Below are 255702 nucleotides of genomic sequence, written 5' to 3' on the forward strand. Positions count from 1 at the left end.
TCTGTGCTCCCCGTCCCCGTGCCCTGGAGCCCTGAGAGCCCCGGAGCCGGGAGGGAGATGCTGACCCCCTAACCACCTTTCTGCTTTTGGGGCAAGCGGGGACAGGACTGGAGGAAGATGGTGCCACCTGATGCTCACGCAGCTCTGGCTTTGCAGGGACAGGCGATGTCGGGAGGCGGCGGGGAACAACTTGGCTCGTTTCTTTGCCCCATCTCAGGCAGCAGCAGCAACAGGAAATCCAGGAGCTCTGTCAAATGACAGGGAGGGACGGAGAGAGAGTGAAGTCCCCTTGCCTCGGCTGGTGACGTCTCTCCTTCCTCTTTTTTTTTTTTTTTTTCCTGTCCCTATAAAGAATCTCGGGCTCGCATCAAACTTCCCAGTGAAAGCAAACCAAACCCTGAGGGGTGGGGGGAAAGGGAGAGAGAAACACCTAAGGCGGGATCTGGCCATGCCCGAGCCCCGCTGCCTGCCGGCTGCCGGCCCCGGGCGCTGTGGGGTGCCCCCCAGCAGGTAACCGGGACCCTCCTTCTCGTCCTGCCTCGCCAAACCCGCCCAAGTGGAGACATTGGTTCTTCCTCCCGATCTCCGCAGCACCTGCACCTCCCTGGATAAATACATCTAAGAGGAGGCTCTTCAGTTCAGCCACCTTATCCCAAACTGCAGGGAAAGGAACTGCTCGGAGCAGCGACTCACTGACTGGAGGAAACTTTTTGCCAAAGTTTTCTGGTGCTTTGCTTTGCTTTTTAACCCCTCGAGTTACTTTGCACCACCCAGCCGGGCTGGGGAGCCTTCTCCTCTCATGCTCCCCACCAGGCACCCCATGAATTAGAAAAGCCGGGGGAAACGAGGGATAAAGTTATTGTGAAAAGGGGGGAAAAAAGCCTAAAAACTTTCACCTCGAGAAAAAAAGGAAAACAAAATCTGCAGCCCAAGGATGAAGCGGTGAATGGAAAGAACAATTTAACTGGAATCAACAAGTGGGAACTTCTGCACGCCTTGTTCTTCCCCTCCCTCCCCGCTCCAGCCCGCGGGCTTTCAGAAACTTGTTGCTGGAAAGAAAACTTGTCCCGGTTTGCGGACCGCTCCTCCGCGCCTGACACGGGATACGGCGGGCACCGGCGATGCTCCCCAGGCCGAGCGCCGCACTGGCCATCTACGCCCTTCAGGGGCTGCTCCTGATGCACGGTAAGACCCGTTCACACGCGGGTTTCTCCTTCCGAGAGGGCGGGTGAACACGGGGCTCCCCGCGGTACCTCAGGAGAGGGGGGAGCGGCGAGGTGGCGCCTCGGGCGGGCCGCTAGGTGGCGCCCGGGCCGGCGGGGACGCGCGGGGCAAGGCCCGGCCGCCCCTGCCCGGGGCTGCCCCGGGGGCGCTGCGGGGCCGCTGGGGCCGGCGCGGGGCCGCGGGGAGCCCCGGGGAGCCCTTCGGAGCCTCCGCGGCTCTCCGCACCATCCTCCGCCGGCTCGGGCGGCCCCGTGGGGTGCAACCCGCCGGTATCTGAAAAGCCGAGGGGCAGGTGAATGAGATATAGAAGAGTTTTTCCATCTGCCCTGTGACTTTTCATTATTTTATTAAGCATAAGGATTTTGCTGGATTAGTATGCTGTTCACTCATGACGCTGCAAATTCTTGGAAGGGAGATGTTCTGTTACTTACTGGGGAATTCTTTGTGACAGTGATGATTTTTTTTCTTGGATAGTGAACGTATTTCACAGCACAAAACTTCTATAGCATATTATCATCTTTTCATAATGTAACATCAAGAGGATAGCTTCTGGAAACACTGTGAAGCATCACTGTCCTTGATTTTTCTGGGATCATTCAGGGATTTAACGTACTCCTTCTGCAGAAAGGAACTGATTGGCAAGCACTAGCCCTGGCGAATTTCACATATCCCCTACAGGACCTTCCCCACAGTCACCTACAGAATAAATAGCTAAGCCTGAGATTGCATTCCAAAGGCCTTACCCAGCTTTCCCCCCCCAAAAAAAAACCTGAAGCAGCAAACCTTACAGGTAAAAAGGAGCCTCCGCAGCACAGAAACCCTGGCGACCCACGGCGGCAGTGCCCAAGCTCACCCCCGAGAAGGCAATCCACACCACACCGACAGCAGCGCCCACACCTCCAGCTGCACCTGGCGCAGCTTCGGAAGCTCGGGCAGCCCTCAGAGAATTCCCATAATGTGCTCCAGCTGGCTGACACGTGCACGAGCAGCCAGCTGCACGCTATGTTAGTTCTAAAGTCTGAACAGGCTGGAAAAGTTGCCCATAGAAGGCATATTACCAGAAATCCAGAGTGATTTTCACGAAGGCATAAATCGCCATAGACTTTCATGGATCAGAGAGAGATAATAACAAGCATTTGGCAGAAGGGAGAAAGTGTGTCTTGCCACAAGGGTTCCTGAGCCTCCAGGACGCAGTGGGACATAGCGCAATTGTTACTCAGGAGCTGGGTGAAAAGCCTGGCTAGAGGTGCTATACCCACATTTTAGGGGTGACTTGGTTTCTTATTTACCAAGTTACTTCCCTAATAATTTTGGTCCTAATAACTTTGGATTTTGATCCAGATTCACTTTCCAATCAGTGCCAGGCACAGAGAAGGCAATGCCCACATCCTGCGGCAAAGAAAGGAAGGCAGGCACACCACTAACTGTCCCTGTAGGCAAAGCGTGATGATGGATTTGGAAGCAGCATTAGGGATGTCAGCCCTTTGTCCATCATTAGGAAAAGATAATACGTTGGCAGAGTCTCTGTGTGCCCTAATTAGACTAGAAGCCAAACTGAAACGGGGCCAGGTGGTTGGAGGATTCCAGATAGCACTGATGTTATTGAGGTGTTAACTCCTCAGCCACCTTTCCCTCAAAGTTCACCTCCAGCAATGAATTCAATGAAACTTCGTTCGACCTCCCAAGGCAGGAGAGGCACAGATCTATTCTGCAGGCTGTAGATAACCTTCTCTGGGATCTTGGTGGTCAAAATTAGGCAGAGTTGCGCTGAAGAGGCTGACTCTGACTCACATCCAAACAATTTCATCTGCAATGCAGACAGAAAGTTTTTCAACTGTGAAAGATGCTGAGCACCCGAGGTGCTGGTTGAGGGCAGAGAGGCCGCCCAGCTGAGGGATCCCTTCCTGGTCCGGACTGCCCAGGTGTCCGAGTGAAAGAAAACTCTCTCAGCTCATACCAAACCATAGCAGAGGAGTCTGAGTGTCCTCTCCTTCTGTATTAGTAGCCGATTGCAGCCAGTCTTCTCATCTCCTGCACGCTACCCAACATACTTGGCGCTTTCAGTCCTTGTGGGTGTTTAGAAGGGGGGAAGAGACCACGCAAACATCATCCCAATAATTTCCTGCCATATTATAAAACACAGCTTCAAAATATTGCGTCTTTAAATTTCCTGAGACACTTCTAAAAGTATCATTAAATTTCCACTTTCTTTTTCCTTATTACACAGCTTATGTTCAACTCCTTAGAGTACTACTTAGGGTCTTTCTGCTTGAAAATTTTGATGTAGCAATTATTGTGCAGATACCAACAGCTGGCACATGTTGTAGGTATGGGATGGGTTGGTTTAAAAAAAAAAGCGCTTTAAAAAGCAATCTGCTAAGAATTTTTGACGCTAGCAACACCTTATATCTTGCATGAAAAAGTCAGTGTCTTTTGCCCCCTGACATTACCATTTTTAATATATGAGCAATCCAAATAACTTTTCAGGTATTGGAATAAACTCAGCAATTTCAATTATTTAATACTGGAAAACTAACAAGATTCAAGAATAAAAACTAGGTCTTTCCTGATCGCTTTCAAATTAAAGCCAGTTTGAAATTCAAATTCGTTTGTTTGTTTCATTTTGCAACCTCTTCTACAAATAGAATATACTAGGACGGGCAATTTAGCTTGCTAACATACACATTTCAAATATGTCACGTATCAGCAGCTAAGTCAAAAGCTTGAGGAGCTCAGACTCCTGCGGGTTTGCCAACTCGGCTGCTCGCTGCGTATCGCCGCGAAGCCGTGGGCTCCGCGCTGCGCTGCTGCAAGGTCAGAGCCGCCCAGGGGATGGCTTTTCTTTCTTCCAAGGCACTCAGTGCTGGAAAGTTGAGGGTTGGAGAGCTGACAGTATGGGCTGTTGATCAGTTCTAGCAAACCAAAAATGTGTCTCTTAATTAGTGTTATTCCTAAACGTTTGCTTTACTGTGGGAAAATGTTATAAAAAGCAGAGAAGACTTTTTTTTTAAGATTGTGATATGTGAGCCTTCTGCCTGAAGCCGTCACATTCAAAACCAACTGGAAATCTCTTCACGTGAATTCATCTATTTAAGGCAAGGAAAAAAAAAAGTGAAGTATTTCTGAATATTCTCTCAACATGTAAAACCCAGCACTGTACCCAAAAGAATACTGAGAATACAAACCAGATTGTTTGTTGAAGGTTTCTGTTATAAAAATTTACAATATTTTCTTTAAGCAATTTTAAAAAACCCTTATCTGCACACATTTCCTCATTGGTCTGCTAACATGTATCAATCTAAATAAGAGTGATGAAGTACATTTGAGTTATCTCCGTCCCTTCATACATTCTCTGAATTGTTCATTTTATGTTGAAGTATTTGTACAAAGCAAAAGCTCAATGTGCTTCAGTGTGAAATAATATGCCAAGCTGGGTGGAATATATAATATTTTTGTTGCTAGTAGGTTTATGCACAAGGGCAAAAGGTTTCCAACCACCACAGGAGATTTCTTATGTACAGTCAGTGGGAGGTGATCTGTGGTTTTTGTTAAGTTTGTCTCCTAAATTGCCAGCGCAGTTTGTAGGAGGGTGAAAATCTGCCCTATGCCGTATACATTCAGAGATGAAACTCGTCTTTTCTTTCCAAAGACATTTGCAAAGTATATGCAGCAAGGGTCAGCTGAGCATCGGCAAAGGGGAGGATGAACAAAGAGGCTGCTTTCAGTTTACATTGCAAAACAGTTTTGGGGGCAGCAACAGCAACCTGCATTTTTTAAAACTACACAGGAAATTTCCAAGAGGCAGCGTTTGACTTTCAAAGTCAGCATGAGAAGGACACTGAAGCTTAGCCCTACATGCTTAGTTTGATATTGCCTCTGATCAGCCTTGCTCTACCTTTCCTTTTTCCCCTAAACCAGCCTGATGCCACTAGAATGGGAATTACAAGTGGAAGTAATTAAAAGATGTTTGGAATATCTAAACAACAGCTAGGAACAAAACAGATTTGTCCCTAGTGTCTTCCTTCAGAAAGCTCCCGAGTCCTGTTCCTCCAGTCCTCATCTTCGGGCAGAGCATCTGACTGTACTCAGTCACAATGACCAAAAAAAGCCTGGCTACCTAAATAAGCTGGCACAAAATGTGTGTAATAGAGAACGGATCTCCTCACCAACTTAGGCACTTCTTTAATTTTTCTTAAGGCCACAGAGAAAATTGTAGAAGCTGCCGAAGTCTACCGGCCAAGGTTATTATCTGGAAATGGCATTTAATATAAGCACATGCTTGAAGCTTGCCCCAGGGAGCGTAGCTTCAGCAGCAGAGAGCTTGCAATCATCAGAAGGAAGGCAAGATGAGAACACATCATGCGAAGCAAGGTTTTCTGAACAAGAGGTGTGACCTTGGAGACTTGTCCATGAGCCACTTCCGCAAGTGGGGAAGGAGGGAGGTTCAGAGGAGGCAGGGAGTCTGATCTCACCAGGCTGTGATGAGCAAACCGGCCCATTTTGTGCAAATTCCTCACTGCTCAAGTGCTGAACACACTTGCGTGGGGAACCCCAGCTCGCCTGAAACCAGGAATTAACATAAATTGGGAACTGAACTAGGCAAATCTTGCAACTGCTTTTACAAGCTGACCATACCTCCTGCATTCACCAATAACCAGAATAAAAAACGGGCAAGAATCTCTTGGGTCAAGTCCAGTTCCCACTTCAGAGAGCTGGATCTGGTGTGATGGTGCTTTTCTTTGCCGTAGCTGAGACAGGGCTCGCAGCTCATGCAGTCACTGCCGCGTTACACCGTGCGTACCAAGTGACTGTCTCAGCCCTGTGCTTTTTTGAAATGTAAGCAGTGAATTCTGAAATGTTTGGAGATGTAAGCAGTGAATTCACACACTAAGGGCAGCTGAGCTACTGCCCTATGCAGATGTTGTTAACTTTTGTATTAGGCTTTTAGTAACAGTGCAATAAAACTGTGCACTCTGATGGATAGTGAGTAGGTCTGAGAACTCTTTTATGATGGCTAGTGAGTAAGTCTGTGGGCTGCTTATGAGGCAGTCCAATACCCTCACCTCCAAGTCCTTGGATTAGTCTGTCTTTACAGCACATACTTTTTGTCCCCACTACATCCTACATCCCTCTCCTGCTCTCCCCCCCTTTCCTGGATGTCTCCTAAGCTCCCCTCAGGGCTTGGGATTCCTTGAATTTTTACATTAGAAGAAGCCAAAAGGAATTTCTCAGCCTTTCCATAACAGGAGTCTGCACAGTCTCTCCTCCCTGTACCAAAATGAGTTTTGCCTTTAAAACTGTGCCTGTTGCAGAGATTTTGGCAAGCCAAAGTGGGCTTGCCTGAGACCTGCAGCTGAACCTCTTGCTTTCTGCAAGCAGATGCACCAAGTCTTCCTGCTGTACTGAATTTTACAAAAAGCAATTTTTGCAAGCCTTCCCCCCGAATATCTCCAAGTGCAGATGGAGTCACAGCTAGTGCGTGGTGTGTGTCACCAGTGTTCAGGGCTTTTGTTGTGGCTCTAAGCAGTAAAGCTTTTAGCACTGAGGAGCTCTTAACATCACCGAGCCGAAGGAAAGAACCTCGTCTAACCCTTTGAATGACGAAAGGCTGAACAAGACAGTTTTCCTTTGTGCTCTGCAGGGAATGGCAAAAGCATATGGTCCCCGAGATTTCAAAATTCAGCCAAAAACTAAACTCAGGCCCAGAATGTAAAGGAAATATAGGGACCAGCCTTCTATTTTCAGATCACTTGCCTTTGTCTTCTGCATTTCCACATAGGTTTCCTTAGATCTTCCTGTGTTTTTCTGAACTGTGGGAACGTGATTGCCAAGGAAGTAGAGAGGGGAGTTTGCAGCCCTGCTGGGATTGTTCTTGATTTGAGGGTCAAGGAAGCTTGACCTAGTCATTACCTGTTCCATTTTTTACAAAATCTTCATGAATCTAAAACACCTCAGCCAAAATGTTTGCTTCCTTAGAGTCTGCAGCTCAGAGGCTGGACACCTTAAATTCCTCCTTACGGATACACTAAGGTCAGTTTGCAGGAAAAGCACCAACCACCCTGGGGCTACTTGGCCTGTTCCTCTATAGCTGTGAGTAAATCGGGGCTGCTCATAGGGACACTCCACATATATACACAGAAACAGCTATTCTGTAAGGCATTCATCCTGTTTGCGGTTAACTCAAGTCCCACGAACTGAAATCAGTGCTGAATACAATAATTTAGGAGTTAAAGCAATTTTGTCCCTAGAAGCCTGCAGCGTGTGATGTGAGCATGGGGCCTCCCAGAATCCCAGTTTTCATCCTCAGTTCCCTCAGAGCTACTGAGAAGGTCTCACTTTGGCCCTTTGTAGCCATAGGAATCACCCCTGAAAGCTCACACTGAGCCCGGACTTCCCCGTTTTTTGGGCTGGGCTGCACACGAGTTGGTGTTTCAGACCTTTATGTGCAGATGCCTACTACAGCGTGTCCTCCAGGAGTTATAAAACATGTTTTTCCCCTCTGCTTCTTCACATGTTCTTCCAGCTGCCCCTGCCGGCTCCCAGAGGGGCCGTAACACATGCCCACACAGTAGCATTTGGAAACCCTTCTTGTGGGCAATCCTAATTACAATACGCCTCCATCCAGGAAATGGCTGTTGGAAGAGATTGCCCAGAGCCCTGAACAGGAAGGTGCATGCGACTGTGTTTGAAAGGAGGGAAGTAAAGCACTGCAGATTATCAGTTGCAAACCTCAAGGTCTCTGTCTTTCCTTGCAGAAAAATAAATCCCACAGGTGGTGTTGTGCAGCACTGGGTCACTAGGTACACATCCCACCTCCCCTCCTCCTGAATTAGTACTGTCGTTGCTCATTTGCAAAGATAAGGGAAAGGACTTCACGAGCACTTAAAAGCACAAGTATTACTTTGCTCCTTAACCCATGCGGAATATCCGAAGAAATAATAAGGCAGCACCCAGGTGCGGGGAGATATGCTTTTCCCAGTCTCCTTCTGGATGTATAAGAGGCAAGGAAGTTTATCAGCTCTTGCTGCATGACACAGCAGGATGGAGCTAAACAGCAAGTTTGGCTAGTTAAAAGGGGTTTGTACTGTTACAATTAAAGGATGATTCAAGGGAATGTAAACAATGATGTCACCCCCAGAACCTTTTAAAGACAATTTAAGCTATTACATGGTGTGAAGCAGAGAGAATCAGCTAACCTTTTGGCCTGCCACATTTTTTTCTCTACAAACAGATGATGTCTGGATGATTTTAATTTCATGTTCATGCACTTGGGACAAGCCTTCTTCTCAGTTACACAGGTTTAAAGCTGTAGCTTGGCTGAAGACAATAGCCTGTCTTTGAATTTTCCTTTTTGTGACCATTTATTTTATTATGGTTGTTTATACATTTTGTGGTAGAATCTGAGTGAGAAAAGAACTGATTGAAAGCTGTTCTCTCACTGCATGCTTTATAAAGGTAAAGATTTTACTGATCTTGCTGGAAAATCCCGATTTGTTTTGGATGTGAAAATTCACTGTGTGAAAGCTAAATAACCTGCTTACTTTCCTATGATGAAGGAAAGCCCCTGCACCGACCTGCATCAGCACCCAGTTGCGTGAGGCAGCACAACCCCGACTGCCGTTCCTGAATCAGTGTACACTCCCACTTCACATTTATTTTGGCTTTAAAGATCCCATTCTGCTAAGCTCCTGGAGGCTCTCCTGCTTAAAAAAACTTTCTTTCAGTCTTGGCAAATTTTCTCCGGAGTAAGAATAGAGCAAGAGCTAAGGCGAGAGAACAGGGTTTGGCCCAGTAGGAATTACCGGAGAGGGTAATTAATCCCTGGAATCCTGTGTCAGGATGAAGGGAGCAGAGCACACAATGGGGAGGGATCCCCTTGGGCAGAGCCTCTGCTGGCTGGGATCCCCATGCAGTTGGCCCATCTCACTTTGAAGGAGCTGTGTGTTTCTCACAGCTCATCATCCCACTCAGTGATGACTTTTCCAAATATAATGATACCGTGGGTCTCTGGGAAAGTAAGGCCCAGTTGTTACTGTGAAGCTGCTAATGATCTTGTTAATAGTTTTATTACTTAATCCACCGATACATCAAGTTCTGACTCTCCAGAAAAGAGATAAACCAAGTCTTCGGTGTGATGTATTTATAGGTTTGGAATTGCTCCGGGGTTTCTAGGCTGCGCTCCCATTTAGACTGTTTTCTCATGGCTTTCCCACCAAGTCAAACGAACACTGCAAGCTTCATTCTCTGGGTCAATTTGGGCAATATCACCCTGCCCTGATGAAAGAGAAGTGCAAGTCAAAACAACAGAGCCAGTGTGGCACAACTCCTGGGGTGAAGGAACTGTGTGGGCCAGGTGAAGTCAGCTGCTGAGCAGGGTATGTCGAGGGTTCCTCCCATCTGGCTCCAGACACTATTGTACACTGAGTTCCCCATCAGGAAATTTCGTCATTACGTTTGAAGGAGGGTGTATACAAGGCTGATTTCTTCTTCTTAGTATTATGGAGACATGGGATTATTCTGATCTATAGACTCTTCAAACAGAAAGACCAGCTGAGTTGGTTATTTATATGCTACAGCTTATATCAGAAGAGCATTGTTAGACTAGAAAGAGAAGCTAGAAAGACCCCTAAAAGAAATTTGGAGTTTCACAATATACTAATTGGACTGCGATCTTTATACCAAGGATAAAAATATTTGGTATAAATTAGCCACGTACTTTGCCTTTTTTTATTGTTGTCTACTTTGCATTTGAAACGTAATAAATCATGAAGTAGCATGCCTTCTGGTTACTGAAGTTGATCTCTATTGCATTTTGGTTGTTATATTGTTATTAAAAAGAAATTGCTAACCTTCTTTTCCTAATGTACTATCCAGCAAGTCAGAGCTGGTTTACAATATCATCTAGGGCTGGCAGCCACAAAGAGGCACTACGACATCCCCCAAGTCTACAAGCGCAGACTAAAGCTCCCAAGAGAAAGGCTTGTCTTTTCCCATCCCAAGAATATGTGCACAATTTTTTTTAACATTCTTCGTGACAGTATCTTCAGTTTTCTGGAGAGTTTCTGGCAGAAGGACAAAATAGGAAAGGAGACGGTTTTGTTTGGGTATAAATCTCAGTTTTCATTTGCCAAACCTGTCCTGCGCTTTTGAGAAAATTGGGGCAGTAAAGCTGAAAATTCTGTGCTCAAAGAGGGATTAGTGGAAAAGCTAAAACTGAGCTAGGTTTGATTTCCATGGAGTAGAGTTTGCGTAGCTGTCATTCAAGGCCATTTGCTCTTCCACTGTGCAATACCGCAGTATCACTGCACTTTAAAACATTAACGTAGATTTCCAAATGCTACGGGGATTTGTGCCTGGCATTGAGCACTGCAACTTGGGCATTCTGCCTTTCTGCCTCCCTTTGCCTGAGGTGTCCCCCTCAGTCTGACCACTTCACCCAAAACTTTTGGTCTCAACATCTTACAATTTAAATGAATGTTTTTATAAAAATCTCATTTCCAAGATAGTTTACAGTAAAAATATAAAGGTGTCTTTCCGAAACAGGCAGCTATTGCTTGGGAAAACAGGAGTAATCACTGTAAGGTAGATGACTGGGTAGAATCAGTTTGGCCAGATATACGAGACACGCAGCTGACAGCATGAATCTCTTACCAGCATAAATCAGATCCCATTGTAAACACAACTACTTGGTACAGGGTCTGCAAGTGCCTTGGGCAGATCGCGCTGCCTGTGCAGTACTGCAGAATGTCCTTTAGGGGCTCGTTTGCGGCATTAAATAAGCCACTAAGGAGATTCTCCTTGCGCAGAGAGAGGATGGAGGGATGTGCATTCAAATAGCAACAGTGCTGTCACTACCCCTTCTCCTCAGGCGGCTTCGTCTTTCCTGGGTCACACTTAGTGTGACCACACTTTGTAACTGATAAGGCGGAAATCACCTGTTTGATGAACTGGCCCTTCTTCCTGAAGAAAAGGCCAAGTGTAACCTTTAATGCAGAGTCTAGCGCTTGATAACCTTTTCGAGGGAAACACTGAAGGGGTTATTCTGTGACTCTGGTTACAGGTTCTGGACATTTCTGATACCCTTAAACCCTTTCTATGCATTTCTTTTGGATACACGGAGCAGCAATGATATTGACATCATTAAAGCAATCACAATTACGGTTCAGGATAAACACTTCACCTTGATCAATCAGGTAGCTAATGCTTTGCAGGGCCATCATTTTGGGCTGATGACTCTTTAATTCCCAGACTGACCAATATATCTGGTCTTGTCTGGTGTCACAATAGGCAATCTCCTTAAATTTAGAGCAAGGCTAACCAGACTTACCAAGACACAGTAAAAGGAGTTAAGAAGCATAAATAGGAGAGCCCAGAACACCCTAATTCCTTTAGTCATCTTTCCTGTTTTAAAACCTTTTAGCTTATCTCGGTTCTGGTCTTGACATCTGCTGGTAGCGAAAGCAAAGTGGTGACGCTTGGGCGTGGTGGGATGTAGGGAGCGTACCTCATACGCTGACCTTCTTGCAGCATATACGATATAGGAATTGAGAGAAATTCTCGGCATACATAGGGCAAAGGTCTCCCTCTTGTGCTCTTTCATTTAACAGTCGAAGTGATGTCCTTAATGTGTATTGTACTGCTAGCCTTTGAAAGACTGCCTTTTTGTTTTGATTCTATATTGTTCTAAGTTAAATAGTAGGAAAAGAGAAATCTCTGCCACCATAACATTCTCTTATAGGTCTATTCATTATAGATCCTGAGAGGAAACTGAGAGTTCCCCTGGACAATGGTCTGATATACAAACGAGCATACATTAACTTTCTGTGGTTCTATAGTTCATTTTGCCTGCATTTCCTTTACATTCTTAGGAGCATGGTTTCGGGCATAATTTAGTTTGATGTCTTCCTCTGCCTTGAACTGCTGTCGTGTTAGACATACTGCACATCAAGCAGCCTCGTTTAAGTAACTCAACTTTGGTCCTCTGTCCTTTGACAAACACCTTAGGGGAGCTCCCTCGGGGCACATCTGCAGCGGCTTCGGCAGCACTAACTGCAGAACAGGGGCCACAGCAGGGTATGATACAGAAATCGCCAGAATCTCTGGATGGGAAATGGCTGATGCAATTACAGCTGTGCTCACTGCGCTAATTAGCGTGGACATTTTGCTCAGACCACAGCTCAGTTTCTGCACGAGCTGCACCCTTCAGTTTGTGGGTACCCACTGAGACCTCTAGCGCTTTGGGCACTTTGGCACTGAGGAGAGGAATCTCTCTGCAGCATGGGTATGTTTTCTGCTTTTGCGCCTCTGCTCCTCTTCTGTAAATCAGGGAGATGAGCACCTTCCTTCTTCCCTGGAGCAATGGGGTGAAAAATGTTTTGAAGAGAAAAAGCAGCTCAAGAACTGTAGTAGATTTACTTGATCTTCCACTTGAATCACCAGAGAAAAAGCCATCTGAAGCTACAAGGATACTGAGGCATTTGAGGCTGTAAGGCCTAGGACTGGGATACTGGGATAGGCTTGGCCTGAAGTGTCAGAAAGTCCTTCAGATAGGCTCCTATACAACTTGGGTTTGACTGTTGATCTTTTGCACTGACAAGTCCTGCTCTCACTTACTTTGCATGGGAACAGAACCAGAAAGATGAAAAAGATGAGAGATCAATTATTGTTACCCCACCTTCCATAAACAGCTTTGCACAGTCTGAAGAGCGTAACACCTGCTTCTGAAATGCTGCCTGTCCCATCCAAAGGTGTGTCCAGCTCCCCACCCTCTGCTAATGCTGGCTTTGCAGAGCCTGCTCACGTGTCCTGGGTACCGCCGGGCGCCTGGCAGGGATGCACAGGGCTCGCAAGGCTACAGCTCGTCTTGAATTTCTTGTAACACGGTACCGCCCCCAGCCACTTGGCCCACACAGGTGCGGTAGGTTGCTGGTTTCCTCGGAGGAATAACATAGTGCAAACACACACACATGCACACATAGGTGCAAATGGATGCAATGTCACTCCAATTGCAACTATATTCCAACAAGCCTCTTGGTTTTCATTCTGACTGTCTTCTGGCACAGAGAAATTTGCAAATCTAATTTTCAGCTCCCTTCTAATGGATTCCCCTGCTGAGTGTCTGTTACAGTTAAAGGATTCCAGATTGAGAGTTTATTCTCATCTCCCCTGTGCACATGTCTGTTGGAGGTACTACTTGGAGAGCTGGTTAATGAGCCTGGAGTGCGACTGATTGTGCTGATGTTCAGGAGCAGTTTCGCCTCCTCCTTGGAGGAAGGCAGCCCTCACACTCTTACTGCCCATTTGTTTTCTTACTGCTTTCATCCCACTAGAAATAAAGTGATTATAGGTATCAGACTGCACAATTTATCAAAGTTGAGAAACAAAAGGACAAATCCACTAGTGCCAGCTCCTTCCAGCCAGGAGAGCCTTTCCCTGGATAATCCTGCAACTCAGCACAGAACTGGGAGCCAATTTACTTGAGCTCTAATTCCTGCCGTGGTGCAGGCTTCCTGTATGACCTTAAGTAAGATACTTATCAGTCTTCAGTTTCCAGCAGTATATAATAGCAATTACTTACCAAGCTCGCAAACACGTTGCAAGGTTAAATCCCTTTGTAAGCCATCTCGCAACTAATCTTAGAAATGCAGACTGTTGTGATTATGATTATGATTATTATTATTATTGCCATTTTGGCACTGTCCTTTCTCAGCCATGGATGTTTTGCTCTGACATCTGCACTTACTCAAACCTACAGCTAAGGTTTAAGTGTCAGTTTCCACAAAAGATTTTCTCATTTTTGGGCACAGTGTATTGGATCTTCGCCCTCAAAGGCCCTTAGAAAGTGGGCATAACATACAGAAAACAAAAGATGATTGGGACACGCATATACAAACAAGACAACCCATTCTAGGCATCTTCTCATACCTGGAGACCAAACCTCTAGTGCTTATTTTACTGTTTGTTAAGATTGTATCTTGAGGAAGGGTGGGAAGAAGGACAAAAAGAGACATTGTTCCTCTTTCAAAAGCATTTTGCTTTTGCCAAGCAGTTGGCCAGGCAGATCTCTTAAGTATTTACTTCAAGGGCACACTTCTGTCTCCAGCAGGCACAAAGACATCTCTGCTGGGGCATCTTGGTAGGACAGAAGCCAACAGGAGGAGCCCAGGTGGGGTCAGCATTGGACCTGGGCACTGTGTAGTGTTAGGATTAGGGTCAGGATTAGGGTTAGGATTAGTTTTAGGAGAGAGAAGGGCCTGAGTGTGAGTGGGGTTGTGAAGGGGCTGCCAAAGGAAGAAGTGGGCTGCAAGTCTCTGGGAATGACGTGAGCAGGAGGCAGCAGAGACAGATGTCTGTAGTGCAGAAAGATGCCCCAGGAACCAAAATGTTTGACCAAAGCTCTGTGGGGCTGTTTCTGGAGGGTGAGGGAGGTGTCGAGGTGTGCTGGCCATGCCTGGCTGGTGACGGAGAAGTCTGTGGCTGTCACAGACATCTCTCAGGGCTGACAGACCAGGGCTCGGATGGGTTTATCAGTGGTGGTCATCGTGAATTCCCTGCAGTAAAGTCCGTCTGTGAAGCCAGCCTGGGAAGGCTCCTGAACACTTGGCACTCATTCAGCCACTGCTTTGGATGTATGTGACCAACAATCTGTGTCTTTTCACGTGTAGTTAAGCTTTCTAGAAAAAGATCAATTTATTGAAGAGTTTAAAAGTTGATCTTTACGTCCAGGCTAAGCTAGAATTACAATTGCTTAACCTCTTACCGAGCGGTTTCTCTCACTTAAAAGGGAACAACATAAATGAGTTTTCACTGGAATACGCTATACTGGCATTTTAATTAAGATAAAAATATATAGGTAAAAAAATGTCTGGGCATTATCAGTTTTCATGGCTGTTATTCCATTTGTCAGCTGGGGCAATCCATTTGCTGTGTGAACTGCAGTGCTAAGGGTATGGTATCTTTGCGCTCAAGAGCAACATATTCCCAAGCATGTTGTCTTTGGCATGGCCAATATTTTATCTGCCAGAGCCAACGGTAATGAAAAATTCCTGAAAAATTCCACATTTCAACACAGCACCACTCTGATGGGAATAACAATCTCTTCTGACCTCGTTCAAAAGCAGATATCGGGCAGGATACAAAATAGGGAGGTATTCCTGAACCCCCCTGCCCAGGACTTCGGGTACTTTGTGCTAAGTTTGTGATGCTTGCCTGCCTTCGTAAGTGATTTCAACACTGTCAGGTTCTGTACTCCCCATTGTACCTGCATCCAAAATCAGTATTTCTCAGAACACACATGCATGCAGCCAGAAACACTGGGCTGGGGAAACTAAGAACTGCCATCTAGTTTTGTTGCATAGCAGTCTCACCTCTTTGAAACAGCCAGAGTGATGCAGCAACTTTATAATGAGAACATGTCTGTGCAGAAGTTGGTTTCCCCTTCTGGGACAATGCTGGTAAAGTCATGAGTCTTTTTGACATGGGGAGGATGAATATTTGTGATCCATTACAGTCAACATTAGCTTGGATGATTTTTAATATATGGGCTCGCCTACTCATTGCATCGGACAGTCTGGAAAACTAAGGTCAAGCAAATAAAGCTGTGAAATAAAAGCCCAGTCATGAGTAAGGTGGCCATAAATCACTGTCACTGACTGCAAAGTGACAGGGGAGGGAAATGGAAGGGACTAGTTTACTTAGGTTTGCATGAATCAAATTCACACAGCTCATTGTTTCCCTCAGGAGCTCAGAGTATCACGTACTTTTGTTGTAAGCAGGACAATACTAGAGGTTAACTGGTACAGGGAGGAGACCCTGCGACCAAGCTCAGAGACACGTGGGATTTCTGCACATAGTGTAGGTCACTCGGTAAGTGGAGAAGCGAGTGAGCTTGTCAACAAGCGAGGAAAACCCCATCTATACAGCTTCTCTAGCCACTTTCCTAGAAATGAAACCTCTGCGTTATGTGCACACTTTGTGGACCAGAACACAGTGTGCAAAGGAAAATAGAGACCTACACCTACTGGGCATTCAAAGCCAGCTTGTTACACACATACCCACACCTGACAAAAGGCAGGGCAAGCAGTGTCATTTATTTCCCCCCCTGTTGTCAGAGCCCATGATAGCATCTACTATCAAGAGCTGTCTGTCATGCCCTCCAGACAGGAGAAAGCCTGACAGTACCCAGATAAGAGCGGGTGCTAATTTGACTTGACGAGGTGGTGCAGCACACAGACACAATGCTGTGTAAATGCTCCACTTTCAGCCCCTGGAAGGTCCTCTCTTGCCAAATTCTCCCCTTCTTCGGAGACTTTTTAAATGGCAGTTGCTCAGTCGAGAGCACAGCGTGAACCTCCCGCATAGACAAGATTTTTGATGTGCTCATACTCTGAGCTGCTACCTTCATTTCAGTTTTAAGGGGGATGCAAAGGGAGGGATAAGTGCTTGCCAACCACAGACTTGCCTAAATATTTATCTCTGCTAAAAACAGTTTAGTTTCTGGATTTAGCCCAGGGTTGATTCTGATGAGAGACATCAAACACAATATACGTGATTCAGGGACAGCACATCTGGCATTGCCTGTGTGCTGTAGGAATATAAATACAAGAGCCGGTAAACTCCAGCTGGTGAGTTATTTGTACTGCAACAAGGCTGCAGCTTTCTAATATCACCACCCAGCGAGAAGAGGATGCCACGGATCACTTGGGGCTGCTCTGTGGTCCCCTGTTGGCGTGTGTCTTTCTTTTTGCTTGAGAGGACTCAAAAGTGAAGGACCATAAACACTTTTTTGAAAATTATTTGCAAGAGTGACGAAAAGAGTTGTGGGCCAAGCCAGCAGCACTGCCAATATTTAGAATGTTTCTCCGACACGATGATATTTTATTTTTGGAAGTATCTGATACAAATGTTCTTTTCCTGGAAAGATTCCTTCTTCCGCCTGCCGCCCCCGCCTCCCTCAGACTGCTGGTGCAATATTTCTGTTGCAATTTCCTCGCTCCCAGCCATTTCCTACTATAGATTTCCCTCCCCTCTCTCCTGGAGCTGATGGTGCAGGTTGCACCCTGCATTGTTCTGCTGGCCTGGAAGGAGGCAAATATGAGCGCCTGCTCCAGCTGCCTCCGCAGAGGCACCCAGCACTGCTGGGGATGGTGGTGGGGAACCTCGTGGGCATCCAGCGTCGCAGAGATGCCCTGTATCTGCCAGGATGTCTCAGATGTAGCCATGTGAGCCCCTGGGCTTCTTCATTGTGTGAGCAGAACACATCGCGGTGCTGCAAGGTCTGGCGGGTGCAGGGAACGGCCAGAGCTCCGGACCCGCATGCACAGGGGGCACTGAAGTAGATGCCACGTCTCACTCCTCCCCATCCTCCCATGCAAGGGGAGCACTGTCCTCAGAATTGATAATGTCCATTAGTGCCTTTTACTCCGTCACTCTGCAAGCTCATAAGATAAGTGCGGCCTTTAGTTGGGCAAAATCTGGCACGGAAACATGAACAGAAGCCTTGCAGCTGATGGTTAAAAAAATTGCAATGCTCAAAGAATCGTTTTGATCACTTTAAACAAAATCATCATGCAGAGCAGTCATGGAGAGAGACTTATCACATTACTTCCCTGATTAGCCCAGGACACCAATTTTAGGTACTGTCAAAACAGTGGAGGTCAAATTTACTATGGAGGGCAAAGACCAGTGATTCATTTTTCCTTATTCTTTATAGCCACTTTTCACCTTGAAGAACAAAAGGGCCTAAAGTCAGAGAACGTTTGTTCTTGAGTCTTGCCAAAGCCTTTTTTTTTCCTTAATAAACCATCATTAAAATCCGGGCCCATTGCCTTGACAAAAGAAAAGAATACATTTGTGTATACTTAAGAGACGGGAAAGACACTGTGTGCCAGGGCTAGTCACAGATAAAGGAATTCCGGACATTATTCCTTGTGCTCCTAGGGGTTGTGACATGGGATTTCCTTTCAAAGTGGTAAATAGCCCTACAGTTGTTGTATGACAGGGTGGAGTGGTCACCGGTTTCTTTAAAATGGGGAGAGATGAAAGCACATTATGGGAAGAAAGGCTGGACACATGTGCACGAAGCCCTGTGAATGGGGGCGAGGGGCGCAAATTCACTCCCACCCAAAGCACCAGCTCAAAGCTTTGCCCTCATAAGCTTCCCATGGTTCAGAGGTGCCGGCAGCTGATCTCTGCTTTGGGAAGAACAGTGCATGTCACAGCAAACTAGATGTAACTTCTAAGATGGAGGGTGGCCAGGGTAGGATTCCACAGCTGTGAGCTTCAGGAGGAGCCTCACCACGTTCTGGAACAAGAATCAGACACAGTCTTTTGTAACTGAAAGCACCGTTCTCTCTTTTGCCGAATCCCGCACAGGCTTGGGGTGAGCGGTCTTCTCTTTTAAGAAAACAGAAGAGTTAAAGCTGCAGATTTTATCCTGTTTGCATTTTAAATAGAAAAACATTCAACTTTGTACTTGGATTACTTTTTCTGTTAGACTTTGCATTAAAGACTCATCAAAGTGCACTGATTTTGCCATGTTGGGGGAACTCGAAGGTAAGAATGTGAATCACTTGATGAGGGAGAAAAGAACATCAAGCTGATTTTATATTTGGATCTGAATACAAAACGATTTCCCTTCCTCCCTCCTCCTGCGGCTGTCCTGGAGGGTCAGCAAAGACTGCAGATCCTAAACCTCACGGTTAAAGCTGGGCTTAATGAGAAGAGGAAAGAAGATTTGCATGTTCCTATTCTCCAAATCCTTAGGATTCAGGTTTTCAATAATAAATGTTCATTTAAGGAATCATCAGTGGAACAGATGCATATTGCAGAATTTTGCAAATGGAAGGTTCCTACATGAGCTGCCTTATTGCTTTCTACTTTATTGCTAGATATCTGCATTACAACTCTATAATCCTTCTACCATGTAACAACACATCTGCAGACTTATTTTCCCTTTAAACTACAATGAGATCTCTTGTCAGTATAGGGAGCCACACGATAAAATTGTAAAATTCAGCTTGTAAACTTCATGCAAAGTGGGAATCGTCTAAGAGGTCGAACTGCTGCTTCCAGTGCAAGAGGCAGTTTGGATCTGCTACAAAGCATCTTGTTCTACTAGTGAATGAGATGCCCAGGAAAGGCCAGAGAGATGTAAGTTAGAGCTGCATTCGGTCCCTGCTGCAACTCATTGGCTTCAGAGGGTCTAAGTCCATGCAGGACACATGGAAGATTCTAACTAAGTTCAGAACTGGAGACTTCAAAGGAAAAATGACAAATTTTCCTTCTTTCTCTTTGATCCCTTCCTAACATCCCACATTTTTCTAAAAACCAAGGAAAAGAGAAAGTTCCCTTGTTCACTGCAGCAATAAAACACCACATCTTCTAAAATAACTCTATGGCTGGTATAAGGAACAAAAAAGACAGCTAAATGAATCATAAAGAAAGAATTACTCATACATATGCATTTGCAAACAGTAAACAGGTCGTGCTTAGCATTGTTAACTCTGGCTGTACAGTCCACATCGATGCTCATGGGTATTTGAGGAAATCAGGAAAAAAATCAATCCGTGCACAGCTGCTCTGAATCAGGGAGGGTACTCAAACCTCAGCCCTTGTGCGGGGTGGGTTTGGGGCTGTGTGGCAGTCACACATCAGCAGAGCACCGTTAGACTTGTATGAACTGGATCATGTTTTCTGAGCCCTGTAACAGACTATTGAGTGATGGGTTTGGGATATCCTGGTACAATCATATTAAATCTCTTAAGATGAACTATGTTTTCATGGCCAAAAGCCAAACAAACAAGGCTCTTTGAAAAATAAACAATCAGAACTTTTTAGAAGGATTTTTAAAGAGCTAAACAGATCTAATGCTTGTTTTAGGGACTTGTAATTTTAAAATAGCTCAAATAAGCTAAGAATACCCAAACTGTTCTGCTGCCCTTCCCCATGCTGGTGTGAACGTGTGAGAGTTTCTGTTCCCTTGCAGTGGAACTGCCCCTTCGTTACAGTGCCATTGCTCAGTGTCCCCATCTCTTCATCTTCGACTGCAAGGTGGAAGCAGCTTGGGCTCAGAGGACTATTCCCACTGCACAGATATTCCTATCAACACAACAGCTCTTGTGAATAAGATTTGCAGGACTGGTGCCTGACATACAGCTCTTTTTACTCTCAAACTATTTTTTTTTTCTCCCAAAGCTGCTTATATCCTATGACCTTGCATTAAAGCCCAAACGAAATGCCTCACAATTTTCCTAAATACTATCTTTATTCTTATGGCTCCTGTATGAACCACTGCTATGCAGTTAATGCTCTGCAGTTGTTTCTAGCCTAAGACCTTTTAGCCGAGGGTTTACAATTCGGCATCTGAGGTCTCAGCCTGAAAATTCATCTTTGTTTTGTACTCTCCCCAAGATTCTGTTTTAAATTGATATAAACATGTTGATAGTTTAAGAGTGCAACAAAATGGTCAGGCTCCCTTTCCAGCTGGAAAACAAGCATGTTTCTTTGAGTTGAAGTATTGCATGTCGTTGGCTAGACTAGTGGCTGGTCTCATCTTGGCTTGGTCATGCAGATCGAGGCATCTGCGTAACCTCATGGCACATCCAGAAAAAAAACCTGAAACCACCTTTACTTGACTGTGCAATACGTGCTTTTTCAATTTATCTGCTTCTCTGCAGTGGGCGCTGCTTCCCCCTCTTCCCCTGATTTACACACTGCACAAATACCACCATATTCTGCAGGAGATGCTAGGAACCTGCTGATTTTCTTCAGCATATGGAGAAATCCCCCAGTAACATTGTTCATATCTGCCAGACCAAAATTCACATGCCATACTAAAGATTTTACTGACTAACCAAGATGAGAGGGAACAGACCTCTGAAAGAAGCAAGTAAGGAGCCCAGCCCTTGCTCTACCTCAATAAGCCGTTTGCTTATTCTGCAGTGTCTCAGACCTGGATTTCATTACTGGGATTAGTCCTCTGAAACCTTAGTGCAGCAAATCAAGGCTGTATGTGTGGATTCAGTATGGGAAGGAACCTTATTAACTGCCTGCATCCATTTGCAATTTCGTTTATCTCCCACCTTGGTACTTTTCTCCTCCTGAATCCAAATGTTTCTTTCTTGGTGACATAAAATTTCACTCTCCTTTCATTCAGTACTCACTTCACTTTCGTGATTCTCTTTTCTCTTAGTCATTTTCATATAGTCCAGTATTTCTTATCAGGGCTTCTGATACTCTGCAAGAGGTAGCCATAAGGGAGCTCCAAAAATAGGAGCTGCTTTCCTCATTTAATTACTTTTAGAGTCATAATTGTTGATTTTGTTAACTATCTGGCACAATAACTATTTTTTTTGTTTAAAGAGCAAATGCATATTTTCTCTGTCTATAGGAACTGCAATAAACTCTTGGGCTGAAGAGGTGAGATTTTTAGGAAAAGAAAATAGTGTTGTGCTTGTTTCTGCTCTGTTTGAAATCAATAGTAAAAATGGAACCAGTTAGGAGTTTTATAACAAAACAGCTTTTCATTAGAAAATTACACTGTGGCAAAATTCTGTGTAGAAAGTGGTTGGGTTAGATGCAGTTTTCCAGGGAAAGTTCTCCAGCCAGGACTGTGTTTCTGGTCCCAACCCAACGATGCCATGACCTTGTCATTGAGATCCATGCGTAGGATGCTGGAGACACCACGTTCCTTGGTGGAATCAAGCCTCTGAATCTGTGTCTCTTGCTACCAGGGGCTGCCCTAAATAGCTGGCTATTTTTAGATGAGTCTTTTTCTGTTGCTGCTTCTTATAATAAGAAAAACCTTTGAAGGATTTGTGTTTTATCCCTATGCACAACAGGAATTAAAACAAATAAATAGACCTTAAGACATGAAGAGAGAAGAATTTCCTGCCCGGTTTTTGCTACATGGCGTAGGTGGCTTCAATGCAAACGGGGTCTGCTCCTGGGTACCTGGCAATGTTTTATTTTCATGGAAGTGACTGTGGTAAAGCACCTTTAAAAGCAGGATCCCACAATACAAATCTGCTGTTTCAAAGATCGCTGTGCAACCATTTCCCCACTGTGCTGCAGTTTTTCCAGAAGATGAACCGATCTGCTGCAACCTGACCAACCTGTTAGAGCAGGGAGGGCAGCAAGGCCAAGGAGTCCTTTGTGTCTGACCCCCCGCCAAACCCCTCAAAGTAAACCCAAAAGTCAGGATCTGGCACTAAAGAAGCAAGTTTAGCTCTGGGCATCACTTCTGCTGTATCACCCACCTGCTGCTCCTTCTCTGGGCTCGCAGGAGGCTGCGCCCAGACACCAGCAACTGCTTTTCCTCCCAACCTTCGCAGGTCAAGGCAGCTAATCCGGAAACCTGTGGGGGACAGAAGAGACTTTTGTCAACAGGCAGTCATGCTATGTAGACTTGATAAATATGTGCAGTGCTAATTCAAAGCAGATTCCTGCTTTGCCACAAGCAGAATTCCTCCAAAGCCTGCCATCAAAAACATGATGTCACAGCTGCGGAGCAGCCTCGCAAACAGGGGAGAAGTTGGGGTCACGTCAGGGTAACAGTGCGGTGGAGGCTGTGAGGAAGTGATTGAAGCCCTGTTCCACGGCCTGATGGAGTTTGTCATCAAGAAGGATTTCACAAATGCATGCAGCCAATTCCCTGGGTCTGATTGGTACTTTCCAGCTTTATGCAAACCAGCGAGGAAACCAGCTTCCAGACCTAGTTAGGCCAAACTACCCAGGGAGGTTGCAGGCAAGAGATAACATAACATTGCCTGGGGCTGCAGAAATGTAACTGATGCTGGGATTGGTTTTTAAGGAGATCGTTAGGTTCTCTCTCCCCATCAATGGCTTTTATCTTGTCTCCCAAAATAGCAACCTCCCACCCTTCAAAACAAACCAAAAAAAAAGGAAAAACTCCTGAGACAGGCACACAGACAAAGCCGACAGAAGTAGAACACAGAGCTGATCGAAAACAGATTCCAGCATCAAGTCCAAAGTCGGTTTCAGCCCATTTCTTCTTAATGGGTAAACTTAAGAAACTGAGAAAACAAAGTAATTACCCACCAAGCCGATTTTACTGTCACTAAGCATTTACATGTTTCGGACACATGATCCCTGTGATTTGATCAAATCCATCTCTGTTTAGTGTGGCACATCCATTGAGTTGATCTCAGCAGGCTCTGGTTCATTTACTTCTGGATTTATAGCTCAAGGAAAAATGACAAAACAATGCTAACTGGGGTGGGCTTTTGCTCTGCTTCTCTCTAGCCATCCACCTTCCCTGTTTTGATTTGAACTCCATCCCTCTCGTGGCCTTCCCTTGGCCTGCTCCTTCTGCAGGTCACTGATTCATCACACAGGAGAACACAGATGTTCTTTACAAAGAAGCGTTTCCACGCAAGCTGATATTTTTTCCTGGAAAAGGGGGCTGGGTGATGGGGAGAAGGAATTCACAACTATGCAAAAGGCCTGAGAATAAATATTGCCCAGTTTTCACCACAGTTTGTGCGATGCTGCCTACACGACAGATTGGCAGCCCTGGGGAACAGGGCCGACTGGCGGATTAACTCCGGAAAGGCTCCAAGGAGGAAACCTGGGGGCATGTGGCCTGAGAACAGAGGCAGCATCTCTGAGCAGCTAAACCAGGAGTATTTGGTGGGCGGTGGGCACTCACCTTGCTTGATGGCTCTGCTAGGATCTAGCTATGGAGCACGGTCAGAGGTGGTTTTTCAAGCCACCCTCTTATTCAGTAGAAACCCATCCAAATTTTTCTGCCAGCTCTTGCATTTCTTAGAAAACAGCCACAGTCCTAATCTGAGGTCTGGTTTATGGACACTTCGGAAAGGTTTGGAAAGAGACCTGGAGCCCAGGCCAGGCCATCTCAGCACAACAGCATGGCCCTAACACTGCCTAAATGTGGCAGCTGAAGCTCTTAGAGATTACTTCATATAGGTCACCGGCAAATGTTTTCTGAAGGACATCTCCTAGCACTTTATCTAGTCTAATTTTAAGTATTCCTAAAGATAGGGCTGGCATCATTGCTTCCTTTGGGAGATGAATTACACAGGCTGATATAACTCAACCTTGGGAAGATTTTCTTTTCTTTCCCTAGACTCTTACCAGCTGCAACAGAAAAAGCAGATGAATAGCTGCCCTTGCTATTGGATCTCCCATGATTCCAAACTCTCCTGTTAAGCACTCTGATTTACAAACATTTTATTATTGGAGCATCTAAAGGTCCCATTACAGTGTGCTGTGCAAGGAAGTACTATCACATCTATCAAAAAGGCTCTTGGTCTTCGGGTTAAACAATGTGGCAAATAACCAGATTAACAGTAAAGGGGATGTGGATTTAAACCATATTGACATTTTGCTTGAGGTAGGGAAAACTGACAGAACACTTCTATGATATTGAGGCAAAATTGTCCACATAAGCATCCTTGACATCTCAGATGTCAGAGTCAAGCTACAAAACTGAGATCTAATTGCATGTATTTAGTATCTTAACTGTCCCCTTCCTTAGATTTGAGCTACCGATTCTTGACTGAACATCAAAGAACACAGAAAATGATACTCTAAAATAGTAACTTACAACATGCAAGTAAACTCATGCTGTCTTAAAAACAAACATCTCTGTGGCACTGAAATATTTTTGTCTTCAGTGCAGTTGAACCACCAGCTTAGATGTAGGGACATGTTTCCTTATTCTTTGGCTTGTGAGCCACTAAACAGGTTTCTTTACTGAACTCTGTATGCATTGAAGGCCCGCGCTCCTGTGTTCAGCAATGTGCCGGTCTCATCTGGACAGTTTTCACCAAACCAAGACAAATGAAGGGCTGTGTTAGTCTTCCTCATCCAGCTCTACTGACTCAAATCACTGCAAACAAATCATTTCCGTGTACAAAGATTTCCAGAAGGAAAGACAGGACCCAGAGCAGATCCACATGGCATATCCTGGTAATCAGTAATCAGTTAAGCCCATCAGTTGGGCTTAAACCATCTTTTTTCAGATCTCACAAAGGGCATTCTGTACTGTAAAGTGCTTAAGGACATGGTACAGTTAGTTCGAGGGTTTTTCCATCAGTCTCATGCACAAGTGCCTGACAAAACTAGAAGAAAGTCTTGGGAGTCGCTGATTGAGTCTGCAGATGGTGGAGGACATGAGCGAGCATCCTCCTCTCATTTGATACGAACAGGCAGAGGCTGAATGCTGGTAGAGACTGCACAAAGCTTTCGAAGAAACATACTTTCTACTAAACCAGGGTTTCAGGGATTTTGTAACTTCTCTCTCTTATTCTCTGGTCATTTTACGATCTCTATAGGGTATCCATCTCCTACTTTTCCAAAGTCTTTTACTTAGGATGAATTCTCAACATATTTTATTGTCAAAGGAGTAAGCTGACATACAGTACAATAATTTAATTGACTCAATGGTTTGAAATAGTGTCACTTGTTAATATTACCTTATGTTACAGGCAAAATTTCTCTGCTTAATGCATGTTCTGAGAACTTAAATAGCCAGGCTAGGTGAATTTCAAAGTTCTCATCCCTCAACAGCTATGTAAATGTATACATGGCAAGTGGGATTGTATTCTGGGTTAATACTGGCCAGCGCTTTAATTTGTGCAGTATGGCCAAGTGAAACTTAATTTACTAATCTCTTTGAGGACCTTTCATTTTCATCTGTTTGCTTTTAATTTATGTGTTATTTTCCAAGCCCCCATGGTACTAAAGCTGTCATTCAGAAACAAGTCTGACTGCTCCAAATCATTATTGAAAGTTGTTTCATGATTGTACTTTAAAGATGATGGGGACTGGGTTAGATCTATGGCTCTGGGTGCCTGTACAACCACATAACAGATTTTCAAGTCATGTGAAACCAGCATTATTTTATTCAATTCTGGAAAAAAATTTCACTTTGCCACTGATGGTTGCTCCTGATATCAACTTTTATGGAAACTTAAGGGAAATCCCTCCTTAATATTTGATGTTGCCAACTTACAGTCTGACCTCTGCTGGCAGCTGGGATAAATGATAAACTGATGCGTGTACAGGTTATTGCATTGCCTCCTAAACACCGAAATAAAGGCAACTTCTTGCCTTCATAAAAATAAACCTCATTGCATTCTCCCTGTTTCCTGCCTTGTGAACAGACTGACCTGCAAGCAGCTTTAATATTGCCACTACAGTGCACCATGTTCCTTCGACATAAAGTGCCGCCATGGTATAGGAATTACTATATGTATTTCCAGTCTGCTAAGAAGCATGCAATAATGTGATTAACAACTAAAAAAAAAAAAATTACCATATCATATGCACACAGAAAAGATCGTATTTTTTTTTAATCTGATGGCTATTGTCACTTCAATAGAAAAAGATGAGAAAGGTAAAGAAGACCTATTGAAAACTTTTCTACTACTGCTCTAATTGAGAAGAAGTCCATGCTCTTTAATGAAATATCCAGTCTGAGAGCTTTGCCCTTATCCTGAGTGTGGAATAAAGGCAGCCCCTTTATTCCAGGTTAAAAGTCCAGTATAAAGGTTAAAACTGAGTAGGCATAAGAGAGAAATCACTGCTTGCATCAATGGAGATTTACTACTTGTTTTTTTCATGAGAGGTCCTGGCTCATATCAAGATAGATTTCAGTAGTGACTGACTCTTTCTGTGCAGGTTGGGGAATAGTTCTTGGAATGGAGTCAGCACAACAACTGCTTTCATTATTTGCAGCTGTACAAAACAAATAAGTTTGAAAGAAATATAGAGAGGTGCCAAATCCAATCCCATTGATGTGTGAGTGAACACAGCGTTCAGTGCTGCGCTGTGACACACATGAAGTCCATGAGTTACTGCTGTTGACTTTTCAGCCTTACATGTCACCTTTGATAAATGAGCTAATCTGCTGATAGCTACTCAAAATAATACAGCAATTTAGTTAAAAGAGTTTTAAAACATTCCTTCCTTAGCATCTGAAACTTTCTAAGTAACTACCCACCGCATACAAATTACCCTGCATGGAGCGATTCTGATTAAAGGGAAGTGAACGTCGAGTTTTGACAAGCTGGAGTCATAACTCGATCCATGGTTTACTGCCTATAGCTATGAGGAACTGTTGGGCAGACATGCAATAAAAATATCCATCTATCTATCCATCAACACACACATGTGCTCCCAGGAGTTCACCTGTGGTGACAATTCTGAGTTGACAGAGGGACACGGGGAAGCCTGCAAAGGACCCAGTGGAGGCAGATCTAGATGGCCTTCTGCCATCCCGTTTTCCTACCCAGTGCTCTGGAGAAAGGAGAAATCTTGGTTAGATTCACTTCCAGATAAATGCTCTATTACATCTGTCTGAAGACTGAGTGAGCAGTAAGTCCTCATTTGTTGAGTCCTCTGGGAGGAGGTGAAGGGCTGGTAGAACATGGGCAGTGCTGGATTGCGGTGAGAGCAGAGGGTGAACCCTGGGGCACATCCACAAGCACGGAGGTACGTCAGGCTCGGGCAGGGGCTGGTCCCCATGCTGGTTTACCCAAGGGACCAACACGTGTGCTTCTTCCTCCTCTCACTCCTCTGAAGAATGTGCCCTCTCCTCAGAATGGTCAAGTCAAAGAAGAATGAGAGCTATGTCTGGAGCGCCTATGAAGTAATCCTGTCTGGGAATCATTGGAAACACTTACATCTGCAACCCGAAAGCTTTTCTCAGGAGACCATGTTGGGGGAGAGGCAAAAACAGTTTCATACCTCGCTTTTTTTTTTTTTTCCCCCTTAAGTCTTTAGAACATAGTGTGGTCTCATTTTTGTGTGTGTCTTGTTCCCACTGGGTCTGCATATTTGCTAATCATGGAGATGTGCCAGGTCTTCTCTTTCCCAGAGGAATTGCCATAATTTGGATCAAGAAAGAACAACGTTCCCAGCCTTTTTTCCATCAACATGAGATTACTGCATTTCCTAAATACTTTAAACTGTGCTTGAGTGCATGGCAGATGATTGCAGATGTTGCCACCTCCTTTCCCAGATTTCATGTTTATTTTATGGATGTAGATCTAAGTTCTCCACTTGTCATCCAGTTACAAAGAAAGGACGTGTCCCCTTGCTCCATAACTCAACATAAGCACAGGGTGGTGATATCTCTGTCATTCCTTAGGACTCTATACTCTACAGTGCCAGAGGGAAAACAATGGCTGTGATTAATGAGCTGCTGCCGCCAAAGACCAAACAATTTTGACCTAGAGTTGCTTTCTGTGACCTCTTTCCATAAATCTCCAACTGATACAGCGATCCACATCACGGACACCCAAGAAAGCACATGGCATTGTATGTTCAGGGAGTTGCCTTTGAGCAGGTGTAGCCAAACTCCAAAGGTTATGTTTTGATTAGAGAAAAACAGAGAAAAGTTCCTGTTAATTGACACGGGGGTTTTTAAGCGTCAGCACACAGAGCAATAAGGTGGCCTTGCTAAAGGGTTTCTGCTGATTACAGAAGGAAACCAGAGTGACCCTGTGCCACTTCATCAGGAAATGCTGATACATCTGTGGGTGAGGAAAAGCCTTGTAGGAACAAATCCCAAGAGTAAGGCCAATGTCTTATCTTTAAACACTTACTCTACTTAGCAGTTGTTTTTACTGGGCTGTTGTTGTTGTCTCCTCTGCTTGAGACTAATGGTTTAATTTTTTGTTGTTGTCACCAGAAACACACCCAACCTACTGCCTCTGGCCGAGCTACACAAAACTTCTATTTGTGGCAGACAGAGCAGCAGAATGGGTGTGAATTACTCCCCTTTCTCATGAGTCAGCTAAACAAATACAAGCTCCTCTGGCCTGGAAAATCAAGGAAAACATGAAGCCTGTTGCTTTGCCAGCAGATGCTCTTGAGTTAACACTAGGATTTGAATATCCAGAAAGAACCATAACTATCTCTCCTGATGAGCTGGTGATTGCTAATTTAATTTTGGATGAACTTCTTCAGCTTCTGTAAGAATGGAAGCCTTGGCTCTTGCTTACGTGTTGCTAGTTCCATGCCCACACATGGCATTTTGGTTGCAAGACCACTCCGGGGAATTCCTGATTATTTCTAGGTGGAAAACAACAGGAAGATATGCTTCTTGTAACTCTTCCCCTTAGACAAAGAAAACAGAAAATCTTTAAAAGTCACCGAACCATTTTCCTCAAAAATAATTCCGCTTGAATAGCAGTGATGTAGGCAAGGGAGACAATTCTGACAAAAGATACTGATGGGTATTCAAGGGACCCGAGGGCCACGTGGGCTCTGCTTCTCTGGTCTAGATGATGTGTTGGGCTTGCAGGGCCAGCAGCGAGGAGCAGAGCAGGCTGTTGATCAAAGTGAGGTGAGGTCCTAGTCCCTGGGCAGTGCCATGGAGAAGCAAGCTGCAAACAGAGCACAAGCTGGACTTTCCCATGCACTTCCCAAGGACAGGCTTTTCAGGGAGATTATTTTTTCCCACTACAGTCAAGCCTGCTTCTTAGGTCCATTAATCATCTGCTTGCTATTTGGTTCACCCTCCAATTGTGAGAGTTGTCACATGTCTATGGTTTGGATTCCTCTGCAAAGGTGGTGGATCTGCCTTTTTTCCGTTTGCTCGCTGCTTTGGGGTAATTTTTCTTGATTTTGCAGTTATCTTGGAAGTATCGTGTAAGTGAGATACCTGGCCTAGGCATGGGGAGAATAGCTTGGCTACCAGCCTCCAGCACATGGAGCACTTGTTAGAGTGGCATCCTACCTCATGTGAGACTAGGACTGAGACAGGGTCTAAATCCCTCTTCATCTCCTCCTCTAGGAAAAGTAGTTCAGCAGGGAATAAACCAGTGACCTTCAGGGCTTTGGCCTGTATCAGCAACAGATGACAAATCACAGCCCCCCTATAGTAAGTGCTGTACAAAAGCATAAGAAGAGATAAAGGGTTTAAATCTGTACAGAGAAGTTAAATTATTATCCTCGATATACACATGGAGAATTGATGCTTAGGAAGGCAAATAACCTGATCGAAACCAACTCCTTGAAGAAATCAGGAGAAAAATGAAATGGGAGAGAGGCAATCAAACCACACGAGGTCTAGAGGATGTTACCCTCTAACAACCCTTTCTGACCTACGCATTCCCCATCCGCAGCCCATCACCGGGGCCTCTGGCCCTCTACTGACTCAGTTCCCATCAGGTGGTTTGACGTAGAACTCACCAGCCAACAGAAAAGAAGAAAATTGAGAGGTTTGGTCCTCACCCACGGCCAATATCTTCACCACAGGAACATCCCTTCTTCTTTGCTGGGAAAGTCAATGCTAGCAATAATATTTCATTTAAAAAATTTTGCATTTTGAAAAGAGAGCAAAAGAGATTTTATTAACATCAATGCGTGACTCTAGCAGAATCAAGAAGTGGATGTCCTTCTCCTACCCAAATTCACAACAAAAAGGGAGGTGGATCTTTTTAGTTATTTGCTACTGCCTTTTAAAGTCTTTAAAATAATAGAAAATTACTCGATGGTAACAAGTGAAAGCTGATTCCAGGGGATGAAGACTTAATAAACACACCAAATATTGCAAGGCTTTTGAGAAAATAATGCTGGCAGTACTGTTGTCTCTTCTTTTTTCATAGGAGGTAACCTTGAAATAAATCCTAAAATGATTATAGGCCATTGGTTTAGACACACACAGCTTTTCAATGAATCCTTGAGCTTTCTAATTCCAGTGAAAACAGGATTTCCTTGGGGATATAGTCATGAAAATACCCTTTAAGAAGGGTACCTGTTCATTTTTCACGCTGTGTGCCTGTGATGAGGTAGCCTGAGAGCTCAGAGGAAAGCACATTGTCTCTCCTTCGTGTCATTTACTGCTGCAGACACAAAGTCATGGGGAGGGACTGAGCTTCACCAGTTTTGCCCTGGCAGGCAGCACAGGTAACAGCTCTTCATCTGCATGATCCCAATTATTGGTGATCACCGTACGACTGGTGAACAGGGCCACGCACACTGCTCATAAGGCCCCCATTGATTCCAGAGTGTTTCCAGAGCACAGATTATGCTCCCAATCCAGGCTCTGATTCAGAAATGCTTTGAGGTAAACACATCTTACAAAAGTATCCCCAATCTATTGCCAGCAATGAACAAAACAGTTTTAAAATGTTGAGTATATGCCTCTTCCCTTCTCCCACTAAAATAAACTCTAGAACTCTGACTTCCAGTCCTTTCTAATGGGACCTGATGTGTCCTAGGGCCCAGCTCTATGCACAAGAGTGACTTCACACACATGAGTAGTCCCTGGAGTTCAATCATGTGCAAAAAGCTATTTGTGTGCCCGAGTCCTTGTGGAATCAGGGCCTCTGTCTAACCTGCTTCATTTAGCTGTCAACACAGCAGTCTCCGGTTTGCCTAGCAATTATTTCTTTGCCATCTGACGCAGAGGTTAGGTGCTCTTTGTTACTGCTCTTTCAGCTTTCCCCTCCTCCGTGTGCCGCAGTGCCCAAAAGGGATATGTGGATCTCTTCATCAGAGATCATATTGACGCTAGCTGTCGCTACGTACGATACCTCGAGACGTTCAGCTGCACAAGCATTTGTGAGTGCTCTTTTTGGGGTAGCTACTGGGTAGCTACAGTGCCTCGAGGATGCTTGAAGGAAGACTGTTACAATAAGAAACAGAGATTAAAAATAGTTTTTATCCATGTTCACTGATGGTCCTAGCACGAACAATCAGGCATTCGCTTAGTGTGGGAGGGATCTCCCTCAGCCAAGGGAGATGGAGTTAGAAATCATCTGACAGAGATGTGAGGGAGGTCACACGTCCCCCTCTGCCTGTGGATCCTCCCACGTTTAATGTTGGCTGTGCTGCAAAATCAGATTATCCCAGGAAAAAACAGGTTTCAATATACTTTTCTTCCCTGGATAATGTATCAGTCAACCTTTCACATTTCACTCCCAAGGATTTGTGTGATTATGCTGTGTATGGGGTTTTCACCATCAAGAGCAGAATGTTAAAGTCTAAACTGAAGGTAGGAATAAACTCTTGGAATTAAAAATGGTGCAATGAGGCCCTGGACAGAAGGTGTGTCCTGACTCGAGGCTCGTTCTAGGGGTTGTCTTTAGCCTGGTGACACCACGCTCCTGGGTCTTGCTGTTGTCAACTTGTGTTGGCAACAAGTAATTGAGGGCAGGAAAATCATATCTCAATCCATGCCAGAGGACCCAAGGAAGGATGCTGCACCAGGTTCCTCAGCTGAACCGAGCAGCAGTGTTGGCTTCATGCAGAACATGGCAGGGACAGCCACAGTACCGCTGCTGCTTCCCGAGCCTTTACATTAATGCATCGTTCTGCAGAACAGAGCCTGCCGAGCATCTGCTCCTCTGCAGGGCTTTGCTGTGGTAATGACACGGTTGGTGCGAGTACTTGTTTTTCATTTTATGACCCTTGTAGCCCTAGAACAGGACCAAAATTATTTAGCAGACAAGAAGAGAATGTTATTTTAAGCCTGGACATTGTAATTTGAGCTGTGAAATCAGAACACGCTAGCTTCAACAGGACTTGGCTCTCCCACTCTACCCTGGCTAGGTTGTAGGTCCTGGTTTTATAGCGTACCACAAAGTACTACTTCAGGGAGATATTCTTTAAGCCTGAGAGTTTTTATATGAAGTGCAGAGCAGCTGTGAAAAACCTTTTTGGAGAACTGTGAACCATTTATCAGTTAAAGCCATAAAACTGAAATGAAATATATTAAAATATTGAACACTCATGTTCATTCTAAGAAGGAAAAGCTCTGCAACTAAGTTACATGGTGTAAATAAACGCCGCTTTTCTATGGGTTGCCAACATTGGGTTGACTTTGCCCTTTCCAGAACTAGATCGCACCTGCTTGTGTTTCACAACTCCTGCAATCCAGAGCTTATCAGCCAAGTAAGAGACCTGCACGCACTGTCCCAGAAGACTCAGGCTTTGTACAAGCTAAAGAGTATCTACCTGCAATCCAGGTTGCCCTGGCACCACGGAGCGGTGTGAATGAGAACCCAAAGCCAAACGAATGTCCGGGTGTAGGGCTGTGGGAGGCGAGGGCGGCACTGCCAGCGCGATGCAGCCTGTGCCTGCTTCTCCCTGCAGCATCCTAACGCCTTCTGAAAGCCACGAGTCTCCTCAAATATATAAAACAAAAATATGAAAGTGGAGTAGAGCCCTTTCTTCTCATCCAACAGGCCCTGGAGCTGTCCCCAGCTTTGCCTCCAGAAGAATAAGCCCAGCTTTAAAAGGACCACAGGAGGTTAAAATTTTTGTGAGGCATCATCCTGCCAGTTGTGGCGTTGAGGGTCCCGATGTAGCACAGCCCAGCCTTTTCCCCCACTACTCCCTCAGTTTTGCCCTCAAACTTTTCTCTCCAGTCCACTTAGCTTTGGCTCTGGTGTGCTAGAAAGGGCACACACTGAGTTTATATAAACGCTCTGTCACCTGGCAGCACCGATCAAATGCGTGTATGGCAGAGGAATTTCTCCTCTTGTCCTCCATGGGGTAGAAAAGCACTGAAGTTACACTTTGCTTTTTCTTTCCTTCAGCTCCCAAAGCCAAAATAAACTTTGAGAAAGAAGTAGCTCAGAAGTATAAACAGAATAATTGAAAAATACTTTTCTTTCTTTTAGCAAAAACAGTCTCAAATATTACAAAAGCCCAAGGGCTGCATTGCTGCGCGGTCACAGGAGCAGCTCAGGTCTGGTGCCAGCTGCCTGGCACTGGCTCCAGGCCCCTCCGACCGTGTCACACTTGCTCACAAGAGGTAAAATTCAGGTCTATTCAAAAGGCCAGCTCAAGCCATCAGCTAAGCCCCCGCTAAGCCCTAAGAACAACGGAAGGCACAAGACGAAAGAAATAAAGGATTATTTCAAACTCCAGGATTTTGTAAGTCGAAGCAGCACCTGGGTGAAGTCTCGGTAGTAGCTGTGTCCTGGGAGAGCTACAGGACTCTAACAACCCTCAGCTCGCAAATTAAATGACACTTGACAAACATATTCAAAGCCGTTGGCCCTTTTTTTGGTTGTTTTTGCAAAGCTCAGCACATGGTATTAAGAAACTGAAATACCTCAGCACCATGAACATGCCAAAGCTGAACTCATGTCTGTGTGAACTAGGTGTTTCTAGAAACCAGAGGGGACTTTGGAGTCAAGTGCAAGGATGTGTTTGCCTGATAGTGTCTCCTCCTGCAGAATTTGGGGCTTTTTCTGTTGATTCTTTGCTAAATGTGACGCTGCACCCTGCACGTGTCATCCCGAATGCGTTTAGGAACAACGGTACTTCTTAAAAGAAACAGGAGAACGGCAGGGCTGGACACCGCTGGCTATTTTGCTTCCACAGCACTACATGTAATAGCAGTTTTTAGGTAGGGCCATGCTAAATAACGTCACACAGATGCACTGGAGGGAGTTTGTGTTGGCCAGACTCCAACTTCTGATTCTGCAAAGGACTTGGTGTCATCAGTCACGCAAAGCTGGGGGCGAGCAGGATGTATCTCTGGGGCTGAAGAAATGGCCAGGCCTAGTTTAAAGTCTCAGCTAGAGGTCTATAGGAAGGGCCAGTATGTCTTGGACAGGAGTCCAAGGGCAGGATGCCCTTTGGGAAGGATTCTCTGGCACCGTGAGATTAGCTGGACTCGCTGGGTTACTGATGGGAATTTGAATGGCTCACGGAAGAACGCAGACTCTCCAAAGTGGGAGTGATTCACTCTCCACGCTGAGAGAATATGCCAGGCTAAGAGCATTTTACTCACATCCAGCAAAAAAGAGATGAGTTGGGAGGTGGGAGGCAAGAAAATCACTGCTTCATCCAGTTGAAAAGTTAAACCCTAATGTTTCTCTTTTTGCTAGATACGTTATCTTCACTATTCTGCTGAGAATAATGCCTCTGTTATAAGCCCAGCTAAAGATTTCTGGCTTATCAAGTTCAAGGCAAAGGAGAAGATACAGATTTGAAGAGGGGGGGGAGGGGGTGAAGAAAACATACGGCTTTAATGTCAGAGCTTTGGAAATTGAGATACTTATCTAAGTCTGTTTTCTCCTTTCCTTGATTATGTTACTTTGAATTTGGACAAGGAAACCAGCCTGGCCAACCTCACTTCTGCTTCTTCTCAGTTTCACTTTCTGAAAATTGTATTGTCGTAGATGTACACTCAGATATGCATCTCACAGAGGACAGTTTCACATTGAGAAGACATTTCCTGGGCCAGATTATGATGAGAGAGACCTTTATCACTACTGTCCTTAAAGACCATTGTCATTAGAGACCTGACAAGCCTTGTCACCCCAGCACTGATGATGCTGTCCCAGACACCACTGAAGTTTGCCCTGGAGCTTGACACCAGTGCACAGCCACGATGCCCACAAAGCAAGCAGCTTGCTATTTACTTCAAATGCAGTATTTGTGAACGGTGCTTTGGAAAACAGCAGGCTTTTGATTTGATTTTAATATAGCAGATGCTTCACAGTTGTGAATCAGAGTTGCTCCCCAGAATTATTGTTTTCTCTTCTTCTATTGCTTAAAATTTAACGTATGAGCTCACACATCAAATTATTTCCCAAAGATCTGACTTCTTCCACTTTTATATGCGTGTAAAATCCATTTGAAATGAATCTGTTCTCCTAGGAATGGAATAATTCAGTAATAAAGCTAGCTCTAAAAAAAGAAGAGAAAGACTATTAGCAGAAACGCAGGTGCTCAGTGTCAGAAAAGAAAGAGATGAATAAAGGAACCTAAAAACAAAGGGGATCTCACAATTAACTCCATGCTCAACTGAATTGCATGAGTGTAAATGCAAGCACTGTGTGGGCCCCCAAATTAGGAACTATTTACAAAACAAAAAGCTTGCTTCAACTGTATTGTGCCTGTTCCAACCATGCTGAATAGCTCGCCTAATGATGATTTCTTCTTTATTTGGGTCAGGTCTTGCTGAAGAGGAATTCTTTGAGAAACCAACGCTAAGCATTGCAAAAGACCAAATTGTCATCTTGCCGGGAGACACCCTAAAAATAAAATGCAGGTAAGGATTGCTCCAGCAACGCTGGATTTCCTCGGTTGTATTGATTACCTCGACACGGCTGGCATCAGTGCTGGTTACCCTCACGTGCGTTTCTGCACGGAGGAGAGTTTGACAGGCTGTAACAGAGCAGCGAGGAAAGTCTCAGGTCAGCATTCAGCTTGGCCAGATTCTTTATGTTGTCAAGGGGCTCAAGCAAAACCCTGAGTCAGCAAATGGGAAAGCTTATGGGAGGGGGGTGCACCACAATTAAGGACGCGTCTGGAAAATCCTCATCTGAAAACAGGTTCAGATTCAGCTCCTCTGCAGCTAAAATCACCCTTTCGCTCCCTGTTCGTAAGTAAATGACAAACAAGATCACCAGGGCATGTCATTAGCTCTTTACATATACACATACAAGCTTAAACTTCTTAACCTCAAATACCATCTAGCCTATAAGATGACAGTTAAATAAACAGCAGTTAATATGTGTATATTCAAAGACCTGACCTGTTTAAACATATCATATTCTTCAAATCAAAGATAACCAGGACTCATAAAGAAACAGACTGCTGATATTGTAAATTATGGCAGCTCTTCAGTTCTTGGCACAATGTGTAAAAACCAGCCATATGAGAAACAAGCAAAATTTTGGCAATGACGTGCATTTACAGGGAGATGATCCTCTGGAAATGGGGGATGTAGCATTTGGTCCCAGCTGACTGGCGCAAGACTAAGTAGAAAATACAAAGAGTCAGAGCACTTCTTGCTGTGGCCAACACAGATGCGTTTGTTCGGTCACACAAGAGGCCTCAGACTGAGATGTGTAGGTGTCACTCATTCCAAATGTGATTTATGCGCCAAACTACTGTGAGAGGTTGTTTTCTAATTTCTTCTGAGAGCACTGTAGGAGAGAAGGCTCAAGGTAATACAATCTATCACAGTTTCTCTCACACACACATTATTTTTACAACTTCTTGCAAAGTCCCCTTGACTGTAGCCACTACATGGATGGTTTCTTTCAATAGAAATTACTACAAAGAGTAAGAAAGAGGAGTGGGAAGGTGAATCTAAGCTGTAGTTTATGCTGACACATATGTCCCTTCTCATTTTTGTCCTAGTCTATTTAACTCATTGTTATAGTGAAAGGTAAATTGACTCATGCTGTGTACATTTGTGATGTCTTCTGGAGTGTAAGGCAGTTTTATCCCCAATACCTCCAGCTAGCCGTGTGGCTTATGGGGTCTAAACAACCTTACAGTGGTATTTTTAGCTTGGCAAGCAGCAAGCATGATGGCAATAAAGTTTAAACAGTCCTTTAAAATCTAGATGCAGTGCTTCATAAAGCACGTTATGTGGACATGAGTTTGGTGCAGTGCTCCAGGCCAGCTAAACCGACAGTTTTTAGCAGTTCTCCATCCACTGCCTTTTTAATCTATAGGAACATCCTATTTTTGTCATATCACCAGATGAATAAATAGATGAAGAAATTATTAGCACTTCAGTCCCAAACTGCTTTACGGATGCAAAGCAATAAATCCACCCGACAGGTCTGAGAAACAGGAAAATTTGTCAGCGTGCTGTCGTGTCAGCATGGGGAACAGAGGCCCGGAGCTCTTCGGTTCCTTGACTCAGGTCACGCAAGAGCTGGGAATAGAAGTTGGAAGTGAGATTTCTGCACTTGGAGTGCAAGATTCCCCGTACCAGGTCCTCTGCAGATGTCTGCCACCCTGCACCCCAACACAGCAGCATCTGCACCCTCAGAGTTGGCTCCAAAGGGAGCTCTGGGTCCTTCGTGGTTCCAGGGGGCATCAGGGCTGTGTGGAGCACAGCAGGAGACAGCAAGCCGAGGGTAACCCTGTGTGAACATCCCTTGTCCCTGCAACTCCATTCATTTGAGGTTCTGGGCCAAAGCTGCTCCGTGACTCCCCTCTGCAGATGTGTGAAAATCCCAGAGCAATAGCTGAAGTCTCCATCGCCCACCAGGATAAAATACGCAGGAGGAAAAGGTGGGCACATGTGAGGAAGCAGAGGCGCGTGAAATGCCTGACCTGCTCTGCAGAGCCGCTGGTGCAGATTTCCAGGCCTGCGCGACACCGGACTGGGTGACGGTAGAGGGGCAGGGACACGATGACATGCTGGGAGTTGAGTGTCTGAGGGTGAAGCAGCACTGATCCATATTGTTCCATACTCTGGGCCAGGAGTCCCATTTCTCGACAGCGGCGGTCATTACGTCAATAATGACGTTAGTAAGGTAGGGAAAGAGCTCTGGGCAGGGACCTCCACGTCAAAAAATAATGCATTGCTCTGAAGGACGGGAAGCTGGTCTGACGGATGAGGTGGGGCTGTCCAAGTAATGGTGCATCCAAAAAGAGGGTGAGGCTGCTCACCAGAGAGGATATTCACACTTCTCCCAGTGCTCTTGTTCAGCTACGTGCTGGGAATAACCTCAAGAGTTCAGCCTCGTGTCCGCATCATCTTCAGGAAGGCGACTAAAGGACGGGCAGAAACGGGGGCCAAGAGGATGTTTGTTTAAGTGTCACTGAATTTGCTGGCAAACGCGTTCTCTTATTGCACCTATCGCACCACTACAAAGTCACTGGCACAGAAAGAGCAGTTAGAGTTATTAACTAACTGGAAACTTCACACAGCTTGCTTGTTAGATACACTGGGTATTAGCATCTCGATACTGAGTCGATGTGTCTAGACCGGATTTCTCCCTGGCGATACTCGGTTGGGGAAACCAGAGGTTCTTACTCTTTCCTCAGCTCAACAAATGCCATTGGGTCAAAGGGAACTGACTGAGAAGGGGTGAGTCAACCTCCTGGCCTGTTACAGGGCGGCTTCTCGCTGCAAACACAGACAGACAGAACCGCCTCCCTCTAATACTAACTTCTTACCCAGAAAAATCTACAGACGATTACCCCCACATCCCACCAGTTTCCACGCCGACCACCAAAAACCAGTCTGCTACAAAAAGACCATAATCTTAATCTCACAAGCACATCCAGCATGTCCTAATGTGTCACCAGAGCCCTCCAAGTGCAGCCCAAGCCCAAGAGCTCCAAGAGCTCCTGCTGCCATGGGGCGGCCTGATGGTTCCAGCACAACAGGACTGGCGCACCTGGTGCCTGTTACCAAGCTAACGGAGATCGGTTGAACGCTCTCTTTGAGTCTTGCAACAGGTTATTAAAAAAGCTTTGCTTTTTGTTGGTGAACTACACAGAATTGCATTTGACATTAGCTGTGATCACATCTAAGACAATGAACGGGACAGGTGGGTGAAATGGTGGATCATCTGCCCTGCTGTCTTTATGTTCTGACTGCCATGACAAGATTAATTGGAAAAAAATGTGTCCTGAGCAGATATTCTAAGATTTGTAATCTGATTAGTTCCAGATCCTTCACAAAAATCAAGATTGAGTCACTGCTGATTAAGTAAGAAAGGCGACGCAAAGTTACATAAATGTTCTCCTCTCTCCGTGCAGCCTTAGCGTAGGAAAATAGAAGTTAATTTAGCTGTTAAAATATGCAAAGTCCTCAGCTTGGAAGAAACATATAATTTTATCTGGTGCTTTCTAAAGTTTGAAGTGGCTAAAATACAGTGTTATAAAAACAAAGTCACGTTCAGAAAGCCTGTTGAAATAAAAATTAAACTCTCCTCCAGGAGCTATCCTGCTACAGTTCCCACAGACTATTTCAGGCATCTCCTCTGCTCTGCGGAAGAATGTGGGGTGACCCACCTTAATTCCTTATGGGTGGAAAGGCCAGCACCCAGCAACCTTTATCATTCATTTCCAAATTACAAGAGTAGGGACACTGGGAACATCGGTGACAGCTGGCCAGAAGGAAGCCCAAATTTTCTCTGAAGTCATGACTGTATTTTTCATTTCGGTGTGTTGTGTTGGCAGGGGAGCACCTTCTGTAAGCTGGCATTTGAAGGAGGGCCAGAGGGAAGACCCCCGGGTGCACATCAGCAATTGCCGCAATAGCACAAGGCAAAGCTGCAGCATGCTTGTCATCAGGAAAGTCACAGCTAATGACACCGGGTACTTCACCTGCCTTCACGATGACTCCCCATCTAATGAGGATCTCGCAGCCAAGATCTATGTGTTTGTTAAAGGTAAGAAGTTCACTTTATTTTGTTGTCGTGTCTTTTTGGTAATGTAAGTTGTGTTCAGCTGTGGGATCTGTGCTAGGCAGAACAAGCAGCCCAGTTCAGACGCTTTCACAAATCCCAGCTCCCCACTGGCCCAGCGCTGGAGCAAGCGCCAGCTTTGACATTTTGAAGAGGCTGGATATATTTGGATTTTCATGTCTGCTGAATTCACAGGGCCACAGATGTGAGAACCAGAAATTACCCATCTTGTTCCATTCCGGGACTTGAAAACTAGATTGTCCCATCTAGTTTTCTGTTTCAAATAACTGATATGTTGACTTCTTTAAACCTCTTTTCCTTTTATTTTCCTTTTAAGACTAAATTCTTCTATCCTAAAGGGTTTTGCTATCGCAGTGCTTTTCCTAAGATTCACCCTCAATACCCGAATAGTCTCTTTCCCTTCCTCCCCAGGCATGAAAGTCCCCGGCAGCGTTCTTCGTAATTCCTCTCTCTCCTACACGTTTGTCTACTGCTTTGTCCTTCACATTAGTGAGACATACTCAGCAAAGCTGGATGACTGCATTATACATATTTTATTGCAAAAATGGCCTATTGCTCATTTTTGTTCTCTTTGAGCTGCCTCTCCCCATGTGTCAGAATCATTCAGTTCAGATCAAATAATAAATGGAAGCAGAAACTTCAGAGGAGCACGGTCTTCTGTGATTAAGTGAATATAATACACTGAACAACCATTTCAATAATACAGATTTTTGTTAGAATATTCCCCAATTTTTTTCAGCTCTACTTGACAAATGCATTACTAAACCACTGAATCATCCTGGATCTTTCCAGCTGAGATTGTGAGTAGTCAGATAAAGGAGTTGACTTGTAGTGTCTTGAATGGGGGACATCATGAACTCCACTTGTGCTGAATAGGCTCACTATTCAGTTCCCCACAAATACTCATGAAATGAATTCATTTTTCTAGCAAATGCTAAACTGTGAGTCTTTGAATCCTCTTACTAAAACAAATGCTGGAGAGGCAATGAGTTTGTCTGATATTATTTGAAGAGTTCATCAAACTTATACTTACAGAAAACATATGTATTTGCTGGGCAGCTCTGACAGTCTCCACAAGGTGACTTCCATCCCAAGGGGACTGCAAAATGCCCACACAGCTAAATTCGACTTCTGCACTACTAGGTGAACACACCTGTTTGATTCATGTGGATGACATTTTCCTGTCTCTTCATGACTATTGAGAATAGTCCCTTTCTACTCTTATCCTGCTTTCCCAGCAAGTTTTCCTCTTATCGGAAAGTAGCTTTTTGGTGTTACTTGTTAGTTCCTGCAGTCGTTTTTTTTTCTGCCTTTCTATTTCCTTTCTCTGATTTTTTCATGTTACTCTAAGCCCTGGTTGCTTTATCCACCCTAGTTCTTGTGCTGAGCTGTTTCCTTTTCTCATTACATACCTCTCAGATGCCCCACATCTAATATTGTTAACCCAGCCCAATGCCTACGCTTCAGGAAACAGTGCATTGAAAACTCAATTCTCTGTCCTGATTCAGTGCCCTGGCCGGCTACCCAGGCCTTCATTACTCTATGGCGGGAGCACGTGCAGGAAATGTTATAGACCTTTTGGGACTGCCTGAGCATTTTCCTTAAGAAAATACCTCAAGTTATGAAATGCTTGCCGGTGATGCACTTGGAACAGCGCTAATCTAAAAAAATCACAGGATGTCCTCTTGCTTGCCTGCGACTGTTGTGCCAAGGTTCCCCTGAAAAACAGCACTGGATGGATGTTTGCTCTAAATCACCCTCCAAGATTGTCCTCCCTCAGATGCAATTTGTGTTGTATGTAAAAGCTCTTACTCAGACTCCTGTGCTTTAAAAGTTATTGAGGGAAAAGCGGGTAGAGAATGAACCAGCTTGTACTATGCACTCTACGGGTGATGGAGTGAGAAAGGCAAGTCAGCCGGATGCCTCTGGTTCGTGTCCTGGCGAGATGCTCATCCGCCCCAAAGCTGCGCTCTGCCACAGCAGCGCAGTCGATAAGCTCGCAGCAGCGAAATAAAGCTATTTATACCTCGGCATGGCTGCTGTCCTCGGGGCACGCTCTTCCTCCCATTCAGCCCCTGTGTATATTTGTCAAAAGCCAGCAGGCTGTTCTGGGGACAAGACCTCACCTTCAGCAAACAGCTCCACAAATTGTGAAGTTAAGCAAGGCATTTGGAATGTACCTACGATTTTCTTCAAGATTTAAAAGTGCCTTTTTAAGGAAATTGATCTGATAGTGTCTGGGCATCATGGAGAAGCCCATCAGTTGTCTCCATATGAGGGAACTCACCGTCCCCTGTGAGAGCCAGGCAAGGGAGAGGTCCAAAAGACATCTCTGCGGGTGTTTTGTGGAGAGAGCAAGTGCTCAGCAGGGTGTTTATGAGACTGAGCCAGGTGGAGTGAAAAAATGTTGAGCCAGACCCCAAAGGCTGGAGATTCCTCTGAGGTTACAAGCCATTATTGCCAAAAAAGGAAGGGGAATGGTATTTTTTCCCTTCATTCCTGGCCTGCTGCTTGACACCGAAATGAGAACATGATTGTATCGGAAGCCCTGCTTATTGGCTATTATTTCCTGTGCTTGCTTCTGTTTTTACAGCCTCCCTGGTGGAGTTTCTGAGCTCTGTCAGAATCTGGCATTCAGCAGCTCTCCCCCGCGGTGCAATTGAGCTGTGACCCCTGCACATCAGTGGGATCATAAGGGAGCCGAAGGCGGCAGGGTCAGCCACCAGGCCTCAGCCGTGCGCCGGCAGGCTGGACGGGGAACTCAGGATCTTAATCCTGGATAATTGTTCCCGAGGCCTTTTCTGCTTCCCACTGCAGCTCCAAGTCCCAAAGATTGTAATTAAAAAGGAAGAAAACCCCCTTCTCCTGTTGCCCATCTCCTTGTTGAAAATACAACATATCTTAGGGCCGGAACGGTAAGAGTTGGGCGTTTTTTAAGTGCGTTGTTTAACCTCATTGCAACTCTGAGGGATAATTACTGCAGGGAAATGCAGCACCTGGTCGAACACGGCGCTGCAGAGCTGAGCGGGAAGAGCAGCCAAGCAACTGTCCTGTGGCTGCTGTCAGAGAACGGGGTGAATGGGGGAAGCAAGAACACGCTGTCTCTGCTGAGCCAGTTCTGGACCAGTAGCAGCAAAGCCAAGTCTTCAGCGCAAACTAGCTGAATCCCACGTCAGAAAGTCTCACATGGATGGCATCTCCACTGCAAATGCTGCCAAAACCAGCTAGCAAGCGTCATTTGCTTTTATCTATCTCCTGCTATTACCCTTCCCAACCAAATGGATACTTCCCTGTGAGGAATACACTCATGTATTTCAACCTTTGAGATCCCCGTGCCAAAGGAAAGGGCAGGCTGTCCATTTTGTGTGAAAATATAGAGAGCCCTCTCTACAGTGTTTCCTAGGGCTCATACATGATTTAACATGGCTTAGAGAAGGATGAAAAAAAAGAAATCAAGCAAAGATGCGCTCCACCTTCCCAAAGGGCTATCCCAGGCCCCAGCCTAGGCAGAAGTCAGGGCTCGTAGCTCTCAGCCATTTGAAATACTGTCAGCAAACAAATTGTCTCAAAGTAAGATAGTCCTCGGGGTGTCGGCTCTCCATACCCACTAAAATGCTGCCTCAGCTTTCGCAGCAATTTCCCCTCACAGTCCGTAGCTCTGTGCAGCAGCAGGGATTTGTGACACCTTTTTGTAGCATTCAGTCAGTGCACCCACAGGAAGGAGCACGAGCTCAATTCTGTTTTGCTTCTCTTCATCCACAACTTGTCCAACATTATTACTGTAGCAACTGGAACCAGTCATATCTTGCCAAATAGTGTCCAGAAAAATCCATCCAAGTTTCCAAGCTGTGCTTTGATTCCTGTCCACACACACCAAGAGTGCTGGTAGAACCACAGGGCTGAAGGAGACAATCTCCTCATCGCAGACACAGGGCGAACAGGCCAGCAACAGACATCCTCTATTATTTTTTATGCGAAGTAGGGCTGTTTTCCCATTTCTTTAAATAATTATGGCCATGACTGGGCTGGTTTTCAAATAACTACTTCAGAAACAAAGAGTCCCACCTCCTCTGACCAAGACGCTGTAATTGTCACTAAATGATGGATGTAAGCCCAAAACATCAGTGTTGGCTGCCACGGTTGGTCCAGGTACACTGGGGAGAATCACCAATTCCCGTTTGTGCCCAGCGTGGTTCACTCTTTCAGCATACAGATCAGCGACCATTTTAACAGTATCTTCCAGAGCAATTCAGCTGCTGGTGTTTCGCCATCTCAGCCTTACTGTGAGTTAGGAACAGGGCAGGATTGAGGGAGCAATTTGTTTCTTTCCATGCATTTGGTTTTCAGCACTGCTGTTTGCAGGAACACAGTGTAACCAGAAGACATCCTGCAGAGAATTTGCGTCCTTCCAAAGTCCATAGGGACACCATGAAGCACCAGCAGCGCAGGCCTGAGCCACAGCGCGGTCCTGCAAGGAGGCCAGAGCACAAGGACTGGACATCAAATCTGAAGCCGGATAGGCTTTTATATGGGACCACAAGTCCTGTTAAGGCCGTTCTGATGGAAAAAGGGGATGCGTCCAAGCAGCCCGTCCTGACAAAGTGTGCATCCCGCTGCAGGTCAGCCCAAGGAAGGGTGTGAGCTCTCCCTTGCTACTGCACAGTGAGGAGCAGCGGTGGTACAAGTGCTGCATCAGGGCAGTGTCACATCAGCCACGGTCTCTATCACACAGTACAGCCCAGCGATGTGAAGCCCCATCTTCTTCATCCCTTCCCCACCAAGAGAAATCTGAAGAGGACAGAAGTGCATGAAAGCATTCCTCACATGAAATCATACTTGGGTTCTGATGTCCTCTGAAGCTGATTTCTGCCTCTTCAATTCTCTTGACAGTCCACAGAGACAATCTGAATGTGAGAAGCAGAAATGCAGGGCCGGGGAGACAGCCCTGACTTGGGCTTTGGCTTGCTTTCCAGAAGATATTACCAGTGAGAAGAGAGTTGAAGCTGCATTTCTTCTTTCTTTCTTTCACGCTGGAGACACTGAGACAGCTCCACTTGCTGCCAGACACTCAGCAAGCAGAGATAGGCAAACACCGTCCTGTCTGCTCGGTGTGGAGCCCAGCAGATAAGCCGCTGTCTCGCTCAGGCTGGTGGAAAGGTTTGGCGCCATGTCCCAGTTGTTTCAGGCCACATGACGTGGAAATACAGGCTAAGTCTGCAGGACCCTCTCTGTTGTTCCTCAAGTACTGAGGGCTGGATCCAAGGGAAAAGTCAGATGCTTTTAATTCTGAAGTCAAGACATTCAGTATCTTCAGATCATATCCTAAAGGATACGTGGAGGAGCCTTGTGAGACATGATGTTGAGTGAGCAGCACAAGCTCCTGGCACTAAGTCAGTGACAGCACTTGACATCGCAGCAGGAAGAGGTAACGATCCTCTCCTTCTCATTGATAAAGAATTTCTAAATGAAAGCTCGACAGCCAAAATCACGCACACATTCCCTTCTTCCTTCCCATTTGTTATTCACTTAATAATTGCTAATTGCTGAGCCTTACCCAAGGTCTGCAGCTGGCAGCAGCTAATGTAGGGCACCTGTTGTTAACGACAGGGCTTCAGGTAGAGCTGGTGAACATTTTCTACAAAGTCAATGCCTGCCTAAAATCTAGTGTTGCAGGGAGGCAGAATTTATGAATTCTTCTGATGCTTGAAACATAATTCCAGCCAAAGTATGGAGACTTGTTTGTTTGGTGGTTTTGTTTTGTTTTTTAAAGGAATCCTTCTGTCTTGGCTTTTGTTTGGCAGTGAGAAACATTTTGCTTCCACAATTTTTGATGTAACACTTTTTAAAGTAGTATTTTTCTCTACAAATATTCCTGTGTTTCTAACAGTAATCTCCAGGGGAAGAATGTATTTGATTTGACCAAAACAGAATGCTTCATGTTGACTCAGAATGGCTTCTGGGGGTTTTGCAGTCAGTTTTGTTTTGCCTAAGAGAAAATATTCTGCCTTCTGTTTAATCTAAACATTCCACCACCAATTCTTCCCATTGGCCTGCCAAACTGAAAAGTCTTTTATTTTATTTTCAAAGATCCATTTTCAAAACAAGTGACTTTACAGAAGTTACTCCTGCACCTAGAAGCAGCTTTGATGTGTTACCAGGAGGAATATAGCAGACTAGGCAACTTCCTTGTAAAGCTTTCCAAAATACTCTGACCAAAATGTCACTTAACTGCTAATGATCCTGTTAACATAAAGAACAGATTCTAAACCTCCTCTCAGTGTTTTTGACCTTGATAAATACGAACTTCATGAGGGTTATGTCAAAACATGAACTCAAAGAACCTGTGAGACTGCCCAGGCTTCCCAGCTAAGGTATGGCTGAACGAATAAAATAAATAGCCAGGGTGAGAGAATTATCTTTCGCAGGAACAAAGTGAGAAGCAAAATGAGAACATTCAGGAATTTCATAGACATGAACAGCCATGGATGACTGTCCTCAAAGGCCATTTAGTGCTTATCATCTCTGTGGGCTGGTGGACAGTATCAGCAAGGGAGAGGTGATGTTATCTCCACAGTTTCGGATACGGTACAAATATCAGGAGACAAATTGCCATCATGATGTACGAAATGAGCAGAAAGGAAAAGAACTCAAAATCCTGTATGAACTCCTGTGTGTGTCTCAGGAGGATGTTTTGCACACGCAGGCAGGTGATACAAGGCTGAGAAGTCAAGAGCTGTAGGAAAGAGCCTGAGTCTAGAAGCTGCTGAGTTCCCAGGTGCAATGCTGAAGGCAGCCCGGTCCCTGGGCTTCATTTGCTGTCAGGAGGGGCTGTGAGCGCTCCGGAGAGCGGGATTCAAATGGCAAGTGAGCAGGACCAAATAGCAGACCCCCAGCACTTCCTGGTACACAGACGCTAAACAAAAGAGCGGATGTCACCACGAGGCGAAGGAGTCCTGTATCCGTGTTCACATGCTGTCGCTGCGGAGGCTTGAAGAGAGAACTGCAAGTTCCTCAGGCAATTGCTATTAGACTGCTGAGTTAAAAGCGACCCTCCCTAAGCTCATCTCAAGCAGGAATTATTCTCCTTCTAGACAGAGAGAGAATTTAGACATGCGGGGTTTCACCGCCTGAAGGTAACCAACGTTCCTACAGGCACTTGACCTTTGTGTGTGCAGCAGGAGGGGTTTTTCTGCCTGGCTCTGTCCCTGTGGCTGGACCGCAGGCCCCTTCTCCTCCACGTCCCGCTGCCTCGGCTTCCTTCGCTTTGCTGTTTGTGTTCCCTCCTGAGCTGTGCTGGGTAAACAGTAACACCCTGGCCTGGCTGCAGTTTCCTGCAAACTTCCACTGACCTGGAGAGCCAGACAGCCAGTCTGAGACCAAAGGGAAGGGGCCCTTCCCTCACCTCCGAGCCGGTACTGCAGCCGATAAGTCCCTAATGTGCTATGGCTCTTGTCTTTCTTCACATATAATGAGCTTTGCAGCCCACAGTAAATTATCCTTTTTAATTATCCTATGGAAACTGAGAGGTGTTTCTTTAGGGGTAAGATTCATAGGGCATATTACCTTCCCAACTCAGGAGGAAGAGATGTGCCAAGCTGCAGGGAAATACCCTATTCTCATAAAGTGTTTCTTTGCTGAGAATTTTTTCCCTCTGAGTTCAGTGCTGGTAGCTGCAGAGAGTTTCCAAGTCTTGTATTGCAGGATGGCACCTGCGCTTCCCATGCCCAATTGCAACAGTTGAGTGCAATCGATTCACACCATCTGGAACTGGAGATCTTCCCTGAGGTTATCATTTTTAAAGAAAAGTGCCCTTGTCCCTTCTCTTTCAAGAAGTTACGTCTCTGAGAGACTTTTTTACAAGGAGTTAACTGATTGCTGATTAACTGAAAGTGGTGAACACGTTTGTAAAACTGGCAGTGACACTCCCGATGTTCCAGCAGATCATTTTTCCATGCCACAGTCAGCCTGAACTACTTAAGAGTTTAATGAAGGATTCAGTTTTTTGTCTGCACAAATCATAACAAAGGTATCAGCTGGCAGTTGATTAGTTCCCTATTCAGTATTTATACTTTGTCATTTTGTTAAGATCCAAAGCTGAGCCACTTCATACTTGCTTATCTGTTAAGTGAACAGTCCAGCTGCCTGGAAAAGTCTTCTTGTTCCGAGTGTCTCCTCCCCGATGCCAGCGGGTTTTGGAGCCACCGGAGCGAAGCACTAGCAGGGGGCAGGACGCACCAGGGTTCGCTCTCTTGCTCTGCGTGCTGACACTCTTTAGCACTTGATGATATTGTTTTTTCTTTTGCACAGAGTTTCACAGGGAGAAAAAAAGCTTCCCTGGGCTCACTCACATACCCTGGGTTATTTAGTGAGTGCTTGACCTTCACCTGCAAGTGCCTGTGCCTTTCATTCCAGGGTCGCTTTCCACTGATGGCCAAAGTGTAGACCTAAACTCACGTTTAAACTCTCATAGTTTAGCCCTGCAAGTAGCAGCCACAGCAGCATCTTCACTTCAGGGGCTTTTCCCCAAACTCACAGATTGCAACAGGGAGGGAAAGAGGCCTTGGGTAGAGAGAGCTCTTTTTAGGCTGAGCCTATAACCTGGATAAAGCCCCGAGATAACACACATTACAGCCACCTGCTCACCGCACTGGGCTCTGGGAAACCTCACTTACTGTACGAAAGAGAAAGACCCATAAAATAGAAACTGTTTTGCTTTTTTTCAAAACAGAGTAAACATAATGCCCATGAGACCTGATATCCAGTAGCAATTAACAATCAATCACAGCTCAAGCCGTCCTTTCCTTTCCCAACCCAATCTTTATGACCCAGAAACTGCCTTTTGCTGTTGTTAATTGCACAGTGATTTTCAAACGCCATCTAGATTTCAAATACTGACGGTGGAAGGCTAGATTTATATATTTTGGCTTCCAATTCAGATTGCAGCTTATGATCTAGGATAGTGTAATTCTAGCTACCGGCTAGACATATGGTAATTCAGGTGCAGGCTGCTATTAAAAATCAATTAGGAGTGAAATATAACTTCTGTTACATACACTGTAAATTCATGCTTCCCGTTTAGGTGTTCTTCAGTAGTTTAGTACCACTATGATGAGTATCCATCCTATTCACTGCTGAAAAAAGTAGATTATTTTTAGGTCTGTTGTGAATCTTAAAAAGATTCACAGAGGTCAACCTTGGAGGTAGGGAGAGATGGTAGAGGAGAATGGGGTTAAAGAATTATTTTTTCTTCACTGAACAGGAAATATTTTTGAGACATTTTATTCTGTTTTGACTAAGATATTTCAATCACTGCATAATTCAACATTTTATGACATTTTAGGATTATTTAACTTCTGCTTAACTGCCTTCTTTTGACTTACGTTACTTTTAAAACAAACAGTGCTATTCTGAAATTCCCTCTAAAAATACTGGCACAAATATTTTTAAATTCAGTGCTCCCATCTTTTCGGTTAAAACAATTAGTCAAAATTTGATCCGGATTTGTTAATAGTTTGGTATCAAGAAGCTCCTTTTTTCACAGCAAGTTTCTTCTTGGCCTTCTCCCCCTGTCACCTGGCACATTAGTTTTTCTCTCTTTCTCTCCATAGGACTAAAAAGAAATATGAATACGCTTCCCTTGACACTTTTTTGCACACCCAGTGTTTGTTGCAAATACACAAAAATCTACTTTATCTGCTTTTTCCTACAACAAATAATGCAAGGATCTTCTTTAAACAATCCAGGGTCATCTTTTAAGTAGAAAGGCCTTTCACCATTTGCACAAGCTTTAAAATTGGCTTTAAAAATATCATCAAATTTGATACCCCCAAGTTTAGCTGGAGAGCAAGACTACACAGCTATTACACAGCACTAATTCTCAGGGAAAAACGCTAAACACATTTTAATAATGTGACTCAAAAGAAGAATTTAGTGGACCTGTTTGGGAAAGTGCATAAAACGCCGGCTTGAGTATAAATATTTCCTATTAGTTTTAGGGATGGGCACAAGCTACAAAGTTGTGGTCTGGAGATCAGGTTTCTCAGCTCAAGGTTTGATTAAACCAGTGCCTGCCTAACCAGAAAGTTCAGATGTAAAGTTCACATCTAATTCTTTAATTCTAATTCATCTCTCTCACGTAACGTTTCTTGCAATGCCCTTACTCCAAAGTACATACTTTTTTATAGACCAGTCCAGCCAGAATAAACCAATGGCAAGGAATAAAACTGACATGAAAAGACACTACTAGAAATGATAGACACGGTCCAGATTTCTGGTCGTTATCTTGTGTTTGCCTTGTGTTCAGTGCCTCCTCCCAGCTCCCACATTAATCATGCATCTCCTGTACTTGCACAGTGACCCAAGTGCCTGTTGTAAAACATCATCCCAACATGTGTGACCTTCTCGAGACACACAAGGAGCTCCAAACAACATTTGCTCTCATCGTGATGAAGCACGTGGTACATTTTGTCCACTTAGAATCCTATTTTCTGGTCTCAGAGCTAAAATTATGCTATCAAAACCACAAAAGGCAACAGTCCCACTCTCTAGTCTCAGTCCCTGCCTTTCACCCTTCATGTTTATGTGCGTCAAACTGGTTTGGGTTGTGGAGCAAAGGAGCTCCAGCTCTGCACCGAACTAATTCTTTGACGATTAATTCCAAGTGACAGCACTTACGTATTTCCATGACATTCCTTAAGCAAGGACAGTTGTCATTAGCCAGGAAATCAACACTGATATCCCCAAATGAATGACCTGTTCCCAGATGAGTTACCGGTTGTGGAGAAATAAAGACAAAGTGAGTGAGATAAACCAGCTCTGTTTTCCTCTGTCGGTGGAGCTGTGGAAGAGCAAATCCAAATCTCACAGTCCCTGTTGAAACTGTTCTGCAGGTCACCTAGAAGCATAGCTACATCACTCACACATAGAACATTTGTCACCCAGAAAAATTCAACATGAATAAGCACTTCGCCTACTGTTTAATTACAGATCCTCCAGCATGGGATGCACAGCTCCCCGCTAGGGTCCGTGCGGGGAACATTCGTTTTAAATGGAAAAACGGATCCCCACTGATTTGAAGCAAAAGACTGTTTTCCAGGGATGAAGTACTGGGAAAGGAGAGATTCTGGAGGGTTTCACAATTTTAGACTGTTTGTTGAGAATAGCCAAAATGGTCAACACCCAGAACGGGATACTTGGAATTTTTAGAACTCTGTATACAGGGTTTTTTCCTCGGTAGCTACAAAAGTAGCATTGCCGTCTTGATTTGGTAGCATGTGGACTTTTTCATGTATTTGCAGAGAGATGTGCCATTCTGGGCAATGGCTAGATCCACCAAGCAACAAGTAATTGATTCTTTTTCTCTATTAAAAATTCCTTAATATTACATGAAGTATTAAACAGGAAACATGACATGAGGATATAAGGGTAGTTCAGGAAGCACATCAATGATCTTCATCAAGGAGGACATTTTTCCTCATTATACAACATCAGAGAGTTGGTTTCCTACACTATAGGTTCTTCCCTTCTCTAAAGCCATGAGCGTTTGGCCATTGTTAAAGGCCTCCCAGTGATCCATAGCGATGGATGTGCCAGCCCCAGCTGACTGCAGTCATTACCAATTTAGCCCATTTGGGAGTAGTCAAGCATTCTTTTGAAACCTGATTTTAATTTCCCCACAGCACATGCTTTTTTAAAGTACTGTCAGAATACTTCAGAGCACATTTTTGCAACCTAGATGGCTCACGAACCTTTCATGCCAGCTATTTCCCATGCTTTAGATGAAGCCATTTCTAAAATATAATTGTGTGGAGGCAGGTCCCAAGCCAAGGACAAGCAGGTTGAGGTTACTGTGCAGGGTGCACATCCTTTCCTGTCAACAGCATAATCCAAAGCAAAAGTGGTCGATTGCCTACACTGTGTGGTGTAGTTGGTATTGCATTAGCTGGATGGTACTGGAAACTTCATACCATAAGAACATCAAGTCAAAGAACGCTTTTTAGAAAAATCCTGAAGGTTTTAGGATTTCACAAACAGCATTTTAATTGTCTGATGACCGATCACTGTTTTCATACAATGAAAAACCAGTGAATGAGACTCGGAAGCTTTATTCACTTAAACTACCTCAGATTTTTATTTATTTCTATTGTATATGTATGTCCAGTCTGATTTATTGTAGCAGATCTGTAGAAAATCCCACAGAACCCCAAGAACATGATCAGGCTAATTCCCTGTTAGGTTAAACAGATTATTTTTGCCTGGCTTTAAATATTATGGGTCTACATTCCAGTTTTGCGTGCTTTCTGCACTTCTACTGCCGTGGAATTCAGGAGTGCTGTGGTACAATATCACCTATGAAACAAATTCAGAGCACCGGGGGAAAGAACTAACTCAGGTGCCATGAAGACCTGTGGAGCTGACTTGTTATTTTTATAGATGGGTGATAGATAACAAGATGAGTTTTTACCAGATTACACTGCAAACTGGTAAAATATTCCGATTCTTGATCCTTGGCTATAATCCCTGGATGACACTGGCATTTGCAAACATGCAAGATGTGACTGGATGTCTTGTCACATGCTACAGTGGGTTTTCCATGGGCTCTGATTACAGTGCCCTTCTGGTCATTGATCAGTAAAGGAGCGCTTTTACAAATCAATGTTCTTCACCCTGCAGACTACAGAAATCCATTTGTGGAGATTCACCCGGAACATCCTGAAATCATCTACATTTTAGATGCTAAGAAGACAGTTGTTGTCCCCTGCCGAGTTACCTCGCCAGATATCAAACCTAAGCTTACCCAGGTAAGTGACTGTTTCAGAGCAACTCAACCAATTCAGAGGCCTGGGCTGCCAACACAACAGCTAAAAATAGCAAATAAAATGTACGAAGCTGGATAAGTTTCAGAAAAAAAATAGCAAAGACACTGAAAATCCAGAAGCACTGTCCTGCTCTTGCAGTCTGCTACCACTGAACTGTGTACAAGAGTGTTTTGGGGATTAAGCTGAGTTTGTCACATATTTTTCTCATATTTTGGCTTGATATTCCTCCATAAATTGGCAAAGATAGATGACAACACTATTTTTCTTCAAAATTCTTTGTGTAACACCTGGCTATTAGTTACCCCCATGAAAATTTATCTCTTTTATACCTTGAATCTCCTTAGAACAGTTGCCCATTTCTGCTTTATTTCATAAACTAAGTTTCAGCCTTGGAAGTAAATGGCCACAGCATCCATCCCTTCAGCAGCAGTTACATCTGAATGTCAAGGTTTCAGAATGGTCTGTGGAGGCCAAGGCCATTTTGTATAATAAAAGTGGAAATTTAAGGTCTTGGGGCTTCCTCAATCGATGGAGATCTAGTCACTCATTTAAAGCACTTTAGAACTGCTCTACGGAGACGCCCATCATGGGGTGAGGAACAGAACGTAGGTCTCTGGGCACTAGTCCTGCCTTTTACCTAATATTATAGGTTACGATGTGCCTTTCCATTCCCCGCTGGGCTGACCAGGCTGTCCCAACGGGGACAAGGCCTCGCTCTGCCCCTTTCCTACAGCCCGTTTTTGGGGGCTGTGGGAGATGAGGTTGTTGTGCTGATGTGGTGTCAGAGCGGAGCACACGCAGATCGGCCGATGCCGTGCGGGCAGAGGGGTCCGAGGACCTCTGCTCCTCTCAGCTGTCAGATGTCTTAGTTGCTGGATGTCTCCTTCTCCTGGGAGACAGGACATAGAATCACGGAGGCCTGAGACAGCGCTCGGGCTCCTGCTGAGAGCAATGGCACATTTCCAGTAGACGTGCAGAGGGACAGCACGAGCCTTATTGCTTTAGCAGATCTCTATTTTTAAGTTTTGTCAGTAGGGATTAAAAGGCAGGGAATAAAGCTTATCACTTCGGCCTGGAGAAGTGTTATCACCTTCTCCTCCTTGGCTATCAAAATGAAATATCCCCATCTTATTTAAGCCTACTTCGACCAAATTCATTGCTGGAGTATTGCTGTTGAATTCGGCACAGTCGCATGAGCCTAAATGTGGCCTTGGAACCTCGATCGAGCAGACCTGCACATTTGTCCCCTTATTTATAGGCAGCCCTGCTGTCCCTGCTTGCCAGCGAAATTCTCTCCTGGTAATTTCTTCAAACACAAACTGAAGTCCTTTAACTTGCTGCAAGCTGCAGCTGGAATGAAACCTCCACGGAAATCTCCCTTTTGAATTGCAAAGAAAATTGTTCCCGCAAGGTTTTTTCCCCTGGGCTGCAGGGCAGGGATGTAGATGTTGAGCGCCAGCTCCCGGGGCGGGGAGCTCCTCGGGGGGACGCGCTTTGGGAGGCGCCTGTTGGCTTTGGGAGCTGCCGGCCCCGGCTCCATCTACGGAAAGTCACCGCTTGTTTTGCCCTGTCTGGGAATTTCATATCGCCGTGTGGAGCCAAGGTGGCGGCTTCCCATGCGAGGAGGAAGCGGGCGGGAGGTAAGGACAGGGGAGGAGAGGTGAACAAGGCCGTCAGACAAATTTAGAACATCCTCTTCTTCCAAATTTAATCTCCAATAGACAACGCACTTCAAAGGGAGGAAAGCCACTGTGACTTCCTTCAAGCAGCATTGACGCTTTTTGTTTGATTGTTTAAATATATATTTTTGAATATTTTATGAAGATGTTTAATATGTGTGTAGTGTTGAAAAGGGCCTCCTCAGTAGGGTTATTTTTTCTTTCCCCTTCCCCTAGCCACCAGAGAGCAGAGCTGCCAAACCACGAAATTCAGCTTTATCACATTTTATTATTCTTGTAGAAAATGTACTTTTTTCCACCTTAAATTAAGTTCCTTATGTTACCATTATACTTTAAAATCATTGCACTCTCTGGCCTTTAAATATGTATGGGGAAAGGTACCTCTTGCTAATACTAAACAGATCCGAGCTAACTCTACATATCGTTTTTGTTATTAATAAACCCAAGCTAAGACACATAATTCAAACTTTTGATTTTGCTTAACATGATTTTAATTCTGGGGGGAAAAAAGCATTTTCAGTTTTGTCAGATCTGTTCAGTCCCTGAGCTGGTTCAGCGTGCATTTGCCACCTACAGCTTTGACCTTCATGGGTGTTAAAGCATGATTAAACATCAGGTCTCAGATCACCTTCTGTAATTTTCCTGAATTTTCCTAATGGTTCTGAACACAAAAGTATTTACATGAAATCCATGTTTCCTACTGTCGGAAGTGCTGTTCCAAAAGAAAGCAGCTGTCTCGCTGTGCCTCCTTCCCCACAGCAACATCACCAGTCACTGCCCCACAGCCAAAATTACTTTGTCTTTGATCTCTGCTGAATATGTAATAAAAAGCAACCTAAAACAATGCCAACCTGATCAACTCTGTATTCATAGGAGAGGTACAAGCATCAGCTCTCAAAGCCTGGAGCTGAAATTACTTCACAACAGGAGTATAATTTAAACTGAACCCTATTTAAACCCCTCTGCCATACAAAACTACTGTTTGTTTGGAGACAGAAAAATAAATCGCATGCTGTGTAATAACAAGAATAAGAGCAAAACTATTACATCATTGGGGAAGTTCCAACTTGCAGTCCCTAGTGCAGCTCCCAAAGCTACAACAGGGTAGCTCTGAGAAAGAAAACATCAACTTGCCTCACCTTTGAGGAGCCAGTATATGATAAATAGGAGGGAGAAGAACTGTGCAAATAAAGTTAGTTATCATGTGGCAACTGCAGGCTTTCCCCAAACCCTTCATTCTTCAGCCAATGGATTTTCTCTAGCAAAGAGATGATTTCACTGTGATAATAAACTAATTATTCCCACCAGCAAAAGCTAACCTGCTTGACATTGCTGCTGTCCAAGGGTATACAGAGGGTTCACTCTTATTAAATGAATGTTTACTCTAGTTTATTTTCCACATTTGCCTTTCGTATCCTCACTTTTTTCTCGTAAGCAGAACGTACAGGTAGTTTTTTCGAGAGTCTCAGAAAATTACAAGTACTTATGAATTTAGGACAAAAAACATCTCTAAGTCTCCTTACTTCTGCCATCCTATAATTTACCATCTTAAGTCATCGAGGCTGCCTCAGTGCCTAGTGGCAATCAACAGCCTGCTCTGAAAGTGAGCTCTGAAAGTTCCTTTCTGTGATACAGAGAGAATCTGATGACCAGCCACAGATTAGAGCTTATCAGGTGAGTTAGTGACACGAATAACTCTGATTTTTTGGGATCTAAATTCACACATTTTTAAAGTACTGCGGGGTCCCAGGAAAACATGTGGTAGCTACATGTAGCATTAGGAGAAGCAAATTTTGCTCTTAAACACAGATTACCTCACAAAATTCGTGTAAGATAGGCATAATTATGCCCAGCAAAGAGATGAGGGAAATGAGACCCACAATGGGTAGCATGGTATCTTGCCTAAGATCTGAGAGGACTGGAGCAACTGAATCAAAAGCCCCAGTTATGATGTCCAAGTTTTGGATTTCAAGGACAGTCATACCTTAGGCAGGGATTTTCTATTTGCTTATGTTGATGTTGCTTGAGTTATGTATGGAACGAGACCACCAGCCACTCCGAAAGGTCAAATATCTACCCAAATATCCACAGCAGAACAGCCTTGGCTACTTGCCTCTGTGGTGGAAAGGGAAAGCCTCACAAGCCTCCCCTCTGTCTGTTTTCTCTCAGTATCCTTCTTCCGTGGAGATGAACTTCAAGAGAATGGTGTGGGACCCCAGGAAAGGATTTGTCATCCCCTCGCATTCTTTCGTGTACTCTGGAGTACTCACCTGCACGGCCAATGTCAATGGAAGCGTCTTCACCTCCTACTACATGGCACAGAGACTGGGTGAGCGGCTGCTGCGCGCCGAGGAATGGCCATAATGTTCCTATTTCATAGCCCTGCATTACTTCTTGGTTAGCCTCAATTATATTTGAGATATCTCATTGCTACGTATCTGCAGCAAGTCCAAGCCGGAATGCTAAAAGCAAACTCATTCTTCTCCTTTTTTCCTGCAAATAAGAAGATGTAGACATCAGCACCTCGTGAATACATTTAACTTTCCATTTAGCTATAGCTTTATTCAGCATGACTGTAGATAAGGGTAGCAGCAAACAATCATTGAAGCTTAAAGAACATTTTAAAAATAAGTACCAAGGCCTCATATTTGTTCTGAAACTGTTTGTCTATTTTCAGGGAATACTGTTTAATTTAATTGTCTTGACTTTTTCCTATTCGATAGAACTTGGATTTGATCCACTCCTGGTTTTGAAAATTTACCAGGTGTTGAGGCGGTACAAAATAGGAGTGTTTTATTCAAACCCCACCAAGACTTTGTTTGCTTGGGTTGAGACAGGTCTACATTAAAACAACTGCTGGTTTGGGATAAACCAAACAGTAGCTCTCTTTTTGCTTCTGGACATTAAACACACAAGATCATGGTATAAAAATCTCATTAAACTGCGAATTAAAATCTTTGCTTTTTTATATAGTTTCGCTTGGTGAGGTACTACACCCTTTGCCTTGTATTTACAGTTGAGCTTCAGCTCAAAATTAAAATCTTAATTTGAAGCAACTAAACATTAAATTTTTGAGTGCTGTAGGTTTATATGAAGCAAATTACAATTTATTTCTCCTTTGTTTTCCCCTCATACATTATTTTTTGACAGAGGAAAGTTTCTTGTGACTTCGTTCCCATTAGATCACGACATCCTTCTATACAATTAGCACTCAGCTTTAAACAACAGGCTTGTACAGTTGTCTGGCAGCCAAATAAAAGTCCTGTAAATCTCTCTCTCTTTTTCTTGATTGTCGGAGTAATTTTTTTTTACTAGAATCATGAATGCAAAGCTAAAAAACCCATTAGGTCATCTCTCCCAAAAAGACACAGGCAATATCTTACTCTACCATGTGTTACTGTACAGTGGTCAGACATGTGGTTGGTCTGGGACACCATAAATGTGATGTGGCTTATTGCAGAGCTGATGTATTTAAGGCATCAATAAATACATAAGACCAAGATTTGGAGAAAGGAAAGGCAGCTGCTCATCAGAGGGCCGCGAAATCATGTTTTGTGTTTTACAGAAATTAATCCTCTTGCAGATATGCAAATGTTGAGGCACTCAAAAGGATCAGTCACTTGTGAAAAGTATTTCTGAGAATGGCTGTGGAGCTGATGAGTGAGGGCTGGAGCCAAACAAAATGCAAGAAAAATAATTTATAAATTACTGTGTCCACATGTGATCAATTAGTTTGATCAGCTGATGTTCAGGCATTTATACAGCTGACCTACTGTTTCCATTCTGTGGACATTTCCTACAATTTCCACAGAAATTACAGAAGAAGGTGAGGTGGTTTGGAAACTGAAAGGAGTGGATGTTGAAGAGGCAACTGGAGCGAGGATTCCATCTAAAATGCCATTAATGTGGAGAGTGCTGCGTGGTTATACCTTTACGTTTTTCATTTCAGAGAGCAGAGTACAGAACCTGGAACTGAAAGCAACTCCCAAAAAACTGCTGGTGGGAGAAACTCTCAATTTGGAATGCAGAGCAGAAACCTTCATCAACGGGCGCATTGAGCTCATATGGACGTGTCCTAATGGGAGAGTGAGTTGATGAAAATTCTGAATTTGGCTCTCATGCAGTCTCCCCCTACCCAAAAGAAAATCTGTCCCAAGGGCTGAGTAAACCCTAACTACTACTTATTCTGAAATACAGCCAACCATTTGTAAGCCTAAAATTGATTGTATTTTTAGTTCGGATGAAAAACATATCTGACCATCTTGAACCTGCAAATGAAACTGCAAATCTTAGGCTATAAATATGCTTGCAAGAAAAGCCAGGAGGGGATGGTTCACAGGGGCAAGTCCCAAAAGCAGCAGTGAAGCTTGCAAGTTGTCAACCTGCTCATCCATCTTGGCATTTATTAGGGGTGAAAAAGTGAAACGAAGCCAATTGTATCTGAAATCTGCACCAAAGAATGAAATTTAAATTCCAACTGTAGGTTCTTGAGCTTTCTGTGGAATGCAATATAAAATAGCCAAATTTGAAGTAGAAACATAGAGACTGAGCGTTTGCTTTGATGTTTTAAAACCTTTTAGTTGTCCTAAGGAAAAAAAGAGGGAAGAAGGGGTATTTTCCAAATCAGTTCATTTATCTGAGATAGTACTCATGGTTCTATTTGATGCTCGGAATTTAAATGATTGCTTATTTTTCTTTTTAATTCAGCAAAATATATATTTCAAAGAAGGATCTGAGCCTCTTGGAAAGGTGTAAAATGTGATTCCTAAAAATTGATTATTTTTTGACCTATTTTGTCCACTTAAAGAAAGAATGTCTGATTTTGTTTTGGTGAAGAAACTACAGAAAATATAACACAGAATTTATAGAAGTGCAAGCAATACGGTGTTACTCAGTTTTGCTTCTTGAACTCCATGTGATAGAGCAGAGCTGTTTTTCTACGAACACTCCTTAGATTTCTAACATTATGAGTGTAAAATTTCTTGGCCAAATCTCTGGGATCAAAAATCTGACCAGAAGCAATAATAATGTTTCCTAAAATTCTTCAGGAATTTGCATTGGCACTTGGCTGTCATAATATATTATATTTCTGTCATAATATATTTCTTTTAGAAAGCAGGAGGTTTTTAAGATGGAAAAATACTGACCGTGACCAAAAAAAAAAAAAAATCCGAACCCCCCAAAGCAACAGAAAAACCAAAGCACAGCGGCAGTTGTGCACTGAGAGCCCTGGGCTGGTCTGTGCTGCGGCCCCTGATTTACCTGCCTGCCCAGATTTCAGCAGGGAAGTGCCACAGCTCCACTCCATTCCTCTCTCTCATTAGACTTGATAATGAAACCTCACACAAGAACTTCTTCCTGCTGATTTGTCTTTTGTATTCTTTATTTCAGTGAGGGGGAGATATGGTAATTTTGATATGAATCACTGCTTTACTGACAAACTTTGAAAGGATGAACAAAATGACCCAGATCATGCTGCTTTTTGAACCCCTTTTTTTTCTGACTTCCAGCACCCTTATCCTAGAAGAACAATAGACCAGAGTGGCACGGTGTATGAAGTTCGCAGTAGCCTGACAATTGAAAATGTCAGCATGCAGGACGCAGGCCCGTATGTATGCAAAACGTTCAACGTCACAAGGCTGGAGGCCAACGTCACCATTACGGTCTACGGTAAGTTCTGCAGCTACACCAGAATACCTAAGAACCAAGTTTTTATGCTTAAAGGATAATGCCGCATTATTAAATCTGTTAATATACAAATAGCATTAGGAAGAACGCCAACTAAGCAACCATTAACCATCTATAATCTCTAATCAATCTATGTGAGAGTCGGTACCCAGCACTATGATTTCATGAGTGAGATGTGTCTGCGGACATGGATTAACTGGAGCTGAACTGCTTTGCAAAAGCTGGCACCATGTGTGGTTGCTGATGCCCTGGAAAATCTGGCCTGCTGGCATTCACACGGACAAGAGAGACCTCAGGCATTTTTACACACTGCTCCAGGGGCAGTGCAGATGCATGTTCTCTGCTTTAAATATAAAGCCCTTCATTTGGAGATAGACCTTGCTGGCTGTGGCTGAGCTTTGCAGGGGATCTGCGGTTACACCTCATCCTTCCCTTTGGCTGTCTGCAGCTTCTGCACATCCATATTGCAAAAAAATCCAGGGTAGACATGACGCAGTTCAAAGATGTGAGTGCTGTACCGTGGCAGATCTGCCATTACTTATCCTCTTGTTCATTTCTCTTTCCAGACAAACCTTTCCTTACAGTTTCACATAAGAAAGGACCTTACTATGAGATTACATCAGGACACAAGTCACTGAAACTAGCTGCAAAGGTGGACGCCTTTCCTCGTCCAAGCGTCACCTGGTGAGTACCATCATCTTGAGCAAAATCAGGAATACGTGACCTTCTTTTGGGCTCGTGTCTAGGATAGATGTTCACTGTTCTTTACCACAGAAAGAAAAGATGAGAGCTGGGAATGCTCATGGCTGTGGTCCCTAGTTCAGCTAAGGAGATGCAACTCCTTCCTGCACTGACATATGCTCTGTGAAGCTGGCCACGCCATACCTCTTCCACATGTAATTTTTCCCTCCTAGTCACACAGAAAAGGTCCCTACAGGAGAAACGGGGGTTTCGTTGACCCTGAGCACAGAACTGTTTGGAAGATTCATGTAGAAAGCTATGGAGGAAGGGTTGCCACTTTACCACCATTAGTGGTGGCCAGGCTGCAAGGAGGCAGTGCATAATGGAAAGCTGTAGGACACACTCTCGACATGAGAAATTGTTTCTCTGCGTAACTTTTAAGGGATTTTCTCCAACGCTGTACCACCAGCAATGTCAGACCCTTGCAGACAATGCAGTGCATCCTCTCAAGCAAACTAAAGGCTCCACCAGGACTGTAATGGACCAGCTTCACAGGAGGGAAAACACATCAGCAACCCCAGGAGATATTAATTTCTCTCTTTACCCTTTCACCGCTTGTCCTCTCTCCTGCTACTTTTTCTATGCTTTATTCTACAGGGGGTCTTTAACAACCCCATCCAACACCTTACACATCTTCAACTGTATGAAATCCCGTACAACAGCTGGCAAGGGTTTGTTTGCCTGTCCAGGCAGACAAGGCACCTGCACAATCGTTGCTCAGGGATCAGTTTGCTGTGGTTTTTTTTAGCAGCAGAATAACACCAAATTCTCTAATATTCAGTCAGAGCAGTGAAAACAGTGCTGCCAGGAGATATTTGTAATTGTTACTGAAGAGATGGAAGTGTTTTTATGAGTCGAAGCGGGGACCGTCTCCCTTGTCCCTGCCAAGGCTTTGTTCCGGGGCTCAGCGTGGAGCTGCTGCGGGACCACCAGAGCTGCCCGCACTGCGTGTCCAGAGCTGCAGCTGTTGATGTTGGAGGTCTCGCAGTACAGTTGTTTAAACGACTGTAAAGGAGGTTTCCAGCATTCTCAGGCAGTAGGACACATGCCCCGGCTTCTCCTTCCACCCAGCCTGAAGCTCTGTGTGTGGCAAAGACTGGCCTGTTTCATATTCATAACCCAAATCTGCATGTTGGGTTAGCAGTGAAGTCTGCTCGTGCAGGCTCTGCTATCCTACCCTTAGTGAGTGAGGAGTCAAGATTGTGAATTCCTCACTGATCTTCCCTTTGACTGTAAGTTCTCCACATCACAGACTTCGGCTTTTTCAGAAACAGTAAGGGGTCATAGATACACACTGCAAGACAATTCTGCTTAATTAATATCTTGTTTCAAGACCAATGAAGTAAATTTTAGCTAACCTGTGATTTCCTGCACTTAATGTTGCACACTCAGCGTAATTTGGGAGCATCTAGATGTACATTTGTTATGGCAGTTGAGCATGCAAAAGGCACTGTTCAGATCCATTAAAATATCTTTTTCCTGTTTGCTGGATGCAGCCATCCCATAGCACTGCCGGTGCTACTCAGTTTTAGTGTGGAAGGATAAAAGGAACAGATGTTCAATTCAAGCAGCGATGACAGATCTGTGTTTCCCTTGCTATTTCTGAAGGATGGCTCCTTACCCACTCTAATTCGGGTAACAGTTGGGTTTTCTGAGGGCTAACACGCTTTTGTGCACATGCTGAGCATTGACGGGACTTTCAAAACAGGTACAAAGATGGCAAACTGATCAAAGATAACCACACTTGCTACGAGCCGGACCCAATGAAGTACAGACTGGGCATAAGAGATGTGAGACCAAAGCATGCTGGAAACTACACCATCGTCTTGAGCAATGCAAAATACGGCCTGTATAAGAACCTCACCATGCAGCTGGTAGTGACAGGTAAGGACTTGATGTTTATAATGACATACTGGGTTCTTTCTCATTTTTTGTGTAATCCTGCTTTACTGGTCAGCAGGAATGGGTGACATTTCCAGCGTGTAGCTGATATGAGCTGCTACGGTGCTGTGCAAAGACCACCTTATTTAGGAACCACTGAAGATCCACCTCATTTCACCACAGGTTAAATAAAAGCAACAGAATAGAGAGCTTCTATGAAGAGTTAGTTGGGAACTAGGTCATCTAAAGTCACTTTCCACTGAGATATTGCACCTCGGAAATAGCCTGCAGCAGCTTTGTGTCAGGACAGTGTCTCTGCAGAGGGAAGAAGAAATGGCTTGAAAGTGAACAAACTGAACGGGACTTAAATTTTAATTGGAGTTTGGGAGGATGTCTAGTAGTGAGGTCTTGGAGCTGGGGGCAGAGTTTCTCAAGAGAAGCGATGGAAGTTTTATCCCTTGAGATTAAAAACCAGCTTGGGCAAAGCACTGGAGAGCATCCTGTTGGGACAGGAAAATCCCAATAGGGCTGACGGAAGGAACTAGATAAGCTACCATGTCTTTTATGTCTCTCCATCATCCTGCTACAGAAATACTTTCTAAGTCGGTATTTTACGTATTGTCATTTACCTGCTGGGACCACTTGAGAGACAGGTTCATTTTCAGGGGAATCTGGAGAAAACTGAAGTAAATGGTGGTGTGCACTGAAGCAGGTTCACTTGGCATAGGGAGAAAGCAGATATTGGAATTGCATTTTGCTGGGATAATGGAAGATAGAGCCACTTTGTCTCTTTGCACATCCACTGCCTCTTTTAATCCATTGAATTTGGCAACAGAGATTGAATCATGAGGCCAAGTAGGAGTTTGGCAAAAGTTAGCTCTGCTTCCCTTTGTATTCCCTGAAGTTCACTTGGTCAGTGAGACGAAGTTATTGAGAGAGGTTTGCTTTCTTTTCTGTGGTGAATTCTTTTCTCTTTATCCTCTTTACACGTAAAAATATTCTCAGTTGTCCTCTTGTATACTTACATTCTGTTGCAGCATGTAACTTCCAGCATTTGTGTTTTTCTCACTTCACCTTTCACAAAAGAATAATGTCTAGCAAACGGAGAACTTGTCACTTAAGCACATTTGCCCTATTAAAAATGCTAAATAAGATATGATAGCTTAAAATACCTTCAACATTACATAAACTAATGTGTCATTTAGGAGTGGAGAGAGGTAGGAACATGCTTGTGGTCAGGTACTGCAGCTCAGCTGATGAGGAAGAATGTGTTAAGCTGCAGTAATTTGTTCACTTGAGATTGTTTACCCATACAATGGTTTTGCTGTCATGTTAAGAGACCGGAAACATTCAAAGGAAGAGAAAATTAACAATGATAATAAACTATCTTGTCAAGGTAAATATTGGTGCTTGCACGCCAAAGAGAATGTTTACTTGAAGAGCAGCTATTCTCCAAATAGGCATATAAAAAACAAACAGACCTTGTTTGCATCAGCAAGATGCTATTTCAGGATTAAACCATCTCATGCTCTCAAGTGCAGAACAAGCCTTTCATCTGGATTATATGTACAAGGACGTGGAATTCCGTCTGTCACACACAGTGCGTGCCTAGCGTGGTGCTCACTGCCAGCCCTTCTGAGAGATCGGCCCCACAGAGACTTCAATCGGGAATCATTATTTAATTGCAAAAACACCATTTCTCAAGGGTCTGCAAAGTCCAGCAGCTGCAGGAACGTTACTGACTGGAGAAGGTGCTGCGTGGTCAAGCACAGGAAAAATAAACAGCAAGTGTTTCTCTTCTGGTAAAGAAGGTCATCTCAGAAATGAGAGCAAGCAAAGGAAAATATCTGCCAAAGAGTGCTGTTGGTTTTCAGCTGAAGGCTGCAAACAGTGAGGACATTTGCCCTGGCTGCAGACAGGACTGACACAAACACCTAGGAAATCTCTCGCCTTTGCCGGGCTCTTCTGTGCAGCACTAACCTGACATGCTCTATGTGAAACACTCAGCCCAAGGAGAGGGTCGTTTTGCTGAGATGCACGTGGATAGAGACCAAAAAAGGCAAATTTTGCTCTTGAGGCTTATCCAACAGCAGCAAACAGCCTTTATTGTTGTGTTTCCGGCTACAGTAAAGGGACAGATTTTTCAGAACTGGGCATAATTTGCTTTACTTTCAAAAAAAAATCTGAAGCTTGAAACTGAATGCAGATTTGCATTTTTCCCTTAACTCCTCAACAAATGACTTGACATTTTATCTCCAGTCATCATGACTGATATCCTCGTATCGCACCTGAATGGATTAAATTGCTTGCACTCTGAGCAGACACTTAGACATGTAGAAGGAGACCAAACCACTTTCTAGCTGTTTTATGGAGGTATTACCTTGCCCACCACTGAAACAACCACCTCTGAGCTGGGAGGGGTGATCGATGTCTCTGTTTAGTACCATAGGCAGTCTGCAATTACTGAAGCTGGAATTTGAACACAGGGATTAACAGACTTGATGGAAAAAATCCTCTTGAGCTCGCAAGTGAACACAGTGGTAGGAGCATCAGTTTTGCATCATGTTTAAAAGGTGGAGCCTGCAGTGATTCAACACCCGATAAGCCTCATGCCGAGTACATAACCATGAACCAGCTCCCAGTGACTGAGAAGTCACATTTCTTTTTCAGTAACGGCATTGCTGCCCAAAAGCCAGAGCCATTCTCTTAAATTTCAGAGCTGCGTCTGTGGAAGTAAGTTCTAATCTATATTATTAAAGAGAAGATAGAAAATGCTTTAGACTTCTGAATGAGAAATGTCATTCAAATGGGGTTTTTTGTTGCAAGTGGACACTGCATTGGAGAAATTATAAGTAAGCATACAGCCCCCTCTCCTGTGAGTCTCTTCAAAATAATACATCGTTAATGTTCCTGAGCATCACAGACAGGATAACTGGCAGTCAGTGCGCTGTGACAAACCCATCACTGTGAATTTGAACTAGGGGTAGAGGAATTTTCAAGTTAATAGTGGTGTGAATTGTTGTTCATGAACAAAGAATAAATAGCAGCAGGACTCACTCATCAAATTGCACTATATTAATTTTTGTGGTGTATTTTGTTCTATAATAATGGCAGCAGAAGAGAACCCTTTAAGTAGGATGAGAACAAGATAAGAAGTCATCTGCTTGAGCCCTGCAGGACAGGAGCTTATACGCAGCAACCACAGTAGTTCTGACATAGTGTGCACTGTATGGGCAAGGCGTTTCACTCCATGCTAACGAGGAAAATCTGAGGAGCTAGTTCCTCCCAAAGTTTGATATGGCCATAAAAGTGACGAGTATCTGCAGGGGTATCCATCGTCCCAGCTCCACCGAGGCAAGAAGGAGCAAAATGGGCAAATGACTCGCAGAGCTGCAGGGTGGCACTGAGGCGAGGACCTGGCTGACGGTGTGCAGGGAGGAGGCACATGAAGACGTGCCGCTGCCGCCTGGCCTGGAGGACAATCAGGCTGCTATTCAAAAAATGTCTCTTTAAGAAGTGGCTTAGCTGTGCCCCTGGTCAGCCGTGCTCCCACTGCAGCTGGAATTTAATCTTGCAGGAGCACATATCTCCCTTGTGGAGTCGCCTTGGCTCATTGCAGGACTCGAGTCCCCAGGAGGTAGCTGACTGCATTTTCAAAACACTCCTTCTTTACATATTTACACATCAAACCCTGTCCAAGAAGCGGCGGGTTGCTGTGTTTTTGTTTTATTTGATTAAATTCTTATTGAGAAAACCTTCAAGAAAATAATGTCCTGAAGAATTTGGAGGGGAGGGAGCAAGAAGGAACAATCCTACCAAACAGCTGGTGGCTGCACATCTGAGCCAGCCAAGAAGGAGAAACGTGGGAGAAAAGAGTTATTCCGGGCTGAAGTACAAAGCTGTTTCAGAACAAAACACAAACAAAAAAACTCCAATCTACTTATGGGTGAGCAGGCTGCATTTCATTCTCACCCTTGCACAAGTCACCTGCATGTATCAGGGTTCTCGCTGAGCCCTTTATGGACCGGTCAGCGTGCTCCGACCACCACGTTGGGAGTGAAGATTGAACCGAGGCAGAAGTTAATCCACAACTGGGATGAATAACCTCCTTCGCCACTTCATCTTTCTTCTTTGTCCCAAAGTTTCTCTCCTGTGCTCTCTCAAGGCTCTTCCAGCAAATATTGCTTTGGGTTCCAGCTGCTCTAGTCAATTGAAATCACATTCCCTCTCAGAGTCCTTGATCCCCCAAGCTCTTGTGTTGGATCTATAAGAAATACGGGATTAAGTGCTAGAAATAGACTCTACCATAAGCAATAGAAATTCACAGGCTCCTTATGAATTCCCTCTCTCCTGGGCAAGAAGTGGAATAAAAGGGGCACATGGAGAATTCACATGTGCATTGCCATGTGCTCCTTGTTATTTCAGCCAGGTGACCGGCTATACCTCCATTTGTTACTAGGGAGAATTAGCTCCATAAAAGTTAATAAATATGTGGTGATCCATGTGAACAACACCCTGTCACCTCAACCAGGCCCAGAAAGAGTCCAAAGAGGGAAATGAGCCTTCAGGATGAGGTTAATACATTTGGACTTTGCCAGTTCAGAGAAAAAGAGCTCTTAGAGTGATGGATCTCATCTAATGCCAGTTGAAAAATGAGGGGAGACTCCTGTAGTTTTTTGTGCATGGAAGGGCCCCTGAAACCTGTTAAGTTGGACAGTGTTGCACTGTGAGAAACATGGATTTTTTTAATTATTACTGCAACCCAACCAATGTTTAGGTTAAAGTACTGAGCCAGATATGAGAAGCAGAGCCACACAAAATTATCTACCTTCACCTTGCCTGCATGCTTCAGTATCCTGCCAGCACTGCTTTTCCTTTGTCTATCTACCCGTCTCCTGCATAGCTCCTTGGAGGATGACCCATTCAAGAAAAGTCAAAATAGAAAAGCTCATTTTCCACCTTCTGGGCCAGCCAAGCAAACTAGAAACCCCCAAATAAAACACAGCCTGTCTGCATCCAACCGCTGTTGCAATGTGCTCCCCCCAAGCCCATCGCTTTGCTTTTCTCCTGGGAACGGGCGGCACTGGCTGTGGCTGGTGCTTTGCGTGGGGAGACACTTGGAGAAGAGCAAGGGCAAAGAGATACAGTGCTCCAGCCTTTCCTTCAAGTCTCATTTATCAGGCACAGGCAGGGGAGAAACAACTGATTTTTTTCTGGGAGATACATAAAAGAAAAGAAAAAATGTAGCTGCACAAACGGACTGCAGTGGCTCTTCCTGGCACACTAATTATTAGCAAATTATGAAGAATTTTCTCACTGACATCACACAAACCTCGTCCACTTGCGGCTTTGCAGTCCAGCCTCCACTTGGGCTCTGTGCGCTCCCAGGAGAGCCCCTAATGAAAAAGTCGGATGAGCTATTTTCATTTTGTTGGAAGTAGCCAAAGCAATTTTAGGAAGAGGAAGGTGGGGGCCTGCTGGAGTTTGCCAGAAAAATCCGAAGCATTTGTCTCACGTCTTTGCAGCAGCAATCTCTGTCTGACAGCCCTTACAAACCAGAGTGGTGGGGGAAGCTGGAAAGCGGCAGCATGTGGTTTCTATGCTCGCTCTCAGCCAAGCCTGCAGGTAGATTAACTGTTGTTTTTCTCTTTTGAAAAGCAGGCAAAGGGGGCAGAGACAAAAATCCCTGCAAACTGCCTGTTCTGCTAAAAATTAAGCAGTTCATTGTTACACGGTTGCTTTTGAACTCTGTTTAGCCATGAAAAATACGATGGGGAGAGAGAGACGAGAGAAAACCCTTTTTTTTTCCCCAGCATCGGGGTTGGATGAGAGATCTGAGGTGGCGCAGGATTGGAAAAGAGCTTTTTTCCTACAAGGTGAAGACAGATACATCCAAAAGTGACAGTACAAAGTCAGAAAAAAAAAAAAAAGAAAAAAGAAAACAACCACAAACACCATAAAAACGACCAACCAAAACCAAGCTGCGCTGCCGCGTTAACAACACAATTCCCCATAGGACAGGTCAAGTGGCCTGTGACTTTTTGCAATCTCTGTCCATCCCGTACGCAGCTGCACGGTTTCTCTCCTGTTTGCTTCCACCCTGCCGGCGTTCCCAGCCCGGAGCAGTGGGTTACAATGGAGCAGCGGGGTGTGTGCGCTGGAGATTAGGCAGGAGACCGATAATCGGTGACCCTAGTTCTATTCCTGGCCATGGTATTGACTCACGGAGCGATTTTGGCCACTTGTTTCATCTTGGCATCTGCTTCCTCAGAGGGACCGTGGGGACAAAGCCGTGCACCCGCTTCACAGCAGCCTTGTGTGTAGTGCTGCGCAAAATAAAACAAAAAAAAGCAAACAGAACGAAAGAAAGAAAAACACCCAGACAAAATCAGCTGGGGTCAAACACAATGTTCTGTTCAGCCTGAAACAAAAGTTTTGTTTTCAGGTCATTTAACTCATTTCTTTTTCTTTCTTTCTTTCTTTCCTTTTAACAAAAGAGAAAAATAAAAAACAAACCACAAAGATCACTTGTGAGCTGAACACGAAGTGTTTCTACATTGAGGGAAATTTCATCCTCTTTTTCCCATACTGTTTGACCAGTCCGAACCTGTATTAATGAGTTTCCTATCTACCATACAGAATATTCACTTAGCGTGACTTGCAGAGCTTATATTTCCATTAAGTACCATACAAACAGCAGATGAAAGATTCTGAAGTGCAAATTATTTTTGCTTTCGGGAAACAGAAAGGATAAATAGAAAACAAGTTGCCCCTCTATTAATAGTTTTAATGAAGCCCCATTTCCAGCAAAGTGTATAAGGCTGAGACTAAATGCCTCACTGGGCCACTCTGCTTTGCGTGAAAAGATTTTTTGAAACCCAGTTTAAATGGCAGTGGGGAAGGTACATGAACAGCAGCTCAGTCAGAGGTCACTGAAAGCAAAGCAAAATTTCTCTAAAAAAGGCAGGGAAACTTGCTATGTGCTGTCCTCTAAATTTGGATGCTCCTTTGGGTGACAAGTGTGTAACCCCATAAAACATCTGCAATGAATTTAGGGACAGAAAGAGCCTCATGCAAAAGACGGAATGGCGGAGGTTTGATACCCTAATCCTTGTACATATTATTTGCTCCTAATGCCCCAAACTAAAGATAACACTAGAAAGTAAGGTGAGGTTTGCATAATGCTGATCAATTTGAAATTTACAGGAAGCTGAACTGCTTTTTGATTGCATTTCCCAGTGCAGCAGCAGCGAAGTCTTTAGTTATTCAGGTCAGCTCTCACACCAGCAATTGCACCTCTGCAAAGCCAGTTGGGGATACAATCACACTTTAAGCCAGAGAGGACGAAAATCCATTTATTTCAATACATTTAAAGCTATCTGAACGTTGCGTCTTCCAAACGCTGACAGAGACCAGAAAGCCTTTAAGGTTTGTTTGGCTTCTTCTTGAGAAAACTCTGCCTGGGGAGGGCAATGGCCAAGGGATGGGAGTCAGCTGGTAGATCCCGGTGCCGGGGGGAGCGCGAAGCGAGCAGTGGGATGGCGAGGGGTACAGCAGCTCAGGAATGGAGTTAGTGAAAGATCTCTCGCAGTTCGGCACTACCAGAGCAGGCAGGACTGCTGGCTGGGGACAAGGCTCTGTAGGAAGGTGTTCGGTGAGCTCAAGATAAGGGGAGCTGAGGGTGCTGTGGGTCGGGCTCCCCGCACCGCTGCAGAGCTCCAGGGAGAGAGCAGCACCCTGGCTGCAGGAGCAGGAGCTGGAGCAGGGGCAGGAACAGGGACAGGGACAGGGACAAAGACAGGAGCAGGAGCAGGAATAGGGACAGGGACAGGAATAGGGACAGGGACAGAGACAGGAGCAGGAATAGGGACAGGGACAGGAGCAGGGGCAAGGGCTGGGGCAGGGACAGGGGCAGGAGCAGGCACGGAGCACTGTGCGGTCTGCACAGAGCCAGCCCGCTTGCTTGCTCACCTTCTGAACTGCCATTAGTCCCATGCCTGCTAAAGCTCTCTATTCCCAACAGCTTTTTTTTTTTTGCATGCTTAAAAAATAGCACTACACATGCAAATGTAAGTGCCTCAATGAAATCCGCACTTTAGGTGCATAATTTAAGGTGCAACCAGAAATATACTTGGATTTTGGCAGTGCTTACAAATGGATTCCTACCCCAAGCCTTACCTCCCACCTAAACATGAGCAAACAAGAGCTTGTGCATAATCCACCATGTTGCTTAGCAAGCAAACACGAAAGAGAAAGCAAAGGAGCGTTTGTAGGAGGGAGAGAGTTATCTGAGAAATACACTACTAGATGTACCTTAGATAATCACTGGTTTTAGACTAAAAACTCATCACGCTAATGTGGACAGCCTTTTGCAGGTGAGACAGCTGCAGACGCCAGCCCACTGAGCCAACTATCTAGTTATGGTCTGAGCAAATCTAAAAGGCCAGAACCCACCACAGAAGCCTATTAACTCGTTTCCATCACTGATTGGGCTGGATTTGGCCCAGCAGGAAAAGTCGTTTGCAGAGTGACACTGACCACTGTTAGAACATCCACAGGGAAAAAGAGAGAGACACTTAGAAAATTGCTTCAGTTTCTAGAGAGTCATGCCCTTAATTAGCTCCGAACCCACAGTAACCATGTTATAAGGCACTGTGAAAGAAATGATGGGGAGACATTTTTAGCCAGCCCCTCAAGTTTTAAGAAAATAATTGCTTAAGCCTCATAAATAATAATTATGTCAATTGATGAATCATTTTGACTCATTTCAGGTTTCAAGTAATACTTAAAAGTGCCACACAGTAATTCTGGAATTAGGAATTCATTCGTCACTCATATATGTTCTCATTTGAATTAAATCAAGATAAAATGATTATTTCTGTTTTAGAAGGATAACTTAAATGACAATCATGTTCATCATTTCACCCAAGAGTACAGAAAAATCTCCTCATATTAAAAGACCGTAATCAAACCTTGTCTCCCCCTACACTTTCATGCATACAACACCTCACAAATGTACTGTATCCCTCCCCAAGTGTGTAAAGCTTTGTTCTTACAGCCCAGAAAATACAACACTTGAGTAACCTTTCACATAACACTAGAGTAACCTGTCAGACTGAACTTGGAGTCTCTTTCTCCAACTGAAAATCACACTTTTGAGGTCAGTCCAGACATGCTGAATACAGGATTTGAGACTGAACAGAAAAATGGCCAAGATAATGAAAAATGTGCTTCTCTCCCCAGGGAGTTTTACAAAATTATTTTTATGATCAGAAGTAATTTACTGATGGGAAATGAGATGCCACTTACAAGGAAATCCAACATTAGTCCCAATAATTTGTCCCGTGAATTGCTCACGAATCTGAAAGCACTTGCTCAGCAGTATGTCACATAACCCAGAGCGATGCGGTGCAGGACATCGTGTCCATGTTACAGGCAAGCATGTGAGTTGGACAGACCCTGACTCTGCTCCCTTCTCATCTCCTTCACAACAAGACAATCCCTCTCCTGGTCTGAGGGGACGAAGGAGTGAGGAGTGGAGATCTGGAGCCTGATAGAACATCATCTGCAGGCAGACAGGGAAACAAGACAACCAAAGGGGATCAAAAAAGAGAAAGGGAATATGAACAAAACCAAACAAGGCCTATAATTTGGACTTTTCAAGGGAAATGTTAATAGTGACCTAAGGAAGGTTCTTTAAAGCAGCTGATGTTTTACTATAGCATGGGAGTTAGGGTATGGCTGAACCAGCTCCAGTCAATACTCCTTTCATGTGGTGGAGAAGGAAATGCTGATGTATTTTCAGGCAATGATGAGGTCAGAAGATCTTTCAGAGTCTGACCTGGCTGCCATGAGAGATGGAACGTGAGGATCCCACCGAGACACGAGATCAGCCTGGTCAGTCCTCTCCCTAGAGCAGAGGGCTGGAAGGGAAAAAAAAGCTATTAAAAAAAGAGGGAAAGGGCTCAAGATTGATGAGGTGGGCAGTAGCTCATATTTACATATCTGGGGGCCTCCTTGACAGCAGAAAAAATAAGTTAACCCGAAAAATAGAAATCTAATCTACATTCACTTCCCAACTTGTCAAAAGCCCTCAGCGTAAAGCGGCCGCACTTGGCTGTGCGGAGGTGTCCACAGAGGGACCCCACCAATAAATCTGTTTGATTTCCTGTTATGAGAAGCAGACAAAGAGATACGGCTAAGGATGGGCAGAGCTGTCTGCATAAGGGAAGAGCCTGTGCTTTCACCCCAAACTCAAACCCACCCTCTCCGAGGTTAGGAAAAGTTCAGTTCACTTTGGGGATTTTTTAGCATTATTTCTCATTTTCGCATGTTCCCGTGGGAGCTGGAAGTAGATGGGACAAAGCATTTCTTTCCTGCTGGCAACAAGCAGCCCTGAAAGTGTCACACAAAAGTTTGTTCTTGAGAGATTTCCAACCCAAGGGTGAGATCCTGCAACCCCTCCAGATGTGAGTAATGCAGTGACATTTTGAATGGTTTTGCTGGTGGTGAGAATTTCTTGGCATTACCCTACAAGTGTTTTCTCCCCACCACTTCTTCCTTGCTTTCTTCACCCCTGCATCCCGTGCACATTACACATAAACAGAAAAGCAAAGCTTTTAGATCAAAAAGACTTTTTTTTCCCAAAACCCTGGGGAGAACCTGCACAATGGTAACAATATTGCAGGGCAGCAGCTGTTTGATAAGGCTCCTCTCAGAAGGTGCCATCAGACGTCGAATGATGTTATATTTTGCCCACAGTAAATAGACCAAAATTTCATGGCATAAACTTTCCGGAAGGATAGCAGGTTCCCAACAACATTTGAAAGCTATTAGGATGAATGTGGCAGGATTTCAGTGTATTTTCTGACACACCCTTGTTCCCGTGAATGTATGCTTTCAGTACTGCTGGGAATTTCCCTACAACTTCAGTCGCCTCACTAAATCATCACTTATTGATCATAGCCAAAAGTTTCAAAACCTTTGACGGAAACAGGACCATGACCATGGATGTAAATTTGCTCATTTGGGTTTTTTTTCCCCTTCTTTAGAGAGACCCAAAATCTATGAAAAGGAAACTGATTTTGATAAGATTGAGCGGGTGGAATTAAGAAGCAAACACAAAATCAAGTGCACTGTAAGCGGGAATCCTGACCCGAAGATTGAGTGGAAGTGGCAGCCCTGCAGCCTCACAGACATGCTGTAAGTGAACATTCCTACAGGTGAACGTGTTGCAAAATAGTTTGGTAGTTTCAAGACAGTTTTTCTTTCCAGTATGTCTTATTTATCATTGTTAAAAATCACAAGCAGTGATTCCCACCTGAAGATCTCATGCAGACATCTAGTTGCGTATGATCTTTTTGGAGCTACAAGCACCTTCTATATTATCAGATTTGTGTCAGGTAAGTTTAAAGGGACTGAAGATCAGGCTTGAATTTTCTCTAGCTTGACCAGCAATGTCTCTCTGACTTACCAAGATCTTTTCATACACCTTTTGGATGCAGCCTACATGGCTGACTAAGAAAAAAACAGATCGGTGCTTTCTGTGTGGAGGTGGCACATTTTTTTCTCCCTGTAAGAGCTACTGTCAGACAAACCTGCCAAAGAATTGGCTTCATTTCGTTGCCACATGGAATTTATGCCACTTTTAAGGGTTATCTTCACTAGTGCACACTGAGCATGGGTTCCTGTGGCAGCACCTGCGTTGCAGAAGCTGGGAAAGGTGGCCAAAGGCTTCACACCTTAGTGAGGGCTCTTTTTTTGTTGAGGTCTGGAGGCAGCTGGCGGTGTGAAGCCGAAGAAGCAAGTCACTGGGTCAAAATTATCAGAGAGGAATCAGGCAAGTTAAAACACAAGATGCCTTTCGAGATTCACCTTATACAAGTGGACATCGTCTTTGCTCCTGCTGTTATATGAGCAGAGTGATGTATAGAGAGAGGTCCTGGCTGAGGTGTCAATGCTTCCCCTGGTGCCCCAAGAGCCATGTATAACAATTCTGACTGCACTTTAACTATTTCCTGCAATGAGAGGGCTGAAATCAGGTTTTCCATCCATAAAAAAACCTGAAGGCAGATCTAGGAAGCAAGAGAGAAAATTGCTGGACGGTTCCTTACTTTCTCACCGTTTCAATGCTTTTCCAAGCGCTGCGAATGGCAAGCCACGAGACAGGGAAATATCACAGAGAAGCTCCTGTCCCAGGTTCTCTGCGGCAGTAGTTGCAGTGATGTCGGGTGATCTAGTCTCAGGTTGGGTCTAAAAAGTGACCTTGTGTCTCTCCACAAGGGAAGTAACCTGCTACCTCATGTAGGGAGTTACACTGCTCTTGCAGGAATAAAACGGCAGAGATTAGCAGGCTCAGGTGGGGCTGCTGGCATCGTGGGTCAGCAGAAGGCACACAAGCTTGCAACAAGAGTAGAATGGAAACCCCATAAGGAAACAGGTTATGTATTCTGTAGGAAGGCCACAGAGATGACCTGAAATCTTTTCCAGACCTTTCTGTCTAGGGAGAAAGAATCGGACATGAATGCCGAATTAAGCCAGATTCAAACCAGTGACCTGGTGGCAAAAGACCTCATATAACCCTTGTTCCAGTGCTCTGATCTTATCAATTTAAATACAATTCCAGAGTGGCGTCTACCTCTTCTGGCCCCTGGGCCAGCCTTATCTTTTTCCAGCAGAAGCTGTAGGAGGATTCCTGTGGGAAATGACACAGAGCCTGTTTCCTTCTGTTGTCTCACTTCCTCTCTCTCTCTTTCTCTCCCCCCTCCTCACAAGTGCCCTTCGAATCCCAGAGCACTATCATTGTTCCTTATAGCTGTGATGTGATTTGCTTCCTTTGAGCTTTTTCTCTTCATCCTCAAGACAGAATTGTGCCTTGCAGGAAGTCACTCAAGACATCTTCTAATTAGGCTTTTTGAGAGCTATAAACCCCGCCTTGACCCAGGGTGTTACCCGTACGTCTCGTGCGGATTTGGCAAAGGCATGCCTGATTTATAGATTAGTTTTCTACAGCATCGGCCCTTGGTTATCACTGGCAGACGTCCATATTAATTTTACCCCCTATAATCCTGTTCTGCTCCAGTGGGCCCCAAGGCCACTGGGACCGGCCACGGGAAGCGCTGTGAGGACACCTGCCTGTTGTGCACTGTGCCGACTGCTGCAAGGTGCGATCCCAGATACTTCTGGAACCGAACTGACTTCACTGGCTGACCGTCATGGACTCGCAGTTTGTAACACCCAGCTATGCTGGACTGGAGCTGAACTGGGAACACTAAAATCAAAGGTTTCCTCAAGTTGTACAACTGGCGGCACCCTCACCAGGATGCCTGGAGCTCCAGCCTTGCTGAAACCTTTGTGCTCCTGAGACCTGTGTCTCTGCTCATTTATTCCAAGGGTTGCAGTTAAAGAAGATAGAAAAGCCTTTTGCCTTGGTGCAGATATACGTTTCTGCATGACGTGCTACATACACTGCTCTTTGCTCATAATTCAAAAACGAAGATTGATAACTGACTGCGTCATGGTTATCTTCTGGGGAATATGCAGTGTTATAGGAGCTTTCTGCTATCCTTATCCCAGTATTTATCCATTCTACTCTCTCAGCCTGCACTTCATGTCGGAAAGCTGAGTAGACAGATAGACACACTCAGCAATATTAACCTCCCTGCAGATTTGAATGACTGGCATTTTGAATTTTTAAATGCATTGCAAGTGCTAAAAGAGCACTTAAAGAGGCACGGCTTCATTGAGCTGGAGTGTAACTCATATTAGCCATGCTAAACTCACATGATTTAATTAGCTCCCCAGTATTTTCTATTTTCAATCTTCAGAAAGTTTGGGATGTTTCCTTGCTGATCATATACTGATTTTTGTCTACCTCTGTCAAGGTGCTTCCTAAATTATTTTGAAATGTTGCAATGAAGGAATACAGTAGTTTCACGAAGAATGAACAATCTCCAGCAGCAACAGATTTTATGAGTTTTTAAGACCTAAGATTATTAAGAATGACATTCTTTGTCTTTAATAATGCCTCCCTGAGTTATCTGCACTGAGTTGTTGTTCTTGACCACCACCTTTGCTTTTCTACCTCCAGATGCAACCCCAACGGGCAAAAAATTGTGGTTCGGGAGAATACATCCATAGGCAACAAGATCAGAAGCATCGAAACCATGAAGCATGAGGATAAAAGAAAGGTATGTGTGCTGAAAATCTGAGCAATGATGTCAGGGAATAGCAGTGGGCTTTCCGGAGGGGAGGCCGTGCTCACAGGGCACTCTCTCGTGCAGTTCCCAAGCTCCACGGGTTGTTAGCATGCTTTAAATTCCACAGCCCTGGGATCATTTTCAGATCTCCGCTGTTTATAAAATGCCGGGATTCTGGCAATGATGTCACATACCCTGTTTAAAACTCTCCAAAGACTTTTTGGGTCAAAAACCTCTATGTCTCCCTCAGTTTTGAGAAAGTGTAAGACTGGTTCAGTGCAAGAGGGGTCCTGTGAAGTGCACGAAACTGATAAAGACTCTGAGTTCATTAAAATGCTTAGCACTTAGAGACCACTTTGTGCTGCCCAACCTTGCTCTCCCAGTAGCAGGAGTTAAACCGCTGTGTAATTTAAGAGGCCTATGGTGGCCAGAGATGCCTGGCCTGATTTTCAGAGTGAACCTGCCTGCTTCAGCTGGAGGTCTCAACGTGTCTTTACCCATTTGGGCTGCCCACCATGTTACCAAGCCAGTGAAGGTGGGAAGATCTCCTTCCTTCTCCACTTCCCTGTCTGCTTCCCCTTCCAAACAGCACTGGGAGCACATTTCCTGCATGAACTATGAATTCTCCATTCAGTGCCTCCCTGGTACCTGTGGTGATGCTGAGTGAAACTGTTCACTCACGTCCATGCTAATCCTTGAGAAATTGCTGCCGCTGTTCTGCTGTAGATTCAGAGATTTCTGGCCATGCCTTGGAGAAGATGCTGTGGTCTGGCTCAGACAGTTGTTTTACCCTGGTTGGACTTAGAGAGGTTTGTGGCTTCGGGAGTGGTTTTGCAGCTATAGGTTTCAAGGCAGATGCTCCAGATGGTTTAGTGCCTAATCCTGCAAGGTGCTAAATGCTGCAGTTCATATCCTCACATACCTTGAAGCATAGGATAATTCTGAGGCTACCTCCCATGCTTCAAGTTAAGCATAAAGCTAAAGTGCTCTTCTGGATTAGGTCCAGACTAAATCAGCATCTGGCAGGATCAGTGCCTTAGCCATCTGCTCTTTCTCATGGAGATTTTCCAGCTCTAAACATAATCTAAAATAGAGCTCTGAAAACATGGAGGTTGGCCTGGGAAGGAGAACATCAGCGTTCGCATTTCATTCCTGAGTTTTCCCCTTGCTGGAAGATATTTATAAATTGGATTTATTTAGTTGGCATAGTGCCCCTTAAGCTCCGTTTTTAATGTGTTCTCTAATAATTTTAGATCTTGGGTAAAAGCAACTACAACGTGGTAATTACTTGTAAAAAATGGAGGTTGGTGACATGTACCTACAAAGTTGCTTCCTTTTCTAAGCCTTTCTGGTTGCTGCATGGACTGACAAGAGTTTTGCAGCTCTCATGGCTACTGTTTCTCTCCATATATACAGTCTGTCTAAATACATGATCTGGTATCTGAGAGCTTAGTTTCTATCTGATGATCAGCCTTCGAGTTATGTTAGCCCACATATTAAAAGTGAAGGGTTTCACAACTGTGGTGACTCAAAAAACATCTGTTGGTTGCTGTCCCCCATGCAGGGATAGTGAAACATACTCAGTCTATGTTGGTGTATCATTAGGGGCTTCCCAGCTTTCCCCTATCGCCAAATTTCCCCAGAAAGAGAAGATGCAGCAGTCTCCAGTCTCTCATTATTTTAATCTCCCAGTGATCCACTAGTTGAAAACACATTCTGAGGTGATTCCTAATAATTTTTACGTCCTGATTAAGATTTATTCAAATTAATCAAACTAGATTTTATGAATCTCAGGTTTCAGCACTGTGTCCCTGCTTACATTAGCAGACAATTCCTCTCCTTCCCCCTTTCTGAAGTCCAATCTGTGTTAAGTGGAGTCTTTAGATAATAGAATATAATTCAAAAAGAGACTGATGAAAACTCATAGCCTTCAGACTTTTCCTTGGTTTTTATCAGTCATTATTCCCACCAGAAATGGAATAGACAGGAAACAGCTCAATCCATTCCCACCATATCCTAGCAAGTAATTCATCTGCATTGACTAGCCAGATGAAATAATAAAGATGTTGGAGTCTGACTGAGCGTGGCTTTTACTGACTGTGTTATGAAGCTGGGATTAGCTGAGACTGGTTATTTTTCCTATGTGATTTGAGCCTGTCCAATGACAGCTGGAGTCGCAGGGCAGAAGGTGGAATTTACCTTGTCTCTTAAGATTTCTCAGCATCCCTGGAGTTCACCCTCAGCTGGTTCAGTGACATATGAGAAAATGCATTAACTTGTTAGAGCTGCTAAGAATATGGGAACCAACCCCCAGAAATTACCAGATCCAAAATCTTGCTCAAAACCTAGTTTGCAGGGCAGCATGCAAGAACTTTTCCAGCAGACCACTAATGCCTGACGTGATCTCTGATCACACCAAGATCTTCAGACATCTATTTGAGAAAAGTGGCATGTAAAATTGAGCTCTCTTGCCTTATTCATCACAATGATTATTCAATTTTTATTCCACAGAGAGAGAAGTGTATTTCGCCCCTCAAGTGTTCTAAGGGCTGGGTCTCATTACTAAAGAAAAGCATGTGGTTATTGTTAAGATGTACTTCACTGGAATTTTGGTCAAATGGTGGTTGAGGCAATTGCATCGTACTAGTTTAATGTTCCCGGTGGTTTTGAGTCAATATTGAACTTTTCACTTTGTGATTTAAACTACTGTGTAGCTACCTCTGAAGACTGCTTTTTAACCCCAGGTGAAACACCCATGAATTGCCTGAATTTCCTCTTCGAGTTGCAAGGAGCTGGATTGCTGTTGCTTTCCTTTCCTTTCCTTTCCTTTCCTTTCCTTTCCTTTCCTTTCCTTTCCTTTCCTTTCCTTTCCTTTCCTTTCCTTTCCTTTCCTTCCTTTTCCTTTCCTTTCCTTCCCTTTCCTTTCCTTCCCTTTCCTTTCCGTTCCCTTCCCTTCCCTTCCCGTCCCGTCCTGTCCCGTCCCGTCCCGTCCCGTCCCGTCCCGTCCCGTCCTGTCCTGTTATTAAACTGAATATACTGCTCTGAGCTTGGGAGGACAAGACATAGCAGAAAAGAATAGCAAAATCCATACATAGTTCAGTCCTCACTGGAGGTTTCTTATAATTTCTTTTCTCCCATTCATATACATATGAGAGAGTGGCCTGGCCGTGTGGATGTTCCTGCAATGAAAATCATCCATCTCTTTTGCTGGTGAAATTCAAAATCACTTAAAAAATTGACCCAAAATGCCAGGTTTAAACCTCCTGAAGGAACAAAAAGACTACATTAGAATAGTGGGATGCGTCTGGTGAACAAAGTCTCCACTCTCAGATGTTTGAGGCTCTATTCAAGCACAGGAGCACAGGGACTACCCTAGTGTCTCTTGAGAGAGCCTGGCTAGCAGCAGGGACATAAGAAATGTCCCTTTGTCTTCTTGCCATCTTAAATGCCTCACCTGCAAGCCCTGGGTGTGAGGAAGAAGCCTGGGGGCCGCCATTGCTCATGAGTAGGCAGCACCCACCCACCTGCCCCAGGGCCAGAGTCATCAGTCCCTCCATGCCACAAGTGGATACCAGTTCCTCCACAGGCACCTCAGATCTCCGGTTTTCCGCAGGTTCTTGCCCTATCCAGCACCTTTCCCGATGGCACATACCACCATCAGCTCTGCCATACGCTGTGAGGACGGCAATGCTTGCTGTCATTTCACAGGGAGGGAAAAACCCACTGCCAGAGATGAGAGCAAACCCTACAAGTTCTCAGCCAACTCACAGGCTTCTCTTATCGCTTATCCTCAGTCCATCCTTTAGCATGTTTTGAATGAATGAACTAAGATCGCGGATCAGAATTGTCAAGCTATAAAAATAAGTGTTATTCTGTGCCATTCAAGTAGATGGATTGGGAGCTAGCTGAATATTTTCTTTGTGGGGTCTCTGGTGACGTTCCTATAATTCCATCTCCCTCCAGCCACCTCCAGCCCAGCTCTGCCAGAATTAGACAGCTGAGAAGTTTTCCACCCACTTTTTCTGCTCCTCATCCTCGCCCACATACAGCTAACGAAGTGAAAGAGAGAATTGTTAACTAAAGCTGTTGGAGGGAGAGATTAGACAAAGGAAAGAGAAAGCAAGGAAAAACAAGATATATTAATTCATGCTGGCTCCGGCTTAAAAAAAGGTCTCACTGCTCTGTCCTTACTACAAGATGTCTCAAAACACTCATGGTATATGGCTGTGGAATGTTATTTGGCTGCTTCTAAAATAGCTCGTTTTTATCAGTTTGGGAACATTACAGTGCAAGACATATGGACTTTATTGAACTATTCCATTATGGGTTTTCTCAGCAGCAATGTCTGTTTACTTGTCATAGCTGTTCTTCAGAGATCAGTCATTTTATTTCTTTTCTTATTGAGTTTTAAACTTTGTTTATTCTTTTATAGTAATTATTTATTAGCTAATAATCCCTTCAGACTCACAGTATTGGGTGGCCTTTAGGTTAAGTAATAGGAAATGGAGCCCTTTACTTCCAAATTCAACACAGGCAATCCAAACGGGTCCAAAGGATGTTTGGTGTTTGGTATGCGGGGAACTCACAGGATCTCAGCCCAGCTCCCACTAGGAAGATGTCTAGACGTTACATGCCAATAATTTGGTATTAATTACCATTGGTTCCAGTGCAGTCTGCACAAAAGCTAAGGACAGAACAGCCGCAGAGGTTGTGCATGTGGCTGGAGTACATTGGGAAGGGTTAACGTGTCAAGAGCTGAACTGCTCTTGACTAGGACACGGAGTGGAAGGTAAACTAAAAAGTCCAAACTTCTAATTAATGTAATATTATTTATTATTGGCTTAACTTATTATTTAGGCTCAGCAGAAAGTGCTGTGCTCTGTCTGGGAGCAGTTTTCTGAGTAGGATGCATGAGAAACATCTTTGGAGAAAGCCCTGCTCAGAGGAGACCACCAGCGGACCCGGGCAGCCAAGGTCTTTCTGTGATTTCATGAGTCTAGATGTAGCAAATGCCAACAGGTCTCAAACTTTTCTACCCTGGCTGTGATTCTAAGAATGGAAAATACTTTCCCAGGTGCACGGACTAAGCACACAAAGTAGCTTATCCCCTCAGAAATTTTCCACTCTATACTAAAGGTCGCCAAATACTGGGACTGTGCCACTCCACTGGGAGGGAAGTCTGCTAAAGTCTGCTAACGGTTTTCACTGTTAATAACAGGAAAGCATTCCTATGTTTGGCTGCTCAAGTTCAAACTATTTTCTCATTCAACTTATTTTTGCAGACTTTCCTCGAAATGGTTGCATTGCAAGTATAGGGATGGCATTTAAAACAATTTTTTCCTTATCCCTACACACCACTATGACCAAGTACAGGCAAATTCCAAATTTTCAAGTTTGTTCAACTTGGGTTGCCTACAGTAACAGGTGATGAACAACTGACAAAACATCAGCATTGTGATAATATGGAGCTTAACATCTGGATTAATAGGTGTTACTTTTCAATGGGATCTCCTTGATCTACAGGTACTTCATAAAAAGCAGATATCACTGCTGGCTTCCTAAATGTTAGTTTCAGGTTCCTTTTGGTAAAAGACAAAGCGATGTGGTCTCATAGAGAGAAGGAGGATTTGGATGCCCTTTGGTATAGCATGTGTGTGTTCCAAAACATTGCTCTTGTTGAGGACTGAACCAGCATTAGGTTAGTTCGGCAACTGAGAACTTTATTTAAGATGCTGGAAAGATAACTGGACTCCCAGTCTCAGGGATTTACCCAGGAGCACAGCTAGAGTGAAAAGCTGAGGCATAATGATCTTAAGGGATTCATCTTATTACAAGAAAATCACTCAAAATCCTTCATTTCCGGCTCTAAAATCACATATATTTCTCTGCTGGATGCTTCTGGTTTGAAAGTCACATTTCGGAGGACTCTGACTCTGGGAGGTGCCGGTTCTAAGAGAAGACAGTGAAGTGCATTATCTCCTGTGCTCAGGTGTGTAGCAAACTGGCATCCAAGTGCATAACAGTGATTTTGAGCACATGAACAAGAACATTACTTTTCCTCAGTAATGTTTTTCCCAAGAATTTGTCCGCAGATTGCTTCCCACCATCATTTCAACATCTTTTTCACCTTCACATCTAGACACAACTGAGATGAGCTAAGATGAGGCCTCTGTATAGCTTTTTGCCTTTTTTTTCCCCACCAGCATGTCAGACTTTTCTTGAGTTATGTAGTTAGAGACGTCGGCATCTGTGTGTGTTCATGAGTATATGTGCATTTACCTCTGGGCCACCAAATGTAGCTCGAGGCATCGCATCAGTTTTTAGAAGAGTCACAGTGTCACCCCTGACACTCTGGACATATTCCAAAATGGATAATTACATTCCCCTTCATGATTTTAACTGGCTGTACAGCATTATCCTTGACTTCCCATCTAGAGCTGTCACTTAGCCAGACTTATAGCTGTTAAACAGCTGTCCAAATTTATCCCCTTCTGTCCTCAGCACATGCATTTATATTGGCTTTTTCTATTCCCAGATATAAAATTCTAAGATCCAATAATCAAGAGAAGAAAGATCTTGGTCCTGATTCGGCAGTCATTCGAAATGCAGTGTCTGCTGCTTAAAGTCGGGGCAGCGCTCCGAACATGCGCTTGGTCATAACCTGTGCCGTTAGGCCCACTGCTGCAGGACAACAAGAAGGAGCAGACTGCTCCTCTGGGTGATTTCATATCCAAGTTACAGTTATTTTCATGTCACAAATAAATGAGAACTGCACAGCTTTTTCTTTGCTGGACACCAGAGGGAGCTGGGTTTATTCGTCTCCTGTTTTCACCCCTAAATTTGGGTTGTATCTATTATTGGTTAATTTCTATGTTTAGTGCCCATGAAAAGTAGATACTTTTCCACTTACCCGTTATTCTGCTGAGGTGAAAAGGAAAATGTTCCCCATTAGAATGTAAAATGCGCATGGGATCAAAACCTTTGAAATTCATTTCCCTATGGGATTTAAAGTGCCAAAGCTCAGAAAATCTTAAATATCTCTCTGAAAATACATCCCACACAGCTATAGACACATTCATGGTGCAGCTTTATGAAGAGTAAAGGAATGTCTTGTGCGAGTTTAGTTTAGGATATTAAAAAGAAAGTCCAGAGATGCTTTTGTGCACTTCAAAGCACTCTCTGGTGATAAGGACAAAGGGCCAGAGGGTGTTATAAGTTTTGATTCTCAAAGTCCTTAGAGATGACGGCAAAGAAAGTGATATTTGTTCCAAATGTGAGGGCTCAGAGTTCCTCAGGTGAATGGCTGCAGGGGAAGCAAAGTAATCTTGCAAGAACATCTCTGTCTTGGTGGGTCAGACCCTGCTTTCTTGCTCACAGCCTAAGGAAAGTACTAGAAATAATTAAAGCCATGACCTGTGGATAGTCCTCCATGAGCTGGTGATGTTGCATCATGACAGGGACAGGGGAGTGCCATACGGCTGGCTCCTCATTAAGAAGTCCTTACACAGAAGGCTTAGCATGTTTAAGGAACACAAGTTCTTAAGGATGAGTTAGAGTCCAAGCCCCATGAGTAACTGAACCGCTTCCTTTTTCTTTGTAGTGAAGCTCAGGACAAGTCTTCCTTCCTTCTCCTTCACCATCCTCCCTTTCTTTCTGCATTTGCCACGTGCCTCAGCACTGGCAGCTTCTCCAGAGCTCCCTGACTTACCGCCCAAGTTCTGGTTAAGGCTCTCAGGAAGGGTTATGAAATCAAGGGGCTTCCAAGCACAATATTCTTTATACCACATGCATACGAATGATCTGCTTTCCACGCAAATGTGGGTGTCCTGTTACCCACAGAAACCAGGACTAAAAAGCAGAAAGGAAAACAGGTGGATGTGGGACTGCATTTCCAGCGTCTTAGATGAATCTTCCAGATCAGATGAATCTTTAGCTTTTTGCTGATGTTGTCACACAAAGAACTTGGCAGTGTGTCAAAGGGCAACCCTGTTTTTCACTGGGGAGACAGAAAGAAAAGAAGGGGAAGGTTTAGGAATGAGGAGGGAAGAGAATTAACTGGGCTGAGCTGATGTGAGATGACAGACCAAAAACCTAACAGATGCACTTGTCTGTTTGTGAGCTTCACTCATTACTGGAAGCTCCTTTGTGAACTGTTTTTCTACCATAAAACACAGACTTATCCACTACTCTCAAGCCTGTCTGCTAAGCCTACACCACATGCAAAGCCTTTACTCGTTTTCTGTTTGCTTGGCAGATTGTGAGCACACTAACTATGGAAAACAGCAGTGCGTCAGGAATCTACTACTGTGTGGCTTCAAACAAGATCGGTGAAGAAGAGAGGAGCATTGGGTTCTACGTCTCAGGTAAAGAACACAAGAGAGACCACACAAAAACCAGATGCTGATGATCTGAGTTACCTTAAAGTTCTATATGGCTGGTGAGTGCCCACGAAAACTTCTGGGAATCCCTGAATGTTGTGTTTGCAGAGCACTCCCAGGCTCTTCACCACATGCAAGGCTGGGCCCTGCATCAGTGGAACGCAGAGTTTGACATGATTTTGACAGCAGAGCTGATGCCCCTTTTGCCCTTGTCAAGCTGCAGATGCAGGCCCTGATGCTGCCTCTGTCTTAAAGCAACTCTCATGACACGTGAGCACTGTCCTCACGTAACCTCCAGCAAAAGCTAAATTCTGTGTAGTCTTCCAAAGGCCTAAAGCTTCTCCCTCACTCAAGAGAATGGCTGGTCTCCAATTAAGTCAGCAAAGGTGAGTAAGGCCGATATTCAGCCCTAATCCAGGGCTGGTGTCACTGGGAGTTGTTGTGGCACTGGATCCCTGCCTGAGCAATTAGCCTTTGCAGTGCCCTTTGAGGAGGGAGGAGGTGGACATGATATTTCTCCAAAGAACACAAATCCAAACAAATATCTGCTTAACCTTTCAACATAGAAATTCTTTAGTAGTGAGATCAAGACCTACATAATGCTTTTAGGAGAAATGGGAGTTTTTAAAAAAAGAGAAGAGTCGAGGGACAGCCTTGTTCAAGTGCTTAACCAGAACAAACGGAATAATTTCTGTGCTCGCTTTCTGGATGAGTGGGTGTTGGCTGGTAGAATTTGCATCAAAATAACAATTTTTAGAACCAAGAGTGCAGAAGTGTCCTGGAAGGTAAATGTCTGACTCTTACTACTCGGTTTCTTCCCCGTGAAGCAAGTTCTGAGGGCGAAGCTCGCTCGTGGCAGCGTTCTGCTCCCCTCTGCTTCTCTTGTGTCCCGTGCTGTTTGTTGCTCTAAAGTAATTCGGCACATTTCAAATTCGACTAACCAAGGAAGGGCTCACCAAAGATTCTTACCACTCTTATTCCACAGAACTGCTAATACGAAAAATGTCATCCAACAATAACGAAGCTGATGCCATATGGGGGAAAGATTTTACCTCCGTTTACATCTTCCTTGTACTACCCTAATGCCCAATGGAGAAAGACGAGGGTTTAAGCCTCCAAAAGATATTTTCCAAAGCCCTAACTCTTATTTACTTAGGAAAAGCCCTCCAAGGTGCATTTTTTGCAGATACAGCTTAGACCTAAGAGGTCCTCAAGATGCCCAAGGCAGGTTGAAGACCAACTATTAATTTTACACTTCACCACTTCCAAGTGTTGAGTCTTCACGTGGGTTTGTTTCTGCTCTGAATTCTGCCAGCTATTATGTTTGGATGGGTTACTCAAAGCCGTATGTTCCCAAGCTATTCACAGGATTTCGTAATGCTCGGTGACTAAAATTAATGCCACAGCAACTAAATAAGCAACTAGCATAAGGTCAGATTCAAAGGGTTAGATCAATCCATGCACCCTTCACAACTATGTTTTATTTTAATAATAAAGTTATGTAGGGTTTTTTTACCCCACAGTGGGCTAATATTTCAGATTTTTTATTTGAGAACAATCTAGCAATGTTGTGAGAGACAAATGTTTTAATCATGCAGTTTTAATTATGAAGGAAATGAATCAGTGGACAAAATTTCTGACAGTGTTTATGGTGGAAATGTTTTCACCAAAACAGACCAGGAGGTGAACAAGGCTTGGCAAGACAGATATATTCTCGCCTGTGAAGAAAAGACTGAGTCTGTGCCGCTCTGGGGAAGAGGCAGATGCTGAACTAGCATGACTGACTTTTATAAGTGCTGTGTCTAAAAATAAGGCTGTTTATGGATTAGAAATGAAATCTTTCTAAATGTGTCCATCCTGCTCCTAAAGTAGGTCATGTCGCGGTGGTAAAAAAGCAGCAGAGTGACCTCCTGCTGGTTTTTTTTACGTGGTGCTCCTCTGCTGAGCGATGCGTGTTACTCCAGCAAGCGGGCAGGCTGCTGTAAGAGCTGCTGCTGAAGCTCTGTCTGCCCCACAGATGAAAAACCAGTGTCTTCTACTGGGTGCACATGGAGCAGCCCAAGCGACTGCCAGGTTACTCGCACGAGGAGTTGCCTCCGATCTCCCTGTTGGAGGGACATTCAGGGACAGCTCGGGAGGTACCAAACCAGAGAAGTCCAAAAGCACCAGGTTCTACGCAGGGCGCTTTGCAGTTGCTAGGCTGATTAATTTTATGCAGATTGAACCTAGAAGCCAAGACAAAGCCTGAGTTAGAGACTGAGAGCACACGAGTGACGTGTGGGCCCTGAGGACAACATCTAGCAAATGCTGGTAGCACTTCACAGTGCTCTCTTCTCTGCAAAACAGCTGTTTGTTGAGGGACTCCACAACTAATTCAGCAATTTGTTGATTTTTAAGACCTGATCTCCCATTATCTCCTCCCAACAAACAAGCTGGTGGATACTGAGCTGTTTTCAAACATTTTGGCTGAATCGAGCTTAATTAACTTCTCCGTGGTAAGAAATCTGAAGGTGATACACAGGCTAAACTCTCTTTTTCCCTCAAAAACCTGTTCCAGTAGGTCAGGGGTGAAATGTTTTGTCAGGACACGGCACTGTGACAGGGAAACTTCATCAGGTGGTGTCTGGGCTGCCCCTGCTCTCTGGGGACATGTCTTACTTCAGTCTGCTGCTTCATCACCACCACATTCATTTCAGAAAAACGTATTTATCCCCACGGAATAATATCAACAGCCATTTTGTTCTCCCACTGCAGAGCCCCCACAAAAACTCCCACGGACACTAGAAATAGCACTGGTATCTATTTTTAAATCATTTCTTTGCCAGCAGAATTCATTTCACTGAAGGGTCAACAGGGTTTGGAGATCATGCTGAAATCAAACCATATAAGGGGTCCAATGAGATGAGAAATCTTACCATTCACCGACAGCCCTGACACCTCTCTGAGCTCTTTCTGCAGATGTCCTGACTGTCTGTGTCCCGCTGAACGTCTCCTAAACCTGCTCCTGGCAGCAGAAACTCCCACAGCAATGCAGTAGAACAGCAGTGTTATTCATCATGCCCTGGCCTAACTCTTATTCCAGTATTTTTATTTCGTGTAAATAATTTTTACTGTTTCTTGCTGAAACAAAATCTGTCTCCTGCCTATCTTGCCTACCACGGTTTTGACATCCGTGTCCTCATTTAAGTCAGATGACTATTTTGTCACGGGCAATGTAGGCGAGCCATCAGATGCTCAGAGCCACCTCGTCTCATTGTCCCCCACCAGTTATGCACCAAAGGACACCCAAGGCAGACTGCAACCTTCCTAGGGCAGGGAAAAGCTGACCTGATGTCTCCTGGAGGTATTCTCGGCCACGAACAAGTACTGTTTACCTTCTAATCTCTGCTCTGCACCTTGGAAAGGGCAAAGGTATATTACTGTAGGTCCACAGTCAATCAAATTCTAGCCTTTGTGTAACTGTACTATATACAACAGAATGGGATCCCACCCATATGAAACCTTTTCAATGTTCTTGGAATATAAATGAATTATGATAAGAATAACAAATAATAATAAAAGGCCTTTTTCAAGGGCTTATCTGATTGCAAAAACAACTCTGAAAAATTGAGTTAAAGATTTCTACCAGAAAGAAAATACTATATTTCAAACATGAGATTAAAAACTGCTATCAGATACTGGAACAATGATGAACGGGGCTGTTGTACAACTGCTTGCCGCTCTCAATTTGGTTATTCCTGACATGTTTACAGGATTTATGAAAAGCTCTGTGCTGTTTCGCATGGTAGGGCTCACCCTTTCTCTTTCTCACTCTCCCTACACGCATATTCCTGATGGCAACCCCCCCACCCTGACAGGCACCGGGATGGAATTTGGGACAGAGCAGAAGTTTTGAATTACGCAGATTATTGTGCAAAGCACAGGAAATTAAAACCAATTAATTCCTTGTAAATACAAATGGAGCCAGACTTTCTTTTGATTTATGCTGACTTTTTACCTTCCCCCAATGGCTCATTTCCCTATTTTGCCATGGAATCCCGCACAGTCGAGAGTGAAATTTGCAGCTACTACACTGTAATACAATATGAAAGACAAATGTTTGGTGACTGCTGATAAAAGAGAAAAGGCCCCATGGTGCATTCTCTTAGCCAACTTATTAGGAGTCTTATAAAACCCTGTATCTGTTCCGAGAGAGGAAGTTAATGACTGCTCAGGTTCAAGATTGTGTAAGCAAAGTAGTCTAAGAGATGAACTGACTTATAATGTGCTCTCAAAACTGCAGTTACTCCCCAGATAATCCAGGTAGGAGGAGAAAAGAGAGAGGAGAGCAAGAGAGACTTGTTTTTCCTCTCTTTTTCTTTCCACTGTAATGAAAATCAATGAATATTCTATTGGAGCTGAAAGAGCTTCTTGAAAGGCTAACAAGATGGAAGAGAATAGCACAGGTTCCAGCTAAAAATATTTCAAATGCTAAATAAAAGATGTCAGTAGAAGAAATGATAAGAAAAACAAGCCAAGCCTCTGCTCCTGGAATGTTAAGTCGGTAGAAAAAACCCTGCACTGGTGAAGTCTGGTATCAAGGCAAAACTATCGAGCATCCTGCACAATTTAGGCTTGGAATTAACACATCAAATTAATAGGGCATTTGCACCAGCACGTCAGGGATCTTGGGGCACTCCAGCCTGTGCTGTCACCCCGTGCCCAAGCCGGTGCTTTACCTTAGGAGATGTAGAATTGTTTTCCCTGGGGTGGGATTTCTCTCTCAGCCATTCGGGGAAACTCACCCTGCAAAAACAAACGGGACTGCAATTGTAAGAAGAAATTCTCCTGAAAGAAAGGCTTCCCGAGAGGCACAAGAAATTGCAAATGGGGCTGCCAGCCTAACTGCTTAAGGCCCAGGTTTAGCTTGCCCTGCAGATTTGCAGGGGTTCACTGTGGTTTACCTCGGGTAATGTGACCAAACTCCCACCTCATCACTTTACCTGGAATCCCTTTATATTTTCACTGAGACCCAGCACTTGGGATCAAGGATAACTCAGGCTGGAGGGATCTCAGGAGGTCTCCCAGATCACTGAGCTCACTAAAGAACTGAGTCTAACCAAAGATCCATCTAGCTGAGTACTACGACTCTTGCCAAAGCAAGCAGCAAATGCTTAGAAGAGAAACTAAGTCAAAAGGGCACTTTTTCCCTGTTTTGGTTTTGACAGATTCAGGAGAGATGCCGCTCATGCCACATCCCGGTGTTTTCACTGGGCTTTAATTCTTCCTGTTTAGAGAAGTCCTGCTGGCCTCAGGCTTTCCCCCCTTTTTGATAAGCATCATCTTGACATGTTGGAATCCCAGGGCATCAGATGTGAAGAATGGGTGTATTCCACACGTCAGTTTGAGCGTACAGCTAGCACTAAGCAAGAAAGCAAGCAACTGAGCCTAACAAAAACACTGCATAAAGTAAATGGAAAGTTCATGAAAAGGAAAGAAAAGAAAAATAACAATTTCCACAGCTGTGGCCTGAGGGGTCTCTTCTCTTTTTGGATCTTTTGTAAAACATTTCTGATGCCGGTCTTTAAAAAACGTGAAGCAAAGCTTATTGGTTCTTTTCCAGATGAGTTGTGAAGAAGAGAGACTTTTAATCATATCTGAAAGCTCCTTCAGGGCTCTGTATTTTATGTAATACACGGTTTATTATAAGGCAGATTGGTTATTTCAACAGCCTCACTATTTATGCTCAACTATAGCTCCGGCAGAACTTTTTGCAAGAGTTTGCAGCATGAGGCCCTGGCCAACTTCCAGCTCCCATGTGGAATTTGTCAGATTGCAAGTGCAATGGACACTTGCTCCCCTTTAACTCCTGTCCTTCTCCAAGTACCATCCATTTCATCCCAGCTTGAGAAAGCGTCTTGCTAACAGCTCGGTATTGAAGCAATAATCTATCAGATTTATTGCAAACAGTGTTCATGTTCGGAGGGCAATCCAGAGCAAGTCCTCCTAAACTGTGCCATCCCTGTACCACATCTGGTAAATTTTATAAGGGCCTCCTCATAACTCTCAGCTGCTTGAAAATCCTGACTTAACAGACAGAAGAATAATTCCAGGTCACTGTGGTTATCAATGCGCTTTCACTCAAGTCTGCCGGGTGGATAGATCACTGAAACTAACAGAATAAAAAGAGAAAAGAATACCTTTCAGACACAATTGAATTGTAGGTCTCTGGCAGCTAATGCAGCAATAGGAATGTGTCTGTAGGCCAGTCTCTGGCAGTCTATGCAGAAATGTTTTTTCTTGTCTTCAAATGGATTTGGTTCGCCACTTCAGGAAAACTGATTTTTTTTCTGGAGTGAAAAGTTACTAAAAATATAGCAAGAAACAGCTTACTCTTTTGTGGATAGATTGGACTCATGCCTCAGAGTATTTCTCTGCTAAATATAAAGGGCTCGAGGACTTATACATCATTAGATCAGTTAATCCATTCAGTGATCAAGTAAATATCCACCAAGGCACATGTGATGAAAATAAATATTGGCATAGCTGAAATATGAAAGAATTGGGAAGATTGTTCGGTGGTGAAGAAAGAGAGTGTTACTTCTGAGAAATGGGAATAGGTTTCTTTCTCTTATGCAATTATGCTTTCAAGCAGTGACTGCAGATAGAAAGAGAAGAGCTCACTAACACATTTGTCTAGCTGGATAGCAGCCTCTTGACTAAACTCTCTTAGTCCATTAACTACTTCTATATATAAATTTTCAATTTATTGCTTGAAAATGTAATGATCAGAATGCTGAGGGCCAAATTACCACGGGTCAGCACTGGGACACGAGAGGCGCATTCACTTACCTAATTCACAAGCACTGTTTGCACATGCAAATGTGGGTCTCATTAAAATTGCCTCATTCCGTTACGGCTGCTCTTTGAAATTTGACCATCAAAATGCAAACGGGCAGCTCAAGATTTTCTCTGTTGTGACTTAATTGCAAACATGTTTTCTCTTCCTCCTAGATGTGCCGTCTGGGTTGCAAACAGAGCCCCAAGTCAGAACCATAGTGGGGAACGATGTCCGGCTGACGTGCCGGGCCTCCAGGTACATCTACAGCCAGCTGGCCTGGTATCACCCCTCCTTGGAGCCGGCCCGCAGCGACTCGCTGATCAAGAAAACCGACAACTATTCCATTTCGTTGACATTGGTCATTACTAACGTCACGAAGGAACAAAGCGGCCTCTACAAGTGCAGAGCCCAGAACCAGCACAACAGCACCGACACGCTGGAGCAGCACACGTGGCTCCTGGTCAGAGGTAGGTCCCTGGGCAGCATCTGCTGCATTTTATCTTCCTAACTCCATGCTGGGTGCAGATATAGCGTTGACTGAGGAGAAAAGGCACCACCCACCATGTTCCTAACAGCACAGCTCTGTCATTTGGGACTGTCACCCCAGATCCATATGACTTTGGTAGAAGCCTCCACCCACTTACAGCTGCCAGGATGACACACATACCTAAATAGATTTGGACCCAGCAGATGTAATCACAATTGTCACTGGGCAAGTGTATAGTCAAGTGACATGTACCATTTATTCTGGGTAAGTGGGATGCACTTCTTTACAATAACAGTATTTTGTGCAACCCCTTTCCTTTCCTTTCCTTTCCCTTCCTTCCATCTTTTCAAAAAATAGTAACGCTGCAGATCCTGAAGCCTGGTTTCTTTGACTATGTGAATATAAAGGGCAGGACACTTCTTCCAGTAGAAACTCACTGAAAATTAGTGAAGTTTCTTCTGCTTCCTAGTGAAGAGAGTGAGTGATCAGGTCTAAGCCTTCTCAGAAGAAAAAGTGCTGGCGGAATGGGTGAATTTATTAGCTATCTTCCAATGGTGAACAGAAACCCAAAGCACAGAAATGGAGTAGAACTGAAATAAAGAGCAGCAGGCCAGGGTGCAGAAGACAGAGTCCTTCAGAAGCTGGATCAGACAGTGATTTTCAAATTGGCTTCTCCACTTCCATTAATGGGTAATGAGACACTGAAGGGACAGCTAAGCTTCCGTAAGCACTTGTCACTTCGGTAAAAACCAGGCTACCCAGTGCTGGCTTCATCCTTGTTTAAGTGAACAAGCATGTGTCCCCAACACCCGCTCCCAGCCCCTTCCCCCTCCACGCCAGCAACACACACGGAGAAGATGCTCCCCACGCCACAGCTGGGCTGGCACGGCTCCGACACCTGCGTGGGAGGTGATTTATTTTCAGAAATGGCACGAGCACCTGCCTCTTCCTGAAGTGCGGAGGAAGGGAAAGGATCTCACCCTGGCATTACAGAGTGCTGGCGGTTTGGCTTGTCCCCACGGCCAGTACCGGAGCCACCTGTCAGCATCATCCGACACGGGAGCGCTGGGCTTTCTCTGCACTCTGCAGTCAGGCAATTCGCTTTTCTCTCCCCGGCAGATATTTTTATTCATTTAGTCAAATTTCCACCTACACAGACACCTACACATGATGGCGATGGGAAAAACACAGCTAAACTGGGAATATATCCATGGGAGAACTGGAACCTTAATCATATTCTTCTGAGAATTCCTGGGGTCTGTTATTTGTCTGGCACATGTCACAGTGGTAATTGGTCTGAAGAACGTGCCTGGAAACGCCCCTCCAAACCAGCCCTCCTTCTGCTATACAAACAAAGTATTTTAAATGTATTAACAGCAATCAGCTACTGTCCTTAGAGCAGGTTTTATGTATTTTTCGTGCTGTGCTTGTGATTTTATTTGTTGCTTTCCTGTTCCCTTTATAAATGAACATAAAGTGGAGGCTAACACAGTTTGTAATAAGTAGATAACTGCACTCACGATGGAGGACACAAAATCCTTAGAACTGTTTCCTCTTTGCCTCCTTTCTTTTTTTGTCTTCACTCTGCATTAGCTCTACCCACTCACTGTCCTCTGTTTTCTTCAGGGGATGAAAAGCTCAAGGAGGTTTGAGCTGAAGTCAAATCTAAGCTTAGTCAGTTTGAAAATAAGCGAGATGAACTCACCCACTCCTCCCATAATCTTTTGGGGGATTTTTGCTGCCACTTATTAACCAAATCTTTGCCACCTGCAGCCTAGAGAGGCCACGCAGGTGGCCAAAGGAGAGAAGATGGCAGAGCTGAAGGAGGTGCCTTCTGAAATCTCACTATGTTCTGTTTTCCTTTGTGACCGTAGCAAAGGCGGCACCGTACGTGATACAAAACCTCACGGATCTGGAGGTTAACATCAGTGGGAAGATCATTCTGGAGTGCAAAGTCGGTGGGACGCCAGAACCTCAGATTACGTGGCGGAAGAACGGTTACCCCGTTTCAGCAGCATCAGGTGAGCGCACTTGCCGCCCGAGCGTGCTGCGGTGTTGTACGGAACGCGGGATAATGGACTTGCACGTTTGCCACAAACACGGGACCTACAACCCCACAGCGACTGCAAGAATGGCTGAGTCGGGATGGTAACACAACCTCAGAAAACATGCACAGAAATGCAAATACATCACATTGCTGCAGCAGTCTCCAGCTTGGACTTTGAGGTCAAAGCTGCCAAGCGGTTGCAAGCCAGCGGCTGCTTACGCAGCTTGCCTTCCGCATGCGGCAGCACGCGTGTCTGCAGGCAGCCAGATAGGCTGCACTCATTAGCATCCCATTAGTAAATCAAGGAGTACAGCATGCTGTTCAGCCTGCTTGTGCGAGACAACAGTTTGTGCACAAAGCTGAGACGGAGTGTACCTGCTTGTCAGGCAGGCCTGAAAACACAAGCCTGAACCGTCAGATATCCTTGGGGCCTGATTGGAATATATTGCAGCAAATAGCGGGCGGTGACCCAGCAGCAGGGCCGGGCCATGCCATGGTGTACGACACACACATTCTTGCTTTGTATCCCACAACACAGCGTTGAGAATGTGTGCTCAGCTCGGCTGCTACGGAGCAGCACGGGTACGGTGCTGCCGTGGGCAGCGAGCACGGGCTCCTTTACCTGAGCCTGGAAGTCCTTCTCAGCTCTCTGTCCCGGCATCTCCTAAGAACCGTGGAGAATCCCACGTCAGTAGCTGGTCCTGTGACTTTAATTTTGCATCTCAGACTAGGTAGGAAATCTAGGCTCATCCATAATTCAGATCAGACTGTTCTGAGAGAAACTCTTTATAGCTACTGAAATTTTATAAATAATTCTAGGGGGACAAGCATGTAACTCATCCAACCAATGGAAACATAAATAAAATATTTGGAAAAAACACCTCAGGGTAAATATTTCAGCACAGTGCAAGGCAAGTTATGTGCAGTACTCTTGTTAACAACGGGATTCATAGGCAGAACATTGAGAAACTCAAAATGTCCCTCCCTTTTGGATTCAAAGCCTGATCCGTTTCCCTGTTTCTGCCCCAAACGTATCCTTAGTGAAACAGATGAGCTCTCAGTTTTGTGCCACAAATAAGAAAAAATTAAATGCGAACAATTAATCAGGAAAATTAAATGTAGAAAAGCATCACAAAGGTCATATTTAGGCAACCTCCCTCTTGCCACTCCACCTGCAGCCCCCAGCTGCCTGTGAATCCAGGATTGTTTCATGCAGAGATTTTTCCAGGGATGTGCATAACCTGATTTCTATGTTCGACATGTGAAAACTCCCATCACTTCCCACAGCCTTCAAGACCTGCTTTTTCCAATAATTTCTCCAAGTTCCCTTTTCTCCCAGTGTATCTTATTGCTATTAGAAAATCTATCTTCCCATCACTTCACCAACTTCCATAGAAGTTTTCTCAGTCTCTGTCTGCTCATAACAAATTAACAGCCATATTTGCTGTTGGTTAAATGATCCCCAAGCGATTTACATAGATACTGAGGAGAAAAAAAGTGTCAGGGAAAGGTTGTTGCCAGACCACAATGAGGAGCACGGTATTAAAATGTCTCCTAATAGAAGTGAATACCAGGCCTGTGGGGATGTTCTGTCTCCTAAAAGCATTTGTAGGTACATAGATTATTGTGATAATATTAACCCAAATACCTTACAACAGGAATTTCCATGGAAAATAATACCTTGGTGATTGAGCGAGTGAAAAAGGATGATGAAGGGCTCTATGAATGCAAGGCGTCTAACGACATGGGCCAAGACAGCACATCAGCCTTCATTAAAATACAAGGTGAGCTCCAAGATAAGGTGAAACGTGTATATTGTGTCGAACTGATGAGAACTACTGTCCGCTCATGGGCTTTGCCTACTTTTCAAATTTGCTTGTACATTTAACCTACAGGTTCTGAGGAGAAATCCAACATTGAAGTTATCATCTTGGTCTGCACTGGTCTAGCTGCTACCCTCTTCTGGCTTCTTCTGACCCTGTTCATTCGGAAACTGAGAAAAGTAAGAGAGCTTCCATATTGCACAAAGCGGCTGGGATTGGGCCCGGTTTACGCAAAGTATCAGAGTTTAGGGCTGAATGTTTGGGACAGATGGTAGAAAAACTGTACAAAACGTTCCTATAAAATTTCAGTGCAAGACTTGTGCTGATAGTCCTTTGACTTCTCCAGAGATCACTTGCCCTTGTGAAATTTCTACCTGCTTCCATGGTACAAAAAAATCAGGTTTCCCACCCCTCTATTGATCAAATTGGCTTGGAAGATAAGGAAACAAAAAAAAAATCCTAAATCTTCTAAAATGAGGGCTTGATTTCAGCACTTGTCCAATTAAGATTTCTCTGAAACACAGGTATTAAAGGGAGCCCTGTTTTAAGAAAGATCCTAGGATGTCTGCTTTAGAAATGAGCACAAACCACACAGCTTATTTTGTCCCCAAGTCTTGTTATTCTTTCATTTCCCTTTTGTGACTCAAAAAAGTGAAGTTTCAGCAAAGTTTCAAGGAATTTAGGTCTGTTTTTCTAAACAAACAGTAAACGAAAAGGCGACCACAGCTCTCTGCTCTGAAGCTCACCAAACTACCGCTGATCCCTAATACTCAAGTAAAATTTTCCTCCCATTGCAAACACAGTGATTAAATTCATGTTTTCCTCCTCCTTGACCTCAGTTTAACAGAGTGGTGGACAACAATGAACTTCCTATGACATTTTACTCCCATGCAAGTCAGGACCCACCACATCACAGCTTCTCACTGAATAGCATCTGAGGTAGCAGTTTTCACCAGCTTTCACTTCTAAATTGTATTATAATAAGCAATACCCATGAAGCGGATAACTTTGGAGAACCAAGCCTGCAAAACAGAATGCTACGAAAATGCCAAAATGCTCCGTAGTGCATCAGGAAGTGCAACTTGTGGAGTTCCCATAGAAAAGCACTGATTTCCTTGAATAGATACAGGTAAAAGACAGTGATAGATTTTGTGTCCTCAGAGTGTTTACCGACATTAATCAGTGACTCTTCCCAACACCCATGAGTGGCAGGTGTACATAAACATTGATGCCCCAGGTATTAAAAAAAAAGAGCGGCAGGAAGCTGAAGTGATACATTCATGGTTCAGAATAAATTTCAGCACCAAGTCTGGAATTCAGGGAACTCCCCAGCCAGCACTAAGTCCTGTTGACGACAGCTCTCCCAATAGAATTGCTGTTTAAATACTGTGAATAATTTCTCCGCACCCTGTTTTTAGCCCGATGCCACAGATATTAAAACAGGATACCTGTCGATTATAATGGATCCAGAGGAAATGCCTCTTGACGAGCAGTGTGACCGTCTTCCCTACGACAGCAGTAAATGGGAGTTTCCGAGAGACAGACTGCGGCTGGGTGAGTGGTTTGGGTACTGTTACTGTAAAGAATGATGATTTTTAACGCTCCTCAGTTTCAGTGGATCTGTTGTATAACCCAAGAAGCAGCCTGTCATTTAGTGCCAGTGTGCCACCAGCCTTGGGGAGAGCTGGCACTGAGCCACAGCATTGAGGATCATCCTTAATGGGGGGTGAAACAAGGGCTTTGGTAAGAAAAGCAAAGACGTTGTCTCAAAATACCTATCACCTCTTTTTCTTTCTTGAAGAAGTGAAGCCAAACTCTTGACAGGGAAAAAAGGCACTTCCAGGCATCATCCCTGCCAAAAGTATGGCTTCACACCATAGAGGAAAAGGGAAAGAGAAGTGAATCTGAAAGGTGACAGTCTTTCAAAGAGTTTTCTTTTGAATAAATCTATGAAGTCATCAAATAATCAATTCCTTATCCATCATTTCAACTTGGCGTTGAGTTCCAAAGAGCTATCATGAAAAAATGAACCAAATTTCATTCAAAAGCTCAGCTCACCGGATGATGGAGCAAGAAAATGTAAAAAGCAGGTTGTGTTAGAACAGAGAAACAGTAACATCTGTGTGCAATGATAAGCGCAAGGAGTATATCTGTATTTGTGTGTGCTCTTGGTGCTTTAGCTGGAAAACATGGAAGAAGGTGGAAGACAGAGAAAAATAACAAAAAATGAGATGCTGGTGGGACATAGGGTCAAACTAGCAGAACCAAAAAGCCAGACCGTGATGCTCATTGTACTCTGCTGCATTGTGGGTCAGAGCCCCCAGAGCACACTAGGAGCATGAAAATTCAAATGAAAGGAGAAACAGAGATGATCATCTTAAATTCCATTTAGTATAGCCTTTACATCAAATAAATGTCAATAACTGAAGGGCTAAAGGGTTCTGGGTGTCTGAGTGCCTTAGCTGGCTATCTCTATGGCTATGATTCATGAGAGATCAGGGTTCCACAGTTCTATGTTTAACCCAAAATCTGACTTTCCTGGGCTTGATGACAACTATATGTGATGTTTTTACATTTCAGCCGTGTATGTTTTCAGCCTTACCTTTGGCTGAATCCAGATTTATTTATCCTACTCCATCACATACTGTATTGCATTAAAGTCATATGGATATAAATCATACCATTTACATCCATATGCTCCATATATGTGATACAGGCTTCTATTGACTGTCAGTCTACGTTGTGCCTGGGCACTGGAGTCTGTATTTCTTGCACAGCTGAGAATGCACGTTTACCTCTTATCTGATGCAGACTATCCTAAGTCCCCTTTGGCTCATTCTTGACTCTTGCTTCTCTAGGTAAAACACTGGGTCATGGTGCTTTTGGGAAGGTGGTGGAGGCGTCTGCTTTTGGCATTGATAAATCTTCAACCTGCAAAACAGTTGCCGTAAAAATGCTTAAAGGTACATATTCCTCTGAGATTCTCACAAGACTCCTCATGGAACCTGCGGGCGATGAGGTTTCCAGTTCCCAGCTCCGAAGCAGCCCCAAGTTCATTGTGTTCAGAAGGGAGTGGGTTTGTCATATGGGAGCAATTAGTTGTTATACAGTGGATGTTAATATGTAGGAAACAACAAGCGGCTCCATGCGGTGCTGCTGATTAAGTCTTGTATTCCTAGAGGAGGAAAACAGCAGCTTCCAGGTCTGTGGGGTTAGGAGGGAAACAGATTACAGAATGTAATTACATTAGATAGTCTGAAATTGGATCCAAGCCTTCGATCTCAGCCCTTCCAGATGTAGAACAGTTCAAGGGGTTGAAAAAAAAGCAATGCCAAGGGAGTGAATTAGAGACAACTTGCTTGCAATTACTGAAATTAAGGAAAGCTTTTACCATTCAGTGGTGGGGAAGGGGGAAACTTGGAGACTGTTCTTTCCTATTTACATACAAAGCCTCTGCAGACAGCTTATGAATAAATGCAACAGCCAGTACATTGACTCCTTGGGTTGAAGGTTTTTAGCTGTTCACTCAGGATGTTTTCAAAGGTAGGATCGATGCTTACTGGATGGCTTTTCCTAGCCCACATTGCTCCGCATTGCTGCTACATGCCGGTATTAACCCCTGCAATGCCACCGTTCACGAACCTCTATCACAGGATTTGGCTGCTGTTGCTTGCTGCCTCTCCTGACGCTCTGCTGCATCCCACCTCACTGCAATTTCAAAAACATCAGCTTATCACCTGTCTGGACCTCCTCCAAATTTGGTCTCCTTTCTCTGCATTAGTCACTGGATCTTCAGATCATCTTCCTCCTGCTGTTTCTTCTATTCCGTGCCCATCTCCAGATCCCTGAAATACCCTAGAAGCCCCCGATTCAGACATGCTCCCTTCTCCATCCAAAACTTACTGCCCTGGATAGCTCTGGGTTTTTGTTCACCTCCACGCTGTGCTTCTCAGCTGATCCTCATGTCAACTCTACCCCACCTGCACACATTCAGCAAATTATTTGGCAGTTCCTCCATCATTTTACAGCTTCCTCCCCGGGTGGAGGCAGCAGCCTCCTGCTCTAACATGTCTCTCCCCAACTAACATGCCCATAATCCATCCTGAATAAAGCAGATTCTCTAGTGTGAGTCAATCCATTCACGAGAAAGAAGAAAAAAAAAATTTAAAAAGGCTCTGGAGATATCTGCCTTTCTGTAATTCCAGCATTATCTGTCATTTCCACGGAGGAGGCTGGTATCAGCTCTGCGATGAAGGCTAAAATTAATGTACAAGATTAACTGAAACACTTTCTGAAGCTGTTCTGTTTAGATTTTGCCAGGCATGTGTTCCAGCTCATGCCAGGCTAAATCAGGAGTAATACCACCCATGCACACACCCATCTACAGACACTGGTGACTGAAGAAACCTTGGGCTTGGAATAGCTCCTCCTTTATGACACAATTTGCTGAAAGATTTGTTTATGGAGAGCTCTACAAAGAGATAAAGAGGTTACATTTGTCACACCAAGTGATCTGTTACGTAACCGTTTCTTCATATTTAAATCTGATGCAAAGGCAAAAATAGGGGAAACAGGACACAGCCCCTTTTGTTAAAATACATCATGGAAGTTTTGGAAAGAAGGCAGAGGAAACAAGCCAACATCTGAACAACCTTCTGGTCTGAAGAGTGCCTCCCTGAGCTTTGGCAGCACAAGAGAATGAAACTACAGAGTAACTGGCCAGCCAGGGGTCAGGTTCATGGCTCACACACAAATATGACCCTTCTGCTTTGCCAGAAAATGTATTTCTTGGGTCAATGAGATCTCACAGGGCTGCGGTTTAGTGATGCTGTGCATTCTCCAGTATCCAACTTACAGATGTGTTGGATTCCTCCATCACCTGCAGTGGAGAATCGCTCAGTCTTGTGAAAAATATATTCTGAGGTATTGTAAAGAAGTACGACTAAACTGAACAGCACCATTATAGATGGAGGAACATGATCTTCTGTGTGCTGTTGTAGCTTGGGACGGTTGTTTGTTCCTCTGCTAAGTGTGCAAAATTCAGCCTTTGCAAAGCTCTCTGGTACCTGATCTGGGGGGAGGGTTCTCCTACAGGGCAGTAACCCCCCATAACCCATGCTAGAGAAAGGAAGAGTCACCCAAAAGATAGTGTTATTCCTCTTCATAAAGGTCAACAGACAATGAAACGGATGACTTATTATCTGTTTAAGAGTCTGAAAAGCAAAGATACTGCAAGTAACCTGGGTGGTATTGTTTGCAAGTGTAAACAGGATCTTGCTGTGTCCTGTTAAAAATATCCTGTTGTGTAAAGATGATTTTTTTCCTGTTTATCTTAAGCAGAATGTGCAACTACTAATGAATGTAAGGCTTTAATGTCTGAACTGAAGATCCTCATCCACATAGGACATCATCTGAATGTAGTCAACCTGCTGGGAGCCTGCACCAAAGCGGGAGGTGAGAAGTTCTCAGTAAATAAGGAGCAAAGAAGAAAGAGTTTTCAGATACAATGGTGTTTGGGTGTATTTGCAGTGGAGTTCAAGTCTCATGCATGTGCAGTTAATGCAAATACAAACATTTCTAGCTCTGCTCACAGGAGAGCTTCTGCTACTGCAGAATATGGCCACCACTCAACAATGGTTTCCGAACACCTTCTCCCAGCCAGTGGTGTCACTTCTCTATTTGCTTTTTCTCTGTCCTTTGTAAGCTTGTTTACAAAAGGGAACATGGACTGAAGAGAGACAGGATCTTTAATTGCAATGATGTGCCCAATTCCTCCATACAGGCACTACTGATCATTTCAAAGGTTCTTCTCCTTCTTCCCTGCCTTATCAGGAGGATGTACCAGGCTGAGCACTTCGCTACTTGAGGCCTCCTCCTTTCCCAAGCACTTCATTCTTGTCAGGCCAATGCAAGCATTTTTTTGTGGGGTACAGAGGAAGCCCGAGGCCGTCCAAAGCTGAACGGAGCAACAGCATGGACTTCCAAGGGGCTGAGCTGACACAACTGGCTGTACATCATACAAAGAATTTGTTGAAAAGTGCACATTTAAACAAAGGAACCCATAAATCTTAGATCTTTGTTACTGAAACATCCCTTCCCATGCTGCCATACGAAGCATCCTTGTCTCTTACTATACTGTGCTTTAACTTTAGAGTAACAACTCTCAAAGGTGCCTCTTTACTGCTTACAATGAACCTTCAAAACAATCCCCAATGGACAGATTTAGGAGAGCTGAGGGCAGAAAAAACAGAGTAAAATAAATGAAGGGGAAAGAGCGAGAGAGATGGTGCACACACCTGCTGTCACCTCTGACTCTGAAGCTGTCGCCTTCCCAAAGGACATGTGGTTGTCCAGTCACTGGGGGAAAAAGAAAAGTGCGGTGAGGTAGATTTGGTGGGATGCCAGGACAGAAATCTTCCCTCCAGCAAGACAGTCCCAGTTGGTCAAGGAGCAACCAGCAGCCACAGGTGCTGCTGTCATCTGGGAGCCACGAACGGGGAGCTCGCGGGAGTTGCTGTAGCACTGCAGACCCCAAAAGCTTGTACGGGAGGATGGCCAGATTTAGCTGGAGGGTTTTAAGACTGAGATGCATATGCGAGGACTATTTCCTTGGGACTGTGAGTAGAGAGGAAGGAACATTGTGAATGCTGGTGATTCTCCTCTCCTGTCAAGTCAATGAGGTGCCTTGATACAAATCACACAGAATCACAGAATGTCAGGGGTTGGAAGGGACCTCGAAAGCTCATCCAGTGCAATCCCCCCGCCAGAGCAGGAACACCCAGATGAGGTTACACAGGAAGGTGTCCAGGCGGGTTGGAATGTTTGCAGAGAAGGAGACTCCACAGCCTCCCTGGGCAGCCTGGTCCAGGCTCTGGCACCCTCACCAGGAAGAAGTTTCTTCTCATATTTAAGTAGAACCTCCTGTGTTCCAGTTTGAACCCACTGCCCCTTGTCATTGGTTGTCAAAAATTAAAAAATAAAATTAGGTGCCTAAAACACAGCAGCATTATGAAGAGGTCAGTAGTTTTTAACCAAAGCAGTAATTCAGCCACAGAGCTCTAGTTGTATAGTAAGACACAACTTGATAACTGATGAAATACTGTGATTGTCTTAGTGTCTGAGGAACTTTTTCTCCTGAGGGTCCTTCAGGTTCCCGTTCTCCAGCCTGCTCCATCCTGACTGCCCTCCTGGGTGAAGAGGTAACTCTCACCCTTCCCTGATGAACCTGGCAGGTCCCTTCCAGCTCAGGACATCCTATGATTCTCTGAGAGTTACTGTCAAAACGTCACTGCAGAATACAGTGCTCTTTCCTTCCTTGTCAGGTTTTATGTAACCAAACAATGGTATTCCTGATGAAGACTGATATTAAGTGTGCACATATATTATTCTAACAATATATCAAGTAACAGATTTTAACACCTTGGCTGAGTGTCTGATGTTAAGCAGGTAGAACTAATGCATAGTATATGCTTTACAATGAGGAAATAAAAGAGGCAGAGGACATGTCTAGGAAGCATTTCAAAAACATTAATAAATCACTAACTGAAGCTTTAAAGCTCTATTAGAATCTACATTTCCTTAGGGCATCTATGAGGGACATTTGACTTTGGGTTCTTCAGAACAATGTCCCCCAGAGATCTCTTGTGCAGCGCCAGACCCCAGCAGAAATACACGTTATTATCAGCAAGCTACTGGTTATTAGTGCTAGAATTCACCATCTCCCTTTTAATGCGACAATCCGCTTCCAAATGGTACTTGTCACCTGGTCTCAGGCAGGACACAGCAACCAGCATCTCCGAGGTTCACTGTTCACTCCTCGACCCCTCTGCTCTCCCTTCCACCCCGCTCACAGCCTCTTCAGTCAATATTGTCCATGTTCATGTGCACATTTCGGATATAATCCAGAGAAAAGTGCAGCTTTGAGCTGCCTCCTTCCCCAATGGCCAAGTGCAGCTCTCAGAGCTTCTCCTTTGAAGTTCAAACTCCTGAGTCTGAGCGCCGGATCTTCTAGACTGAAACAGGTTTCTGGACATGAAAAGACTGATAATAATACATGTTCATAAGCATTCTAGTCCCATGATTTCACCTTATCTTATATTTGATGATTACAAAAAGCAGTGATTATGCTAAAGGTACAAAATGAAGCTTTTCTCTTTTCTAATAGCTCACACTGAAACATAAAAGCATTTTCAAGCAGCTCTTAAAAATATGCATAATTGCATCTAAAAGCAGCAATTGCACTGAACTGTACAGTAGTTTGCCCAGAAATAAGAAAGGAAGAAATTGGTAGGACTTTCCAGGCTTTCGAAAAGTTTTGCTTACATATTTTTGCAGCTTTTGATTTAGATCTGTCTGTGACCCTGCATACTGTTATTGCCTCTAGTGGCATCAGCTCCACCCAAAACAAACAATTGTGAAGGCGGCAGAGAAGAATAAAGACTGCTCCACGCTATGGATCTATGTATAGACTGAAACAACCTTAATAGCATGTGGAATTGTATATTCTTCTCTATCATTCTGAATTTTCCTTTGTTTATAAGTAAGAAATAAATACCAACTATTGCCATCCAAGGAGGAAAACTAAGAATCAGTCCTGTATTCCCTTCTCTCCATATCCACTACCGACTGCATGCTTCTGGAGCGTCACTTCTCTGTTTCCCAATTTCCTCATCTTCATAATAGTAATGACAGTATTTACTTATTTTGAAAAGGATTTGTGAAGATAAGTTATTATTAAGTGCTTTGCAGTGCTTCAAAACTCATTTGACTTTCACTGTCTTTTTAGGTCCTTTAATGGTCATAGTAGAATATTGCAAATATGGAAATCTGTCCAACTATCTAAGAGGAAAACGAGGAGATTTCATTGCATACAAGGTAAAAAGACGATGGGCTTCTCATAGTCACAAGGCAGGGAATTAGCAACCACTGACCACAAGTTGGATTTTTTTCTGCATTGGTACTTATATAGGCACTTTATTCTCTCACCAAATGGGTTTGGCTTCCACACAGTTGTCTGCATCCACACAAATATTTGTGCTGGAACAAACTGGACTAGGATGTGGGAGAAGACACAGGAGGCTAAAAATCAGCATTGGGGAGAGGAAGGGACTACCTCCTCCTTGAGAAAATGCAGCATCCAAGGGCTCTCTGATCAAAGCCCTGCAGAAACTGGGCCCTCCCCAAGATTATTTTCCTGGATTGGTCTATTATTATTATTATTATTATTATAGCTATTGTGTACAGGCATAAAAGTACACAAGGTACTTTGTGTAAGAGAAGATTTTCCTGGTACAGTCACTCAACATTTCTTTTCTCACCACTGTTTTCATGAATTGCAGGGACTCGTTATGTCTCACATCACGGGATAGGGTGAGACAGACGGGTTTCAGTGCACATCATGCACATTTTTAGCACGATTTCCTAAGAAAGCAAGAAGTACAGAATTACAATCTCTCTCTGCTCATCTATCAGCCTCCCCCAGCCAGCTTTTAGCTCGATTTATGGTGGAATGTTGCTATCAGTGAAATGGGAGGTCCTGTATTAACAAATGGGAAACCAGGCTTCCTTAGCTCTGCCATTCAGGGAACATCATGTTCAAGCATGTTTTGAGCTCATCTCCAGACGACACTTTCTCCATATGCCATTCTGTTACATCTTTTGAATGCCCAGGCATTGCATCATCCAAAGCTAAAAACCAGTTTTCTACCATTTCTAGTCCCAGGAGAGCTCTGACCAAGCAGAGAAAAGTCTGGATGAGTCCAACAGTGATTTGACGGAACTGATCAAGAGGCGCCTGGAGAGCGTAGCCAGCACAGGAAGCTCCGCCAGCTCAGGATTTATTGAAGATAAGAGTTACAGCGATTCAGAAGATGATGAAGAAGGTAAAAGAAACCTACCTAGTCCCAAATCTTTTATTGTAAAGATTTCTGTTACTTGGCTAGTGCCACACACACCGTCACACACTTTACAAGCCCTTACACAGCTTGACTTGTTCCCGAAACCACCAATTCTTTCTCTTGCCTTTGCCCCACTCCAACTTTTTCTCACAAAAAGAGATTTTCAATAACATATGCATGTAAAAGTTGCTCCTGTTGTGTAAGATGAATAATAGCAATATTTTAGCAGAAGATTTGTGGGGCCAGTCTGCCCCCAGTCTCATCACTCGCTCACTATAGTTTCCCTCACTTTCATCCCCAGATGTTGTTTGCTCCGTAGCTAAATGACATGATTGATGTTGGATAGAACTTTTAAAATCATCTGTTCTGCCTCTAGGTCAGCAGTTCCTAAAGCAGAGTTGTAATCCTAATAGAGAACTCATGTAACTGTACTCAGATGCAGGGCTGGCTTATCAGCATGCGAGTGGCACCAGTGCCAAACCAGTTTGTAGCTGTTGCTGTAGTGGTTTGTGTGTCTGTGATCTCTCCTAGATGCTGAGGATCTGTACAAGCGGCCGCTGACGCTGGAGGATCTCATTTGCTATAGCTTCCAAGTGGCAAAAGGCATGGAGTTTCTCGCCTCCCGAAAAGTGAGCTCATTAAAACATCGGGGTTGAACATCTTTCACAAAATCAGGAGTATCTGATATGAAGAAATACAAATATATTTTTGAGCCTGAGTTAATCTGGTTTTTGCTCTTCTATTAACGTGTTGGAGATCGCGCTAGCTCTGGTGGTTAAGCAATAAGTAGCACTGAAGAAACTGTGAAGGGATATCCATCACATTCTTGGCTACAAGTACTGGCAGCTGTAACGTGACAGTTTAGATAGAAGGCGCAAGTACAGACTGTAAGACGATTCATGTAACTGTGTCATAATTAAATGCAGAAAAGCCTCCTCATAGATAAAGATCCCTCTAGTATGGTCAACAAAAGTACTACTGGAAAATGAAGAAGGAGTATCTAGCTATTCATTTAGTTTGTCAATAATGCTGGAGACTATCAGGAAAGTTAGCACCTCTTTTCAATACAAAAAGAAAAAATTATGTTTGTAGCCTGTGGAACACCTGTTTTTTAAATAAATAGTATGCAACACACATGCCGAAGTACACACAAAACGGAGAGTTTGCACTTACCACATAGCTACCAGGCTGGTGCACACGGAAATAATGAGCACAGTAATTGCCTATGTGCAATTAATTACCCCAGTCTCACACACACTCATGGGACTGCATTTGCAAATGTAGCTGCAGCTGCTTTTTGACCTCTCCCAAATTTGCCGCAAAACAATTAGGTGGTAAATGGCACTCCCTCCCTCTCACCATAACCGTGAAAGTTATTTCACATAGAAAAATCAGAAAACTACCTCTAATACGTGGCTTGTCCCCCGAGTTATTTTCTCCTTTGCATATGACAGTATATTTGCAGCAGATTCACACACACATTTTCCCTCTCTAACCTGCTCACAACAAAAGTTCATTTATCTTCCCATTTCTGAAGGTCTCGTGCTATCAACTTCAGCAGTGGCTCGTTGTCCAGGCAGCCCCTCTGATCTTGTTTGTCCTCATTCCTTCGCAGTGCATTCATCGGGATTTGGCAGCAAGGAACATCCTTCTTTCAGAGAACAACGTGGTTAAGATCTGTGACTTTGGACTAGCCAGGGATATTTATAAAGACCCTGATTATGTACGGAAAGGAGATGTAAGTGGAAGAAACCTGAAATGCTAATGTCAAGTTTTTCTTTCCCCAGGGCTTGGGCAGATTAGTAGTAACATTTCTGACAACGTTGTGTCTTTTGCATTCTTAGGCAAGACTTCCACTCAAATGGATGGCTCCAGAAGCTATTTTCGATAAAATTTACACAACACAGAGTGATGTATGGTCTTTCGGAGTGCTGCTATGGGAAATATTTTCTCTAGGTAAGAACGGTTTTTTTCCCCCCTAATTTATGGCTCTATTTCTATGAAAAGCTTTAAACAAAAGATGATAACGTGGTGCCATGGTCTGTTTCAGTTAATACAATTACGCAGTGCAGATCAGGTGAAAAATAAAGTCACTGGACTGAAATCAATGAGAACTCCACCCAGCAAAGTCCATTAAACCAGTGAATACCAGGGAGAGGGGCGGGGGGACACCAAAACAAAATCCAAAACCCTGGACCCAACTAATTGGCAATTAATGCCAACAGAGCACAGAGATAATTGAAGCCTCTGCTGCTCGTCAGTGAAATATTTCTTTGAGAGCAATGAAGAATTTTCCCTGTCAAACCATATTTTCCCCTAAGGAGTCTGCTTCGGGAAACCACACAGCTCAAAGGTTGCAGAGGATTTCGCTGCGGTTGACACAGTGCTCTGATGTTGCTGGTGGCAGCCCAGGGAGTTTGTCCACATGACATTTTATCCCAGCTTGATTATCTTCCCCACTAAATCTAAGTAAGATTTTCTAAGTAAGAAAAAATGTATTGGCAGCAGATGCCATCAGGTTGATAGAAGAACCAGCGCTAGACTCTGCGCAAGTCATTTTGGCAGCGAACAGGCAAATGCATACTCTGCTGGCCATATCATTTGCAAGCCACAACATTTTTGAAAGAACAGTAATGGTGTTCTTTATGTACTATAGATTTAATCTTATAGTGCTGTTATTATAGAAATCTCAGCCTCACTGAGATCTGGTTACTGTCCAGCAGATAAAGCTCTGAAATTGAGACAAGCAGCCTTACAGACAGCAGGACTTTGCCACTCTCAAATTCTCCTTGCAGAGTGGCGAGTTTTGTTTTCCTGAGGGAATTAAGGAATGTCAGCTCTGGCTTTTTAATCAACATTTGCAGACAAAAGAAAACGAGAGGCATTGTCAACCTAAGCTGCTGAATTTTAAAGCAAACTGTAATCTCCGACTACCTTTGGTTTGTGGATCAGTTGAAATTTATGATCAAGCTCAAGATACCAGGTCCAGATCTGGACGCGAAGTCTGGAGCTGTTTCTATCCTAATCTTTACTTAGGGCTGGCTGCAAAGATCACAACGTGATTTCAGTCCAAGTCTTTGATTTGTACTTTTCTCTAGTTTGTATCGGCATGCAAAACAGAAACTTCATACTCAAGTGGTTAAAACAAGTGGCAGTTATTGCTTTCTCCAGAGTTCAGTCGTATTTATTTAGAGTTTTGTTACTTCAGTGTAACGCCTCCATGGCTCTGTAACAGCATCACCTGCTCAAGTGTTTTGAAACACCCCAGAAAGACAAAGCTCCAGAAGCACTGGCAATGCCCCAGTTCTCATAGATTATTCGAGATGTATTAGCATCAGCACACAGAGACGCACTCAGAGGGGACAGTCCCTCCATCGGGCATCTCCAGGGAGCCAGATGAACTCAGTGCTGATGAGTGGCAAGGACCACTGCAGAAGGCAAACTGTTTATGCCATTCCAAAGGTCCCGACAGAGTTTAACAGATGTGAACTTCAAGTCATGTGGCCTTTAATACTGAAGACTAATAAAAATTAAAATACAGTCACTGAAATTCAACTCTTAACTATTTTTAAAAATAATTTATCTGGTTACTTTTAGTTTTAGATAGCCTATTTTCTTAATGAAGGTGCGTACCTGGAACAATAGACTGTGCTCTTCTGAATTCAGAGGAATCTACTAAATTACTCTGAGGGCTGCCATCCGTAGAACAGCCTCTGCCCTCGGTATGACGTAGATCACAAACTACTTTCTTCAATCCGTGGCACAGAGGCAAAAGCAGTCATTTTCTCTGAGAGGCTTTTTCATACAGATCACCCAGGCATGTCTGTGGCTTGGCACCACTCACATCTGCAGCTCACACGATAAATATTTAATTAAGGATTTGTGGCACTGATTGAACTCTCTTACATAAAAGTTTTACAGATCATTGAGAGCCAGGGGATTCAAGTTATTTGGCATTGCTACAGGGTATGCTTTGGCGCCCATTTAGTACTGCTGCTTTTTACTGGGTGCCACAGACTTAGCAGCCTCTAAAAGAGGAAAAGATACCGATTAGCAAAATGCACAGTTTGGTTTGGACGTGGGCCCTTTTTCAGGGTCAGCTGAATGAAGCACGAGAGGCTTCCTCCAGAGAGGCTGGTAGACTGGATAAGTTTTGGTGATACACAGAGAAATGACGGCTTGAGCGACTTAATTTTCATTTGGGGCTGAGTTTGCATTGAGCTTTGCATTACTTAAATGGGGTCAGCATACCTCATGTCAGGCAAGGCCACCAATATTTAATACATCTTGAAATCACTTGCATGGTACATTACAGAATGTCGGTGTCTCCTGGAGTTTAAATGTGCACTGTTCAAAAAGCAATCAAAGGTAATTATGTAAACAAGCAGTGGCTGGTAGTATAACATCAGCGTATTTTTATCCTACTAAAATAAAACCAAGATCAAAAGAGTGCTGCCATATCAAATGCATGCTACATCCTTGAGCATTTTGGAAGAGATTTTCCCTAAAGAAAACACCACATGTAGGTTTGTAAAGATGAGCCTGTGCAGATGAACAGACAAGCTAGTGAGAGTTCGGGAGATGTACAGAGACAGCAGCTCAGGAGCTTGGACAAGTCAGTCTGCTCAGGCCCTGCTCCCATCCTTACCCTTCTGTCATGGTTTAACTGTGGGAAGGTGACACTACAGTTTCTATCCATCTCTTCATTCAGAGAGATCTTGTGAGTTGATAGAAGCCTGTTGGAGATCTTTGGGTAATGGGTGATGCCATGTGAGCTGGACATTTAATTACTAGGTTATTATGATCATAATGACATGCTAAAGACGTAACTAGGAAGGAAAAATCAATATATAAAGCAGAAACGAAGCTCTTGATTACTTCCAATCTCCATAACTCCAGGAAACAATCTTAATACTGTGATCTGATACTTGCACATCAAGGGACTTCAGATGTGCTGTGGCTAAGTGTCCCTGAGCCCTGAATGCCACCAGAGCCTATTTGCTGTGGTGAGATGCCCTCAGGAAGTTGCCAGAATCTTTGTTCCCCAGTGCATAGTTTTGCAGATGGAGTGGTCTGATTCACAGAGTAGAATAATTCTAGGAACAGCCACACTTTGGCACCCTCTTCACTGCGTCTAGCCAAAAGATTTCTGCTGTGCTTGTCATGCCCCCAAGTGTACAGCACATGATGGTGTTTCCAAATGGGGAAAGGCAGGAAATAGGCAGGAACATTATAGAGGGTAAATCATGTACGGATTCCTCGAGGGCTGGCTACAGATCCAGATTCCATTCAATCCCCTGTGTTAAGACTTTTCAAATTTTTTTCCAAATTCACCATCCAGCCTCTAAGATGCCAAAAGGTGAAAGACAAGGGTTGCACAGCATGTGAAGCCTTTGCTGAGAAGGAAGGGAGGAAAGCTTCCAGATCTTTTAGGTCTATCTACAAGAGGTTCAGTAACCTTTCAAACTTCACAGTAGTCTTGCCTTGACTTCTGCCTATGAGGTCTGGATTATTCAGATGCCAGAGCACTTTCTCAATTTCTGTATTTGTTCCCCTGATTTATGCTGCATCATCAAGTGCAGATGTCACACAACACAGATCACCACCTTTGAAAAGCCCCCATTTGCTCATTAGTTGAAGAGTGCATTCAATGCGTACATATATTCATACCAGTCATTCCTCTGAAGATGAAAATCATTTACACAGGAAAGCGAAGTAAGTCTCACTCCTTCCTTTTGATGACTGCTAGGCCAACTTCTGTGCAACTTAATATAATACTACTGGTCCCTTTACAGACGTTTACCTCTCCAAAGCAATTACAGTTGCCATGAACTGTCCTCCCTGGTTTCACAGTAACAATTGTGTGGCTCTGAAAATAAACAGCATGGAACTCAGAAAAGAAAACAAGGCTAAAAATTTGGAAGGTCATCTTCCAAGGAAATTTTACCTGTAGGGCTGCACAATAAATCTACAATACTGAACTGTGAACCAGGAGAGGAGCACGACAATTCCACATCTGAGGCTGAACTGCCAGGTTCTCACAGCCTTCTGCGGGAACCGGGTGCCGACAGCTTTGCACACAGAGCGGCCAGCGAGGCCAGAGGCTCTACGGCAACGAAAGATGAGCAGGACTTATTTACTTCATGTGTGTTCCCGTAGTGCAGGATACTGGCAGACTGACAGTTTGGAAAACAGTATGTAACCGACTGAACGAGCTGGAACTATTCTACCACTGACCAACAGGTCATTTGAAGTCACAAACTAATAAAATTTATTTATTTTCTGCCATCTTTTACCTTGGAGTGCTCCTGGCTATATCATGAATGCAGAGGAGACAGCACGGTTGAAATCTCTAAAGAGACTGAGTCTGTAATGGGTTTCCAAACAAAACATTTAATAGATAGTGACTGCAACCCCTTCTTTGCTGTAGCTTCTTTTACTGCCAGGCTCTAGGTGATCTCAAATGCTCAACAGATACCAGCGATACGTGTTTAATCCACTGGACTGGGAAAGAAGCACTGTACCACTCTGGAACCTCCTTATTTCTCCCATCAGGTGCCTCCCCGTACCCTGGAGTACAGATAGATGAGGACTTCTGCCGACGGCTCAAAGAAGGAACCCGGATGAGATCCCCAGAGTACTCTACTCCAGAAGTGTAAGAGCTCCCGCTTTTGTATTGAGAGCTGATATGCATCATTTAAGTATTACAAACGGGATTGTATGTAAGCGTGGAGGAGGAAGGAGACATCATCAGATGACAGCTATGTATTTTGTATTTTCTTTTCAGTAAACATTTTAGTTGTGCATATTTTGGGTGTCTTGATACCCCAGACGAATGTTAAAGACAGATTAAATCAGCTTGACCGTTGCCAACGAGATTAACAGATCTCCCCGTGTCGTTCATGAATCTCAGTTCAAGACACATCAGAGCCTGCCTTGATTTTCAGTTCTGTGACACAAACTAGGCAGCCATAACTATGACTTATTTCAGCAATACCAGTGGGGCCTATCAGCCAAATCTTAGGTTAGGCGAAAATCAAAAACCTGCAGGCTCAGTTGAGGCAGGAACATGGAAGGAAAAAGCGTCCCACACGGAAACTAGAATAGATTTTCAGCACATGAAGATTTGAACCTGTCTTAGTCCAAAACTATCCAAACATGACCAAAACAAGCAGCAGCAGAAAGAAATAGTTTGGGAGTAAAGCTCCGATCCTTTTCCTTTCTTACTAGCTGTGTTTTTGATTTAGCTACCAGACAATGCTGGATTGCTGGCATGGAGTACCCACAGAGAGACCGACGTTCACGGAGCTGGTGGAGCGCTTAGGAGATCTTCTTCAAGCCAATGTGCAGCAGGTACAGCAATGCAAACATTTCTTCCACAAATGTGGACCTCAGATATATATCTGTGTGGATATGTGTATGCATGTGCATAGGTAAAGACTATGTTGAGCAGTGATATTAGATTTGATTTCGTAAGAGAGGTCACAAGGAAAATGGCTGCTGGGATGAGTAAAGAAAATGTTAACTATTCAAAGGGGATTATATTTCAAAACTAGATGTTTATCCATCCATAATAAGCAGAAACTTAGATTAATTGAAAAAAAAGGCTCTGTTGCCCCTTAGAGGAACAATAGTGCTTTATCTCAAACAATTTTAATTAGATTCCAACATTGTAAACTGCCAGTAGTTGGTCTGAACTTTCTCTCTCATTTTCTGAGCTTATGTTCATCAGTGCTCTTAGGAGCTTTAAAATGATGCAGTTTCAAGCTCAGAAAGTCAATTACGTAATTATTAATTTCATAATAGTTAAATCGGTTGTTTTCTTCTTCAGTAAAAAAAACCACACCAGTTATATAACTGTCAATTTAATTTAAGAAGGAATCAAACACTCTCCTCCAGCTCCTTCCTGTTTGCAAACAAATTTAGTGAAGCGAAGTTGAAGAGGGCCCAGTTTGCAATATGAAGATCTTGTGAGTTTTATCCTATAACCAAAGTAAATTAAGGAGACATAAAAATCATGATAAGGGAACAGGGCACTTAACTGCTTCTCAAAATGAAAAAAAAAAAATTCAGGCAAAGGCAAATTTGGACAAATAGTTTCAGGACTTAAAGGAAGAGTCATTTCTAAGATTACTGCAGGGGTGTAATGACAACGCAGAGCTAATTAAGATGTGTACTGAATTCCAGTAAACTTGCAGCATCGATTTCTTGTAAGGACAATCAATAAAATCCTTTAAGGCTACCATTTTAAGGCCTGGCTCTTGCTAAGCTGCAACTCCTTAAGCGGAGCACAAGCCGAAAGTCTATCCATAGGCAATATTCTTTTACTAATTCCACAATCGGCTGAAGTCCTATTGGCCATATGGCTTTAGTGACTTCATGCTGCTCCCTCCCTTCTCCCAAACACATGGCCTAAACCTGGATTTAGGTGTCCCTGACACTGGTCCTTGGAATTCCCAAAGAAGCCGACACAATAACAGTTAGAAGTGCAGATCGGTGACATTCCGTTCACCTTCACTAAGGCAGAACAGCCACACGGCTGGAATGCGGTAATGATCACAGAGAAACTGCTGCAACCTCAGCAAAGACGCTACTGTGAAAGTTGTCAGCACCAGCTACTTTTAAACTGGATGCACATATATTGACACCCTCCATACACCTGTCGCATTGCTGTGCCATATGTGAGGGATATTTAGAAGCCTTGTAACTGCTATAAAGACCAGTGAAGCAACGGCTCAGGCTGAGATGCCCAGAAGAGAAAACACACTCACTGCAGATGAGAACCGGAATGTTAAAAATAATTTTCAGGCATGCTACATCATACATTTTCTGAAGTGAACTGTTTTCCTCATACAAAGCTTCCTACATAGCACATGTTCAACAAAGCTATACATTTTGACTTCCACATATTGTGAACATCAAAATCACTTTGAATAAGCATCATAAAGTTAAAATAAAATCTAGGCCTTTCTCAGTGTAAAGCTCTGTGGAATACAATAGCCTTTTACATCTGAGATGCAGTTCAAAACGATCCTTACCAGCTTTGTGTTATTTTATATTATTTATTATATAGGATGGTAAAGACTATATTCCACTGAACATCACCCTGTGCCCCGATGGAGAATCTAACTCCAAAACTTGTCCTGTGGAAGAAAACTTGAACAACTGTGTTAATCGCTGGAGCGCAGTGGAAATGGGGTAAGAAAAACATACACCGGGGGTGGGAGGGTAAGAAAAATTCCATATAGCTGGGCACTCTGTTGTCCTCTTTCAGGATGGCTGTTTTATAGGAGTTGGACTGATCAGTTTGTCAGGGCATCATTTATTAGTTACAAAAGCTGAAAAAAGAAGCCTGGTCCAGGAAACCATGCTGTCAGGGATGTTAATTGAGCCACCAACTGGTGCAGCATTTGCTCGGGTTTTATGCTGACCCCTCAACTTTCTTGCTTTCAGTAACAACAGCGAGAAGCGACCACTGAGTGTGAAGACATTTGATGAGGTGCCGGTGGAAAAGGAGAAAGTGATGCACGAGGTAAGCGACGTGACTCCATCTTTCTCCACCAGGTTCACAGATCACTTGTCACCAGCACCAGAAACACTTATTACAGCTTTTGAAATGTGTCTGGTACGAAAAAGCTTTAAGTCAAGCAGAAGATTTGGCCCTAGCATCTCACACAAAGATGTGTGACAACAAAGATGGACCTGCATTTAGCTTAACAAATAATTTAAAGAGAAGCTCATGCACTATTATCCTGGCTTTGATCAGGCTAAGGGGCTTTATATTACATATTTCAATATGTTTTTTCCTGCTCAGACCAGCTCTCTGGGGAAGAGTCTCCAGCCACAACCTGTCCTGGACACGCTTCATGCCCTTGACAAATACAGCCTATTTCTCATCTGTTCTCTTGTTAGCACAAATCGATGCCCATTATTCCTTAGTATTTTGTCACATGTAATTTCTGTGCCATTATTGGTACATTTTAGGGATTAGAAGGTTTAGGATTTTCCATGGCTCCTGCATCTTTTCTCTTGCAGGATAAAAATCTGTCCCTCTGAATCACACAAAGATCTGGTATCGGTCAGCGATTACTGCTGCCAGCATGAGCAGTACTTTCCCAAATGCTCCCTGTTCGTGGCATTTTCAAGTAACCCCTTATAGGAAGGGGGGAAAAGTTTCAAAAAAGGCTAATAACACATTAACAGATCAGAAATAAATGTGATATTTCAAGGAGGATCTTTTAAAGCAAAATTATGGTGTGATCTACCTTTGGACAAAGTAAGTGCACTTCGGTTACTAAAATGATCTTAAATATCAAATCATTAATAGCGATTAGGTCATTATTTCAAAGAGATGCCCAGGCACTCCAGAAGTACCGTACCACACCTTCCTGCAATTGTGCTGCTTATCTGTCGTGTCTGTTGATATTCTTGTAACAATTCTTCCGTAAGCAAAGTGCAAAGCAGCGCTCAGATAAATTGTTTCTACAATATTTTAAGGGGAAACAGTCGAGATAAAGACCAATAAGAAAAGTTGGGTTCTACTGAGGTTTTCGTAGACCTAATTAATTTCAGATTTTACTTTATACTTTGAAAAAGTTTCTAAACTGATCTTATTAACAACTGATATATTACCAAAGCATTTATAAAAGGCTTTTGCTTTTTATCTATTGTTTCCTGGGATTATTTTTTCTGCTTTAATGCGTTTGGTAAATAAGACTAACTAGAGTTTCACTTCCCAAGTTGACGTCTTTTGCTTTCCTGATTTTGACAGACAGACATGCAGCTTTCCAGCATCACAAAATATTTCAAATGCAAAGGAACCTCCTTGAACATTTAATATTTTAAAACGAGGATTGTGCATGGCTGTGAACTGGTGTACAATAACAGCTTGATTTTAACTGCAACCATGAGACCCAACTTGAAGTGCAGTGGAATCACGACCTCAACTTCAAAACTAATCAAGACAGTTTTGTTGGAGAGCTCATAAAGAAATCCATAACCAAAGTACAATGAGCCTTTTAGGGTATATATCTTTGCAAAGCATTAGATTTGCCAAAATGATGGTGAACTTCCACTTCCTTAAAATTTAAATGCTTCTAATAGTGTATTTCTAGCAGGTATTTAAAGTACTTTTTCCTCTGAAGAGCCTAGCCAGTATTATTGGATATATTCTTTATGAATTTCTGTCTATTCCTATCTCAGCTGTCCTACCTAGATAGTATCCATGTGTCATGCTTAATATCAGTTTCAAGTTTGAAAATGTCAAATTATTTTTGATACATTCATTTTAAGGGTGCTCTTTCAAAATACAGCTCAAAAACTTTATGATCGCAAAACCAAGGCAAATGTTCTCAGGCTAAATAGCAGCATTAGCAGGAACCGTTGGATAAAAACTGATAATATAAGTCCTGATAAGAGAATATTCTGAAGAATGGGCTTAATGTCATAGATCAACTGGACATATCTATGTGTTAAGCACTTAATACATGGCACACGATTGCGAGTTTTGATGTGAACCTTTGCCCTACCCGTTGTTGGTTGGAATCTTGTGATTACACAGAATACGTGGTAGCTCCTGGATTAATTCCAGTCCCTCCTACAGACATGGTTTAGTGCTAGATTTAGGTTATGGTTGAACTCTATGATCTTAAGGGTCTCTACCAACCAAAATGATTCTATGATTCTATGAAATTCTATCAACTTGCCTAAAAGGGCTACCATCACAAAATGAGGCAGCTGGAATCTGCTATTCTAACTAGCTCCTTGGCTTTCCTTCTCTAGTGGTTTGGTCTGACTTTTCTCCACATTCTCCCCGGGGAAGCCGTTTCTAGTTGACAAGAGCTCCGTGCTATCAGGATCGTTCAGCACTCCGCTCACGTTCTCTTCCTTTTGTTACTCAGGAGTCAGACAGTGGGATGGTGTTGACGTCAGATGAGATAAAAAGCCCGAAGAGGCTGGAAATCCGTTCTTGGCCGTATGGGATCATGGCTCTGGCGTAAGTACTTTTCGGTATTTCTTTTTAGGACAGTGTCCCATTCAGAAAAATGCTTCTGAAATTTTGTTTCAGATTCCAAAAGGAAAACTGTTAAGACCATCTAAACAGAGCTAGAAAGCTCTAGATTTCAGTCCTATAAGTGAAAGAGTATGGTTAATGTATTTGAAGATCAAGAAAGTTATAAAGTAAACTTTGCTTTCAGAAAGAATTTGAACATAAAACAGAGCTGCAAGTCTCTGAAAGGAACGCTGCAGTGCTGCATTTAAGTTACGGGACAGTTAATTAACATGAAAAATGTTGATTTGTGTGATTAAAATGAAAACTCATTTCATCAGCTTTGAGTACATAATGTGTCGTCAATCAATTTAACTCTTCTTCCAAAATGCCAAGTTGCCTTGTGATTCTGAATCACATAAAAACAACAACAAACCACGAGAGAGTGCTGTCTAGTGAAGCCGGTGTCTCGTGTTTATGATCTGACCTCCTGGGGCGGAATATTCTGCACATGGCAAATGACAGGAGCAAAATTGCTGAGAATATAGACACCTCAGCCGTCTCTTGACTGCCTCTCCAGTGCTCCCCTTTACTGATGGAACAAGGTTTGAAGAACTCGATTTATTAACCCAGAAAATAACATTTGTTATTATACTAGTGTCTAAGCTATGTTTAACTTCAGACATCCAGAAGGACAGGCACCTTTGCAACTGATGTGATGTGAGAAAAGTGAAGAAGGCACGTATAGCAAAGAATAGTAGAAGCACTACAAAGCAAGTACATTTACCAGAACTGTGATTTCTGTATTTGCTTTATCATAGCTATGAAGACAGTTCTACAGAGAAGTCCCTTAATCCCACCACCTTCATGATCCTGTGAATTATATTGTTTATATTTGGCTTATAAATAGAGGCTTTTCTGTATGTTTCTCCATTCATAGTACAGACAAACACAGAAGAATAAAAGCAGATGTTTAGATTTAGCTAACAGTGAGCTCCCAGTTCTTTATATTTCTGTAACAATCAGGCACTGGTAGAGAGGTGATCTACTAGTGAAACAGGTCTTCTCCACCTTCCTACAGAAGTATAATAATAACAGTAACCCATTTTACCAATTCAAATGTCAACTTGTAGAATTTCAAATAGCTACCCAAAATATTAAAAAATAAACAATTCTGTAGCAAAGAATTTCATGTATATTCAGCTAATTAAGCTAATTAGACTTTTACTGAATTGCCTAGAGTTTTCTCTGAATCCTATTGATATCTCTATTAGTTTCCTCTGTATTAAACTCAATGATCTTTCCCACCAGAGCAATTGCTTGTTCTACATCAAGTCATCATTTCTCTACATTAAAGATAAATGATAGATGAGAAAAAACGCATGCAATTTCTGCATATTATGGGTGAGTTCCCATGAGAGTGCATAGTCAGAATCCAGCAGTATTTCAGAGGGACTAACTCCCCTGCTCGGAGAGAAAAGCGAGATGGGAGGAGCTTGCCTTGTCTTTTCAGGCCTTAAAACCATAAATTCCCAGCTGTTTGAAGGCAGCAGAGAAGGAGAAAGAGGAAAAGGGAATAAGGTTACGCAAGGAAGGGTGGAGAGCCTTGCAGCACAAACAAGGAGCATTCAAATGCTACAGATTCTGCTAGATAGGAGTGTGACTTCAGGAATAATGTTATCCAGCAGTATTTCCCCTGTAGTATTGTCCTAGCATTGTACCTGTTGGGGCATTAGCAGAGATCTAGATACGGTTCCATGTTTTTATCCTACACGCATGCTGAGAGGATTTCTGCACAGTGCATTGCTATGGAGACCAAATGGCACCAGCTCTAAAAAAAAGGAGTGCAAATGTCAGGAACTGCATTACTATGATGCTTTACCTGGGCTGATCTACCTCTCTTTTCTGCATGATGTCATGTTGACACAAATCCAACGCATACACATACACAAACAGCCTCTCTGATAGGACTTGTCCTTCTGAAGATTTCTGTCCATCACCTCTGACTGCTCTTTCCCCTACTGCATTTCTCTCCCATTTGGGTAAAGAGTTGGCAGAGGAAGGTTTTCTCTCTCCTCCTTCCAGGCTTTCCGCTGAAAATCAGAAAATCAACATCCAGCCAGATGTAGAAACACAAAAATTCCCTAACAGTCTATTCTTTCAAGATTACCAGGAAAACCTTCTGAAGTGCTATCAGGCCCCCTGGGACTGACCGAGAAGTAACACGGCTCTGGGGCTTCAGTGAGTCTCTGCCTGACCCACACCACCTGGGGCTCTCCCCATCGCAGTCACCACTTCCACAGGGATTGTGTTCACTGCGAGATACCCAACACAGACCGCGACAGACCATCCTCACAGAGCTCTCCTACAAAAGCAAACCCTGCAGCAAGATCTGTTTGTTGTCTCCTTATTCCCAGCACCCCAGCTACCACTGAATGGACAGAGCTGTGTTTTTTCTCGGCCACATCCTTCTCGAGTGTCTGAGGTTCAGCTGAGAAAGCTATTTTGTCAGCTTCTTTTTTTGTTAATCTTGCAGACTATCACTGGCACTAATAATATTTTGTACACAGTCACAGAGCATCCTGATGCTCTCTCATTTGAGGACATGACACCCCTTGGCGCTCCTCCACTGCTAAATTGAAAAACAAGCCTCAAAAGCATACAGAATAGTCTAGGAGAGGTCAGAAGAGAGTGCTGGTTGAACAGGGGAGATAAAGTCACCCTTGTAAATTGTGTATCTCTCTCTATCAAAAACATTTACCCTGGATCCTTTTCAAACAGTCTGCCTTTTCTAAAACAAAACTGTTCAAAGGCTTAGCATGTTTTCTAAACCAGGGTGGCTGCATTTATTATTTTTTTGCCAAAATCTTGCTGTTTATTTATCTTGCGCTCATTTCTCTGTCGAGTCTAAAATTTGGCAACACTACACACCACGGAGTGTCAGTGTCAAGAGTTTATTAAAGATGAATCTGATACTCTGGGCCTGGGATCGCTGTTAGACTGGACTAACCATTTCTGAGCTCTAAGCATTTTATGCTGCTACAGTATAAAGCCACAACAGTAGCTGTAGTGAGGGACAGAAAGATTGACCGGGGTGATGACACTGCAGTTAGCATTCAGGGAAGCGCATTCACAGCAGAGGGAATTTAATGATGGGATGACTCTGGTGTCAGGTTTCATCTCACAATAATAACATCTAACTGCCAAGCGCTGCTTTAAAATTCTTCCAGAGACTCTATAATCCAGTTATTGTTTAAGATTATAATAGGTTTAGTATCTGCTCAGTTGTCCTCTCTCTCCTCCTTTCCCTGGCCCCCCACCCCAGCCCAATGATCCTCACTTGCTCTGAAATTACCTCTCTGGTTGTGGCCAAGTCCCACGGCCCCAGGTGACTGAGGCTCAGCGGATGCTGCATCCAGATCACATCTCTGAGGGCTCTGCCTTTGCCAAAGCCGCACGGGGCCTAACGCAAGGCAATCATATTGGAACAAACTCATTTTGCTCGGGAGCATCAGGCACTCACGTCTAAATGCAAGGTGCCCAGCCAAACTGCAACCCAGCTGATTGGGCCAGAATCCTTTTGCAGCAGCTCAGAAAAATGAGGCGTGGAAATATGTTTGCTCTGTAGCAGAACTTAATTTCACAAGATTCTTCTTCTGTGGTGAGCAAATGTACTTGCACTATGACCTGACATGAGCTCTCCAAAATATAAGTAACTTTGAATGAGTAGCTACTCGGGAGTTGTGTAAGCCACGTTTCTCTAGGATTACACTATATGCTCACAGTGGCAAGGCCTAAAAGGAGAACAGTGAAACGCTGTGGTCCCCAGCCCGGTTTTGACTGCGGTGCTTTTATCTCATTGCATTTTGAATGCTGGAGCTGGTGTCAGGGACAGCTGATCAACTTTGCCATACATGCAAGGGGACACATACTTAATGAGTGGGTGGCTTTGGCCTGGTAAAACTTTATTCTAGCTGTACTTTGTGTTTAGAGGTGTTTCAAAACAATGAATTCTTGATCCTCTTGAGTTCTCTGTGCCAGCAGACTACTGATGCACTGATACTGCCAGAGGGGAACTCAGGATTAAATTCTTTCTGCTCAGTGCCCTGTCTAAAATGTATTAAAGCAAACTGTGAATCAGTCATAACTATCGGAAGAAAAAATAACTCTTTTATTTCTTTCATTGCAGAAAAATTAAAAAAAATAATAATCATTCTTACTCTGTGCCTCATTAAACACCTACAAAAGCTCATTTAAAGCCCTGGAGCTTCTACATGTTATTATGAGATGCGATCATGAGACAAACTGCTCTACTTGGCAGCTCTCAGCCCAATTTCTCATCTTCCCTAAGCTCAGCTTCTGAACAAGGCCATGATTTCTACATGGACACAATAGTCTATTAGTTTTTCCTGTCGAGAGCTAGAGACCTGGGCAGCTTATTGCAAAGCACCAACAGCTGCTCCACAGCACTGGGAATAAGTACTAAACTGAGTACCCCAGTCCCTTGCTGGTCAGGGTGATTTCCTTACAGGCATCTATATTTTCCATGCTCCTCTTCAAGTCATTGACCCTGAGCTTCAGGCTAATAGAAACTGGCTCCCTCTCACATAAAATAAACAGCTCAGTAATGATTTCCCAGCTCTTTGACGATTTCAGTATTTTTCTACCTCTAACCAAAACCTCTGGTTCATATGGTAGGATGAAAAAAATCTGATTAGGTCATTTAGGCCTTCCAGCTATTACAGGATTATCCTCTGTGGTGTCTTCTAAACAACTTTGACACCTCTCCAGAAAACTTAAAAAAGATTGTGAAATATTACTTAATATTCAGGCTAACTTTTCCTTCATCTAGTTTAATTCCTAGACTTTTCAGCTTCATCTGTACCAGGAAATCTGACTTAGCACAGTAAAAATGGGAACTGCTAACAGCTCTCACTACCCACGGTACCACAGTAAAACACATCTTTCCCTTTATCTTGCTCGCAACAGTACACGTTCTTGCAAGCACAAATGAGTTTCCAGGTTGGTCACTGTGTAAAATGTGACCAGCTTGGGTCAGTGAGCAAATCTGTTTCAGTTGAATGTCACGGTATTCACGCATCTAATCTTGAGTGTTGTGCCGTGGTGGGAGCACAGCCATTGTAGTGGGCCTGGGCTGAGACATTCCCAGTTATGAGCAGATTTATCAAAACTGAACATCTCTTTTATCGCCTCCTGCAGCTGCAGCACTCAGAAGTCAGGCAGAGGCAAAATCAGGAAGGAAATACCTTTTGGGGCAGCGTAATGCCAACCCAGGAGAAGCACGGAGCCAAGTGATGGCTAGCTTTTAATGAAATTGTTTAATTACATAACTATTATTAACTTGTGCAGCTGCATAATTGTGTGATTAATCAATTCTAGTGCCTTCAGCCAGAAAATCTTTATGGGTGGGGCTCAGGGAGAATTTTTCTGTCTTATCCAGAGTAGTACAACTGGCTCAGAGCATGAAGAGGTTTTTACTTTCCCCTGAAGCACCAAGTACTGACCATTGCTGGAGGCGACACTGACTTCTGATTCACTGTGGCAGTATGTAGCAAAACAGATTTCAAGGACAGACAGAAAAGGGACGCTGCAGTCTCCTTTTCCAATACACAGTCTGAGCATATGGACATTTCTCTGTTGCTGAGCATGAACAGAGTACACTGAAGTGTCAGTAATATAGAGCATTAAAGGGAAAAATGCAAAGACCTTTGGATAGCTTTAATTTAGGAAATGCATTTAGATGAAAGGAGTAGTTTTGAAAATTAATTGCATTTTGCTCTGCCATGAGACAGCTAATGACAAAAGTTGCTTCTGACTGAACTCATCAGCTTTCTGTCTTTGGAGCAAATATTAGATGTCAGCATTTAAGAGTCCTTCTTCAAACACCAACCTGATTTCAGCGATAGGCGGAGTTATTCCCAGATATCCAGTCTCCTGACCTACAGGGGCAGAAACCTAACAAGAACGCTTGCTGGGAGTCTACATGGGTCTGCAAATTTCCAATTGTGTGGTCAAACTAAAGCCTAATTACATTTCTTTTTCTGCAGCACTCTGAGATATGCAGGCTGGGGGCCAAGTTAAACAGATACTTTCAAGCTTCTCTCTGTCTCCACTGACAACTTTAATACCTGGCAAATTAGAAGCTAGAGCATCCACGGAATTGTCTGACACGAGTCAATAGAACTGAGCAACAAAAAGAAAAATACATAACTAACCAGTGAAGGAAAGTTGTAGTTCCATTGCTCATGCCGGGGAAGAATTTATTTACAGAGAAAGTGTGTGTGTGTACAGAAAGGGACAACTGCCCAATGTATAGTATACAGAAGAAGTTTCCACTCATGTTTTTCTCTGGACAAAGAGGAAAAACTTAGAATGTGAAAGCAGAGTGTGGTACATTTTTGTTGAAGTTCTCAGGGTTACTATTTATTTTAGAATTTCTGCTTTGCCACTCAACAGGTTTGGTTTCAACGCCTTGTGCAGGTCTGAAAGCACAGTAACATTAGCTTTATCTATAATCTCTGCCTTTGCATTTTAGAAATCACAGAACCCACGTTTATTCTAGACATGCAAGACATGGTGGGCTGGCTCTTGCAGCTCGGGGGTCCTAGGTTCACTTCCTAGAGACAAAGCTGGAGATGCAAACATGCTGAGGAAGCTGCCACAGCACACTAAAACCAGGCCAACTACGCAGCAGCAAATCTCCCATTGCAGCTGATTAGAGTTGCAGCTGTTTGTTATGTCTGAATTTGGCTGAATACCTCAGCTCCTGGCTTAGAATGACTGGCTTCCCTGACTGTGATATACAGAATATCACCTACTCTACATGCTCCCTCCAGAAGAGAATTACAGGGACAGAGAATTTACAGATGGACCCGACAGGCTGTTCATGGATCATAAACCAGTGTTCTGCTCCAGCCAACGCACTGCATGCTCGTGACTTTTCCAGAATTATCAAAAACTTTGAGTGAAGATACTGACGGTGGTTCTGTCAGCCAGACTGACAACATCCGTAGCTTGTGGGAAGACGGAAGCTTTTGAGAGGTTCCAGATTCAGAGGCAAGATATCGCAACTTCTAGAGTCACAGCAGCATAATCTAGCAGGACACATTTACCCTTTCATAGCTGAATGGAGCTGGGCCTACTGTATCTTACAATTCTGTCGTCAACTCGCTCTTGAGCCTGCAGCAGTTCTCTCTGCTGTACCCTCACAAAAACATGACAGCACATGCAGTTGGTGTTTGGGATCTGCTGCTTTTCCTATTCCTGATTTTTGTTCCCCTTCCTCCAATTACTCTCTGTCTCTTAGCTCTTGTTTTGTTTCCTGGAGCAGGAACTGGCTTTGCTTTCTTTCTGAAGCACCACACTCAGAATCCATGAACAACTGTTGAGGACTGTAAGCACTGCATCAGTGCAAATAAAATAAATGTAATGAATTATACAATTATTTGATGAACTGTTGATTATTTGCATTTGGTTTAGGGTCATTAGAATGTAGCCTTATGCTCCTTTAAACACGTATGAAATATACACACCAAGTGCTTGAGCACTGCCTGATTTTAAGTTCTCCCAGGCACATTCACAGGCCATTCTGAGCCATAACCAGTCTGTGAGCGAGGTTAAAAGGGCCTTAAGCAAAGTGGAGAAGTTCCAAAGCCGTTCTCATGTTGAGATCTTTTTGAGAACCAAGCCTAAATTATCCAGACCTCTTCCAATGAATTCCTCAGATGGACGAAACCAAGCTTAACAAAACACAGTTTTTAAGGCAGCCTATGACAGAAAGTACCTTTTTTTTCTCCGCAACACTTGCTGTTCCTCAATGTCACCTTGTGATACAAATCCTCTCCAGGGTTCTCCTACTTTCAACATTGAGGTTGCTCCATGTGATGCAAGTTGCTTCTCTCCCACCGCCTTCATCACCTCTAATCAGAGAAGACAGCAGAAAATGAAAGCTGGCTCTCTTTAATAGCATCAGTTACGGGCCAGCAGTTGTAATGTTGAAAAGCGCTGCCCTTCACTGGTGTACTGCTCAGTAATTTTAAAGGGCTAGAGAATATAAGAGAGATTTTTCCATACACTGCAAGACTGTGTTTAACACACACTCCTGCTTTCAGTATCATTTTAAATTGGAGTCTGTCATAGATTATTCATTATTTTGTCCTTTATTATACTTAAAGCTATAGCCTTCAGTTCTGCTTTCGGAAAAGTCAAATTTTGACTGACCTGTGTCAGAACAATGACAGAAAATATTTTTGTATGTATAGGACAGGTGTATTCATAACTAAGATATCTATTCTGCATGGAAATGTGCTAAGCTAAAAAGACAGGGCATCAGGACTTCTGGATTTATTCCTAAATCTACTTTTAAAACTCAGAGTTATTTGAAATACCTAATTCAGTTCCCTTATCCAATCTGTACAACGTCAGACTCTTACAGGATGCTGCAAAGGTAAATCAAAATGACTTATATATCTATTTTTAAATAATTTCGATGATTAATTACACATAGAGAAAAAACCTTATGGAGACAAGGTCATCATATTGTACTGTTTGTTCTCAACAGGCGGAGAGCTGTTAGCAAGAGCAAAGAATCCATATTATCTGATCATGAGCGTGAGGCTGTCAAGTACCAGCCAGCAGTGCAGGTAGAAGAGGACACCATGGACTTCACACTGGAAGACTCTGTTCTCCTTCCCATGGATCCAAACCTGGAATGCCACAGCCCACCTCCGGATTACAACTCCGTCATCCACTACTCGGCCCCTCCGGTGTAACCAGCCCAACCTGACGCAGGGCACCTTGCACCTCTCGACCACGCTAGAGCCTGACCTGCCTCCACACCTGGATAAAGAGGCTGGGTAAAAATGGAAGGGAAATCCTGTGTTTCTTCTGGCGCATCTCTGATGGGAATAGAAACATTTTAAGAGCATCTTCTTTGCTATCTTTAAAGGCCTATTGCATCATGTGCAGTAAATTAAAATTCTGTCTATCGGAATCATTAAGTAGGAGCTGTAACCCAGAAGCGCTTCCACTCCTTCCTCCCCAGCTGTTCATTGGCATTTGCAGACTTACAAGTTCCTTCATTCGCATTTTACTCCATAATAGTCACCGGGATTCATTCACCTGCTCCTGCACACACCCTGCAGAGACTGCTCAGCACCACGCCGTAAGGGATGGGTTGGAAACAACAGCCACACACACTCATGTTTTGCTTTTGGAGAAAACCCAAAACTGAAACATCACTCTTAATGTGGCATCTCACTTTCCATAAATATTTGTGAACTATTTTGAAATCCAGAATATTTTGGCTACAGTTTGTGATTTAATAATTTGCACTGCCTATATGGCACAGAGAAAGCAGATAGTACTCATGTATCAAGTCTTTTGGGCCATCAGGCCACACAATGTGGTTAAATCTGTTTCCCTGTGTTTTCTCCTTGTCCAAACAGCAATCTATTTGGCGTACATGCAGTAGAGAACCTTGATGGAGATACATCTCTAACGATTGCAGGGCAAAATCACTGCCTTAAATAAGAACCTTCTTAAGCTTAAACAGATAGAATTTCCCAGCACACATGCACATTTTTGTAAATGTGCATAAAATAATCATTAACAACATGAGAGTTACACATAAATGCACATACGCCCTTAAGGCACCAGCAGGGTAGCAGCATTTTTGTTTCCTTTCTGCACAAAGGCTATTTACTAAAAAAGAAAAAAATGAAAAAAAAAAAGGCATTTTCTTTGGATTCTGTGGCTGATGCCCCCCAGTTTGACCCTGGGAATACTAGCCCATGCTCCACTGTAAGCATATGTGACACATACTTGTCTCTGACTGCCTTGCCAAGGTAAATATTGGTATGATATGCAATGCCCTGTGCATCTAAACCCTTCATGGGCTCATGGTAATTCAAAGCTTTTTTTGCAGCCTAATCATACAGGGCTGAATAGATCACAAATTCTAACATTTGAGAAATTCAACGCGTGTTGCTCCCCGCCCAAACGCGGCGTGTGGCAGGGACTGCTGGTCTGCAAATACCTATAGCCAGGTCCCATCCACGCCCCGTGCAGACTCACAACTTCAAAAAGAAGCAAATAATCCTTGTCACTGAATGGGCTACGGAACAATCAGAGTTGACTTTAGAAATCTAGGAAGGGAAAAAGTATCTAGGTTTCAAGTATAAAAAGCAAGGATGAGAAAGATGTTCATTGCCAGTCAAGGCTATAACCTCCTAAGTCCTGAACCTCGATCTATAAATGACTGTGCAGTTTCTTCCAAGGTCTGCACAATCCTTTCTTTTTCTTCTGAGACTTGACACTGATTTGACTTCTTCAGAGAAAAAGAACTTTTCTTCATGACTCCAAACTAAAGGAAAAAAAAAATAAATCCAACATTTGCAAAACAATTCTATTACCTTGGCAAAGACAGCCTAAACACAGCAGTGAAGAAAACATTTCTGGATGATGGGTTACAGTTGGTCACATTGAAGTAAACACAAACAAGCCTCAGGTATTATCAAAGGGGGAAACAAATCTCCAGACCCCGAATCACGTTAACTGTGAATGCTGAAGCATCTGAAGTATGGGCTCTTGGGAACTGCTCTTCTCCTTGACTTCAGATTTGATGGATTAAGGAAGTCCCTTGCAGTAAGTCCTGAGCCCCTTGTTCACAGCGGACCTGCTAGAGAGCTGTGGTCTGTACTTGCTTTATGGTCATTTTTGCACTTCTTTGTATTTTAGTACCTATGTATGAAGTAGAGCTGGTCATATAACAGAAGAAACTACTGGGGAAGAATTCATCTGATGAGACCCAGAAAGCTCATTAGATCAGTTTTTCATCAAGCAGTAAATTAACTATCTATAGCTCTGATTGAATGATCACTTCTTTCAGAAATAATTTATTCACGTGGCAAAAAGAAAAAAAGGTGCAGACAGTTTGTCTGCCTCTACTGTTAACGGCATCAGTGTGAGACGGTTTGTTGTTGTGCCTTCTTCTGTAGGGGAAGAAAATGACAATGTTTCAAAACCTTTGCTTAGAAACTTTAAAATAAGCACATATAGGAAAAAAACCCCTGCAAGTATGGTCTCTATTTTGAAAAAGAATGGGAAACACTGCTGTGTAAACTGCTTCTCAGAGCGCCGAGCAGATCATCCTTCCAACTGAGCACGGATGAACTGCAGAGGTTTCTGCAGGAGCAGAGGAACGTGCTGCACGTTTCCCGCACGGACCTGAGGCCACGGTGACAGCGCGCGGGCAGCCAGGACCCTTCCCGGCTCCCAGCAACACGGATCAGCCCTTCTGCAGCGCGGGGGACGATGTGAGAGCAGAGCGCAGGCTTGAGGGCTCGAGCCACACTGTAAAACACGGGTTGCATTGCGGTGAGGGCTCCTCTGCAGTGGCAAAAGCAACAGTCGTCTTGAGCAGCATCAACGGCAACAATCCCCCCAAACCCGCGACAACGGCCTGCAGGTTTCTGGGAACGGCAAGTGACTGATGTTTGCGCAGCTGTGTTTCCAGTGTTTGAGTGGAAGATTTTTTTCCTCCTTATAGTAAATGTAACAAGCAAAAGTATTGCCTGAAAAGTATTATTGAACATATGTCTTCTATTTTATTTACTAATATTTTGTTTGTCCTTTTCTCTCCTCCCTTAATTTAATTATTGTTCTTCTCTTACAATGATGTATATAGTTTACGCAGTAGAAACAAATATAGTGATTCATTTATATGGTAAAATTTGTAACATTTTAGTCAAAAGAGAAAGAGATATCCAGACATAACAGAGTTAAGTATTGTTACTAAACATTTCACTAATGCTTGCAGGCCAGGCTCCAGTTTACAGTACCCTACTAGTGCCATTTCATAGCAGTTCTCTCGGCTGCGAGTATCTCTGGCTCTCACTTATTCTCCACGTTATTTAGTGTCAGTTGGGAAACAGGGATCTGGAGGAATCTGGCAGGTTTATCTCATTCCTGGAAGTGTTGCCACGCAGCTCATGGTAAAGGCGAGGAATTTCCACTGCCCCCGCTTGAACTAAAGGCTGGTGTATTGCTAGAGGATCAGAAAGGGCCAAATTGTTTAAATGATGTGATGTTTATTATTTTTTCAGACGTCTCAGGGATTCTTACTTGACTCCTGTCAGCCGCCTGCTTTATCTAACCTGACTGAGTATCTGGTATTAACACGTACCTTGGTTTTCTTTAATGGTGCTTACTCCTACTGTTTTTGTCCTCTTGTAACCCCAGAGAACTAGGGCAGAGGAACTCAGAGCTCACCAGAGAAACGCGCTGCCTTCTGTCCAACAATCACCTGCCGCAAATAGGTGTCCAAGGATAAGTGCCTTCACCTACATGTTAATTGTTCAGGCTGGTGTTCTTATCAACCTGGCTTCCCATCTCCTTTTCTCTGCTTTTCATCTATTTCTTGATATTTGTTCTTCACAGTCCCTTTGGATTGCTTTTCTCTGCCTTTTGAATAAGATCAGGTAGAGGACTCATTTCACTCTGTTTCCTGTATAATCTGCTCTTGCAGAGGCTGAACTAGACAATCTAAAGCAAGCTTTTTTTCACATTAAAATTTTTCCAATATAGGGAAGGGAAACTAGTTTATACTGATTTGTCTGGAAGCCTTTCTGTGTCCTTCCCTGAATGACAGAAGCTTTTGAATATTTTGATTTTTCAATATTGGTGTCTGGAGCAAAACAAAGGTAGGTGACTGTCTCTATGAAGCTCATCTTTCTCCTGGCCCTTTCTCAAACAATGAGGTTTCTCTTAGGCTCTTCCAAGTTATCCTCACAAGAAGGAGGTCCTAACTGGGATGCTGGGCCCATACCATCTACTCAAGGAAAGTCAGATAAAAACCTAAAGCGTGAGGAACAGCCTCAAACAAACCCACTGCCATTTGAAGCCCCTGAATGCTGAGCACGTGTACATTTAAGGCATAAAACTGCCCTGCTCAAGACATGCCACTAATACAAACACGACTGTGCAGTTGCTTGGCACGTGCCCAGGATAACCTATAGTGTCCAGGCACTTCTTTTCTCTCTTTGCACTTATGCTCTCGTGTGCTGCAGGAATGTCAGTCAGCCTGCGAGCCTGTCACTGGCCAGTCAACAGTTTGTGACTTTTCTTCTCAGTGACCCTCCACTCAGAGCGTTGGCACTGCCTTGTCATGTCCTAGCTTGCTTTGCAAATGAGATCTGGCCCTATCCCAGTGGAAGGGTGTGATCTTGGGGCAATGGTCTCCAGCTCCCACCAGCACCAACTGGACAACACCGGGAAATGTTTGCAGGGAAGCGTCACTAGCAAATAGCTACACAACAAGATAAAGCGTTATTGGGTTTTCTTGAACACAGGAGTTAGGCAGGATCAGTAACCTAGTCAGAGATCAGACTAGAATGTTTGTCTTATCATATATTGAATGGAAAATACGGAAGGTAGCAATAATTCTTTTGTCCCTCCCTGCAAATAGTAATGGCCAAACCCTGAGATCCATTTTTCTGTTTTTGTAATATGCCACCAAAAAAACCACCAAAACCAAACCAACACCAGAAATAATTTTGCCAAAGTAATGATATCAGCACCATCTTAAGCAAGTATAATTCAGGGAGGACTTCTGGATTCAACCCTATGAAGAGTCAGTCACTGTATAGGACCTAAGTGTTGAGCCCAAGCACCGGCTTGGTTGTTGGACACAGGTGGTATTTTCATATTGTGTTCACATCAAAAAGAAAACTTGCTGGAGCGGGTCATTTGGGCCCCGTAGCAGATAGGATGCCACGAGGGCTATGGTCGCAGGCAGACAGGGGTGACCTGCACTGAGCAGTGTCCCATTGTCCTGCCTAATAATCCTGTGCCATAAGAGCCAGCGAATCCTTATTGCTCCATTTGTTTTTCCTTATACCTTGAGTTGTCAAAGCAGGTAGTGAAAACTGGGAAAACCCAGTAACTAGGGACTTAAAGAAAATCAACTGTCATGTAATACTCAAAATGCTAAGGAATGTTTGTCTGCCCTGTTCCTGTCTGTCTGAAGAATGTATGCACTGAAAACAATGCTTTCTTATGTAGTCAAAAATTGTACTGTATCTATTAACCAAAAAAAATAAAAAGATTCTATATTTATACAGCCCAAGGCTCCTTTGTGTCATCTCTTGGCTTGGAAAGTGTTGTCCTTGAAGGAGAATATAAATAAATAATGCAACAGTTTTGAGAGATTTTTACAAGGTATAGATCTCGTATTAATTTCTACGGGGGGTTCAAAATGTGGGACTGAAGCCTGCCACTCATCGTTGCTCAGAGGTATCTAACCACTACATTCGCTTAAAAGAGTAACAGATCTCAGAAAATGCTGGCCCAATTTGTTAGAGAAATACACAAATTTACCTGCCGCCAAGAACAGTCGATGAGACACAGAGATTGCTGTCTTGTTAAATTTAAATAAGTAAATAGATAAAGAAATAAATGGGACTGAGACAGCAGACAGAATCAGAATTCTGCTTTCTAAATAAGACCCATGTTCACTACAGCATGTAAGTATGTGAGCCTGTGAAGATAATTTGCAGAACATGGTAGCATGTGGACATTGTTCAGATTCAAAATTCCAGAAATTGTGTTTCATTTAGCTTACCATAATATTCTAAAAGGAACACAATTAAATAAATATTTCCTAGTTCACAGCCATGATGATGTTGTTGAATTCTCACTTGAATAGCATCTGCACTGCTGACATATGGAATAGTCCATGCTCTTATTTTGTAGATAAGATCTAACATTTAGAAGGCTGAGGAGAAAATCTCCCAACAATATTCAAGTGCAGCAGGCATGCCATTTTCTTTACTAGGTGGCTGATCTTTCTGAAATACTATTTGCCATTTCTCTTTCTATTTTGTTAGCACAGCAGGTAACTACTTGCAGAAAAGATAGGAGATCTTTGCAGATTTTTATAGACTGACAAATACTAGTTTCTACTTATGTCTTAAAATAAATAGTTGTTAGGAAAAAAGAGTGTGTTAAGAGTTTCAGAGCCATTATTCTGTTAGCACAGTCTTAAAAGTTATTGGTCTGTGTATTTTGCTAGTCACATTAAAAACTGAAGCACTCAAGTAATTTCAAACATTTTAGTTTCTCTTCATTCCCTGTTCCAAACAGTCCTAGAAATAAGTGTCTAAATTATACATGTCATTTGAAATGCAGCAATCTCCTTTCATCCACATAATGAGCAAGAACACTCTTCTCTGTAAACTATAAAATTATTCTGTAACTTATGTAACGCATGAGTCACTGCATGCTCGGCAATACGGAGTCTCTTTTATGGGGAAACTAATGTATTAAATGGTGGAAGGAAAATACACAAAATTAACTCCAATTTGTTTTTAGCACGAAATGTGAATTATTAATCACATACAGCTTGAGTTACACTTGTGGAAGTGGCCTTGGAAAAGAATTTGGGGAAAAAAAGTGCAGCACTAGGAATCCAGAAATGTAAGCTTTTCTCTTAGGTCTTGCCCAGGGTACATAACTTCTCTGTCCCTTACTTTTGGTTTACATGACGTAAAAGATTTTTGCTTCTGCAGCAGCAGCATCTAGAGATGTGAGAGCAGAAACTCTCACTCTAAAATATTGAAACTTAGTGGTTTGAGGTGAGAAAAATCCAAGAAGAAACAGGGACCAGTAAGAGAAAGATTCAGGAGTAAGATAAACAGATTTTGTGGTGGTCACAGAAGAAAGCAGAGAAGAGAATCCAGCTGATTTCCAGCCAGGTCCTTTTTCCTTCCTCCCATAAAAAGACACAGTTTATGAGGGTTTGTAAGGTGGAAAGGTTCTGCAAAAGTGAAAAATACTGTTATTTTTATATGTACACAGTGAGGCCCATAAGCAGCAGATAATAATTTTGTCTCAAAAGCTATGAAGTAGCCCACGCCACTTTACCGCTGGCTATTCTCTGTTTGAAGTGGCGCACTGAGTGCCCCCCACTGACTGCTCGGTAATGAACTCGCTCTGCACAAAGAGTAGCTGAAGCCCTACAAGGGCCATAAGTATAACCATTATTTTTAACGGTACTGAAGTCAGTTCTGATGAGTTGCAATTGTTATTATAGTCTGATGAGTTAGTATTCAATTAAAACTTAGAGAGGAGAAACTATGCTGTTTGAACTACTTCCTTCTACAGGGACTGAGGAACCAGAATGCAGGATCTGGCGGTTCACTTAATCTTTCCTCATCCGCATGGATGCACAAAGTGAGACCTCCCTGTTCCTTTCCTCACCGCAGTTCCATGAATACTTACTTCACATCTGCACAAACCACAAGGGCAGAGTAACATGGCTTCTCAATATTCCTATTCCATATTTCTTTAAGTGGCCTTTAAGACAGGGCTGTTGTTCCCAGGAAGTAATAAGACTGAAGGCTATTTCAAAATATAAGCTGTCATAATGTCAAATGCCAAGTGTCGAGGTAATGCAATTAATGAGGAGAGCCTCCCACGCTCTTCCTATGCATTTGTCACTGACGGTACTTAGTCTGAATATGTGATCTACACAGAATCCCTTGGGTCTGAATCTAGCCTCTTCTTCACTGAGAAGAAATAACACCCAGTAAAGAAGAAATATTTCCTCTGTGGCTTAAGCTGTGCACCTTCTAGGTCCAGAGATTTTTCTTCAGAGCGTGGACTGAGCACAGAGGAGACAAAGAGGTGGTTAGTCTGTCAGCCCTTTGCTGGCCAGTGAGCATGCGTAAGTAGCTTTAGTTAAAATGAGAACTTACAACATGCTGTGAAAAATAAGTAATGCATGTAAGCCAGTGTAGGCAAATGCAAGTGTTTGTCTTCCTTTAATGGCAAGTGATTAAAGTGTGGTTCTACCTGTTCTAGAAAGGGTATGAATATATGTCTGGTGCTCGTCTAATTCCATGGTCATGATACTAAAGGATTAAATCTATCACTCACATACTTTCTCAAGCAAACTGTGGCTACACAGGTGGTTTACTCAGTTCAGTGCTTTCACTCAGAGCAGGATTTGACCCATACAAATGAAGGAAGAAAAAAACTGTTTCAAATATTAAGAGCAACGTTAGGAACCTTATGGAATTCAACAGGGACAAAACCTGCACTTGGGAAGGACTAAACCCTCAAGGTAACACGTGCTGGGGACTGACCAGCTGGGGAACAGCTCTGCTGGAAGGGCCGTGTGTGCTGAGTAGACATCAGCTGAATACAACCCAGCCGTGTGCCCTGGCAGCAAGGCCAGCCAGCAGCGACCTGAGCTGCGTTAACGGCAGCACGGCCAGGGGAGCTGATTAACCCTCTACTTAGCACTCATAGACCACGTCTAGAATACTGCATCCCCCACGCACACAAGCAAGACATCAATGACCGGACTGAGTTCAGCAGGTGCCCACCAAGATGGTCAGGACTTGGAGCACCTGGTCTGCGAGAGGAGGCTGAGGGAGCTGGGCTCATCCATCCTGGAGAAAGGACAGCTTCAGGGCACCCAACAGCTGCCCCCACGTGCCTACGATGAGGCTGTCAAGAAGGAGAAGCCAGAGTCTTCACAGTGGAACACGGCCGGAGGAAGAGAAATGAGAGACAAACTGAAATGAGACGTGCAGCTATTGACATACAGGGGAGCTTTTCACCAAATCACAGAGTGGTTAAGGTCGGAAGGGACCTCTGGAGATCATCCAGACCAACCCTCTGCTAACGCAGGGTCACCAGAGCAGATCACACAGGGTCACATCCAGGCAGGTTTGAATGTCTCCAGAGAAGGAGACTCCACAGCCTCTCTGGGCAGCCTGTTCAGGGCTCTGGCACCTCACAGCAAAGAAGTTTCTCCTCATGTTCAGCTGGAACGTGCTGTGCTTTAATCTGTGCCCATTGCCCCTCATCCTGTTGTTGACACCACTGAAAAGAGTCTGGTCCATCCTCTTGACACCCACCCTTGAGATATTTATCAGCATTGATAAGATTCCTCACAGCTTCTCTTCCCTGGGCTGAACAGCCCCAGCTCCCTCAGCCTTTCCTCATCAGAAAGATGCTCCAGACCCCTCATCATCTTCATAGCCCACCACTGGACTCCCTGCAGTAATTCCTTGTCCTTTTTTCTCCATGAGAACAGTGAAGAAGTGGAGCAGGGTGCCCAGAGAGGCCCAGGCCCTGCTCTGTGCAGGAGGGCTGATTACAGACCTCTTGAGGTTCTTTCCAACCTCAATTATCCTACAATCAAGTCTGACTCATTGTTTCATTCAAATGTAGCCTCTCTGCATGTAAATTATATTTGTCTACACAGTCAAATTACCAGCATAAAACCTCCACGCCACCAAGGTCTAGCCTTTCAAAATATTAGTGATTAGTTCGCAATTAGGTTAGTGATTCACCTTGAGCCTCAGCAGGGCGCTGGGAATCATATGTGAAGTGGCATCTGCTAATAGTTAATGACTGTTTTGTCTGCATCAAAACTAAAGATGTGGCAACACCGATTCACATACAGAAGTGAAACTAATGTCATTCTTCTTGTGTAAAAGCAAGTATAAGTTGGCTACTATTTTTATGAAAACTTACAGGGAATTTTATCTTATGGCTTCATATATACACTTTGGCCTTTTTTTTTTTCTTAATGCTACTCCACTTGTCAGATAACAAATAGTACTCAGTGTTCTCTCATACCATAATTTATCCATTTATCACACCTAAATAGTGATACTAGTCATTAGTCACATCAACTATATTAACTGTCCATTTCCCTGAACTTCTTTCAGGGTCACATTCTTACCATCATCCTCTGAAGGGCAAGTTTCCGAAATCAAATCAGATTTCTAAAATCATTATAGAAAGGTTTCAAACAACTAAGAAGACAGTCTTCTCCTTTGCAAATGAAGCAGGAATCTTATTTCCTCCAGGTCACATGGGGAAAAGAGGATCATGAGTCTGTCAATAATACACTGTTCCTTGACTGAATCAGATATGATGAGTGTTTCTCCTTTTCCCACATTTTTTTCTTTTCACAGCTGTTACTGTGAAAACTTTGTAATTTATAGTTTTACTCTTTTGTCATTCTTTCTTCCACTGCAACATTGCTGAAGAAAAATTCAAATCTGACAGTGGGTAAGATCAAAGAGACCAGTAGCACGATGAAGTCCTTGTTTTCCTGCTGAACTAAAAAAACCCATAACACCACAACTCCAATATGTAGGCCTGTGCCTTCTGCCCTTCTAGGCTGCTGTGGACAAGCAACATTAGCATGACTTTTTAAAGCTAGGACTACATACTTGGTGATCCTTGGGGCCAGAGAATAAACCCGGGCATCTCTGGACACTCTACTTGGAGTTGCAGTTGTTTGTTTTTAAGATGGACCATTGCACAGTGAATTCCTCAAAACCCCAAAGGTTAATTTGCTTTTCATAACTATGCATTAAAAAAAAAAAAATAAAAGAAAAAAAGAACTTTATTCTTTCCTGGGAGAGTTTTGACCTTTTATTCATGTATATTTTTCAGATCCTGTCTTCCACTGTTTACGCCCCAAGCTAGAATGTCACAAGCCATCTTAGCACAGAGCAGAACTACAAAGACAAGCAGGGGTAAGGCAAGGAGAACAGGTGCAAGGGGGTGAAAATCACGAATGTGGTGGATCAAGGTAATGGGCTTCCTTAATCATGTCTACTAAAACATCTGGGATGTACAGAATTACTTTCCTGTCTTTCCCCAAAGCTTCTGACACAAGCAACAAACCACCCTCATGATGCACCATGAAGATCGAAGTGTAACATGACTTTACAACCCTGTGAAAGGATAGGATGGTGGACTGAAGCCAAAACATTATCTCCCCAAGCACTAAAATCGCTAGATCAAAATCTGAACATCAAAAATGACTTCTTGTCACTCTGATGGATTGCTTCTGAACTCCAAGCTGCACTGGAGGTTAAATCAATAATTCCTCTCATTGTCATGACGACTCTTAAGTGGATCAGACCGTTGCACTGACTCCTAGTGACTCAGCATCCCTCCCTCCATGGCTGAATGATATTTTTGTCTGTGCTCATACAACACTGTTTTGCCTTGATGCTAATCTTTGAATTTGTGAGATCCTGGATGCCTTCACGATTTTGTAATAAATGGGACTTCTTAAAGGCTTTAAGTCTTCTTCCTGGTGCCAGGTCCAACACCGCTGCATTGAACCTCCACTCAAGCATAGAGAGAGAAGCACTGATTTCACAGTTCTCTACTCTGTGCCTCTGACAGCCTACATACATTTGAGTCACGGGAAGAAAGAACATCCCCGGTTGATAAAGATGAAAAAGTAGATTCCAGACACACCCGGGAACAAATTTTACTTATTCAAATTTTTTTCTGGACTTGAGCAAACCACAGCTCCTTAAGCAAAAAATGAGATGTAATTCTGCCCTAAATCATGCTAAGTAGTTCTCTCCCCCTAACGTTATCCCAAGAGTGCAACAATTAACAATAATCTATTTCCTAAGTTAGTATTTATGTGTCAGGGAACTTTTTCTTTAGGCAAGACTAACGCCCACCTTTTTTTCTGTTTTAACCCCATTCACTAAAGAGCAATATTTTTTAAAGGCTTAATTATTAACTACTGAGTAGTCCGTAAGTAAAAAGATAAATGGAACAGAGTGTGCAAACCCTGTTCATACTGCCCTATTCCAATCTGATATAATGGGAAAAGACCTGAAAAGGGAAAGTAAATACTCATGGTAGCTTGAAAATCTATGTAAAGGCAGAAGAATCATGGTACTGTGACACTAATCCATTTTGCTTGCATCAAGGATTTCATAGAATCAGAGAATCGTTTTGGTTGGAAAAAGACCTTGAATATCATCAAGTCAATTTCGTTAAGTCCCCTGACACCTAACAAAGCAAGCTGCACTGATACCTCGATTAGTGTACAGTCAGACCACTTGATTCTCTCAGACATAATCCACAATTTGCCCTTTGGAAAATTCACTCTGTTCCTAAGCAAAGTGCTCAGCAGCAGTGCTACAGACGAAGGGATGCCATCTAAAGTGAAAACCAAACATTTCCCCACTATTTCCTCAGCTGAGTATTCCCTTCCGTTTTGGTCCTCCTTTCCCAACTGCAGGGCCTTCAGCTTAAAGTGATGGCAGAAGTTTCTCAGCGCTTGCCAAGGAGAGGGAAAAGTAGAATTGTAGATATGTAGAATCCCAGGTTGGAAGTGACCACAAGGATCATCTGGTCCGACCTTTCTTGGCAAAAGCACGGCCTAGACAAGATGGCCCAGCGCCCTGTCCAGTTGCATCTTAAAAGTGTGCAATGTTGGGGAAAATATGGTCATAGATTCATACTTAAAGAGTGGTTGAGAAGAGAGCACACATGAACAGTACCAGAGCAATGTTCCTATTGGACTGTGGGTAAGTGAGAGACCAGCAACTAAACTACAGAAACAAATAAACAAAACGAAAACCACATTCATGCAAATATGAGCAAGTGGTGACAAAAGCAGTTTAGTTGTGGGGACCTCTGTGGAAAATTCTGTAGTAGACTTGTGCATGTAGGTGAATGCAGAGCACAACAGAGGGCCATTGTACAAAACCAGAACAGTATAGGGTATTAAATATCAATACAACATTAACGAGATGAGAATGTTTAGTCTGTCATACATCAGAAAAGAAGCCCATTAGCTTGTAAAGGGTCTTGAAATTTTCTCTAGAGACCCTGTTCCATTTTCAGGCTGAGTCCTGCCATGCCCATCTCCACAAGCCTGGGAATGGTCGGTGAAATCCCTACTAAGGGGTACTTGCTGGTGCATCACTATATGTTGCAGTTTGTCACAGGCTGTATCAAGTTTCCATAGCATTTTGTTGTTCATTTGTTTTAAATGACATTTAAACACCTGACAGTGTTCTCAGGCATGTGCCAATTCAGACTGAGTGCAACAAGATGCGTAGGGGAAGATGATACAGTCTTTTACATAGTAATGACTAATTTTTGTGTTTTCCAACGCATAACATTAATATTCTTGTCTTCATAATGAATAACTAAGTTGTGGGTTGTTCTGTAGAATGTTGTTCTCTCCAAACCTGAGTTATACCACCACAGCATGCCACTACTAAGATGAAACTACAAAAAAAGGTTTAAGTGAGATTTATAAATCTCTGAATGGGGATAATAGGGTCCATCCCTAAGTAAATAGTATCCCTGTCGTGTAGCATAACACTTAACAAAGAATCTTAAACATCTCTGCCTGTCTGTATTTCATAAATTCAAATAACGGAAGACCAAGTACCTGATGGCAAGTAACTGATTCTCACCATTGAGCAGATCTCCACCTCCAAAAAGTGAACATAAAACGATCTCTGCAGTTATTTTTGTCTTTGAAACTGCCAGCATGAACACGGGAAATGCAAGCTGAGCCCAGTGTGTAAATCAGTGCCCAGACCTTCTTGCTAGTGTTGTTAGGGGTTCTGGGGAGGTTACCGCTTCCTCCAAAGCACATGGCAAACATCACAACTGGAGAAAGACTAAAGACATCAAACCAAAACAGACGAGTTATTTCATTACTCTAGTTCCCTGTCATGTATTTGGGGGTTTGGGAAATTCAAACTGAATGACTATATAGGGAGAAGCTGTGATTTGCTTTATAGGCAGACAAAGGCTGCAAACCATTATGTACGCACAGTGGAAGTTATGTCAAAATATGTGAAAAATGTCCAGCAAAGGACAGTGTAAATCTCAAGGCAGTTTCAAGACCCTCCCTTTGTTTGTGAAGACTCTTCAAGGCGAGCCTGAAATCTGGGAAGAAATACTGTATAGGCTGCATTTCATGGGAGTGTATTTACTGGTGTTTACATTCCCACACTTCAGATATCATCTCGCTGTTCCCAGTTACTCCATTTGGCTTGGGTTAGGTCTTAGCTGTTGCTCTGGAGGGATCAAGCATATTTTTGTTTAATACTAATAGCTAAAAGATTCTCTCCTGATCTGTGTTGGTATTTCAAGCAAGTAAACTGTGTTCAATACATAATCTGTGTTCACATACACACACACACACAAAAAATCAGGAACAGAAAAGTTTAGGAGGTTAGGGAAGACCTAGACCAAGGTCCATCCATGGCACAGGTGGCCTTTGGAGCAGGTACAAACCAAGCTTTCAACCACTGTCACCTCTGATGTGCAAGGAAGGTAAAATGCCCGAGGGCTATCACAAAAGCAAGGAACCACCAAAAACCCTTTAAGTCTAAAAGAGCCTGAAGTTGAAGAGATGGAAGGTGAAATCCCACTTGAGCAGTGCTGCCGTTCCACTGCAGGCCAAGCAGGACAAAGCCCCACGGCAGAGCCCAGCCTGGTCCACAGCTGCCTCTTTTTGGTTTTTTCTGAGGCTGTAACATGCTTCTAATAAAGTCTCAGGCATTTTTGCAGCTGGTTTATTCTTTTCACCATCATCAAGATGTCATTATGAAGTCACAGCAAAATGAAATGATGAAAATGATATTGCAAGAGATAACGGGAATCAGGTGGGCAAAACCAATCCTCATATAGAAAGTAAAAGCTCCAAACCAGAATTTTTGGCGTGGGGTGACAAAGCCATAGAGGAAAATGTTATTTTTCCAGCATGGTTAAATACTGATGAGGAAATGAGCACAAGATATATTCCAGATAAACTCCCATAAAAGGAAGAACTCCTTAGTATTATACTTTTATTTTAAAATCTAAGTCCCAAAAAGAGACTTGAAGCACTACATGAAATATTTCTAGTATGAAACTGAAATAAAAACATTACCCAGACAACCGAAATAAGTTTGTCACATACACCTGTGAAGAGTGCTTGGTAGGACTCTATTTTAATGAGGGATGAAAGGGATTGCAAGGATAGTCAATTAAACGCAGCTTCAATATTTACATTTACTGGTGAACATAATTTGCTCACAGAAAGACTGAAAACGTAATATAGACACTTCATATTTCAATATTTTTATTTGCCACACAGATAAAAATGTTTATACATTTGCAAAATCATTTCAATCTATCTTCACTGGTTCATGTGTCTTATGGAGCTGAGAAAATGTGTAGAAACTATGAAAATCAGTAAAACATCAAGTCTGATCAATTTAGAGTAGATGACTTGTAAAGATGAGGCACTCATCTTCACAAGACATAAAAAAGATCATAGTTCTTTACTGGAAAAGTTTTTGCTTATGGATTTATTGAATTGCTAAGCCTTTTGAAGCTTTTTAGATGAATGAGTCTGGGGATGGGATAGGGTTTTTTTAGTTGTGTTAGTTGATGTCTGTAGGAGAAAATGTCCTTTAAAAAAGACTTGCAGAAGGCAAATAAATACGTGCTGAATTTTTTTGAGAAAAAGACGTCTTGAAGTCTTTAGGATTGAAAATCCATAAAGAGAACTGAATAACTGATTTTTTTTTTTTAATATGTGTAGGGTTTCATCTCAGCCACTTCAATGCACATCTAAAAGAAAAGACAGTCCCTTTGTATACACTTCAGTTGAACTATCTGCTTTCCAACGAGACAGACTCAAAAATCTGCCACACAATAGCTTGGGCCACTTCATTTGAAACAGCTGAGAAATTATACTAACAGAGATGTAAACTATGAGAAAGCCTGAAATACAATTCCCTTTCTGTTAGACTCATTTGAGTGTTGACATAAAGATTTGAAGGCATTAAAGAACCCTGTGATCTTGTGTTCGCCTTCTTCCCCACACCTTCTGCCACAGATGTTGACAATTATTCGCTGGATTTACAGTTGGAACTAAAGTCAATTCAGCTCTATGTATAACGTTATTGATCCAGGACATGCCACCATTCTGGAAGTTCCTCCCTAAAAATAGATTTTCCTCAGATCTATTATCTTGCTTTTTAGTATTTGAACAGATTTTGGTCATTTATAAACACTTACTGCTGACTGATCTTCTTTGCAACAAGGCCATGGCAAAGATGAATCCAAGAGCCAACTACAATGTAAAAGAATATTTCAAAACTCCACTGAACCATCACCATAATATCCTGATTACAATTATTTTGCATTAATTATAATGAAGAACTATGTGTCACTCTAGTTTTAGGCATTACTAGTAATACTTGTTCCAATAATGAAATAACACAGAACATTCATCCCATTTAACTTTTACTTCTGTTCTTTTAGGCACAGATTGTTGAATGCTTATATAACTAGGAAATAAACCTGTCCTTCTCTGCAAGACATTACGAATTTATTCTCCAGTGAATACATCTTTCTAGTTCCTACACGCAGAGAGCTACAGATTTTGCACTGGATTTCATTCCTTTCCCTACCTGTGACGTGTAGAGATCTGACACACAAACCCTGCTAACGTGAGACTAGAGAAATCTGGGGAAATCTGGCACTTGGTCAGGTTCTCAGTGTACATTTGTTCACCTCCAAGAATTTCCCGATAGCATGAACAGGGTATGCTGAAGAGGTATTTTGAGAAATAGCCATCATTTCAACAGGTGGTTTGATTGAACTAGGCCTAAACACCTTTCATGGCCTGAATCTGCTGCTGCTGCTTCACTGGTCAAATGGAAAATCGGACAGAAATATGAGATGCTCCTGGGAAGGGGAAGCACGTTCACTGGCACAGCACTGCCAGGGGTTTTATTCAGATTTCCTATAGCAGCTTGTTTTATTTTAGTGCATATATATAAGGTGCTGCACCTATAGGGATATTTGCCCCAGGTGATTCTCAATGTATTATTTAAAACAAACAACCTATACACTTGAAGAATAAAAGGAAACACAATATCATTGTTCTCATTGTCGCTGCCTTAAGAAAAAGGAGACATGGAATATCACAAATATCCATAAGTAGACGTGCCAAAATTCATCCCCTATCTACAACAGACAAGAGCCAAAGAAGAGATTTACCCTCCAACAAATAATTATTGCTAGTTTCCACACTATTAAAGCAACGTGCTGGAAGTCTGACCAGAGTTGCACCGTATCCCTGTTGTACAAACACAGGTAACATGGCTCAGATAAATACATCCTGCACTGCACAAGTTTAGGGCTTTAATTTAAGGAGCTTTCAGTAACCTGTGATATATCAAAAGGAAGAATGTACTTTCAGATCTTCCCCCGTGAACACGTGAGCGACACAGACCAGAAAGAAGGAGCTGATCCAAAGCTTTCAGGGAGATTTATTTAAAGGGTGTTAAATACTGTTCAAGATTTCAAGACAGCACAGTAGACAATGCAGCCTGGAAAGTCCAACCTCAGCTCCAAATTGTGGGACTGCACAGAACAAGGACCACAGGTTCAGTGGTTCACCGACAGCTCTTAATTCCCCGAGCCAGGGTGTGAAGTATTGGCAGAAACAGCTGAGAAGCAGCGTGTCATTATCATTGATTCTGCATTAAGATGCTGCAATCTCCTCCAGGATACAACCCAGTCAATGTTAAGGTTCATCTCAGTCTCCCTGCAAGACGTCCTGCAAATCGATCTCTGTGCGTCCAGCACAACTGCCAAGGGAACCAGAGTGCGGCACAGCCAAGTGCGTGAACACGCTGACATCGGGCCAGACATCAATACAGAAGTGACTGGGGAACGTTTCAGTGATTTATGAGGTAGAAAAGGGTGATCGGGATGCAAAAAGAGAAACAAGGACTTTCCATCTCCTACTTGTTGTGCACAGGGCACTGTCAACGCAACGTGTGACACCAGGTCGGGGTGTATGTCTGAAGTACGACACCCCTGAAAGGAACAGCGGCAGATGAACGGTGACAGGGAACGCAACCGTCGCTGCCAGCTCAGACCCAGCTTAGGCACGAGAGTGAACACAAGAACCAGGCAGGATTCTGGGGGACAGCCTGTAAGTTTGGGGGTATTTGATTTTATTGAGGGTGGGGCGTATAAGGGACTCTTTTTGCACCTAATGCTAGATAAAGCACCATTTGACTGTGCTTTATTCCTAAAGTAGAGGTTAATCCAAAAAAATTAACCTTTTCCATATCCTTTCCATAACAGAATCCGCACTTCTCAACTCCCCAATGTCTAAGAAGAAATCACCCTCTGAACTTCTCACACCAATGCTGTAGAAATCACGGGTGACATCAGCACACAGGATATGTTGATTTTTCCACCAACCACTGGACAACGTGAATTCTGTTACAAATCAACAATAACAACAAAAAATTGTATTCAAAATGCAAACCTCACCACCAAAGCATTAAGCCATCAGCTTGGCTAGCCAGTCAGACTGCTTTAGAAAGCCAAGAGGGATGTGTAGAGCAAACTGTACTAGGGTAAACAAAACCCTCATTAGTCTATAGATGGGACAATATATATTCTAAAAGTGCAAGGTATCTTAAAACTACTAAGCATTTGGAAACATGAGGAAATGGAGTGAAAATGTGCAGTATTTTTCAAGTTAATTTTGTTAAGTTAATTATGTCGTCATTTCTGATCTGCCAGGTGTCTTAAGATACCACCCACAGCATATAAATGTCAAACCAAAAATATTTTTATAAAATGTTCAGCTAAGTATTCTCTGAAAAACCTTGACAAAAAGCACTCCCCAGTTCAGGATCCCAGTTCAAATAGGGCAAGGGAAGGCAAAAATATCTGTAAGTCACTTTTGCATTGTCTCATCAATTCAGACAAAACTATGACTTGTGAAGTACTTGGGAGCCAGCAGCCTTTTGGCTGCTGCAGCGTGACTCTGAAGGCAGAGGCCAGCACATCACTCCAAGGACGGCCAGCATGAAGCTTGCCATGCATTCTCCTTTCTCAGTACCCCCAAAATGACAGCAGATGTCAAGATGAGTCAGGGCCGGGGGATTCCTGGGTTTTATAAGGGTCTTTGCGTGACAGAAAAATACCTTTTGTTCATAAACTCAGAAGGCTGGTATACACTGAGCAAGAACAGGTGGAAGGGAATTCTGTTACTTTTCTTTGCTTCCACAGTAGAGAGACTCAAAAGCACAATGTCCTTGCTTGCAATCTTATAGCTGGCAATGCTTTGTGAGGGCGCCTAGAGGCTTTTGTGCAGGCAACAGCAGTGTGTCATTTTAGTATCAACTCCTGCCCTTGCAAATTATTAAAATCCAGCACATCTTTTGAATGAGAAATGAAATGTGTTCTCCAGCAAACCCTAAAACTGCTCATGTTGCTAGCAGCTATGTTAAAACAAGGGTGTTCAAATATAATTCTTATTAAAAAAAAATTGAATTGAACTTTTCAATGGAATTAGATTTTCCTGAAATTTTATTAGCTGGCAGGTTCATAAACTACAGCAGAAACAAAGGAGGAAAGCCAAATCATTCTTTATGAGCTATAAAAAGGTAGCAAAGGGGACCAAAAAAAGCACTTTTTGGAAATACTAAGTCTGATAATTTTATCTCTTTCTGACAGTAAATGGCTCCTACATACTTGTTAAGGTCATAAGCTCATAAAATGTGCAATAAAATGAGCTCTCCGTTAAATTTCACGCAGCACTCCCAGCTACATTCCCATCACAAGGGGGGAGTGGATTAAAAAGCCCTACCAAATCATCAATACCCAGGCGGCATTTGCTTCTTCCAAGATTCACAGTGACTATGGAGAAAGCAGGGTGTTCTCAGCAAACTTCATGGTCATTGACTGGGACTAAGAGGAACAACAGTGACAGGATCTGCCTTGGGCCATTGCTTTGCATATTCTTTACCTAAATATCATCACTCATCTTGGGTCCTGGCCATCTCTTGTCTGAAGCACAGCTTGTCCCATTAACTGCCCATGGCCAATCCCCACACCTGCATATTCTAGGGTCTGTAGCCCACCAAGTCAGGCTGGCTGATCTCACGGTCCTTCCTGGCCTTGTAGATCTACAAATAAACAAGGGGTCCTCAAGTGACTCCAAAGAACTTCCTTCTGCCCCTTGCAGGATTAAATCATAAGGGATTATTTTGCCTTCCCTCCTCCCGCATTTCTAGTTAGAACCGTTTTCTTCACCTACTCTCCTCAAACAACTGTCACGCAGTAATTCAAGCCATGTTGCGTTCTAGAAGAGGCTGCATTCCAGAGCAGGGCCAATTACCCTTTTTTTCTATAAGGAATTTTGTAGAGGACAGTGCTTCAGTCTGAAAAGCACTGGAAGAATACATTGTTTTCAAAGACTCAGTTGAAACTACTCTTGAAGGGCAATACCTGATTCACTGTCACCTTCATTCCACAGATTTCTAATACCTACGAGATCACAGGTTAGAAACAGTTTCAATTGCTGCTCAGCAAGTTAATCCATTTCACTGAAACCTTACAGCAATATACTAAATATATCCAGATACTTCAGGTATATCAGCTTGGTTACGTGTCTTCTAGAACTACTCAGCAAAATAATACAAAAAAAAAGGCTTTGCCTTTGGGAATTGGTTGTCATAAACAAAAGAAAGAGAAATTAAGCAGTCTGAGGTCAGACAGTCCTTTGACTAGGGCACAGGATCCAAACCTGTCCAAAAAAACTCTGTGTCCCTGGATAACGGAGAGCATCTCTTAATCAGTGTTTTAAATGCTCTGAAATTGAGAAGCTTCTAGTTGGAGCTGTGAATTATGAAAGGGTGTAACTCGTCATTCAGCAAGGTTTACATCCTCTATCTATAGCCCTATACGATAGAGATAACATTATAAGCTTCTTACTGTCCCATCACTAATAATACAATTAATGCTAATACAGATTAGTACTTTTACTATTCACCTGAACAGAACAGTCTTCCAGAACAGTCTGATCACATTTGAAGAGTAATTTCCAGCTGAGCCCTCCTTTTCACAGGTCCTGTGTAACCTAGTGACACTGCACGAGCTCCACCTGCAGCTTTACAGGAGCTCTGGGGAAAGGAAAAGGCCAAGAAGAGACACAGATCCATCGCTTGTTGCTGCTTCTTCCGAGCAAACCTGTGCTATGGAGCAAATCCACTGCCTCCCCAACCCATTTTTGAAAGGTAAATACATCTATAATTTCAAATGATGACAAAACTGCATGGGCTATCCAAGAGAAAGGGTTTCTTTGAAGTAATCTCTTAAAAGAGTGAATGGAACACTGTTGTGCTGGAAGCAAAGGGTCAGACTGTCCTAACTACCAACATCTGTGCACATTCAGCAGTGACTCATGAAATTACGAGCCAGAGCCGGCGACCTGCAGGAATTCAGTAAAAGCAAAAGAGAACTGAACATTTGCGTGGATAATTAGAACATCCACATTTAGAAGGGGTCAAAGAAATACAATATTAAAGGAGAAATGGAAAGCCCTTGGAAATCAAAGTCAGTATACATGAGAGAAGCTTTCCACAAGTTGCTTATTACATTTTCAATCTCTCTGCAACTTTTTGCACCTTTCTCTGACATCTCTGGTACTACAAAATTACTGGATAGTAAATGTAGCAACGACCGGGTATGAGATGGCACCCTATGTTCTCATGTAACAAGTGATTTCAAAAACATTCATTGTGAAAAGAGAACAAAGAGTCCCTCATCTGTATATACTGATTGTGAAGAAATAACTTTCTCAGAAGCAACTGTGAGTGCTCCACTCCCTACAGGAGCTGGGAGGTGTCTGTAAAGCATTTAATAATCCACATACATTCCCAGTCCCTCTGATCTGTAACACCGAAAGCACAATTTCAGAAGTCCAGCTTTACGCGCTCCACTTTCCCTGTTACCGCACAGATACACGCAACTTCTTAAGCATGCTGCCTCCTTCACTAACAGCTCTTAAAACTGGAGACCCCCTTTTTGATGACAGAAGCAGCAGCACAAGGTATGATGGTAAGCATCCGTGATGATATGTATCCCACCTCTAATGACAGTATGTTTCTGAGATTCACTTCTTTCTTCTGTTGAAATCAAGCACACAAATGGAAGAGGTAACACTGTGATGAGAAAATCTGATCTACATAGTACAAGGCTCGGCTTCACAAAGCCATTTTAACATCATCCACTCCATGGCGTTTCTAGGGCTTGATTCCAAATCAGGAATACTTCTCTGTTGTACATGCTCAGATGTGTTCCTGAAATACAGGCAGGCAACCCAGACAGCAAGTCCTGCTCTTCCAATATTTGCACCTCTCTCCTAGAAACTGGGGCTTCCTCAGGAGGGATTTGTCCAGTAAAAGTTGTTTTCTGCATCCAAAGGCCAGCAAAGAAGGCAGTATCTTGAGATATTTGACTACAGTAGCTGTTTTGTTAGCTCTTCCGAGAGGCTGAGGATGGATTTGGGCAGCTTTCTTGATGCAGTAACTACCACAATTGTGTGGGATACAACTGCAATGTACTGACGCTCAGGAACGGCACTACAAATCATCTTCTTGATGGGTTTCAAGTTTTAATTCTTTTCCAGGGGACAAGAATCCTCTAAGGAAATTGCCATATCTATAATGCCATATCTATAATGCCACAGCACTTCAAGGAAGGCTCAAGAAATGTCATTCAGCAAATCTTTGTAGCACTAATGGGAATGTGGGTGTTCTTCAGATACTAGTCTGTTAACATGGCACACGAAGTATGGTAATTCGGTCTCCGAAAATTCTCATACTGCCTTCATTAAACAGCAATTCCCTGGGTTTTTTTCCTATTTCTAAAAGTAGCTTAAAATACCATTAAATAGAACAAATCTACTGACCTAAAATAGTTAACAGACTGTCTTAAGTTTGCAAAAAAGTGTAGACCTGATTTCCTCTTAGAACACTGTAAATCACAGTGTAACTCAACTGCAAAAAGGAATCAGAGCTTCGTTGTAGGTTCTCCCAACCATTTGTCCAATGTGAACAGTTTTAGCAAGACCAACAATATATTACCTACTTTCAGGCATTCTAATCATCTATGGTTTGGGGTTTTTTCTGCTAATTTATTCAGCAGCCATACAGTCTTCCCGTGGTTAATTAGATAACTCACTCAAGCTTGTCTAAAGATTTTATAAATATGAATGTGTTATCTCCTATTGTATCTCCTTTTCCTGCATATTAGTCTCACAACAATTAAGCTAAATGCCTTTAAAAAAAAAAAAAAAAAAAGGTACTAGGAAACACTGTGCTAAAAGGTAATAATTATTCCCAAGATCATTCTTAAAGGAAACAATAACACAAAATTATACAGAACCAATCAACAAATGGTAGAAACAGCATGTCTTAGAAAACAAGGTGCTCATTTTACACCACTACAAACCTCACTGGAGGATGTGGTGTTACACCACCATGAACATTAACCCACATCTGGAAAGAGATGTAATCCCATCTTAAACAAATTACTTGATAATCAGTCATCACACTGTACTGAGGACTTCCCTGAACTTTGCTCTTTGTATACCCAAGGCATAGGTAAGTGGAACAGGTCCTGGAAAAACTGCAAGAAAAATCACTTATGGCTTTTTGTTGATGTGAATTTGATTCTCCAATAACTCAGCTCTGCTGAGAAAAAGTTCAAATTCAAAGAGCTTTCACGCTTCAAAACAGAGTAAAATAATCAAGGGAATATTTGGTTAAGCAAAAAATCTGCTTATCCTGAGCTGTCAGTGAGACCTCCTTCAAAGACATCGGACTAAGGAAATGCTCTGCAAAACAAATTAATACCTGAAAGACAAAATCAATCCTGGCTAAAGCTCAGCCCGGGTGTAGGGATGGTACCACACATCTGCTACGACCCAGCACGTACTGGTGCTGGTAGGAACTGAAATACTTGAAACAGCCTGCTCCAAAAATGAGCACAGGGAATTCTGAAGGATGGTTCTTTACCAGTACATATCAAAGCTCACTGTGAGGTTTAAGGAGGTGTATGAGATGGGAACAGGGTAGGAAGTATGTAAAAGAACCAGTATCAATATTGACTTGCTCTTCTACAATTCAATAGAGCAGCACAAAGTAAATATAGCTTTGAGAAAAGGTAAGAGCTTCATACAGAAACTCTCAATAATATTGAGGGCCAAACTTTCTTAGGAATCAAGAACTACTGTATCAGCAAGGATAAAAGTAAAAGATAACTACATATTCACTCTCAAGAACATAATTGCAGACAGCTGGTGGTTGATTTGATAAAACAACTACAATTTTGTGGTTCAAAGGATTTCTTGCACGGTTTTCTGAGGTATTTAGTTCTGATCTGTCAGAGACACTTCACTGGAAATAAAGCCCCGAGGTCTCACACAGCATGGCACTTCTGTGTTCTGCCCAGCTTGTAACGTCCCTGTGTCACGTAACAGAGCGCTGAGTGAATAGAGTCTTTCAGATCAGGCCTAAATAGCATTCTGATCAACTGCATTTAAAAAACAAAACAAAATAAAACATACAGACGACAAATATATTGAAGAGAAACGGCACTGAAAATTGCTACTTGCGTAATCATCCATTGCTTTTGCAAAATTTCCCGTGTGATTTTACAGGGAGACAGAATCTTTCATCACTTTCTCATCTAAACTGATGAACAGTGTCACTGTGAGATTTTTTCAAACATTTGCTGTGCTCTACTTGATCATCATCATCCATGATTCTTGCATAACCCCGTTCATCCATAGAAGACCTCACCTCACAGGTGAAGGAAGAGATTTTTCTAGGTAAAATCAGCACATTTGAACGAGGCTCTACCAAAACACATCAAAAAAAAAAAGAAACCTGCTTCTCTTCCTGATTGTTGTGTTGTCTTTTACTTGTCTGATTAGTATAAAGCATGCAGTTGACTGGCAACTTGGTCAAGATCATTTCTCCCCAGGGCATAATGAAGATTTCTACAACACAAATAGTCCTGTTACTTTCTGGGAGCTCTGCTATATTAAAGTCTTGGAAAAGAAAATGAGTTTCAGACACAATCTTGACAGCAGAATAACAATGTCTAAGTTTATGCCGGCTATTCAGAGCCCACAAAATAAACACAGGACTAATAATCTCATTAGGAACTAATTCCATGAGGTTGCCATTCTGGTGATGACTTCACTGGTAAACAATTCCAAATATTTATAGTTTACTTGGACTGTAAACTAGAAATATTAGATGAAAAAGGAAAAGAACAGGTTCGAATTACAGTGGCATAAGTTTGAGTTCTACCACAGTAATCCTACTCCTCTACTATTTTTATGATCAAAAGAACATTCTGTTTTATTTTCCCTAAGGTGAATGGCACCAAGGCATGTGGAATAAAATTAATTTGCCTTCTTTAGGACTACTTCAGCATGTTATTTTAACAGATAAGTAATAGCAAATCTCTTATCTTCTGCACAGCAAATCTTTCTACCCTTTATTCTACATTACTATGTATGTATCCATAAACAAGGTCTCATGCATACAAATTTAAACAGTGAGATCAATATTTGAAAAACCAAAGAGAAAAAAAAAATGAAGTGGGTTATATAAAAATAGTCCTGATTACAAAGGCAAACAGCAACATTACCATATGGGCAACATTCACTCAGAATGTGCATTTATGTTAACTCTTTTTAACAGGTATTTCCTCCCATTTTCTTTGATTTAAAAAATTGAATTTGAATTTGTCCTCCGTGTTTGCTCATGGAATAAAAATCTGTCAAAATTGTCACTCACTCTGTGAGCCCTCTAGAAAATAACTGACGTCATTATTGAAATGATGCTGACCTATAACCAAGGTCTTGTCATTGATACATACACACAGCTAATAGATCATTACAGAAACAAATGCAGGCAGATTCAGAGCATAAATATAAACAGTTAAACCAGTTTTGTCTCAGTGAGAAGACAATTAATGCAATTCAGGGATGTGGAGCCGTACTCCAAACTCTGCCACTGGAGTAACTGTATTCCCCTGACACGACTCTGTTAGGGCTTAAGTAATTTTGACAAGCCACAATCTCAACAGTGAGAGGTCGATGTTCATGGGATTACATGTATTTTTTTCTCTCTTCTCCCTGATAAGCAAGTTCTGCATCTTCCTGCACCCAGGGCAATCACTATAAGCAGTAAACTTAATCCAGGCATACTCAAACTAATAGGCAAAAGATGGTTGGGTACTATTTTAACAATAGTAACACTGAGCCCTTACGTTCAGCGCATTAAGTAAACAAACACGTATGGCTATTAAGCAAAGAAGAATTTTTTAACCAGAGGACCAAACGCTATACCCCTAGGATAGTATTTTGGTAACACTTGGGATGAGTTTGCTGCTTTCCTGAGCTCCCCCTAGCAGGGAAGGACATGAGCCACCCTCTTAGGGTTCAGATTGGATATTAGGAAAAATTTCTTCCCGAAAAGTGGATTAGGAAAACAGAAACCCTGACCCAGGACAAGGAAGGCGCCTTTATCTGAAAAACATACAGGGAGGGGAGAGGCTTTAAAACCATCTTTCGGCAACAGCTGATGTCAACCCCAGCGTGCTTATCTACGGCTAACTTAGATAGTCGCTGTTGCAGCAATAATTCCAGAGCACAATGTAGTGTCAGTAATTCTTCCGCCTAGAGGCCAGCTGTAGCAATCAATGCTTTAATTTTGCAGATTTAAAAAGGGGAAAAATAACATCAGCACCTACAAGAGCCTTAGGATTGATCACACAGGGCTCAGTCCTAAGTGAAGACGCTTTCACTGCGGCGTGGTGAGCATTGCCTTCTCCATGGAGTCCACATCAACATCAGGAAAGCATTTATTAAGAGAGGACCAAATGCTATACCACTAGGATAGTATTTTGGTAACACTTGGGATGAGTTTGCTGCTTTCCTGAGCTCCCCCCGAGCAGGGAAGGACATCAGCCACCTTCTTAAGGTTCAGATTGGATATTAGGAAAAATTTTTTCCCGGAAAGCGTTGCAAAGCAGTGGAACCGGCTGCCCGGGGCAGCAGTTGAGTTACCATCCCTAGGGGTGTTTAACAGATGAGGTTCTTAGAGACATGGTTTAGTGCTAGAGTTAGGTTATGGTTGGACTCGATGATCCTGAGGGTCTCTTCCAACCCAAAGGATTCTGTGATTCCCTGACCCCGTAATCTGTCCAGCCCACAGGTGTGCCGCAGTGCTGCCCGCACAGGCAGGGCCGCCTGCAGTAACCGTGAGCGCTCAGGGACATCTAATGGTGGAATTAGCGAAGTGAAAGGATTTCTGCATCCCTGGCAGAGCCCTCGCTTGAAGACAAACAGAGAAGAGCTTGGGAGCATGGATTTTTAGATCCGGGACTGGCTTTGCTGTTTTGAGCTGGCAGACAGAGCACTGCAAACTGGTACAGACAGTTTAGCATCACATGGGCCAAAAATCAAAATAAAAAGCACAGAAAAATTTTGGTAACAGGCTTCCAGGTGCTTTGCTCGGCCTGAACAAACACACAGGAACGGCCCATACCCACCAGCACAACTGTTGTCTAAATGCTGGGGCTAGATTTGCATGTATAATTTAATTTATTTTAACGTGGTTTGCATCATCCCATGTAGTCTTCTTAACTACTTCAGCACCTTTTTAAAGTTGTATTCCAGTCCCACTAGGTCACTGCTCAGTCAAGTGTCTCAAAGTGATAATTTTATCTCTCTTCACGAGTTGGTGTGATCCAGACGTGAGATTAGTGTCTAGCAGTTCAAAAGAGCGAGCTGACAGACGATAGATAGCCCTTCTTGATAGACAGAAACGTTTTAAATAAGCAAAGAAAAAAAGTTGGGAAATCTGAGAAAAACAAGAAGCCTAACAGGTTAGCCACTCTACTTCCCTGACTAGTACTGAGCTATTCAAGATACCTATTTCTAGATAGGAAAAGTAAAAATAAAATGGAAAATAAAAAAGAGAGAAAGGTAGAAGTAAGAACTTGAGCCTGATAGGAAGCAGCCTGGGCTGGAGCCCCGTCCTTTCTGTTCCTGAGCCTTCATTCCAACAAATTCCACCCACCTGGTACAGCAGCTTTATCTGGCACCCAAGACTCAATTGCTGAAGGAGCTTTGTGTCTTTCAGAAGTTCTCTACTACAACCATTTCTTTTAAAACTTTTGTGAAAACAAGTAGGAATGAAATTATAGCTTTTGAAATACCTGCTCTGCCAAGTTTTGCTGAATCAGTTAGAAAGTCCAGCTGCCTTTCTTCACAAGCATGCTCCGGGAAGATGCCTTTAAGAGGAGGAGAAGCCAATAACCCAGTTTTTCCCCAGGATGGGGGCCTTGCTTTGCCTTTCTTCTACATAACGAGCCTGTGGGTGCATGAAATGTTGTACTACCCAAGTCAGTAACTTTAACAATTCCTTTCTATCTATAACTTAATGTACTTCTTCAATATTGCAGGTGCTTATCTTAGTATAGACAAAAAATTTTAAAAGGCAAACTCATCCCTGAATCTTTTTAACCTCTAAGACTTCCCTGTGGAGGGGTAGAGAGGACGGAATGGTTTGAGCTTGCAGGAAATAATTTTTTAATTCAGAAGATCTTTATATTTGGGAGCCTGCTTTGTTTTTTGGTTTTGTCATGAAGTATTATAAAGCACCTAACTCTTGAAACAATGATTATATTTTATGAAAACTAGGTCACTGTGATCTGGGACCTACCACAATATCTAAGAATTGAGGAAATAATTTTTACTAGTTAATTTTAAAACATTACGTCAAAATAAAAGAAATTTGCAGCATCAAAGAGAAATGGTAAGTAGATGAGAAAGCTGGTGGAGCTGCATCACCACTCCAAACTGTGAGGTCGAAAATGGGCCGAATGCAAAAATTTACCTGACATGACAAAGAAATCATTTTTGAGGCCCTGAATTCACAGGGGACTTCAGTTTGTTGAGTTTGGTTTTGTTGGTTTGGTTTGTTTCCAAAATTGCCTTCTATTGCAGAAAACTGATATATAACATTTTATTTTCATGTTCTGGATGTGATTTAAAAGTGCACTCTTAACTTAAGCTAACTAATACAGTTTCATATAAGCATAGTCAAAGTAATGAAAATTACAGCCTAACACCTGCTAAATCAGCTGAGTTAAAGTTCAGAAGGAAACTACAGCTTTCTATGGTTTACAATGGCCTGCTTTGTTTAAGTTTCTAAACTACTGTGTCCAGCACTTTGAAGTCCATGTCTTGACAAAGCCTGTTAATTGAGCTCTAGGGTTTTTGGAGGAAAAAAAAAAAAAAGGAGAAAGGAAAAAAAAACCAAAACACACAAAAACTCCACATAAAGAAGTCTCTAAATTTACTTCATCAAAATGTTAGCCAGCAAAATGAAATGTAATTAAACTAAAATGGCCCAAAGAATATGGCTAATAATCAGTGCCTCTCTTTATAGAACAGCTGTTGCTTTCTTTTAGCTATTATTCTGGCATTTTCTCCAGTCATCATCATCCAGCTTAGATAAGATCTGCATTGGTAGTATGTATGATATCTCTTAGTATTTTGTGTCCTTGTGAAAAGTCACGAGATTTTAAAATCCTCGAAAATCCACTCATGGAACAGGTTCTAATGGAAGTTCATTGGGTCTAATCTCTGAAACTCCGGTAGAAAATATTCCTCAAAGATGGAATGACTTAAAATAGCCTTTGAGCAAACAGAGGAGGTGAAGTTGACTGAGATAAGTACAGGCCATCTGGAATGTTGAGCTATAATGGGCCTCGGAGGCTGGAAATGAACTTCTTCCCTCCAGAGAGGACAATGTGCATTGTGGCCTCATCCAGTCCTGACTGGGAATGTTAAAGCTATCTGCTGGAGGGACTCCTTACTGAAGATGCAGAACTTGCTTTTAATCTCTGGCAGAAGCCAACAGTCTAAGATGTGTTAAATTACTTCTGCAAACAATCAGTTTTTTCTGTTCCTTTCTGGCACAGTTAATTACACAAAGGCCTATTGAATACATGCAAGCTGATGCTATCTGATTTCCTCTGGGTTTAGGTTTGAATGCTATAGTTTGAAGCCTGTGTTCCTTCCGACATGCCTGCCCACTGATAAAGCACGTTTTTTACTTTGGCATTGAACTGAACGCTATAATTTCCATCCAAAACTGATGTTGCATACACCTGCAGCATCCAAGTGGCAGGTGCTATGTTACTATTGAGAGTACTACTGCTGCTGCCAGACTAAATCCCAGATCTGATGCTCTTCAAGGATAAGATTTATCTGAAGTACCACAAGCCATTAGGAAAAAAAGAGTCTTTAAAACTGTTGGAGAGCATGGAATTAGTGTTAAGGGCACATTTCTAAAGTCCTGGGGAACGGACAGGTGCCATCTCAGCCCTCTTCCCTTCGCCTCCTCCCACCCCATAAGAGTTGAAAAATACTTTACTCCATCCAGGTGGAAATATTCCTGCCTTTGTCATTTAGCTTTCTTGAGCACAAACTAGAGAATGCTTGTCAAGTTTATCCTTAATCTACTTAGAAAAGCTGCCATGATCACCTTAGAGTAACGTTTATATTAGCGTGATGTGGAGTTGCATCTGAGCCAAGTTCTTAGAGGTAAAACATCCAGTTGAATTCATTGTACTACCTAGACTGTTAAACAAATCACTGGTTAGCCTTTCATCTCTAAGCACGCAATTATGTTCCACATCATCTGTCTCTAAGGGAGAAGCCAGAGGATTTCAGGATTCACAAAGGCAGCGTAGCACGTGTGGCACCAGCGCCCTGGTGCTGACCCTCTGCTGACACCTTCCAGCCAAGTGATTTCCACGTGGTCAAAGCGCAGGAATAAACACACCAAATGACACTAGTGCTTCTGCAGACCTTAACGTGTCGGATGCTGAACTCAGAAATGCTCAGGTACATACAGTTTAAATGGTCCCTGTTTGACAACTTGATCACCTATCGGTACTTCCTTATTTACTTGTTAAAAATAATCTGGATCATTTCTTTAAGCTGCCTGACTGGGAAAATTTTGCCTTCTGGCCATGTTGCAGCCCATTCCCAAATGGGGACATCATGTTTGTCACTGCTTCACGCTGTGCCCTCCCAGGACTTGATATCATCTCACTCCAAAGAATTAAGATAAACAAGAATTTTTGTGAACTTTGCTATGTAGAATCTGAAAACGCTGATTGTGATCTCTTTTCGTAAAGAGCAGAAATGTGTTTACAAATGAGTACAAATCGGTCCACAAAGCAGGTTTTTCTGTACCTTGGTAGCCCATGAAACATTCCAACTTGGCTGTGAGAATTCAAACTGTATTTGTTGGCTAGTGAAAATGGAAAAATAAGATCAGCCACTATATCCTTCAGTACTGAGTAACTTCAAAAATATTTTGAAGGTTTTTTGTTGGTTTGTCTCTCTCTACAGTTTGTAACTGGTATTAGAATAATTACTTTCTTTCAACAAAGCAGGGATGAAAATCTGAAGTAATCACTTCTGTCACCAAAATACCTCAGGCTGTATCAATGCCTTTTGATGAAAGTGGAGGATGGTTGCCTGTGCTTAAACTCCCTGTGGCTCTGAACAAATCAGTTTCACAAAAGCTGTGAGATATTGAAGATTTTCTGTCCAATATCGACTTCCTGTCATTTAACAATCGACAAAATTAAGAAGGGGAGCCTAAAATTCTGTTGCTTGAGTAGGAAGGCAAGGTCTCTTGTATAGGAATTGAGTTGTATCTTGAGGATCAATGGATTACAGTTCAAGTGACAAGAGAGCATATCTCTTACAGGTGAATATTCCAGATGCGGCTGTACAATTGGGTCGGCATTGCTGTTTTCTCTTTGCAGTGATTAATTCTGTCTTTGTACTTCAGAACCACTGTGGCACTTACATGTGTCTGACTTCCTCATTGAAATGCAAATGCTGCCATTGAAAAAGAAGTTCCACTGGTATGCAAGAAGTTCGGCAGCATTTCCAGCCACTCCCATTGTGATGCCTGTTAATCAGGACAGCTCCTGTACAAAGGTGACTGACCAGGCAGCTACTTCATCCTCTGGCAAAATCAAAATAGTCACGTGCGTAATTCCCACATGTTTCCAGGCACCGAGTTCAACGAGGTCTTTGTGAACAATATAATTGGTCCAATTCTATAGCTCCCCTATTTCAAGATAAATGTGTTTCTGAGAAAAGCTGTTTTATCTTGAGGTTTTTTACTATGACACCTCTTAATGATCTGAATTACTTCCCCACTTAAAGAGATGTACACTTTCCGTCACCTGGCAGATTTAACATTCTACCAGTTCTTTCTTTGGATCCTTTTTACTTCAGACTCAGCAAGGTGCAAAAGCAGTTATTATATACTGTGAACAGGTACTGTTCTCTTCCTGGTTATGTTCACAAAGAAAGAATGGCATTATACCAGGGAGAAAAACTTAAATTTGGGTATCAATTTCTACCTATGATCCCAGAATACTTGAAAGGATTGACTTGACTAGCATCACTTAGTTGTACCGTTAATTTTGTGTCCCCTTCTGTCCACATATGCTTTTATTTATCAGCACTTCAGAGTAGTGACTGTCCTTCGTAAGTTCAAAGGGGTTCTGGCCCTACCATACAGTTCAAAAAATTAAAAAATGTTGCCATATCAGGTAAAACTTAATAAGAATCAAAAAGGTCCTCTTCTCCACTGAATATGCTCAAGGTCCCCATTAGAAGATGCAGTGCCAGATAACAGATCAAATTCCTGCTCTGAAAGAGCAAGCAACAGTGGTTATTTCACCTGCTTATACAATTACTAGATTTAAGCCCTAAATGCCTTCTCAAAAGGCCCCAGCCTTCATATACTACAGATTATCAGTGTACTTATCTTGGTTTTGTTCCCTCTGTATTACCAGCCTAAGCAGGCATGGTACTTTGAATCCTGGAGAGAAAGAGGTCTGCTTCATGACAGGTATCATTTATCTGAGGCTGAAGAATGTGAACAGGACAGAATAAATCAGAAGCCTAATGTTAACAGTTTAATTTTAAAAGATAACTTTGATTTGACACTGTCAGCTTGTGGAACAAAATTATAATGTATAGATGTTTGTTCCTGGCCAGTACAATCACATGCAGTATCTCTGTGCAAACACGGACATCATTGCTTGCAGTATTTTTAATTACAGAGTGGCTTTGTTGCCTTTTTGCTTGCTATTTAGACTCAGGAAGAATGAATTGTTTCTGAATAACACAGTCAAATTCCTTCTACATCAGCTATTTATGTGTTCATGAAACATTCAAAGTTATCAGGAGAAGCTATTTCCTTATCCCTGCAAGCACCACCAATACAGAGTTAAATCTTTGAGAAATAAGCTGTTGCTGTCATTGAATTGTTCCCTGGCTACTGGTACTCAAGCCTTCCCAGAGGCAAACTGAACCAATTCTGGAATGTTCCCAGACTCTATCACCTTTTGAAATGAACCTCCTTCTAAGATACAGTTTGTTTTCCATGGGTTAGCTTGAGGCTCTGACATTACAGTAGAGACTTCAGCAATGCACTGAGTCACACTGAGCTACGAAAACATCTTTGGGGTGCTCTGTTTGTGCCTCATGTTGCTCAGCTGATAAGCAAGGATAAGTTTTGGATTCAAGCCTCAAAGAAAGATGGAAGGACAAAAACAATCTTCTCAAGCACAGATACCCAGAAAGGATCTAAGAGATACTAAAGCAGAGGACACAGGCTGAAGCTTCTCTTCCCTCCTACCACGGCAGCCCCAGTGTTCAGAGCCGACGTGCACAGTTGCAAGTTTCCCTGGCTGACCTGTGAGAGGGGAACTGCTCCACCCAGCCCTGCGCTGCTGCCTTCTGCTAACAGCGGCCTCCAGAAAGCCAGGGAGGCCAAAATTAGATAAAGCAGTTTAGATAACCCTGGGAGATATTACAATCTTCTCCTTTGTTCATTCAGCATCACTAGTGCAGCAGGCTAGCTCCTGAAGAACTATATTTAGTTCAAGTTAACGTCATTTGGTCACACATGTGGATGCATTTTACCTACATGGTGCGTTTCAGAGTCAGATAAGCTTTGCTTCCACACCCTTTGTTTTATATTTTTGTAAACAGTTCCCTTGGTTCAGCTTCATTTCTCATTCAGCTGTAAAGGAATGATAGAGGATTTCAAGCTGCAGAATGAAGCAGGAGTTTTAAAAATGCCTCCAGCCCCATGTTTCTCCCTCCCTCATCCAGAAGTCCTGTCTTCAGCAACTTGTTTCATTGGAGCAGTGCAGTCTCAGCCCAGCAGTGACCAAGCCCTAAGTACAGATGGGTATTTAGCATGTGTAGAATAGGCTGCTGGGTTTGAGGTGAAGTCTTCACATCACAGGAATAGAGCTGCCAGGACCTCTGTCCCTGGAAAGCCTGTCCTTCATTTCTCACTTAGAAAAAAGGAAACGAGTGATCCTCATTACAAACAGCCTTTCTCCTAAGCTGTCCTGGAAGGACAGCTGTGGGGAATCACCTGTTTTCTCAAGCTTGCTGTTCAGAGTTCTCCAGGCACCTCTCCCAACGAGAGCAACCTGCTGGCTTTTGCATTGCTTGATCAGTCCCAGCCAGGAGGCAGCTGATAAAACAGAGGTGAAGCTGAAACACACAGGCCACCTTCTAAAACTGCCCAGGACTGTACATTCTGTCAAAGCACAAGAAAAATAGTTATCAAATGTACTAATAAAGAAGCAGTATGCAGGTACCGGGCTGTAAACTGCTTTAAAGGATGTTGGCATTTGGTAGCAATTAAAAGGGAAGTGGGGCCAGACAAAGGAGTGTTAGATCAATGGACACAAAGTTGACCATGGCAAGATTGTTAGATGAAATATAAGAATTGAGGATGGAAGAGAGAAGAAATGTCAATAATTTAACAGAATTTATTCAGACACTCTCAGGAAGCAGATAAAAAAGAAGAGTCATGCAAATATTCAGTCTTCTCACCTCTAAAATGACGAAGTGTACTGACTAATGGGTTTGTTTACTCCTCTATTGCCAAGAGTAAGGCTGCTCTAGACCTCTGCAAACCCCGTTCTGCTAAGGCGATTTGCTGGCCGGGCCAAGGGATTAGGATTTTGCGCTTTGGGAATTCTATTATCTGTTTTATTCCTGCTTGTACTATGTAGTTCCTAAATGAAGGTCATTAATGAACTTGTTAGCCTGGAGAAGTACAGAAATTATTTTCCCTAGAAAGGATGGCAAACACTCCAAACAACTCCACCTACAATGTATCTGGCAGTTACTATTGTCAGCCTTAACAAATGTTTCTCCAAAAGACATTATGTATATATCATTCTCCATAGAAATGCATAAATTAGTGACCAAAATTAGCTTTGAAGTGCTCAAGTAGCTGATAAGAGAAAAATATTTCATGCAGGCAGGGTCAGCATTTGACTAAGACTCGTTCAAAATAAGCTTAAGCAACTCATTTTCCTAGGAGTAAGTAAACACTGGAAAATAAACTAGCTCAGAGTTTTTGTTTATTCTGTCCATCTGCCAGATGCATTCAGCTCAGGGAAGCAGGCAGGTATAGGCTTGAGGGAAAAATACTGTCAGTCACCATACGAAAAACTTCTCCAGATCTAAGTTGCCTAGTTCAGTCTGGTACTGAAGATGTACCTGGTGTTTCATGAGGCATGACTTTTACAGTGCTGATGCTTTTCGGCTAAAAATAGCGATGACATTTTGTGTTTGCTTTAAAAATGTATTGAACATGCCAAAATAAAACACCTTTCTTTTTGTCTTGGGTGTTAGTTGTGACTTTCAGAGTCAGGGTTGTCTGTAGTGGGACCCCCTCAGAACTGTGTGTTTAACCACAGTTCGGGCTGTGAATGAGTTCTGAACTCCGTAACACCCAGATGATTTAGTAACTGGAATTACCACACTAAGACTTCGAAGAGCAGAATGGAAATAAATGGTTTTACCAAAGGACTTGAATGTACAGACTTCTGCACTATCACTGGGGCTCCTCATGAACCAAAGCCAAACACAGAACAGAAGCAAGTAGGTGGCTGTTTCCTGTGTTGTGTATGAAGAGTCGTGGTGTATATCTTTTGAATGGCCAAGAAAAACTATGAAACAAGGAATATGAAAAAGAGCCTCCCTGAGAGAAACACAATGTCTCAAGTCTAATATGCTGTCTTGTCTCTGCAGCAGTGATAGCTACAGATAGGAAGAAGAGCAAAGGCTTGTTGACAAAGATGGCTTGGAGTTGAGACACCACATGGAAGCACAAGTCTTCAGAAGGAATATGACTCAGGAGTTCTGCAGAGAAAAGCAGGACAGGAAGATTACGTGGAATGAAGTTATGCTGGGAAGATGGTTTGGATCATCCGGGTAGAGGGGAACACAACAGTCTACAGGGTAACTGTGAGCTGACATGCAGTTACACAAGATAAGCAATGAACCAAAAAACTAGTAAAAATATTAGAAGTCTCCACTGTGAATTTAATTACTACACTGTTGATAGGAGTTCAAACCAAAACATTAGCAAGTCAATGACACCTGCTGTATACTTGCCTCAGGCTGCCCATGTGCTTCAGGACAGAATCTGTCTAATGTCACTGTTCTATGATTTTAATTTGCTGCCTCCCTCCACAATATGTGCTGACAAAATGGAGCAAGCCATAAGTAGAATAATGCAAATTTTGAAAATCTGTAAGTTATTTTCTCCCTGTTCCTTAATATCTACCTAAAATAGATAAAATTTACTCAAAATGTACTCTGATACACTTCCATGTTCCCAGAAGTTAGTTGGTTTTGTGTTTTTTATGGGTTTTGGTGGTGGTGGTTGCGTCTTTTTTACCAAGAAAGTAGTAAAGAAGTTTCTTCCTCAGAAACATAAAGCCTTTCTTCTGTCACAGTACTCAGTCAACATTCCTAACCCACAGGAACGTCGTTTAGATCCACTGTGAACACAACCATAAGTGAATGCTTAATGCAGGCAGCTCTATGTACCTCTGTTGAAAACAGACTTTTACGGTCAGACTTCTCCTCTACTCAGCTGACAGTTATTCAGCTATCTGTAAGCAGTACCAGTAGAGTGTCACCTGATTTTAAATATAGGTATTCTGATTTGCTTCTCCTAAACCTGATCTTGAAACCTAAATTTCAAGTGGAGGAGAAGCTGTGAATCAAGGGGTTTTTTTAAACAGTTTTAATATTTGCATATTGCTTTGAAAGTATGAGGCAATACAGTACATCAGTCCTGGAAAGCCTCTGCCACTTCTGTAGCACTCTAAAATAAATATATGCACTCAATAAGGCCCAAGCCTTGGTGGAAGACTTTACCTTTGGTTCCTAAATGACTTCACTTCTTTTCCCAGGTATCAAAATTAACTAAATATCACTGTCTGAACCAAGCTTTTCCATCAAGCAGTCTACTGGGACAGACAAGCACTGAGTTTGTGGCTTATACACCCGTATCCTGGAGGTTTACCTGCATCTGGAAAATGACATCTGCTGTAAGTCACAGATGCACTACAAGAGGCTTTCATGTGTTCCCAACTGCAGCGACCCTATGCACCATGGTGCTATTGGGGAACAAATCAGGTATAAAAATGTCTAATGTATTCTTCTGTGCATGGCATGTCATCGGCATGTCTCCTGCAGGCTGAAGATATCAATCTGACATCCACCCACTGTGATGTTCCTCAAGCCACAGCATTCTTCTTGGGAACCTTTCAGCAGCTTTGCTGCCGCATCAGGTCAGCTTCACCGCCAGAAAGTCGCTGCAACGCAGCCAGAACTTCCCCCTTTGCTCCTCTCAAAACATCTTCCTAGACTTGTAATGAAATGCCTTGTGAATGTGGCGAGTGTCTGTGGGAGGTCGGGTTCTCGCTTTCAATACTACACAAAGGAGAAGAAAGGCAACTCACTGGGGAAACCCCCCAAAAAGGGAGCCTGGGCCTTGTCAAACTGTGTAAAGACAAAAACTGTGAATTCTTCAGGCACAATGCTCTTGGCAATTCCTGTTTCTTCTCTCCCAGAGCCTCTCTAAGTGCTGTTATGACATCTGACTCTGAAGCAGCAGAGTCATGAGTGACACAGGTCTTTATGGCCCTTGACATGGACATTGTCATTATGTAATCTCTGTGCCATCACAGGTTTATTCTTATAAGTATTTTTGTGCCCTCTGTAAGCACTTGGCAATTACTGGTGACACATGCTCCATGATTTGGGGACACAGAATTGAAAAGGACATCACTGGTTCACTGAGTGCAGTCCTCTGTATATAACCCTGTTAACAAGTTAATCAAGCTTTAATTTAAGACCAGGTACAGCGTTTGCCTCTGCTGTTCCAACCAAATGCCTGTTCTGGAGCCTCACTCCGGAGTTCAACACAAGATGTACCTCATCATCCACCTCTGCAAACAAACACCAGGGCTGTTCTGCACAGGAAACAAGTCCTACGAGCAGCACAGGGACACGGTATCACCTCCTAAGAAAACACTCGCCTAAATGGAAAAAAACCCTGCAGGTCTTGTTTCCTGATCCCCTTTGTCTCCATCATTTCAGCTGAACAGATCTCTACGCTGAATAGTCGAAGCGTATCTGTGCACTGAGTGGCTATCACACAGCTCTACTACACCGCTCCTCGCTGTTCTCTCTGCAGAGCCTCGCAGGCCTTGTAAGAGGAGATGATTTTGGGGAATGACATCAGATCTTTGGGGGGTAATGGTGCCAGAAGGTAACAAACATGAAGCATCTACTTCGCAACTTTTCTTTTTGTCCTGAAGACTCAGAATTGATCAGAACAATTTTGCATGAAAAATTGTTTTTCATGGGTGCTCTTTATTACTTTACATAAATTTAACCAAATACTTGAAGATTTTAAAACATGAATTTTGAATTATTTCAAGTCTGAAAACTGAGGGGTTCTTTTTAGTCTTATGATTATTTTTACATTATTTTTTATGTCAACAGTACTAGCGTTAAGAATAACAGATGCAAAGTGGGAAGGTGTTTCAGTATGCAAGGAGAAAGCGTCTTGCTCTAGAAAAAAAGATGATATTCATCAAAATAAGCAGTGAATTTTGCTTAATCATTGTTTTTGTTACAGATCATCTCAACTATAATGTTATCCAAAAAAAGTAAAATTAAAAAATACCTAGGCAGACCTTCAGTTTAACTTGTATGTTTATAAATCTCCAAATAAGCTTACTTTGTACTTGAAATCAGCGGTGAGGTACAGTCCTTTCTACAGTTTTATTTCCCTTCACCTGAACTCCAAGACAGCCTGAGGCAGGTAAGCACCAGCTTAAAGACTGTTCTCAGATTCAGTGATTCCTCCTGATTACACCACTTTGGCATCAGTGCTTACTTGTGTTCACTGAGTTCAGACCACGTGGAGAACATATTAGACTGTGCAGAGGATTGTGCAAAACAGAAGATACCTTGTATTGAGACTGGAACTTGTTTTTCTAGAAACTGAAAATATTTCAGGACCACATCTGTTCTGCTAGAAGATGACTGCAACTATGCTCCCATGCTATCTGGGAATAAAACAATATTCCTCATGTAGATGGACATCCATCTCATCACATACAAACTTAGAGGACTCAGTGGGGCTGTTATCTACTGTCCTGGTTGCGGGGGTGGGGAAGTAATAACAACCATTAATCCAAAAGAAGGATAAGATACAAGCATTTATACGAGTGGTATCAGTATTTTACAAGGTGCCATAAGGCACAGGTAGGTAAATAAAAGCCTATGTTACCTACTCTTGAATTTAGGCCAGAACTTCAAATTTAATATAACAAGCTCTACTCACAGAAAAAAAATACCACAGTGTCATAAATGACCACAAGAGGTCAGAAACTCAGCAGTCCATCTTATTCCCAAGAGAGGCTGGTTATACTTGATTTTCTATCGAAAAGGCTGAGTATCCTCAACCTTAAACAAATGATTGTTTTTCCTTTGATTTTCTTTGAAGATCTGAGGATTTAATTAGAAAGTTTTGAAGGCCCAAGTTCTGCCCTCGGCTGGCACGTTCTCTGTGTACTCTCAAGCTGGTGATGTCCTTCCCCTGGCTCTTAGGTGACGCTTCTGTTCTAGCTCTACTGAGATCCTGATAAATGATACTCAGTGAATAATGTTCTCTCCCCGTTTTTTTCCTCCCACTTGTTGGCTGCATTATCTATTAGACTGTAAGGTCTTTGGCAAAAGAAATGAAAGTTACCATCTGCCTGTGCGGTGAGCAGCACTCTAAGACAACAAAAAAAGAAATGCTTATGATGGCTACATCAAAAGTAAAAGATCAATTAACATTAAGGCACAAAACACCAAAGTCAGGGATTCCCAAACCTGTCCCACCTTTGAATTCCACTTTTATCAGACAAATACTGTAAAAACTCCTCTGAATCACTGAGGACCCTACACTGAAACTGCCAACTGTTTGAGCTGCAACTGCAAATTTGTTAACCTGTCACAACTGCGAGAGAAGCTGGCTCCTGTGTAGAGATGCTGAGGGAGACCAACACAAAGGTACAATTGAGACATCACCTGAATCGTTGCAGCCAATTACCTCCATAAACACATAATAAATGTTTAGCAGAACCTCTACTCTATACAACAAAAGCTACAAACACTTCTTGGCAACCTACGGCAAGCTTAAGCCATATAATTTGTAACTCCAAAGCCACAAACCACAAATGTAAAAGTTCCAGTTACACAAGAGCACTGGATAAAATATTAAAAGCTATAATATATAATATAAGCTGTGTCTCCTGCTGTCTGTCAGTGTAAGGGTATTACTAAGCTTTTCTACACACTAATAGTACAGAATACGACATTGTACTCCCAAGAAATTGCTGCAGAGATTCAGATGGTAGTCAATCAGTTTCACTCCTTTTTGCATGTCCCAAACCAACAAGTCATTGGAACAGAAGATAACAATAATAATACAGATTAACTATTATTTTTCTGAGCTCAGTCCAGGGGTTGGGAGCATGGGGCACTAGTCACAACAAAGTTTGTACATTATTCTTTAACAATCTGCAATTAGAAAGTCAAATAAGTTTTTGGAATAACTATGGCAGTTGCTCAAAGATCTCTGCATTTTGATCCCCTTCAGCTCAGACACATCCCTTCCATATAGGTGAAATGAGAGAGGGAAGGAATGGCAACCCCTTAATATTTTCCTTTCAAAGAAACCTCAGCCAGAATTAGCACTGTTCCCATCTAGCTGTGGAACCAGGCAATGAAATCCTGTGGACTCAGAGCAGGCCTGCAAGATTGTAGTTCCTAAATTCTGAAAGAAGTGGTTAAGTGTTCTGTGCCTAAATTTCTACTACTTGAAAACTGAGAGTAAAACCTAATTGATAAGGAACATGTGAAAATCAGAAATGTTGACTTGCTGTAACACTGTGCAAACAACTACTCAGTACATAAAAACCAGGCTAGATTAATATATTTCCTCTATAAACAAGTGTCTCTAGAAACTCGTCCTGCAAGGCAAATGATCACACCACAGCCACAAGTTCTCCTTTAAAAATGAACACACTCCTTGTCCACTTGGTTATGGAGACACAGTTGGTAAACACGAACACAGAGTGACACAGTCCCAAATCTACAGGAGAAATTGCTGCATTTATTTACCTATCAGGACAACTTCAGGTATCCTTATTTCCTAGCAGAGGAGGATCTAGTAGGACGATTAAAATGACATGGTGTTATCCAAGCATAAACTTCCAGATGTTAGGTAAGTATTGCTGCCACATCTGTCTCTTTGATGATCACAGTATTCCCACTGGCTACTCTTTGACACTTAACAACAAGAATGAGAGACCAGACTTCCACACGAGGGGAGCAGAGTCCCATAAAACTGCCCATGACCGTCAGTTCCACCTGGGTAGTAAGAGAGGTGACACTACAAAGGACCTGATGTCACAATAAAGCCTGGTGGTCTGAAGTGCTTTCATTTTCCATTAAATTGATGCTGCTGTGGAATTCTGTTGTGTCGTGTTTCAGTATGGGGTTGAAAGCGGCCCTCTGGTCTTGCACTGTTGCTTTCTGGTGCATTCTTCAGCAGGTGAAGCACAAAGCACGGTACCTGCTGAGCCCAGGGGAGGGAAGCCCATTCCTCAGAGATACCATGTAGCGCAATACAGCACGAAAGGGGTCTCTAGCCCTTCCTCCCCCTCGTTCATAAAAACATGGCTGCAAAGATAATGAACATACAGCACATTGCAGCAGGTAGCATAGTGCCTGGCTAATTCCAGCAACGACCACCTGCCCTTGAGCTGCAGCAAAAGGAGGGGGTGGATGTGGAGGTGACTCAGCTGAGAAAAGCAGCTCAGCTGAAATCTGACTTAGCCTGGAACAGACTGATTGTGTTTTTTAAAGGTCCATTCCCACGATGTGAAAATACAACTGAAGAAACTTGCTTTGGCAAGTATTTGTTACAGATAACACAAGCCCTCAACTGCATTTCATGGACATCGCTGGTTACTCCTTTAAATCAGGCTTTCCCAAGCACAGCTCTGAACTCCAGTCCTCATTACTGACTTGGAAGATGTCAATGACCCAACGCAGATACCAACCTCCCCTGCCCTGGCAAGGTACAGATCTCCTTGTGCACATTTCTTACTGTCCATCCTCTTCCTGCAAAGCAATAATGTGGAATTAGCACCACTCACCTGGTGCTACACATCAGGACTACATCTCAACAGCAGAGCAATGGGAGCTGCAGCAAGAATCTCTAAGGCTTGAACTTCCCCTTAATTTCTCTGAACTACCAAATTGTCAGGATAGTGACACCCTTCCCAAAACCCAACCACAACACAAACATGGCTTGACTCAAAATATAACAGCAAATTATTTTTTTGCCAGTACAGCAGAACTATTTGGGGCACTAGTTTAGATTGTAACAAAAAATTAACTCTTCTATAAGGTGCATTTCCAGTAGGCTACTGGTAGCTTGGTATAGATGACAGCTGTCTTGACTAACTTTTTAAGGATTATTAAGCTCTGAGCTAGAAGCTGTATTTTGTATATACTGTGTTGCAATATGGGACCTGCAAGGGTCCTCTGATTCTCTTAGTTTCTTTACAATATCACCAAAGGAAGCAAAAATAGCTCCCATCTCCTCTATGATGTAGCATATGTGCAAGGAAAGCAATTCTGTTCTCCCTTCATCTTACTGTTGAGCTCCTCTAATCACACAGAATGGAATGGGGTTTTTTTTCAAAAAGGGCATTAGAGTTTGCTTAAGACCTTGCTGATTATTGTCAAATGATGATCAGTTTGAAATAATGTGCCTTTTTCTTTGCTAATATTTACACCATCCCTGAAAGAAAAGACAAAAAGGACAGAGTAGAAAGAAAAGAGGAAAACAAAACAAAAAAGCAGACAGCCAACCAAAAAAAACCCAAAAAACCCAACCCAAACCACCGACAACAAAAAACAGCCTGCAAAGGTTTTATTTTCTCTCTCATATATCCTAAGCAGCATTTGTACTAGCTGAAATAAGAATGGAACATCTTGAAATCGTTTTGCCCCCTCCAGTCTGTCTCTGAGCAGTTGCACTGTGCAGGTGAGTTTGCGCTACAGCTGCTACAGAGAGAACAACAGTTACATCTTTTTAAAAAGCTCTCCTTGTCACAGAGTTGCTTATTTGCGAGGGCATTTCTGTTGATATGGTAAAATCTATAGATGTATAGACTGAAAACAATCAAATGATTACGTTAAATCAGTCAAGCTTTGCTGTATTTGGATTTCAATTTGACTACAGCCAGAGAAGCACAAGGGAGCCATTTCCTGAGTTGTGCACTCCAGTCGTGTTTCAGAGCTATAAAATATCTTCATTAGACCTGAATACCACCCAGTAACTGTTTGTGCAGAATACCTATCACATTTATACACATTTTATTTCAGCATACAAAGTCACTGCCAAAGAAGCAGACGAAGCTGCTCACGCTGATTCTAGAAAAAAGATGAAACAGTTCTACAATTCTATATTACAAGCTCAAAGACATTATCACAAAACAGTGTTTGTTTAGACCAGGGGTGTCAAACTCATTTAGGACATTTATACAGACCTAAAATGACATTTGGCCCTTTGAAGGCAACTGCGAGGCTGATGCGGCCCCCGGTGAAAATGAGTTGGACACCCCTGGTCTAGACCTTCAATTGGAGCTGCAAATAGCAGGAAGAAATACTCCTGTTGACACTAACAAAACTACAAAACATTCTCCTCTTCCTTATTTAAAGACATCATGCCTTGACGTGTATGCTGTTTTTATAATTATCTTCAAAGCATTTACAGTTAACCGGAGATTCAAAGAATACACTGGGCTCAAAGACTCCTAGACCTCTTATAGTATTCTCTGAGCTAATGCCTATGAATGGAGGGAAACAGAGCATCTCCTTTATCTCTTCCTATTGCATAGTGACATTTTATAGAATAATTTCTAAATAAAAGCCTCTCCCTTTGTTGTTTCACTACACCTGTGTACAGACCTGCAGATTTTTGTTCATAAGTTTCTCTTCTCTGATCCACGACGTGTGCAGGATCTGCACACCCTCAGGGATCCTCTCCCATCTGTAATTTTCTCATTTGAAAGGCAGCCTTTAATTTGCCATTATTCTTTGTGAATCTACATCACAAGTAAGTCCGATTCTTTCTATTTCTGGTGACATCCCCATAGAAGAAATATTATACTAACAAGTGTTGTAATACTCAAACTCACTTAGGCTGCATCATCTGGCAAGAACAAACCTGCTCTGTTGGGTTTAGATCAGACGATGTCTCGGCAGCCAGCTGAGATTCCCTGTTGTCTCATAGCAACAGGATCATTTGCTGAAAAAGCAGCATTGATCACCAGCTGGAGCATTTTTTCTTGTCCCTTATTCATTAGGCAAAATCAGATGCATTCAGTGGATCTGGAATATCACTTAGACATGCCTTGAAACCAAATTACATCGCCTATAGTTAATTTGTTCATAAATCAGTTAGCAGTTACAAACAAGAGAGAGCTGCAACTCTTTTCTTGTTTACAATAGTAATTTTAACAATATAATTATCAATATTCATTACACCAATCCAGAAGTAGAAGCTGCAGTTCTTCATTAGTCTTTCTCAGGACTACCTAAACCTATCAAAGCATCTTTATTGACTCCTTTCCAACAATTCCTGGAGCAAGGAAGACCTCGCTGTACTGGACTTGTGTTGCATTACGACCAGCAAACAAAACCAGCAAGTTTTTCCTGAAAACTACTTTAAGAACTACGTGTATCTACAAGTAAAAACAATAAACAAACAAGGATAATCACCAGCACAGTCAGGCTTGCAGAGATATTTCTATACCAGACCCTGTTCTGTTGTTGTTTTGTACTGGTGGATCACTCAGCAGAGGCTAGTATCTAAGCCCAGATATTATAAAATTAACCATTTTGGATGAGATAGGAGAAAATCCTAATTGTGGTCAACTTTAAAAAGTTTTTATATGCAAGATTTGTTCACAAGATGGGGTTTGGGATTACAAACGATAACGCACATGGAGGCACTGATAAGTAACAATATTCTCATCGTAAATTCCTGAGAAATAAGGCTACTGATACAGACTATCATTAATGCAAGACAAGAAAACACCTAAATGTACGCAACTGATGATCAATCAAGATCCATATAGCTGTACTGAGATGTATGCCTGTGCAGATTATGAGAGAAGGATGTTCCCAACCCAGTCTCCAGGCACAGCCTAAGCATAATATATCTATGCTAATGGCAAAGTAGCTAACAGCTATCAAATATCATCTTTTGTCTCTGATTTGATGAGACCGGTCACATTTGACAATGGAGGAACTTGTAAAAATCTCATAGACGACTTTGAAAATATGTCCCTGTAACACCACATCTAGTATTCTGTCATAGATAAACTCCTACCAATGTATACATACATATAATCAAACAAGGGTTTAACCTAAGGCTAATATTTTCAAGTGCTTTAAATATTAAAATTGCTGCTGTATTATGAAAAGTGATTTTATTAAGAAGTCATCAAACAAAATCAGCATGAACACTTGAGCGCCACCTCTGTCAGCCAGATACATAATCCTAACAAGGCTTCTCACAGGTGTGACTGAAGACAAAATTTGTCTGTGTAACAGAATGCTTAACAGTTTCATTTTTAAGGAACATAGATCATTCAAGAGCTGCTTCTCTGGCTCTATGAATCTAAAACGAGTTAAAAAAAGAAAAGGTTTGTCACTAAAATGAGAAGATGGCACTTCGAACACATTTAAGAAATAGCTCTTCTGAGGAAGAAGCTGCTCTTTTTCCCTGTTGATTTACAGAGCAAAACTGTATTTCGGCAGATGGCTCATTAAATTTTTGCACCATGACTGTAGGACAAAACCAACAACAACAAAAACTAAAAACGAAACAAAACCACCATGAACATAGGAACAAGATATGTGGGCTGCTTGCTTGCTGTGTAATAAAAACATTTCTTAGTTCTTATTCATGCACTGTTCAGCAGACTTAATAGCTAAACCTAGTCTACAGAAGAATTCTCCTCCTGTTTACAAGCCAGTGTCTATTCCAAGTGGCACTGTTTGTGGATAAGATAGGTCTTTAGACAAAAGACTGAAATTCCATCTAACATTTCCTGCTAGGACTTCTTTTCCCTAAAAACTTCAAAAAAGGGAAGGTTCGTGGTTTTGTTCTGTACACCTTCTGCTAAAATTTGAGATCCAAGTTTGGAAATCTCAGCAACAATCTTTATTGCTATCCATTCCATGGCCTGCCCTTCCTGTTTTCCAAACCCAAAATGCTGTATTTATTTTGAAAATGGGATATCCTGTTGGAAGGCTTTGAGAAAAAAAGAACGAACATACTGATCTTGGGACCTCAAGTACTCCTTCCTGTACCTTAAGAGAAATAAAGAAATAGCCCTGGTCAAAAAAGGAAATATGGCAGGAAAAATACTTGGGAGTTACAGTCAGAGCACTACTTGAGGAATAAATAGTACAGAAACAATTTTAATTCTATAAATGGTTATTTTTCCATGGAAGTTCCTACATACCCTGTATAAAACCCACTTTCAATATTGTAAACTTGGAGTAAAACACTTGGACAGGAACGCGTATGAGCCCCATTCATGGACTAGACTCTACTGCATTGCTCTTTAGCAGGAGCAGAACAGAGGGCCCTTGTGCTAAATCAGAAAACGTTTGAACCTTCATTTGATACAAGTCGGCTTGCTCCAGAGAGCCGTCTGTATAGTCACCTCCTACACAAGGTCCTTCATTTTTATTTCAATAGCATTAGCCTTATAGAGCCAGACAGTGGATGAAATAACGACAGTAAAAATGAAATAGTGAGGATTTGCTCACGTCTTTCTGAGTGAGACCCAGCTGCCCGAAGAACACAGGCCCCTACTGCCATTTCCAACACTGTGGGGAACCCTCTTCAGCCTCCAGCTGCCATCCTAGAGAAACGTAGGTCTTTTGCATATTCTGTGCTGTATCTGCCAGCCCTGCAGAAATCTTTTGGATAGCCTTAAGGGTACATCTACAGCATCAGATACTGACTATAGTTTCCTGCTTCCCCCCGTGATTTTGTACCCTGATTATACACCGTCTACTATAGATGTTAGTTTATCCCAAGCTGCTTTGGAGTGAACCACTCTGGTCAGCCTGAAATGAATCCTAATGTAGCTCTAAGGACAGTTTACTCCAGCATCTTCTTTCTGTTGGCTGTAGGGATGAGACTAGGTCAAGTCTAGCTGCCCCCACACCGCACCAGTCGGCCACGGCCACCCCAGCAGGTGTTGCGCCTTCAGATCACTCCATATGCACTCATGACACATACAGAGCATGAAGCACATGCTTTAGGTCCTAAAATCTCACTGAAAGGGAGTGGGATGGGTTGGTTGTTCCCTTTTCAGTACTCCCACAGTTCCATTCAGCAAGGAAGGCAGGAATCTCCTTCCATGGGACACAGCAGGTCCTCACAAGGCAACTACAGCTAATATCTTACTTGCCACAGCTCAGATCACCAGAACTGAACTATCAGAAATTATCTCCATTTTTCAGAATGGAAATTACATTACAGCAGTTTCCCAAGTTCCTGGTCAGGCTTAGGAGTCTACAAATGCCAAGTGCTAAATAAATCCATAGAAAATAGGAGGCAATCTCTGCTACCACCAAAGCTTTAAGTCAAAAAGGAGACATGACATGATAGTTAGGAAGTGATGTTCACATAGCAAAAGGAGAGACAGAAGATAAAAACTACTGTTGTTGAAACAATCAACATTATTACAGATTTCTATGAACTGAAGCTTCTAGTATTATATTTAATTAAATCACTGTATTATAATTGCAAAGACTGCACCTTAATATCTCACTCTGTTGCTGGAGTCATATTAGGTTTGCGGCTTAAAAATTCAAGAATGCCCAGTATATCAGAATATAGGAATTAAGAATGTAAAACAGAACCCTTGATGTTAATGAAAGAGCTTTTTTAATTTAGCCAAAAAGGAAGACATTTAAATCAAAGAAACTAGCTGAATTTCAGCAAAAAGCTAGGATAATCGTTATCCATTTGTTCCAAATGTTTTTTTGAGCACTTTGTGCAAGGGCTTATGTGGGACTAGAAGAAATTCTCATCCCCCATATGAGGAAAAAAAACTACAACAACCAAACAAAACACAACTTTTTTTTCAATAATTGGATTTCCCCAAAAAATCTTTACAGTAACTGGAAACACACAGATTGGTTGCAAAGGATAAGAATATGAGAACACTAACACTGTTATTCTTTATTACCTGTGCTCTGAGATATAAAGTAAAACTCCACGGTTATTTATAATGTGAAAGGAAAAAGATTTTTGTAAGCATGACCCATGGCACAGGGTCAATCCATGCAGGCTATTCAAGTCATAAACATGCACAAAGTAGCTCCCTAGTCCAGCTGCACTAGCTGTGAATATTCAGAGAATGACATTTTGACATATCATATACAGCTAAAACTATTCTAGCTACAATATACTAGTTTTCTGCGACACGCAAAATAAGGCTACTGGATGGTATTCACAGCTGGGTCCTGAGAATTTCTAAAGAGAAGAACAACTACGACATGACTCAGCAGGAGATGGGTGAATGTTTGAGAATTGTGTAAATCTGAAAAACGGCAGAAAGCAAATGGCACAGGAAAGAATACACTCAGACAGTCTACAGAGCAGGGTCAAAACTCCTGGAAAAACTATTGGTTCTGTTCCATAATCACAATGGGACCATAGGCAAATCTGAGCACCCTATTTGCCCTTAAGAAAAACGAAGCCAACACTTGTATCATTTTAGACTTACAATGCTTATTCAAAAGCCCTTTGGAAGCTCTTGGATCCAACAGAGTATGTATTTAACACTTTGGAGACAAATAACACCCTTTACATATCCATAAAGGAGTCAGAGATCCTTGGACTTCGAGCACTTCTTGAGCATTTCTCTAAATCTCTAAATCTTAATGGAATCATTACCTTCGTGGATTGGGGTTTTTTTAGTCTCCAAAGACAGCATGTGCTCTTTGCAGGCAGAGTACTAATGCTTTATACTACAAAAATGTGGGAAAGGTTCTGTGTACTCGTGCAGCAAGCATTCAGCAATTACCTGCACACATTTTCCTCTTTCTGTCATTGTCACCAAAAGCCAAGAACAATAAGCACCTAAGAATGCGTGGAAAATAAATCAGTGGGATGCTCAGAGCTCTTCATTGTGGCCTCCAGGCTTGTTTTTGGAAAAGCTATGCTATCTGGTGATAATCACCTTTAAGCATCCCCTCAGCTTTAAAAACTACTGTATCCTTCCTGTCCAACCACAATAGGACTTTTCACGCCATCCCTTTATGGATCAATGCAGGGATGACTCAGTTGAGGAGAACCAGAGAACTAAGACAACCAAGCACCTCCAATAACTTTTCCAGTCCTAAAGTCTGCATAGAACTAATGGCGTTGGTACAATAATCCCGTTTATTCTGTATTTGTGAGACGATTTCCTCTGTATGACTGACAGCTATTGAGAAACATCTGCCATGGCAACATCAAATACCAGTTAGTCACACAATATCTTTTAATCTCCTGCCACATTGGCAACAGTTCAGTTGTGCTGGTCTCAAAATTGAAAGGTATCTCTGCCTTACTTGGAACAAGAACTTGCCTGGTTTGAGTTGTAATATTTCATTTTAAAGCCTTTTGTGGCAGGGAATAATTACTTCAGACAGACACACTAGAAAAGAAAGAACCGACTACAAAGTTATTTTAATGCTGTCTCATTAATACACAAGCAGCATATTCCAAAACCTAAACTCAGGTGTCAGTCAACAGCTATAGATATTGAAAGAAAAGAATAAGCTGATGTAATTTTCACCTCCATTTAGCATTTCTGCATGTAAATATGCCACCTGAGACTCTGTCATCGCCTTTCAAGCTCAGCCCAGTGAGCCGAACGGAAAACAGCCTTCCCCTCCACAGCACTGGAGTGCAGAAAGACCTGAACAGGCCCAAAGGAAGATTTATAACACTTGAGATTTGCTTCTCATTTTACTGCCTGTATCTTCTGGAGACTCATCACTTGTGCAATCCAAGGAGTACTTAAATATATGTGTGTGTGTGTGTGTGTATATATATATATATATATATAAAAAATGGTATTCTAGGACTGTGTGTGTGTCTCTTCAAAAGGATTATTTGCACAATGAAGTCAGGACACAATGCAGAAGTTCTGACATTGCCACTGATGTCATTATCAGTTTCACTGCTTCAACACATCCTATACATCAGGTCAAACGCTCAGCGACAATTTAACAAGTATAAAGGCGAAGGAACAGCACAGTATGCAAGACACTGGGTTGTGTTTTAAGAGCTATATTCCAGTTGTACTTAAAGTTCCTGCTGTACTGTTGACTTCTTGCCAGATGAATTCTCTCTGCCTCACTTCTCAACCTTTAGAAAATGAATATTATTGTTGTACCTACAAGTAGCATTACAAGGCTAACCCAGTTAATGGTTGTGAGATGATCCTGTGTTCTACTAGCAGTAGATACTAGATACTCAGGAAATGTGTACGCAGGATATTAAGCTCAGCAAACACGCAAATAAACATTGTTAGTTAGCCATGACTCTTTATTCTCAAAATGCCCTTACTCCATATAATTATGCCAAGTGATTTATAAATAGTTCATAGAAGTATCTATGCAGATAATCGTCTACGCCTTAACTATCTCACACTCAGTTTAGCAGGCATAGAAGTCACAGTGTAACAGATTAGATTTGAGAAAAAAATACTAATCCAGCTGCCAGAAGTATAAAGATAGAAAATATCTGCAAAACACTTTGATCTTCATGAATATAAGGCACTGCAAGACGTATGAAATACTATTATACAGTTGTAATAGTGGAAACAAGCATTGTCAGGCAAAACGAATGCAATGATGCATTTACTCAAGCATACTGTCTTTCAAATAATCGGAACCTAAACTCAGATACTTTAGAAAAAGCTTCAGAAAATTACACACTAGACAGTTCTGGAAAACTACCCCCTGACAATTTGTACCTTGTAGCACAACGACTGAGATTCTTTAAACATTGTATGACTCATTTAATTATCACACCTTTATCCAAATCCTCTTTGTTCTGAATAATATCTTGCAGCAGTGAATTGTACACACCATTTGTCCTTGCATAAAAACCAGAGCCACTCCCACTTAGCACCTTTTGAAGAAAAGCAGAGAAGAGCACCTTTGCATTTTCCCTTTTAGAAAACCTCTGCCACAATATCTGTGTTGTTGCGCAACTCCCCTCAAGTGCCAAGGTACAGATCTGAGCTACTGAGGAACAGCCTCCCAGCTACAGATTCTTTAGCACATCAAGGCTACAGTCAAAAAGGCCACTCACTGGGCAATGACAGGTATGGTACCTTCCCAGATAAGCAGATTCAGTGCCCACACATTTCTATTTTCAAACCCATCTTTAGCTTCCACATTGCAGATGCTGTGCACTCACAGCAACAGCTGCACAGTCACAAACCTCCCACATCAGACACTTCAGAGCTGCTTTCAGGGTGACATTGGAAGTTTTGCTTTTAACACCAAACTCAAATGTTTCCAACTCAGGAGTTTATACTGGGATTTGCAGAAATACATTCAGCTAATCAGAACAAGTGAACTAAAAGTATTTGATTTATTTTTAATAATCTCATCTGGTTCATAATGAATTTTTAACGAAGCTAATTGCAAGCCTACTACTTAGAGTAGCTTCCCCCAAAAGGGCACAGTCAACATAAATAGCTTAAAGGCTTTTTTTGAGTTTACCGAATAATTTTGAACCCTATAAAGCACTCAGTTAGAAGACTACGTGCAAGCTTAATACTCAAAACCACGTACATATCTCAGCTGCTGAGAATGTACTTGTGACCACAACAAGAACTGCTGGAAGAGACGCAATTCAGTTCAGTTCTCCCAGTGACTACAACTCATGGTGAAGAACTGGATTTCATCATTGGATCCCCGAGCAGTGCAAGATTCATTGTACTGCCATAAATCAAACAGATTATGTAATGTGCCAACAACAAAACTGAACTTGCTGATCTGAGCTGAAAACTGAATCTAGGTTTCCTCAGCTGCTGTTCAGTATCTTCATCCTTTCTGCATTCACTAAACAGCTGTACATTCAAAATTTAGGATAATAAGCGTGATCCGTAGCAGTGAGGATTTATTGGTAGTAAACCGACGTGTGATGACCACTGAGCCCATCAGTCAATACGACTCTGTTACAGATATGTATGTCTAAAGCCTTTTCAAAGCTCCTATCCATTCCCCAATAGCTTTCAGTTTGGGCAGCAAACATCATGTCACTGTACTGAGGATCCTCTCCTTCCTAGGTCTTGCCTATATTCCATCCTGAATAGACTACAACTCACCTCAAAACAAACCCAGCAAGAATGCCTGTGTTTCCTTCAGTTTTTTTTCTTGAATCTCCTGGGCAGTTCCAACAGCACTGACAACTACAAGAGCTGGAGAACAGAGCTTTAGTGTAAGTAAATTCTACACCACGTGACTTTTGGTCATGTCTCATGTACAGAAAGGGCATTAGGAAGGCCCGTTTTTGTAAAGTGCTCCAAATCCAGAAATAAAATATTAGGCAGGTTCAAACAACCATCCTCTAAATATATAAACTAACACTACCCAGGTCTCTATGCAGTTTTCCCTTTGCAACTCTCATTTTTCTCCAGGTCATTTATTTCTTTGCCCTTCCAGTGTCACTCAAGTCCTTGCTTATTTGCCCGTTTTATTTGTGCATATTCCAACCTCCTGTGCCACTCTGAGTAGAGCTTGGAATAGCAATGGAAATGAAGCCTGGTGAGTTGGTGAGGGAGAAGCGTGGGGCAAAGCAATGATGTTTGATGCCCCCTTGTTTATTAGCAGTGGGGAAATATAACAGTATTTCATTTTGGTTGTATCTGGCAACTTAAAATAAAACTTGTTGGGTTGTTCTGGTTTTTTAAATAACACTATTATATTTAATTTCTAGGGAGAGAAAAGATTAGTTGGGTTGTTGGGGGTGGGGGGATTGGTGGCGCAGTGGAGAAGGCTGGATGCAGGGATTTGGAGAGGATAATTTCCGAGCTAATTCTCTTTTACACTGAGTTGGGTCTGGGGATTTAATCAATGTTAGTATTAAAAGGAGCTGTGAAACTTGCTGCAGGCAGCACTACATTGATCCTTTTTTAGCTTGGTCAATTACTAACTACAAATTTGAATAGCAGTTAATAGGGGTACTTAATCAGCTGCGTAGGCTTTGTCTATGCTATGTATTGAAAGTGCCACCTAGTGGAAAATATCACTTTAATGAGGGGCTATTTCTGTGACTATTTGTAATTCATGTATGACTATACGGCTCTATGAAATGTAGCTGTAGATCACTCAGTCACCTATACTGAAACACTCTGTCATATCTAGGGATATTTTCCCTGCTAAAGGTGGGGGAGAGGAAAAAAAAAATATCCTTTATGGTAGTTAAGAATTAGACCACATAGTCTGTGGCTGGCAGTTAACTGCCTAATAGCACAGTGCACAGAACAGATTGTGCATCTAGAGACCTGTGTTCATAGAGCTCTTAAAACCATTATCTAAGATAAAAGCATTTCACCACGCAGGATTTAACAGCCCTAGTTTAGTTTTGCCACACATGAAAAAATAACACCATTTTCTTCTAAATTTCAAAGAGCTGCAGACATGCCAGTTTCCACCAGCAGAAGAGTGTTAAACATATATGCACAAACACATAAAAACCAGAGTACTGAAATGCCAGATTACATTTCACTCAGCTGGTCACTCAGTTCATACCAAGCATTCATCTCTCAGTGTTGGGGGATTGGGGCCGGGACTGCAAACCTCCTGTTGTGCATCAGGTCTGCTGCTAGGCCAAGGTATGGACCGTGGATCTGTTTGTTCTTTCTTCTGGAAAGCTTATTGAGCAGAGCCCTTTGGTTTCTTCTTGTGAATTATCAGGTTAGGCTGCAAGAATTTCACCACTTTCAATCACATTGCGTAAGCCGCATGACTCACACAGCCTAAGGAGATCCACTGTACTGCAAGGTGTTACAAATTCAAAGCACAGAGCACTCTGAAAATAACAGTTAGGAAAAGAGATATTCTTTTCAGAACTAGCAACATTTTCTGTGTTCTCATGACACAGTCATTTACCTTAGCCATCCTAAAGGCTAAATATACATCCACATGTATTAGCTAATTCATTTCACAACTGATGAAAGAAAGAATTTGTGTTTTGCGCTCCTCATACAGGATCTCTTTTGTGGCATTTATTAAGTTCTGTCATATAACTCGAGGTCATGAGTGTTACTTCTGTTCTAGAGATTACCAGATACACACTATCTGGTTAGCCCAAGGTAACTGAACAAACTAGTGGCACTAAGAATCATCTCAATGTTTATTCTCCTTCACTTCTACATCTTACTATCTACTCAGATAGGTCAGCTCTCTCTTTACACAACAGAGAGCTAAGCAGTGCCATCCTGAAAGTTGGTGTCATTCTTTTAAAAGCATATACACCAATTAACAAAGAAAATACACTAGAAACAGAGCTGCTGCTTAAAGAATACGAGATTAAAATACTACAGTCCTGCTCTTCACTCTTCACTGTTGTCACCTCATAAGACATTTCTACCTCTGTGAAGTGGGTGTGACATACCAGCATTCTGACAAGATGCCAGCCTGCATTACTTGAGACCAGCCGCGCATACTCACACACCCACCTGCCTGTGCCAGCTCAGTACTTCAACTCCATACTGCAGCACGGTTTACACCTTTCAGCACTCTGTTACGCAGCAAATCACTTGGGAGTTAACTTTCAGAAGCCTGGCATATTCCCTAACAGCATTACTTCAGGTTTCAAAAGAAGAAATGTTAACAGTTAATTATATAGCATGGCAAAAAACCCTGCAACATAACCAAAATTCTAAGCCAGGACTCTTCGCTAGCCTTGCTGCTTCCTCGATCTGGGCATGTGACAGATACGATTCACGTCACTTAGGGTATTCCTATTCCATATAGAGCAGAACAGACAGAGAACTTTGAAATCTGAATAAGGACAAAGTCACTGAAAAACCTACTTGAAACATCTCCTTGCCATTCAGGCAGCTGCCCACTAGTTGTCCCCATTGCTTCACAGGAGTAAAGGAGCAGTGCTGGAACCAGAACAAAACCTGGCTCCAAACATGAGAGCTGCTACTGGAAGGGGGAAGAAAATAATTTTTAAAAGAAATAAAAAATATAATTAAAAACACCTGTGAAAAATTAAAACGAGCTACTTTAGTTCTGCAAGTCTGTAGACAAGAAAAAGGATGTGTAGGAGAAGGCCTACATCCGAGATGACCAGCATGGAAAGCTTAAGATCCAACCTTAGCAGATCTATGGCTTTATGACATGACAAAGGAAAGCCCTGGAGATCCATTCATGCAGCAGAATAGGAATAATCAAATTGGACTGGAGCATTCCAGCCATCACATCATCATCTGCAGTATCCCATAAAAACCACCTTAAGAGATGTTTTCCCAACCAGTATTTATAGTAGACACTACTTTCTAATCTCAGAATATAGAAACTATTCACATTTAGAACTGTGTATCAGAGGGGCCATTTGGTGAAAGTGTTTTAGACTCCTCTCGAAACCACAAAATTCTTTCCTCTCTTGAAAATTCAGGACAATTTCTCATTTCCATTCATCTTTTGGCTTCTCAATGTGAGCCCATAACACAGAATTGTAACTCTATTTGTTAGATTTACAAGATTTTGGATTCTGTCTCTTCACAAATCAACTTGGAGAAATCTCGTTTCATGCTGATAATGGTTGGGATTTATTATCACATAATAGATGCTATTAAGAAGGCAGAGTAATATTTTACAAGGCAATTAATTACACCTTAATTGCTTTTTTAGTCTTAATGCTGCTACTCACAAAAGAATTATGAAAGACCGCATATGCTTAACAAAATGTATGCTATGAATTCAGATGCTATATATTGCTTTTTGTTCAGCCTTTGTAAATCAGACTGATCACCTACTCTGTAATATTTGCTCATAAAAATCAAAGACAAGGCAATGTCATTTCTAATGTGCCAGGCCTCCGGTACAGCCCTATAGCCAGTGAAACTGCTAACATGTCATCCAAGGGCAGCTGTCACTCAAGTCAGCTCTGGAGACCAGAATCTATCCTTTTTCTTTGCTACATTCCACTCAATCAAAGATGAGAAGGGTAGTAAAGGATGAGATTCTTGTATCTTCAAAAGATAGTTATAGGGAAAACACACTCAGGGAAGAGAGACATTCCTGCTTTGTTACTCCAAGCTTCTGCTCTGGAGGGACGTATCTCTTTACTCAGCCACTATCATTCAATTCCTGCACGTCACAACATAACATACTAAGCCAAAATGTTTGCAGAGAGCTTTACCAGAGCAGCAAAGCAAAATTCAGAATCGTCAGTGCAGGATTATTAGCAAAACAATATAGGAAGTAAAATGCGAGTTCTAAATTTCACCAAGTTGGAGGGGAAGAGTTCAGAATTCAAAATACACTGGCAATTTTCTTTAAAATGGGCTAAAATCCTAAACCAAAACTCCTCTCAGTTTGAAATCTACAATTTAGTTCCAAATTCTAAACTTTGCTCTATGTAGTATCAACGGACACAAAAATGCTGGGCATTTGATGTGCCACCAGCTACCTACTGAATGCCCATGTGAAGTCAACTGTGATTTTTTTTCACCTGTGAATGCACTGCATTAGTGCATTCTAACAGACTTTAAGCTTTATTCACCAAAATAAATAGCTCCAAATACTGTACACATATAGTACTGTTTACAAACACTTTACAGATGTAACAACCAACTGGAGAAACTTCTGAATTTTTTTTTCCGGAAGCAGCTTTGACTGAAAAATGTCATATTTCCAAAGGATTTGGTGTACATATAGACTGATCTCCCCAAGATAACACCTGTTACTAATATACATTCTTGCCAGAAACTATGAAAAGCAACTCAAATCCAAATCCCTTTATATTTCGTTTTTGAGAACCTATGAAAATATTTAGTTTTAAATGAACTATATCAGCATGTGACTATTCACATAAGCCCAGCAGTTAAAAATGCATCTAAGTCTAAAGACTGTAGTTTAACCAACAGCTTAGATTCAAATGATGTAAATTAAAAAAAAAAAAAACAACTTGGACTAACTGAAAACAAAATAGAGCTTGCTGAGATCAGCCCAACTTAGGGTACTTGGGAATCCAAAGGAAGCAGTTTCCTGCTTAGTGGTCACAGCATGTGGCCAGAGGAGTAAAGTATTGTTAGTTTAACAAGTACATATTGTAAAGTGCTTTCCTTAAGCAGCACGGAACAAGGAAAACAGTCTCCTTCCATGTCAATATATACACATATTAGCTGAAAGCATCAAAATGTATTTTTATATAAGAATTTCTATTTTTTTCTAATAAACATTATTTTAATGTTTTTAGCATGACTACAGTTTGGTGTATGCAACATTGCTGACCACTGAAGAAGGGCAGGTCAAGATCTAAACCAGGCAGTGAGACCTGGCCCTTCTGCAGTGTTTTGTGCTATTGGTATATTAGGTAACTAAGGCCTGCAGGAAAAGTCCTGTTGAATCATAATTAGAACATTTTCCAGACAGCTGGAGGGCTACAACTAATGCTACTGTAAATAAGCAAATGCTGCTTCTTCGTCTGGCTGACTTAATGGTACACCTGCATTCAGGAGAGGTACAGAAATGCTTAAAAGGATAAGTCTTCAACAGTTTTGAAGAGGAAGAAAGGAAATTGAAATGAATTTACAACAAAAAAAGCTGTAAAGTATCTTTTCTTTATAACTATTTCAATACAGTCTGAGCTTGAGAGGTACAAAGCAACCATACTGCTCTAAATGATTGAGAAAGGGAGGGAAACACTCCAGAAAAGAAAATAATAGAATATAGATCATGCTACATTTAAATCCCATTGCACTGCTAGCTATGGACACAGGCTATCTAGAGACACCGAATTCATAATTAGATTAATATGATTTACTCTGCTGCTACAGGAGAATTAGGCTGTTCAGATACATGACGTACTGATTATTGACCTCCCTAGATTTGAGGAGTCTGTACCAGCAGCTGCACTTGCCCATTTTGAATGGCCAGCTGTCACAGATGTGTACGTTGCAACTGAATAAACTCACATATGCCAGCAGAAGAAACAGTTTCTGCCGACTTCCCCCCACCTAATGATTTTTAGAATACCTTTCAGCAATTATGACAGCAAAACATTGTCCTCCAAAAATGCACAAGAAGCAAGAACTAAAAGAGAACAAGTTTTACCAAAGGGTACAGTAGGAAAATCTTAAATACTCAGAGAAGGCAGCCTGTGCTTCTCCACCTAGCCCTGAAATTAACAGTCAAAAAAGGTTTTTCCACAACTGGAGCTACAAAGCATCTTGTGAACACCGCCTGAGGACACCATTCTCTCACAAAAGAAAACAAGGGTGTTGTCAGGTGTGCAAAGTGATTCTTCCCTCCTGTGAATCAGGAGGAACCTGTAAGTTTAAATGGTGTTAAAGTGCAAAAGACTCTCAAAGAAAAAATACACCTCTGAACAAAGAAAAAACTCATTATACTTTGCACCTGTTTAAGAAAAAAATCCTTTTAACAAGTTGGTTCATTAATAAAGGTGCAATTGAGTATCACATCATTAAAGGAACAGGAATGAAAACAGAGTAAATTCTCATTAAGAAACAATCCTAAGTATTATCTCATTTAAAAAAAACAACACTTCCTCTCCGTGGTCCTGGTTATAGATAATCTCTCATAGGAATTTGTTACTTACAAACACAGGATTGCTCCTGTAAGTTAGGAAACTGCTTTTTGAGCTAAAAAGCTAGAACTTGTACCCATATTTCTAAGAAAAGGTATCACTTATTGTGAACAAGCACAGCAATGAGAACAGAAAAACCTTTAGGGAAAACTGCCACTCATTTCAATATCACAAACAGGACACAAGCATAGGGAAAGTGACAAATTTTGCATTCTCTCAGTAACAGATTCTCTTTCTGTTAACATTGTAGGTAAGAATAGAGAAACTTCAATCACTGTGGCAAGCAGCCAGCTCATGAATAGGCTTGCTAACATCAACAAGACTATTCGTATGAACAAATGCTCAAAATGACTAGGAGACTTCTTGTATATCCTTTGTAATGTTAAAATCAGGAGGATTACTGTGGTTTCTAAGTGCTCTCCCACATGGACTAAGAGCTGAAGTCAAGAAGAGTGCTCATGTGAGAAACTATGTAAGAGCTGCAGTTAAAGACTGGTCTTTTCAGTTAAAAAAAATAATATGGCACATTCTAAAAAAAGAACTACTGGACTGACAGATACCAGGCTTTAACTAACTATAACCTAGCACCTAAAGTTAGATTCTGACATGTGTTACTCAAGAAAAATACTACTACTGCTGTCTGAACAGTTATTGGTTAACTATATACGCAACTCTGCTTGAAGACCACAAGATTTCAAACTACATTCAGAAAGTATAGAACCGGGATGGTAATATATATAAAGGCTCTGTGAGAAAGGAAGCACTAGAACTAGCAGCAAGGTGGGGTTGCCTGCATGGTCAGCCCTTCATTTGAATGCAAATGTAATTTTGGGGCAGGCAGTTATCTGTGACATCAGGCAGGACCTTAGTAAACTGTTACCACCAGCACCTGGTAAAACCATTGTTAATCATGTGTAGTAAAGGGACATCAGGGCTAGCATGAGTCATTTATAGAGCCAGTCAGGGCTAGAAAAGAGAGAGAAAGAGGAGGGGAAGAGAGATCAAACAAACCCTGTGAGGAGCAGGATGTCCCAGCAAGACAAAGCCAAGCTGTGAGCATCATGTATGTGAGTTATCTTTTGGATAAAGAAACCAGCATGTATCCAGGATCTGCAAGGTGCAGCAGCAACAACCTGCCAGCGCAAAACTTTGTGTCTACGCCACCCTACTCGGATTACATGGGATATCATCATGTGCCAACTCTGGACACCCATGGCCAGCCCGCGGGAACCTGGGGATCTCACTATGGCCCACAGCGGGAGGACTGGAACGCCTACGGCCCAGGACCTTCCAGCACGGTTGCTGCTGCCCAGCTCAATGGCTCGTCTCCTGGACAGGTCTCCTACAGTTCTGCTGATTACAGCTCCCTCCATCCTGCCGCACCTGGGGGGTTACCGCCTGTAGAAACAATTAATGCCCAGCAAATCTCTCCCAACAGCCAAAGGCACAGCTCTTATGAATGGATGAGGAAAACGGTGCAATCCACTTCTACAGGTATGAGGGCACTGAGGTTTTATGCTGAGAAGATATTTCACTTTTTTTGCGTTGTTGGGGTTTTTTTGCCAGGTTCCCTGTTTAGAGGGAAGCGCACTGTTTAACACAGCAAGATCTTAATTGCTCTGAAGGATTCTCTTGCTAGCAGTTAAATATTAGTTCAATTACTGGATGCTGGTTTTGAGCAGCTATTTCTTATATTTCTTTCTTGACCTTTAATGCTGAGGCAAATGAAAAGCAATGACCTTTGACAGTGAAGTATTTTCACTTCAGATATTTTAACAAAATTTGTGATATCAAATAATTGCTTTTACTAGGAGTCCTATAGATCAGAACAAAGCAGCATATCTGCAGAAAGAAATCATGATGAAAGTATTGTCTTTCACCACAACCTATATTTTGCTTGTTTTCCTCAAGTTTTAGAATGCATACGAGGAGTTCAACTAAAATACATACGGGGGGGGCGGGGCTAGAAATAAGACTTTGTATTACAAACAACCTGTCTAAACCTCAGAACACTGAAATGAAACAAGTTCCTCTAGATCAAACAGTCAATTCTTTAAAAAAAGGAATGATAAGGAAAGGGTTGCTTCACTTTGTAGTAGTAGCTCTCAGAATATGAAGAAATACAAAGATCCATGGTAACACAATCAGTTAATTCAGTGACAGAATAGTCTCTGATGCATAATAGTACATGAGTACAAAACAATTCAGCGGTATTTAACCAGTAAAAGTAAGTCACGAAGCATGAAGAAAAGGTTCTGTTTGATTGTGATGAGGAATGATAGACAAAATATAAGTATTGAGCATCCCTAAAACAAATATCTGTACCTTACATGAATAGAAAAAAAAAAAAATGAAACAAGAAAGCAAAGAATGAAAGAGGGAAAACTGCCTGAAAAGAACAGAGGCACAATCCATTATGTAAAAGTATTTGATCCTCCAAGGTGCTGAGATCAGTAGAAATGAAGGATGCTCAATACCCTCCCTCAAGAGATGCTCACAGCATTTCCGAGTCACGCCCCAGAAAGGTTGCTTTCCTTTCAGCCCTTCCTCCTAACCCAGCTCTGGCCACGCATGCCTGTAAATATTAGTTTTCAAAGCAAGTACTGAATCAATCTCTGATGGGAAAGTAATTACTTAAAACATACTTTAGGAAAATGAAAGCAACCGTACAGAAAAACTGTTGTTATTAAAATAATGCATCTACTCTATATGGACAGAGTCATCCTCATTCCTGCTGAACACAACTTCAGTTCATAGTCCACAGAAGTCAACAGGACAATCAGATAGGTTGTTACTCTGGGTGAATAAGAATTTGGGCAAATTTAAAAAAAAGAAAGAATAGCTGGGTTTTTTTAAATCATATTTGTTCTTTGCTGAATACTACCAAAAAAACCCTCCCAAAACCAGAAGAGAGCTAGTCTGCAAAAACTTACAGCTTACTTTTGAGTAGTCCTTACAAGGGCAATGAAGTTGCTCACAAACTATATGACTTGCAGATGGCTGCATGTTTGCCCTAAAAAAACCACTACTTCTCATCTCCTCTTCACCTACCTGCCTCTTGCTCCTGTGGATTTAAATTGTTGCCTGTCAGAAAGACCCAATTTGATCTGTCTGTGCTGTTACTTGTATAGCGGGGACACTGTGAGATCTCTCTATATAGAGAGATACAATATATAGATGTAATAGATAATAACATTCTAACTGTCTGCTTAAGCAGCTTTCTAACCTTCCAAATTTCATGCCTGCAATGGTCAGAGCATTCACAGGAGGTGTTGGGAGTCTCTTCGTTCTCAAATGGTCCAACAAGATATCAAGCATCTTCATCGCAAGAAGTTAAGAAATCCACATGTCATAGGAGCGCATCCTCCCAAATGCCCATGGGCCAGTGTAAGGCCCTCTGAAGTTAGCGGGAGCCTGTCCATTCATTTAATAGGTACTAGGTCGTGCTTCAGAGAAAAATCCAGATAAGTAATTCCCCTGCCTCCTCTTCCCTTCTCTCTCTCTTTTTTTTTTTTTCCCCTTTCTTTTTGCTAGTCCAGCAATGTTGAGTACCAATACATCTGCTTCACTGGAGTTGGTTCCTTTGTCTTCATTAGCTCCTTTTCCTCTGTTTAAAAGCACAGGCACTTTGTCTTTCCCCGTTTTCCAAAAAATAAGTTTAAAAATTTGCCCTAACAGCAATGTCAGATCTAGTAATGCACTTGAGTTTGGTTCTGAGCATGCAAGTGTTTTGCAATGTGTGACCAGGCTAACTGCAAGTACCAATGTTGTTTGCTGGATCATGATCAAAATCCTCAGCATTTTCTTAGATGGAATCCATTGCTTTTTACATCCTTAAAGCTGTATGCATACATTGAGCATTCCTCTTCTGTCTCTTTGCAAAACCTTTAGGAATTGCAGTAGAGGTTTTGTATAGGCAAGAGTGAAGGAATCCCACCTATTATTTATTAGATTTCATTATTCCGTGTGAAACAGATATGAGCCACTATTCTTGAGGATGGAAAAACTGAGGCTCAGACTTACCTGAAGTGATCAGAACAGAAATTACTCAGAGAAATTAATTATTTGTTCATTACTTGTTGCAAAATACTAGTTATTATTTCACTATGGAAGCAATACTAATTAAGGCAAGTGATTTTTGCCAGATATTCTTGAAAGTGTGCCAGAAATGTTCCTGTTATCCCTTCAAGATCAGGAGTGATTCTTTCCAAAGGTTTACTTACATTGAGTAGACTTGACTTGTAACAGCTACAGAAACAGGGCCCAGAATCAATGACATTTCCATCTCCAGAGATTTCAGGGTTAGCTTCTCTTTTGTGGCCTCATTACCTGAGAGATGACAAAATACTTTATTGAAATTTCTACCACTGGCTCATGCCCTACAGGTCTTTTCATACTCTGTTACCTACACAACTAACCTGGAACAAAAGAACACATTATTTCAAGTCTTACTCTGTAACTTTAAAAACAACATTCAATATAAACCCATGTCTTCAACTGGTGTTAAGTGATGCTTATGAGGTTATGCTACTTGAAACCACTGGAAGATCTCGGTATTTAATGCGAGACTATCATCCTGGTTTAGTGCTACTGGAAGGCATTTCCCACAGAAAAGACCTAACAAGGCTTTCATCCATCACTCTCCCTCTGGCTGAAGGGTGTCTCTCCCTGCAGCTTTGGAACTGGAGGGATTGGGACCCGATTCTAAATGCAGTGCACGCAGGATCCAATGTCTAACCACTGCACTCTTGAGGGTGTTCGGGAATCAGGAGAAAGCAAATACGTTTTGACTTAAAACACTCGAGGGAGGAAACACCGACTACTTAGTATTTTCAACTGAGAACACAGACTGAAAAAGACTCTTCTCTAACCCTTAAACTGCTCCTGTCCCCTCTTCTAAACCACCACTTTGACAGGGTGAGCAAAGCCAAGGCAACCAGCAGTTGTAACAGGACAGAACAAAGCTACAACTAGAGATTTGAGGTGGCAATTCCACACACACAGAGCATAATTACAGGCAAATTATTTGATGGAAAGTAGAATAAAACCACCTTAGAACAAGTTACAAATCTCCTCCTGTTGATTTTGAAATTTTTATGGAGATACGCAATCACTCACACAGAAGTAGTCTTTACTGTTTCCTTTGTGAGAAAACAACGTACATCTGTGGTAGAACTGCGCCCAAAACCATGAGTTTGAAGAGTTAACTACAGGTAGTTCCAGCAGCAATAAGAATTTGCTCACAAAGCTGAAAGTACCTCTTAAGATCTCCAGTTAGGTTACCATATAAGAGGGAGGGAACAAATTTTAAACAGACATAAATTACAAGCAGAGACTTTTCCTGTAGATGACACCTCTCCTATCATTCTTGTTCAATAAAAATTTACTCTGATCATTAACAAATGCACTATAAATATATAGCATCTAGTCTTTGAAGAAGAAAGAAGTTATATTCCCTCAAAGCTAGGGAAGAAAAACAAGCCTCTTAAGAAGCTATTCCTGAAAAACACTGAATGCCTAAAGAACATACAACACTTGGAAAAAAATTCAGTTAATCATTTGCTTTTTAGTCTATACAGTCCTTGGAAATGGGATGTCTTGGCACTTAGAAATCCACCTACATTTTCTGCAGGTTGGATCCTTCTAGCAAACAAAATCCATACGGGGCTGTCTCTGTCCAATCATTGTTTAAAGGTGACAAAAATGACTCTGCTTTGGATTCAATTACTTCTGTATGATGAATAGAAAAGTTTCCACTAGCAAAGGGAAGGACAGTATTTGGCCAACAAGCTTTACAACAGCATAGTAGAACATAGTCAAAATTGAAAACATCAGCAGTTTAAATAGAAGTCAACAGAACAGAAGGAAAATTCTTCAAGTCTGTTGGAAGGCTCCAATTCTACGATCCTATTCTGTTCTTTTTGGCACAAGTCACGTGAACACATATAACAAGAACAAATGATCAAGACTCAGCAGAAAATACAAACATAGAATTTCAGCATGTTCCACAAACCTTTATGCATCCAACTTTGCAATAATGAATACTCCTACTCATCACACTAAGACCTCTTCTATCTAACATTTTCTAATACAATGGCAGTGTATGATTGGTTTGTGGGGGTTTTTTTTAATTTAACTTTACAGAACATCATGTGTAGCACAATGTCCATCTTCAATACTTAACTGTCTTACTACTTTTGCTTCACAACTTCAATTAAGTCAGTGAAATTACACTAGGAAGAATTTGCCCCTTTCTTTTCCCATAAAGTGCATAAATATTTAGAGAAAATCTCAAAATTCTGAGGCCTAATCTCCGACAGTCTTTACCTTTATAAACTCAAAAACTAACACTAATCTCTCTCTTAATACTGAGCTAACATAAAGACACAGATTTGAACTGAGCACATCTACAGGCCAGAAAGCTGTCTCACATTTCAAGCTGACTTAAGCTAACATTCAGTCATCAAGTACAGACATTAACTCCCTCTGAAACAATGGTAGACTATGGAATCCAGATTGAAATGCTTTATAAGTAATCTGACAGTAATCCCACATTATTCTATACTATATCTTCTGCCTAAATTAGGTAGCTTCTGGAGTTTATGAAGGCTGCCAATTTTAGTAGACTAAGAATATTCCTGAACATTTAAGAGAGGAGGCACTGAAAAAGGGGCCAAACTAGTTCTAATGCTAATTTATTTTGCTTTGTAAACTAGTTGTGAGGTCCGATTGTGGGGTTTTTTTTTCCTTTCCTGGGCTACATTGTCTGAGGTTTTGAGGCCTATCTGTCATATTGAGGCAACAGACCCTTTTAACACTTCACTTCGCTTTGATATGCAGTCTCGTCTCTTCCTTCTCCCTCTTTTCTTCAGGAGTTATATTGCCGGAAAGGGTGATGATTTTCACAGCAAATAAAGAGGCCTTCTCCTGGCTTTATTGTCTTCAGAAGAAATGCTCTGTGAATTTTATGACCAATGGGAAAGCTGTTCCCTTCCCCCAACTCAAAGCCTGGCCAGTCACAAAAATTGCTGGAGTGGGTGTGATAGAACAGGATTGTTAAACTATATCTCACTAAAAGCTTTCCAAGTCTGAAATGTCTTATTTCTTGTTACTCCAAAGGCACTCTTCAAGAGTCACTATTTGCAAAATAGGTTTTTGACAAAACTCTCTGTTCTTAGCTCATTAAAACCAGGAAATCCACTCCCCCAACACAATCGTACTGCAAAAGTAGTTGCTTCAAAGCTCTTTTGTTTCATTTTTCTTCCACCCAACTACTAATAACCTCTCCAACCACTTGCAGCTCTGTAGTATAGCTGTCCATGACAGAACACATTTCCAATAAAAACGACACTACATTGCTGATCAAAATTATAATCTGTCACTAACAAGATTAATTTAGGTTGCACAAAGTTAAATGTTGCTAATTTCACTCACCTGAGTAAAATATGCAGGATTTAACTAAAGAATTGGATTAAAATATTAACTTTTGTCATTACACCATTAAATTCTGCCATTATCTCCTAAAGAAGTCTGAGAAGTGAAGAACATCCTTCTCCTCTCTGGGGTGAAACCATTAGTCCTACCTCAAATTGTACTCAGGTAATACTTCTTGAAATAAAATGCATCACTGTAAATAAAACCAGTAAGCAGATCTGAAAGATTTGGCTCAGAATGCATCTATTCCATCTCACAGATAGAATTTAGAGGCTGAAGTCCCAAACTGTTTAGTGATAGGTTTTGTTGCTGCTGTTTAACTTTGGCAAATAAAAGAAAGGTGTACTTTGCCTTTGAAAGGAAATACCATATGCAGACTAATTCCAACCCAGAATCCAACAAAGGCATTAATTAGCAAGACTCTCACTGACATCAATGGGAGTCTGGGGAAAGGCCTAACAGAGTCAAACACGGCTGGGCCAGGACTAGAAGTATCCTCTCAGAAGAACCAGGCAGATCTCAGCTCCCACTGCCTGTTGTCTCTCACTAAGGGTATTACCCGACACAAAATATCAAATTATTAAAGACAAGATTTATGTGACAAATCAGAGAATTTTTCTCAGATTGTTGTTGACTTTTAGGAAGGAAGCGTTCACCTTTTGATTGTCTACTTTTAAATTATTCTCTTAACTTACCTTAAAGAAAGAAATTAGACGTGAAAGCTCCCCATCTTCCTTCAAAAAGAAACCAGATATTATCATTGCTACTAAAAATAAACTGAAAGCTACTCATACAAAATTAAAATATTTTATGGGAGAAAGTTCTGGTTTTTACATGCATTTAATTTCTTCTTCAGTTTAAAAAGCAAAAGACCCAACCCTCTCCTACTCAGATAATACGGGTTTTAAGCACTTAAAACCAGAAACAGGAAGGTTTATCTTGAAGTTTACCACCCTGTTTTGGCAATAGAACAACATTTTATATTTGTCTATGGCTTCTGAATGAGAATAGGGTTCAAGATAAGATCACCTTGTTGCTCTTTTGCGTAATCCATCTTAACAACATAAAGGGAACTAAGGAAACATTTTAAACATTTTCTTCCATAGAATGACCCCAAATTCTCATTTAAGAGGGAAAAAACCTAAATGAACCACCATCTAGAGAGATCAAAAGTTAAAAAATATCAAGTGAGACATTAAAGCACCACAGGTGCCTGTATGTTAAACAAACAATTTACACTTCGAATGAACAAAACCAAATGTCCTAGCGGTTATGTGGACTGAACTGAATAACTGCGGTTCATTGGAGACGCTCAAATTCTTACCATAATGTTGTAAAATTAACAGCACTTTTCACTTGATTATCAGTGTAAACATACTTGAGCTAATTCTGCTTTCACTATGGTTTCGCAAGGACAGAAATTCTACTGAAATGAGAATGTCCTGTGTATGTATCCCAGCCAAACACAGCACAGCAGACCCTGCAGAGGGAGGTTAATGCTTTTGAGTCAAAGCGGTTTTGACTGCAGGGATTGAGCAGAAACCCCAGCATAAGGAACAAACACAAACACACCTATTTTCCCTATTGAAATGTTCCAAGTAAACAGGCTGATTTCCTCAAGACACTTGGAAAATACCCACAGCATTGTAAACTCACTATTCACATATAGTCCTTGTCCAGAGTTGAACACCACGGCGCATGGAAGCTGAAGGATCGAATTCTGATGTAGACCTTGTTCTACAAGCCTGGGAAGAATCCTAGAGAAACTCTGTCACATAGGGCAAGCAAGTTATTATTTACAACCAGAGATGTAGCAACAACTGTTTACAGCATTGCACTGACCAGGACTTCCAGTATAGAAGTATATCTGTATACTGTGTATATATAGGTGATGTGTGCGTATATAGATAGATAGATTGATCTAGGATCTATACCAACAGTACAAAAAGGATTAAAGCCCGAAGAACCTTTTAACGCAAACAAACACTACCTTGGTGAGCCAAAAACTCTTACAAGTAGTAAAATACTGTTAAATGCTGGAAGAGAAAATAGTGATATGGCTCTCAAGACATTACCACACAGTGTATACAGCAAGCAGAAGGCAATGCCAACTTTGAATATGTTCAGCTATTAAAATAATAGGATGTTATGTGTCCCTCCACAGATGAGAGGAAAAAACACAAACACACATAAACATGAACCTGTGAAACTAAATAATGAATTAAGGGATAAAGTACTTCAAGATTCTGCTATAGTTCTGTACTCTGAATTCTGATTTCTGGGTGCTACTTAAACTTCAAAAGCAAGGGGAGTTGGAAGGAGGGGCTTTTGGGACCCACAAAACCTCCAGCCATTCTCTCCTGCAGGGAGAAGCTGGTTGCCCGGGGGCAGTGTGCCATGGTGATCTACTCAGAGACTGAAATTTTACCAACTCACTCTCTGAAAATTTATTTTAGTCCTCTGCAATCAAAATTAACTGCTCTCATTAGGAGTGCAACTATTACGAGTTTGAGGAACCTGTATTTTGAAGAGCTAGGCATGCATGCATTCTTTTGAGAAAGAGATCTGTAAGCAAACACGAGCTGTTGTGTTTGCTACCCCTGCAGCAACAGCAGACTGATACAGGTAGCGAGCCATGATATGCCTTGAATTTTATGCATCATCTGAGAGAACCTGAATCCAAGGGGGCTGTTCTATTATAGTGACCACTAAGGACACAAAGATTCACAACCTACATTGTGACAGCAAGACTCACTGCAAAACACAATACCAACTAAAAATAGATTCCCTGTCCCTGACAATTTGCAATCTAAGTATATACATCTGAAGAAATGTACATATAAAGACAGACAAGGAAGCATAAAAAAATGGTAAGACTGTGGTTAGCGAATACAGGAACACTATTCTCAACACAACAATGATCCAATCTTTCAAAAAATGTAAGACCACCTTAGGCTAGAGCTCAGGGTTCTTGGTTTTAAGCAGGTGTTTATATCCAATATATTGATTACCTAATATGAACATTAACAACAGAAGAAAGATGGGTGAGAAAGCATCGGTAGCCTTTCCCATTCTCAATTCTCTTTCACTACCGCCAACACATTCTGTCCTCAGAAATTATCCTGCATGAGATCCATAAAATTCCAGCTACTTGCATCTGTGTTCACTGGCTCATGTCACTTGCCATTACTTTTTAATGACCCAGATACTGCTGAGCCACGTCTGCTTCAGTCAGCTGTACCCTGAAAGGATGCAGCAGTGCTGCTTGCAAAAGAACAGATGCTGCAGTTCTATTATTGTTCAATGTCTTTTGTTAAGTATTATTCATTTCTTTTTATCTTTTTTATTAACCGTCTCCTGAAAATCCATGTTACTATTCCCTGTGCTATTATCAAGTCGTGGATAGACTGTGCCAGACTCAAAGGAACAACACAACCTCCAAATAGCAGTAACAATCACAATACTGTATTTATTTTCCTAGCAACAAGAAGCGAGGAACTTTGGAAGCTCTCAATAGAAGTATTTTCTGTGCAGTAAAATACCCTTCACAATTTCCCTCTGAAGCAGGTAGCTGTGTATCAGCTTTAGGGACAGAGGAACAGAGCAATTCAGGAGCAGGCAGGAAGCCTGCAGCAGAGCTGGGAACAGAATCCAGGTTTCCTGGCTCCTTGCTCTTAACAAGAATGCCTTCCCTTTCCCAACCGATAACACAAGGGTGATAAAGGATATGAGAAGCAGTTTATCATCTATGTACTAAGAAGCAAACCCAAAATCTGATGGTATGAACCTCTTGTGTTGTAAATCAAGACCAAGTCCTCTGCAGTCAAGGGAATTACTCTGGGTAAGTGCATGGAGAATCAGGCCTAAAATACCCACAAACATTTTTAAATGTAAAGCCAGATATTTTGTGTTATTAAAGTTAAAAAAATTCTAGCTTGAAGCAATGTGTTCTTCTTTCAAAACAGGTAAAACAAGAACAAGAGAGAAGTACCGAGTGGTTTACACAGATCATCAGAGATTAGAATTAGAGAAGGAATTTCATTACAACAGATACATTACAATCAGGAGGAAGTCTGAACTTGCTGCAAACCTAAGACTTTCCGAGAGACAGGTAGAGTATGGATCACCCATTCAGGATTTCCTTTGAATTTATTATTGCGGATGAGGACATAGCCACACTGGTTAAGAACACGAAAATGCTAATGCCTCAAATAACCAAACAATGCAACTGGGTTCCCTTTGCAGTGCAGGAACTCAAACTATCCAGCTGAACAGCCTGACAGCCCTTTTTGAAACAATTGCATTTCTGAATATCCCATCAGCACTTCTTCAGCTCTCACAGTGACATCAGAGAGCTGTGCAACAACACAGAAAACAAACAAACACTGGTCTTATGTACAGTCCTGTTCTGAGAAACAAGAGTTTAAAAATATCAACAAAATCCCACCTGGATTTCTCTCTGTTTTACTGGGCTAGTTGTAGCAGGGAGAAATTTTTTCCCAAAATTTCTAAAGCAGATATCCTGGTTCTGCTGAAGCCAATAGGAATACTATAACGAGTTTCAACAAGGTCAGTCTTAGCAGAGAATGGAAGTGATGAGCTCAAGTATGTTCAGGACACTTAAAGGTATTTGTTTCTTTGGCTGCCTTTAACCTTTTGATAAAGATTTCCTACATACCTGCTGCTCCTTTCTCCTACCCCTATTTCCCCCTACCTCCTCCAAATTCTACTTCTGTTCCCACAATGTAAATCAAAGCACAATCCTTTCTGGTCAAAAGATATATATGTGCCCCATTCTTCAATCATGCAGCTGCAATGCCTGTGGCACCCCGCACCAAAGCCAGGCGGGTCCATGGCCTCTGGCTCTCCTGCAAACAGCCGAGATAAGATGCCAAGCCAGATCTCCCACAAAGACGCTCACAACACAGGTCGAGCAAATGGTTGGCCCCATTTTACTTCGCAGTTTCTTGATGCAGTACACTGAAGTAAGCAGCCAAATAGAAAATTAAAAGCTTTACTGAAGGAACTCCCTGAAGAGATTTCAGCACACAGTATGCTCACTTGGTACCTTTTCTATTTGCAAACCATCACAGCACTGTTTGCTCAGTCAGCTGTTTTTCAGTATCATTCATTGAAGATTATGCCTGATTCACCATTGTCTACTGGGCAGGGATAGTCCAAAATCCACCTAGTTGTAGCACTGTTCATCCAAACTAGACTTGTTTACACAGCACACACTGAAAGAGCTTACAGAAACGCAGAAGGAAATACCCATTTTGCAAATATTTCTCAGTCAGCTGCTTAATGTGAGTATTTAATTATTGAAAATTAAAATTATTTCAGAGAGGTATTAAAAAAATACACTATGTGTCTTTTTGCTGGCTATTAAAACCTTAGTAACTTGACTTCATTGTGCTGAATTTAAAAATTATGACCCTGCTTCTGTAAACAACCAAAATATTTACTTGAAACTTCCTAGTTCAGTGATAAACCCTGATAAACTGTTTCATTAATAAATTCGAAGTGGTGAAACAAAAAAGACATGATATAAGACTTGACATACATTGGGGAAACATGGCAACAGTTTCAGCAATATTTGCTCTTCTTCATCATCAATATATGTCATGAATGAAATTAATCCCAGTGCATAAAGCCTATGTCTCAGAAGTCAATTTTGAAAATGTAAGATTAAGAAATAACTGATCTATACTCCCATTACTACCCTTTCATGCAAATTAAACAACCTCATCATATGAATGTGATGGAACATGCCCTGTCCTATGCCAAGTTCCACTGCACTCAGCCTAAAAACCTGAAATTATTTTTCTGGAAAAGCTTTTTTCCTGGCTACGCCAAAATCCCATCCAGGGCACTGGAAGGAATATCTCAAGACCAAAGGAAAAAGAACAATTGTTTAAACAAGGCAGGAAAGATGTAATATCTAATGAAGAAAGAAACAGACAAAGCTTTGCTAATACAGGAAGGACACAGAAATAAAGATGATGATGAAGGCAAGAAAGAAGTGAGAAATTAGACTTCAGAGGAGGAGTTATTTGCATAACAACTGAACAGTGGAAAAAAAATACTGAAAAGAAGGAGGGCAACAGGTGAAGAACAAGTCAGACAGATGCAAGTGACCATGTTGGCTTTTGGTCTAACATTACAGATCTGTATTTACTTGTAGTTACTTGACAGTATTTGAGACTGGTTTAATGGAACATAATTTCGTACTGAAATGATGTTCCAGAAACTAGACAACAAAATGAACTGCCAAGTGTCTCAGATAACAGCCTGGGACTTAAGAGACCTAGGTCAAATTTCCACAAGCTTCGGCTATATCCGAATTCTTCAGTTGTAAAATGCAAATAATAATGCCTCAAGGATAACTACACCAAGACTGTCACAGAGGTTCCTTGAGGTGTTTCGTGGGACTTCACCACTGGTTTTCTTTCAGAACACAACCTAGTAGCCACAGATGTTATTACCTCTTACTGTTTCATCTCTTTTGGGATCATGGTCCTCTTTCGCTTTCTAGCTTCTAGCAAAGAATAACTGAACAAATCAGTATTTCTCAGCAAACTATTGATTTTTCTTCTGGTTATAGAAAATGGTGACAAAAGTTTTTCCTTTGCCATCTGAACACCAAGCAAGCACAACCTATCAGAAAGAGGTAGCTTGATTCATTACACTGACTAGACATAATACAAAGCCACTTCCAAGGATAAATATGCACTGCTTTAAATCCAACATTTGGGATTCACATCCAAAGACATTTCAGTTGCCATAGAACATTCACCTCTTCACATCTAAACAAGTTCTGCTGTGTTTTCAACTGACCATTCCTCATCCAGTTCATCTCATGTCCTCACTTGTTCCGTCCTAATCAAAACCCATATACTCTTCAATAGTTGCTTCATTTCTTCCCAAAGATGACTGCATTTCTGTGACAGAGCAATCACTATGGGATCAAGCAGTGGACTGAGCAGGAAGCAGCAGCAGATTCTGGCTCCATCTACGAATGCAATAAAAGGCACTCAGCTACTAAGGCACAGCTAATACAGTATTTTGAATTAGCGCGGTGCACCAAGAGTAGTGTGCTGGTGTCTCCATTGGGTTACATATTGGAGCTAATCACCTAATGTGCAGCATCCAAACAGAAAAGCTTTTGTGCCTCAGTCAATAGGCCAGTAACAGGTTTTGACTTGCTGTGACTAGCACATATAGTTTTCAATTTAAAGATACTCTCAGGTTCTTTTGGCCATCACTATGACACGGGAGATTCTGCACTAAAAAAAACCAAATCTAAGTTCATTCCATAAAGAAGCACCTCCTAAAAATAAGGGATTAACACTGAAAAAAACTCTTTTTATCAAGGTACTACTAAATATTTTATTATCAGATAGGAAAGATTACCTGTATGACAAACAAGCAAACAAGCCTGTTGTCTCAGTTTGCCACTACACTCCTCATTGGTCCTCATGCAATTGATATTTCCTATAACCCTTGACTGTATACATAAAGGACTGCATTACATTCTATTAGCAACTGAAAAAAAAAATTTTCCTCTGCTCCTCTGCAGGTGAAAATCTGGTTCCAGAATCGCCGAGCCAAAGAAAGAAAATTAATGAAGAAGAAAATGACTCATTTTGATGGCAGCAATCTTGGCTCTATGCAGAGTGACTCTGGCTCAGTGAGCCCGATGCCAGTTCCTGACCAACAGACTCACTCAGAGATGCCCAGTTCTTTATTCCCACCTCCACCTCCTCCACCGCCGCTTCCCATGAATAGTTTGCAGCACAACGGGAACCTGCAGCAGGTAGTGGCCTCTCAGTGAGGCTGCCCGAAGAGCGACTGCATAACGAACGCTCTAAACTACCAGTACATGGAGCACTACAGTAGGAAAGAGAAAGGCCAGCGGTAGCTGTTTTGCAGGAGTCCCCAGCACGACACAGTTCTGGGCACATAAGCTTCAAGTACAGTAAACCAAGAGCCACTTGCCAGGTCTGCAGCATAGCGCAAGTTCCCAAGGGCGATGGAACTGTTGTGTGCCAGGAATCCTAGTTGCAGGGAGCCTCTGCCAGAGGATGCCGTGCCGCGGTGGAGCCAGCCGGCAAGGATCCCTCCAGCCACGCGGCGGTGGGCAGGCACTGGGAAGGAGGAGAACTGAGGACCAGATACAGCCACAGGTTACAGTACACTGCAAACAAAAGCCAACACAAAACGGGCCACAGGCAACACAAGAAGTGCTCTGTCGGTCCCTTGCCCCTAGGTGAAGAGTATATTCCTTCTCCTTTGATCTCCACACAGGTTCCATGTACTAATCTCACCTTCATGGACTTTACACATGGATCTTGATAAATTAAAACCTGGCTTATACGTTTTGACCCACATGATGGAAAGCCTGGGTCGTGGTGATTGCACTCACTACATGTTAAGGGCAAAGGTCAGGGATGAGCTTTTTGGAATGTTCTGGTTTTGACAGGTATGATTTCTAATGCTCCACATGCTGGTATAAACATGCACTCTTCAATCTTACCATAAATGTGTTGAAAGCATTCTGGAATTGTGAATCTTGGCCCAAATTCATTTTTGATAGAAGAAAAATCATATCAGATTAATTTTCTATCCTAAAATAAAGAACAAAGTAGGGGGAAATGCTTTTCAGAAGTGTGGGTATTTCAAAACTGACTGCATTTCATGAGACAGTATAGCCCATGGATAAAGATGCAATAATTGCATTCAACCAATTTTAAATTTGGTCCAGGTTTCAGAGCTACGCTGACACTAAAAAAATCTGATAAGTCAAATTAATGGAAGACAAAACAAACAAATATTTCACTTAAAAATAATCTCTCCGCAATTTGAGTGTGTCTCAATTCCTGAAGTGCTGATCCTTTCCATCCTAAGCAGAATTTGGCAGGTAAGCAGTACTTAAGAATAATCCAGATACTTACATCCTAAGACGACTAACAATTGCATTTGTATAACTTGTCTGCAAAGGGAAAATTTTTAAAGCACATAAGTGATCTGGGAATTTACATCCTCATTGTCAAAAGCAATTTAGAAATTTAGGATGCCCACCCTCACTGATTTTCATCAAGGTGTCCTCCTAAATATCCCTGTCACTATTGCAAATAAGACTTAGGAGCATTAAGTCATTTAGGCACTATATTCTTGGTTTATTTTTTTTTTCCTTAATTATAACAAATAGTACTATTAGATCATGAAAATGTTGGTAATGTAAAACTACTTTGTATATAAAGAACATTAAAATAAATGACTTTTTCATAATAATTTTCCAATGTGGTATCCGCAACTGTAGCAAGTGAACATGCAGATTTTCATAATTAGCCTGTTATTGAATTGTAATATCAAATTTAAAAGCAGGGTGATGGTAACAAAGCTTACAAAAAGTAGAAGAAACTAGTAAGACCAGGATGGTTCAGAGAGCTGGCAGTTTTCACGATTTCTTATTTTTTTAAATGATTTTATGGTTGCAAGAAAGACTCTTAGTAAATAAGAGTAAAATTTCAACTTTAAACAGACACATCTACATTGCAGAATTCCCACTTTTTGCCGTCACAATGCTGCTCCTCTTGCTGGCAACAGCAGTTTGAAGCTTGGCATAGGTAATACAAATGAGATGAAGAAGCTGCAATTCAAAGTTCAGCAACAGAAAGACTCCTACTGATTTCCACATATTATGAAAAGTGGAACATGACAAGCAGCATGTGGGAACAAAAGTGATTTACCATCTATATTGATGTGCATGGCAACCAAACCAAAACACTACTCTCCCAAAAGAGATATGGATTGGATGTGTCCAAAAGAGGAATCCATTGGAAGTATACAGAGCACCCATTCTGTCTACAGAGGGAAATACTAGAGATATTTTACCTACAGTTAACGCACACACTCACATATATTTAACTTCATAGAGACTGCAAAAGGATCAAGGAGAAAAGCATCCTCGCATCGGCCAATTAAATGAATTACGCTTGCATACTAGAGAAAAAATCAAAATTTCCAGATTTAGACTTTCAAAAGGTAAGAATATAGAAGTAAACTTTGTCTTTTGTACTGATACACAGTAATCTAGGATCTAGTTCTAGCTCAGTGCACAGAACCCTGGCCCCAGGGTTTTGCAGTATCAAGTTCATAGCTACCTATTTTAATTACATTTCCATGACATAGTTTAATTTTGTATTAGAATTTTTAAAAGGAAAAATAAAGTCCTTCAAGAAATATATCTGAACACAACTTCTTTCTCTTTAAAATTATTTAAACATCATTCAAAGAGAGGGGAATCTGGCAAAACGACCTGGTTTATCTTGTTTACATGTAGAAGAGTTATTGAGGAAGATAAGTGACCACTTTGAAGATCTGCCTCATTTCTGTTTCAGTTTGCTGAAAGCATGCTTGCTATAGGTTGCTATGTGTTTCCAATCAGAAGTTGTTAAGTACACAAAATAAGGCTGGATTTTATTTGCAGAAGCACATGTTCAAAGGTTAAAATTTATTGCTCCAAAAGCAGTATCTATAAAACAGGGCAATACCTTAGAGATTATTAACCTTCTAGTTATGCCAGGGATTGTTTCAAGTAGTACAATTTTTTTGTAAAACTTACCAGCAATCTATTCAGCTAAATATTTTCAATAAGGCTTAACCCTTTAAACCGTTGCCCACCAAAAGAAAGCTTTTTTTTCCTCTAATAAGCCTGTGTAGTGCTGTTACTTAGATGCTGTATTGTGTATAATTAAAAATAAGAAAGACATAAAAGCGGAGACACATCAACTGCAAGTATTTTGGTCCAACACTGTGAGTCATGAAATACTGGTGCCAATCCTCAGAATAATACTTAATTTATTCCTGGCTTTGAGTATATCATATAACCTATCACTTTTATCACATCTGAAAACTAGAGACACTAAAGCAGAGCTGCTGTGAAGATTGATTGGTTGTTAGCAAAGTGCCTTGAAGAAGAAAAGCATACCTTAGACTACATCACAAGAATATCTAAGCCCTTAATCCTAATTGTGATTAAAAGAACAATCAAGGTATGTCCAATTTTCATAGGAATTCACTAACCTTTAAACCCCATTACCCAGAGAAAATTGTGGTCTATATGGTACAAAAAGATCAAGAAGAGCATAGCAAACAAGACCTTGTACAAAAACCTCGTGCAACTAAGCAAGACATAACTCAAAATCACACTTCTAAACCAAAAAACTTCAAACATGCAGTACCTGCAATTGCTTAGGGGTTATGTAACCACTAACGTACACGAGAGAGCATCTAATATGTGCCACCTTCTACTCAAGGAGTAGATTCAAAAATTTATTTATTCTGGACGTTAACATAAAAATTAAAAAGCATACTGATACTTTAGCACCCTTATTCAGTTTACTGGTGCAGTACAGGCTTACTTCAATCTAAGCTTTTACATCCAGAACATGTGATGAAATGATGTGTCCCTGCAGATGACTTCCACAGCCAGGCACACTTCAGAACAGCACGGGATGTTACTAGTTGGACACAACATTGTGCAAACCCCACTCAGTAAAGGAACAGGCACTATTTTATGACTAAAAGTTTGCCAGCTGTTTTCATACGCAAAGAGTAGAAATAATTCCCTGTGCATTTTGTAACAAGCTCTGTTCTAAGAGGTATCACAATAAATAGAGAGGCTTAATTAAGATACACCCTGAATGTTCCTGGTCTTCTAAGCCACAATAAAATACAGTCACTCTAAGGCAGAACAGACTTTATATAGACAATAACCTCTCTTACGTGAGAGTATGCAAGAAGAGTTAAATTTGTGCAACAAAAATGCCAGGCTACCAGGAATATAAACCATGCGTATGGCAAGAATGGCAAACGGTAAAGGCAATCGATTGCTTTGTTACTTCATGAAACACCACACCAAAGAATGTCTCAAGGACTCAGTAGCGAGCACCCAATAATCCCATCAAGTTATACTCTGGTCAGCATGAATTACAAGTGGGAGCTCTACACTACAGGACTCAAGAAAGAAACCAAATAAATATCAATAGAGGGTTTGCTGTTCATTTTCATGGCTCTGCTAAAAAGAATCTACTTAACCTGGAGTTCACATGCAGACTCTGTAACTCCTGCCATATTAAGTCTGCTTGTGAGTAGTAAAACGTACTCTTATTACTGTCAGCATTGATTTTGTAGCAGATTTTAAACTATTTAGATTTCAGAATATTAAGACCTCCTTTAGCTCCAGACCATTCTTTCCTGGCATATACAACACTGACACAGATCACACATGACATATATTTTTGCTACTTTTAATAAAATGCAGAAGTTAACATCAAGAAGTGAAAGAAAAGTAATTGTTAGCAGCAGTTAGAAAAACATTAGTGGAACAGAGAGAAAGGTAAATACAATCACCATGCTCCCAATAAGTCACTTTTCTTCATTTTTCAAAAGGATTTGTTAACCAAACTTTCAGAGCATGGAGTTAAAAGTGAAACCATTGAGGAAGGCTTCATGGGCAACCGACACTTTTATTTCTACTATTGGTCTCTTATGAAAAAGAAATACATATTAGGGATGAGAAAGACACAGTACAGAGCTGAAACATGTGATATATCCATTTTTCTTTTTCCCCAGAAGAGCTCAGTTCAGCAAGTGGAAATAGTTCAGGTACCATTGCTCATTCAAGCTCTCTAGGCTGTGCCACGTTGTCAATTTGGAGATAGAATTTGGTATGTGCTTGCGTTTCAAGCCCTGAAACTGTGACCTAACTAGGGTGTTACATATTAAACCAGCCCAATTAAAAAGGATAAATAAAATTTTCAGAAGCTCTGTGTTTGTAGAAACTTCAGCGAAACTGAGCGCAGTCTCTTTAGCAGTGCGTTTTTAAGTTTTAAAACCATCTGCGCACCTTCATGACTAGTCAGATTTTCTTCCAACAGAACTGACCTTTCCTCGAGATTTATACAGCTGACTATTAATTTTAGAAGGTGTGGGTATGCGTGCAAAGCCCAGCTTGAACAAAGGGTCAGTAACACCTCAAAAATACTGCATTAAAACTATCAGCAATACATAGTTCGCTACCAAAGTCCTTAGCTAGCCATTCCATTGAAATTCCAAGTGTGCAGTTCTAAAGGTACAGGCAAGAAGCATTCCTAAGCCTGACGTTACTGTAGTGTTATTAGAGTGGTCATCTGGACACACAAACATCTATTCTATCACCTTAGCTAGAACAGGATACACAACGCTCACCTGCTTTTTTTGCCTCAGAAACAAACCCCCAGATAGATTTCATATAATTTTAAAGCTTCAAAGATCGACAGATTTCTTTCTTTTTATCTCCATATAAAAGGAAGAGTAACTTCATGAGTAAGGGTTCCTAATTAAAAGCTATTACCTTTAATATAAGTTATTGTTGTACAGGCCAGTTTTAATCTACCAGTAGTCCCTGAAATCGCAGTTGTTATGGCTGTCATTAAAACATTTAATTGCATGTTTGTGATTATATTACTACTACTCAGTTTGGAAATGTTCTTTAGAACAGCACATATACCATAGTATACTACCTACATTGCTTGTACAAACAAAACTTTAATAGTTATCACCATGCTTGTTATTATTGCTAGATTCTCATCAACCACTTATTAGAAAACTAGAAAATTTTCTTCCCCGAACATCTCAGAATACATTTCATTTTACACACATACAACCACACTTCAACAAACACTGATGCAACTCCTGTGGACACTGTCTTAGATAAATTATACATAGCATTTTAACAGGTGGAGGGGAAAAAAAAACGGAAAATTGTAACCCTGGCGTTCAGTTAGAATCAAAGAATCATGGAATCGTTGCAGTTGGAAGAGACCCTCAGGATCATCAAGTCCAACCATAACCTAACCTAACTCTAGCATTAAACCATGTCCCTAAGAACCTCGTCTAAACGCCAGTTATTCTGGCAATCATTCTCTCTGAAGTACGCCAAGAGCACTCTTGCTGCCAACACCACACAGATCTTTCCTCTTCTGTCTTTATCACTGACTGCAGAAAATTGTATAAATACAAACCTCCCCATGGATGAGACTTCTGGATGTCTAGCCCTCTACTCAGAACTGTTTTTGTGTTCCCATCACCCTAGAAAGTCAGAGGGCCCATGGTAACATGACAGTTCCACAAGCACTTTACACAGGACAAGTCCTTCCTCTACTAGCAGCAACTCATTGACACCTCCTCAGTGCAATTAGGGACAGGGCAAGGGCATTTCAGGGATTTCTTTTTCCTGAAAGCAATAACCACTGGAAGTATTCCTGGAACTACAGTGTAAATTACTGCTGTATGCTGCAGATGCAATGGTTCTGTGGCTCTGCAACTACCAGCATGCTGGACCTGGGCATGAAGGACACGTGCGTGGCTAAGAAATGACTCTTGGGAAGGCAGACTCAGATTAACAGCTCTCCAAAAACATCAACACTAAAGTTTTGTTAGCCTCAAAGTACTAGACTACATACAAAGGTATGGTTCCTTTTTAATAACGTCCATGTGGATCTGTTATGTGAAATGGGAGGCATAAGAGTCAGAGTGCAGAAGATCATCTGAATATTGCCATTTTAGTTATCTTATTCTCACTTTGGTGTTAAGAATCTGCAGTCCTACTCGGCAATCTTATCCTGCTATGTAAATCTTTTTAAACAAAATGCCTTATTCAAAGCTTACTATTGTTAGTTGATATCAAATCAGTGTAGCAATCCACCATCAGTGTATCTTGATCTAATTATGTTCTGGAAAGAATTGAAATAGATCTAAAGAAAATTCAGATAATGGAACATGCAAAACAAGAAAGGGAAAGGAGAAGCATAAACAAAAGATAAAAGAAGAACAGAGAATAAAGGATAAAGCTCTGAGATACAAAAAATAGGATTAGGTGATAGTGAAATTGTGGGGGGTATGCACAGAGGCATCTCATAAAGAGGAAAACCGGAGATTAAAAATGTTACCATCATCTAATGCATTGTATGAAATTAAATGTCATTCAATGAGATGTGAAAATAGCGTGCTTAGGAGCAGAAGTCAAACAGCATGTCTGATCTGAAATCTATGAGTGACCAACGTTCATGTGTCATGTCAATGGATTTCAGATACAGTCAATGGAGATAAAACTTCACCCTCCTACGGATCTGCCTATGACTGACAGCTCTGCATGACATTTCACAATACCTTGGAGTTTAACTGCTGGCATAATGATCACAAACAGGCCAAAGATACTTCCAGTATAAGAAACAGATCTTGTTTAATTTGGGGTATGCTCAGTGGAGTTCCTTGTTGTTTTTAGTACATATCAGTACTAAAAATTCTATGGGCTCTCGAAAATCGTATTACAATTCCTTTTCTTTCAAGACAAAGAGAACAAGAGTCTGTTCCATTTTTTAATGTCTATTTTTATAAGGGTACACCAATTACAGAAAGCCTTACTTTTTCCATGTCCTACCCCATGATGCAACTTTCCTTAACATTCTCAGGACCCCAAGGATCAAGAAGTCTGTAAATATAGCAAAATGAATTAAAAGATTTTGCTACGCTGTTCAGTAAAAGTTATTCCATAAATAAATAAAATAAATTTAAAAAAAAACACAGAAGAGGAATATTTTTCCTGTGTTTAAGTACACATTTAGAAGCTTTTAGTGCCGGAATTAGAAGGGATGTGTGAATACAAGTAGTGTCAAAATACAAAGCATACTGAATGAAAAACCACACCTTTGTAAAGGGAAACAACTCATTGTAATTTGCACCTCTTTTGCAAGCATATCCCTTGACAAATAGCTCAGTGCAAAGAAATCCTCCAAGATAAAAATATATCAAATTCACCATACAAATTGTAGCATACAAATCGTAGCATACAAATCGTAATCATATAGAGGCAATGCTCAAATCATAAGCAATAGGTTAGTTCTCCCATGTTAATATTAAGATCTTAATAACAACATATAAACCTACCTTCAGAATAATTTTTCTCACTGGGAACACTTACATTGCCCTATAGAGCACACGTGTCAGGCGCTTTACAGAAAAGCACCAAGGCAGTTCTGATCCACCACCTTGATAACCCAGATGTTTCTCCCTGCTGACTGCACTCACCTAAGCTGCCACCACAGAAAACAGCCACCCTGCAGCAGTTTCAGAGGAAAGAACCCAGCCTTGCAGGCAGATAAAAGCTGTCTTCAGCTGGAAACAGAAACCAACAATATTGCTGGGCCTAATCAAAGACTTTTTTCACTACTTTTTACAGTCATTTTCTTTGGACTTCTGGCACCATCTTTGTTAGGAAGATTTATTGTCTGCTTTTTAAAATGTATCAGTTTGCAATGACTGGCAGATGAAGGGATCTCTTTAAATCACTTTGTATTGGGAGGGTGTGAACATGTGCATTACAGTTACAGCCTGAATTTCTCCTCTGCTGGTAAACCACTTACAAACATCAATAATGATGGGAAAATTTTTGCAACAGTTATATTCAAGACATGCTGTTTACAAGGTGTTCTGTATTCTGAAGTTATTGCCTTACAATTATTCAAACTGTTTTTCTTAATTTAAGAAGTAAAAATGATTTTTTTTTAAGTATCTGAGAAATTAAGAGCCTAACAGATTTACTTGTTGATTGATACCACATCACAAAAGTTTCAGGCAAGAATCATTTGAACACCAAAAATTGCTACTATAGTTACCACTGTCTTTTCTTAAAAACCGGTTTATTTACCAAGTGACAAATGCAAGCAACTGTTGCATCATCTTACAGTACTGGAATTGCTGCTGGATATCAGGGAAGGATAATAGGATAGATAAAAGTTCCGTAAAAGAGAAAGCACCAGAAGTAGCAGAAAGGTGGGGTTGGTCAGCCCTTCATTTGAATGCAAATGTAATTATGAGGCAGGCAGTTAGGCTGACGTCAGACAAGATCTTGGTAAACCATTACCACCAGCACCTGGTAGCACAGTTGATAATAAAGGAGGATGAAGTAGAAGATTCCAAGCAGAGCAGCAATATTAGAGAAAACCAAACACAGTTATTTTTAAGCAGTGGAAGAAAATACGGAAGAACAAGATGTTGTGACAACATATTAATAATCTGTGACAATCATGTACGTGAGCTCTCTCTTGGATAAAGAGAACAGCATGTATCCAGGATCTGCAAGAGGGAACAACCACCTGCCAGCGCAAAACTTTGTGTCTACGCCACCCTACTCCGATTACATGGGATATCACCATGTGCCAACTCTGGACACCCATGGCCAGCCCGCGGGAACCTGGGGATCTCACTACGGCCCACAGCGGGAGGACTGGAACGCCTACGGCCCAGGACCTTCCAGCACGGTTGCTGCTGCCCAGCTCAATGGCTCGTCTCCTGGACAGGTCTCCTACAGTTCTGCTGATTACAGCTCCCTCCATCCTGCCACACCTGGGGGGTTACCGCCTGTAGAAACAATTAATGCCCAGCAAATCTCTCCCAACAGCCAAAGGCACAGCTCTTATGAATGGATGAGGAAAACTGTGCAAGCGAACACTACTGGTAAGTGTATATTCAACTTCCAGCCTGAGAAAGCATCTTCTGCTATCACTGATCTTATAAATAATTAACTTTACCTGAAGCACACAGGTTGGTGTGTCATTTGTGACATTTATTTAACCTTTTGCTATTTAATGCAGTTTTAACTAAATTTGCACTAGTTTCACTTTCATCCCACAAAGGCTTTATATGGTTACTCTAGTGGAAAAGCTGTTGTGTTCAGATATGGCTGCATCTCACTCAAGTCCAGAAAACTTTATTCTAATATTCTGCAAAGCATTTTGGATTAAAAACATGACACTCTTGAGAATGTTATGGAACACTGAGCACAGCAACATTTAACAGTTACAGGCAAAAATTTCGTGCCACAAGGGAAATGTGAGTATAAAATCAGGTTGATCTTCTTAAATCTTTACAGACTTTTCAATAATTTTAAAGAAAATTATGTCCTCTGATCCAACTGTAGTGATTATGCAAATTTTTCCTGTTGCTCCTGTGCCTTTAATTTTTCTACCTAGATTTATTAGGTGAGAAGAAATATTCCTAGGGAAGTAATCTAGCTCAAATGATCAGCATAGGCTATTTTGTTGGCAAGCCACATATCTCATCAATTAAGCTTCTTTTCATTTAGTTTCAAATCCATTTTACAATATTTCTCTCACGTACCAGAATTCTTCAGCTTGCCACAATTACACAATTTTAAAAAAATCACTCATTGATGTGCCTGTTTTTGTCACAATCTACATGCCAGATGAACTTCTCAATGTATATTCCCAAAGTGTAAATTGGGTGTAGCAAGGTTTGCTAAATCTATTGTTAAGGTTAAAAGTAGTAAGTGTGTGTTAGAGAGCATCAAAGAAAATACTCTAATGAAAGAAGAGCAATTACAATTGGAGCAATCAGAAGACAGAAAATCAGCACTGCCGCTTGAGACACAATCTTCCTTCAAGTGGTTATTACTCAAGAGCAAAATTAGTCTGGTAATTGTTTCTTAGTTATAAAGCAGATAAACACTGTTTTCCCATTGTTACTAAATATAAAATGCTGAGTGAACATTAAGATATCACAATGCCATCCTTCCACTTGGAGCCTCTACAAAGGTCTTCAAAGCCAGGCAGATTTATAGTCTGTTTTTCCCCCCTATGTATACTCATGTAAATCAGCAGTAACTTCATTAACATCATTGGAGATTTCCAGGTGTAGAAGTGATGCAAGACTTGCGTATAGACCAAATTCAACTGACACTACTGAATGTCAATGAGGCAACTGTGCCTCTGTCATGTTGTCACCGGATTTTAAATGTGTGAGCATTCTTAGAGAATAAAACAAACTAAAAAATCTAAATCCTAGTTTTACACTTACTGCACAGACATGCAAGACTCTGAAAGGTTTCTCACACCCTTGCTCAACTTCACAAAATATATATGCAATTCAGAAAAGTAGTGATGCGCTTAAATTCATCTCTAGTCTGAACTTGCTCCGTGCACTTGCACAAAATTTACACACACTCCAAAATACTTTATGAACAATACTGGACAGGCGAATCAGGGCCTGTCGACAGATACATGTCCTGAGGCTGCACATTCCTTGAGCCCAATCCTTTGAAGTGTTAAAAACAGCTCAGGACTTCGAGACATCAACACAGCTTAAAAAAGGGGTTTAGGAGAGTAAAGGAAGAATGTGGTATTTTGCAAAAGAAGAAAAGTACCGAATAGATTTGACTTTTCATTGGTGATTTTAAAATAATGTTAACTGTAAAAACTTGAAAAACTTTATACTGACACAAAAAAGTTGGGAAAAAAGAAAGGAAACTCAAGCAATTAATGACAAGGCTAAAAGTATGCATGTAACAGCTACATATTATCAATGCTTTCTCTGGAAGATAATTTAAGCAAACTTACTTGATGCCATTACAACCACTCTCTGAAATAGACTTGCTTTCTGTTTTTCCTTATTGACATAATATTAATTCACACTATCAAAATAGCTACTGGCTCCTCTTCTTCCATATTATCACTACTTAGTAACATTCATTGCTCTAAAATTTCAGAATCACACCCTTAAACTTTACAAATACGCTTATATGCATAAATATGCATACGTCCTTAACCTTACTAGTGGCGTGTACTCATGTCAACATATGTGAGCAGCATAGAATAAGAGAAATCAAAACACATGTACTTAAATGAGGGAACCTACTGAAGTACTGTACTAAAGATAATGCGAATTATTTTTGAGAAGAGGATGTTCACGAGATTTTTTTCCCCCCTCTATTTAGACTCTATTAAATACACTGCATTATAATGAAATATTTCTATTGAACATTTTATACAAAAAATTAAATTGCAGGATAAGTGAAATAAAAATTTACCTGACCAAGTAAATTCTCAGGATGAAACACCATCAAAGACAGAAGTACTATGCCCTTTCAACAGATAAAATTTGATTTGACATTATATATATCCTCTTACTAAAATACAGTAACTGTATAGTCAGAACCAAGCCTTTTGTATTTCAAATACAGAGACATTACAAACATATCAGACAATGAGAAATTTTCAAAAGCAAACATGGAAAGTGGGCTTGGTAGAGACATCTTCCCAGACAGGCTAACAAAATTAGAAAAAGAACATCTCCAGAGTCCCTTATAGTCTGATCCTGTTTTCACTAAAACTCCATGACAAAATGCCCTATCAGCTTCAGTTATGTGAGAGCAGAACTTTAGACCTATTCATTTTGAAAACCTGTGTTAATCAACAGTGTAAAATGTGTATTTTCTGAGAACGAGTAAGCCTTAAAGGCATGAAACTTACTGAAAAGAAGGTATCTAAACCAGGGACTAGAAAAAAGATCTTTTAAAGCTTTATATGAAACTTCATCTGAGAGTCACTCTTCTCAGAATGAGAATAGACTTTAAGAGGACTAAACAAAGTACAACATTATTTTTATATTTTGCAAGATCAGCCTCAGCTTTTTTTTTTAACTATAGTCACACCATTTTATGTCTTTGTTTAAACAAGTATTGATGTACAAGTAATTCAGATTACATCACAGCAGAAACACAGCCAGAAAGCAAAACAGAAAAGCAGGAAAAAAGGCGAGGCCTCTGCTCTAATGCTAATTTATTTTGCTTTGTAAACTAGTTGTGACATCTATTTTCCACTGGGCTACATTGTCTGAGGTTTTGAGGCCTATCTGTCATATTGAGGCAACAGACCCTTTTAACACTTCACTTCGCTTTGATATGCAGTCTCGTCTCTTCCTTCTCTCTCTTTTCTTCAGGAGTTATATTGCCGGAAAGGGTGATGATTTTCACAGCAAATAAAGAGGCCTTCTCCTGGTTTTATTGTCTTCAGAAGAAATGCTCGGTGAATTTTATGACCAAGGGGAATGGGGAAAACTATTCCTTTTCTCCACCCCCTCAAATCATGGTTATATTTGCTGATTATAGTGAAGCCGGAATAACCCTGTTGAATTTTAACTTGTTTTCAAAGATTACCTCCTAAGCCTTTAGTTTACAAGGAACCTGAATATCTATACTATTGTTAACATTATAACTATCATTAGAGCAAATATTTCAAAGCCAACAATTTGTACCCTGAAAAAAGTAAACTTAGTTTGATGCTTATTTTAGTCCTGCAAATTTAGTCAGGAAAACCTTGTACACTAGAAGTCAAAGTGTCATAGGATTTGGGAAAACATCCTTAATTTTGCATATTTCAAAATGTCTTCAGCTATGTCTACCTCCAGCCTTCAGATAAAAATATCACAGTCTATCCTCAGCGTTGATCCAAAATTAGAGAGAACTGAGGGAAAAAAATATTCCTTCATCTATTTCTGTCCTTTTTTCCTCCGCTAAGATGAAAGAGTCTGACATTTGTTTAGGGCTTGTAAATTCCAAACCAATTGGCTTGTGTTTCTGAATGTGAAAGGGGTTCTTGATAAGATCTCCTTGTCGCTCCTTTGTGTGGCGTGTGCTTCATCTTAACACCTCAATGGATTTTAGTGAACCACTTTAAAGGAGTCTTTGTCCTACAGTTTGTCCCAGAAAACTCACATCAAAAAAAACCTGGGAAGATCAGAAGAAAAAGGAAAACTATCTAGTTGGCTCTTGAAAGTGCAAAGGAGAACAAATAAGTTGAAAAGTGATCTCTCTGTATTATTACATGAAGTATTGTTTTTAAGAAGTCCATGAAATGATAGATATCTTCTAAACATCAAGTAATGCTTCCTTAACAGTATTCATCCAATATATCTAGGAGTACTACTTTTATACGTTAGAGAGAAGATAATACCTAAAATCCTTTTACATGTATTTTATTGCCTCGTCTTACAAATTGCCAAGTGTGTTCAACTTGAAAGGGAAACTCAGCACACAGAGTACTCCCAGTGATAGCTCTACAGGCACTGAGCATCTTAAAAGACTGGCCCTTTTCGAAAAAATAAATTCAAGTTATAACTGAACTTAAAAGCATGTCCTATGGCCACACAAGAAACTGAAAGCATTCCTAGTTGGATATTTCTTTGTGTTAGAGAGGTGATCTTTAAAAACCCAAATAAAGAATTAGGACACAGTACAACTAAAGAAATTGTGACTGAACTTCAGTCTTGAAACCCTGTGTATTTATGCCCACATATACAAAGAAGTCACTTCAATGAGCGCTGAAATGAAACCCCTTTGAGTTCAAATATAGCCAGCTCAAATTATGTACTGCTATGGATTATTTAAGATGCTTCAGGGTGTTTTTCACAGAGTGTCACATTTAAATGTGTGTTTACAGAGAGAGTAAGATAAAGAGGGAAAGACAGTTATGATAACCAATACTCACTCTGCACCTCGTATTCCTTTGCTGTAACACAAAAAACAATCCCACGCAAGTACTCTGTAGTTTAACGAATGTCTGTAAAACGTTTGAGATGTTTGAAAGATGCTATAGAAAATAAAATCCAACATACTAATAACATTTCTTTCTTAAACAGGTAAAACAAGAACAAAAGAAAAGTACCGAGTTGTTTACACAGATCATCAGAGACTAGAATTAGAGAAGGAATTTCACTGCAACAGATATATTACAATAAGGAGAAAGTCAGAACTTGCAGCAAACCTGGGACTATCTGAAAGACAGGTACACAGAGACTATCCATCATTCGTACGCACCCATTCACCAGACACTGTTACTGCCCGAGGACATGAGCAGCATTCACGTTCTGTACCCAAAAGTAGTGCGAAGGCAACCATGAAAAAGTTTGTGAGTATATTTGACACACAGAGAATACACTATGCAAATACAAATTAATAAATAGGCTAATTTTACAGAAGCCTCCACTTACGGGTAACTAAACATTAGGAATTCATTTGCACCAGAAAAAGTACTTATTCTTACATGTATAACAGCTTGCTAGACAGCTAGAATTTCAACAGTTCAGCTTAACATTATCTCAGCTATGTTCTCAGTAGTTACGAGATTTTCTTCTTGCAACCACACAAAACGGTGGCCAAAAAAAGTCCAGAGCATTGGATACATTTCAGCTGTAAGCCACGAAAATAAAAACTCAGCTTTCAAAGAACGATTGAGTGCGATATCTATGTATTTTTTATTACAAATTTATTGCCACTGTTTCCACAGTCAGTTAGATTTCAGCACATTTTAAGGAGTTTTTCCAGCCTCTGATTTTCAAGTCAGGATTTATTTTTGCTATTATGTTCACAGGTACCTCACCTATCGTAGTAGTTCACACCCACTTTATAAAGGATGCTTTAGGCTATAAAATTTGGTGCCAAATTTTTATGCCTGTTATACACCTATTTATAGCCAAGATTATCCATTCAGGAAATGTTCAAGTGCATACTTACATCCATTGCTTCTTTGGAAAGCAGCTCTGCATTCATTCACATCAAGTACATATTGAAGCCCTGTCCTGAATAGCCTCCCAAGCAGGGTCCCAGGTATCTTAGCTGTGTTCATACAAAGACTAGAGGAATTCAGAATAAGAATCTCCTAAAAATCCCTGTGTTGGAGAGCACACTAACAAAGCACAGCTCTACAGTCTGCAAATACAATACCTATTGAATCAAACCCTCCTTATACAACAGAATTTCAATGGTTCTGCTACAGCTGAAGGATAAGGGAAGATTTGGCAATACTGAATAAGCCATCTCATGCCTTGGCAACCAGATGTATTGCCCCTACAGAAATTTAAACAAGAGATCTTTCTTTTTAGAATTTTACAAACTTTGGTTCTTTCTGCATACAAATATTCTCCTCTTTCAGTGGCCTCCTCTGCTTCTGCATTCAGTCTGTGCAAGAACACGGAATAGAGAGGGACCAATTGAGGCTGGAAGTGCAAGGAAACATGGATAAGCAATGGTATTTTAGGATCAAACACTGGATGAAATGATGTTCAATCTCAGACCTAAATAGTAAATAGATTCCACTCTGCAGACTCTAAGTGGCCCCAGAAAGTAACTACAAGACACAACTAGCATTGAAGGACTAAAGTCTGTTATACAGTAGGATGTAGTTCCATCAGAAACTTTCAGAGAACTGCAATTATAAAAGATTCAAAACCTCTGCTTTAATATTATGCAAGATGGCTGATTCAGAACATAGACAAGTCTGGTGTAACCAGTGATACCACATAAACCCAGTAGTTTCCTTTACATAGCTGTTGCTCTTAAACCCGTCCAATTTTTGACTGGTAGATTTCCTCCAAGTATAATGTAGACAAAATACATAAACTATCTGCATTTCTACAGGACTCACGACAAAGCTAAATGCTTCTTACTGTCACTACCAGTAAGGTAATAAAAAAATAACCACTTCTAAAGGAATAAAGAGGTTTTAACTACAAATCAATGGCATAACTTTCTATACAATATTGTATTCAACACATCTTAAAGGATATAACAGAAACTGTAAAGTGAGAACACAGAAAATTAATTATACGGAAAACACAAATGTGGTTTTCTACTCGTTCATGCTTTCACACAAGGAAAGAAAATATAGATCCTTAATCTAAAAGAAGATTTCCAACAGATAGGAGTATTTTTTCATATGCATAATTACCCTGGGAAATTGTCATTAAGTAGTACTGATGTATCTATTTTTGCACAACACGGTACATATATATGCATTTTACATGTATAACTACATAGCCCAGTAACAAAAAAAATTCAAAATTTTAAAAACATAAGAATATACATACACACACAAACCAGCCACAATATATATGAAGAAAAAGGACTCTTGCTACTAGCATTTGAATTAATCTGTAACACAGATGAAGAAATAATCTTCAAAATTATTCCATAAAAACACACAGCACTGTCAAAGCTTAGATGATGAACTAGGTGGACCCTGAGTCTAAATAACTAAGCTCACTCTTATGTTCCTAAATGTAACACAATAAGTTCACTTTTCACCAGACCTAATAAAAAGTAACTTTCTATTGATTATGATACAGCAAATGAATACAGAGTAACCTAAAAAAATTTCAGTGTATAAATCCAGTGGGGTTTGTTTGGGTTTTGGGTTTGGTTTTTTTTTGGTTTAGGGTTTATGTTTTTTTCTGTGTGGTGGAGGGTTTTTGTTGGTTTTGTTTGGTTTTTTTTCAACATATCTATATTTTCATTGCTACTATTACTGCAAAAAGTTGAGCGCTACTTTGAATTAATCAGATATAATTTATAACATCACAGGTGAAAATTTGGTTCCAGAATCGCCGAGCCAAAGAAAGAAAACTGATCAAGAAGAAAATATCTCAGTTTGATGGCAGTGGGGGCTCGGTTCAGAGTGACTCTGGTTCACTCAGTCCAAATGAAATATCTAGTTCTCTGTTCCCACCACCACACGGAATAAATGGATTACAGCCTAATGACATTCATCAAGTTATAGTTTCAGAATGAACAGAGGAAAGAAAAAAGGAGGAAAAAAGAAAAAGCAAGAATGGATTTCCCCATCGCGGACACCCCCTTGAAAACTCAACTTTGCAAAGGACCACTTCCATTTAACTGTCTTCAAAGTGCTGGTTTCTAAGTACAGGACCTGGAACTATTATGAAAATATTTTAATTATTGGAGACACCTCAAGGAACTTGCACTACTAAGATTCGTCACTCAAAATCTTTGAGTCGGAGGTAATTTGCTTCAGACACTGACACAAAGAATGATACAACTGAGGATTCAAGTAAATGTAGTTCTAGTCTGATCACATACATACACACAAAAAACTGTCCGTGAACTGATTATAAAATAGAGTACTATTGCATAAAATATAAGATGCTGGGTGTCTTTGGTTTGTTACATTTTATATAATTAAGAGTAAACCATAGATGTTAATGAATACTCACACTTAAGCATACTGAAAAGAATGCTACTTTTTGAAAACAAGAAAAACATTTAAACCACTTTTAAACTCTCAAGAAACAACTATGTTGCTCTACCAACACATTGCATTTAATTAAATTTAATTAAAAACAAATCATCTTTGCCTAATCTAATTGCATTCAAGCATGCCAGTCTCCTAAACAATAGTTACCCGCCAAGATTTCTTCAACTGTAAGAAATGCAGCAATTTGTCATGAACATTAGTAAATGCTTTGGGTTAGAAGGGGCCTTAAAGATCATCTAGAATGACAAACATGTTTGCAAGATGTAAACATTACTCCAGTCTTCAATGAATGCACACATTATTGCTCAAAAATATGAGCACAAATATAATAGAAACAGAACTGTAACTACCAACAAACCATCAAAAGATAAATATTATAGTTTGTTTAATGTCTCTAAACCTTCAAGTCAAATAGTAGTAGGCTTGGGTCACTGATTTTATACACGATACTTATTTCAGGCTAAAGGTAAGAAATATCTGAAAGTAGCCGACACTGTATTTTTAAGCTGTTATCAAGCAGCTTAGCATTCACAAAGTCACAGCAAGCACGCAACAAAAGAAGCTTTCACTCCATGTGCACTCCTGAAAAAGCATAAATTAAGGATAAACATGCTCACAGTGTGATTAGCTTTTACTATCAGTCCACGATGGCAGGTGAGAAGGTAGCAATGGTATCTAGAAGACAACTGATGAAGCTGGAAAAAGTAGAAAGAAAATCCAAAGCACTAAAACAACAACAACAAAACCCCAATCCCAAACCTTTCAGTAGCAGTATCTGTAGGAATTTCATAATATGAGCTTTTGGTAGCATAGAAGTGATCTACTGGAAAAAAATATTGAAAAGGTCATCCGGAGTAAAGATAATAAAAAGGGAAAACAGAAGAAAACGAACAGAAAACACAGTTATCTGGAATATGAAAAGTAATGCATCACTCCCCATTTCAACAATGTCAAACTCTTGGTCTCAGAAACAGAAGATCAAATTCTACTTTTCTTAAGGTTACTGAACATTGACAATGCACAGAGCAACATAGGCAGAACTTGTCAAAGCACTCATTGTCTGGACTCAGTAAATTAGATCACTTAATTTGAAGATGTGACTCACTGTTTCCCAATTATTTAAAAACAACTGTTAGAGGAACTCCATGAAAGTAATTCTATTAGGAGTTACAATAACAAGACTCTCCAAAAATAAATACTAAATTATAAAATCATAGACATCAATGCCTCAAGCTAAACGAGGAAGAAAATCTGTAACAAAAAATAAGATCTTACTAATTCTAAGCATTTTGTGGGTGGCTCTCCAATATATTGCAAATAATCTCTTATTCATATGGCTAAAATAAATTGGCATATTTTAATGCAAAGAAATTGCAAACAGAGAATCTTATGTATATAAATATTTATAAAACTCGACCCTATGAGAAATTTGGACTCTATCTGCAAAGGCTTTAATTCAGGATCTTCTAAAACTGCTCACTGATATTATAGTGTTATATGATTGCGTGGACATTTTAGAAGACAGAGGAGCATGTTACAGAACATGCACACAAACAGATCTACCTCTGTTTACAGTAATAGAAGTATACATGCTAACAGACACATACACACTGCTCTGCTCCACTTTTCATTCAAAGAAATCCATACAGTTGCTCTACAACAGATTTGGGAGAGGAGGTTTTCCCACTTCCAGCAGCCCTTCTACCTGTGTTGTCCTTTTCTACATGAAGGATGTAGAAGACAAAATAATTTCCCAAGCAACTCACGAAGAAAGAAGCTGCAATACTTTAGACATACAAGAAAAAAGGGAAGAGGACCTTTACCTTGCTACCCAATCTCAAACCATCAAAAGGCCTACCTCTACAGAAGAGCAGGTGACGGGTTTGGTGAAGGTATCAGTGACAAACAACTAGAGAGTGAGAGAACGCTTTTTTCCTAGTTTCCAGATTTTATTACTGGGATCAGTTCTCAAATCAACAAGGAGGAATGGCAAACAAAGAGCCACAAACATACAACATGTCATTCATTATACTTGTATACCAGAAATGCCTGGTTTAACTTAAAATTTCTTTTTCTTTCTAATCTATGTTAAAATTGAAATAAAAACCTTCATTATTTGACAAGTTCACATTCAACATATCCAAAAGTATCATCCTGCCATTTCTAAACAAGCTCCAGTTTACCTTTTTGAACTGCCAGGCAGTCAGGAAACACCAAGCTGTTCTGACCAGCTGGGCAGAAGAGCGACTGGAGACACTGATTGCACTTCAGAACAACCACTGTTCATAAAGGAAATATTTTAAATGCGACTACTGTAGATGTCAAATAGGAGTTTGAATGAGATAAAAAGCACCTCCTGTGAGATGTTTAAAATCAGTATTGTCAATAAAAAGTGTTTTCGTTTTTCATTATCTTCACTCTGAATTTTTTTCCATCAGGTCCATTTTAAATGTACTCAAAGCATAAATGTTTGGGAGAGACATTCTCTTTCATGCACTAGAAAATTATCTCTAAGCTTAAAAACTGCTAACTCAAATTAGAAGTTATTCTCCCTATCTTGTACTGTGCATAAGTACCCTCCATCTAGATCATAATGTCCCTTTAAATCTAAGTGTAGTGGCACAGCTGTTCCTCAAAATAATCTAAGGGAAAAAACCCCCCACATTATTAAATTCTTTTAGGTTAACTGGGACCTAAGCTCCATTACAGAGCGATTAAATATGCAGTCATACTACCAGATGAGGATGATGGTAAGCCATAAAGAGGGGAAAATTGCAAACACCTGAAAGAAGAAAATTCTTACTCTGTCTCTGACAGGGTTTCGACATTGCATCTGATTGCAGCCCATGCCATTTTTTCGCCAGAAAATATCGTCCCAAATCAAAACACAGTTCAGAACTACATGCTGGCACATTTTAATGGCCCATCAAAGACTACACGACAGCCTGACAGGAGTCCATCCTATATTCCTGTTCTGCCATGATCAGCACGGGAACACAAGGACCAGGATATGCAGTTGGGTGGAGGCAACACGGCCATTATGAAGTCCCTACACTGCTATTATTAAAATATTTTTAGGCAGCTTTGTTCGACTCTTCTAGATTGTTCATACAAAGGAAAAGCTTCAGAAGATGTGATCCAGCCCTTGTATCTACTTTTTCTATTTATACGGGTGAGAAGAAACACTAAAGGCTATAAATAACACTTTCCAATATTTATCTTTCTTCCTTTGAAGACTTCCCCAGGGACTTTAATTAAACTCTCCCTTAGCACCACTAGGCAATTAAAATAATAACAAACCAAACACAATCCTTCTCACCCAGTGGGTATTTTCCCCAAGCGCCCTCAGCTCCCTGTCTTTTTCACTTTACGTAAATAGAAAACTATCACACTGTTTAAATTCAGTTGTTTGATTGGTATTTTGAGTTTGCAAAGTAGTGAGCCACTTTAACGCCATGCTGATATCAAAAGAAAATTCTGCAAACAACTGTCCAATTCCAGCAGCCAGCAAATCCCTTCTGACATTTAATTGAATCATCTTTATTCTTATGAGAATACTGTAGAGGTGCCAAAGCTTTGGGAACAACTGCCTTTCTCAGAGCCATTATCTATAAATACTTAATCAAGAAGAAACACTTCACCACAAACTGTTCATGCTGAGACTCAATGTAGCAGCACAGTGATTTAGCTTCATTAACTTCTAAATATTGATCTGTAGGAGAAAAAGAAAATTACACATTTATCTGTACTTACAATAATGACAGATAGTTTAGACTAGAAATTGGAAATGACCCTATTACAAGATATTTTTAAAACCACAATTTACAGAGAAGAGACCATAACTTAAAACCCTAATTGGCTGGTTGTAGTAGTAATACAGGTCAAACAAAAACCTGGATCAGAAACTTGACAACCTCTTGAAACTAAGGTTACTTTTGAAAATTGATCTACCTCTACACTAGGCATCTTCAGTATAAGCAGCATAGAGCTGCATGCCCCTGCACAGAGCCAAAAACCTTCTAGACATTAATGAAATGATGTTTGTCATGCAAATATTTTGTAAACCTCTCACATCACTCTTGACTTGCCTTACTTCAACAAAAGAACATATCCAAATTTACCTAACGAGTTACATATTTCTATTTCTAAATAAAAGAATGTGAACATGCAATGAGATGATGGATGCACCTGGAAAGGGAAAAAAAAAAAAAATCTGCTAAATGCAACAACCAAACCGACAGAAATTACCATGGTCTTTTTCTCATAATAAATTCCATAGCATTAAACAGGATCACCTATACATTGGTTACAGTTCCCAGTCAAAAGTTATGCTTTTATTTCCCAAAGAGGAAACTAGTAGGCAATGCTCACATTTTGGGAATTATTTTAAAAAGCCTCAGGTACTTATCTAACCTTAAAATATGTAGTCAATATTATTTTAAAAATATTATTTGCATTGAAGGAACAATTTCTATTATTCCACGGATGCACTAAACACTAATGATCCTACTGAAATCATCCACAGGATATGGTATCATGCCAATATGGGTAAAGGTTTCATAACCTGAGAATGAAAAACACTATCACAGGTGAATGGCTCAACAGAAGGCTGAATGTTAGATGGCCAAGTTGTAATCATGTATCCCAAACCCATTATTAGCTGCTGCTTCTCATCTGCAATTAAGGTTAAAAATGTTTCAAATGCCTATCAACTTAACACTTCAGTCCATTAACTGAAACTCCCTAGAGCTTGATATTCCTCCTATCGGCCCAAATATCAAAAGTAAAGAGATTAAAAAAAGAGATAAAATATGAAACATTAAAATTAGTGAAAACTTAGAACACTGCCTATGGATAGCTCAAAAAGAGGTGGTATATACAACAGCAGGCCAGTAAAAATCTCAACGTTTCCCACAGTTGTTTTCCACAAGTTGCAGGATTGCTCTCTGAAACCGCTTATCAATACCAGTCTTCATGCAGCCAGTGCAACTTTCTCTGAATGAGGCATAGTTCTGTCTCAAGTCGCTGGCAAGAATACCTACAATTTTAGCAGCATGCATTTGGCATTCTGCCACCTGATAGTTGTAGCTCTGAAAGCCAAACACCACAGCATCTAACAAGGCTAGCTATAGTAACCAGAGCAGCAAACACATCTTCCCTACCTCACTGCACAGCTGAACTAAAAGGCAACAAGAACATAGCGAGAACGAGTCAGGAGAGAGAAAAGAGAGAAAAAAAAAAAAAAAAAATCAGACACATACCTCACAAGAGAGTCTTGAATTCTCAGTGTTTCACACAACTCCAACCTGAGTGACACAGCCGTGCAGGTCTCCCAAATTTCATTACGCATCAGATGTTCGTAAAGGAAACAGTCCAGCTTCTTAAGATTTCTCCCCACTAAAACCTTATCTGTTTTTCTTGGAATAACTTCAATCAGATTTATTTGTCAACTTGGGCAATGAGTTTGCATTAGTGGGAAAACAATACTTCAGCAGTATTTTGGAATTCCAAAGTGGCTAAAAACATCTTTCACTGAGATCTGGGCAGAGATTTCCAGTACTGCAGAGCTGGTTCATCAGTTCAAAAGCACAGGTCTCCCAATTGTATTAGTGAAAGTCATGAAATCATATCCCTCCTGCAACAAGGCTTAGAACCAACACATAAGAAGAAATTCAACCCCTGATACGAGCTATCATGTTGTTTAGAAGTTGTTTAAAAACGCTACTGGAAAAAATGTTATGAGGTTTTCAATTATAAAGATCATAAAAACATACTTGCAGTCACTTTCTATGCCACAAAACGCGGTATGTAACTAGAACCATTCCAAGCTCAGTTATTGGTAAACTTATTTCCAGGTTAAAAAACCTCAGCAGTCAAGCTTGCATCACTATGTTCAGAAATAAACTTGGCCTAGGTCTGAAGTAAGAGGGCAACCTTGCAAAATTGTGGTTTGTAGTAAGGCTTATACACTGCACACTGGCAGAATTAGAAGCAGATGGATATGAAAAAGGACATTTTAAAAACTGAGTATGCCAGGAAAAACTGGAACAGAAGAAAACAATACAGAAATTAGGTTTTAAGTACCTAGATAGAAGTGTTTTGGACAGAGATATACACAACTGCCATGGGCCAGGCATTTGGTAGTGATTCTTTGTACTGATGGAAAGAGTAAGTATATCATATATACTTAAGAGTAAGTATATCATATATACACAGGGCAGCTTGAAGGCTCTAAGGGGCAGAAGGCTGCCCAGCAGTGGGACCCTAACATTCTGTATTCTTGAGCTGATCTTGATCAAGAAATATGATGGTTCCTCCACCAGCCTTAAACTACATTCTCCAAACTCCAAGAGTATATTCTTACACTAACAACCTCTTTCTTTGCTGAAACACAGAAGTATCTGAAATGAGTGAATTATGACAGTAAACATGACATCTCTTGTTGCATATTCTTGCTTCTGAATAGTGATGATGTGGTACAGATTGATACGGAACAAAGAAGGAAAAAATATATTGGAATAAGATTCCACATTAGCCTTCACTTTCCATGTTCTCTCAATAGTTCTTTTATTTAATACTGTGCTTTGTTTTAACTCCTGTCTTTCCTGCACACTCTTTTTCTGTTTCATGATCTATATAAGAACACTTTTTATTCCAAGAAAGGAAGTGATTTGGGTGGATAAACATTGCCAGACACCGCCATCTCCCTCCACAAATCATTCAGTATTTATGACATAATAGCTTAATCTAATAAACAGCATCCTAAAAAAAATACTGAAAACGATGCATTGAAATACTTCTTCCTGTGACACCATATAGTTTGAATATCATACTGAAAAAATTCCCTATAGTATTTACACCTGAAGCTCAACACTAAGTAGGCATTCTTCAAATACAGATATGGGTTACTAAAAGTGTTTTCCTAAAATGGTCTATTTTTACTCCAGATAGTCATCATTCCTGCTAGGAGAGAATCCAAGAAAAATTTAAAAAAAAAAAAGTGTTTTGAAACTTCAGCTGAGCTTTGACTTCAACCTATTTTAATTAAAAAGCAGAAGACATTAAATATGAAACTAGTATAGCAAAGTATCTTTTCCAATTAAAGAGACTTCCTTTCTTGATTTGCTACTATCTCAGACACTCATTATAAAGAGATCACACAGTGTATTACGCCAAAACTCTACACTTCCTTATTTTATGCTTCCATTCAGCAAAGCATTTTACCATTTGTTTGAGAACCTAACAGAATTCATGCCTTAATTCCCCCAAACGCTCACCTCTGTCACAATGTCCATTTAAATGTATGCAACATTAACTTATTTATTAAATTAGAACACATTAAAATGTAGGCTTTTCAATTAAACACACATGATACTGCTGCTGCATCTCTCACTGTTCACTACACCTTTCCCCACCATCTGCACCTCATCATTGCCATAGCTACAGTTGTAAATCCTTGCAGACGAGTATTTCGTTTCTTTATTTCACTTCATAGTACACATGCTGCTTTTCTCGTTTTGTTTCACCCTTCTAAAAATAAAATAAAATTTCATCCTTCTAAAAATAAAATAAATTTTTCAACTGTTTTTATTTGAACACATACAAGGAACAGAAAGCGGGCTTGGCTTTATAGCATCCAAGGGGGGTGGGTCTTAAGTGCTCTAAAAAAATCTAGTACAAGTCTTCTTAAAGGGCTTGATCCACATCCCAAGTCAGTGCACAAGTGCTTATCCCAGTGAAAGCTGGATCATGCCAGTGGGGTGCACTGTCGTGACCACGTTAAATCCCAGGCTACAACCCTCACAAGTTTCCTCTTTCGCTCTCATTAATTCACAGAGCAGGGTTAACTCCCGCACGCTCCCTAGCTCTGAGCAGCATGGAGCCAGTTTTGCCAAAAGACAGTGAAACATCAGTGGAAAACTGTCACTCTCTTACTCCAAATAATTTATAATCATGTTGAACAGCACTTATGGCTGCTGGACTCCATTAGTAAACTTTCCTTGTTATGAGGACTGTGTTTACCACTATCTTTTGTTTTCTGTCATTTAACTGGTCATTAAGTTATGCAAAACAGCTTAGTTTTAGCAGTGAGACATTTTTATGAAAAACTATTCTGAAATCCAAACACTTTACATCAATAGAATCAGCACCAGTGTCATTTTAGTTACAGAGATGCTGTTACAAGCGGTCAGGAAAACTTTGCTATTTCTTTCAATGCCAATAAATCTTTGGTACTGATGTACTCACAATTACATTAATGGAAGTATTGCAAGCTACAGTCCAGATAAAATAGTGATGATAATCAAGAAGTACAGACACTGATAGCTAAATAAAGAAAAATATGCCAAATATATTCACAAACATGCCTTAATTTAATTATTTAAGACAACACATTTCACATCTATCTAGTTAAGAGTTAGAAACCTTACCTGTGGCCTTCTATTCAAATTAATTGAATATGGAAGCACCTGTAAAAACTCTCGTCAGCTTAAAACATTCTAAGAAACAGAAATACACCAGCAAGGTTTATAAGAATCAGTGGACATACAAAGCTTTGAGAAAACAATTATGTTTTCATTATTATACTTAGTATTTTGCAGGGACAACACCGGAAAATGCTTCAATAATAAACTGAGAACATGTTCCATGGGTGGCTCCTAGAACTGTTTGACTTCTGCTCAACAACAGCACATAGCCTTGAACCTAAAAGCTGGAGTTCACCTTTTTAACATAGGAAATGCTGGCCGAAAGGACAGCAGGTTACATCCCCTGTAGTTTTATTTTAAATACAATTACTTTTCTTACGGACAGTTCACCAAAACTGCCAAGAACTAATACAATCTCAATTAAATATTAAAGCCTGTAATATAAATGCATGGCCTCAGATGTATCATTTCTTAAGGTGTTCTCAGTTATAAATTTTATATTTTTGACTTTCACATCAGTTAAAGCAGACATCCTGAATTTAACTGAGAGTAAAATAAAGGCCAGTATCTTATTAGTAAGCCCATATACAACTTTATTTCAGTGGCTTTGAGACTTTCTTTCTGTGAGTTATGAAAGGCAATCACATATATGCAACTGAAGATGAGTGGAAAAAATATTAGATCCTCAATAATAGAATTATTTTCATCTTTTTATATATTTCTAAACAGGACATCTTTTTAATGTCTGGTCAATGACAGTGAGATACGGTCTGTCCCAGACTTACTTTCTCTGCAATTTACCCACAATATTCATCACTAAACAAGAGAAGTTATTTTTACAAAAATGGCAGAACACAGAACATGTGCTTTAATTTCATTTTGTAACAACATCTTGTCTCTTAGTTATGATTTTTTTCTCAAGTTATTAGAGTGTGATTTACCTGCAACTCCACGTAAGATGGAGACTGAACTGAAGTAAGAGTACGCAGCAGTGATAAAACTGTAGATCTCATAATTTTGCTTTCCTACGCAGTAGGAGATTTCCCAATTGAGTCATCTGCATTTTGCTGCAGTCTAGAAAATCCTGAAAAACAGCAAAGACGATTTACAATGAAAGTCTTTCTCTAAAAACAGCAGACAGGAGATGCAAACTCCCCTCTTTTAGGAGCAGGCGAGCTCCCTTCCTTACAGTAGCTGTGGGTCAGGAATTCATATTTGACCAGAACTAGACCCAAAACAGAGCCATGCTAACAGTAAAAAAAACACAAAAAAAACCCCACAAACCTTTACAGAATTTTACTTCTGATCCCTATATTGCAATTATGAACACCAATATTTTTCTGGCTTACTTTCCATTTGCAATAGGTGACTAGTGAAGTGCTTAAAACTTACTTGAATAATAATTCACACCTGTGTGCAGGGGGAAGGAGTATTCCTCTGCTCTTAACTATTCTGAGAGACTTTTCTTCCCCAATTTTGGTACCCCTGTGCTGATATTCTTCCCCCTCACCACCCATTACTTCGCACAGAATTCGATTTCCAAACCAACGAACCTCAGAAAACCATCTCGAAGCTTCGGGAAAACTCACCAGCCACAGGCCTCGCCATAAACATCACGCCCCCTCCCCTCACCTTCCCCTCGGCCACCGCGCTGGAGCGGCGCGTGTAAAACCCGAGGAAGCAGCCGACGAGACATGAAAGGGGAAGAGCAGAAAGCTTATACCCGCCTCCTTTTATTAAAAACGCCACAGAAATACACCTGGAAAAGGGGTGAAAGCGAGGGGACCACCGCCCTCCGCGCCGCCTCCCCTCAGCAGCACCCTCGCGCCGGCTCGTGACCCGCGCCCCGCGGTGCGGCGGGAAGGAGCGCGCGCACCTGCAGCCGCCCGCCAGCGGCACCGGCCGCCACCCCTGCCCCCGCGGGCACCGCCGACCCGAGACACCGCGGGGGATGCCACCGCGGGGGATGCCCACGGCCCCTCAGGAGGCGCAGTCCCCGCAGGAGGGCGGGGAAGAATCGAACTCTCCCCGCCCGCCCCGCAGGCTGAGGAAATTTTCCCTCCCCCCCCGCAACCCGGGCGGGGCGCGCGCGCGCCGCTCAAGAGCCTCACTGCCCCGCGCGCGCACACGGCGCCTCGGCCCCCACTGCGCCTGCGCGGCGGCGCTGGCGCACAGGGCTCCGCCCCCGGCGCGCAGTGCGCAGGCGCGCGGGGAGGGCTTGAGATGAGCGTACTACTCCCCAATATGGCGGACTTCGACACTATCTATGAGCTGGAGGAGGAGGAGGAGTCGGAGTCCGAGCCTGTGGTGCGGAGCCAGGAGCTGCCCCGGCCCCGCGACGCGCCGGATCCCGTAGCGGTACGGGGTGCCGGGCACATCACCGTGTAAGGAGTGGGGGCTGGCGGCGGGCACGAGGCAGCGTGACAGGCCGGTGTGGCGGGGGCGGCGGCCGGGCGGGAGCACCGGGCGGGAGCACCGGGCTGCCGGGGCACGGCTGCCGCTGGCGGTGCCTGGAGGGCGTAAGGACACGAGGAGCACTGAGCCCCGTCCCTTTTTGCCCCGAGCCCCCCACCCCAGGACGCGAGCTGCCCGCAGCGCCGGGAGCTGCAGCTCCGCTCCCCCCCCCCCCCCCACCCGACCTTGTCACCTGTTTTGTGAGAGGAGTTTCGCTTTTAACGTCTTAAAACGGGACACTTCGTGTTTCCCAGTAGCTTGAGGCAACCCTAAGTCATGAGTGATCAGCTGAAGTTCAGCCGGCCGTTGAGTGCAGAAGCAGCAGCTGATCAGCCCTGACAGTCCTGAGTGTGCTTTCTGCAAACAATCTGCTCGATAGAAAGTGAACAGCACACGATGCGAGGATCAGCAGCCTGTTCGAACAATTCGCTGTGACCCTTCTCTGCCTCAGCTGGGCCATGGAGTCCCCACACTGCACTGCAGAGGAAGCACATGGCTGCCCTGTAGTTTATCTGCTCCAAACTTAGTTGTGAGTTTGGTTTAGGCTAAATGTTTTTATCGTCAGAATGTAACGTGAGCCAGAATGTTTGCTACTCATTTAAACAGTTGGAACAGAAGATGGGCAAACTGTGATGTGATGTTTAATTGTAGGGATTTTCTTAATATTCCTACTCCTGCAAGTGGAGGACTTAATGTCACAAAGTACATCTGTAACAAGTTGCTGGTTGTTACATTCATTTTTGTGGCAGGAGGGGAGGCATTGAAATTTTTGTATTGCAGTGATCCATCAAGCTTGTGTTGCTTTAGGACTGTCTGTAGATTGCATAAAAGAATGCACATTTCTCTCTGTAAATAGGTGCAGTGTGATGTAGCTATCTGCAGCAAAAACACTGGGTGGGGAAGGCTCTCTCATCCTAAGAGAACTAATGTTGGATTTGATACAATGTCCATCATGTAAGTCTGAATCAGGTTTGCATTGAGCTAGTGCCAGTGGGTAGTTGCTCTGCTGCACCACAATGTACTTGCGTGTTGATGGAATTTCTTTCTGTCCTTACCCCAAATAGCCTGACTAAAGGAGGGATGTAACACAAGCAAAATGATCAGAATACCACCTACCCATCTTATTAGTTATCTGGCTTTAAACACTAAACTGGAAAAAATGCTACACACCTTGCTTTGTCTGCTGTGATACTTTTTGTGTATTAGTGATGTTCCTTAAAGTTCCTTCTTGGCTCCAGCATCTTTTTGGGATGGGCAGGAGCATCTCCAAGAACTCTGTCAACTAGCGATGTCTTCTACATCAAAAGAAAGCAATACTTGTAAGTGATGCAGAAATCATGAGCTAGCATACATGCCCTTGTAACTACCTGAACTGAATTTCCATGCACTTTATTTTCCCTTTCTTCCACTCCTCCTAGCTTTCTTCCTGTAACAAGTACACCTTCCTGAATGGTAGAAGGCAGCTTTTATCAATTCATGACTTATTTTTAAATCTCTTTCTATTGATAGAAACAGTGGATGTTATGAATAAAATGCCAATAAAACCTGGACACTGTAGTATGTAATCCTAACTTCCTTATTAAATGGGACATATTTTGCTTCCTGAAGAGTTTGTCACTTTTTGATCACACAGATGCTGCTGCTTTTGAAATCAGTTGGCTTCAGAAGCAGCCTGCTCTACTTACTGAAGTAAGACACATCATTCAGTAAAACTCATATTTGTTTTCTGAACCTGTCTGGAACAGCACTGGTAAAAATTCCTGTCCTGACAAGTCTGACACTCTATTACAAAACAAACAAACAAATGAAACCTCAAAACCCCAGTTATTTTTAAAAAGCCATTGTTTTCCGTGGATTTTTGTTTCAGATGCCTTCTGTTCTTTATCTGACGTTGGCCTTCTTGGGTGCTTTTGGTGTATAGGGAAGGGATAAGTCTCTAATTCCAGAGTCATTTTCTGGTCCAGCTTGAAAAGTACAGACCTCTTATAAAACTCCCAATTTAATCGATTCAAACTATGTATTACTTTCTTGCATGAGAGTTTTTATTCTTATGACGTTGTCAGTGAGCTGCTGACCCTAACAGAGTTCTACTGCAGTATCCAAAAGTACTAAATATACATTCTGAGGGTTTTTAGCAGGAGCTTGCTTTTCGCACTGACTGTTTTGCTAAACCGTTTACTCCTGTGCATGTTGAGTGATCATGTAAAGTGTATTTGTTTTATTTTACTCACAGAAAGAGAATGTGTGTGAAAGCAGTTAGCAAAATGTATGCACATCCTGTTTGACGCTTTCACTCTAGAAGATTCTTACTTTGAAAAAATTAACTGGCAGTCATATTTATTGTTTTGAGAAAGCTTTTGAATTTTAGCACAGAGAAATTACTAGAACCTGGTAAACGCCTTTTCTTTGCTTCTGAAATTCCATTTTATTGAGTTATAAACCCATTGTTTGCTGTTTCTTGCGTAGTCAGTGTGGCTCTGGTTGGTGTATCCAAATATCTCAACACAAACCTTTTTAGTGAAGACTGAGTCATATGCCTATCAAAGCAACAGCAATAACTTTGAAAAACAGAGCAGTAAACAAACTCTAACTTGGTTTTAAGTGTTTATTTTTTCTGACTTTTCCATACTGTGAAGTCGGTGTGAATGGATAGTAATGAGGTAATGAAATGGCCATTAAACACATTTTTGCCCTTGGCATGCAGCTTGTGATTCCTGCTTAAGTCTGCAAACTTCCTGATTTTTGATACAAGTGAACTTTTGATCTTTTCTTTAGGAGGAAGGATTTGCAGTCCAGATGCTAACAAAAAGCATGTTGTCATCAATTAGGGAAGGCAGAGGAGAGCACCTGGCTCTCACTTGTGATGACATGTGATTACTGTCTTACTCCATCTTCTGCATAATCAAAGCAGCAGATTCCATGTTTAAAACAGCAAATCACCTCATGCTTCCGCTAGTTATCAAAACCTTAGCTTTCCAAAACATTATCCATGGGTAAGGATGCTCTTCAATAATTCTGTTGGCTTCATAAGAAAAAGTCCTAGACTAGGAAGAGAAAGTATTCAAGGAGATTTCAGCTCAGGGCTCTGGATTAGTTTCTTCTTTATTCTCTAATGCTGGACAAAGCTTGGAGGATACTTCACAAAGAACAGAATGTAGGCTCTGGGTTTGTCTGTTCAACAGAGTTTAAATATAACCAGGATTAGGTGTGGGGAAAGGAGCCGTGCTGAAAGGAGGTTGGGGAGCCTGTTGTACAAGAGTTGACTAAGTGGGTTTAGCTCATGTAGTCTAGGAAGACTGATTACCATCTATAAGTACAGTAGTGGGATAAACAAGAATGAAGCGCTATTAAATTCAGAAGTAAAAAGAATTTAAAATAAAAAGGTAAAACGCCTGTAAATATGTCTGTTCTAGATATGAAAAAGTGTTTTCCAAAATTTTCCGGTTTCGGTTTTGGGGACAGGAAACTTTCCTTATGCCTTGCAAACTAACAGGAAGAATTTTATAATGTGATACCTGTTGCAGGTGGGCTTTGCAATTCATGATTTAGTGTGTTCCTTTCAGTCTTTAATTTATGTGGGATTTATGAACATATTTTGTTACAGCTCTGGATGACAAGTTGCATTCTGTCCACTTTATAAATGAGGGTAAATGAGATGGACTTGTCTGCTGCCATACATTGAAGCAGGGAAATAGAACTAGAAAGTGAGGTCACCCTAGTTCTATTCCAGCATCGTTGCCTATAGGCAGCAATGCTTTGCTTTTAGAGATGTTTGTCATCCAGTGAGAAAATTGCAACCAAAGTATATAGGTGACGTAGCTGAATTTCTAACTATTAGTACACTGAGGGCTTGGAGAACTTACCTAGAAATAGGTTGCCAACAACTGATGTTTTAAATTATGTAAAGGACAGATAATGGAAGTTATTTTACATAGCAGTTTTTAAATAAGCTGAATTTTAGAAGACTTCGTAGGCCAAATCATGCTAGATCACTAATCTGTTGTAGAAGGTGCGGTGAAGTTGCTTGTCTCATAGTCAAGACTTCTAGTCTTAACTTTTTTATATTAAGTATTTTAATAACACTTCATTACTTTTACAAAGTTGCTTGCAAAGCTATAGAACTATACAACATTCTGCTTAAACATTTCTAAAAAAAAAAAAATCTTGTTGTATTTGTTTCTTGAGCTCTGTGCTCTTCCCCCCCATCTAATAAGGTAAATTTACTATGGTAAATCATCACAAGGAGGATCTGTAAAACTTCTAGAAAAACTACAGTCAAAATCTTTGATGTTCTTTTAGCCACTTGCAGGTGTCAGTGTAAGACAGATGCATTTCTGTCACTGAGGTTTCTTGGATGTGTTATAACTGAATGGAATGTTTTAGCAACTGATACAAAGTTTTTGGTGTTAAGTATGTTTCATGACATTATCAGCCTTCAAATTTAACGTAATAAAATACATTTTGATCTTGTATTCTTTATAGATCTAAATCAGAAAGCACTAGTATATGTTATTCTTTGTGGAAACTGGTGGTGCAATGGGAATTTTAATATGTGACCAATGAGATAAAAGATGCTACGTATGACTTAGGAACTTTGTAAACTACAAATTGTTGAAGGTCAGAAGAGTATTTTGGGGAAATGCTAGTACACATTTGCTTTTTTTTTTTTACTTTTGCTGTTTCCTATGTATCTGCTACTGGCCACTGTAGGAGTCAGCGTTCTGGGCTAGGGGGACCTTTAGCATGATTTAGTGGAATTAGCCTGTTAAATGGGTAGAGGAAATCATTGTGCAGTATTACCTGAAATTTCCAGTAGTTCATTTATTATATTGTCTGATTGCTACAACTTTGTGAATGTTTCAGGTAGTTTCATTGCTGATATACAGAAAAGTCTGTATTCCTCTAAAGAAGGCTGTGTATGTGCTTCGTATCATTAGTCTCTTCTGGATTTTTTTTAAAGACTGAAAAGACTACTTAACTGCACTTACTATTTTAACTGTTTGTTTTTGTAGCACTAATTTAACATCGTTAACTAATTTAACATCGTTCCAGTTCACTTGAATATGCAGTAGCCCATGCTGTGCTGGTGTTCCGTTCAGTCACATTCACTTGTAGAAACTTCTCAGTGAAAATACGGTGAATAAAACAAACACAAATAGGTGGCGATCGGTTGTAGTACTTAAAACAGCTTAAGAGAAAAAGGTCGAGATACCTCTATTACTCTTTGGGGTTTGTTTTAATGTTTTACACAACTAGTGCTCCAGTATGCTGCTATTTATAAAAGTCAAGGCTCTGACTTAGGTTAGCTATTGAAGAACTTGATTGGACTTCACCAGTATTGTTGACAAACATTTTAATTAGCTTCCTGGATTTCTCAAGACAGGGCAAGTTCTTTTATAATGCTTATCTATTCTTTAAGGTTTATTTTACGTTTTTGTATACTTTTTTTGTAAACAAGTTACATTGCCAGGTTTGGATATCTGAATTTTACGCTATGCACATGTGTGTGTATGTATTATGTAATGATAGGGGACTGATGACTTTTCAGCAATACAGGTATTTGTGCAAGTGACCAGTAAGGAATATTTCAGGTGTCAGTTTGACTCAAAGCAGATACTCTCTCTCCAGGAGGTTTGTTTCTGCAATAAATATTGCAATACTGAATAAATTTGTGCTCCCTCTTTTGGCTGTGATGAATGATTTTTTTATTATTATTTTTTTAAAAAAAAAACCAAAAATACTCAGGAGATAGGTTAGCAGAGCTGACAGTGAAGTTGATGTACAGTATATTTAACTTTACAACCTTAACATTAAGATCTGTTCAAACACAGTCACAGTGATGCCTAAGACTTAATTTTCTTGAAGTTCACAGTTGTTTTGAAGCTGTTCTTTGTGTAGGCTCTTAACATGTTTTGCATGAGATAGTTTAACTCAGCCCAAAGCATTTTTTTTGAAAACTATATGGTTATGAATTCTGATGGTTATGATGAATGGGTTTCTTATAACTAGCTTTATCTGTTGCATGTGAATAAATTGCATGAGTAAGAAAAATAGCACTGGAAGGATTTTTGAACTTAGTAAAACTGAAATTTAATAGCCGGATCTCTTGTTTCTTAGGAAGCAAAGATTGAAACTCACTGCCCTCCAATCGTAAAAGAATTTTTGCATTTTTAGCAACTTGAATGTATTGAAGTAAGGCAACAAGTTATATTTCTTTATCTTAGAAATTGCCTTATGAATGATACACAAGACCTTATATAAACTTAGATTGACAGCTTATGAAATAATGTAAATATAAGGGCAAAAGAAATTAATAGGGGTTTTTTAAGTAAAAAAATCTATTACTTTTTTATTAAGGGAAACAAAGAAAGTTAGGTGGAATATATTTTGTTTGTCTCTTTTGTTTTCAAGGTTTGGCTTGAGCAACAAGTTTGATACAGAATTTCCTTCTGTTCTGACAGGGAAGGTAAGTGTGAGATTAAACTGTTCTTTTAAATGGAAAGATCCAGTGCGTCCAGTGGTTTGTGTGTTACAGATACATGCTCACGAATCTGCAGGCCAGCGCTGCGCTGAACACTGTTGAATTCAGTTTGTCCTCTATGAAGTACCTGGTTGATAGCCAGTCCCTACAATGTACTTTGAAACAAGAAAAAATTATTTGGGGTGATTTCTGTCATTATTGACATTCTAAGCACAGAAAAACTCAATGTGGCATCATACTGTTTTCATGGCCACAATCTGCATGAAAGCAAGAATCACTTAACCTTGCTTTATAGATATCTGGCGTTTGGGCTACCTCCTGTGTAAATGAAATTATTTCAAACACTAGACCTCTCTTTTTAATATTTCTGTCAAGCCTTGAGTTTATATTTAGACAGATGTCTAGAAGAGAATCTGTTTTTTCTGAAGCTTTAGGGAACACAACGTAGTGTTAAATCTACAAATTAAGTAGCTTTGTAGTACATTTTCAGAAATACAATCATTGTTTAGTTCTGAAAATTAGCGGTGACAATTCTCTTCCTTTCTCTGGAGGCCTGTCATCTTATTAAATGCAAGTTTAATAAATATTAACTTGTAGCTATTAATTAATGAAATCTTGTAGCAAAATTCTTGGTTATAAGTTCTTTTCATAATCATGTTTTTTGTATTAAACTTAAATTTTTAATTTTTTGATTTTTTTCTTGCCGCTCTTTCATCCTCTAGTGCTTTTATTTTGCTTCATTTTATATCCCCCTTCTCTATTTTTTCCAGAATCTGTGAGGAAAATGTTTATTTGGCTCTTACTACTTTCTCTAATGTCATACCATAAGCTACACTATTTCTGCAGCCTCTTGCAGTAGCTGTTGAGTCATATCAACAATATACTAAAATGCAGCTGGACGGCGTCTCCTGGTTCTGCCAAATCCATCTGAGGTTTTTCTCCTTCATTTTCACCCCAGAGTAGAATGAATAAAGTACTTGTGTTGAATTTGTCCAGCTTTTTTGACAGCAGTGCAGTTGAAGAGCAGGTTGCTGTTTGGAGTTTTGGGTTGTTAAAGGACAGCCTGGGAAGTCTGCGCTTGCTTCAGAATCTTGCTGAGCTAAAAAGAGTCGTCTTACTGATTCCATAGTATGTAATGTGAGGGCTGGTGATAACACCATTTGTGTTTCACTATGTTGCATGTCTAAGGTTTATTCTTTTCTGTGAAGCTCTTTCTGATCACTGAAAAGCCACAGAATACTTTCTGGAAATAGCAATTGTTATGTTTTTGTAGTCAAGTTGTAGTTTATTACAAACAAGTATGTAGAAAATATCTATCAGGAAATGTTAAAACTTGATTTGGTTATGTAAGTTAATCTCTTTCTATCTCTCTAAAATATGTGTATATTAAAAAAACACAAAGCCTGCAATTTTAATACAAGCATCAATGCCATTTTCCACTTTATTTTTCTCCTCTTGTTAAATAGTGAACAAAAGCTTAATTTAAAGATAAGTTGACAACTTGGATTAATTTTGCAAAGAGAGGAAGGAGGAAGTTGTTCTGCTTGGCATTTACCCTTCTCATTGCATAGATCTAATCAGTGACTTTGCTCTATGGAGATATGCTGCTTCTCTTGAGAATCTTGATATCCTGTTATCTTTTTCTCATATACGGATTTGAGGGGCTTGCTGAGTAAGAAGACCTTGAAAATAAATTAGTTCCCTCTTGTGAGGAAAAAACACCAATCAAATGAGGTAGTAAACCTCATTTTTTTTTCTTACTGTCTGCCACATGCTGTTATGAAAGACATTAAAAACCACAGTTGTGGGTTTTTTGGTTTTTAATACTTTCATGAATTGCAAGAAATAAATCTGTGACTTCCAGTGGTTGTGGCAGTTACTTTTTTTCCCTATTGAAAATGAAAACTCATTTTTTTCAAGTAAGGTTTTCTTCAGATACCCTGATAAATAATTCACAATAATAAGCATTTTAGTCAAATGATACACCACTATAAGATCTTTTACTGTTCTTAAAATACAAATTTTTACTTTTTCTGAAATCACAATTTTTGAATTGCATAGTGACTGTTTATATTAACAATTTGTGATTAAAAGATTTATTATGAACTTGCATTAGTTCACAGCTAGTATAAGGTAATGTCATACTTTATTCAGATTGTCTATGTAACATTAAGTTTAATGGCTTTGTCGTCCAATGTAAATTGATATTAATAATATATCCCATTTGCTAATGGACTGTAAAAGATGAAGCTGTTAAGTGGGGTTGATAGATTTCTCTATGGTATTATTTTTTTCGTAATAAATACAGATGAAGATCGGGGGTTTTAAACACAGAATGAAAATCTATCCGATGCACAATAAAAATCCTAAATAGATAAAACTATCGAGCTACACCTTTCTCCCAGAAGCACTAACTTTTTGGATTTATGCTACCGTGTAGTCTTAGGAATTTACTTATGCTTCCTGCCCCTCAGCTTGCCCATCTGCATAATGCAGATAGTAAACCTTCTGCTAATTTTCTTTTTTGAAAATCTGCTATGCCTCTCCTTCATCCATCTCTCCTACTGCCTCATCTCCCGGTTTTTAGAGTCTGGATAGCTATTGTAAATTAACCCAGAGCTAAGATGCATGTAATTAAAGCTTAAATATTTAATTGAGACATATTTTGGGGTTTTCTTTTTTTGGGGGGGAGGAGAGGTGAATGTGTATATTGCGGGATAAAATGTAGGCAGTAAAACAACAAGGGAAAGGAAAATATCATGTGTTGGGCTTAGCTAGTTCAGCTAGATAGACTTGGTATTCATCTTGCCCAATGAGACACAAGCTTCATCTGGTTTATAAATACTGAGCTAGGCTTTTGAACAGTGCGTTCTGCTCAATGGAATATTTTAAGAAAGATTTGACTACACTTAATACAGAGGCAATACTTAGCTTTTAATAATGTGATTGGACTTTGGCCTAAATTTAAATTCTGGCTAAATTTAAATTCTATGTGCTACAGCTTTATAGGATTACTAATTCTTTTAAAAGAAGCATTTAAAAGCTTTTAACAAAATATTCTTCATGATGTATGGCACAGTAGCACACACTGCTCCAGGTGGCAAGAAAATGATGTGGCGAACCTTAGGGAAGAAAGTGAAGTTTCCTGCCCTGATCTTAAAAGCAGTGAAGGTCCTGTACAGAGATTATTGTGCGGTGCCGGGGAAGTGTAAGCCATAAAATGTGCTCTTAGTATTGTGATCCCATTGCCACACGTGATGGATAGGCTTTGTGATCGTGATGATTGGAGGAGAAAGATCAGACCTGCTGGGCTTTACTTGCTCTCTTCCTGTGTTTGTAGATTCTCTTGCATCCTGTTGTAAAATATTATGACACCCCCTCCCTTCCTTTTATGTTTGGGGTTTTTTTTCCTCCCTTTAAGACCTGAAAGGAACTCATGTCTCTTTACAAGGTTTACTGCACAGCCAGGAGCTATGTACTTATCTCAAGTCTTTTCAAGACCCAGACACAAACTCTCCAAGAGACTTGCCAAAAGTACCCCAAAACTAGACTGTCTTAGGGAGCTTTCTTTGTGCAGGAAGCGCTGTTAATTCTCTGCTTGAAATATATTACTTATTTCATATTAACCTTTCAATATCTGTACCTGCAAGAAAGGCAAGATTTAAAATTATGCCAGAATATCAACAAAATTCTTTGGTGACTGTTGCATTTGGATACCATTTTATTATTAAATTCGAACAGTTATTTTATTTACAGATATTTCATTCTTTGTCACTGTGTAACAATGCATAACTGTTACTAAGCTGTAAACTGAGGGCAAGAAAACTGTGGTTTGCTTCTGTTTGTCACAGAATTAGGCTTATCTTGGTCACCAGTTCCTTTAGTTTCAAATGAAGATGTGTCATTGACTGACAGAAATATTCATTGTGATTACGTTTCCTGAAGGGAGAAATATATCCACTAGTTTGGGTTAGGCATAACCATCTTAAGTCATATCATCTTGCAGCTAAGAGATTCATCTTTACATGAAAGTATCTGGTGCCTTAGTAGGTAGTAGTGGTGCTTTCATAATGTTATATTAGGGTAAACTTTATACCAAAATTTCTGAAATAGAAATTTTCTCTATGTCTTGTTGGCATCCCAGGTTGGTTTCTAGTTTAGCCATTTGCAGTGCTGTGCTCTACAGGAGGGAAAGTATGTCAACATTGTTCTGGTAAAACAGCATCAAACTGTTAACCTGATGGGAACAGGGACTCCTTTAAAAGCAACATAGAAATAGGGAATCTCACCATCCCAGTGCTTTCTTAGTAGGTCCCCAATTTTTCTGCCAGCTCTGATCTAAGAATCTGCATGACTTCTTTTCATGTTGGATGTTCTAACTGATTATAAGATTTCTTAATGTTAAACCAAATTTTACACTGTGCGATTCCCTTGTCTTGGGCAGGTTCATACAGCTGTATCTTGGGGTTAGGGGTGTGGTGTTGTTAAGGGCAGTAAACTTTGTGTCTAATAGAAAAGGAAACATTCTCTTTTCTTAGTGGGATTCATTGCGAAAGTACCAATGGGGTCAAGAAAAACAAAAACAACAACAACAACAAAAACTTACTTTCAGATAAACACATAGAATGATACATAGAAAAATTTCAAAAGGCTTACTAAAAAAGTGCCATTTGTGTACATCCAGATGTTAAGAACATGTAAACTTCTGTAAGAGTTGAGAATGCTAGTTCGTTAATGTACATAGTCTCGGTTTACTTTGAAGCATGTCTGCAGAAGCTCTATGGTACTCATACCGCATACAACCAACCCAATTGTACTTTGCTACAACACTTGCTCCCACATTGAAGGTGAAATGGTCTTACTCATGTCCATTGATGTCTGTGGTATCCTAAATACAGGAGCCAGCACTGCCAAAGAGATCTGTAGCACCTTCGGTTTCAGATACGTGCAAGTACAGGCTAGTTTTCCACATTGCAACGTGATTCTTGTTCTGTTCATTGAAAATGTCCCAATACATGGGATTTCTGGGGTGTTTTTGCTTTTTTTTTTTTTTTTTTTAACTAAGCTGTGTACGTAATTCCTGTTACACAATAATCACAATGTTAAATTATGTTCTTATATTAATAACTGTAAACCTGGCTTGTGTACAAACCCAGCTGACCTCTGACTCCATGCTGCATGGTGATCTGAATGGCCAGGAAACAGACGTTGTATTTATTTACTCCCTTTCCTGCTACGTTTTAATGAATTTAGCTCTTGTGAATAGGCGGAGGTAGGAGAACCAGATCCTCTCCGTTTCCCGTCCCATAGTTTTGCTCCTTTGGTGAAAGGAGTCCTTGCCATTAACTTAATGCTTTTGTTGTTGTTCCCGTTGTTTGCAGAATCAAATGAATGGAGCTGGGTTTGCTTGGCTGCAAGTTTGTAGCAGTTACACAGCTTTGTCTACAGACTAATTCGGGGAGGCGGGTTTCTTCAACACAGCAAGCAGTTAGGAAAGGTTTTTACTTTTTTTCTTTAGTTGTGCCGGACTGGTCAATTCTATTGAGTTGGATCTGATTATTCTGCTTTGTGTGCTCGAATGCTGGATTGTGTTACAGTTGAGAGTGTCATCTTGGAGTCAATACCACAAATCTGTATTTGACTTGTCAGATGTAAGTTATTCAGATTCTGTAGAGAGAGGAGGGATTTGGGATATGTAAATAGGTAAGTGCTCTCGCTCTTTTGTAAGAAACATGCTGCTATTGGGGAAAGGAGCTTGTTTCTGATAGAAAATGTGGTTTTCCACTGTGACCCTGCAGTGGCAATATATAGAAAATATTATTTTGAGTAAGCTCTGCTGGGTATTCTTTAATTTAAATAAGTCGGTTTTGATCAGCTAGGCTTTATTCATAACCCTGTACAAGATGCGTTTATTTGCCTTGAATATAATCCAGTATATGTCCTTCCAGGCTTCTCTATTTTAGAAAGCAGCCACAAGTGAAGTTGTGGCTTCCTGTCGATATGGGCCACTCCAGGGATTCATCTGTAGTCAGGGCTCCACCTTCATCCAGGCACAGTGTAGACTTGCAGTGGTATGAAATTAATTTGGACAAGATTATGCTTTTTTTCTATGTGACACACAAGTGTTTTTACTACCAAGCTGCCCCACATTCCCTTGGAAACCATATATCTGCCATTCTTCCTTTTTTTTTTTTTTTGGTCAGTGTAGCCAGTGCAGATGTTCCACAGCTGTGTCCCACTTTAGTTTTGTTTGTTATCAGGACAATTGATTTATTAATGGTGCAATAAATAAGGATGAGACTGTTCATCTAAGTGATGTTCAGCTCTTTAATGCAGGTTTTTGGAAAGCATGCACCATAGATTAATTTGTTACAGGAAATGGACTTTTCACGCTCACTGGGTGACCAGTGCTTTAGAGGACAGGGTCATACTGCATAATGCTATTACGTTTCATCTACATTTTAATCTGTAGAGGCAATTATTGAGAAAATACACCTGTAATGGCTTTCCACTGAAGTTCAGCACTTCTGTTGCAGGTTGCCCCAGAAGAATTCAAGACCAGCATCAGTCGTGTGAACGCCTGTTTGAGAAAGAACCTCCCCGTCAATGTGAAGTGGCTGCTTTGTGGCTGTCTGTGCTGCTGCTGCACGCTGGGCTGTAGCCTGTGGCCTGTCGTTTGTCTTAACAAAAGAGTAAGTACATGTTCCATTCTTCTTATTCTGTTTATTTTGCAATTACTGGTAACATTAAATAATGGTTAATCGTCTCATCCCCATTTCAAAACCCTTTTTTTGTCTCACTTGCATTCAAAAGGTTATTCCATTTTGCCATTTCTTAGAAAACAAAAAAAGTATGTTTGTTAATGAAGTAAATTACACCAAATTACCAAGCAAATTAGTAGCTTTAGGAATAGCTAATCCCGTCTCAGTTCGAAGAACAGGATGGAGTATGTGATAACCTAATTTTTCAGGATTTCCAAAGGTCTGAGAATTGAAATAAATGAGTGCAGAACTGGACACTGACCTGCGAAGACTGCCTGAACGGGAGGGAAAATTACTTTTCTTCTTCACACATAGCCCAGAATAATTAGTGGTTGTTTTTTTTTTTTTAAATTAAAAATCACTTTTTTGTATGTTATAGATACTGTAACATTTCAGAGCTGAGGCTTATTTGATGTACTTCACTGTGCTGTTTCTATTAAGAACAAACACAAATTTGTTTTCTATTTGGGAAATTTAAAGACTTCCCTTTCACGTTTTTTTTTTTTTTCAACAGAAAGTTGACAGCTCTTGTAATCAGGTCCAAAGTAATAATTCTGAAAAGCACTTTAGCAATATCAAGTAAAGCTAATCCTAATTACCTCCGTGGTTTACATTTAGAGTTGATTTATCACAGCAGTAAATGCTTAGGAAATGCATAAATAGGAATAGTGTAATGGTATTTTTTGCAGCTATGTGGTTTGTAAGACTTGTAGCGATGTGCTGAGATAAAGCCAGTTTCATAAGTGAAGGAGAAAAAGGGAAGAAAACCCAAGTGATGTGAAGGCAAATCACTGCACCTCCCACCAGCAGCCGATGTGCAGCCTGGCTCTGGGCAGTGGCTGCTTTGGAAAGAATAACCCCCAGTTTTATAGCTGAGCCTGATGTTACATGGCACAGAATGTCCCTTTGGTCAATGCTGTTCAGTAACAGCTAAAACATTGATGTGGTATCAACACTATTTTAGCCATAGATCTAAAACACAGCACCATATAGGCTGCTGTGAAGAAAATTAACTCCAGCCCAACCAGTCCCCATACACTCATCTAGCAACAAAAGGCATTATGAGATCCAAAGGCTGGAATATGAAACTAAGACAGGTAAAACAGGTAACAGCATGTACTTTTTAATTCCAAGGATAGCTTTGTCAGTGGAAAAACATCCAAAAAGTGGTGGATTTCCTCCCATTAAGTCTTTGACTCAGGACTGGATAGCTTTGTATCTTTTGTAATGAAATGGTTTAGTTCACCTACTGTTACCAGCTTCAGCAAAGGAATTGGTGGATAGAATTTTGTGGCATATTAATACAATGCAGGAACTACAGTAGGTCATCACAGTGGTCTTTTTGTGACCTTAAAAATCACTGAAAGTCCCCAAATCATCTCCTCTCCCACAATTGTGGAAAGAGCAAAACATAAAGATCATGGTATCCAAGAGTTGAAAATGCAGGCACTGTTTGTTGTGAGCTGGAGCTCTGTGCTATTGGGATTTTTTTCAGGATTCAGATAACAATTCCATTAGCAAAATCTGGAAATTACATGTATGTGAATTATGTGTTGTCAGTAGACTACCTGTAGTGACTGCAGTATTTGGCCAATTCTATTTTGCTGTCTTGGCTTTGGTAGACAAAATCACTCAATTCATAAGGATCTCTTACTAAGTAAGCGAATTCTGGGAAGGTTGTAGTCCCAAGTTAACAAAAAACCTGTGGGGGGTGTTGGTTTTTTTTTTCTGAAGGTGGTCCGATGTTGAGGAGTGGGTAGTTGAAGTGGTAGGACTTCTATTTGTACTTTTGCTTGTTTCTGCTTCTATAAAACTAATTTTAATATTAAGTCAGAAATGTAGTAGCAAGATTCTTCTGGATGAGGCTGGCTACTGAACCATTTATAATACAGTTTTGGCTTACTTTTTAGACTAGAAGATCAATTCAGAAGTTGTTAGAATGGGAAAATAACAGACTATATCATAAGGTAAGAAAAGTTAGAGTGCTTGTTTTCTTCAGCTTTAAGAATAGCAAATTATTTTACGTAACTGGCATGTAGGAATTTTACAGTCTTGTTATAATTGCATACCATACTGATCTTAAACCTATGTCTGAAGGGTTTCAGATGCTTGTAATTTGATATTGCTAATGCTTGTTACATTACTCATCGAAACAATGCTGTGGTATGCATTAATCCTTTGATAATTATTCTCTTAGCTTGGTTTGCACTGGAAGCTGAGTAAAAGGAAATGCGAAACTAGCAATATGATGGAATATGTAAGTATTACTTCCATTACTTAATTTGGTATTCAACGTAACTATGATTTTATAGAGAAAATTTTAAACTTACTAGACTGTCACCCATCTGAAAAAAATCTTTGAGAATAACATGTGGTTGTGTTTGATATACACTCATGAAGGCCACTTTACCAAGAGCAGCTGTGGCATATATTGAGACTTAGAAATTGTCAGCACTAAACATCTTTTTCACTTCATAACAATGCTATGTTTGTAGTGCAGGTACACTTGTTTTGGTCTGTCATTTGTAATGAGAGAGACCCATTGGGACTTTGTGCATTGATGTGATTCCCATACCAGTCTGTAGTTCTTTAACAGTTATCCACCTTTTCCATTGGTATTCATAATTGCTTTGATTCGAATTCTTTGTGCTGAAATATTGCATTTTTATAGTGGTGTGGTTTTTGTCTGGATCTTTTTTCTTTTTTTTTTTTCTTTTTTCTTTTTTGCTAGCTCTGAATTTCATAAAGTTTTAATCAAGACAGACAGTCAATTTAGGAAAGCAGAATTTGAAATATTTCTGTGGTCCTACTATTCCCCCATCCGTTTTCATGTATAGCTGTGAAGATTGGGTAGGCATGAAGAGAGAGTCACCCCAAAAAAGTCAGGTGTACAGAAGCCCTGTATTTCAGAACAACTGAAATATCTGCTTAGTTACTTGGGGAAACATTCCCTCCTTACAGAATATCTCAGATACGTTTAGTCTTAGGTACTAGCTAATGTTGCATAGAAATTGTGCTGAAGGTTGAACTTTTTGGTTACTGTGTTGTGTTCTTGTCTCTTTCCCTTCTTCAACAGGTAATATTAATAGAGTTCTTACCAAAATATCCCATATTTCGACCTGACTGAGGAACAGCATTTGATCGTTCATGTTACCTGTCATTTTCTACCCTTAGTGCCTTGTAGATGATTTTGGAAAGAAGATGGTCTACTTTGCTGTGACTTAAAAATGTTCTTCAGTAGAATATCTTCCTTGCTATGTTACTTTCTTTTGTTAAGAAGACAACAATTTGCACATTTTTTTATGTTAAATGAGGCTTCTACGTTGCACTCTGAATTTTTAACATTAACTGATATAGTTGCCACTAGGGATCTAACATCAGTGCTGCTTAAACTTGTTCTGAGCATGCTGCCTTATTAATTTCTATATTTGCTGTCCTCAAACATGCATCCTAATGCCATGTCATACTCTATTTTATTCTAAACATCGCAACCCTATAAACCCTCAGTAGAAATGTCCAGGTAAGCATCTAGTAGTAATGACTTCAGTATAACTTGCTTGCATAGGACTTGCAATCAACAGCACTGGTTTTGTCCTGCACTTTGCAAAATCGTCATTTACAGTAGGGGGTTAATTATTTTACCCACTATGGATTTGTAAATATGGACTCTTTGCATAATGTAAAGTGTGGTATGCCAAGGTTTACAGACTGTAATATAGCTCTTATTCTATTGCCAACAGTCCGACATCGTTTTATTCATTACATTTGCTAGTATCCCTCTGATTGTATAGACCCATTTACATGCTGGTTTTATGGTAAAGCCATAATGAGTTTGTACATACTATCAGATGTGTAGGGCTCAGTTGCACTTTGTTTAGTAAATGGATGAAAAATGCGTAGCATTTCTGTCTTTTTTTTTTTTAAGTATTTCAGGTGTTGTTTGTAGCATCTGAAATAGGAAGCTTAAATACTGTTCACCTTTGAAATCAAAGTTGCATTTGTGGGGTAGATGGTGGCTGCTACTAGCAAAATACCCTAAAGCCTCTTTTTAGCTAGGAATATATGGATGCCAAGTTTTGTTTTCTTTTTGAATAAGGAAAAAGAAATGGTTCATAATTGGAGACCTTCATTACTAAGGATAAAAATTTGGAACAGCCAAATCAAAGTTGGAGTAACGCTTTTGTTATTTCTGTAGTGTAGCATAGTATACTTAACAGTTAAGTGACGCAGCATCCTTTCCTAGTGGAAATAAATTTAATCTAAATCAGAGTAGTGTTTCAAAATACGCTGGCAAGAGGAAGTGGATCAGTTGAAAGGGTTCATGCTTATTTTTTGGCGTTCAGACACAGTCTGAAGAGCCACAAATGGTCTGTGGAATTCTTAAGTATTTTTGGATTCTTCCCTGTTTGTCTGATCTCAGGAAGGGAAGTAACTGTAGAAAAACTTCCTGTAATGGCTGGCCTAAGCAAGACCACTCGATAATAGTAAGCAAATGAAAATTGATGCCAATTTCCCTCCCTTTCCTAACTAGAAATAAGAAATCAGAGAAAAAACAGCAGATGACTGAGTATCTGCATGTTGTGATGAATACCATCATAAACGTCCAGGCATTTCTTTGCAGCAACTTGACTCCTTGTGACATCATCCTAAGTCGCTTTTTAGTTTCAGGGTGACTTGAGATTTCCTGTGAATGTATTTGCATCTTTTCAGTATGCAATGTTGTATTAAAATATATTATCTGTAAGACCATTGCATTCTACTAACTGTAGTAGGCCAGATTTCTTGTACGCAGTGTTTACAGAAGGCCAGTTTTATGCAAGTTGTTACTTCAAATCGTTTTGTGCTATTTTTACTGTACAGCTGAGGAGTGTCAGACTCCAGTGCTTGCAGTAGTTTCTGATCACAGACCAATGCTTCAGATTCTGAAATCTGTATATTTAGTGAAGAGGTTTGGTTTGAGTGGTAGATTGGTGACAACTAACTGTGTAATTAATTGCATTTGTAACATAATGAATAAAAACCTGCTGTGTTTGAATTTAATGTTAGCTCCACCTTGCAACTTGGATTTCTATCACAGAACCAAGCAAAGTGTTCTCTCTAATTTATTTTTTTTAGGATGAGTGTTAACTGGAATCAGAGAAAATACTTAATGGCAGAAAAACGCAGTGTAAACCAAAACTGAAATAGCATACTCAGTTCTATGTATTTCCCCTACAAATAAGTTTCTGGAGTAAATGAAGGCAGCTTAGCATCATTAACAGGACAATGGAAGTTTCTTACTGTTAGCCAGAACTTTGTTAGTTATTATCTTTTTTTTTTTTTTTTTTTTTTTGTATAAGAAACTCAACAATCTCAGCAGGTTCTTATTTTCTTCTTCATGTGACTATATTTTCAAAATGTTCTTTTCCAACTGAGAGATCGGGCAAGCCAAATGTGAGTTGTAGTAGTTGCCAGCGGTGAATGCTGAGCAGTCTTCAGTCCCACTGCCAACAGAAATCCTCTTCAGTCTGTGCTGACTTCATCATATTCACTTCAGAATTTTTCAGTCTGATTTGTCTTGTTTCTGTGAAGTGCTGTGCCAAGCTGAGAGAATACCCAGAGCTACAGGAGTCGCCAGTCCCTCCATGCTGTGATGTGACCAGAGATCCGAGGCTTTGCATTCCCACCCTCATCCCTTTGTCCTCTTCCTGTGAGCCTGGCCATGTCCCCTGCCCCTGCGTCTCTCCTGGGCACCACGAGGCACTTAAGCACAGAATATTAGTTTTTAAAGTTTACATCTTAAGTACGTAAATTCTATACATTTTACTTTGTCCTTAATTATTAATTATATAGGCTTCAAACCATGAAAGGGTCTCTTCTTTTTGTTTTAATAGACATTTAAATATGTGGGCGTAAAGCAACTAGTAAAGGATATGAGAGCCAAAACTGCCATTTACAGTAAGTTTCATGTTTTAGTAACTAGATAAATTTGCATTAAAATGCAAAACCAGCACACAGTATTATATTTGCATCTGAGAGACACAAGTTGTATAGCTCATTTAAAGACGAAGGCAGCTATAAGTACTGCTGTGAACTCTGCACTTCTGTCTACAGGTTCTTTTTTTTCCCTGGACTATCCTTTGCTTCAATATAAAAACATTCAGCAGGTAATTATATATCATGAGACCGAAAATCTCATTTTTTACAATAAGAAGTCAGCATGAATTGGTAAACCTGTTTATGGAGGATACTTGTTAATTGGAGAAAGAGTTTGTAGCAATATAACAGAGATTAATGTCAGCAAAGTGTAGTGGAAGTCGTAAAGAAAGTGTCTTGACTGGTTCCAACAAAAGGGAAAACATTGTGCAGAGAGTAAGGAGAAAAGGGAACTAGGAACTATCAGTAGTGTGAGTTTGCAGCAGATTTTTAAAAGCAGTTACCATCTACCAAATCAATGTTTAATTTTTCATATAAACATGTTGACATTAACTTTCTAGTTTTTATCTAGGAAACATTTGGGTTTGTATGTAGTAAGTTTTTGTATCCAAGGAGTATTGAAGTATTAAAGAGCATCAAAGCTCTTACCTACTGGTTCCCACCTGCATCTGTGAAGTTTTACTGTAGGAGAGGAAAAAAAAAAGTATTCCAAGTCATGCACAGGCAAGTCTAGGGTTGTAGACGGGTGACTTGAAAACAGAAAACATTTTTGTGAAATCTGGTATGGTCTTGATAGAAAAGTTCATGTGGTTTCCTCGAGAGATACCAAACTCCATATGCAAAAACATAAATATATGTTTATTATTGTCCCACTATGACAGTTTACTGCATTTACTCATCAGCACACTACCATTGGAGCAATAAAAATCTCAAGCTATTAGTATTAAATGTAAATAATTTATCATTTTAGTAAGTAATGTTATGTGATTATTCTGCCATTTTTTTGTTTTCTGCTTTTGGTGTTCTTATGGTGTTGTAACGTTACTTGTACTGCCTAAGAAAAATGGTTTTGTTTAAGCTGTATGAAACCTTGTGTTCTTAACATTTTTATTCTGTTTACAAGTGAACACCCACTTTTTTAATAGGACCTCACATCTTGAGAGTTTTCTTTTTTTTTTTTTTTAATTAAAATAAAATTCTAACTGAGCTCGCTTTCTACAGTTTACTGTACTGGCTTGTGCCATTAAAAGAAGCTGGAAGTCAGACATGCTTGATCACTTTGGGACATTTTTCTTTAATTAAATTTAAAGATGAAAACCTTTGAAAGTACAGTGTGTTTATGGAAAAAAAAATCTTCTGCGTCTCTCCCTGTAGCAGTGCACTGATCAGCTGCAAGTGGAATGGCGGTAGCAGTGGGTTTTCTTTAAATGAGACAATTCTGATACAGATAGATCAGGTGTTTGTGTTGGGACTTTAAGTATGGTTTGGCTGGCTTAAAGAACAAGACTTGGAAAGCTTCAGAAGGTGCTCAAAAAAACCCCAAAACTGCAGAATGATCATCACATTTAGTCTTCCAGATGACTTATTTGGTTGGCTTACAGACCCTTTGTTGTAAGGACTCGTTGCTGCAGCATTCCTCTCCCAAAAGCAGAGGGTTTTCTCCTATGCTGTTATATTTGCACCTCAAAGGGAGTCCAACCTGAGTATGCATAGTGTCTGTTAGTGAAATCCAACATTGGCCTATGTAGAGGATTGTGACCATAGAACAATGCAGCCTTTTGTGTGCGTTAACAGGCTGGCTTTGTAGCTGTGAAAGCAGGACTTCAAATGAAAGCCTTTGGCTCATCCCCGAGGGAAAAATATTGCATTCCTGGAATGGGCACGTGCAATGGTTTTGTTGAAAGTTGGTGTCCGCAGTTGTTTTGGACAAATACGGGAGCGTCTGGGTTGATGTGCTGTTTAAGCGTTGAACAGTTACAGAATATTGTTTGAGAAATTTAAAGAATGTTAGTGTGGTGTTAGGCCAAATATATAAACATTGGGCTGAGTCATGAAGTTAATCCCCTGTTAGGGTTTGAGATGTAATAGCCTAAAGTACTACAAAGGTCCATATTTGGGATTTGGCCCCAACTTATGCTATTGGAAGACAGTTTCAGAACTGTTCAGTAGTGAAGCTTACTATAATGTCTGTGACAATGCATTCATAATTCTATACATCTGTCATGTCAGTATTGTTCTTAAATAGTGGAAGTGATCCAGCTGAGTTTATTTTTCTAGTTAAGCTTAGGGAGACATTAATTCTCTTAGTTTTCATTTGCTAGACAAAATGAAATGTTAGTCTCTGTTTCTGATCATCCTATTTGCATTTGCTTACATTTATTCCAGTTTGAATTCATTTTCCTCCGAATACGGGTGTCCAGAAACAATCAGCTATTCCAGATAATGGCTCATGGCTAAGGCACCAGGTATTTCAATGTGGATAGTTCCATCTCTTCTGTGAAAATGAGGTGATCCATTGAATTTAAAGGATCACATTTATCTCCCTATCGGCTGTACTGTATTTCTGATTCATAGCCATCCTGTGGTCAATTTGTGACTTTCTATCTAGTTTATACGAGCTCCCAACGCTCATTACTAGTCCCATCAGTCCAGGCTCATCATTGGACACTTTGCGTTGTTGAATTTCTTCATACTTACATTACAGTGGTCCTCCCGCTCTTCTTGTATATGCGCTCCCATTCCTCCTGTAAAAAAATCTTTGTCACTGATTTCATCTGCAAACTTAACAAAAATGTTTTTACTAAAAAGATTAGTTCCAAGATTGATGCCTGAATTCTGCTTGTAATTTTCTAAAAGCCCTTTTACTTAGTCCCTTACCTGATTTAAATTTTTCTATTATTTCTCTGTTTGACTGAACCAGTAATTTCCTTGTAGTTGATCTGCTAGATCTAACTTATCTGGACTTCATCGACTTACACCTATTTATTTTGCAAACATGTGAACAAGGTAGTTTTGGAGCTTGGCTAAACTACTGAATTTTCTGCATTTTTCTGTAATCACTGGATATGTTTAGAGAATTATCCTTTTAATATATTCACATTTTATTTCACATTCTTTATATAAACCATATGATCCATAGTAGCCTTCTTTTGAACAATAAATTAAAATACATTTATATATTTTAAGTTCACTGATAACAAATATGACCTCAGATTTCTGCTAGGAAAAAACCACACTTTTCAAGAATGTTCTGGGTCACATGGGATATCCAAAATTGTAATAAAATTGTGAGGAGGAATTACAGTAGCCCTCAGACTAAAAGGAATTTAAAATTAAAAGGCATATATTAAACAAAAGGTAATGACTGATCTGTATTTAGTGTAAATTATGTGATGTGCAAGCTCGAATGAGTAATTGAAAATTACTGGTTCTCCAGACAAAATCTACAGGGATATCCTCGGACATTGTTGACGATGAAGTGTCTGAATAGGGCAAAAAAGGTAAAAAGGAGTTCTCATTTGGCAGTATTGTAGACAATGCATTAACATGCCTTGTGGTTATGATGGGTGCCCAATTTGAGATGCTTTGAATCCATATGACTTGCAGAATATGGTCTATTAGGACTTTCTGCAAACAATAGCACTATGGTTGAGTGCATAAATTTGCTCGGAATGCCAAAATAACAATGGGAATGGCGAGGAGAAACCATGGCAACGTGGTACAGCTCAGCAGTGCAGGGCAGCTAATGAACTTAATTCCACACTAGTTTCCTGTATGCCTGAACATTTCATCTTTCAGAAAAGATGAATTTATTTTGACCTTAAAATGACAGTCTATTGGATGGTGAAATCCATAGCCACAGCGGGTCAGTCCACATCTTCATCTGAGCTAAATTATGAGGTGCAAAGTTGTAAACTGAAAACTAAGCCAGTTATCCTAACTGCTCTTTCCATCAAAGTACAAGTAAGTTCCTTTCAACTTTAATTCGTATCGGGCTTTGTGGGTTTGGTTTGGGTTTTTTTAGATAATTCTCAAGTGTTTGTAAGGCTCAAGTGCTGTTTTGAGATCATCTGGAAAATAATAATGAATAAATCAACCACTACTGTAAAATCTGTTGATAGGCAGCAGTTGTTGGCCACTGCTGAGGCTCCTCCTATGAGTGAACTTTTTCACCTCTGTGTAAATTAATCTGGAATCATTAGTAGCATATAACCAGGGGATCTTGGGTCAACTCTCGATGTACTTTGGGGGTCCTGTGGAACAGTTGTCTAATTCCTGCGGTGAGCATTTGTTCAGCATTTCTTTCCACCCGTAGCAGAACAGGGGACGAGGAAGAATGGATCATAACCATGCTTGAAACACAAGAAAAGACACTTCCAAGGTAACTTTTTGATACGTTTTTTTTTGTCATTGTTGAGTGCAAAGAAAAGGTAACTTGCTTTATGATTTGTTAGAATTTTTGGTAGCATTGAGTAGTACTGAAAATCACATTGCTATAAGTTCCTATGTAGTACTGATGGAATTAAGAGCTTTGAAACTCAGAGGGGGTGACACTAACAGCTACTCTAATGGAGAAGCTACCAGATGGCGGTGAATGGCAGCAGAATAAGCATCAGGTGCTACATCTTGAGAATGTAAAATGTGAAATTCACTTATGAGCTGCAAAGCCAGAAATGGGTCATGTAAATCCCACCCAAAAAGTACTGAACTTTTTCATGGTATCACCAGCTGTTTTGTGAATACCACATTGGCATAACAGCTGTTAGGGCTTGTGAAAGGAACACAAATAGCAGCAGAATTTGCCTACAGTCACTTCCAAAATCCTCTTTGGAAATCCCGCTGGACTCCTGAGCCCTTTGGGGAGCTCTTACCAGGAGGCCATGAGCATCAGGGACAAGAGCCACAGTGGCTGTTTGTGCTCTCCTGCTCTCCACGTTCAGCAGCTTTCAGTAGCCAAAATCTCCAGGGTCTCAGTGTTACGAGGCTCATTGTGAAAGGCTGAAGAAAATTTTGGTATTTACAAAAATATAAATGCGACACTCACGTTGCGAGACAGCGCTGTTGTAAAACGCAGGCGCTTGTCTCTGCTTGGGAGGCGGTTGTTGAACCGAGCCCGTGGCGTGTGTGGAGTCCTATGAGGCTGCAGAGCCCCACAGCAGATCGTGTCAGTGAGGTTCATGAGGTAAAGATGTTAGTGAAACCCGCGCGCTTTGCGTGCCATTGGGCTCTCGGGACAAGGCTCGGGGCTAACAGGGTGACACAAACCTGCACCTTCAGCTGCTCTGGTGTGGCGCGGAGCCCTGCGCTGTGTCGGCTGTGGCACCGGGGCTGCTCACAGAATCCCAGAGTGTCAGGGGT

General features: G+C 41.4%; 4 protein-coding genes across 6 annotated transcripts; all 4 read left to right on the forward strand.

Annotated features, from left to right (window-relative positions):
• Positions 1-388: 388 nt before the first annotated feature.
• LOC135993286 (vascular endothelial growth factor receptor kdr-like) lies at positions 389-132954 on the forward strand. Of its 2 annotated transcripts, none has more exons than XM_065643016.1 (30): positions 389-1185; positions 36136-36232; positions 40120-40331; positions 53040-53167; positions 57034-57193; positions 58814-58950; positions 60375-60534; positions 61119-61236; positions 63002-63177; positions 74226-74376; positions 77264-77363; positions 85627-85735; positions 92744-93037; positions 94932-95078; positions 96763-96888; positions 97000-97106; positions 98346-98481; positions 99786-99890; positions 102265-102381; positions 105713-105801; positions 106643-106808; positions 107355-107452; positions 108439-108561; positions 108668-108779; positions 113379-113478; positions 114071-114176; positions 115897-116021; positions 116277-116355; positions 118724-118818; positions 127394-132954. In XM_065643016.1, exons 1-30 carry the CDS (start codon positions 1122-1124, stop codon positions 127602-127604), a joined length of 3948 nt encoding a protein of 1315 aa, XP_065499088.1. In that variant the 5' UTR covers positions 389-1121; the 3' UTR covers positions 127605-132954. The 2 variants fall into 2 exon arrangements, with proteins under 2 accessions (XP_065499088.1, XP_065499090.1); XM_065643018.1 differs by having other exon boundaries at positions 102268-102381.
• Positions 132955-187984: 55030 nt separating this feature from the next.
• On the forward strand, positions 187985-202191 carry LOC135993583 (homeobox protein CDX-1-like). The gene is made up of 3 exons (XM_065643533.1): positions 187985-188417; positions 198323-198468; positions 201937-202191. The coding sequence occupies exons 1-3, from the start codon at positions 187985-187987 to the stop codon at positions 202189-202191; spliced, it is 834 nt and encodes a 277-aa protein (XP_065499605.1).
• A 9298-nt stretch (positions 202192-211489) lies between these two features.
• Positions 211490-219822, forward strand: LOC135993584 (homeobox protein CDX-4-like). Its single transcript, XM_065643534.1, has 3 exons — positions 211490-211919; positions 216897-217042; positions 219616-219822. Exons 1-3 carry the CDS (start codon positions 211490-211492, stop codon positions 219820-219822), a joined length of 783 nt encoding a protein of 260 aa, XP_065499606.1.
• Positions 219823-230955: 11133 nt separating this feature from the next.
• On the forward strand, positions 230956-249766 carry CHIC1 (cysteine rich hydrophobic domain 1). Of its 2 annotated transcripts, XM_065643222.1 has the most exons (7): positions 231038-231116; positions 232043-232140; positions 237598-237652; positions 244204-244359; positions 246339-246395; positions 246626-246685; positions 247505-249766. In XM_065643222.1, the coding sequence occupies exons 2-7, from the start codon at positions 232130-232132 to the stop codon at positions 247553-247555; spliced, it is 390 nt and encodes a 129-aa protein (XP_065499294.1). In that variant the 5' UTR covers positions 231038-231116; positions 232043-232129; the 3' UTR covers positions 247556-249766. The 2 variants fall into 2 exon arrangements, with proteins under 2 accessions (XP_065499293.1, XP_065499294.1); XM_065643221.1 differs by lacking the exon at positions 232043-232140 and having other exon boundaries at positions 230956-231116.
• Positions 249767-255702: the final 5936 nt, after the last annotated feature.

Source organism: Caloenas nicobarica, chromosome 12, assembly GCF_036013445.1.
Source record: "Caloenas nicobarica isolate bCalNic1 chromosome 12, bCalNic1.hap1, whole genome shotgun sequence".
NCBI lineage: Eukaryota > Metazoa > Chordata > Aves > Columbiformes > Columbidae > Caloenas > Caloenas nicobarica.

Coding starts and splice junctions, on each gene's coding strand:
- LOC135993286 (XM_065643016.1), top strand. CDS start 1,122: ATGCTCCCCAGGCCGAGCGCCGCACTGGCCATCTACGCCCTTCAGGGG. Junction 1,186..36,135: donor GGGGCTGCTCCTGATGCACG/GTAAGACCCGTT, acceptor TATTTGGGTCAG/GTCTTGCTGAAGAGGAATTC. Junction 95,079..96,762: donor CCCCGTTTCAGCAGCATCAG/GTGAGCGCACTT, acceptor ACCTTACAACAG/GAATTTCCATGGAAAATAAT.
- LOC135993583 (XM_065643533.1), top strand. CDS start 187,985: ATGTATGTGAGTTATCTTTTGGATAAAGAAACCAGCATGTATCCAGGA. Junction 188,418..198,322: donor GGTGCAATCCACTTCTACAG/GTATGAGGGCAC, acceptor CTTTCAAAACAG/GTAAAACAAGAACAAGAGAG. Junction 198,469..201,936: donor TAAGACTTTCCGAGAGACAG/GTAGAGTATGGA, acceptor GCTCCTCTGCAG/GTGAAAATCTGGTTCCAGAA.
- LOC135993584 (XM_065643534.1), top strand. CDS start 211,490: ATGTACGTGAGCTCTCTCTTGGATAAAGAGAACAGCATGTATCCAGGA. Junction 211,920..216,896: donor TGTGCAAGCGAACACTACTG/GTAAGTGTATAT, acceptor TTTCTTAAACAG/GTAAAACAAGAACAAAAGAA. Junction 217,043..219,615: donor TGGGACTATCTGAAAGACAG/GTACACAGAGAC, acceptor ATAACATCACAG/GTGAAAATTTGGTTCCAGAA.
- CHIC1 (XM_065643221.1), top strand. CDS start 230,956: ATGAGCGTACTACTCCCCAATATGGCGGACTTCGACACTATCTATGAG. Junction 231,117..237,597: donor GGTGCCGGGCACATCACCGT/GTAAGGAGTGGG, acceptor TTTGTTTTCAAG/GTTTGGCTTGAGCAACAAGT. Junction 244,360..246,338: donor TCGTTTGTCTTAACAAAAGA/GTAAGTACATGT, acceptor CTTACTTTTTAG/ACTAGAAGATCAATTCAGAA.